The sequence below is a fragment of the Argiope bruennichi genome, chromosome 10 (assembly GCF_947563725.1).
Source record: "Argiope bruennichi chromosome 10, qqArgBrue1.1, whole genome shotgun sequence".
Lineage (NCBI taxonomy): Eukaryota > Metazoa > Arthropoda > Arachnida > Araneae > Araneidae > Argiope > Argiope bruennichi.
Window position 1 is genome coordinate 59,262,259 of NC_079160.1, and position 288,358 is coordinate 59,550,616.

General features: G+C 28.6%; 1 protein-coding gene across 1 annotated transcript; it reads right to left on the minus strand.

Annotated features, from left to right (window-relative positions):
* Nucleotides 1–27,090: 27,090 nt before the first annotated feature.
* LOC129989165 (visual system homeobox 2-like) lies at nucleotides 27,091–204,571 on the minus strand. Its single transcript, XM_056097520.1, has 5 exons — nucleotides 203,348–204,571; nucleotides 78,511–78,595; nucleotides 65,566–65,689; nucleotides 34,864–35,044; nucleotides 27,091–28,039 (listed from the first exon to the last, which is right to left on the minus strand). Exons 1-5 carry the CDS (start codon nucleotides 203,754–203,756, stop codon nucleotides 27,567–27,569), a joined length of 1,272 nt encoding a protein of 423 aa, XP_055953495.1. The 5' UTR covers nucleotides 203,757–204,571; the 3' UTR covers nucleotides 27,091–27,566.
* Nucleotides 204,572–288,358: the final 83,787 nt, after the last annotated feature.

Below are 288,358 nucleotides of genomic sequence, written 5' to 3' on the forward strand. Positions count from 1 at the left end.
TAAAGAGCTAGATAAATAACATTTGGTATTTAAATGTGATTATTCCAAATGTGATGATTGAAAAGGGAAGGAACTGAAGAAGAATAAATGAAACACATTATACAGTTTTAGAATATAAAACTTCTAGACAAATTTTGATCTGATTCTGTCCAAAAGTTTTATTACTATCGGTGTTTACTTTTGCATCCATGCAAATGGGGAAAAAAAGTGCAACGATTTAAATAAATGAAATTTTATATGTGAACTCATTAATAAAATTATAGTTATGTGTAAAATGTTAATTCCAATAGATAGAAAAAAGCGACCAAAACGTGTATTCATTTTCTTTACTACGAAGTATAAAACTTTCATGCACAGGTCTCTGAAAATAAAAATCTGAGCACTCGTAATGTTCATGGCCTTGTGTAAAGTTTACAAGGGGAAATAAATCTTTATTAGAGAGCAACGGAGAAGACCACTCCAGCTGGTTTCGATTCAGTGCCGTTTTCATTAATCTAAGTATTCTTAATTTCAATATGGTAGTAAAGGGACTATATTTTTTTAATTTCTGTCCAGTGCATTCTTTAGATGCCCATATTCTAATAATTGTCCATAACACAGACCGGCAATATCCAAAAAAAATCCTTCATTTCAGGCTTCAAAAGAGACAAACAGTAATCAACAAAATCCCACAAAAGTTTTTAAAAAAATCAAATTTCTTAAATAGATCAATTGTAATCATAATTATAATAACTCCACTTTCGCAGTTATTCTTTAATTAAGGCAGCTTTACAATATTATTTAATTTCAATCTATACAGTTTTTTTTTTTTTTTTTTTTTTTTTTTTTTTGGCATTCGTGACTTGCCATTGTTGATGATATGAAAAGGCACATTAAAGTGCAATTCATAATTTAAAAAAATCTTAACAAAATTTTGAAAACGAAGAGTATCAATTATTTTTAAATAATGTGTTTAATTCTAAATGCAAAATTTTGTTTCAATGTATACATAGATCTTTAAACCATATATAGTTAATATCTAAAATTTACTAAAATAACATTTAAAAGAATCATAAAATTAGTGCACAACATTAGATTTGGTACAGATATTGTATTATTACTTTTTCTTTGCTTATTTTGTGGTTAACTTAATTTTTTTCGCCATCTTATCTCATTGCCTTCGATGGCATGTTAATAGCTTTAATTTTATTTAACTAAATATTAATAAAAAAAGATTTCATGGTATACCTGTTCATCACATTATGGCAAAATGTAAAAAAAGGAGCTGTGCTTGGTAATGCCTATATGTATTTAATCACAAAACCATTTGCGAATATTTTAATTGCTTTGCACAATAAAATGTATTATTAGATACATTGTATATGTATGGCACTTTTGTTTTCATCATGTGACTACGTTCTTACAATTCTATTCATTTTCAGTGGCGTTGCAAAGACGTATTGGGTTCGAGTTTAATAAAACCTTTTACCCATTCATAGTTGTTGTATTTTGATATGGAAAAAATACATAACAATTATTTTATTATTTCAGGTTTTAAAACTGGTCATCCAAAAAAATTGCCTCTGTATTTGTTTTCGAATATCAGACCAGATAAAGGGAGGGGATTTGAAATATAGATTTTTATTTTTTTTGCTTTTAAATGCTTATAGAAGAAGTTTAGATTGGAAAAATATAAATATTTAAAACATATAAAGAGAATTTAAGAACATCAAGATGACTTAGTTAGGCAATAGCGTAATTTTGGAAGAATAATCATTAAAATAAACATCACTACTGCATGAATACTTTAATCTGTAATATTTAAAATCTAGATGCATTTTGTCTTATGAGGTCTTTAAATTTCATGTTCTTAACCCTCATGCATTATTGATTTCTACATCAAATTGATGTGATGTGACTTATTCACATCTTATAAAATTTATTGAAGCATGTTTATAAAATAAATTAAAGAAAAGCAAGTTCAGTCCTTCAGCACATGAAGCTCAATCAATATAATTAATACTTTAACAATCTTTGTTTAAAGATTCTATAAATAATTGAATAAAATAAAATCGGAAAATAAAAGTTCATTACGACATTGACAAAGAATAATAAAATAGAAACATGATATTCATTCCTTAGAATATACAATGGATTAAAGGCACCGGATTTAATATTTGGTGAAATAATGAGAATGGGTTGAATTTCATTATAACATTGAAAATCATTGTTGTAAAATATATTTAAATAACTTTAAAAGTTAATTAGATAAAAGTTTTAAAGCAACTTAATTAATACTTATAATGAAAACTTCTTTTTAAAATTTTAAAATGGTATTAAAATTGCATTTGTCCTATAATATTTTTGAAGTCGTGGCGGGGAAACACCGAACTTCTACTTTCTTTCTAATTAATATAAATTGTAAATAAATTTCTAAAAAAGACTCAGCTGTAATACATCTTTCAAATTATGAGAGTCAATAAAAAAAAAATTAGTTGCACTACTTAAGAAAATAAAACAGGACCAAGTTTTTACAATAACTTTCTTTGTATACTTGAAAATGATTCCAAAAACCTCTCGCAGTTAATTGTTTTCCCTCGCGTTCAGTGTCGTCACCATTTGTATGTCTATTCTCAAACATGGTGCTCCCTTTCGAGATAGCTTGATGTGACATTGCATTTTCACCATATATTTCATGCAAATACCGATGAATTTCAGTTTAGTTACAACTTTTCTCTTACAAAAAACAATATGTGTTTCCAATTTAAATACAAACATTTTTACGAAAAGATGAGGCTAACGTTTTGACTGGCAAGTTTTCGAAATGATTCAAGACCAAAATACAGTAAAGAGCAATGAGCATTTCCAACTTCCACTTTTTGTGTGTTACTTGAGATTTTTAAAACCTTTATCTGTCTTTAAGAATGTTGACTAATTAGAATGCCAATTACCAGTAAGTGACACTTCCGCTTGATTTCTTGCAGATTCCCTAGATCTCTAGCTGTCAGCTGACTGATATTCAAGGAATCATATTGAATCATCTCTCTGAAAACTAGCCGTGAACAACTGACACGTGAAGTACTAGATGCCCTTGATAAATTAGAAGCAAACAGATCGGTAGCTACTCTTGGGTTCAGAGTACATTGCTGTAGAGAGAAAGGAAACTCAAAGCAAAACACGGAAGTAGGGTGGTTAGCCTGAAAAGATATCAAATCACTGGAATATCTAGGGATTCTGAACACTTCACATTTAAAGGAAATTTGTTCGAATGATATATATTTAACAATTCATTGAGACCGTTATTAATTTTTTTAAAAAATTTCATATATTTCTCTGCTAATTTATGATAGAATATCTTAATTTTTAAGGCGATAAATACTTATTTAACCCTTATCGTGGCAAGATTGCTTTTTTAAAGAAAAGCAAAATAAATAAATAAATAATAATAATTTTAATTTAATTTCATTATTTTATTAAACAAAATATTTAATAAGTTAAAAATTATTTTATAGTGGTAGTATATTTTTATAAAGTTGTATGTATGGTATACTATACAAAATGAACATAAGGGTTAAGAATATCGCCTATTGATATTCCTAAATGATTAGTTAAAAGAAAAATTACCTTAATTAAACCTATGAGCATTTTAGGAACCCTCTCCCGTGGCAAAGCCTAACTCTCATGAAAGGACAAAAAGTAGCAGTTTTAATGTGAAATGTTTAACAATTTGACCCATCTCTACAAATGATGCATAGTAAAAATATTTATCAAAGAAAATGTTTTTAGTTACATTTCATGGCCTTATAGCAAAAGAATAAAACATATATATTTTTATTACCAGTAAATGTACAAAATTTTACATTCCACAACTGTACTTTCTTTCACTGAATAGATAAAAAGAATCTGAAGGATTTACGCTTCAATTTATGCTTGTGAGTATAGAGAGTTTCAAATTTTCATACTTATGGCATTTTACATGTTTATCTCGAAGTATGTATAAATCTCTATCTTTATTTAGATATGAAAGAATGAAAAGCACGCTGATGCTGAATGTTAAAAAGGAAATCGCTGAATTTTTGTGTTAGGCAAATATTTCCCGTTTCGGTGTTTGAGATAGAAGAATAAAATCTCCATTTCATAGAAGTCAAACCATAAAATTGACTGTCTCACAAAAAATGGGCTGTTTGATGTTTGTCTCTAAAAGTCCAATCAAGTTAAAACGAGAAGAAGAGGATTGCCAGAATATTAAAGTAATCTTCCATTTGGCGAACGAAAAGGAAAAGGAAACGCTATTTTTAATATTTATATAATTCGCCTCTGGAGTAAATTTAAGTTCTGGAGAAAAGCCTTTAATATTAGTTTTAATCAAACATCTATTTTAATATTTTTTTGCTGGATGTTTTTTCAAGGGGGTATCAAAATTAGAAATAACAATCCATTTTTTACTTGAGGGTGAAAAAGTACAATTAACATCAGTTTTCTTTTCGAGATGAAACATAATTTACTTTTTCGCATACAGAATTACAGTCTTTTTACAAAGCGAAGCTATTAAAATTGTCAAAAAATTCAGATTCGAGATTTTGACGAATCCCTACGTTTCAGACATTCCTGAGTTTGTGGGACACATTTTTGGAATTATGTCTGTCGCTCTATATGTGAATATGATAAATGAAAAAAAATTTGAGTTAAACTATAAATTTGATATGTGGTTTTTATGCTAAATTTATAGATTTCTGTAAGGTTTTGAATGAAACCCATTTAGAGGAAATTTATCTGCCTGGTTCATTTTTCCTAGTATTCATTTTTCCTATTCATTTTTCCTGCATATAATTCATTTTTCCTAGACGGTGTGCTGTATATTTATCTCAGCATAAGATTATAGAGAAAATTGCGGTATTCGAATTCTATTAGGGATGCTTTTCATTGAAATCAGTTTTTTTATTATATATAAGGCATTTTCTACAAATAAGAATAATAATCGATAGAGGGGAAAAAATAATAAGTAGAAGATATATCATGCATGCGCATTGCAAAATCTTTTCAATCTCTTAAATGTGTGTGTGTATGTATTTGTGAGTTAATGTGTTGAAGTTCTACATGTCAGACCAATTGACATACAGTTGAAGTGTGGGAATGTAAATCTCGAAGTGACTTTTTAAAATTTTTTAATTAATTGAGAACAAATCTAAATTGAAACTTTTCATGCTATAACATCTGAAAACATAATTTCACAAAAATAAATTTGACACAATTTCAGAATTTAAAAAGAGGCCATCTTTAAAAATTGATATCTTTTCCGTACAAATTTTTCTTGAGTTTTGGAAACTTTTTAAAAATAGTCTTTTCGAATTTCCAATAATAGATCGCATTGTTGCCTTGAAATACAAAGCGATTTTATTATTTCCTTAAATATTTAATCGCGTGATTTTTTACCATTGTTGAAAGCTAAGGATTTTTTTTTTGTTTAGTCTGCAATACAATATCAAGAAATTTATAAGTTAAATGCACAGGATATGTAGGCTTTTAATAGCTCTATGATGTTATGGGACTGACTTCATTAGAAAGGTTCATGTACAAAATAAATAAAACTTGCGTAAGACGACTACGTAGACTGATGGCGCCACTGTGTGCTGAGATCTCACCCTTGTCTTTTACACATTGCATATCTAAAACGTATTATAGCTATATCATATGATATTTGCACCTAAAATTGTCTTTTAAAATAAAACCACATTTTTTTTTCTTGGCAGAAAACAACTTTGAGCTGATTTTTAACAATTTGCCTCCGGCCGAGTATAACTGTCGGATTTAAAAATACACGCATAATAAATACATAATAAAAATTAATAAAAATGTTTTCCTCTAAAAACTGTTCCGTATAAATTAATTAATTACATAACTCTGTCTCTCTAATTCTGCCTATCCATCAGTTAAAAAATGGAGCTGTAATGTTTTGTAATAAATTCTGTTTATTTAGGTATCTTTCATAGGAATGGAATCATTATTTTTCATCATAATGGAATTGCTAAAGAGGTAATAAATGCAATTTGTTTGCTGATATAATTTAAATTTTCTCTAGAGAATTACATTTACAAAATTGAAAAAAAAAAAAAAAAATCTGAATGGAAAAGGGAATTATTCCTCCCTGCCAAAATTGTCCAATCTAAAACAAATTTCTCTTTGCATTTCTTTCTTTCTCTCTTTTTTTTATGTCTTCTATTTCTCTTTCAAGTTCATAAAAATTATCGACATTTTTTCTCTCCTCCTCCTCTGACAAATGCTATCATGGTTACTCAGAGTGTTTCTGGTTGATTACAATGCAGTTTCTTTCCTAATTTTTTTCGTTGCTCTAACTACCTGGGGCGAATAGAGGACAAAAATAAGATCCCTGAAATTTAAGTTTGAGAGCTTTTAAATTGTGACATTGGAAATGTGAGAGACATGAACAAAGAGTGCTCTGAACGGTGGAAAAGAAAAGCAGGTTAATATTTAATTCGGTTCCAATGACAAATATGAAGTGCATCACTTTTAATCATAGAAGCAATCGAGTTATGTCAAATGATACTACGATCTTCGCTAAATAGCCTCCCATTTACAGCCAAATATACTAATGTGTTGATACAGTGGCAACTCTCTTGCAACTTAGATAAAATTCAGAAGACCACGACTGTAACAATAAATGGGACAATCAGAAAGAGCAAGCAGTTCGGAAAGGGAGGGGGTGAAGACGCGTGCCAGATTTATTGGCCACCCCCTTTTTCTTCTTGAGGCCGTAAAAACCTTCTCGTAATCTGATTACCCCTCCTCTCATAACTAAAAGTAATAGAACCCGGATCTAATTTCGTCCGGTCCGCATTTCATTAGGGGGTCAAGGGGTGTCCGGGACTATCCGGGCGGCAGGAAAAAGCCACCAATTTGATAAAGTCTTCCGCTCCGCTTTAATCGGGCGTAAACTCTTGGGCGCCCCTACCGCACTGCAAACCTACCGCAGAACTGATCAGTCGTCGTAGGTTGTGCGTTTTGGCGACAGATCGCCAAAGATTTGACGAAGAGTTTTTATTTTTGTTTTTTTGAACGCTGTTCAGTATTTAGTTTTTGATTTCTAGTGTTACATGTAGTTTGCATTATATTTCTTTTGACGAGTGACTGATTTAAAATTTTGTCCTTTTTTCTATTAATAAAAGTTTCTTTTTACTTTTTATTTATTCATTAGTCTCTAAATTGTTACTCTTTGGATTGTCGTTTAAAAGATTATTCTAAAACGATGTTTCAACGAATTTTAGCACGAAATGCTATGGAAAATACGTTTTGAGCGTATAACGTAAAGGGTATAACTTTATTTTTAATTAAGATTTTATAATTGTTCTGGTATACTTAAAATTACTATCAGAACTCATAATTAAAATTAATAACTAAAAGCTTTTCGAACTTCCAGTTCGAAACATTATCGTGTAATATAATAGGATTTATTCGTCTATTTTTATTGTGGGCAAATAATTGGTTGCCGAAGGCGGCTTTTATATTTACAATTTTTTTTTCAAATGTATGAAAATAAAAGAAAAAAATTTTTACTGTGGAAACACACACAATGATATGTTTGAATTTGAAAGACCTCAGAAATGAATGAATAAGAAGTTAAAAATTTCAAAATTCTTTAAAATTAATCATTTTAAAATTATATATATATATATATATATAATTGCATTTTTGAGTTATAAGGTTCACATGTAAACGAATGAACAGATGTTACACATAATTTAAATAATAATTTTTAATACTCAGATCTAAAACAAAAAGATTTAATAAAATCATATGATCGAATTTTTCTTATTATCTATAAAAGTTTTTTTTCCCCTTTGCATTTTTTTTTTTTTTTTTTTTGCATACATGGAGGGTAAAGAAAGCCTTTAACACTCCATGTTAATAAAGAATTAGTTTAAATTCAATCAAAATTCCTATATTATTTAGATTTTATTTTGTGTGTTTGCCTACATATATTTGCATATATACTTTTAACGCTTTCTGCATTTGTATTTTGAATATTTTATTCTTATTTGATCATGTTTCTCCAATGTATAATCTTATTTATTGTATACTTTAAGTGTGTGAGCAATTTTGTTTTATTTTTGTTTGTTTGTATTTGTGTATTTTCTTTTTCCTCTCTTTTTTTGCATTTGTCTCCTTGTCCTTTATATTAAAAATTTCTTCCACTATCAATTGATTCTGACTTAGGTTTGTAAACCTTGTTATATTTATTGGCACACAAGGAGTTTATATCCATAGATTAAAAAAAAGTAAATCAAAAGTTCTTAATGCTTTTTTAGAATTGTAAATATTCTCACAAAATTGATTTTGACACTGTATTAAAACTTAAAATGTTACTCTTTTAATGATAAAAATTTCGTTTGTTTTCACTTTTTGAATTATAATAAATTTTAAAATTTAGTTTGTTACACAATATATAAAATGTTCTCTGTTGTTATGATAAAATTCAAACTAATTTCATTATTGCATCAAATCTATAAATCATGTATTTTTGCAAATGCTAAAATTTAGATGAAAAAAAAAAAAGTGCTTCCGTTAGGTATTAAATCTAAAGTAGAAATTTTAATTTACAATTTTATTTCGTGGTATATGCAATTTTTAATTTGCTCGCTAGTAATTTGTAGTAGAATGATTCAATTTTATTCTTATTTTTCAATCTCATCAACTAGCAAGAAGAAAAATTTAGGAAAATACATTCGTATTAATAGTGTAACTGTCAGGAAAGTCAGACCCTTGTCGAACAAGCTAGTCGCAACATATGGTTAATTTAAGACAAAATTTCAGACTTGTGTAAGGAAAAAGAAATGCCTTCATCATTCGAGCATTAGAAAGAAGTGTTCCATCATTCGAAATATCAAAGCCAAAATAAAAGAACTAGAAAATAATTTGCATCAATTGCAACACCGCTGAGCTGCGAATTTTGTAGTTGGCTCTTATTTTAATCGTTGATAGAGGTTTCCTCGAATGATAAATTAATGTCACAATCAAACAGTCGACGATGGAATTTTTCTCTCACTGTTATATAAAGGTCCTTTATTTTTAAGTGATGAATAAATCAAAGAATAAAAATTTTAAAAATGGGAACTATATTATTCGGTTTAGTTACCATCGTCATGGTCCTAAAAACTGCATTCTTCTTTTTAATTGAAACATAAATGCATATAAAAAAAAGGAAAAGAAGCGAAACTGATAGTGATTAACAGGGAGAAGGGTGACTTCAGTGTCTTTAGAAATTTAGTAAAGAAAAAAAAGAACCCTTTTTTTCCATTCGGATTTTTTTCTCGGTGAAATTTTTTTCAAGGTTCCTATTACATCCATTAAATTCTTTAGAGGAGACATGCTTCTCTTTTTTATATTGTTCTTAAGCTTTTTTTAATATTTTTTTTTTCGATTTTTACTGCTTCAGCTTAATTCTTGATAAAATGGATATTTTCATAACCTTAAAATCAAAACACAAGAAACAGTAAAAGTTAACCAATGAGTTACTTTCATTTTGCCTATGCTTCTAAGATAAATGAAGTGTTAATCAATATGCCAATAGCATGGAATTGAGATATAAGATTTCACTAGCAATGGGTCATTCCCTCCTTTAGAAGGTATATTCATTTATCAGAATGGGGGTAATTTGATGCCAAATCACTAATATTATCACTATCTATAATACTGCTTTACTGTAATGTTAGCATTATCTGAAGTGGGATATACAGATATTATTCATTTATACTGAATGCATTCCAGATTAACGATTTTTGAACTACGCAACCATTCGAAGACAAAATAAAAGTTCTCAGATATGCAAGAATTTTGATGATATCTCTACAAGATTCATAAATCCTTTTAGATTCATTTTCTATCAAGATTCATAAATTCTCCACTGAGATTCATAAATCTTTTTTAGAAAATTTCATACCTTGTCACAAAGACTACATAATTGCAGGTTCTCAGACGAGCATTGATTCTTCCTTTAGAATGTTGGAATTATTTGTTGACACCAAGTTCTATTGAGCTGCTGTTATTTAATTAACGATTTATTGTTTGCATTTGTATTATTGGTTGATTTCTGCAAGTACTATTTTTGAGTGCATTCCTTCTGTGTTTATCTACCTGTGCTTCAAGCTTTCGTTTGGAATAAAATGTAGTTATCCGCTCTTCATCTTGTTGGACTTCCGGTAAGAATATGTTTACTTCTTCTGTTTCTTCTCATTCACGTACTCTTGGTGTTCCCATCCTTTCAGAGGTGTTACGAAACAGTAATCTATACCTGGTCTATGCCATGAATGGGGGTACATTTTCTATCTGATGTTTGAAAGGTTTATTTATCCCTGCTGATATTCCATTGATGAAACAGATATTTTAAGGTCTAATCCTTTTAATTTTTCACTAAATGATTTGTCAGATTCAATTGCGTTTAAGACTAGTCTTCTATTAAATGTCTGATAATGTGAGCTTCTTAAATTTCATTTACTATAGTTTCCTTATAGAATCATTAGAAGCTATTTAATGCTACTGCGGCGTCTTAAATCATACACAAGACCTGGTATTACCTTGAAATGATAATAGTTTCTTATAATTAGTTCTTCTATTGGCAGTTCGCCTTCTGCTGCATTTTAATATGTCAAACTGAAAGAATTCATCTCTGACGATGCAAACCTGCGCCAAAAACTTATTTAAGACATCTTGAACATGCAACAAAGACATGTGACATTTAATTCAAGCGTCCCAAAGGCGCTGCTAATGAATGGACCCTATAACTCTAAGGTCAGCATCATAATCATTGTATCCTATGAGGCTTACGAATACGAGCAACAAAAATTGAACTGTGTTTTTAAATGAAATCACGTGTGTCTACAAAAAATGATAGCACTATAGTTTATAAAATAGTTTCAATTAGCTAATAAAATCTTATGTTCTGAACGAATTTCTAATTATTATCATATTTATGAATATGCAATCCTCATTTATTTATATAAAGATGAATGTTTGTTTGCATATCATTTATACGATTTTGAAATTTTTGTCCAATTTAGATACAATTTTGTACATGAGCGCTTCATATAGCTTCTTCACAAGCAAGATCATTATCAATGTTTCAAAGACCGACAGTTAAATAAAAAATATGCTATTGAAAAATTAAGTAAGTTTGGTGGTTTCAATTATACTTTTCGATTTTTTAAGGTATTATGTCATTTTCAGAAATGACTATTATGACTCAAAGAATTACCGTTTCAATGATACCAATTTTGTTTTCATGATTTTTTTAAAAATTTTCATAATATTTTTAATTTGATTTGTTACACAATATTTAACAATATTTTTATTTTTAAGAGAAAATTTAAACTGATTTCTCTATTCTATTAAATCATCAATATCGCTACATTTTGCAAACTTTAAAATTAAGATAAAAAATTACTTTTTCTAACTTTAATTGTGATGAAATATTTCTGTTTCTGATTTTATTTTATAGTATATGTAAGTTATTTAATTTTCATTCGTAGTAATTTGTCATAAACTTTTTCTATAAAATTCGTATTTTTCAATCTTATGAAATAACAGTGAGATATATTAAATAAATGCATTCCATGTTTATATTTTAACAACCTGGGTAGTCATATTCTATGGAACAAGTTGCAGCCAAAGGCGGCTCACTGTAAATATTTTACCTGAGCTGAAGCCTTAGATTTTGATAAAGCAGAAAGCATTTAAAGTCTTTTCTCTTTTCCGTACAGCAAAACATTCAAAATTGAAGAGAGGCTTATGAGACTCAAATTCTGAATTCGTAAATCCATACATATAGTTAAAGTTTTCTTAAACAAAGAAAATAAAAGAAGTCACCAGAGTTGCAGGCATTAGAGTTTCGAAAATATTGGAATATTGAAAAAACTTTTGCTATTTACAATTTTTTAAAAAAGGATTCATTGACTTACATTAATTACATTGAATTCCATTAATTGGAAGATTTTATTCTGAAGATCTTTGTTTTTTTTTCTATAATCATAGCAAAAGGATTTGCATTTGTGCAAATCTATGATGTCCAGACTAATCTATCGAATTTACTGCAATGAAATTTGGTACGTAGGAAGTCGTTTTAGCGATTCTACACCTTTTGAAGAACCAAAAATTTTTTGTTTCATATTTTACATTGTTTTGGGTGAACATTCGCAAGTAATTTCGTTCCTAATAATTGTAGGAAAGAAAAAAAAAATCAACGCATTTTTAGAGAGAACAAACAGTTATAATTCTAAAGAATTTTTACACCTCTGATTTAAGTTAGTGAATTTTGAGAAATTAAAAATATAATTACTCTTGTAAGTGATTAATAGATAGTTACTTAATAGTTCTAAAAAAGAATTTAAGCATTAAAAATAAATTCTTACATCAGTTATACTAATTCACCAACTTTTTCAAATGTTTTTATGTCACTATTCATACATTTTTTCTAATTTAAAATAAGAATAAGCAGATCAGCGAAGAAGTTTTACTTCGATGATTTAGTAAGGAGACAAATTAAGAAATCAAGAAACATGGAAATTATTTTTAGATACTTTAAATTCTTATAACATAATTTGTAACAGTTTTCTAATTTTATTATCTCTATTCTTTCTTATTATTTTAATGCGTCTTTATTTCCAGTTAATATGATTTTTATCTAAATTAAATATTATGGCCTTGTCTGCAATTCACAAAGAGAATAATTTTTATAAAGAATATAAATTTGCTAAATCGGTATTAATTTTTTACCTCATTTTCGTAGCTTTATTTTGTATTATTGCGCTTTTGATATTGTTGGCGTGCTGATTCTACTAGTTGTTAAAATCGTGACTTAAGGACTTGAAAGAAGAAAAAAAATAGTATACGGGGAGTGTTTCTGGCGAGCATATTTTTTCTTTTTAAGAAATATGAAGACATATGTTTTGTCTTTCAATGACTAATTTTTGGCTTTTTCTTGACATTATAACGTTTATAAATTGGATGCCATCTGTAAATTGTATAGTATGACATATATAATGCAAAAATTAATCAAATTGCTCTACAAAGCAAACCGCTGGATGTAGAATTCAAACATTTGGCACATAGTTATTTCTTGAATAGTAGATGCTTATTAAGAAAGAGATTTTCAAGATTTTAACTATTTTAATAAAAAATTAATCGGAATTTTAACATTTTTTCTCAATGTGGTCGAAACGTATATTACATAAAAACAATATTTACATGGCTTTAAAAGGGGAGAAAAAATGATTTTACTGATATCGCTTTTATTTCAGTACAGTTTTTTTTTTATTTTGTAAAATTTGTAAAAATATTTTTAGATATATTTTCCACTAAAAATTTAATCGTTTTATATTATACACGTTACGACAATATTGTATATATATTTTAAAACGCTTGATATTGTTGTTATACATTTAAGAGAAATTTAAAAAAATAAATAAAGCTAACAAATCAAGCTTAACACTTTCAACGCTACCGACGAGATATCTCGTCTTTCAGTTACTTCCAATTACAGGTTTCTGTGGGCTAAAATTTGTCTCTTATGCCAGTTTAGATTGAACTTTCTAATATATATCTGAAGAATACCTTTAATTTTTTAAATTTATTTTTTGTATAAAAAATATCAACAGCGGGAAGAATTAATATTTGTCTTTTCATGGAGTTTTTATCTAATTCGTCCTGTTATGAATGTGTTAAAATACTATCATGAAACGAGTTTTTGGACTAAAGGTTAGAATCTCTTGGTTTGAAAATTTGGCGTGAATCTATGAAATGATATTTCAAAAAGAAATATCATTCCATGCAATTTGAAATGCAGTATTGGCATCAAAACTGTAGAACTAGGAGATTTTGACCGGTTTACGAAAAAGGGAAGTTTATCTATCTATTTGATGTGGGAACGAATGTGATAAATCAAAAAGACAGTGAGAAAGATAGTACTATAAACTAGGATTATCCCAGATTCGTAGGCCGGTCTCAAATTTTTTGAAATAGATCCTTTCGTCTGATAGTTTGTCATATTCGAATTATATAAATGCGATTTTTTAAAAATGGACAGATTGTACTTTGGACTATGATTTTTATTACCAGATTCGTAAGCCTTTCGTCTGTTAATATGTCATATTCGAATCATATGAATGCGATTGTTCAAAAATGGAGTAAATCAGATGAATGGATTTTTGGTATAAGATTTTTATGCAAAATAATCGATCGGAAAAATTTTTTGAACCCATTCGGACAGAGAAAAGATCCAAAATTCATGTTCAGTTTTTTTTTTTTTAATTGAACGAAGAATTTTAGCCTAAAATGACCTATATTGTGAATTTAATTATGAATATAATTTATTTATGAATATAGTAAAAAAAAAATAATAATTGCGTTAAGTTACTATTTTAGACTGGCATGTCAAACTAGTTACTTATTTAGAAATTATCCATAAATATTCAGTAAATTCACCGAGATCATTCAGAGACTCCATTTTAAAAGTAGAATATTTATTGTATCAATTCACTCGAAGGTAGTTAGAAAAATATTTCCATTTGTCTTTAAACGTAACAAAACAAAAAAGTCATTTGTTCTTCACATTGGCGATTGTCTTTTGGCGACTTCCTTGGCGCCGTCTGCGGCCTCGTCCTTCATTTTTCTTTGATGTCACCGAAGTAATGTCAGGAGTTTATGTTTTGGCGTTTTCTCATTTCTAGACCACAGAGTCCAATAGAATTTGAGTGATGATCCTCTTGAAAGCAAGGGGACACTTCATTGGACACGTCATCAAGTAATTCGATTGGGTTATCGCGGAGACGGGGCGGGACGCAGAAAAAAAATAAATAAAAGAATGTGTATGAGTTGTTTCAGTGAAGAGATAAGTGCATTTAGGGCTCGGCTTTCTTTTGCACTACTTACGGAATGTGATGCTTTTATTTTTTCTTTCCGCCATTCTTCTTTTTGGATTTACGTTCGATCTCTTTTTTGTTTTGTTTTGTTCTTTCAGATTTATTCAAGGAATTGAGTCCAATTGTTTACTGATTTCAGTTGGAAAGAAGCTTTCTTTATGCCAAATCGGACCTTCAGAAAGAAGAAATGTGAATACTTTTGATGATTATTAGTTCTAAAAATTCATTCTTTGAAATCGAAACTTTTTGAAACCTGTTTGCAATATTTTGATCAAGATATGTCTTTTGCTGGAATTTCGAGCATTGGGTAGAGGAAATGATGAAGAAAACCGTTTTTTATCAATCTTTAGTTGATGGGAGAAAGAATTATTAAAACAATCTTTGAAACTGGAATTCTAAAAGAGTTTAATTCAATTGCAGTCTTCCGGTTTGGTCTTATTTGCCGTTTGGAAACTAAAGTAAGACTAATTTGGTACGAATCAAGCAATCATGAATCAGGATTTGGACGACATCTAAACTACTGCCCGCTTTCTTTTCTCACCTCTATACCACACCAGGTGGCGGGAAAGAGTGGACCCTCAACAAATTTAACAAGTGTCGTATTCATTTGTTTGACGGTTCTTTCAATGAATCAACTTTCGAACTTTTGAAGCTCCACTCTCAAACCGAAGTTTAGCCCCAGGACTATTGCAGCGAATTCTAACGAGGAAACTCCAATATAATTCTTCCTTTTATATTAGTTGGAAAAAATGACTTGTTGACTCTTTCAATCGTCATGAGGTTTCGATTCTAGTCTTCATTAGCCATCATACAAGAAGGGGCATTGCAAAAGACCAAGGCAGTAAACTATCTCCAAGGCGATTATCTCAGTAGTTTAATAATTCCTTAGGTTGGAAATGTATTCAGTATAATTTAAAAGTGATGAGAATATAGATTTCCGCTTTGTTCAGTATATGCAACTTAAGTCCATGGTAAAAGGAAGTATTCCATTTTCTATTCACTCGATGATGAAGCATCTAGATATCAGCTGAAGTAAAAGTTCGATTTAGAGATTTAGTAGAAGAACGGCAAGGAGCAGGGTCCTTAATAGCTTAAAAGTGATGCGATTCTAGGCATCTATTTTGTCTAACATATACAAGTCCATGATAAAGGGAAGCATTCAATTTACTGTTCAAGTTGTATCAGAGCATTTAGATATCATCTGAAGTAAAAGATTGAGATTTAGAAGTATTAAGGTAAGGTGCAAGCCCTTAATAGTTTAAAAATGACTTGATTCTATACTCCTACTTTGTGTATCATAGCAACTCAAATACATGAGTCAATATTATACAATAAAGTTAAGTATTTTATAATCTGTTCAAGCGATATTGGAGAATCTAGATATCTGAAGTGAAGGTTTAGTTAAGAAATTTAGCGGGAGCATGGCAAGGTGCAAGTCCTTAATAATTTTAACATGAGGTCTTCGTAAACTCCCACATAATCTAGCATAGGCAATCCAAGTTTACTTAAGAAATCTCAATAAAAGGGTACAATGTTAAAGCGGAAATGTATTATCATCTGTTAATCAAGCACGTTTGGGTTACCTGAGATAAAAATTCTGATTAGCTTCCTTTATATGGGGAATAAGTTTAAAGGATTTTTAAGAGGGAAATCAAATAATACTTGTGTTTTTTTAGGATTAAAATCAACAAAATATCCAGAGCCTGATCCATCCTGAAAGGCTTGTTTTGTTATATTAATGTTCCGTTGTAAAGCAACATTAGGACTATTTGGAGACGGACCTCATAATTTTGAACCGCGGTCAGATGACGAGGACGACACCTGAGCTAGCCCCTCCCCTCTCCACGCCACACCACACCACACCAGTGGGAGGACGTTTGGCCCTGACGGATTTAACGTGCAACAGACCTCCTTACACGTCGGTTCTTCGGTGGAATCAGGTCTCGAACTTGAAACCCTACGACTCACGAGCCGAGACCTTACCACCAGGCCACCGCGGCTCACCCTTGAAGCGCAAATCGTTGTTAAAGAATATATCGTCCTACCGGGCTTAATAATGAGATGATTATGAGCATAGTAGAAGGATTACCCTGTCATTTGCAGTCAGGCATTACACCTTTGGGTAATGCCTAATGGGATATTTTCCCTCTAAATCATGTTTTTCATTCATGCCATACCTTTGTCCACGAGGCTAGTATTAGTCAGATTTATCACAAAGCAACTGTTATAGTGAGAGTGGATAGAAAAATATTCTGTTAATTCAGCATCTTTACTGCCAGATAGATAACAGTCAATAGTTTTCATTAATCTTTATCGAATTATCATATAAAATGAATGTTTTAGATAAAGCTTAAATCTATTCAGTATAATAATATTTAGTCAGATTATGTCATCTGACGCATTCGGAAGAGTGGGTCTTTAGCAACCGGGTTTCATCTGTAATAATTATTGTTTTTAATATAAAGAAAAGAATCAGGCCTCGTCGTTTGAAAAGAAAAGCTATAATCTATTGAAGCATCACTACAATTAGACCATCGTTTCTGAAAAGAAATGGAGTTAAAATCTCTTTTCAAAAGTTATGTTAACGTTTCATTTTGAGGTTACAAGAAGACTATTTGAGGGCGAATGTAGGAATTTTGAATTGTGTTGAGAAGAAGTAGGTTATTCTTGAACCGGAAAAATCCATTTTCAAATTTTCACTTCATATCAGTGGGAGGACATTTGACCCAGATAGATTGAATAGAGTATCAATCCTGAAAACTTCCCATGCTGACTTGAGAGTCCACCCTCAAGCTGCTATATCATTGTGTGAATAATAAGATTAAGGATAAGGCCCTTGAACATCTTTGGCAGTCGTATACTATTTTTACTTTCCTAATTTTTAAAATATCGATATTGACAATTTCTTATTTGAAACAAGAAGCTAAAGGAATTGAACTTTCATTAATTAAAATATGATCTTTGTTATTTTTTAAAAGGATTGAAATTACATTTTAATTTTTTTAAAAATATTCTTTCATAAAAATAGTTTTTTGTTAAATATGAATTTGATATCCTAAAAAGTGTGGATTAATATTTTATATCATAGAAAGAGTCTGAAAGCTATTAGCTCACTTATCAAAAGATATATATGCTATTTTTGTTGATTGATTCAGTATTTTAATGTCTTAATGCAGAAGTATACTATTCGGAAGTATACGAAATTCGCCCGCCCAGAGACTGATTTTTCAGTTTCTTCTTCAATGCCTCGTTCAAGCAACTAAAAAAATTATCAATTTTTCATCTTTTTTTTTATTAATTTTATACATAATTAAATCGCAGTGTAATCATTAATTAAAACCGGTATTTATTTCTGGTGGATAAAACTATGGATGAATAATTTGCTAAAGAATGTCAACCGCAAAACTGAATGCTATAACATGTAGAAATTCGGATCAAAGTAGTAATGAAACATTTCGATTTTAGTACGTTTGCGTCACGTGAAATCATACAAAATTATTTGCAAGTATTCTGCGCTTGTATTTGGGAGTTCTGTATATAGTATTTGAACTGGTTGGAAGAATGTTCTGTTGAATGATGGAAGACTGTTCTGTTGATTGTAAAGTGATGTCAAGACACCATACAAATGGTTTAATGCGTTGAAGAATAATTGGAGGAAAGATACAAGCAATCAAATTAATCTGTAATATCTTTTATCAGATGAATTCATATTAATTTCAGTGTTGTTTTAAGGCTTTGGGTTACATTTTAGACAGGTGACAGGGTAGCAAGCGAGCAAAGATGTGATCCTCTCAGTATAACGACACAAGATGATCGGCACATCATTCGTACATTTAAAGGCAAGAACGTACAAGCAAAAGAATATTGTTCAAATGCCAAGATTTACACAATCACGGGAAATCAGATAACTTGGAAAATTGTTGTAAGATGTTTGAAACTGATAAATATATTTGCCATAGGATTTGTCTATTTCAATTATGAGATTAGTCTGTAGCATTCATTTGCTGGCAATGATATTGACTGCATTGCCATTGGACCTAAGATCACTGGGAAACGTCTGTTTCTAAATGAAAGCTGATCCATTTTTTCCCCGATAGTAAATGTAAACTTATATGGCATTGTATTAATAATGATTATTGTTCAGAAAAGCAGCTGGTATGGAACTAGTAGCATTATGGTCAATGGCTGTACATCTGCATTTGAAACATTAATTATGATTGCTACATTGCATATAATTGATATTCTGTAGTCTCATGTTCACTTTTCTTTCATGCTGCTGCAGCTAACATTTTATTTATAAAATATATCATGCTAACACAGCGTTGCATTGTTTGGACAACAAGAGTACGTATAGTGTCATGCAGCCAAAAAATTGACATGATTTGAGTTCCATTGAAAATATATAAGATGTTTTGTTTTATGTATGGAGAATATATGGATTTATCCATTCAAATAATTAAATGTACTTTCTTCAGTGTATTTTTAAATGTTTCACGCACGCATGCACGCATACACACACACAGCCGTGAGAGCACTTCGTTATTGATAGATGTAGAGATATATCAATTGTTTATTCAAACTTATTGAACTTTCACTGTGCTGTTTATTTTTGAGACCTTTAACAGTCAAAATTCAGTGGCCATTATTAAGGTATTTATTATTTTTTTCTAAAAAATTAATAATGTCGATTATAATGAATTTCGAGCATTTTGAATCGGTAATTTCGTGCTTATCGACAATTTTGAAGATTCATCAGCAAATACTGACTCTAATTTTTCACCAGCATGGACTTATGAGAATAAGGACTTATGAAAAATAAGGAATCAAGTTCAAAATATACCAAAAAAATTCTTTGTAAAATGTTAATTAACTGTGTTTATAAAGATTGTACTTCAGAAAAGAATTGGGAAGTGAATTTCTCTCGATTTCTAAGAATGTGGAATCAAATCCGGTCATAGTTCGTTTCAATATAATTTACATCACAATGATTTGTCAAGTTGAAAAATCTTCTATTGTACAGCTTTATTATCTGGCAGTTTTCAATTTGAGATCTAAACGTGTACATATTGCATGGAAATGGATTGACGCACCGCATAGAGATTCTCACATTATCAAAAACAGCGACACTTCCAACAATTTGTTCCAATTTGATTGGTGTATAAGGTAATTAGCTTATTTTCAAGAATAGAGCTGTTAAATAAAACTTTAAATACACGATATGTTTAGCCACCCGCTGAGTGTGTGTATGAGAAAGGCTCAATAATGTAGTAAGATAGAATGGTTATCCAAAAAACGCTTTAGACAAGAGCCCTTAGTAAGGAAAATGCCACTAATTTAAAAAATATTTCTTATTTTTGAGAAGCATTGAGAGAATAATGTTAGTTTATTATAAAATATCTTATAATATAGGTGCAAGAACAGAGTAATTCAACATATATTTGATGTCTTTTTTTATTTTTTGAAATGTAGCTTTAAAATGGGACGTTAATATAACTAAACTAATTAAACTTTTTACTTTTTAAAATTAATAGCATTTTACAATTGATTTAAAATTATGTTTTTAGCGTTTCCATTTCAGCTTTGTGCTGTTTACTTATTTATGTCCAGGCGAGCGAGATAATGTCAGTGTCTATGCAACTGTAACATCTTGGGTTTGGCCTCTTCCTTAAACCATGGAACAATGCCGTTTTGCCTATTCTACTCTGTAACTCTGTATAGTTGCGCTATTTGACAATCTGCAGATTTGTAAACGTTATTTTCACATGTGTTTATTTCGTATCAATAATTATTTCTTCATATATATTTGGTAAAAAAAAAAATCTTGCTACCTTTTATATTTTCTATCATTGTACATCGTCCATGGGAAGCCATACTCTGAAAGTTGAAAATTCATAATATACTTTAATTTGCTTTAATAAAAATAGAAACTCGCTTCTAACAATGCCGGATTCAAGCTTGATGAGGTCATAAGTTGTTTGAGATGTGGAGCTCTTTCTAAACTCATGTAAGTAGTAAATTTAGACAGATTAGTAAGATTATGACATTTGCTCACTTGGCATCTTTTTGGATTCCACCCGTAGAATGCTCTTAGCTGTGGCTTTTGTGATTTATGCTCAAATTTGTCCCTGATCACAAACTTTAGAATACTTTGCATTGCTCTCATTTGGAAATATTTTGCATTTACATCATTCAAATTGAAAATGGAAAATATTATCATGCGTTATAACAGAATCTTTCGCCTATAAGAGAGGAAGTCCTTACAGTTGAAACTATAAATTACTTTCATGTCCTGAAGAGCAAAATTCCTTTCTCTCAATTTTCTCATAAAACATATTTATTAATAATTTTCAGAATTTCCGAATCTACGAAGTATGTGTTGTGAAGCTTGTATTAGTGAATGTATCTTTCTACATATCACTTTTTGATATACTTTCATTTTTTACATGTTTGCCCATTACATTTACATTTTGTAATTGATATTGCATTCAATTGTTGACGCGATAGATTTTAAAAGTATTTTATACTTTGAGTTTAACAAAACAAAACGCATTAAGTTTTTTAGATCTTAATTATCAGCCTATCAATTGATTTCATTGATCGATTACTAATTGAGTTTGAATCCATTCCAGTTGTGCCATCTGATAGTGAATTCAGTAAAAAAAAAAAAAAAAAAAACCTCAATATTCCTTATTATTTACAAGAATTAATTTTAAATCAAATTAAAAAGCAGAAAATAAAAAAAGGGGGGCGTACTAATAAATAAAATAAAATGAATTTTATTTTCTTTATTGGTACACATTTAAAAGCATTTTAAAAAGCTGTTTTTATTCTTCTCTCTGTTGCTTATGATTGCTAAAATGGCAAATCATTATTGCAACTATGCAAATGATAAAGCAAAGGCTGTTCTTGTATTTTGCGAGTGTTTAAAAAATAAATAAGCAGTTGTTAACTGCTTTGTTCTTATAATAATTATTTGCCGAGATTTTATGTTTCTTAAATAACATTTGAAAATGAATAATTTACATAGAAGATTATGTTCTCGGTCTTATTAAAAGTATGTATTCCTACTTTATCATTGAAATACACTATAAATGCCATGTGAATATTATATTTAAAGCTACAATAACTATTAATTATAATATTAAAATTTTAAAAAATGTAAAATCAAATGTTTCTTACTGAAAAAAGTATTCCAAATATGCACCGGAAAAAATATGGCGAATTTTTTGATGTAGATCTTTAATTATGTAAGAATATACGCCAGCTTAAAGAACTGTCATTGAACTAAGTCGCTGAAGTACTCAGTTTTTATTGTAAATAAAATAATCATATTAATCTTATTTTTTATAAAATTGAAAATGTAATATTTATAATCTTTCTCGTAGATATATATTGTCTAGCTAATGTAGATTTCTATCAGCATTTAGATGCAGAAAAAATGAAAAGAATGCATCACTAAGAGAACCATCAAGGTAGTTTAACAATTGCGATAAAAAAAATCTATTTACCACCACAAAAGAATGAAGAAAATTTGAGAACATGATTCTATAAACTAACGAAGCTTGTAGTAATGAATTTCTGATTGCTGTTATTTTTGCATTTAATATATAATTAACATAAGGAGAATTGATAAATGAGATGTTATTATTCAAATTATCAAAATGATATTTAATTACCACTAATTATATAAGAAACAATACTTCTTTTCCCACTGAACCAACAAGAAGACCAACAACAACAACAAAAAAAAAGCGTATCCACCTTTTTTTTTACTCACGAGAAAAATTTAATTCTTCACTATACTGCTAAATCCTCACATTTATAAAAAATATGGACGTAAGCATTGCTGGAAAGAAAACTGAAAAAAAATGTAGATATAAAACTGTAGTAATAGACTAAGGAAAATTGCAATGAAAAGTAAGTAAAGTCTTTATGCTAGTTTTAAGAAAGCATTATTTTCATGGAAATGACTGTGCAAAGAGGATAGTAAAAAAGCAAGCAGGACATTTATAGCACAAAAAATTTCTGTAAGAATCTATTTATTCTATGGCAAAATCATAAAGAAAAGTACAATAACTTCCGTGTGTCATTTTGGCTTTCTCTTATACAAAGTATATAAAAACAAAGTATTGTCTGCTGAAAAAGTCGAACTCAAGACCAAAGGATCTCAAGTTTCAGAAAAATACGTTATATGTCTGTGAACAAGATAATTCAAAAATGCTTTGAGAGAGATCGAATTTGTAGATTTTTTATTACATTTTGAATGAAATTTATTCAAAAGGTCTGCCTGGCTGTCCAGATATGAAGTCCAACAATTTCAAAGGAAAGAGAATTAGGTGGATAAAATTTGGTGCAAAAAATTTAACCTCTAAAGTGTAAATAGATGTCAGAAATAGAACTAGATCCATCAAGAGGTTGGCTGTCTATGAGCCTGTACTTTCCGAAGTATGTAAAACGCAATAATTCAAAGATACAATGACTCAAACATGAGAAATTTGGTATGCAATTTTATGACTACAAATGTATTTTTGCATTAAATTTTGTTCCATTAGTCAGGAAAAGGGCTTTCAAAGTACACATTCAGTGCCCTGGTTATTGCGCATTAACTGCATTTCAATAATTAATTGTCGATCCCCCCGCGGGGGCACTTCGAAATGAGGATGAGAAGCGTCTGGCATGATAGTTGGTTCTCGCCACCCTGGAGGGTACACGAAAAAGTGGGAGTCTGGTTCTTCCCATCAATGAGGGGATGCAGGGAAGGGTTATACCGTGGCCGGTGATGGCCCTTAGGACTCAACCGCAGTTCCCGCCAATGTTGCTGTTGCGGCAGTCATTAAGTATTTTTTATCCGTGTGCCTTCGGGCTGGTCGGAGAGTCAGTGATATGATTAATTGCAGAAGATTGCCCTATAATAGGCTCTTTCTTAACTATTGTTCGCCAACCAATGGCATAAGGTTAATAATACTCAAGTGCATTTATCAGAAAAATGCGAGAAAACTTCGCAGAAACCACTATAGTGGGCTTCTGTATTGTTTATGATGACTGAAAATCATTCCATTGTAGAGTTATAAAAATTGGATATTTACCTGTTCCAAATGGCTTGCACAATCAATTTCTGTAAGCTGCAAAGATTAATTAAAAAAAACAGAGACTCCAATCTTTTAAACAACTTTATTATAGACACAAAAAATGAACACTGGGAAAATTTACAGATAATTTTCTTTGTCACCAGGAGCAAAAATCAAGATTACTCTTTCTGTAAGAGTATGAAAGTTTTTTAGAAGAGCTTATACGAAGTCCTTCTCATACTGTCCATGATTTTCATCAACATGGATTTTTTTTGCATGATAGTAAATTATCCTAAATTATACTATTCCAGAATCATACCGACTTTGGTTCATCGTCAATAGAGGATTTGTAAGGATTTCTGTTAATGTGTTCAGTTTATATACAGAATTGTAGAATTATGTCCAAAGATCCTTATATAAAAGGAAAATCATTCAGTCTAGCAGACAGAGACGGACTTGTTTATTTGAATAAAATCATGTTTTTCATCAGATAAAATTTTCCCCCAACAAGTTTTAAATGATGAAAAGCTGCCATTTACTCTATTTCGTTTTTTAAAAATGAATTCCGTTTACCTGTTCAGGTAAAAGAGCAGTAAAATGTCTATTATTCTAACCTGAAGGAAGTTTATTACATCTCAGATATTTTGAAAAGTTGACTTGATTCTAAAACTTTGTAACTTTTGCTTTATAAACGTACATTTTTTCTTATGCTACACTACTGGTCAAACGTATTGCAAGTTTGAGAATTTTCGCGTTTTTTCATTAATAAGCCGCCAAAAAGTAATATTTTTCATTTAAAGTGATATTTTCTAGTATAAATGTGGTGGAGAAGTTTCAAGCTATTGTGTCATCCATTGTGAAGTAATCGTCTTCAACGATTGTGTCATCCCGGCAGTTTATTATAAAATCGCTCCGACTGCGAAGGATTTCATTTCGTTTGTTGCATTGTCAGAGTGTGTTCGCTGAGCATTGCTTTTCAATTTAAATTGTTCATTTCTTTTTAAAATATGTGAATTAATTTGTGAGAAGCAGTAGGATGTTATTTTAATGCATCAAGAAAACATTTCAAATGTTTAGATCGGTGCAATTGCAGCGAGTCGACTGTTTCATGTCTCATAAAGAGATTCAAAACCGAAGGAATTGTAGATAAAAAGCTTTGAAGTGGTCGTGTAAGGTTATCTTCTAAACTTGCTGATGCTACATATACACGATTATGCCGTAAAAATAGATTTGCAAGTTCTGCTACACTTACAAGAGAATGGAATGAGTCCACGTCTGTCATTGCCAGTCCCAGAAAAGTTCGCAGGTGGCACTGTGAAATTGGTTACACAGCACAAGTACTAGAAAAAAATCCAGTACTGTCGAAGGCAATGTGGAAAAAACGATTGGAGTGGACCAATGTGCAAAAAAATTAAAATATTTCGGAATGGAGACAAGTTATATTTAGCCACGAAAGTCACTTTTCTTTAATGTCTGACAAGCCTGGCCACGTTTGACGTAAAGCAAAGGGCAGCACGAGATAATGTCTGGTTCGTACTTCAAAACACCCAGAAAGCGTAATGGTGTGGGGATGCAGGTCATATCAGTCAAATGGACGACTTCATTTTGCACAGGAAACCATGAATGGTGACAAGTTATGTTCGTGTGTTGAAGAATCAATTATTTCATAGTGCTCGTAACATGTTCTCAAGGCAGAAATGTATATTTCAGCAAAATCTAGCACCCTTCCATACATTGGAAAAGATAAGGCAAACTTTACAATTAATTTTAAATTTCATTTCATTTCAGTTCTGACTTCAATATCTAAACATTCGTTATTTTAGGTTAAGGCTGCATTTGCAAAATATGGTATTAATTTTCTCGCATAGCCAGGAAGCTCGTCAGATTTAAACCCCCATTAAGAATTTATGGCGTATAATGAGAAAGAAAATAACTGAGAATCATCCCAGAGCAAAACGAGAACTTCAGAAAACAATAATTAAAGTTTGGAACCATGAAATACCGAGAGAAGTGTTGCAAAATCTTGTGGATTCCATGCCTAAAAGAATGGTTGTTGTAATCGAAGCCAGAAACAAGTTAACTGAAAAGCAAATATTAAATGCTTTTCAGTTAACTTGAAATCTTTTATTATCTATTCTGATCAAAAGAACTTGAAATTTTTTCTTTACTTCATTTTTTTTCTCCTGAGAATCAAAATGGTTTCCGATACTGATAACCTGTGCATTTTGTTTGTATTTTTTTTTGACATCAAATATTTTTTTTTTTTTGTTCAATAACTTAATTATATCTTGCCTTTGGACTAATTTAACGTATTGGCATAAAAAATATCTCCTTAAATAAAAAAAATATTACTTTTGGGGGGGCTTATTCTTGAAAAAAAATGAAAAATTTCACTAACTTGCAATACTTTTAACCAGTAGTGTAGTTTGTTGAAAACAACTACATACAAAATTTAACAGTTGAGTTTATGATACTATACCTTATTTTGAAATATCGGAAAAATTAAGAAAAGTGAATCTAAAAAAAATTAAATTTTCAAAATGTTTAAATTTAAGAATTTTTCGTATTTATGTTCTTAGTCTCTTTAAAAATATTGAATTGTTTTAAAAAACATTTTACACAATTTGTAAATACTTGGGAATCATAATTTTAATTTTTTGAATCTTTAGAATATCATATTAATTAAGCTATTTATAATGATGAGCATATTATTCATATTTCTACAGATATAAATAATGCGCTTCATATTAAATAAAATATAGTATAGTATGTGTTATTATTATTCATTAGCTTAATTTTGATAATTAAAAAATCTGTTTGGGGATGCTTTGAATTTCAAAATAATTTTCCCATTTAATTTGAAATTTAATACATTCACTAGTGTTTTAGTTTTTTAATTTAACAATGGTGACAAAAGCATTTGAACCATTTCAACTTCAAATGGTTCTTTTTAAACTATATTTCTTGCAAAGGAAAAAATAGTTTTGATTGCTTAATAAATGCTGAATTCATTGTTGATCTTGTATCAATAGAAGTGGTTGTAAATATCTTTTATATAAATCAAGTGATTATAATACAATATCCTACGATTTCTTTAAAAAAAAACTGCTCTTAGATTATCATAATCCAATTTTAATTAAAACAAATTTAATGGCCATATTTTTTGATTCCACAAATTATAAAATGTTAAAACTTAATCTGCTGTGATAAATTAATATTTAATTTCTTTCTATCTGATGCAATCGTTACAATAATGTGCTTATTCGAAGTGTCCGGTTACAGTTTGTGAGTTCCGGAGCTTCTTCTGAAGCCAATTCCGTATAGAAGAAATTCTGTTTTTAGCAACCTTTTAAGAGATTTCAGGATATATATCTAGCAGTCACTATACCGTCCAGTGCTCGTCGATATCCGCGAAATATGACTATCTCTTTAAGTGAGAAAGTGACAGACGATAAAATTTCAGCCTCAAACTTTGGCGACTAGATTTTAACCAAATATGATTCATTTTATTTGCCATCATAGTCACAGATTGAGGAATAGGAAATCTGATCAATGGAGTTAGTTTCTTTATTGCAAAAACAACGTACCATCTTTAGAAAAGGGATCCAATGGAATGTATGGAGGGTCTGTCCATCATGACGACATTGTCTTTGGACCTTTGGGGCCCATCTCCGACCCCTGGAGGAGCGTCTCCTCGGCCTTCTCCAAATACCTTAGCTGAGTGCTCTATGGCCTTGGCTCGCAGTGAGGCGATGCTCGAAGATCTGAGGTCTTCTTTGTTGGGATGGTGGTGAGAGGGGCCCCCCATGATGGGGCTTGAGCCCCTCGAAGACGAAGAGGTTGAGGAAGAGGACCCCTGGTGGTGGTGGTTACGCTGTTGCTGCTGTTGCTGTTGGTGCGGGTGGTGGTGAAAGGATGTCTGCTGGACGGTCGATGTGGTGCCAGAGTTGGTCTGCTGCTGCTGTTCGGTGCTGGATTTGGTCTGTGGCTGGGAGAGGTGCTCCTCTGAACTGAGGTCCGACTCCTTGAGCTTCTCGGCAGCCTCCTGGGACTTCCGATGCATCCCTGTTTAGACGACACATGGGGACCAGGTGGTTAGCTTCCGAGCTTGATTGTCTAAAACACAAGCGTTCACCTCTCTTTCACCCAAAGTAAAACTGTTTTTGTTTTATATGACATTTTTGAGGCAGGTGCTGTTTAGAGAGTACTGAACACCATTCTTTAAGGGGGATCATTTTATATAATTTATAATTAATTTAAAACAGTTTTTGTTTTATATAACATTTTGAAACAAGTATCGCTTAGAGAGTTCTGAACACCATATTTATGAGAGCTATACTTAAGACATCTTGCCATCAGTTTCAAAATTGGTTTTATTTTATTGGACATTTTAGATAGGTTCTTTTTAGTAGGCATTAAACAAATACCATTTTTATCAGAGGTTTTCTTAAAGATATTTTTTTAATTTAATTTTAATATTTAAAATTAATGAATCAGTTTGACATTTATTCGTAACATTTTCAAAATCAAATCAAATATTGCTTTAAGAGTTACTTTGTACTGTTTTACAAAGCTTGATGTATAACTATTGGTTCCTATAAAATAATATCTCTTAACCTGAGCGTCTTTCAAATATTTGTGTTTTGTCTCCTTGTAGAATATTTTTTCCTGTTTATGTGTATTATAATAAATGTTTCTTTGATATATTTTTAATTTAGGTACATTAATCAAAATATTAAAGTTTATTGGCAGTTTCTTAAAAATGAGAAACAGATAAAATTACGATTTTAAACCTTCAACATTTAGTGAACAATTGGCTTTAGAATGAGAAAAAAAATCTTATTTCCATAATTAAACTGCCCAATAAGCAAACTATTAAAGAAGTCTACCGGAGATATTAAGCTGATAATATTCAGAGATTGCATTTCAAATAAATATGCACTCGAAACTTAAAATACATTTGCGAACCGTATTTGCTTTATTGTGTAGGGTGACAAACAATTCACAACTGCTTAGTATGGGTAATAAAGTAAAAAAGAAAAAAAAATTACGTTGGATAATTGTGAGTTACTTTATAACCAGAAACAAGGGAAACAAATTCCTGGCATGACTTCTTTGATTTAATTGACATTAATTACTGCTAATGACAAAATAAACTTTCGAAACATTTTTATTAAAATGCAAGGAGTCAAATAGTTCTCATTTGCTTAGTATTACAAATAAGGATAAAAATTTATTTCTCAGAACTCAGTCAGATGTGAGTTATTCGGCCAATAGACTTCTTTAAATTGATTCATATTACAAATCGTTTTTTTACGATATCCTATCGAAATATGCTACTATGCATTTATACATATAGAGGTAAAATTTTTCTCTCAGTTTAAAGCAAAAAGTTTGGGGGAGATTAACATACATTTTTATAAATTTAAACTGTGATGAAATATGCCTAAAACACTTATATCTAATTTCTTTTTTGGACCTTAAAATGTTATTCTTTTTATTAGTATTTTTCGTTATAATCAAGACAACATAATTATAGGATCAAGAAAAGTATAAATATGGTAAACTTTTATGAATAATTAATGTTCATTCCATTTAGACTATCTGGATTGGATTTTTATAGTATCTTGGGCCATGTAAAAGTTAATACAATTATATTGAAAAAAATTTGAATAATTTCTTCATAATAAATAAAATAAATATATATTTTTACAAAAAGGAAGTTTTTTTTTGGAAAAATTCAAGATTTTAATGTAAAATTTCGTTTATAAAAATAATTATATTTTTATATGCAATTTTAACTATATCAAAGAATTTTTAAAAGCATATCATAATGTTACTGAAAAATTTATTCATTTAATAAAAGGAATGTAGCGCAAAACTAATCAAAACTTTTGAAATGTCACTACTAATGTAATTTTCCAAAATTTAGATATTATTTGATGCATTATTGTTCCAGAAAATTTTTTCGAAAAATTTTCCTTTTTCGAAAACAAAAGGTACAAATATGTATATGTATTTTTGCCTAAAAAACGCTACAAATATGTGTATGTATTTTTACCTAAAAACAATACAAATATGTATTTTGGTACAAGTATATATATGTATTTTTGCCTAAAAACTGTATAAATATATATTTTGTATTTTGATTCAAGAGATCATCTAAATTCTAAAAATTCCTGTTTCATTTGAACATGTAGAATTTATCTGATTATTTAAAAAAAGTTGTTGTTAATTTCAAAATATAATTTTGCAAATACATATTTGTGCCGTTGTTTGTGCATTTGGATCACTAACTATTTTTGTCGCAAAATGCATAATTTTGACCTAGGTCCTTCACTGAATCTATGAATTTTTAAAAAAAATATTGAAAAAATTTGATGAAGTAAATGAATGATAGGAAACATGATTTTATCTTATGAATTTAAAGGGTCGTTAGTAGAAATTTCCTTCTTTATTTTATTTCCTGATAATTATACGCTGAGAGAACTCTAAATTGTATGCTGGATTACTCATGTTGAATCAAATCGAGAGAAAAGTGTGGAAAAAATTTCATAAAGATTAAAAATAAAAATATTTTATAAAAAAAATTGATTTTCTGATTAAGTTATTAAAATTAGTGCAGGACTTTAAATTCTTTCTTTATTTATTTTGCATTGCAGATATGCTTTGAACTGAGATGCTTTTTTTACATTTAAAAATAAACATTTCTTTAAGGTAAGAAAAATTCCTACTTAAACATTGAAAAAAATTCGGATTTTTTAATGAATTTTTTTTATTCCAAAGAAATTGTATTTAACTCATTTTGCGATCAATCTTTTTAATTATTGAAGAAAAATTTATATAGATAATAATATCTAAATATTTTTTATTCTTACTAAGTATTTTTTGAATACCTGATAGACGCAATTGCTTAAAAAATATTACATAGCACAAAATCGAACAAATGAATTATAACTTTATAATACCCGCTTTTACAAACATTTTTTTTTTTGAAATGGGTGAATAATTTTTTTATTCTTTTATAAAGAAGCCGCCATTAAAACTGAGGAATATTTTTTAACTCTTATGAATAAATTGTTTCATAAGTACTGAATTTCTAAGCTCCTACAGTTAACAATTTCTAAGTTATTCGATTCGATCTCCTGCAGAATCTCTAAGTTATTGCTAGTTGAGAACGAGTTTAAGAAATACCTGACAGAGGTATAATGGTAATTAAAAAATGCAATAGGGAACGCTAGTTTTTGTATCATTCAAATCTTAATTATCATTATTTAATATTTTTTTAAATATAGAAATAACACCATCTGTTATTTATATTGTGATAAAAAAAAGGTTTTTAATGGGACGAATTTCTAGACTACTTATGAAATAATAAATACTCGATCATGTAATATGTTATTTTATCAATTCTTCAGAAAATTTTTTATAAAAAAATAAAACTGGAAGCTAAAAGTATTTCAGTAAAATATAGAACTTCAATAAATGGGAGTTCGAATAAATAAATCTCTATTTATAACTTTTTTCTTCCTGTATCATTTGGTGCAAAGGAATATTTTTCCTGAACAGATTGTCCATCATTATTGTACTGTTTTGTTTACCTGCGGGGAATGCTGGGAAAGAAACAGGCACTTTGGAAAGAAATGCCAATATTTATTCCGATACTTCCGAAAAAGGGAGCCGGTGGGATTTTCTAGGAGGTTGAAATTCGAGAAATTTTTTCCGAAAATGAGGAAAATAATGTAAAGTTTTGTATTTCACCGATAAAACGAAACCATTTCATGGTTCTCAGGGAATTTCGAAATATCGCAATGCTTTTTTTTTACTCTTCAAATAAACGTAAATTTCAGCTACTTGGATAAAATTCTTCAAATTGTATTTATTTTGAGATTGTGTGTTTGACTGGACTTTGTTGTATCGATATCTGTTATTTTTTACAGACACAAGATTAGAAAGCAATAGAATTCTTATTTTCTTTTCGGCTTTTAAATATGATGGATTTTTGTAAGTGTAAAAGTATATAAATCAGTGCATTTGTAAGTGTTTAAAAAGTGTAAAAAATTTACCAGAAGTAGTAAATATGATATTTATGACATCAATACTTGGAAATAATATTCTATCAAATTTCTTAAACGATGTTAACTTTTGCAAATAAATTTATTTTGCAATAAAACGAATGCCAAATGCTACAGAAATATCTTTAAATATACGTTTGATTGATTTCTTTCCTTAATAAAATATATTTTATTATAAAAATAAACGTTGGATACTACTAAGAAAAAGTTGATAGAACCACAGTCAAAAAATCGATGTTGAAGGAGCTGATTCTTCAAAAGAAAAATCGAAATAAGAAGAATTGTTCCCAAAACAGAATAAAAGACTATTTTTATAATTTTTTTATTGAATTTATTATTATTTTTATGCTAAATAGTTTCAATAATTTAGAATTTCAATAATAAGGCAATAATTTCATAGTAATTTTTGAATAGTTTAAAAAATAATAATTTTGAATGAACAGAAAGAGTGCAACACTGCCAATGCATGAAGTGCATTATTTACCTTGAGGTGTTTTTTTTTCCTACATTTAACATCTATCGTTTCAAAAATATTTAGAATTATAGTAAGAGAAAAGAAACCGAAATTTTTTTATATACATTCAGTGTATAGTAGTTTAATTTTTGAGGGAATTAAGGATATTATAAATTATTTGCCAATAATTACTGGCGGCTAACAGAACTGAGAAATGAAAAAAATTAAAAAAGTTTCGGTTTTAACTTTAAATTAACTGAAACAATTTCGAATTACAGGCAATAATTTAATAGTATGTTAAAAGGAAACTTTAAGATTTAGAAAGAAAATTCGAATCTCCAAGGAATTTGAATTAAAAACGTTCGAATAAGCCAAGTTCCACTCTGATTATCAAAATGGAATACGAACTTTGTGTTGATTAATTGACTAAATGTCTTATAATAAAAAAATGCGGATTTCAAGCAATTAAGATACTTTTTTGCATTGTTTCTGTGGCAATGAATTTATAAATAAGTTGCCCTGATTTCGTCGTTGCTAAATACTTTGTGTATGTATGTTTTACATTTGTCCACATGAAAATATGTCTAATAAAATATAATATTCCAGTTTTTAAAAATAGGTTGTATTTGTTTTTACAGGCCACTAAAATCCAACGTCTACATTTTATTATTTTCTATAATTTGTATTGGAAAATTTAAAGAATAACGTCATTTAATTTTACTAAGAATCAAAAACATGTATTTTATATCAAGTTAAATATAAATGCTATAATATATTTTTTAAATGAAAGAAAGATTAAAGGATTTAAAGTTTCTCTTTTTTTATTTTGAACTGTAAAATGTTTACCTGATGTTTTCTTTAACATTTCTTATTAGTATTACATTAATTTGTTTTAAATCTAATAAAGCAATTGCAGAATGATACATAGGAGGAGAAACGAAATGTTTTTCATTATTTAGCCAACCAAAAAAAAAAAACTTGTTGATCATAATATTCTTTTTAATTTTTGAAAATTTTGAATATAGAAAACTCTTTAGGAAATTTGAAGGCCTTTTTTGGTATATTTTAAAATTGTAGGTTTTATGCAAGGAACATATAAGAAAATTAAGAAATAGACAAATTAGGACCTAACGTGCTGTATCTAGACAATGAATCTAATCTGAATTGCTCGCATTGTTCAGAAACGTTATATTATAGCTGAAGGCAATATAAGCATATAATTCAACTTCTGAGGTAATAGTAGAGCTTGATGGGAATTAATTTAGCTACCCCTTGATATTAGTCACAATATATAATTACGGCACGATCGCCAAACCACAACTTTTTAAGCGATAACTCTCCAAATGTAGTAATTCCACAAATTTTCAACTGGAACCTATACAAATCAACCAAACCTATACAAAACAACCTATACAATACAACCAACCAAAACAAAATTGAATGACAATCAAGCTATGCTTTTAATCCTGTGCTATTCAAGGTGGCGTCCAATTGGCGAAAGTTTTTGTTAACTTGGCGTCGAAACCTATCTTAAGTTTAAGTCTAATCAATGATTGGTGATCAATATAAGTTTAGTGAATAAAAATTTGAAAAAAAAAATTGTGACAGATATATCTAAATTTTCTTAAATCTCTTGAACTATTTTTTTATCTACTTATTTAAACTACTTTCTTGGTTGTAAGCCAATGAGCACAGCTAAGCTTTTGCTTTATGAAGTCACCAGATAGCAATGGAAAAGTCAAAGACCACTGACATTCTTATTGCAACACCTTATAAAGTGAAACAGCATGCTAAACTATAAAAAGGTTCGTTTAAAAAATCTCTAATCTTTTTATAGGAAGCGTAACTTATTTTGAAAAACAGTACAAAATATTGGAAATATCTCTTTCACTTCGGAGAAATCTTGAGCTCAAAAGATGAATGTCAGCAAATTTGCATACCTCCAAGAAAACATTCCCTTACCCACATAAAACTAATTGCTATATCGATAGAAGTCTTTAATGGTAGAAATGATTTTGTGGGTAAATTTCTGAGTATTTTCTAAATACGTAGAAAAGCCTAGAAAGTACCATCAAATTTTTAGTTTTTCATAGCCGCTAGCGAATTCTGTATATTACTTAAGCATGGTGTTTATTTTTAAACATTAAGCTCATAAAGCAATTTTTCTATATAAAAATTGGTGGTACATATGTCATCTAAATCAGAAAACTTCTCGTTGGAACGACGAGTTGACATGTTTGAAATCAAAGCTTCTCTTCTTTCTTTATCTCAGTGCTCGAAAGGTTATTTATGATGTCAAACTAAGACATTTTTTTGTGGTTGGCTAAACAACAACACATCGCGAAGTTGATTATACGTACCGAGAAGCCAGGGAGCGCAAGAAGCAACATCGCCATCCTTGGCGCTCTTTAGGATTGATTCGGGCAAAGGCAATGAATGTCTAACCATTGCTCCGTACAGTCCATACTCTGCCATGATGGTGCTTTTCCCCCAACACTTCTCCGTCTTGCGCCACTTGGCACGACGGTTCTGGAACCAAACCTGCAGAATAAAAGAAGACACATTAAATAAATGTACAGCTACTGTGTATAACCAGCTGGGACGATCTCCTCAACTTTCTCGCATACGCTCTAGTAAAGGAGATATCCCCCTCCAGTCGTTAAAATTGTGGATCTTGGGTAAGTCAGCGAATGTCTTGCATGGCGTTGGTGAATGATACTTACGAAATATACATCTTTGGCTTGAATTGAATATTTTTACTGAATCTATCGTGTAGTCCTGAGAGATTTTTTTTTTATGATTAATCACTGGACAATCCACATAACGATAGGTACTTAAAATTCGAATTTGTATATTAGATGCATTGTTTTCAACCGATTGAAATCCAAATTTAACACAGAACTACAACTTTAGACACAAAATCAAATATCAGATTTTATATTTTTGCGTTTTTGAGTTGTCGCGTTTACATGCTTCAGAGCGTAAGTTCCAAATTTTACAAGTACCTTTATTTCGGATGTTAAATGTATGTACCAAATTTTATTCAAATAGCTCTCTTGCTTTGTAATTATCGTGTGAACTCATATTTGGGCAACCGGATAGATAGTCTTCTTCTGAATGGATTTCGCCCAAAATTTGAGAAAAATTTAACAATTATTAGACATTACAGCAAATTTCATCTGTCTAAATCAAAGCGTTTTTAAGTTCACAGATAGAAAGGCATAACGCCAAAAACGTTTTTTTTAGAACTTCGGAAGTGTTAAAACATGAAAAAGTAAGTTCGGTTTTTCTTTTTTAAAGATTGCACTATTTTCTATGTTGTTCCGTATACGAGAAAATAAAAATCATAATATCCAACATGATTCATTATCAATTCAAATTTCATAAGCCCCATTTTAAAAGCAGCACTTTTACGGTTTGTTTGAATGTAAGAGAATTTTATCTTTTTTTTTTTAAAGATTAATTTTAAGAAAGCATTCATAACAAGAACGAATTACAATATTATTATTATGATGATGATGTCGTGTCCGCGTTACCACGGAAAGGGGGTGCAGTATCTTCTGAGGGTAAAGACCCCTGAGCACCCGAGGGCAGAAGTCTGACTTTTAGCTCATATGAAGATGACACTCACACATTCGCTTGCACAATCCCTTTTTACAGGGGGCACATTCACAAACCTCACAGATAGAACACAGATGAAGAACAACCATGCCCGAACCCGGATTCGAACCCGGGACGTCCAGATCACGGGGCAGATGCGCTATCCCTATGCAAGGACGCCAGCAATTACAATATCAAAAAAAATAACAAGTGACAGTACATAACATGAAGAAATGTTTCAACTATATAGAGTGATAAAGTGTAGTTATATAAAAATGAATGCAAAAATGACTAAATAATTTCTTCAATTAAAATAATTGAAGTTACTAAGTTTTTGATAAACTTAATTTCGATTTCTCCTGCTTCCCCCAAAAGAAAGTACGTTTAATTTTACATCATTATTTTTAAATGACTGCCTTTCAATATCTGAATTTTTATCAAAATGCAATCGCTATCTGGAATGTTTTGTTAGTTATATTGAATAAAATCATCGATGTATTGAATACGTACTGTTTTTTTTAACCATTTTTCAATTTTCGAACTTTATATTTGTCACTACTGCTGAAGTAATGTCGACTATTACGACACCAGAGTTATTTTCAATCCCAAGATGAGGTGGTTTTTTGCTTCATCTTATTGCATTTCTAAATAAATTAATCGCTGAAATTTTTTGTTTTATATCAAAAATAATTCACATTACAAAACAGATTTATGTATTCAACTAAATTACTTAGCAACTTCCAGAATAAATAATAAATGTGATATTTAACGGAAAGGATAATTTACAATAATATTGCACTGTTAAAAAAGAGCATTATCGTCATAAAAATGTGATGGACTTTGCCAATAATAAAACTTGCAATTTTTATTCAAATAAAGCTATTAAAATAATATTTTAATCCTTGACTAATTAATGATTGTTTATTTAATGAAGCTGGATTTTTTTGTAAAATTTCCTTGTTTTGAGAAATGAGCTTATCGAATTTCCCGATTCCAAATTCAATTTTTTTTCATAACACCTCTAATTGCTAATATTTCTCTAAGTACCTAAATGTCAATTTTCCAACTCCATGGTCGGTAGGGGAAAAAATCTTTCCGTAATCATGTCTCGACTGGCTACAGACGAGAAAAAAAAATCTGAGATCTTCTTTAAAAAAAATTGTTACAAGTTGGACTAAATAAGCAAGAGGAGCCTGACTCTTAAAAGATTAAAAAAAGAATAATAATAACCCACGCATAAAAATCCTCCAGTGTAGAAAAGTGCTGCAAATAGGCCTAAAGAGCAATTACCGTGGTTTCCAAATTAGCGAATGCAGCGAACCGTATACCTCGAAGCCCGTAATAGCGAGCAAATTAAAACATTCCGCCCAAACTATTTCGTAAGCTTTTCAAAGCCGGGTCAAACGTATTCATGGAAAAGGGTGAGGTCCAGGTATTCGAGTCAATTTTATTGCACGTGTCCTTTCCGCTGATGATTCTGGAGTGTCAAGTTTTGAATCCAACTTCGTAGTGAATGGGGACGTTATTCACTTGAAACATTTTATACCGCGGAATCGGGTTTCTGCTCCGGGTTGGTTGGCTTGTTAGAGGGTTCGTTTCGCTTTCAGAAATATGGGGAAAAGCCTTTGAAAAGGAAAGTGAGTCAGCTGGTTCAGAAATAAAGCCTTAATTTGTTACGAAATGCACTAACAAGGACTAATATTAAGTTTTTCTGTTATATAAGTAGCTGGTTTTTACATTCTAGGTGAAAAAAAGAACGAATATGGTATTTTAAATAAGAGATACAAGTTATGAAATGATTAAGTAAGAATATCCTGACTTTTCTTTTTAAATATTACGAAAACCCTTATGTATTAAAATTGAAAGAATCTGAATGGCTGAAAGTCTGGGTAGTTTAACATGAATAAAAAACAGATTTCGTTTCATAAGATATTAAAAATTTTGTTATTGTATGTTATTGCACTTAAACAAAATTTCTGAATGATCAAATTAGTTTGTACTGAATTTTTATAATTGTTTTCATAGCTTTAGCTTATGTTAATGAGTTCCCTGAAAGGATCTGTATACCGGAAAAACTTGAAAATGGGGGTTTTGTTAGTAGTACTGTTTTATCAATTTGCTTTAAAACCGAATTTATAGATTTAAAATCGCTATAAATATGGAAAAAAACCCTAGAGAACTGTGTAAATAAAAAAAAAAATTCATTCATTTACTATACCTGCAGAAGAAAAAAGAATGTTTTAATGGCAATAGGACATACTATGTCATCTTACACTCTTGGAATATTTATACTATATTATCTTACACTCTTGTCATGTTTATGGAAAAGTTACTTTGAGTGATTAACTATTTCTCAGAGGAAATAATAAATAAAAAAAATTTGGAACAGAAAGAAAATAATGAATAAAAAGTTTGCAAGACAGTTTAGTTTAGTTCAGTTTTAACCATTATCAGTATAATAATATATATATGTATATTATCAATACTATTTGTTATAATAATTAATACTATTTGTAAATTGTGCTAAGCCACATGTAAGATATAAAAAATCGTTCTAAACGTTCTGGAGGATCAGAATTTTAATTGGAGTTTTAATCGAAAACTAACTTTTTCTCCAAAAAATCTTGCAGAATAAAAAAATAAAAAACTTCGTATACGAGAGAGTAATATAAATATTTACTTATTAATGCATTAATAAAAGTGTTTTAGTAAACTATTTTTTATTTATTTTGAATAAAAACATGAATGAAATATAATTATAAATTAGGAATTCTGTATTTGCAAAACCTAACAATCTAAATGATCACGCTTCTGGAACTCGGTTTCTAAAATTCTATTGGAATGACTGTACAAGTTATAATTTTCAGCTATTCTAAGCAATTAATTGGGGAAATTTCAGTTAACTTATCTGTTGGATGATATTGTTTATAACATTATTTTAGAAATGATCATAATTAAACAGCATTATGGGAATTTAACTCTATAAGCTTCTATATCAACCTATTAAGAAAGTCACATTTAAGACAAACAGATACCCACCATGCAATTTGAAATGTAACCATATGCATTTTGTTAAAAGTTATTCCAGTTTAATAGTGGAACAAAATCTCAAATTTGTTCTCTTTCATAATGAAATAAACCCATTTTATCTTCCTTTGTTCACTTGTTTATGAAACACTTTAACAACTAAATATCCTAAAGTGTCTCCCACAATTAAAATAAGATTGTTTGATAGCTTAACAAGCTCTGTAGTTGATTATGGAGTTAAAAGGAATGTTTCAGGACTTGAAAGGTTAAATTTAAATTTTACTAGAATTTCCATTATCTAAGCAACTAATTAAGAAAAGTCACGTATATTAAAAAGTCAAAAGAAATATCGTCTCAATTGTTTAATCCTTTGTGTTAATGTAAAATGGTTCGAGGTATAATTTTGAGTATAATGGTTCTAATTTCTAGAAGTATTCATTTACTGAACCGAATCTTCTTTTGGAGGCTTTTCAAAACTAACTTCTTAATGTACAGTTTTATTTATAGCATTGTCTAATGAATGAGTAAGAGTTGCTCTGGAAAACAGCTATTTCTCAACTTTGTAGAACGCTTTATATGTAAACAAGAGGAAACAATGATTACGAATTGCAAACAATTTGGAATTTATACAAGACATTTCCTTCCTTTTTTTTATCTCTGTTCAAATTTATAAATAAGAATAATTCAGCATTCTATGAATCTTAGAATATACATGATATTACGTTATTTCATGATCCTCTACCTAAAATGATTGCGTTCAATTAAATGAATATGAAATTGCTGAAGTCAATGTTAAAAAAAAGACGCGTATCTAAATACAAATAATGAAAGGCTAAAAAAAGATGGACGGAATAAAAAAATAAACAATACGAAAAAAGGAATAAATGCAAATATAAAAAACGTGCATCTAAATACAAAAAATAAGAGGTTGAAAAAAGATCTGCCAAATAAAAAAATAAACAAAACAAAAACGAAATAAACATAAAAAGAAAATATCTACAAAGCCCAAAAGAGGCAGAACAAGAATACTTTAAATAAAATGCATGACAATCTAAAATATAAAAAACAAATGCTGAAACAGAATACTTAAAATAAATACAATATTTAAAAATACTGAAAAGTAGCGAACTGGTGGTTTTCAAATCTTCGTGTATGTTCGGATCTTTTAAAATTTTTCTTATTTAAATTGTTTTTACATCATTATGTATTCACTTAGATGACATAAAAACTGTTTCTAAAATAACACGAACACAAAATTTGATAATAAAGTTTTTTTTTATAGTTTATGTAGGAGTCATATTTCCTTTCTTTATTAAATTATAAAAGACTGTTGCATCTACAATTAATTATTTTGCTAATGAATAAAATATGTTGAATAAGCTTGAATATATTTGCTTCATATTCTAGGTTATAAGGTTTTTGAAATATGTAGTGGAAAGTAAAGTTAAAAATAATAATAAAAAAAAATTCTTCAGTGTGAAAAAAAAATCTGTATTCTATAAATGTCATTTTTTAATCTAAGTATGACGATTTTTGTTCTTTAATTTGCTAGACGAAAAGAAAAAGAATTTACCAGAAATAACAAAAAAGAGAAAAAAAGAAAGAAAGAAAGAAAGTCTTTAGTTAAAGACTATGAAGATTTTCCGAACCCTTTTTTACACTTGTAAAAATCGTGGATAGTAAAGAAAAACTATAAACTTAGAAAACTTGGGTACTCTTCATTCTAGCAATAAAAATGAATCCTAAATTCGAACTTACTTATGCCAGATTTGATATTATTTCTTATTATTTAATTTCGGAAACATTATCCAATATTTATTTGAACAAATACTCACTTATTCCACGACTTAATTAAAAAGAAAATTGTATCATCATTTTCTTGATCACAGAAATCTTGTAATCACTGTTAGAAGAAGAAAATAACGGGAGTTAAAAGCAGAATTATTAATTTAAATGAAGGCTTCTTAAATTCTTTTGAAATTATATTCAGAATTTTTTTTAAAAAAATATTTGTATTTATCACAAATTAAAAAAAAAAAAAAAAGAATTTAATTAACAATGAGAGTAAAAATAAATTTAATCGTTCAAAAAGTTTTGCTGAATATTTTAAAATGATTTTCAATTATTATATCGTTGAAGTAGAAGGAACTGTCTCTCTGCAATTTTCTCTCATATTCCCTTATAAATATGCTATCCCTTTCCTTCCGTATAAAAATTGTTGACAGAGTGACTGAGAACATTTCAAAAATATGTTTTCAGACTCAGTGAGATTTGAAACATGGATAATCTTTAAAATTTTTCGAGTTCCAATGTTTTTGATAATTACAATACTTTTATTTGAAAAAATAAATTTTAAAAATTTATCATAACTTTTATCAAATTTATCGTTATTTACCACATTACATTTTAATACTAATTAGGTAATTTATGATTATGACTCAGATTATTAAATCAAAAGTTTTATTTATATTTTATCATTAATAAAATTTTTATTTATTTTCTTCTATTTCAGGAAAATATTTTGTATCTAAAGTATTTAAATTATGAAAACCTAAACTGTACAGAATCATTTTTGATCGACAAAAGTTGTAAGATATTGTGTTGTGTGCATTATTATATGGGAAAGATTTACAATTGCCGGAAATAAATTAAAAAATGATTTATCATAATTTCTATCAGATGTATCATTATTTAGTGCATTAGATTTTAATATTAATTTGGTTATTTATTTTCACCCTTCAAATTATTTAAGTAAAAATATTATTTATATTTCATTTATAGTAAAAGTTTTATTAATTCTTCCCTTCTTCAGGAAAATGTGTTATAACTAAATTATTCAAATAATAAAAATGTAAATACAAAACTAATTTTTAAAAGGCAAAAATTATAAGAGATTGTGTTGTATATATTATTACGCAGGAAAGATTTACGTTTGTATGAGATAAACGAAGAAACCAGCAAATATTTTGAAAATTCAAAAGCTATTTTTAAAGGGTCATTTTATTACTTAAAAGCCCTATTAATGCAAAGAATTTATCTCGCATTTTTACTTATTCAAATCCTCCAACAAACAAAATGCGATGCCATCACAGAACTTGCATTAAAACTGCCGTAATTGAATTCACTTTCTCACAGGTGTTGCCACTAGTAAACAAAACAGAAATTCGAGCGCCAACAAACAGCAGGTGACAAATTTCAAACCCGAGTAGAGTATCATCCTGGTAACGAGAATGCGAGGGGACCCTGTCCTCCCTCTGGAGACATCCGTCCCCGCATACGACGCCATTAGGTTTATTAAGCGGGGCCAAGAGGGGCCCCCCTGAGGGACCCATCGCTCAAATGAGTCCCCCGTTACCAAGGCAACTCAGGTGCAGGCAGTCTAATGGAGGTGTAAGTGAGAATTGGATTGTGGGCGAAATCGGTCGAGATTAAAAGGTATCGTCGCTGGTGAAAGCAAGTTTTTTTCAGTTGTTTTTGTTGTTTTGGAGAGGTGACGCAGGGCTTGTTGAGTAATGAGAAAAGGCTTTAGTTCGGTTGTGTTGAGTTGTGGCGGGGATGAGAATGGCTTTTAATGCATGTTGAAATGGCTAAAGTCTTGGAGTGAAAATTTAAAATGTATAAAATTTATAAGATGGTTTTCAGTGAATGTGACTGGCAAATGATTATAAACTATTCGAATTTAAATGAGTATATTAGATAATAATTCCGAATTATTACTATTAGTAAGCATAGTAATATAATAATATAAGTAAATAAATATTATAAGTAATTAAGTGGTATACGTACATTATTAATGTAAGTAAATAAGTGAGTAAATTATTATAAGCTCTATTCTTAATAAGTTAATCTTATGACCTTATCTAGATAAATTACGAAATTCTGTTTGTTTAAGCACTGTTTAAGAAAATTTTCCCATTTAACTAAATGAAATTAATTACTCAATTGTATGAAATTAAATAAATTTCTAAAGATAATCCCAACGATTCAGTAAGTGCTCTTGTTAAAATCCTGCACACTTAGTGTATTCTTATACATTTATTAAAAATAAATAATAAATATTGATGAGGATATAATTAACTTATTAAGAACGGAGCTTATAATAATTTACTCATTTATCTACTTACATTAATAATGTACTTATACTACTTAATTACTTATAATATTTATTTACTTATTATATTACTATGCTTATTTCTATGCTTATTATAGTAATAATAGAGCTTACTTATTATTAATAGAGATTCTTAAATTATTGATGTTGTAAAGTGGAGTTGTATTTATTAATTTACGGACAAGAAAAAACAATTAGTAATCAAATGTTTCTCAACAAGCAACCTTTAATAGTATATATCAAGAATAATTTAGAAAGGCTTATAGGTTTTAAACCAAATAAATTTTTATTAAATTCCTCTTCGTTCATCATTAATTAATGGTTAATTTTCTTTTTTGTAATCCTTCTTAAATACAGATCTGGGACCTCAAAAAATATCTATTCATGGATAAGGTTGTGGAATATTTCTACAATTGAAATAAAGTTGCCAGAACAAGAATCCTTTAGGCAATCAAATTTAGTCGATTTTTCAGATCCTGAATGAAAGCAAAAAAGTTATTAAATATTATATTCTATATAGCATTCGTCAAAATATTAGATTGCTTAGCATATTTTAAGCCGCTTCAACCAAACACAACCTTTAAATCTAAAGAAAAGTTTTGTTAATCCACGTACATACGCGTTGCATAACAAGTTAATATGATACAATTTTTTGAAAAAAAGGAAGAAACATTTTATATTTAGGTGTTCCTCTTAAATCTTAGCACAAAAATGCATCTTTCGACAACTTAAGAATTAAAATAAAGTAAATATATATATATAATTAAATGCTTGAATTAAAATTTATAAAATTTACTATTTTAAAAGTCCTTTCATTTTTTATTATTCTGGAAGTTATTAAAAAGAAAATAGAGTCGTCTATGAGATAAATTTTTTTCTGAATAAAATATGTTGGATTACTTTTTTCAAATAAATAACATCAAACAGCATTCGAATGATTTAAAAAGAAAACGGCATTTTTCTTTTGCAATTATAATCTCTAGCTGCTTTAGCGTAAAGATTTATTTACAATATTATTTTGAAAACTATTAATATCAAAGAATTTAAAAAAAAAAGAAATGCCCCTAAACTTCTTTTACAAAGTTCAAAGCCTAATTCTTCAGTAAAGTCAACTTACTTTAAAAAAAAAAAAACTTTCCTTTCACCCAAAATTATTTATATATTAGGCAATTTCAAAAACCCCCTCTTGAAGACAACATAATCCATACCTCTTTACAATCTAAAAAAAGGAAAAAACAGAATCAGCTTGTGGGATTTATTCATCGGATTCGCTAACAGTATGGCAAAAGGACTCGCTCTTAATTATTCCACCGCTCAATGAGCTACGTCGTTTGTCGCACGTGCTTTTATCCCAGGACAGATTCCAGTCCAATAACCACCGAATGACTTTCGAGTTTGTAACAAAATAGGGTGGGAAAGTGAAATTCTACTGTGGTGGGGGGTCTTTAGACCAATTTCTCTCCTTATTTTTAATTGGTAAAGCAGATGGGCCCTATTGACTTTCAACCTTCATTCTCGTATTGCAATATGCAGGAGAATAATTGGAATAAAACAGGAACTCTGGTCACCAATTAAGTCAACAATTTGTACTGGTGTCGAATACCTAGGACACACGCAAGATGAAAGTAGGAAATTTTTGAAATTTAATTCTTCATTATTATAAATTCGATTCAATGTCTGCTTTCATTCGGTTACGGAGTGCAGTATGAGAATTCGATCATTGTTTATTCGAATTCGCGGTGATTCAAAGTCTATTCATTCATTCCTTAACTACTACCAAAATAAGGATTAAATATCAAAAGCAATTCGACTTTCTTTTTGTTAATTCGAAGTCAAAATTGAAATTTGTAGAAAATTGCTTTAATTTCTGATTTATTTTCTTAAATGCATGGTCATCGATGATCGAAAATAAATAATTTATAAACGTAATTCATTCAGTGTCTTTAATTTATTATTATAGAATATATTTAAGCGAAGAAGAAGTAAAAAAAATTCCGATTTTATTAAAAACATTTGTGGAAAATTTAGCATTCATTTTAAGCTTTTATTATAGAAGTATTTTATGAAATACATAGGAAAACTGCATTCTAATTTTATTGAAATTACTTTAATTGTTAAAACTATTTTGTTTATTCAATTAAAATCAAGATGCTCATTATTACAATTTAATTACTCTGTTTAATTATCATGCAACACTAAATAAAATTGTGAAATTTAAAATACTCTTTGCTGTCTTCTTAAATTTAAGAAGGTCAATTTCACTGGCGCTATGGGAGACCAGGGCTCATAGTAAAATTGTAACACGCTCTTTAAGCAGCAATTTTTAAATTTTTTTAACCAGAATTAATTGCATAATAATTTATTTTTAATCATATTAATTGCTAAATATGATTTTTATGATTATCAACCTAGTTAGTGCCCAACCGAAACTAGTAGTGAGAGGCTGTAAACATGTGCTTCATTTTAATTAGATAATAAGAAAAAATATTTCGCAAACTTTGACGTTTCTCAAAATTTTTTGAGTTTATTAATTTTCTCACTGTATTATGTTTTAAAAACCACTTTCATTTTTTTCTGATCGCATTTTTTTTTTAATGAATTAACGAAATTTTCCAAAACTATGCGATGGGTGAGTCGTAACATGTTGCAGCTTTTAAGGTATAAAACCACTGATAGAATCAAACAAAATTTGACACACCTTTTCTTTAGCAAATAAGAGGATTAACAGTAAAAATTGTAACTGAAAATTATTTTAGCTTTTCTGCCATAACTTAGAAGCATGAGATTATACAAAAATTATTTTTATATCATCTTACAATGTAAAATATTAACTTTTAAGTTACACAAGTTTCCTTCCTGTGGTTATTTCTCTTAATTTAATCAATTTTTCAAAATTTATTTAAACAATTAATAATAATACTTATTTTCTTTAAAATAAAAAGCCTATTACTGTTTAATCAAATTTCTAACTCTCGCACTTTTAAAGTTTCCTTCATATAATTTCATTTCCATTTTTATTTCTAATTATTTTTTAGTATACAAATACTATAATTTATCTTTAAATACTATTGCTTAAAACTGTTGCAATTTCTTTTATAGTTTGGTTTAATTTTGTCTTCTATTTTAACACTTTTCAAATATTCATTGCTTCATTTGGGATGTTTATGCCTTTTTCACGGTTGTTCTTAACTTGAATTGGATTTTATTTCAGTCGATAAATGTAATAGTTTTTTTTTATTGAATTATTATATATTTTTCAAGCCAGCTTCAAACTTATGTTTTAAGAAAATATGCTTCAAGGGAAACTTTCTTTTAGGCTTTACAAATTACAAAATTTTCGACCTCTTTTTAACTTCTTTATATCTAGAATTTAAATGCTGAATTGTGAATATTTGATTAAACATTAAAGGAAATTTGTATATCATGGTGTCTAAAGAAGAATAGATGTAAATATTGATCACAAAATCGGCACAAAACCATAAATGATTTCATAATAAATAAATAAACCATTTTATTTTATTAAGGCTAAGTTATTAAAAGATTTAATTGTCATTTTCCGAAACGAATAATTACGGCGAACTAATCAGTAGCCTACCAAGACGGATATTTACGAATAAGTGTATTTGCCTTTAAAGACACTTAGTTGTTGTTGTTCCTTATGGCACTTGCCATGACAAGCCAGCTGTTACGAAGACAGCGATTTAAGCCTGTGGGGGAGCGTCTCTTGTTTGTTTAGTAGCGCCAACTAGGGCTAAGAGTACAACTTAGCTACTCACGCATCGCTAATTCGCTTGCACAACCCCTTTTTACAGGAGGGCACATTCACACATCTCACAGATAGAACAACAGAAGAACAACCATGCCCAAACCGGGACTCGAACCCAGGACGCCCAGATCAAGGGGAAGACGCGCTACCCCTATGCCAGGCCGCCGGCAGACACTTAATTTACTAATACAATATTCCAAAAAAGTTTTATGTAAGGATAAAAGAAATTTGCAATTCTATTTTACAATGTTCAAATAAGTGCTACAGATTTTAGTTTTTCATTCTTCTTGTAAATTAACATTATTTTCAACTGATTAGTTTTATTGAATCTATGGTAGGAAAACTAATTTTTTACTGAATCTATGGTAAGAAAGCTAATTTTTTACTGAATCTATTTTTAAAGAACTAATTATATCTGATTCATGCATTCTCATAAATTAACAATATTTTCAGCTGGTTAGTTTTACTGAATCTATGGCTAAGAAACTAATTATATTTAAATCTTACGTAGGTACTGTAGTAAGTGGCAACTTAATTTGATAATATTTGGAAAAATTATCAATGAAATCATTACGACTAAATAAAACGAAGTGAGACGAACATGGATCTGTTAAATAAATTATATATTTGTGTGTAAGAAATTGCAAAAAACAATATTTATGAAACCATACTATAAAGTAAATCTTTTCAGCTTCAAAAACTTTTAAAAGGAAGGAATATTGTGTTTAGAGTGCACCAATGCTTCTGCATTTAAAACACAAATGAAAATAACCAATTTAGTGAAATATAAAGCATAAATTATAAAAAAAAAAAAATGAATCCGGATTGAAGATTTTATCAAGGGCCACCTAGGATTCAAACTAGGGATTTTTTTTTTGGGTCCAGGGATATGAGGGATCTGAATTTCGTCCAAGCATTGGCCCTTCGTGCTCCTAAAATCTCAACAAATTAATTTTTTTTGAAAAATCAATTTATACAAAATAAAAGCATTAAAACTAGACAATAAACAAAATACACAACACCAAACACAAAATTATTTCACAATTCCAATCAAGTAAAACCATAGCAAAATTAATTCCAATAAAACCACCAAAAACAAATGCGAAACAATAAAGCCAAAAATAATCATTAAGAATAAAGTCAAATATAGAGGAAAGAAAAAGTAATATTTGAGTGCAATTTTGTTTTAATCAGTAGTAATCAATACTTAGTGCCAAATGATTGATATTTCTATATAATTTATGCGAACGCTCGTTAATTTCATGGAGCTCTTTCTGTAAAGGTAACACATATATAAAAGCATATTATATTATTAATAGGAGACATGCCCGATTGTAGATTTCTAAGAATCTCTAATACAAATTGTCACTGATGCTTAGTATGCAGGAAAGGAAACATGTTGCTGAACTTAAATATCTGTAAAAGTTGCTTCTTTCACACATAATTACGTCGGCTGGGAAAACAATCAACTGCTGGAATCAAATAATGCGAATCGTAATTTTTCGGTATCCGTTCCATATGCATCAAGGGGATAGTGCCCTAAATAGCATAAATGTAAAATGTAATTTAATTAATTAGGAAGTTGCCAGTTAAGAATTCTTTATTCTGGAATAAATGGTTCAAGAATTCTTTCGGAATACTTCGAATTCTAAATCACGAATGCTGAAGGAATGCGTATCACAAAATGTCAAGGAGACTTCATTAATTAGACGGAAGTTTGTGACATAATTTAAAATTTATAATTGTAGTGTTGAAATATTAATTTTATAATTTGATCTGCTTTCAGAATTTGACTGATTTTTAAATTTAGAATAATGAGCTTTCTAGATCTTAAACGTAAAGGACGTCACAAAATTAACGCAAGGTTTGAATTTGCCACCGTTCGTGCAGTAAAGTGTTGGCAACATTTAAAAAAAAAAACCCATTTTACAGCTGATAGCTTAGGGTTAGTAAAAATAGACAGGATCCCACGATAGAGCACAACGCAAGATTTGAATTAAATAAAAAGCCCAATTTTTTTTCTTTAAATTGTAATATTTTTATTCAATTGTAAAATATACAGGATGGGTTATGTATGGAATAAACACATAGGACAAATGGTTTCCACGGCTTTCCTGGCATATACGCAATCTTTTGTCGAAATTTTCTAGGACCATTTTGTATAAATGTGGCTGAATTTCGTTGAAGCAGCGTTGAATTTCCTTCTTTAATGCAAGTGTTTTTGTGGGCTTGACCTTTGAATACAAATAATTCCATAAAAATAAATCCAATTGTGTTAAATCACACGATCTAGAGGGCTAAATTTCAAATTTTCGAACTGTAGCCGTCAGATTTTCATTATTTTTGAAATGTTGTTTAACAATGAAAATACGTTGTTCCATCATGGAACACTCCATTTTTACAAACCCTAAACTATCAGCCGTCAATGGTTTTTTTAAATAGGGTTACCAACACTTTACTGCACAAATGGCGACAGATTCAAATCTTGCCTTAATTTTGGGCCATCCTTTATTTGTTTGTGTTCCGTGCAAGTAACAGAAAATTTACCAACACTTTACTGCACAAATGGTGACAAATTCAAATCTTGCCTTAATTTTGGGCCATCCTTTATTTGTTTGTATTCCGTGCAAGTAACAGAAAATTTGTCATGAAATTTAAAAGCAATTCTTCATCAGACAAGAACATGGAGTGAACTCAACCTATTAGATTTCATTATTTCGATGGAATTTTCAACATAGAATAATGAAAATTCTAGAGTCTAATGAGTTTGTGTTCTGCTCATGTAATAGAAAATTTATCCTAAAGATATGCAGATTTTTTTTTTGAGCCCCGTAACCATCGAAAAATGCGCATTGATTATTGGCCTGATAATTATTAAATCTACTATCGAAAGTCCAATGTTCCCACATTAGTATATGTGGGAAAGTCAGAGAAAAATTTTATTCCAGTATTAACTTTTTTATCCCATTGCGATTAAAAATGATAAAATATGTTTTGAAACAGCCATTATAAAGTTACAAAAATACATTAATACAGGTTATAGCTAATCTTCAAGAAACAAGACATTCGGCGCTGAAAAATAAATAAAAACAAAGCAGGTGATAAAGTAAAGATAACTGGTAAAAGAATAGAAACAAATCTTTTTTTCGACAACATAAAGAAAAATTTCAGAAGATTAAAGAAAAATCCACGAATAAGAAGAAAAAAGACGAATGGAAGAATTGGTGGAGATTTTCCCCCAAATCATCTCGAAGTTAAATTTAAAACTGCGATAAAAATAACAAAAAACAAAACATTATTATTACAACAAAAATAAGAAGCTTTAGAGGAAACACAAATTTCGTTAAAAAAATTGCCATCAAATGTCTCGACATACGTTTCGTCAACAAACTACATTCGTCCATTATGTAAATTTGCTGTTTTCACTTTGTTCTTTCGTGGAAAAACGGGACTTAAGGATTGATAAGTTATTGCCAAGTCGATGGCATTTTTTTTCTTCCACTCCATTTTTTTTCTTTACTGTATTATCAAATATTACTTTTTACGACGTTTTTTCCACTTCCACAATGAAAAATGAAGAACAAAAACAACAAAAGGAAGCACGTCGAGGGATGGGGAGGGAAAAAAATCACCTCGCATCTTAAGTATTCTAAGAAAATGTGATTAAATGTTTTTGTCTTAAAAGAAAAACCCACAAAACACACTGGAATTAGATGTTACCCCCTCCCTACCCCCGACATTACTACATTGTACAAAGTTACATTAGCAAACAGTTTTTTTTTTTTGCACACATATTTTTTTTATTCTTGTTTTCAAGACTGAGGAATGATTTTTTTTCCTCTCTTCTTCCCAAATATCTTAGATTTTTTTTACTACCCGATTTAACAACCTTTTTTTTTATTTTTTCATTATTTATATTTTTTCCGTTCCAATCCCGAGTCTTAGCGGAAACGAAGTTAAAAAGTCCGAAGTGCGTTAACTTTGTTTGCCTATTTTTGTGTGGTCTTTTCGCTTTGAACTTCCTATTTCAACCTTCGTCTATTAAACTTAATTTTACGCAGCCCCGTCGTTTCAGTTCTTATATTTTTCTCCTTTCCTTTTTTTAAAGTTCACGCATTTATGACTTTTCTTTTTACTTCTAAGTTGGTAAAATTTCTTCTCTATGCGGATTTTATGATTGTTATTTAAGAAATCGTTAATACTATTTCGGATGTGTTGTAAAATGTTAAAAAGGAAGAAAATACTTTTTTTTAAACTCTATTTATTTTAGCATTGCATTCGTTATAATCCTTTGATTCAATATAAATAAATTAAGATCATAAGCATATAATGCCTTTGTAAATTTAAGTGCAGCTCATGAAAAATTATTAATCTGGAAAAACAATAGATAACTTCGTCGAAAAACAACTTAGATTTTACGAATGAAATGTACTATTACAGAAAGAAAATTCAAAGCAGAAGAAATCCCCTCAAGTCTGAAACAAAGCGATGTATAAATCTTTTTTAGGTTTTGTTTTTCTGATGATGATTAGGTGTGTGTTAAAAGTGGTGTTACACCAGTAAAAAGCTTATAATTAAAATAAAAAAGATCGAATTTAAATAGCCATCAAAGGACTAGCTATTCAAAACAAAACTTTCATATGGGTGTGTAATAGATACAACAGAAGCTAAAGACAGCCAAAGAAAAAAAAACGGAACAAAAAACAAAGGAATACGCATAAATGGAAAAAGTGGGGAAGTTCTAAATGGCTCAAGCAGAAGAGTCTACATAATATTCTACAGTAATAGTATAATTTACACATAATTAGTAAATAATAAAATTTACCAAAAATAGGCAGTTTAAACTTTGAAGACAGAAAAATGAAAGGAAAAAAATAGCAAAAAGAGAAATATAAATAAATAAATGAAAAAAGCAAACAGGAAAAATAAATATATGTCTAAGGTAGAGTCCATGATCAGGAACAAAAGGATAGATAAAGAGTTCTTTTTTTTTAGGTTTTGTTTGTGTCTTTACTTAGTTTCTAAAATTTACTCTTAATTATACGATAGCTATAGCATATTTACAAAAAAGGAATTTAGTATCATTGTAACAAGCATGAAAATAAATCTGGTAAATCAAACAATGAAAAGTTTTATTGTAAAATATTTTTTTTATATATTTATTAGAATTAGGTAAAAAATGTATAGAAATAAAAAAGCAATATCGCTGAAAAACTGTTTTAAGTGGTTGAAAAAATATGTCGCCTTATGCCAATATGTCCCGAAGTCTTTGAGAAAAACGGCAAAAGAATTTGATTAATTTTTAATTAACATCTTTTTTTAGTGACCGAGCACTAGCCAAAAAATAATTACGGACCAAATTGATTTACTTTTGGTTCAACATCTATTGTGTGGAGAGAGAATTCCATTCAAAACCCAAACTTTTTTTTTGTTGCTGTTGTTGTTTGAAGAAATTTGAATTTCTAGTCTGAAACATAACATTATGATAATACTCAAGGCTTGATTCGTCTATATTTTTCTTATAAAATTTGCTCACAGTTGTATACAAGCGATGATGTGCACACACAATAGAATTGGAATCAATATTGTTACAAGGCACAGAACACAAATTTAGATATAAAATTAATACCGATCAAAAGTTTAATTTTACGAATCTTAAAATATAAAAATAATGTTTGTTTAATAATATGATTCATGTTATAGAAGAACAAAATTAAAATTTTAGTTAATTTTTAAGTAAAAATCCAATAAACTTTTGTACGGTGAACACATTTTACTAGTGAAAGATGTAGCTTCAGACCAAATTTTGCAGTCCTAGTTCCAACCGTCTGTCATGTGGAACGTTTTGAATCATTCTTTCGTCATGATTTTTGTGTCACGTATGTGACAGTTTACAAATAATATGTCATTCTATATAGAGTGGCACGCTGAACTTTAGATTTTCTAACAAGGAACTCATGGTAGCTCTTAAAAATTGGTATTAAGGTGTTAAGGTTAGGTGGTTTGTAAGATTCTATAATAAATGAATTCATTATAAGTTACTCTATTCATGAAATAAACGGAATATATTATTTTAACTTTATCAAGTATGGAATTTCATGAAAAAATTCAGTTTATTAAATAGATTGCAAGGATTTAAAAAAAAATGGCCTTATATATGTGTTCTTATAGAGGCGCAATATTCAAGTACTTCAAAGAAAACAAAACCAACGGTTAAGGGACCAATCAACTTTATCATGAATTTGCACAAGATAAAACACCATAAAATCAAGAAAACGTGAGAATGATTTCTTTTTATTCACAAAACGATTTCTCTTTACATACCTTCCCTTAGAAATATTTATAAATTACTGCACACATGCATTAGAAAACCCAATACCGATGACGTGACATTCAAAACAGCGAAATGAAGGACCTCAATTCTAAATGAAATTTCTTTTCTATGTAACTCTACAGAAATCTATTCCAATCGCGCGTGCAATACACGAGATTGTGTATCTATATCTCATCAGGGATTGTCGACGGGGGGTGCCTTGTCAAACCTTTATTGATCTACGAAACGATTCTACCAGACAAGAGAAAAGAGGGGAGGTTATAATTTGATTTAAAATGATATATCTTCCAATGTCGTCTGTTCTTGTGGAGATGGGGTGCGTTGGAAAAAGGTGAATAGCTCGGTTTCTCCAGTGCTGGATTGTGATTGGACCATCAGATGATATTAAGGGAGCGAGAGTGTAATGTTTCGGTTTATGAAAACAATTGATTAAGCCATACATCTCGTTTAGTTTCTTTTGTTTTGGTAGGGGAAGAGGGGTGAGGATGAAGATATATGTTTTGTTTTTTACGTGATGAAATATTTCTTTAAAGAAGAAATGGGATTTGCGGGTTTGGTTATGGTTTCAAAGAAATGTCGTTGGATATTTGTGGAGTCGTTTACATGAAGAAGCTGGTTCTTCTCTTTCTTTTTTAAGCTTTTTTTTTTGGTACAAGTATGCTGCAAATCTAAATCTAGGAAAAGGATTCGAATTCTTCATAGAAGAAATTTTATATAACAGTAACATTACTTTTATTATTGTGTTCCTATTTAATTTTTTATTTCAGAAATGACAAGAACGTATGCTCATAAATGTTTTTTTTTTTTTTAGAGAGAGAGAGAGAGAGAGAGAGAGAATTTGTTTGATTTTCTAGTTCATATAATCTTTCAAATAGCTTTATTAATATGAATTCTAATCATTTCTTCTTATTATTATATTTATATTATTGAGTATTAAATTTAAAATTAAAATAAAAAAATGTTCAGTTTTTTTTTTAATTACTTCCCTATTTGAAATTTCCTACTTGTTCTTTTCTGATCTTTTCTAGAAGTTGCAGATCCATTTCAAATTTCATTATTAAAATATACTCCTTGTGCATCACTCAATTTGCAGAAAGAATAGTCACAAGCTATTATCAATTATTCTTTATTTTGGAAGAAAAGAAATATCTTAATTAAAAGTAAATTCTTCTCTTATCTTAACCCTTTCTAGAGCCGTGGGAAGTATGCTTCCCACCAAATTTATCAATCTTATTATGTAGGTATGAAATTATGTAGGTTGGCATCAGTTCTGACAAATTATTTTAGAAATACAGAAACTTAGATGCGTCAGTTCTTTATCTCAGACAAAATGATGTGTCTTGATTTGTTACTTAATTATTAATTAATCAAATTAAATTTATCTAATAAATTAAATGAATCCTTTTCCTTATTCTAATTTCAAGGCTAAAAATATTTTAACATAATATGACTAGAAAAAAAATGGCCCTTTAAAGGGTTAAATAATAGGATTTCCTTTTCGACTAGCTGCCAGTTGCGAATTTCTAAATTTACTTCAGCAAACTGCAACTTTTATATTCCAGACATCCACATTTTTAATTGTATCAGAATATGATCGAGTGTAACATAAAAGTATATTTTTTTTTCTAATTCCCTTAAGTAATAAGGAATAAGAAATAACTAAGGAAAGAAAATAACTTAACAAGAAAAAAAATCAACTTGCTGAACCAGGCATAGAGAAGAAATTTTTGTCGATCCACTTGGTCGAGATACAGGTACAATGGAATGAGATCCGAAACTTCATCTCTAATTGGGAGGTTTCGGATTACATTTCACTGAATATCCTCCTACTCTATGGGCTTTTTTCACATTTCCCAACATGAGTCATGACTCACATTTTGATAAACCGGGAATGGCATCTAAGCCTGCATCTCGCTTCCGGTTTAGATGCCATTCTCAGTATTCGAATATTGCTCGAAAATGCGATCTCTTTGTAGCTTTAAAAAAAGTATATTAATGAAAATCAAATATCTTTAAATGCTTTGCATTAAAGAGTGAATATCGTAAACTGGTATAATTTTTCTACAAGTGGCAACTTTGCAGTTTCTTTTTTTAAACCGATGTTTGGTATCCTACCAAGTTTAAAAACCAAACAATAAAGATACTAACGATTTCTGTGGCATTAGTTGGATTTTCCTGTGTATTCCTTGGACCAGTGGAATGGATGAAACATTCGCAGAGCTATTTGTCATGATGGCAGAGAAGAAGAAATGACAAGAGGAGATGAAAGTAGGATTAGAAAAGAAAATGGAAGCTGGACAGGACGAAATGAAGAAAGGTCAAAATGAAGAATCAGATTCAGGTGCACGTCGAGATTCAAGTCAAGGGAATTAAGGATCACGTTAACAGGTGCATAGAAAGGATAGAAGATGTCGAAAGTGTCGAGAGTGGAGTATTGGACAGCAAGCAAGCTGCAGAGCTAGTGATTAAATGCGCTGTCTTATAGCGATTGATTGGCGATATTTGTTGATAATGATATTTTTGTTGCTTTGTGCTATTTTAGAGTTTTCCTGTTAGACTTCATTAAAATAAAGAGTTATTTTTGTAAGATCCTGCTTATTGGATTGCCTCCAAATACACCCACAAGGAAAATTTTGTAACATTTGGTGTCAGAATTTTTTATCAATTCTTTATTATTATTCTTTCAGTAAAAATACTACATTCCCACCAAAGATTTATATTTCTTAACTATTATTCGCTAGTATCGTGCAAGGCATTCGCGGCTTTACTTAAAACCCAGAAAGGGATAGACCTTTAGAGGGAAAGTAGAGACCTTTATTGTAGAGGGAAAGTGATAAGACTTTTATTGGAGAGTATTCAAGAAAATTTCGAGGAGACCACATCAGCTAGTTATTCAACAAGCAAACATTTTCAAAACTTATCATGTAATAATAAAATACCAAACTAGTAAGCAGGACTAATGTTTTATGATGATTTTGAATTGTTTTTTATATTGATAGTTTACAAAGTTGTTGAAACAAAAGAAAAAAAATGGCACAGTAGTGCGAGTTGACAGTATAACGAATAAACAATATACTATTATTAAAATAAATTCATCAACAGTCTTGAAAAGTGGAAACTATCCATAAGAAATTATGCAGAGAATGAAGTATTATTTTAAGATGCTATTTTGTCAGTTACAGTGATGCCATTTCCCTTTTATTCATACATATTTCAAGCAATGTGATATTACAATCGCAATAATTTAAAAACCAAAAAAATCATTGAAAAGTCTAAAAAGATTTAACTAAATAATATGTTATTTAAAAATGTCTCCAAATTTAATCTAAGACGTTGACTATATATTCACTGATCTTTATAGTGCAAAATTCCAGGATATATCCATAAAAATTGAGTTTCCAGAAATATTTTTGGAAAACTTTCACTACAAGTTAAGTCGACATTTGAGTAGGATCTAAAACTGGAAACAGTAGTTTTCCCAACCATATATCGACTTTGACAAACATTCGATCCAACATTGGACTTTTTAATAAAATAAATAAAGGAAGAGGATTCGATCGAAACAAAAATAGACAAATAAAGAAAAACTATCCACTTCTTGGAAAAGGAATTTTTCGTGACAATTTGTAGTTTTCCCGCTATTGAAGGCGGTCATTATTTAAAAACTGTCCAGTTGTTCCTTGGATTGCTGTATTTATTGTGTCCACTTTTTAAATTCTCACCCTTTTGCCGTATTTTCTATCGACAGGTGAGAACGGTTCGACAGGTAAAAGGAATGACGACAAAAACAGATTGACCCATCTGACCCAAACATTTGCTTGACCAAAACATCCATAATCTGAATTGTTTATTGTTGTTCACCAGTTGCATATGAAATAAAAGGAATATATATATAATCATTCAACAGTTGTTTGTTGTTCTGGCATTTATTTTACAAACATGCTAGAATAAATTTTGAACAAAAGGCATTTTACCGACAACAAACTTTTACAAGACAAGTTTCCAAATATAGCAACCATTCTGAAATACAAACTAAGCTAGAAAGTCACAAAAGTTTTTAAAAAGAAAGAATTCTTATTGTAATGGGTTTATTTATCATATTTTCAAGGAAATACGATTTGAAAAGAAAATAAGTTCTGTTACGACTTTTCCCAAAATTGCTTTTAATGCAATTTTGTTTATTCTTTTATATCTTTATTTCTTAACATTCTTAACATTTATATTCTTTATTTACTTGCCATAACTTTTTGCGCAACCAAACAAGGATGATTCTTGCTTTAATAATCCTCAGAAGATTAAATATACAACCAAATTGAAGGGTTTGTTTCAGGATTTGCTGAATTTAAAATTTTAAAAATTACGATATTACATTGATCAACAAAATATTTGACAATATATTTGATATAAATTGACAACAAATTTTGCAACAGGACAGTATACAATGTACAGTCAGTAGGACAGGACAGTGCAGTAGGACAATGTACTGGTATTTTTAACAAAAGCCTTCAAATTTTACATTAGAACTTGAATTTCATATAAGAAGATTATGGTTGATTTAAGCTGATAAATAATAATTTATAAGCTTTTTTTCAGTAAATAATCCCTAAAAGTGCTTATCAAAAGAAATTAGAAAGAGATTTTCTGAACAAACATCTCACCTGAAAGGTATTTTCTAACCCACAAACTTATTTTATTTTTTAAATCAAAATAAATACTCGGATATTATATTTTTAATGTAGTTAACTCATGTTGTAAATGATGAATATATTCTCACACTTCATTACGTCCAACAAAAATGGATTTCATATCAAATATTAAAATGATAATATTAGTATAAAACTGCAACCAGCGCTGTCGGTTAATAATACCAGTTTCAAGAAAGGCTTAGTAAGAATTAAATGTGTGGTTTTTTTCGTACACATTAAAAAGAACATATTTCTAGAAAATTGCATGTAATACAACGTTTAGAGTAAAAAGATATTAAAGATGCATAAAGATAAAATAATTCTTATTTTGCAAAAAATTCCATGTTTGCCTATTTTTAAAATAATGCAGCAAAATTAATCGTAGAAAATCATTTGATGATGAAATTGATTACAGATTTGCAAAATAATAATAATAATAATAATTTTTAGGAAAATTACTGAACAATATTAAGGCATTTTCATTAAAAAAAAATCTATAATTTGGCACATTACTAGTTTAGTTTAAGTGCCAGTTTGATTGAACGGAGATCGGGACAAAAAAATCTTATTAGATGCATAAGAAATTTATATCTGCGAGACTTATTTTCAATAAACAAAAAGCTAGATGTTACTAATCATTATTTTTGTTTCAATGCTGCTATAAATTTTTAATTGATTCATATTTAATTAATTCATAATTAATTATTTTAGCTAATCATTAGTAATAGATAATAATAATTAACATTACCAATAAATAAAATAGGAGGTCGAAACAAAAAAATCTCATCAGATATATTAGAAATTTCTATCAGAGAAATTTCTGTTCAATAAACAATAATTTAGCTGTTATTAATCATTTTCATTTCAATGCTACAATAAATTTTTAATTGGTTTATAATTGATTATTTTAGCGAATCATTAATAGTAGATAATAAAAATGAATCATTACCAACAAATAAAATTTACTATTATTTAGATTATTAACTAAACATTTTATTTTAAAAATATTTAAGATTATCAATTAACATGAATCGACTGTATTAACTGACAGTCAAAAAAAGAATAAATTTAAAAAGCTGTTTACCACGCCAGTTTTTTTTAAAGTCAATGAAAAAAATTCTGTATGCTATTTGAATCAAACGTGAAACTTATGCTTTGTGATGGTTATAAGTAGGAATGAAAATACTTATCTTTTTCTATAATATTTTTCTATATATTTTTTTGTGTTGAATCAGATTCAAACACAAAAATTCATTTACTATTTGACGATTTATTACTTTTATGATCTGAATGCAAAGAAGAGGTTTGAATTCTTTAATGCTTAGACAATCAAACATGAACATGTCTGCCAGAGTGTTAACAAGCAAATCCTTAAAAAGCAAAAATTTTCTTCGGTGTTTAAAACACTTGAAAAAAAAAAGCACTTACAAGCCTTTTTTAGTGCAACTAAAAGACTAAATCCTACTAAACAAATCATTAAACTAAGGAACCTTCCAACTCTTAATGCCGAAAACAAAGGAAGTGGCAAAATGGCGCAATTGACTCTTTTAAAATTCCTACCGGACTGATACATTACGAGTGGTAATTTTTTATCCTTTCCACCACCGTTGGTTTTTACGACGAAGCATATGGAAACTGCAGCAGTAATTAGTCCAAAGTGGTGGCTAGTAGCCTGGGCCGGGTCCCTTGGGTCCCAGGCAAAAGAGCAATTGCATTAAGGGCTTTTCCCCCCTCATGATCTGGGCCGTATCTCACCTGGTAAGGGGCTACGGCGGCCACAAGTCTGAGCATGCTTTGGATGGAGATAATGCATAGTCTCCACGTTGATCAAACACGTGTAGAAAGTAATGTTCTCTATCATTAAGTGAGGGGGGGGTAGCTTCTTCAATGCGACATGAAAGTTTTCGTAGGAAAAAAGAAAACCGTGATCCTTTGCGTAGTTAATTGGAATGATTTCGGTAATTTGGGGGCTTTATATGTGATAAGATATATTTTCTTTGCTGAACGGGTAGTGATAAGATTGTGGGTTGGTAAATTTACTGCGAGAAAACACAAATCGAATATTGGTTTTTCTTTATTCCGAGTTTTTAGTTTAAAAAATGAGGATCAATTATTCTGAACCCTTTAACTACAATCATTTAACTTGAATAAGTTATTCAGTTTTAATACTTCATTGATACTGCGCTTATCTTGAAATGAGAAATAATAACGATATAACATATTTTTAAATTTTTAACTGCTTTGGTTTTAATAACTTCCGATTCAGGAATAAGTTGTCTTACTAATTAAACGAAGAATTCATAGAATATGCGAGGATTTTGTACGACATATGTGATCAAATAATATCCTCCTTGAATAATTTAGTTTCAGATTCTTAGTCTGAGAAGCGATAATTCGATGCGCATATGATGACCACGCAATAGGATAAAGGAATTGAATTTTGCAAAAAAGAAAGATACCAAAGGAAAAAATGTATTTCCTGGGTTATAAATCATTTGGTTTGGTGAAACATAAGATCCTAATCATTGCAAATCATTTCAAAAATTTTCCTTTCATTGAAATAGTTGCAAATCATATCAACCAACTTATTAAATATTTAATGTTACTAGATATACATTAATATTGTATTTTACATAAAAATAATTATAAAAAATATAATTAAAATAAATACATCAAGTTAAGGAAATTTGAAAAAATTATTTTTTTCAAAGGAAAAAGAACAATACTAAAATTAGAAACTAACATCAATTTATAATCAGTCATGCCTTCGTAGGATATGAAAATTATGGATGACCAAACCACCCTTGAATGGCATCGTATATGTTTTTACGATTATTAAGATTTAAGAAATATATAACATTTTGCTTCGAATATAAAATTTTATTCCACAGAAAATAAGGTACAAGTATATATAACTAAATTCGGTATAGATATATATTAATATATTTAAAATAATATGACAAAAAATAAAAACTGTCCTTCAGCCCTATTCCCAGCTCCGATTTTGCTCCTTTTTATTTTAGTTGAAATTTCTTGGTCTATTAATATGTCATCAATGGCCATCGCTCCTCACATACCAGTTTCTATTTTTGAAGGTAATTTCAAAAATAATATTTCACTGTACATTCCTTATCATCTAAGAATATAAATAATGTACAGTGAATTTCTCAACCTTAGCCTTTCTGCCGATTACGAAAAGTTTTATTTCATATGAAAGCTCATAATTTTAGTAAATAGCGATTTTCCTTCCAAGGTCCTTCAGTTTTAAGAGAAATCTCAAAGACATTACTTTACTGACATTACATTCTGTATGAAGAAAGACTGAAACTGAGTTCCCCGACTTAAACCACGTATTTATTTCGTAAATTTTGATTTCAAACGAAATCTTATAAACTCTAGATGATGTCACCAGTGATTGTCCACCTTCAATGCTCGGCATTTCCGACAGATCGTAAAATAAAATTTTGACAGAGTTCCAGGCTCAAAACTAGACTGATTTCGCTATTTTGTATGTGCATGTCTTGTATGTCTAACTAATAAGTATAATCTATGTTTATTGCGCAAGTATAATTTAAAATAATACTTTCTGTTATGATAAGACGCAATCCATCGAAGTTGGGCGACGTAACTAAATTAATACATTTAATATGGTGGAAGAAAAATTGATCCCCATACTTTACTTTACTTTACTTTACTTTACTTACTACATACTTTATATATTACTAAAATACTTTAAAGAATAAAATATGTTTTTCAAACAGAAAACTAAGTTAATATAAATTTATGTTTGATAAGAATATTTTAATTTACAAAGGTTTTACTCAAATTTTATTAATAGTATAAAGAATCCTATTAAAATACTATTTACTTTATTCAGATATTGTAATAGCCTTCTCAAATTATATTTGTGAGTATTATATAAATTATATGAATGAGTATATTTTTTTTATTTAGTATATAATTTTAGTTATTTATGAAACACCTTACAATAAATAACATTTTAAATAAATATAATGCTTATTTCATTTTTTTATAAAATAAATTTTATTGATTAACAATAATAATAAAAAGAAATTCACATTTCTACATTAAATTGAAATTAATGTCAAACAATTATTTTTTTTCTCTGTTCTTAAAAATGGCATCTTGAGCGTTTACCAAATTTCTGTGATAAAAATTTTTGATATCTCATTTTTAAAAAAGGTTAATAAAAGGATGTAAAAATGATTAATGATAAAGAAGACATTAAATTCAAAACAATCAGTCAGCAGATTTAATAAAGTTTGAATTAAAATGATTTAAGATCTTAAAGATTTTTGTAGCAATTTTTCCAGTATGTGAAGAAAATTTTTTAGAACGCTTTTGTTATCAAAGTGAAATACTATAAATGAATTTTAGTAATTAAAACATATTATTAATTTAAAAAATCAAGTTTTACTTCCAATTTCTTTAACAAATTTCTTTTTAAAAATTACTTTCTAAACTTCTCAGAAAATTGACATCATATGATCACAATTCTTAATGCACTAAATGCATTCTAAAAATAAAAAAAGCTTGATAATCCGAATTTAAAATATTTACCAATTATATGTCAATTGAAAATATTTAGATAGAATTGTAATAAAAAAAATTATTTTTATCATAATTTTGTTTTAAAAATATCAATATAACTTCTAAAAAAATTCATTCTTTTTAAAGTTCTATGATTTTTTCCCTTTGAAATGATGCCCATAATTTATTTATTTTTTGTTAAATTAAATGCATGCCATACGATTCCACATAATAAAAAAAGGACACTTTTGTAATGCAATTAGTTTAAGAAGCTAACAACGATTTAAAAAAAATAAGAAACATTTTTTTTAATTAAGGAATGAATGAAATGGAATTTTTAATCAAAAAGGTCATTTCCAAAAAATAAAATTCACAAAACTGGAATTTTCAATTTAAGAATGAATTACATAGTTTTACAATAAAAAAAAATTTATAACACATTTAAATCTTATAATCTAAAATAACTATCAAGATTTCCTATCCAATTAATATCATCATACCAATAAACCAAAAACTTGAAGCCGTGCAATATCAGAATGCTTTACCTGATATCTTTCCAATAAAAAAAGTATTAAGTAATAAAAGTAATTCACATAATCATTAACGATATCGGGTTTACCTATCTAATCGATGACATCACATTTGAAAAAGAAAACCTGAGGCTTCGTAATTCAAGAACATCTTTCAGTCACATTGTTCGGGTTTCATGAGTCTGTCACGTTATATTCATATGTCACGTAAAATAAAACATGTGCTGTCCTCTCACAAATGAAGTAGCTATTTCACATTCTACAAGCCAATTGTTTCTGTTTCCTTTTTGTGGTTTCTTATTTCACTTCGCCTCATTATTGAAACCTGGCGGTTGAAAACAAGAAAACATTTCTGCTTTCCATTATTTCTCAAACTAAACTAGAAACCGATCCCTCTCTTTTCATAATCTTTTTTACCCCCATATCTTTTTTTTATTCCTATCTGTCTGGTGCGGTGTGTTGTGATGATCCCCAAGAGATTCGTAGAGATGTCTGATGAATTGCGCGTTTTCCGGTGTACAGTAGCCATTAAGTAATTGGCTGCCTATACTGTAACCTAATTAAATACGATCTTTTGATTCGGTAAGTATAACTTGTACTGGTAACGCCCATACCATGTTTGACTTGCTTTTTCGACTTTTTTTTATTCTTGTTTTCATTTTTTTTATCTATTCTTTTACAGCCTCGTGATGAAATTTGCTCTTTCTAGAGTAAAAGCAATTTAGGTAATTACGTTGTTAGGTTCGCATTAGGTTTATAATCGTTTGAAGTTCTTTTGTTACTTGAACCAACTCTTGACTAAACAATGTCGTAAGTAATGATTTCAATGTTCTATTAAGCTGATTACTTAACAATTTACATTCATTGCTGCAGTTTCTGAGTAAGATATTTCTAGCTTTTAAGTAATTTTTGAAACTCGATTAACGATGATGTGCATAATTGCAAACGATATTTTCATCTAAATCTTTCTTCGCGGAGTTAACTTTTATGATTAATACGAAACGTTTAAGCTTTAAATATGGTTTTAAAAAAGATTACGTTTTAATTAAGGATTTTTTGATTTCATAATTTTAAGAATCTAAATATAAATTTTAATAAAATTTATATTTAGGTTTTAAAGGCTTCTTTTTATAATAAATTGAAAAAAATATGTAAAGAATATAAAAAGCAAACGATATTTTGGCATGTTTAGTTTTTACAGAATCTCAATTTTCAGTCCAATATCTTAGAATAAAAATACGAATTAATTACGAATAAAATGAATGTAATTCGAATTTCTCAATGTATAATAATTTAATTCTAAGATGTTTTTAGACAGTAAATTTGACTGTAATATTCTTCATTGAATAATACTAAAGCGATTTTCATCATTTTAAAAATAAATAAAAACATCGTAAGCTTTTTTATAAAATTCTAAATTCTAATATATTGATTCTAAAATTGTAAATCTTAATTTATTTGATTGATTCTGAACGACTATGGTTTTTAATTATTTATCTGCTGGTATTAGCAAACATCTAAGATTCTAATTAGAATCTTATTAAATAAATAATAAGGATTATAAGAATTAGGTTCTTGCATTAGGTCGAGATTAATAAGCGTAGATTGTTTTAAAATTGGTTTCGTTTAAATAAGATGGATTTATTGCTGACAATCTATTCTAATGATTGGATTTCTCGAATGGTAAGTTATGAAAAATTCTTATTTTTGAATTTAAGCAACTATGATGAATATTATGCAAATAGCTAATTGAAACCAAAAATTTCACATCATTTTGAAAAGTAGTTGATATATACTTTTATATTATTAGGATCTATATTTTATTTAGTCATTTTCTAAAATGAATTTATGTGGCAGTAGTTTTATTCTCAATTTTCTTAATGATTATTTCAAGAATAGAATTTTTTGACGATTAGGATTTTTATTAATGCAATCAAAGTCTATTCATTGGTATTTGAAAATTCTGATTAAAATAACGTAACTTTTTTTTATTAAAGTAATTAAGATGATCTATTTTATATAATTATTTTTATTGAAATAATATCGTTTGTATAAAATTTAAAATACAATAGAGCTTCAAATATCCGAACTCAAGCTTTCTGGAATCGTTTTAAGAAGGATCACTAGAAAATAAATTCATCTAGACTAAAAACGAATAAACATACTTCAATACTGTTAATTTTGACTGATATATTCAAAAATTGATTTTTGTTAAATAAATAAATGCAGAAAATGTAAACAACATTATTTTTGAAATCATTAAATTAATACCCAATAAGCAAATTTCTTTCCTTCCTAAGAACTTTTTTCTATATTGAAACCTTTTTCCGGATATTTTTTATATCCAAATTCAGTCTAGACCCAATTAATTCGAATAGCTTACTATTATAATGAGTTTTAATTAAAAATAGTCTCGAAATCGGTGAAATTTAAACAAAATCTTGGCAGCGAATGTTACCTGTATTCTGTCTTCTGGCAAATCTGTTTTTAAGGATAGCATTTCTCTGGCATACACATCGGGGTAGTGTGCGTCTTTGAAAGCTTTTTCGAGTTCCTCCAATTGATAGCTCGTAAATATTGTCCTGAAAAATAATGAAACAATAAGATTTATTTCAATAAAAGTATTGTGTCAAAATATTTTATTAGAAGAATGTGGTTTATCAAATTTTATTAAGATTTGACCAATTTCTAAATTTCGATTAACCGAATATGGTTTATTAAACTCCATGCAACAATTGAAATCATATAGATAATTCTATTTAAAATGAAAATGGATTTCTTAATAAAAAAATTCCTAAATTTCAGAATAATTTTTTTTTTGAAATTTCAATGACATTAGAAAAAGATTTTTTTTTTGATAAATTCGTATAGATTCAAGGATTTAAGATATGAACGTTCCAATGATTACATCATGTTTAACGGGGTCTAATGCATGACTTTAAGTTTTCATCTAAAATTATTTAATTGGATGCAATGATATATTGCTTAATTTTGCTAAAATTATCAATCTGACTTGCCACTAAAAACAATGGAACTTATGCACATTTTGTATGTAAATAAGATAAATAGATGTACAGATGCATTGTTTGGCAGATCTGATGCTAAATGTGATGAAATTGTATAATTTTACTTTTGACACTATAAATCAAAACTACTTTTGCTTAGCTTGCTTCGTTATCAAATTCATTTTGGGAAAATACTGTGAAATGCTAAAAAAGGAAATGAATATGAAATGTTCTAAATCATTTTAAACAAACATGTAAGATGCAAAGATTAAAAAAAATCACGAAGATTGAACATTTTAAAGATTAATATATTTACTTTTCGCATACAAGAAAAATAAAAATTAAAAATTTATCTGCTCTATTTACTATTGAATCAAAAATATCTAATGATCTTAAAATAGAATTTCTCAAATTATGTTATTTCTACCCCTAATGGTAGATTAAATAACAATTGATGATCCAATTTTTAAATAAAACTTCTAATTGAATGCAAAACAATTCTGTACTAGATAAATAAAGGAGATAAACTTTAAACTTTTTTTGTCAATTTTAAACAAAGAAGATAAGCTTATGGATATTTCACAAAACGAAAACCTCACAAGTGCGCTTTTTTTTTTTAACTTTTGTAATTTTTGGTTAAAAAGAGGAGATAAATGAGCATTTATCGGCCAAGGAGATCAAAATCCCCAATGATCTAACATATATAAATTGATTACAATAAAAAGGGGCTCATTCATCCTATTAAAACTCGTCAATAAAAAATATTAATGTTTGCAATTATGCATTATTACCTACTATTTACTACATTATATAAGATATTTGTATTTTATTATATTGCAAAAGTTTCATTTATGAAATAATTAAGTAATATGGATTTATAATATTTTCTTTTTTGATTAAAAACATTTCTCTTCGGATGACTTATTTTTTTAATTAGAAAATACTTTCATGATATATAAATTTTTAATTCTTATTTATGTAATATTATAAGTTTTAAAAGGGTCGAGAACGCCTTCACTTAAGTTTGAATTTATATTTTGATTGTAGCTAGATATCTTCTATTTGCTAATATCCTTAGATAACGATTTTTTTAAAAAATTAACTCTCCAGTTGCGAATCTCGTGATTTCCGCGGGTTGGCAATCAGTCCATTTTCTGTTGCATCCCGCGTTTTTCGCAGTTTAGAGTGTTTATTTTTAAAATTACATACTTTTATTATATTATATTATTGTCGTGTAACATATAGTATCAGTTTACTTTCTTGGAAAAATATTTGAACTTATTTGAAAACATTGCATCTAAATGGTGATTTTAAAAAATTACGCAGCCAGAGGGTTAATACCTAATCAAATGATTAATAAGTTTCATATCATGAGAAAAGATACTTATAATATTCATTAAATAATTATTTATTTGATTTTTAAATACTTTCTAGCTACATTATTATTTTTCCGATTTCTACTTCCTTTCAATGAAAACAAATATTATATAAGTATTTGTTTTCATTGAAAAGAAGTTGATAATTTCTCCGGTACTACCATGAATACAATAAGCGATGGTTGAGTAATCGTATTTTATTGTCCTTGTATTTTTTTGTGTCAACAAAAAGTAACAATTGTTTGCAACACCTCTGCCCCAAATATTGATCCTCGTAGCCTGATTCTGACCCTCAGTGTCAGGGATCAGTTGAAAACAAACGTAGTGAGTCTCCCCCAACGATTTAGCCCTCCTCCTTTAAATAAATATTGATACTCGAGGACATCAAAACACTCACGCAACGATCAGTTTAAGTGCGTTTAGCGTGTAGATGTAATATTCTTCCACTTTAGTTTATTAAGCATTGTTCTAAGTTGCTAAAATTATGATAAAAAATATATGAATTTTATAACGATAACGGAAATAGATCTGAAAAGCTGCTCCATAAACCAAAATTTAAAGACAGACCGTTCCATGCCCTTCGTTTAATGCTTAATATTCTTTTAAAAATATTATTTAAGCGAGGTGAAATAGATTGGAAAGCAGTTAGTATATTTAATGAAGCAATTAAAATATTTTATCGTAGCTTAAGTTTAAAGATGTAAAGAAAAAAATCAAATGGCCATTAAATAGTCTTTTATTAAGGTTTGTCCATTCATATTAAAACATTTATTTTAGGTATAAAGCAAATAATAATTTTACGCATAAAGTCGCTTAGTATTTAACTTGCAGAATTCATATCTAGAATTATTAATAAAATTTTCCTTTTCTGTTATTTGTTTTACTAGCTTCGAAACAGAAATAATAATTTTTGAAATTTATTATATATGCTAGCTTTAATGGTTTATTCTGAGATGAATTACTTGCTATAAGAAGGAGGATTATTTGCAATATCGCTCACAACATAAATTTGAAATTTTCCAGAACTATTTGAAATGCTGATTCATTAGTCTCACTGCAAAATGTTTGATTCTCTATTTTGTCATCTCTTAAATAGGCTTAATAGGAAAAATAATATATATCCTATTCAAGTCTATAAGATTTGATTTATAGAAAGGTATTAAATAGATTTTTATGGTGCTATAGCTAAGAACGCAAGTAGCGTACGAGTACGCAAGTAGCGTATTTGGTGAGCGATGTCCAGTCTGTAATGCGTGTGATGTTCATTTGACTGTCATTCATATTTTATCAGAATGTCCAATTTTTAATTCTCATCGATTACATTTATTCGGTACATCATCTTCAAACATTCGTGACTTGGTGGGAGAACATCCCCATCCAAATATTTTTACTTTCTTGAAAGAAATTGGTTTTTTCCATTTTATTTAACTAGTAAAATTTTATCTCCACATTTCTTGGTTTTGCAAATTTTACTTTAACTTTTTAGAACTCCACTGAATATTTTTTATATTTAACCATATGTTTGGCGCAGCTTAGCCAGATTTGGCTCTTGTGCCACAAAATCCAAAATAACTAACTAACTAACTAGCGTACGAAAACTGCTTACAGATATATCGATAAGCTTCTACAAAGTTTTTTTTTAGTCCATATTGAACTTTAGAATACTTGGATAAGAAAGAAGTTTTCTCCATAAAACTGCATATAAAAGATAAACTAAATCAGTTAGATAAACTTTTCGCAATTAAGAAATAAAATTTTTTGGGTTGTTTTACCACACTCGAATTATTCATGGATCTAAAGGAATCTAAGTTATAAATGATTCTTAAAAATTTTTTCCTAATCTGTTTCAAATTCTTAAATTTATAAAGTTCCTGAGTTCCAAAATATAATGAAATACCTTTTAATTATATTTTGATGCATATTACAAACATTTAAAGGAAGTCGACCAAAACTTGATAGAAATATGCAAAGTCCACATACTAAATTTCATCCGTCTACCTCAAGCATTTCTGAATTAAAATGTTCACAAACAGATAGACATAATTCTAAAAATGTGTTTTTCAGACTCAGAGAGGTCGGAAGTATGGAATACAAATATTTTGGCAATTATAATAATTCCTTCTCGTATACTACATTTAAGAGAAAATAAGCATTAAAATTTTGACGTTTTTTTTCAGTAACTTCGAAACCTAATATCCCTTAAAAATTGTATTTGCACTATTTCAAAACAAAAAAAAATCTTTTATATGTGATACTAATTATATTTCTATATAATTTTTTTTCTATTATTTCACATAAAATTTTGTTTAAGCATATTTGACAATTATACTTTTCATTGTTTTATTACTGTATTCATATACACGTGTATTGCGATGATATTATATAAATTTTTTGTGTGTGTATTTTATTGTTTCTATAATTAAGAGCATATTTTTAAAAATTTTATAAAGTCTAAAGTAATTAAGCTTAAACATTATATGCTATCACATTTCAGACTAGATACTCGAATCTTCTTTAAATTTCGTCTTTAATTTTTCTTCTTATTTATCCTATTCACTATTTAATGGCAAATTAATAATTATTATTATAATTATTTTTACAATCTATGCACATTTTATAGAAATATTCGACATATTATTTAACACTTAGCATTTATTGATTTTTCCATGAAGACTAGTTAGTTACCAACAAATAACAAATAATGTCTTGAATGAAATTAAATTTCAAATTTAACCTTCTATTATAGTTTGGTCTTTAAATAGCAATTATTAATTTACAAAAATTCAATAGACACTATATAATTTTCTTTTTTCAATTCCCACAGTCGCCCTGAAAGTCAGCCATCTATAATCCACTCTCATCTATTTTATATCTTTCCTGAAGCATTAAAATTAAAACCCAATTTCAATTTTTAATGCGCTTTACTCCAGTCGTGAATGCACCCTTTGATAGAGGGCGCAATTTCGTTTTGTGCCTGCGTAACAAATTAATTTCCGGTAACCCTGCGCCCTGCCAATCGATATGTCTTATAATTGCCGTCAATGTGTCACAAATTTCACATATTCACTCGCTCTCTGTTGACCGAAGGGGAGATAATTAAAATGGGGCGAAGTGGCAGTTTTAGAGGGGACGACAGAGCAAACACTGGTTCGGCCCACCCACCCTTTCTTCTCTTAGACTGTTTGTCTCCTGCAGTGTGTGTGTGGGGAGGATTGTGGTGAATATTTACCTAATCTGTTCACCTGCGAGGATTTACTGTGTCTTGATGTCCAGGGGCACTCAAACGAATGAACTTAGATATGTGGCGGGTTCAAGGTTAGAGCAGAACTCAGATTAATAATTCGAAATTTAGAAAATATGGGTTGTCTATCAAAAGAAAAGCCACTTCATTGGAGGGATATTGTTTAAAGATGGAAATATAAGCAATAAAAGTAATCACTCTGAACAAATATAATTTTGCATATGATTAATGTCACATTAAAAGAAAAAAGACGTTATGCTTTTTCTTAATCCCCATAAGATTTATTTGATAGTATGAATACATGCTATAGGTACACGGAATTGTATTTCCTTGTTTATTCTGTACGGATAAAATAAATATAGTAAATTATATTGATATTCCGTATTAAATTCATCAGGTATAATCACTGAAGGTATTATACCTGAGAGTATTTTATCACAATAACAATAGTAGATTAGATATATAAATTTCTCTAAATCCCCCCCCCCAAATAATACTCTTCAACACTGGTTCTTAATCAATATACCATTTAGCAAGTTTGACTTGCGGTTGTCAATAGATGATTCATGGGTTTTTTTAATAATTTATTATTATGTACAGCAAGCGTTAGTAGATCTACAGATATCAGCCAGTAATTTTATACACTTTTATATACTTTATATACACTTTTATACCCTTTATATACTTTGATATTCTTTTTATAATTGACTCTTCATCATCAAATTTTTTTCGTTTACTGCTGTAGACTGTTTAGTTTTATCTTTAGTGAACGGGTTCAGGAGATTCATAAAAAATAAATCACTTTTAGATAAAACAAGGGAATTCAGACACAAATAACACACATGTAAGATTTGTATAGCTTCAAATGTCAAGTTCTTTGAACGTACGTTTTAAATTGCCTAAAGGTTTGTTGTTGGTATGGTATCCAACTTGCTACTATTGTATCTGGCATGATTCACATTATTTGCAATGCTGTTCGTGATGTAACTGGGTTGTTTTTTTATTGTAAATCTGTCCTATTTATAATTTTTTTTATTATATCAATTCTATGTAACACTCTTTGTATTGTAATTCGTGATTCACTGTTAAAGAGTCCTTTGTAGAGAGAGTCCCCTTAGCATTTTCGACTCTACACCTTTTTTCAAGAATGACTTCTTACTTTCTCCTATACGAAGTATAGAGGAAGTATTGTAATCTTCAAAAATTTGAATTCGTAGTTTCAATTAATATCCACGTCCCAGACCATCTGAATCCGAAAAAAGCATCTTTGGTATTATTTCTCTCTATCTATCAGCCAGTCAGTTTGTCTGTCTATGAGCATGATACCTCAAAAAGGCTTTGATTTAAGTTAATGAAATTTGGTATACGGAATTACGATTCATTTTGTCGATTTCTATAAAATTTTTAAGGAAATCTATTCGGAGGAAGTCTGTTCGTCTAGCTGTTCTAGTACAAAGGAACTCAATAGCTAAAAAACGCAAAGAACTAGGTATATAAAATTTGGTGCACAGATTTAGCATCTAAATCATATATACTTAACAAATTTTGAAATCAATGTATCAAACAGATGACTGCCTGTACTTAAACAAGCATTTAAACACAATAACGTATATATATTCTCTCTACAGATCCTGTAAAAATTCTGTATTCACTCCAATCTATATTTTGTAACTATCGTTCGACAATGCCATGCAAGTTATTCGTGACTTTACAGAAAGTTTACAAAATATGCCGAGGAAGGGGGGGAGGTAAAACCTATACTGTAGAATATTCATTATCCAAAGGAAAAAGAATATTTTGAACATTCATGCAAAACATTTTTTTTAATTATTTTATTGCTTTATTTCAGCAAATTTTAGTAGCAGTCTTTAAATATTTGCCTAATTTATGTTGCTTTGAAAGAAGAGCGAGGGAGGGGGGAGCAAGTTAAATTTTGGGTTTTACTTTGCTCATGATTTTTTTTTCCCCGTGATAGTTTAATTATCGGTAAGACACTTTAATGTCGACTGAACAAAATATTTTTCATTTCAGAATTAGATAAAAATACGAAATTTAAACTTTAATGGGTACTGAAATTGAGGAACTCCTTGTGGAAAGCGGCTGATTCATGAAATGTGACGACTTTCAGAAAGATACTCTCCATCATGCACAAGTAATTCCACTTAAATTCTTTGCAAAGCGGACTTAGATGCTCTCTAGTTTACAAACTTGTCATGTCTTTAATGAAAATAAATAATATTTCACAGCATTAAGGCTCAAGAGCATTAAGGCTACATACGACCATAGTCATTACGTATTTCTCTGATATAATTAATATCTGGGTGTTATATTTATTTTTGTGAAAAATTGAAAAAAATTGTGAAAGAAGTACTTAACAAATAAAAAAAAAAATTTAGATCTTAGGATTTTAGAAATTTGGAATTTTGCTTTTACCGGACTATCCTTGAACAAAATATAACATAAGTAAAATTTTTCTGTTGCAAAGTCTTAAAAATATTGCTTCAATCACATGGGAATTTTACTTTGCCTTTATTCTTCACGTCTTTTATAAACCACTATCATTTGTCCAATTATTTGCAAACGTAAAACTATAAAGAATAGTTTTATTCTTTTATTTTATTAAAAAAAAATGAAGAAATAAGGATTTTTCTATAAATAAACCGAATAAACCTGCGCTTTGTAAGAAATTAATGACATTATGTAAAAGATAAAACTTGTTCGAAATAACTAAATTAATGCCTTAATCCACTTACACAATACTTCAAATTACTCTCTTACTATTAATCGAAAATAACTTACTACGCGAATCTTTTCCTAAAGCTGCTAACTGATTCAACCTAACATCAAATAAAGCGTAAGGCAGCCATGATTAACTTTTCTCCAAAGCCAGCGAAAATTAATTGAATCAGTTAAGTAATTTACTAAAACCCAAATAAAAGACAGAAATTAAACTTTTCTCTAAGTATTACTCTCCTAAACACGCGACCACAAAAGTAAGTGCACACAAAAATAAAAACCGGCTCTGAGTAATATCTAAAATTAATCTCTCGCCTTTTGCAAACGTTATTTACCCTCTGTGGATACTTTTAGCGAAATTAACACATACCTCTCAACTCCAAGGAAACTTTCCGTGACTATTATCAACTGAAATAAACCCACTTTTGTTGGTACTCTTGAAAAGATTAATAATAAATATGAAAAAAATAAAGTGTTATCATCATGTAATAATAGCTATTATTCGGATGAGAGGGATGATTTTTTTTGCGTTGAAAATCTTTACTTAGCAGGGAGGGAGAAAAACCTTACAAGTCTTCCTGTCATTAATCTTTCTTTGTGAAATTCTGCCGTTGAAAAGAACGGGCGAAATGCGTTTGTAATTAAAGTGGGCAAAATGTAAATTTATCTTCGTGTGTTTTCCATTGCGTCTGACGGAGAAAGCTCTTTTAAAGGGGAGAGAAGAAAAAAAAATTTGGATGGAAGTTTTGCAGAGAAATTTCTATACAGGAGGGAAATGGTAGTTACAAAGAACGAGACGGTCAATTTAATTTTTTTTTCCTCTCTGTGTTTTATATTCATTTTGAAAGCATATTCGATGAGCTGAAAGCTGAAAAATAAATGATTAATGAGCATTGCATGAACTTTATAAAGTAGTATTTTTTATTAATTTTGGTAATTTTTTTCTTGTAAAAGAGTTGGAAGATTTATGATACACTTATCAATTGATTTTTGTTTATTTGGTTCCTTGAAGTTATAAGTTAGAAATTTAGTCCAAATTTGAATATCAAAGTAAATATATAAAAAATTTGGTGAATACAGATGGCCCATCACTATGTAATTATACAAGAAAAGAAGGAAAAAAAAAGATAGATAGATATTAATTCAAACAGTATTGCAAACATATAGTGTAAATCCTGAAAATAAAAGGAAAAATATTAGCATGCTATTACAATGTTTTATTTTTTATAATACCTTCATGTTTCTTCTTTGGTGATATAATTTAAAATCTGATTAGGAATTGTTATATTGATCAGTATAAGAATTTCATACTGCTTTCAAAAACTAAATCTAAACTAATAATAATTTTTTTCTTTGAAATATGTATCTGCATTTAGATTTTTTTCTTTCATAGAAATAATAAATGAAAAAGTATTATAATTATGAAAATATTCATTTCTGACGTATCGTTAAATTTTATACCTCATAAAAAGAAAGTTCTTTGGGAAAAGTCAACCATCTAACTCTCCGACCCGCCACGAAGGCACACGGATTTAAACCATAAAAACTGAATGACCGGACCGCCGCAACAGAAACATTGGAGGGAACTGTGGTTGAGTCCTAAGGGCCGTCACCGGCCCACGGTATAACCCTCCCCGAAGGAAGTACGCCCCGTCATCGATGGGAGGAGTCAGATCCCCCACCTATTAGTGTACCTTCCAGGATGGCAAGATCCAACCACCATGCCAGAAGCATCTCATCCTCATTTCGAGGTGGTCTCCCGGGGGGTAGTTCTTTGGAAAATGTCTGTTGATCTGCTTCCCTATCTTTCTATGAATATGATAAATTAAAAAAGTTGGAAAGATAAAATATTTTATATATTGCTTATACAATAAAATTGTAAATTTTTATCAAATTTTGGATGAATTACCACAAAGCGAAAATCCTTGTGGATAGTTTCTTTGTTCATTTAGACCCAATAATGTAGAAATACGAAGAATTATATGGTTGAATATTGGTATATTGTTACTTCTTAAAAATTGCCAAATTTCGGGCAAATTCTATTGAATAGATGAAGACCTGTTAGTTTCATTATACATGTATAAGTGAAAGCAATAACACAAAAACTTAGCAAAGCAGACAAAATTTGGCTTAAAAGTTGTGCATCAAAATTGTAGATTTGTCTCCATTTCTGAACCAATCAATGAGAGAGAAAAAGTGGAAAATCAATTCTTTGCACTCTAAACAATATGCATGGAAATCAAGTATAATAGAAGTCTGATGAAGAGGCCTTTAAGTATGAAGTAGCCATCTTTAGAGGTTGCTGATATTTGCTGGCTAGCTAACTGATATTAGATTCATTTAATTTTAATTCAATCTCTTATGCATGATTTGATGTTCATTATTCCCTCAATGAGGTATTTTGTGACAAATATTAAAGCCGTGATGTTTTAGAGACCTATACATATTCTATTTATTGCGTGCATATATGTTTCTAACGAAATCAATTCCAATTGTGCCATTAAAATCGTGACTAAAAAAAGAACTAATGCCTTCTAATCACATGCTGTTTTTCGCAGTGTTAGGACATCAATTTCTTTCTCCTCGAGTAAACTACGCGGTTAAGAAACAAAATCTTTCCTATACAATTTTCAACAATGAAAGAAAATCACACTGTTATTTATTTAATGCATCGTAAGAACAGTTATAATTTCATTTCAACACTGAAATGCATTGTAGAAATTTATTTTTAAAATATCTTGATTTTTTTAAAAAAATTTAGAAATAAAAATTGCATGTCATTTAAATGAAATCATCAAAAAGAAAATGTTCTAAAGTTCCAAATGGTGTATTTTCTTGGAATAATATTTTCGGATGCTATCGCGGGAAAAAGCCAAAATCTTCAATAATTTTTAATTAGTGAAAATTTTATAAAACCATACAAACAATCGTTTCAAAGTGCTCATTTTCCATTTTCCAAAGTTTATTTATTTTAAGTTTTGTTAAACGATCTGTCATGTAGAATGCCAACATAAAGCAAGCACCTGTATTATTTGTAGAGATTTAAACAATTCAGGAGATCCTTACAAATTGTAAATGAAGTTTACAAAATACGTCTTTGAATGAAGTGTTTTTGTTAATAAATTAATATAATTTATCGCAACAATCGCATGCAATAATAATGTTAATACTGATAATAGATTAAAATTTAAACTATGTTTAATATAAAACAAAATCTATTCCGAATCTCATAAAATATAAGAATTATAAAATAATATCTCTAAAATGAGTAAACGTTCTATTTTTTACGTGCAATTAAATACAATTTCCCCTTTCAAAATAAAATATTTATCCATATGAATTAATAAAAAGGACTTTTCTTCACAATGCGTCTGAAAGTTCTTCATTTCTACTCAAGGAAATGCGGAAACAATACGTTTATTCATTTAAACTGAAACAATGGATATTATTTATGCCTCAAGAAATTAACTAAATTGAGTTTTGTTGTGCTTAACATTTTTTTCCATACAGGAATTCTTTTTTAAAATAAGGTATTAATCTAGAACTAATGAATTCAAAGGGAAGATTAATATGTATGTTCATAAGCAACTGTCTTTTGTGTATTTCGTTTATTTAAATGTAATATTTGAATGCAGTTTCTCAAGCAGAAAGCGAGATGATTTTTCCTTTGTTTGTTCCAAATTAGTAGCATGATTTGAATTTTTTCCATTTGAACAAAAAAAAATATATAATAATAAAAGAATTTATGTTGGCCTTTTTTAATAGGAATGCAAAACAAGTTACCCGAATAAAAAGTTACTTTCAGCCATTATATTACTTAATGTCATCATTTGAGAAAGTGGATTTGGTGCATTCAGTTAATCAACACTTATTTTTTTTTCCCCGAGAGTTTTACAATTAGTCCTTTTTTAAACATTTAATTACAATGAAACTCACAGGAAAGTAATTTCTAAATACGGAATTCTAAATTAATTTTTTTTTAAATCTAGATATTAAGGATCTTTTCATTCGGCATATAAATATGGTAGGAAAAGTGTGTTATTTCTTGTATCATCTCAAAACGTTTGTAAACAACTTTAATAAAAAAAAGAAAGAAAATTACGATATACAATAGAATTACAATAAGTAAAATAAATGGGAAATTGAATTGCTAACTTTTTTTATAGAATAGCACTAATTAAAAGTTAAGAATTTGCACATTTAAACTGTATTTTTTCATGCTGCCATTTTTATAAAAATTTAAATTATTTTACTTCTTATCAAGACTTGCAGTGATATTCTGTCGGTAAAATTCTACCTTTTCTATTAGATAAAGATGAGAAAACGAACATATGCTATTAATTATTACTATTATTATCTGTGGTAAAATTGTACAAATTCCAAAATAGGAAAGCAAAAATCACTGCAAGCAATACTTTTTTAGATTGTATGTGAAACTCCTCTTTCAGCATAATTCATTCAAAAGACATCAACAAATCAGAAATAGCATATCTGTTGGATATGTTTAGATTAATAATAACTTAATGCATGAAAACAGTTACACAATTTTTAGACGTATAAGTAGATTCATCCCAAATATCTAATTCACCTATGAGTGGATAAGATATTTGGTGGTTACGACTGATTTATGATACATATGGAAATATTTAAGTTCGTTTTTTTAAAACTATAGTTTTAGAAATCGAATTATCCTTTAATTTTATAAACAAAAAATAAAAATCTGACTGTTCTCTTAGCATAAAGCTGAAATATAATTTCTGGATATAACATATAATGAAGAGACACGTGAAGGTAATTGTAGATGGGCTAGCAAAGGAATAAATTGCTAATGTATGTATGAATATGTATGACAGCCATTAATAATAAGCGAGTGATTAATAGAAATTACCATTCATCTTTCACAATTGCCGGTTTATCCAATTTATCGCAACTGAAACAGATAATTATTGCACTAATTTCTAAATACTACTGTTAATTTCGTTCCGAAAAAGAATGCTTCTTATATAAAATTAGAACAAAAATAAGAGTTAAACTCGCATCGTTACCTGTGTCTCCGTTTCTTCTTTTTCTTTTTATTCATGGAGTTCACATCTTCACCGAGGCCATTCTTCGTAAAGTCTGCACCAATTACTGTAAAAAGAATAAAACAAAAGATTACTAACATTTATCATAAAAGAAATGAACGCTAAAATATCAAAATAAAGATTTTTGTTTAATGGATGCAATGTAGTCTTTCAGATCATCATATAGAAAGAAAGATAAAATGCAATTCGATTATTATTTAATAATTTAAAATAATTAGAGCATAAAAAGGGAAGAAAAAATTTGTGCGTTTTAAACTGAACTTAAGATTTCCTTTAATATTATTTTTATGGTGATAGGTATTTTTATTTACATGTCAGAAATAATTAAATTTTGAAATTTTTTTTACGAGCACAGAACAAAGAACTGCCGAAAATAAAACTTGGAAACTGAGGTTTATGAAACTATTTACAAAACACAACTGTTTCAATTCGTGTTGATATAATCAGTTGGGAAAAAAACTTTTTGATTTGTGTCTATTGAAGAAGATATATTGATTTGTTTCTATTGAAAATTCTATTCTAATTTTTTATTCTATTCATTTATTTCTTATCCTGTAAGTCACATGTTAATATACTATATACTAAAAATAAAGATAAATTTGACACATATATACTATAAAGAGTGCAAATTCGCGAATCGGAGCGATTTTTTTAAAATTTTAATTAGAATTTTATTTTATTAAAAATTAAATTGAATTTTAGTGTTTTCCTGTGATAACTTCCGAAAATATTATGTAACAAAAATAAATTTTTCGCCATTTCAAATTTTTTTTAAAAAAATGTCTTCACTTAATAGACATTCAAAATTCCCCCTAATCCAAAACTATTTTTTGCCTTCTTTCCAACAATACATCATATTGTTGCCCTGAAGTTCAAGATTCAAGGTTATTGCAAGCACTTTATAGTAAATTACTACGATGACAATAAATATACGGTTTCCAGTAAAACTTTAGAGCATGGAAATTAGATAAAAGGAAACTCTAAATAAGAGAACATAATTATGATGACGGTATTAAGTCGGCTTGTATGGAATTGAACGAGCTGGAAAAAATGGATTAGATAATAATCTTATTTTCGCACCTTTTTTTAAATTAAGAATCTTTAGTTATAGAAAGGCAATCATTTGACTAAGGCTAACAAACTCACTTGTTTAAAGCAAAAAAAAAAAAAAGGCTTTGAAATTCGATCATTGAAGTCATATCAGATATGAAACTATGTAAATAAGGGGGCAACAAAATTCAGATACATTTCCATTGAACTATTGGATGAAACCATTAGCTTGAAATAATTGTTAAAATTCATAACATTTTCATCATGGCCTAAATCTATCTTAAATTTTTTCCTCCTTGAGAGGATGGCACAATCAGTCCAAAACGTAAGCACTGAATAAAAGTTTAATTTTTAATTAAATGGCGCCTATGAGATTGAAAGAGCAATAAGTTTTGTAGAGCCATGAATTCTACGTCCTCCATTTTATTGTTTAATTTAATCTCTTGTTTCAGTTCAAGTTAGTGTGAAAAATATTATTTCAATGTTTGGGCCATTCAATTGCGAAATTAAAATACTGAAAACTAATATAAAAGCAGAACTGAAGTATCATCTTGAAATTCTTAGAACTACAAAGCGTCATACTTTGAAGTTTGTAAAGGAAATTAGTTTCATCGTAAATTTTATCATTTACCTTTTTCATTTGTATCATTTATCAAATTTATTATTGCATAATCGCGTCATCTATTATTGTTCTACAATTTATAAAAAAAAATATTACCAAGTATGGTTTTTGCGCTATAAATTTTCATAATTAGAAAGAGATTTCGGGTATATCTATAATTAGTTGTCACGAAATTCATATCTGAGATAGGAATTTTATTTGCTATATTTCATGGTATATTTTAAAATCAAAGCACCGCTGTGACATGATTAATGTCATTATCAACACGAATTACCTCATCAGAGAACACTTCCCTTAGCTGCTTACAAACTTGCTTGTCCCAAATTTTCGAATAGAAATCTTTTTAAAGGAGCTAGATTTATTTTAATTTTAACTCCTACTCCTGTACGTGTGTAATTAACAAGTACCAATATATGTACGCGATCCTTTCCCAGGTATAATGTATGGAAGCAAAACTGCTCCCCCCTACTTTAAGGAGAAAGAGAGGGGAAAAAAATTATAAATCTATCACGTGTGGAGGTGGGTGAGGGGGCACTTTTAACCTTCCAACGAGAGAAAATATGACCCAGGGAGAAGGGGGTCCATAAATTGCGCCCTTCATAAGCCCCGCATTCCACGCCGCCAAAAATGAAGCTCGCCTCCCCAACATACAAGGATGGAATTCGAGCGCTCCAGCCCAAGGTTTGCCGCAAATTTTGGGTTCTTGGTGACCCCATCTTTGGCGAGCTTTCTGCACTGGACCGAGATTTAACGAGTTGCGAATGGGTTAAAAATGGTGATTAATGCATTAGAAATGTTAAATTTTCCAAGGTGATATTACAAATCAGTAACTATTGTAAAAATAATTTTTTTTTTCTATTTCATTTTTAGGAATTTAAGAAATTAGTTGTTTCATTTTTCGCTTAAACAAACAAAGTCATGATTGCTAATTGTATATTTGAAACAATTGTATCTCAGTTTAAATGTAGGATTGTAATTGTATCTCAGTCTAATGTAATCGATTTCGCATGTGTTACTGGTAAATCATTGACCATCAAATAATAAAGAATAACAAAAAAAAAAAGTAAAAAGAAGGAATTACAAGAAAAAAACGAAAAGTATACGTTAAGTTAGCGTTAAAGTATACGAAACACTAAAACTAAGTATGTAGTTTTCTTGTAAGGATGTTGTTCTAACGATTAAAATGTTCCTAATATAGTTAGTCAATATAAAGTAATGTTTATCTTCAACATAAAGCTCCCTTCTCTCATAGGAATTTTCATAAAATTTCCATCTATGTCTTTTATTCAACATTAAGTCTTTCTGTGCAAATCTCTCCACTTCTTAGTCTTGAATATCAGTTGCAAAAGCTATTTTTGATTTTTAAAATGATGAGTTAATAATGATGAAAATAACGAGTTAAAGATGAGTTTAAGAGCCATCCCAAAATCAAAGCGATTTTTTTTTTCATTTTATCTACATCAGTCGTCATCAACACGGTTATGCTTTAATCATTACTTATATTGTTAATTATCCGAAAGGGATCCATGCTAATAAAATTAATCATTAAATAATTTTGTGAGAACACTCTCCATATTTAATGGAAAACGAAATTATTCCTTCCTATCATTCTGATCAGCGTCACATCGCATTTTTGATACTTTTTAATATTATAAAAAAAGCATCGGTTGAAAATGCAAATTTTCGGGAAACCAATCAATAATCTGCTGGTTTCCCAACCAGAAGATCAATTGTTTGAGTCTCTTTTTAGAGGGCTCAACGACATTAATCGAATAAAACCTTCGGGCCTCTCAAAAGTTGAACAACGATAAAAGAAATTTTTTTAAAAAAATTGCAATTTCTCAAAGACATTTTAGATAACTATTTAATTTCAAATATTTCCAAGAACTTAATCATAAATTTGTGTTGGATATTTTATAAAAGAGAAGTTCCATACTTAATAAACACGGATGTTCCAAACCTGTGAAATGCCTGTCATATCTACCACTCTTGGCACCCTCATAACTCGCCAAATCCGCCATCCCTTCCCGAGCATCCCCTTCTCATTGATGTAATATTCAAGCGAGGGGTGGTGGGATCGGGGGAGGTTTCTTTCATTCATTGCCCGATATTAGGCTTAGTGGCTGAGGCATGCCAAGAATTTCCCAAACCCCTGGCGTTAATTAAATTACTTGGCCATTAGTAAGTCAGCCGGATTAATGGAATATTTGGTATCCGGCCTTCAGACCGGACATCGCGGTATGCCGCCGTCCACTAAATTAGCGGATAACTCGGTCTTTTTCAAATTCGCTCCGGTGAGGAGAGATGGAATTTGTCACTCACCGCGCTTTAAATAGCTCACTTGTGTGAATTCTTGAGCGGTTGGTGAATTTTTTTCTTCTGTTAAGAAGCTATTCCGACTATTTTAAAACAGGTTTTGAATTGAAAGAATAGAATATATTTTTATTTTGAGAAAAATTCTCTTCTGATTTTGTGTCAATGTTCCAACTTTTAATATTTGTCACTTGTTTCACATTTGAATTTGAATTTTACTCCTCCACTTGCCTCCAATGATTTATGAAGTTCTAATTAATTGATGTCAAAATACCATTTAAATTGCTTATACTTATTTATTTTAAGTGGCAATTTTTTCTATTTATTTATTTTGATCACAAGAACATATCTTTCCTACATTTGGCCCAAATTTCTTCATTTTTGATTTTTTTAAATCTCTTTTTCACGTTTTTGTGCATTTATAAGTTGAATATGGGGGGGGGGGATAATGTAATAATCATCATTTTAAATGAACATAGTATAAAATTTTTGAAGAGAATCGAGATACATCATCTTGAAATTTCATAAAACCAATAGTTTTTATAATCTGCTTTTGACGTCTTTCAGGTTTTTAAATTTTTTCTTTCAAAATGTTCAAAATCATTGACAGAATTTAGTTTTATGCATCGTCTTCGTCCCCATTTATGGCATCCTGTTTCAAGCACATAAACCGAATATGCGTTTTTACAATTTGCATAGTCAAATGATGAGGACAATTCATAAAGTAAACAATTCATATAACTTCCTTCCATCTTCACCCGTAGTTGTACCAGATAATATAATTGAATGGATTTAATGTGCATTGTGAATTTCCGATGATACGTAATTTGAACAAGCGATTATCGAACTATGAAGTGGATACTACATCATTAGGCTATCATTGCCTTTTAACATATTAAAAGAGGAACCATTGATTTTTTAAAAAAAATCGCATAATGGTTTCTTATAAAAGTAAAAAAAAATATGAGTATGAATAACATGCAATAGTAGATTTAATTTATTACATACTATCCGCCTTTGGAGACTAGTTGCTTCATTGAAATTAATGGCTGCTAAAAATTTCAATTAAATATTTTGTGCGACTGAGTTTTCAGGACTTCCTCAGCAAAATGTTTTTAACTTCAAATTTTGATAGACATATGATTCGTACTATTGTAGAAGTCTTACATAGATCTGTTCATTGCACTTTGCATTTTCCTAAATTTTTACATATGCTTTTATACAAGTACCTAAAAAAAAACAACAATGTTTATAAATGGGCGCACTTTAAAAAATTTTCATTATAGTTTGATTCCGAATTTTGTGTAACAAAAATTTTAAATTCATTAAAGACATGCCTTTTATTGAAACATTACCAATATGGAGAAATAAGCCAGAATTTCATATTTTGATCACATTAATGCAAAAAATCCAATATGAAATATTAGTCGCAGAGATGAAACATGCTGCTGTAAAATATACTTAAGATATTTATAAAAGTTAATTAAAAATAGAAAAAAAATGTATGTCAAAACATTTGATATTATTAAAAAGATTATTTATTTATTAAGACGATGTAAAAAGAACTTTTGGGCTGAATTATTTTTTTCAGTCATCGGGGAAAAAATAATAAAACTTGTATTAGTTTTCAATCAAGAAAATTCTAATTAAAATTACAAAATGCTGTTCCGAAGTCCATATTACGATCCTCCAAAAGTTACTATTTGCATCAAGTATTTTAGACATAGATAAAATGTCTGGCCTTTAGTGTGCCAATAAACACACATTCATTTTTATTACTAGTAGAGATAGAGAAGAAATGCATAAAATACTTAATATTTAATGTCAAAATTAAACAACAATTATAGTTAACGTTTTATGCGTAAGATAAATTTAATAAAAATGTAAATATCAGAGTCTGTCTGTGTGTATTGGATCTCCACAGGACAAATTATTTGACTTAAATCTATCAAACTTACTACATATATACTATTGAGGATTGGAATGAGGGCCTCAGAGCGTTTGTTTTTAAAATTTTAAGTAACTAAAAAGTAATCGAAATGATGGCGCTTTTCAGTGATAATTTTCGAAAATTTCACAGTAGAAATGGAATATTTATCAAGTTTCAAAAGTGATATTTATAAAGTATCAAGTGATATATCAAATTTCTGCCCTATATTTTCCGATTAATTTTTATAAATATTTTAAACATAATCTACAATAATATATTTTCTCGTTGAAGTGAAATTTGCAACCGACTGCACTAATACTTCATACTGGCATTATTTTCAATTTTAGTGATTACGATATGAAGATTTCGTTTTTTTACCATGTTGAGGCAGAAAAAAGCATGCTTTTATTAAATATTTTTTACGTTTCTCTGTAATTAAAATCAAGGTTTAATTTAAAGTTTTTTAAAATGTGCTTAATTTTAAACACGGCTCTTATTTCCTGTGATATAATTGGTTGTTTTAGAATGTTGACAGGAAATTAGGAAATTCCAAATTTGTTGCGAATACTTTTGAACAGAACGGTATGAGGCTTTTGAAATGCTGTGAGCTATATGTCTATCAAAATCTGAAGTTTAAAAATATTTTGTTTAGGAAACATTCGAAATTTTTAATAACTGTTAATCCTCACAATCAACTTATTGCTCAAGACGATTAGAGTCTATATATATAATAAACCATGAGGTTGACAGTTAAAAAAACAATGTTACATTATATTTACAAATCAGAGGAAATTTGAAATTTTATTAATTTGTCCAATTATGTAAGTCCTACATTTTGCAATTTCCTGTTAGGTAAAACGTATGTCTTCATTGTTTGAGAGTTCATAGTACATCTCATGTGGAATGCCTTTGCTTTTTAAGCATAACTTTATATTTTAAATATTATTTTTTGAAATATAATTTTTAAAGATTAAAAAAACACATTTTTAACGAATTTTCTAATATTGAATTCTTTTTGTAAGGAAATGAGAAAACTTTAGGCTAGTATAGAAGGGTGGGTACAAACTTATTGGCCAGGATTATTGGTGGAAAAAAATTTGCAAATAAATCATTTTTTGTCTACTAGCGAGATATCTTCTTCAAAAAGTATTTTAACTTCAAATTTCAATAGATACGGAACTTGTACTATCTTTGAAGCATTGCACAGTTATATGCATTATTACATTCAACAGATATAACAATTATATTCACCTTTAAATTAATAATGTTTCACCCACAATTTGGACTGATAATCCAGTAATAATTACTTCTGTTATTGAACAATCAATAATATTAATGAATTTTAACAACCATTAATCAATGGCAATCATTCCTTTAATTTGTTTTAATATGAAATATTAAAGCAAGTTCATAAAAACGTAAAGTTAGAAGCTAATTCAAACAGTGCGGAAGTTTTATCTGTACATTATTCATAGTCCAAGTAAAATATGTTAGAGATTTTTTTCAATAAAAATTTGTCTGATTTAACAAATTAATTAGGTATACCACAATAAGAAAGCAAAACTTCAAGCTAGAAGAGCGATAATATATAATTTACATATTAAACTATATTATAGAAAAGGCTAAAGATCTTTAAAGATGAAGAAAAAAAAATTTAATCATTGTTTTCTTCCGCAATTAAGTCTAAACTATTTCCACAAATTTTTTTTAAAAATATTCAGAAATATTATTAAAAGCGTATTTTAAACTGAAATTCGTTCAGTATGAAAAAAATGAACCGAATTCTCATATTTAAATCATCAATTATGCAGAAAAATCCGTTATAAAATATTTGTATCAATAACTACAATAAAAAAATGGTTTGACTCTCATCACAATAATGAAAATATTGCCACAATTAAAAGAAATAAAATTACCCGTTTATTTTCTTTGTTTACTTTAATATTATGAAATTAGATGCATGTGGACCAGTTTTCTATTCCTTTATTTAATTACTTTTCTTTAATATATTAAAAATTTATTGGCAAAGTTGCTAAACGAAAATTCGGTTTTACAAAGTTCTATAACTTTTAACTGATGCATAAATTAAAAATCGTGCTGGAATTCTTTTGAATGTATCTTATTTTGATCTTTATTTTTGAAATGGTACTGTGAGCGTTTCTCTCTTTACATTATATTTTGAAATAAATCCAACTTTTTTTCTAACATCAACTTTTCATCATGATAATGTAAAATATGCTTAAAACATCTTTAATAATTAGTTTAAAAAATAACGACAGCTAAATTTGTTTTATTAGATTGTCTGAGAATCACTTTTGTGTTATAATTAAGGAGAAAATCATTTAAATGTCACTTAACCTCAAAAAATAACTGTTCGGAAATGCAAATTCGCTTCTTCCAACATGTAACTTTGTGCCAAATTTAATAGTTCTAGCTTTAATAATTTGTCCTGTAGAGTGCTAACATATGGAGTAAGACACATATTCCCCATTATCATTTGTAGAAATTAAGCCCACCAATCTCAAGATATACTTTTGATTAATTTTAATTCAATGTTTATTCCGATAAAAGAAGATTTATAATTGCCATAGCAAACTTCACAGAATACAAAGAAACTTATTTAAAATTCCGAAACTGTCCCTATCCTTAATTTAAAAATAAATCAAGATAAATTTTGAAAGCCGATTTTATTAGCTAAATACATGATACTACTTTATATATCTTACAGTTTTAAGAGTAAGTTTTAATTTATAGAATTAATTTCTTCTAATTAACTGAGTCTTTTTGGAATTTTATGAAGACTTTAACATTCGTAATCGAATATTCAAGGCGAAAGTTGAAAGAATTCTACATTCGTTTAGTAATGAAATTATATTGATTTATCAATACATGTCTCTTTAACCATTCTAACTTTTTAATTCAATATAGATGCTTTAATTAACGCATATATTTAGAATGGAAAATTGAATTAAAAATGGTGCTTATTATATCGTGTTGACAGTTTATCGTTTTCCCAGCTTAAGTAATTATATGGGAAAGAAGAAACTTTTACAGAGGCTGAAATCGAGTCGTGATTATTTATTTCTTTTGTGCTTGTTATTGACATATCACATTGATGATACGTAGAAAGCTGTAAATGGCCAAAGTACAAGAGAATGAGGCAATATTCATATTTGATCATTATATTTCAATTTGTTTTTTTATACATTTTGTTTCATTATGCAATTATGAATACATATCTACGCGTATAAGAGTTCCGAAATTAGATACGTTTACGCTCAGTTAAATTGCAAATAACGATGTTCATAACTCTCCTAAGAAATTATTTTTGAACATCGAATTGTAATGGACATCAAAGTTAATTATTTTATTGGTCACTGTATTCATTGTGTATATGAATCATTCTAAGAGAATTAAATTCTGTGACATCATATAATTATTAAATACCTGATGATTAAGTTTATTTACTTTCTTATTTTTATTTTACTGTAATCTTACTTTCTTAGTTGTTACGTAAACGACGCAGGTATTAAACCTTAATATAAGAGTTAGAAATTTAAGTAGAGTTACCTAAGGTAATTCTTCCTTAACTTTTAATTCCTTAATTTTAACGTTAATCATCCAAGCAAAAGTCAATTTCTTTAAATTCCCAATTTTCTTGAATTGGTGTAAAAATAAGCACATTACCACCTTCTAAAGTATATATATGCTAAATTTGGTAATTCTGGATCAAGCAATGTGACCTATAGAGTTTCAACACTCACATTTTTCCTTTATTATTATTATCATTATTAGAGATAAAAATAAAGATACAGCATTTCATTACATGAAACATTGAACTAATATTTAAGCCTAATTTTTTTTCAAATGTATCACTTACTTTTAAATATATTGCGATCATAATAAGGACTATATATTTACGAGTAATAATATATTAATTAAGTTACATAATTAAACCAAATTTAATTGTCATTATTAGTTTATGCACAGAAGAAAAATATATTATAACACTTGAACTTCCCGTAAGAAAAAAGTTATAACTTATTTCTCTAATAGAATAGTAAATAATATTCCAGATGAAATCAATGTTACATTCTAGGAATCCTTGTTGAAAATTAAATTATAAAATTTCTTATTATGACATCTTAAAGAGAACGTAAGTGGGACACGTTTCATTCTCTTTTATTTTGTCCTCGTGATTTTATTAAAAAAGCAATGAAGGACAGACATTAAAGGGCAAGATAAAAAATGTAAAATGTTTCTTCACATCATTAAATCATTCGAATAGGGTTTTGTAAAAAAAAAAGAAAGTCAGTCCATATAATTAGCTGTTAAAATAATAAGTTATGAAATACTTCTTGCAAGGTATAAACAATAGCTCGCTTTCGGACTTTTGATTGACAGGAGGTGAATGGCGTAAAAAACCAATCGGATGGCTTGATTTTGCTGAAAGGTTCTTTACGAAGGATAAAATAATCACACGTGACCTTGTTCGTGTGGTTACTTTATCGTTAGTTAGAATCGATTTTTAAAAACGTATTATTTTTTCAAGAATGATTCAGTTTTATGTAAGAAATTCTTGGATAAATTTAAATTTCAGAGATTGTTACCAAAATCAGCCTAATCTTTTTAAAAAATTATTTTCATAAATGTGCGTGTTTCAATATTGTTGCCACTCATTCTAGCATTTATTTTGTTGTTGTTGTTGGGTGTAAGATAAATGTATTAATTCGATTAGTAATTAAGGATTAAATATACAGGATTTAAATTTGTATGTGAGCAAATTTTTTAAGTAATGATATATAAAAGAAACAATTAAAAAAAGAATATTTATTTATTTAGGTTTAAAAAGCATTATGAATTATGGGTCGAATCGAATGATTTCAACAAATTATTTTTTTTCACCAATCTTTAAAAGTATTTTCAGAATATTATTCGTTGAAAAGATGTATCATTTCAATTTTTTTGTATTTAAAAATTTTACCTTTTTCGCATTATTGGAAAATAAAAATTAAAACTTAAATTATCCGTTTCTGTTTCATAGTTTATAGAGAGAAAATAAATCATATGATTAGAAAGAAATTTTCAATGAATCAAAATAACTGGTGCAGATAACCTAAGAAAAGAAAAATTATGTTTAATATCAGAATTTATTTTTTAAATCTCTTTCCCATAAAAAAAGTATTTATAATAAGTGATATTTGAGCGAATCAAGTGGCATTACCACAGGCTTTAAAAGTAAAGCTATATATATATATTTTAGCAAAAAGATAATTGTCAGAATTCTTATTTTTTATATAGTTGGGAAAAAAAAAACATTCTCAAAAATTCTGGAATTTGCACTCGTCTTTCGACTTTTTTGTTGGTTATTTTATTATTTTCTTAATTTTCTTCTTAGAAAGGTTGTTTCTTCCAAATGAAAGTTTTCTTTTTAATCTTCTTATTAATTTGAATATATTAAGAGATTTAGAACTTTCTTCAGAACTCCGAATTCAATTTTTTTTAACAGTGTAGTTCCTGAAACCTGAAATAAAATATAAACTTAACTGGCTTTTTGCGAGTATATCGTATCTTTTTTTATTTATCTATTCCCCACCCCCTGTATTTATCTTAACTCACTCAAGGGCTTTATCCCCAGGTCTTGCCAAAGTTAAGCCATTTAGCTAGGTGGACAGTAGTCGGTAGTTTCACAATAGCATTCGTGTGTATCAACTTTCCTTTTAGGAATGCTTTTCATCGGATGCAATGATACCTTTTGAATGAAAGAGGGACACAGAATCGGACAGTTGGCGACAATAGCGCCCTAATCCCGGCCAGATTAACAGGCAATCATTGCGGCTCTCGTAATCCGGGAAAAGCTAAAAATGGCTCCACTGAACCCGCACAAAAAGGATTCGGGACTCAATTGAACAACTTCCAGATTAGGAGCAGGTGGGTTAATGTATGTCTTGGCGTCTTGGCGACAAACATTTGGCAACGCTCAGTGAGAGGAATTTAAAATTCAGGTTGCTGTTTAGTTGGTTTGGCGAAATTTAAAAACACTCAATCTGCATTATGTAAATTGTACCAAGGAGATGTCACGATGTAAACGCTAAAACTGCTTTATGTAAACTTCCTGCAGAGATGCTATGTTTTAAAACAGATTAAATTTTTTTTTTTTTTTTTGATTGATTAAACTTTTTTTTTGACTTTTATTGAATTTGAAATCCTGTTCTGAAATCTAAACTTGTGACCAAAGAAATTACCAAATCCACTGTGGGATTTGATTCAAAATTAATTAAATTCTGTAATTTAGGTGTCAGGACTTAATGCGAAATTTCATTGATTTTTCGTATTTAAGGAAATTTGAAGCAATGTAAAGATTAAGTTTCACTACACAATGTTTTTGTTACAAAAAAAAAAAAAAAAAAAATGCTAGAAAATGAAAATAAAAACATCAGTCAATAATTTGGTTAATTTTAATTTCAGAGACTGAATCGAAATTTTTCTTTTGTTTTAAGAAAAGCACTATTAAATATTCAATTCAAGATTTTTCATACTCTAGTGAAATTTTTATTAAATATTGCGTTCTTGTTTCTTTTTTTTTACATACCAAAAAAAATAGGAACCTTTTACTTAAAAGTATTTTAATTGCTTTCATAGCTATTCGATATCATTCTTTTTTTTTAAAACATGAATCCTGAAATATTTTTTTTCACCACAGATTTTATACATGGATAGACAAATAGATTAAGCAGGTCAATCTGCTTAATCCTTTCTAAGGCCGTGGGAAGTATGCTTCCCAAAAAATTTATTAATATTTGTATGAAATTATGTAGGTTGGCATAAGTTCTGATAAATTTTTTTAGAAAGACAGAAACTTAAATGCTTCAGTTCTTTATCTCCCACAAAATATGTCTTGATTTGTCACTTAATTATTAATTAACCAAATTAATTAATTAATCAAATTAAATGTATCTAATAAGCTAAATGAATCCCTTTTCTTATTCTAATTTCAAGCCTAAAAATATTTTAACATATGACTAGAAAAAAATGGCCCTTTGAAGGATTAAAGAATAAATATTCTATTTAATTAAGCAATTATTATAACTTTTTGAGATTTTTGCTGTATTTGGGAAAAATGGTAATGTTAATGATTTTTTGGCAGAAATATTTTTAAAAATACTGTTCTAGTATTTGCATTTCTAAAATATATTTATTCAATCCCGTTTAATACAGTGTTCTAAAGTCTTGCAAACTCATTTACACGGCTCTCATTTATAAATCACATAAACACAATAAAAAAGGGCAATTTTACCGAATTTAATATTTTTTCACTATTCTAGTGTATCAGGTCCATCAGCCTATTTACTATGCATTTTTAAGTTATTCATCAAATAGAGCAAAGAATTGGCAAAATGATATTGCTTCAACGAAGAAAAAAAAATTATGTAAACAAATTGCTGTTTAATTTATTTAAAAAAAATGTTGATATTTTTGTTTAAAAAAAAATCTAATATCTCAAATTAAAAAAAAAAATAACTCATTTAAAATGGTCTACTAGGTGACTTTTTTCCCCCAATAACATTGATTTTTTTATGATTCCTGTTAAATAACTATTTCAAATCCACGTTAAATTTGCTGCGTAATGTATTTCATTACCCTGGCAGGGAAGATTTGTGCCTCAAGACCGATAAAAGACGCCAAATACCAACCCTGCATTCCCTTCCTATAGGGTAATTCTGCTAATATGGAATTTTACGCCGTTCTACGTTCGCCGAGATGAAGGGATTAAAGTAGTTGGGTGATGGGGGTAGGGGGCAAGGATTTAAGTTTGCAGAATCGACGAGTCCCATGAATTGGCAGTGGCTTTTCCGCCACTTGACAACGTCCTCCTCCCTCCCACCTCCTGAAGATTTATTTGATCCTCTAATCTATGCCAAAATTGCGAGATTACAGACCCCCCCCCCCTCTCCCCTTGCAGAATTTGAATGGACCGATTTAGTGGTCGCAAACAGATCCCAAACACACGTGTATCACAGACTCCGCTTCAGGTTGGATATTTAGTGGGACTGAATGTTCACATTTCTGTCAAGCCCTTGAAGAGTAGTAATGCTATTTTATGTTTTATCCAACTAAAACAAAATTTTGGGTTGTAATTAAATTATTCAATTCAGCCTGTATTCTTAAGCCTTAGATATGATTTAAGTTGTATAAATGTTTTTTTTTAAAAAAACTTAAATGCTTTTTAAAATAGTGGATAAGGTTTGCGAAGACTGCTATTATTTCTTGTATAATATTTAATCCACATAAATTTGAGATAAAAACAATTTTTTTTAAATGATTCATGCCGTAATAAATATATATTTTAAGCGAAATAATGGAAAATAAATTGAAAACTGTGAAAATTCAATATATCTTCAAATTTTAATGAAATATTTGTCCAATATTGATATTATTTCTAAAATAAGAAGCCCAATAACTGTGTAAAATATTTATACGAAAAGAAGAAAACAAATTTTTCAGCCAAATTTATGATGATGCATGATTTTTTTCAAATATGTTGGTGCATTTCTTGAAACAATTATATCAAAGTATTTAATGCATGGTGGTTCAGTTTTTAAATCACTTAATAAGGAAAGCATATTTTTGAGATTTAAAAAGAAACATTTTAAAGCTTAAACTGAAAGTTTCTTGATATACCTATTTTGCTGAATAATATAGCAAAAAATTAATCTGGCATCATAACACCGAATTTTATGCTATTTCTTATCATTTTTAATCAAGTTAAAATTATTTCAAAGCCAAGGAAGTAAGAACGGGGCAGTTTCAGTTGATTTTTAACATCATAAAAAGACGATACGGATTAAATTATTTTTTTAGATTTTCATTGTACCCTCAAATTGAAAATGCTGCGATTGATTCTTCTTTTTTTTTGCAGTTTTTCGAAGTATATAACTATATATATATTTTTTTAATTGAGCATCATATAAAAATTATAGCTTGCTGTCTTATAAACTTCTGCGATTTCTTCGCTTCTGGCATATTTATGTATCTCCAATTTTCAATACAAAAATAGGACTGTTAAAAAAGTTTCTTTCAGCTTCAAATTAATTACAATTTAAAAAAAAAAAACCCAGGAAGAATTAACTTCCCTAAACTTTCTCATATATTCCGATAAATATAACATATAGCACTAATGCATGATAATGAAGAAAAATAGTTACGAAAGAGCCAGCCTATTAGAGTGAGATCTTTGGTAACTAATCGTTAGGATGCGGTTGATACCTAAATACTAGGGCACCGAATGCGTATTTTGGACACCTTTTTTCTAATCTGTTGAAACAAAATTTGACACAGAAGTACCATTATAATTACAAAATCTTGTAGTCATAAATATATAAATTTCATATATTTAAGTCATATATTAAGTCATATATTTTTCATATATTAAGTTTTTGAGCTAACATGTTTATATATTCGTGAATGTGTAAACATACAGAAGATATCCATCTTTTCCTGGAATGGATGTCAAATTTGATCAAGATTTATACTCAAAATCCTAAATCTGTGTACAAATTCGTATCCGTCTAGATCTTTATATCTTATAAATAGCGTGTTCACTTGTACAATAGTTGTGAATTCGGACATCCAGAAGAATTCCTGTAAGTAGATTTTGTTCAAAATTTGATAAAACTCCAAAAATTTAATGTAAAGACCACCTTTCAAATTTTAACTGTTTAGTTCAAAGCGCTTTTGTATTTATGTCTGTCTATCATGGAGAAGCAGATAGACATAATTTTAATAATATGTTTTTCGGACTCGGAGAGATCTGAAAAATGGAGATTCGTCAAAATATCGCTGTATCTCTATCTAGCTGTAGTTCATATCGAATTCACATCCAGAGGAAGAGATCCAAATAAAATTGTCCTAGGTTGCAGAATGAGGCTTTTATAAAGAAGGCGGATCTCTGCGGAAATCCCTCCTAGTGGTCACACTATCCATGTATCTGATAGTAAAAAGGCACCGTGTTGGTATCGTCGGACATCGGCCTTACATGTCGATTCTTGATTATAACATAAAATTGTAAGCCGTTGCTTTAGTGGAATGCATTAAGAGATGATAATGCTCGACTTAATTAATCTAGGCCTATCATAGGGTATCGTATGTCTGGAGAATCAATATACAGAATCGATATCAAGAATACTTTATAATTAAGGAAGGGTGCATTTTTATTGAAGTTATTTTTCCTTTCTTCCCTAAAGTGATTTTTATATGTAAACGATTACTATATTTTTAAAAACAATTGCAATGATCAAATGGTAAAATCGATAAAGTGCTAAATTAACAAGTGTAAAAATAATCAATAAATAATTACATAACTAAGCCAAATTTCTTATTTTTTTATTAATGTCCTTTTAAATTTCAAATAGAAAGCAGTGAATTGCAAATTAACTATTGAATACAAATTTACCAAAGAATTGAGAATTGTTGGATTTATTTGTTTTCGAAAGGAACTGGATGCACATTTACGTAAGTGACGGAGTACCACCAAGACGATTTATGTGAATTTAAATATTTAGAAAAGTTAAACCCTCAGAGAAATTTTTGAAATTATATCTTTAAAGATTAAATCGATACTCCTATAATAACAAATCTATTTTATTACAATATTTATTGTTTAAGCATTATTAGCAATGAAAATAAAAAGAAATATTTCTTATTAATACGAAATAATCTCAATTATTTTTATTGAAAAGATAATATCTATGAAGATGAGATATTTATTAAATTAATATTAAATTCTATTCCTTCGAATAGGCCATTTCTAATCATATTCTATTGAAATGGTGCAAACGGAAGAGGAGAGAAATTTCAATTAGAAGCCTATAGATGCAAACGCCATTTCGAATTCACCATTTATCGTACACTGCCCCTCTTTTGTCCACCCCTTCGCTTCTGCATAATATTTTATCTGAATATATCCTAGATTGTGTGTGTGAGAGAGAGAGAACAAAGGAAAATTATCGTCTGCGAGAGAAGGAGAAGAAAATAAATGGAATGAATGAGAGAAAGATTCGAATTCATTTCTCCATTCCTTTTGTACTCGAAAAAGGGTGAAAATAAAACAGAGAAGAAAAGAAAAGAAAAGAAGAAGTAAAATAATAATAATAATAACAAAGATTAAAAAAGTCGTCTGCTCCGTTATGAGATGCGTAAGTAAGTCGCGGTCCAATCACGCGTCCCCAAACGAGATTGAGATTGAAGTGACTAGGGGGAAGGAAGTAGAGGGGTGCAAGTTCTTAGATTCCAATCTTTCGGCGGAAATATGCAAATGAGTTGGAATAATGCGATTAAAGGGCGCATATCATCAAAGGGAAAGTTCCCCCAAAAGTAATCGCTTAAGAGCATTAATTTAAGCATTTCGCTTTCTTCTGCTCAGCCGCTAATTGACCTGGAGTTAATTGCTTTAATTACTCGCGCTAATTACTCGACGTCAGCGCAACTCTTCCCCCCTTTTTTGTTTTGGTCGCTCGTCGCTGTTGTTTCTTTCTGTCGGCGTTAATTATCGCCGCCCTCATTAGCTTGTCGACGTCTCGTTGGAGGAGACGAATAGCTGCTGCAGCTGAGGTCTCGGGCAGCAAGGAAAAAGGGGGGAGGGTTTGTTTAGAGAGGTTAATTTATGTCGTGTATGCTAAATGACTAAGTTCATGTTGATGTATCCAGTCACCGAACTTGACTTATGTCTTTCATCTTCCCCATCTTTTATTCCTGCAGTCTATATCGTCGCCATAGATTACCATTACATACATATAGTTATTATTGCAGACATACTTTCAATTGAAAATATAAATGGATGTCCGTTAAATATGAGAATAAAGTCAACGTTTACCTGATACTTTAGAGATTCTATCTCGCAGTTTTATTACAATTAATTCACCGAAAGAATAATATAAGGTTTACGATTAAATCATACCTCCAATGAATGAATGGGAATCATTAAAAGAAGGAAAATATAAAAATAAACCAGTGGGAGTTGTCTTCCTAAAACTTTCTCGCATACTCTCTAATAAACTTGTCATGCCAGAGAACGCCTAACATGGCACTGGCGTACAAAAGTTGCGAAATATTTTTGACGTGAATTTGGCATTTTTATTTAATCTATTGGATCATCCTTGGCCGCTTATTTGGCAATTAACCCCCTGGCATGCGTTAATAGTATACAAAAATAGTTTGTGTTTGTAATTCTCCACCGATTGAAACAGAAATTTGACACGAAACTGTGCTTGTAATCCCAAAATATCGTTCCAAATTTGATAGATTTGTCATTGCGTTTCTGAATTATCGTGTTTCTGAAAGTACAGACAGACAGACAGTCAGTCAGCCCTTTATTGGATTTGGCTCACAATTTGACAGGTGTCTCTGCACTATAAATGCTTAATCTGCATACCGAATTTTATTTATCTAGTTCTATTCGTTTTGTAATTAACGTGTTAACTTATATTCGAACAGCCGGACAGAAGGACTTCTTCTGAACAGATTTTTCTTAAAATTTGACAGAAATCTGCAAATTTGGAGTAAATACCGCATACCAAATTTCAGCCGTCTAGCTCAAAGCGTTTTTTAGTTATCTTTGTCACAGACGGTGACAATGGACATTTTCCAAAAAACGTGTTTTTCGAATTCTGGGAGGTCTGAAATGTGGAGACTCGACAAAATCTCGAGTTCGAATTTCTCTACGATTACTATACTTCCTCTATACTTCGCATACGAGAAAGTAAAAATTAATCAGAAGTATTCAAAGATGGTTCATAAGGAATGCTTAACAGCTAATAGACGCAATTAAAGGTTTTTCTTGTCTATGGTGTCAAAGTCTTGTTTATGGCTGTCAGAGGCTTGTCTTGTCTATGGTTGTTTCTTTCACTCAAAATCTTCGTTATTTTCAACACATTTTATGTTGAATTTTCCCATCTGAATTTTTAGATTTCCAAAAATCAGTTAGTCAAAAGTACAACGTTTACCACTAGACAATCAATTTTGTACTGTTTAGTAAGAGGCATTGACAGTGGAAATATAAGAAGAATATGTGGAAATAGAACACAAAGGGCTTATGCCTCTTGTTGTTCTTAAATATTTTTACACTGAATGATGCTCGGCTATGCATTTTCTGTGTTCGAAAAGTAAATTTCAACAATATAAGGTTCCATATATCCTACCAAATGCCAAAAATAAATCCATTTATTTAATTTTTATTAAATTCAGACATCTTAATTAATTTGCCGATATTTATTTTATTGTCATGTTTCATGTTATTTTTTTATGGTAACTCCCATTTCTATTTTATATTGGTAAAAAAGCCGGCGTCCTTGCATAGGGATACCGCATCTTCCCCGTGATCTGGGCATCCCGGTTCGGGCATGGTTATTCATCTGTGTTCTATCTGTGAGGTGTGTGAATGTGCCCCCCTGTAAAAAGGAGTTGTACAAGCGAATGTGTGTGTTTTATCATATTAGCTAGAAGTCAGACATGTACCCTCGGTGCTCAGGGATCTTTACCCTCAGAAGCTACTGCACCCCCTTTCCTTGGTAACGCGGACACATCATCATTGGTAAAAAAATAATTCAGAAATGATGTTATTTGGATTTATTTCACAACATGTTACAAATTTGAAGTTGGATGATCCCCAACAATTTCTCCTTTAAATTCAACTTTTAAAGAGATAGAGTAAATTTAAGTAAATAGATATAGTAAATTAACTTTTGAAGAGATAGCTGATTTTGAACGTTGAAGTGTTTTAATCAACTGCGCTATACTGGATAATATCAAAAACAAAATTTTTTATTCAATCAGCTGATTTGAAAATCTTTTTTAATATTCGTAGGGATTCTATTAACAGAATTCTTTTATATAATGGTTTAGAATGCCATTCAATGTATGTAATTTGAATACTGAGAGACAGTTGATATTTCATAAGTTGTAGATGAAGTTTTTATGTAATTACCATTGATGTCATGTTATTATTAATGCGAAATAACATTACAAAATTTCCCAAAATATAAATGCACTTTTTTCCCCTTCAATGAACTCTCGCTGATATATGGAAGAAACTGAATTCTTTTAATTATTGTTTTTATGTGTTCCAAAAAGTTGCAGATACAAAATTTTCATGTTCGGATAATAGATAATAATCGGATAATTCGGGCAACAAATAAAAAAAGTTATTCCACCAACAAAAATGCTGTTAAGGACTGCTTAAACTACGGAGAATACAATAATTGGAAATGAAAGTCTCCAAAGCAAGGAAAAAATTTAATATAATTGGATTGTGTAATTAGAAAGTAATTTTTCTCTTTTCATAGTTATTTTATTGTAATTTTTACAGCCTTAATTCAATCTTCATTATTCAAAGAAATTTCTTGAAATCTATATTGTTTTATTTTAAATTTAGAATATTTCTGGTTTTGAAGTAATAAAAAGTTTCAGCTTTAATTTGGAGCTTTCTCTTTCTCTCTGCCTTTCTCTGCAGTGATATATTCACTAATCATGTGTATTCGAGTCAAACATCCAAAAATGATCATTGACTTTTCGCTAGAATTTTATCTAAAAACTTTGATGAAATACTTTGTAGTTTTGGCGTGTTTTTTTCAATGTCAATCAAGTTTTTTATAAGAACAATTGCTTAGCTTCAAAATAAGTCAATGCCAACATTGTATGAAAGCATTATTAAAATCGCAGTAATGCATTACAATTTGTTTCCCAAGATAAAGTGATTAAAATTTAAATAAAATATTTTGTATGACTTGGTCTTGATGGATTCCATAGATTTTTCTCCCCCGTTAAATTAAGCCGAAATGAAAAAGAAATAATATTGATGAAATTGATTGGAGTTTCACTTCAAAAGTAAAAAATAACGTAATAAAATACGCTTAAAATATTTTTTGAATGTTAATTTAAAAAAAGAAATTAAACGTCAAAACAATTAACCTCAGTGAAAATATATTTTTTGAATTTTACGACGATTTAAAAAATCCTTTTTGAGCTACGATATTATTGGAATTATCGTTTGAAACACAAAAATTGATCAGTTTTTAATTAATTAAAATTTTAAAAAAATTGCTCTGAGGCAAGCATTTCCCTTCTATATATATGCCAAGTTTGTAGTATAAGGAAATATATAATTTTACTTTAGACAGTTTGGTCGGTTGAGAAATAGCACACTCACGCATTCATCTTTATTAGTTGCAAAGATAGAGATAGAGACTAAATGCGATAAATAAAAATTTATTTGCGTATTTATTTGAATTCTAAAACGAATTTATCGAATTCCCATAAAACTTTAGTAACCTTATTATACGAAACTGATTCGATTTGGATTGCGAATATCGTGTTAGTTAACCGATTGACAATTGTATATTTCCTCAATCCTTTGCGTATCGAGAATATTAAACAAAGCGGGAAATTACTCACACTGACCTCGCATTCGGGGCTGTAGGGGAGGAGGGCTGCTCGGAACATGCGCCCCACGAGTCGCCCACACACGGAGAACCAATTAACGTGTCCGGCACGGTATGGGGGAGTTGAGGGAACAGGCAATGCAGATGTTAGGTCAAGTGTTTATCTGTTAGCACAGTACGAAATTCTTCAGACGATTTTTTTTTTGTGTGTGTTTTTTCTTTTCCTCCTTGAAAAAGGGGGAGAGAAAATAGCCACGCGTTCGATTTGCATTTGAGAGGGAGGGTACTGACAGTGATGGGAGGGGGGCTTTCAACTAGAATGGGGAATTTAGAAGCTTATTTGTGTCATACTGGATGCTTCGTTTGGCTGCAATCCATCTTTTTTTTTTTTGCTCTTTTTCTTTCATGGAATATTTTCTAACAATCGAGTAGTTTCTTTAACACTTGTAAGCATTACTTCTAATTTTAGTGGATACTAGTGCTTTTCTCTGTTTTAATTTTCTCTGTGACGTTTCTCTACAGTTTATTTAATGTATTCATTCTGAGAAAAAAATACTTGGAAATTCAAATAACGGAAGTTTCAGATACTAATTTAAAACAACAGCAGAAATTCCAAAATGTAAATAAAATCGAAGATTGTTTAAATTTAGAAAATCCTATTGAAAAATTATTCACTAATTGTAAACACACATTTTTGCAATTTTAAACTCCTTTATAAAGTTTGCATTAATTTGTTTTACAGTATCTATGGTAAATATGAATATCCATATTCTAAAAGTATAGTAAATCTGAACATATATATATTCTTAACGTATGTTTAATCTGAAGAAAAATTAGAAAAAATGTGCCGTCGAAAAATAATAAAGATCGAATTTAAAATGAATTAAAGGGGAAAAGATAGCAAATTCAATGTTTATTTCTTTTTTTAAATTTAGTTGAGACTTATAAATGGAATAATTTGAACTTATCCAATTAGAAACAATTCTTAATGTTCTTACTATACTGGGAAATTTTTCTCGATTTCATTCGTGTCAAAAATCTTATTTAAGCAAAAATTGGTTCTAAAATGAGTTCAGCAAATATATATATAGATAGATAAAATTTATTAAATTGTAAATTAGCAGCAAACATCCATTTTTGAAATTTCATATTTTTAATATATGATAACATTATTAATAAATAAATATAAGTAGTTTCAAAAAGCTAATAATATAAAGAAAGTATTTTGGATTCAACATTTTTTTTTTTTTTTTTTTTACTATCAAAACAAATACAACTTATCTGTAACGTGTTCAAAGCTTTAAAAAAATATTAAAAATCTTTTATTGTTTATTATTATTATTGCTTGTTAGTAAATTGTGCAGCAGAAAAGTAATAAAGAGTAAAAAGGGTCCGTAAAATAAATTATTATTATTATTATTATTTCACTAACGATCGCACAGAACGCAGAACCACACGCATTTTAAATAATGAAAATGGGGACTTAATACATTGAGAAAAAGAAATTTCTAAGTTGATTATACCTATGGATTAGAATATAATAGAATAAAATATTAGTCTATTAAGTTATATCCTATGACACAATCACCTAGATTTTTAAACAGGTAGAATTATGATTTTCGTCGAATAATAGTTTTTAAGCAGTCGCTCAAAACTATTAAAATAACATGATATTATAACAAGGTCAGACTATCAATAGAAATCGAAAAAGAAAATTTTGAAAATATCGGAAGAGATTGTTTTGTCTGCAAACCTCATCGACTATATAATTATTAACTACACGTTTTAACCATTTTTATATGGAAATATGCGAGGAAATCCAGCAGATATTAGAGGGAATTTTTCTTACTTTCATAAAGGTATAAAATTAAAATTGCTGCTTGTTACAATATTTCTTTAAATCTCACCAAGAAGTAAAATATATGTATGATTCTAGAATAGATTTACGATTTTCTAAAAAAAAAAAAAAATAGATTTGGCTTTTCTATTTTAAGTTTCTGGTCTCTGATCTAGAATAAAATAACACTGAAGCAGATATTTTATAAATAGAATAATTAGTGAGAAAACTTTGAAATCGCATCCTTCTTAATATTTAATAATGTTCAACGCTCTTGCTACTGCTCTAGAACCTTGAAAGATTCACGGATACGCTCTATTTAATGGAGAATATAAGAAGTTCGATTTCTTAATGCTTTATCAATCGCAAGAACTATATCAGATTGCGTATCAACATCGTTGTCAATTGCAGATGACTGTTAATAAACGAAAGATTAATATACTAACTTTTAAAGTTAAATCCTGCACAATACTTGGTAATCTTCATCTCTGTTACACTGGCCAGAGAATAAAATAATTAATATCAATTGCAAGGAATTTTATCTAAGTCTTCAGGGCTGAATGTCTTAAACCGCGAACTCGAACGTTTCCTCGGAGAAGAATTTTAACAATAAATTAACAGTTTAAGATTTAAGCAGCAATTTTTTTAAATAATTTTTTTATTTGATTCTTTTACTTCGGAAATTTAAGTACAGTACTCTCCCGAGTATCCGTTTCGCTACTATCTAGCTTCCGTATTATACGGCCTAGTTTTCTTTATCGTTAATTAACTGAGGAAGGCAAGGCATTGCACTGGCAACATTACCAAGGCACTGAAAGCGGGCGTCTGCTACGGTCCTCCTATGTATCGTGTGCAAAATACAAGTTGTGACAGGAAAAGAGAAACATTCAGTGCGTTGTTCGTTATTTCGTCAGTGTGTAACGGACCTCAATGGTTGCCACTATTCCTGATTATAACTACACAGAGCGTACTGGATTCTTAAATTGTTCTTGGGGTATGCTTTTTTAAGTATACCACAGTGAAAGGTACAGAATTCATCTTAAAATGCGAACAGTTTATGTCCTTCAACTTACCTTTTCTCTAATAAATTCTTGCAGTGCTGCATATAAACATATATAAACTATCAGTATAGAAACTTATATCTTAACTCGACACGTTACAACTGCTTCTTTATTTCACAAAGCCGGCTTGAAATGAATTGAGGGCTTAGTACTCAATAAAAAGTGAGAAAATAAGTATTATAACATTGAGTTTAAGTATAAAAACTTTGTCTTCTGGTATTGGTGGTAAAGAAATGAGTTCATAGAGCTCTGGATTATCCGGCCTTTTCGTTATCTGGCCTGCTCGTCCGCCACATTAGGCCGGAACGGCTTAGTTGTTGGAACAAAAAATTATTTTCTCCCAAGTAACTATCAGCCGCAAGGGCTGAAATTATCTAAATCCCGAAAAGAAATTACAATCAGAGAGTACTTTTAGTAACAGAAAAATTTGTAGAATAACTTTTCAAAACATTTCCTGCATAATACTTGATAATCTTCAGCCACAGAGATTTAAGTAATCGTGTGACTTAATGGCGAAGATGAGGAATTTTTGTTCCTCAAGAAAGTGCGAGCGATCCTGTTTTGGGAGGGGACCGAGGGCGTGGTCGTCGTTGGCATCCTGCCCTTCCATAATTGCTATTCAAGCGACATGAAAGGGTTGTCTGAGTAAATCACGTTAGTTCCATACCACTAAAAGGGTATTGCCACTGTAAATAAACTCCTCGTTCGGCTGCTTACAGGACACAGCATGATCTGAGTAATCTTATTATCGGTCGAGGAAGATGGAAGTGGAATTACAGATTAATTGGCGTAAGAGTTGGTCTGCCTTTTAAAAATTAGGCTGAAATATCTCTTTGATTTAACATTAATACACAATTCTATACTTCTTTTTCAATCATTTATCTTGATTCTGCTAACAATAATCAAGACAGTAGCTTTTTTATTGTCACGCGTAAAATATTTCACAGAAATTAAATGACTGCAATTAGATACAAAGTAGAATTTGACTGATTCGAATTTGAAGGAATGATAACAAAAATTCTATTAATTTAAAAGTTCAGATGAAAAAAAAATGAACAAAAAACTGCGTCTGATAATGAGTTTATCAAAAGAAAAATTAAAAATCCAAAACCATTTGCTTTTAGTAAATTGCTACAGTTATTTATTTTTATAAATAATAAATAAATAAATTTATAATAATTTTAAATATAATTTCATTAAACGAGTAAATAACAGAAATAATGCATAACTGATGAATCGCGTTACGCATTATATCGCATAAAAATATTACAAAATAAACCATACAATCCATAATAAATAATACAATCCAAAATAAACAATACAATCCATAATAAATAATACAATCCATACCAAATTTTTTTTAAAAATCTTAAGTGACAAAATTTTTATTACTTTTACTAATTAGAGTACTTTTTTATCGTTTATTTCAATTTTAATTTATTTGGTAGAATGCTCTGCTTAGCAGTTAAGTTCTAGAGTAAATTAAGGGACCTTAAAAACTGCCCACTTATGGCTACCGTGAACCCCAAATATTTTTTAATTAATGGAAGCAATTTAGAAATAAAAACTATGTATTTACACATTTTTGCTTTCACTTCTTCCAACAAAAATAATTCGAATTATAAGCGATATTTCAGCATTATGATCTTTGAAAGGTCTTGGAACCAACGAAGAAAATATGAGTTACCACAGAATTCGAATTAAAAACTTGTGAATAATTCAATAATTTTTAATAAATTCCGGTAACGATTTCCAGAGTTTATCGATCTTATACAATATAAATGCTTATTGGTTCTAAAAGGAATCGATTAATTAAAAGTTCAAATTATTCAAACTTCCTGATAGATGCTTTTTTGCTAAGTTGATTTAAATGTTTTACAGAAAGTGAACGATTACAAATATATGACTAAAATCAAATGAAAGGCCCGTCACCGATAGAATCTCCCATTTCAGCAGCATTACTGCATTGCTTTTTTGGCATTTATTCATGCAGCTCAACAATGCACCTAAGTCAATATCAAAGATAAAATAATAAAATATTTGCTGTGTAAATACATTAATATATCAGCAGGGACATCTTACGTGTTTTCTCCTTCTATATTTAGTTTTATTTCTTTTGGAATATTGTTTTCAAATTATTTTATATATATATATATATATTTATATATTTCATTTTATTAGATTTTTGACATGAATTTGATCTTTTATTTTGTTGATTATATTTTTGATACGTATGTCTTTTTTACCCTACAATTCTATGTGTTGTATATATGTTACCGTTAAAGTATATAATGCAGTTATTTCATAAAATACCTAGTTATTCCATGAAATAACTGATCGTGTCCGTTAAAGTGTGTAATATGTTATTAATTTGACACTTTAACTAGTTATTCTATGAAATAACTAGGTATTCTATAAATTAACTAATGAGAGACAGTTAAAGTGTAAAATAAACAATTTATATAAAATGAAATTAAACTAATGATAGACAATTGAAATGAAAAAGAAGCAATTTATCTAATTAATGCAGCGTATAAATGGTATTTATGGAAAAGTACCATAAAATCATTTGTTACAACAAGGATTACTAAAATGACACTTGGAATTACAAAGAACATTATTTCTAAAACAAAAACATTTTTTCTTGACACACTGGGTTTTACACGAACATTTTTTAAATTCCTGACCAGTACCTAAATTTTGAGTTGTAGCAACCGACCGGAGCGATATTTCTAAATCCGGTACTTCTTCGATTTTAATTGATTTTTGTTCGCCGACACTGAACTGGGATCGGGAATATAATTGTTTTAGGCGGCCGTTTCTTGTGCCCAATTGGAAAAATTCTTCTTCGGTTATTTTTATGATGATAGCTAAAATAGATTTGGCATCACCTTTTCCTCTGTCAACTTCAGGCACTGGGATACGGACGGTAAACCCCACAGAGGCTTCAGAATGAGATTTATCCAACATTAATTTCATCTTTTTCGCTTGAATTTCTAAACATTTTTTAGACTTTTCTCTTTCTCTTTGAACATTAAGTTCATTAAAACACAATTTGCAGATTTTCTGCTCAACTTCATCTTCTGAAACATAATCTTCCGAACATGATATATGGACAGGCTCCATACATTTGAAGCAAACTATATCTTCACTGCATTCTTTTAAACAGACAAGACATACTTTCGTAATGAGATTATTTAATACTGTTTGTTCAACTACTTTTTGTCGTGCGAGATATATGATATAGATTATTTTACACTTTAACGGGCTGCAGATCGTTATTCTATGAAATAACTAGTTAAACCATGAAATGCAAGAGAGTTTTACACTTTAACGGACACGATCAGTTATTTCATGGAATAACTAGGTATTCTATAAAATAACGGATTTCATATTTTAACGGTAACATATATGCAGACACAATATCGAAATTATCAAAAATCACAATGCTTTAATGAGACTCCATATTTAAGACTTCCATTGAATCCATAAAATCAACTGTATTAGATTTAGGCCGAAATTCTGCAGTGTTGACCATCTCTCTTTGCACGTTTAGCCATATACATGCCAAAATATGCTGAATGAGAATCCAGTTTCAATTCCTTCAACAGTAAAGTACGAATCACTCTTCCAAAATGTATATTCGGCTTTCTTTATTATTTAAAGAAATTAAACGCAAAACATAGATTGATTTGTAGCAAAAGAATTCAGAACACTAGATAATATATTTTTAAAAAATTCAAACCTGAAATTTTTATCATCATAAAAGCAAAATATTTGAATCAAGAACTTAAGTGGCTGATATGGTTTTAAAGATATTGAAATTTATCTTTAGTTTTACAATACATAAAATTTTTAAGAAAGCACTGATTTGCATTAGGTACTGCCATGTGTAACTTTACAACTTAATTCTACGACTGAGTTGTAAATTATTCAATCAGAAGAAAGCTCTTACAATTATATACATTGTTTCTATTTTATTTGTTTCAAAGAAAACGAAGGGTATTCAAGGTTAACATTTGAAAATCTAAAATGATTTAATAATTTTGTAATAATTATTTAACAGCAAATATAACTAAGACTATTCATATTCTATAAATGGTTTAATAAAACAACATAGCAACAAGGCATTTAAGAAGATTTTTTTCTAAATATTCCATTAAAGTTAACTATGTAAAAATCCTCTAAATTAAGCAATCTTCATATTTATTTTATAATTACCTCTATCAGTAACTTTAGTTCAGCTAAATAATTCTAAATTATGTCCATATATCGCCAGAAGAAGCATTAACAAAATAAGTACATTAGTCATTTCACTCATTAAAAAAAGTTAATTTTTTGTAATAAACATATTCAACTATCAAGATTGCAACTTGCATCTTTAATTTCAGCTACCAAGAATTTTTATAATTATAATGAATGAAATTTCAGTCTTAGTTTCTGAAGATTTATCTACATCATCTTTTACCGTTCTCGAAATAAATAAGATTTTCTACCTTAATTTAAGAAGTTCAAATCTTAACATTGATTATAGAAAATAATTATAAAATGATGGGCCGAATGTGAAGAGGCGGTAGCACGCATCAAACCAATAGTTTACAAATCGGAAATGAAAACAAAAGTAATAACAATGTTTGTTTTTTTATTTCTCTGATGTCATCGCAAACATTTTGCTTATGTAATTTTGATAAATTAAATAAGTAACATTTCTATTAAATATGTAGAATCAACAGAATATTTCATTGTCATAATTGTAATAATCGCTGTAGCCGATGTGCAAGATGAGTTTGGCTTCTACAATCATTCCATCATTGCCGTGATTCATACATTCAGACTGGCAGTCGTGCCATTGCACATTTCTCGTAAAAAACACAATCTGATAAATATAAATCTATTATTTATGTACTATTTTTTGTTCAGTTTTTCAGCCGCTCCGTCACATCCAACACTACATCTCCCATTCTATTGGTAGTTACCGTCCCTGTTCTTACAAAAGATTCTAAAACTTGTTTTGGTGAATGCTACTACCTTTTAACATCTGTTTCAACTTTTTATTACCACCTCTTGTAACAATTAAAACCATTGTATCAGAGATCACATATAATTTTTCGAATAATACAATTTTTTAAACTTTCAAATATTCGAAAGTTTATCTTTGAGGAAACTGAATTTGTTTTATTTTCGTGAAATGTAAATGCGTGGGAGGTGCAATACGGGCGAAATTATAATAAATAAATAAAATTTTTAAAGAAAATATGTGCCTTAAAGAACCGAACTAAATTAAAACTACAGAAATGTTTCAAACCAACCATTTTCAACCCTAAGGAAAAAAATATCTTCAATTTAGGCCATTTTTCTAAAAATATTCATGAAGGAGAAACAAAACGTAGGGTAATATACTTCAGATTCAGATCAGAGAAATAACTAAAGAGAAATCTTTACATTCGAAAAGTTGAAGTATGTGCAAGAATGAACGATTAATTAAAAATATGATTATTTATCACATGACTAAAAGCTGCTAGATCGCTGAAATTATCAAAGAAAAAATGATCCAAAGACCAACATTCTCTGATTTTTTGTCACGAAAGAGAAGTCCCGGTGTAAAACCAGACATAGTAATCAAGATATGGGGAACTTGCAAGTCAAGCCAAGAAGATTTAAATTTTATTTACTATTAAAAATATTATAAATGTCTGTGGATTTTCAGCCTTCAACTACAACACTATCCATATCATCGGAATGAAGTCTTAGTCTTTTATCTTTAGAAATATTCATTTTAAGTCTCTAAGTATCAAAGCAAAAAGACGGAAAAAAAGAAAAGAAAACGGTACATCTGCCGCAATCAATTTTCAGTCTAATCCCTAGTGACATCAGGGTATCTGTAAATCATTTTCACACGCATGAGGACCCAAGAAAAAAACAGACAGATTTGAAACAACTCAACTCTTCTCCCTCCGACCACCGATCCATCCTTCTAGGATGCGTTGCATCTCCATGGTTACGGCGCGCTCGCGTAACTCCGGGAAAGGGGGGGAGGGTGGGCGTTAATTGCACCCCTAAGTGGCAGTGCCTACTAACCAATTAGCAAAGCGGAGATTAAAACGTCGACTCGAGATCGGCCCAATATGGCACGACCGAAAGTACATCCCCCCCCCTTACCCCGACATTTCAGCTTGTCACTCTTTACAAGCCCCCTTCCCTCGCCCTCCCCTTTCGCGAAAAACGAAAGGAAGGCGAAAACAGTCAAAGGTTATTTTTATTGCATTTTCCTTTAATGTGAAAGCTTATTTCCGCAGGATTTGATGTGATTTGGGCGAAAATTGGGCGGCTGTCTGTGCAGACTTTAGTAACCGTCCGAAATGAACAGAGCGATATCCGTGCTCGTGGATTCCCAACTGTATCTTACTTATTTTCTGTTAATGATTATTCTTTTTTTTTTCTCCTGATATGTCAATTTATTTTTCAATTTATTGCATCGAGAATTTTGCTTTAAAAATATTCAACGAAATATCGCATATCATTTGCATATTTATTGTTATATCAGTAAGATTTTCTGTAAAATCAACAGAAAGAAGGCTATTTGAAAATTTCTCTGACAAGTTGCTTGACTGTTTTAGCAAGTATTCATTTTTTCTCAAGATTTAACTTTCTTGTGTGTTTATTTCTTCCAACCGAAACTAAAAGAAATAAACTTCATAAATATTGTTATAACTTGTCGAAAGAGTTTAAATCAGAACAATTAAAACTACGATTATTTCATATATTCAGAAATCATTAGAAGTGTGAGAGGTACAAAATTTCCAGAAAAGTCGTTTACCAAACTTAGGAATAGCTTCAGCACACAGAAATAAGCTATTTTTGTAATAAAGCAAAGAGTCTCGGCTGTAACAAAAAGGGAGAGATATTAACCCTTTGCAATCGGAAAAGTAAGTCGATGCATAATTATAGAGCTAATACAAAGACTTGCTTATTACTCTAAAAATTAATATATATATATAATTATTTTAAATTGAATTCTCCCAAATTTAATTAATTTGCATCTTACTATTCTGCAGGTATTTTTAACAATCAAAATTAAATAAATAAATAAAACGTCAAAAGGGTGCACCGTCTTGAATGGTGAGTGAGAGTCATCATCCGAGTGCTAAGGGTTAAAGGTGAAGGCAGTGGAGTAGCGATCGACCAGCAAGAGGGGTATTAATGCATGGGCACCAAACTTATGGGGTGGCATTTAAGAACATTAAAATGCTTATATCATTTTTTGAAATTAATTATCATAAAGGAATGAAAAAATAATTCAACACCCTACACATCATTGATAATGACCAGGGATGGAAAAGTAATATTACGCCATTGAGGGAAGTGGCTCTTCATCAATGAATTATGTAATAGAAAAAGAAATCACAAAATAAAATATACAATATAGTGTAATCGAATAAAATTTATAATAATGCAACAACTAGCTGAATGAATCATAATAATCAAAAAAAAATTATTTTTACTTAATTTACTGACAAAGAATCCCCCGTAGAACCCTCTTCCTCTTGAGTTTCTGATATTCTGTTATTAAACAACTTGTTTCTGCATACTTGACTTAACTTTGAATTTTTTGAACAATACGCCAAAAAATTGGAGTACAGGAAATAGTATACCAAGTCATGAAATTAATTATGTTTTCTTAATTTATATATTTAAAGGTGCAGAAAATATTATTTTTTTAAACCATATAAAAGTGTAATGAGACCTGAGACTCTTAAATTTTGCTAAGTCATTTCTATCATTAGAATTACTTTATACTTTGACATAATTTCACAATAAAAAAAAAATATTCGATATAGGGATCAAGCACATCATTGAAGTCGAAGGAATTAGCAAAGGCCATGGAAAAGTTATGAATATCTGACTGTTGTTTCTGAGCTGAAGAACCATTAAGAAAAATTAATTCATTTCCGTAAATCTTCAGAAATCTAAGATACAGCAGTGGATTTGTAAATATACCTTCTGAGACAAATAATAATGCTACAAGGATCATTAACTATGGATTCCAAAATCAAAAGGAACTACGAATAAAAATTTTGAATGTTGAAATCATCATCAGATGTGTTTTTATTACATTCTTCAATACTGTAAAAAGATATATAAGAAATTCATTTTGACTTGAAACATTCCGCTAAAATTTATGAATATAAAAATGATATACTTCTGTAAATTATTATTTAGATGCTTCTTACTCTTTTTTTTTTTTTTTTGTTTACCTACTTATATGAGGATCTAAAATATCGAAAAAATAATTCTTTCATAGACAGCGTCGTGCATGACAAAAAGCATAAGATGTTCAACGTTAATGCCCAGGTAAAAAAGAAGAAAAAAAAAACCCCTCGAAAAGCAGTAGATTAAGCTTTTTTTTAATGTACAGTATTTTGGGAGAGATTCTTTGACTGTAAATCGTTATCAAATGGCGAAAGTGGCAGCTAGGAGTTTTTCAAACCTTTTATTTCAAGGATTTTTTTTTTTTTTTTTTTTGAAAGAGAGAACCACTAATGCAATATATCTCAAGCTGAAGATAGAATGTCTTAAGCTTTGTCCTGAAGCCAGTACTCTACCACAATAATACTGTGACATTTTAATAAATAGGAAAAATGAGATCGATTTTATGCGACTTTTTAACTCATTTATACATATATGTATCCATTAGAAATTTCAATACTTTTCCATAGCGTATATTGTAAGGATAAGATAGAGTTACTGTAAATTCTCGATTATCTGCTGTTTTCTGTGATAGAAATTTTGTTTTAAAAAACACTTCACTCACAAATAAAACGATTTAACTCACAAAAATAAAAACATTTGATTGATCTCTTTAATAAGACCTTCAACAGTAAATAAAAACACTTCTTTTTGTTTTTTGATCTGCTTCCTTTTTTAGCCAGTTTTTGCTATGCTCCACAAGTCTACGAAAAAAAAATTAGAATAATTTTTCCTCAATTTTATTTTTATTTACTTCGAATAATCTGCTTTTGCTTTATTTAATTATTTCAGAATATATTTCTTATGAAAATATAAGTAATTTTTAATTTAAGAATTATGAACTTTGACGACTTAATTGGTTTCAATGAAGTCACAGATAGAGCTTTCTTATATTTTTTTCAAATAGTCGCGTCCCCTGTTTTCGTTTGTAAAAAAATTTGCATTCTCAAAACTGGGAAATAAGTAAGGAAACTAAGAAATAATTAATCATGCATAAGAAAACAGTTTAAAATGCTTCTTCTCTAAGTTTTAATAATTTGATTTCAGTAAAAATGATTATCTTAATTCTTTATGTTAAAAAAAAGGCTGAGACAAATATCGAAGAATCTGAAAGAATAATATAAAAATGTGCTTGTCTCATTAACATTCTCCTTATTAAAGTTGCAAACATTGTTTTAGAACTATACTAAAGCGTGCTGAGCTTGACTAACACCAAATTGATAAATAGAAAGTTATGGTTTCTTATGCCTATTATAATTCAGATTAAAGTAGAATCAAGAAGTCACAGTATATCATATTTTCCTTCCTCTTTCGCGAGCTATTAAATAATGCAAAATCGAAGGAAAAGGTTAAATGGCTTTTTCATCCGTATTCTCGTGTTCTTGGTAACAATTTGTCTTTTTATTTTTCCAACATCATTATCACGATAAAAATGACACTGAACACCGGAAAGAGAGCCAGATAATTGTTAATGAACAAGAAAACTGACTCTAACAATTCTTGTCAAGAATTTGATGGATCTCCTCTGCATCAATCAAAGTTTAGACGGTGAAGTAATTTACGAAATTAGTTTTTTTTTTAATATTATATTTAGTAAGCGCCTAAAAGGAGGAAATGTCATCAAAAAGAATTTATATAACACGATTAATTTTCTCGGTCGCAACGGTCTAATTTTTTATTAATTCATTTAACAGACTAGCAGGAAAAGGTAGAAAAGAAAATAACGGCAGAAATCCCAGGAGAAAATACTTGTTAATATTACTTTTTTACATTCTGTTAATCTAACGTTAAAATGAACAAAACATTTTCATATTAATCTCTTACATTTTATTTAAATAAATTTGCCTCTTATCTATTATTAAAATTCAGTAAAATTTCCTCTAATTAAATTAAACGACTAATATGGCACTTTCGGGATTATTTCATTTCCACTACTATTTTTTTTTTTCCAATATTAGAAAGATCCAGAAATTAAAAATTATTGGACACAAGAAATTTGTCTCCCGATTTTTCAGAAAATCTTCACAGCTTCTTTATAAACCTATGATAAGATCAGTGCTTTTACAACTTATCCTGATGATTAAGGTGTACGTACACACTTGAAGATTTTTTTTTTTAAATTTTAACTTTAAAAATCCAGTTTTTCACAGTAGGTTATTAATATATGTTTAAACTCATTTCAGTGAGAAAAACCATATTACACTCATTATTAATTAATTAAATAAATAAATAATATTTAATGAGCTAATTAGCCTATTTTTTATCTTATTGATATCTTAATTAATAATTAATTAATCTCATTATATCTTAAATTTTAATTTGTACAGATACACAATTCTAGTTGGAAATTATGCCTAATATTGGTCTTCATTTTGTCTGCCTCAAACAAGTTATAAAAATGCATAGTTTTTTTTAAACAATTTTTTCATCAACTATAAATAGAAAAAGAGAGATTTTTTCTGTAATTTTAACATTTAAACAGCTATTAAAAATTTATTTCTATAAATATAACTTTGATGGGGGCACAAAACATCCGCTATTTTATACAGATTTTGATATATAAATAACTGTATTGTGTTAATTTCTTGTTGAATTATGATTGTTTGAATGAAGCAACATAGTGGAAAAATATCATTCTTCATAAAATGAGTTTTAAAAACACCGCAACTAGAGTTTTTAATGAAAGCACCTCAAGAAAAATAATTATACCTCGAGAAATATTTCGAATATTGACAACATCTTGGTATCGTTTGAAAGCTAAAGGATCAGAGAACATTATTAAGCAATAAAAAAATATTCGATATTTTGAACGATTTTCGAAGTTTCAAGTGTGTGTACATACACCTTAAATAAAGACTGATAAAAAAGTAAAAAAGTTTTAATTTATATACAAGGAATGCAGGGAGAAGTCTGATGGGAGACATAGAGAAAAAATATTATTTATCAGGAAATCTCTTGACAAAAATTAATTCATATTGTCGAAAGCATAATACAATAAACAGGTTGGCAACTGGAAAAAAAAAAAAAAAAAACATTGAAGATTCTTGTTTTGAAATAAACTTTTATATACATTCATCCACTTCATTGAGCAAACAATGTAGGTTATAATTCCATTTTGTCTTGCAAATCCAAGCCCATTAGCTAAACATCTGTTGCTGGACAGAAGTAGAAGGGTTGGTTAGAAGGTCAAATGTTTGGAGTATCTAGGTATTTAACCTCTAAGTCTCTAATGATTTAATTTCATTACTTAGAGGGAACTGGTTTTATTAGAGCATATTGTGTGAAAAACGGCCAATATTTTCATTTCTTTTGTAGGAGTATAAATAAGACGTCCAATAACTTGCATAACTGTAGTGAAAAATTCGTTGCTAATGTGTAAACCGATCTCATAGTTTTTGAAAAATTCTGATTTAAGTACAGCCAAATGTAGAGCCAATAATGATTTTCCTTTTGAACAATGCCAAGTCTTAACACGCTAGATTATCGTAAGGGATGAATGATAACGTACTATATTTATTATAGTAATGATAATGTGTTATGACTGATGAGTAATGCAGTGCAATCGAGCAACATATATCGAAGAACATATATGGGATGCGTTGTTTTGCTTCTATATCAATTGGATGTGAGTCTACTGGGTCTTATCTGGCATCTGAAGTAACTAACAACTGTGGAGTCTTGGATACTTTTTCGGTTAAAAAAGATTAACACAGGCCAATGGTTTCCGATATATGTTCTGCAACAACCTAAGAAATCTCAAACGTACTCTACGAAATATAACATAATTTTCATTTTCAATATATTTTTATATGTCACCACATTTATGCAGAACATGCAACTTGGATTCAGAGATATACTTTCGCGAAGCTTATCGATCATTTTGCATGGATTCAGGATCTTTTAATGTCTCTGCTCTCGCTGCATTTACTGTTGAAGTAAATAATCCGAACTGAGTTGTCATGAGAGGATTCATTAAAACAAAATTTAGAAGCGCAGAAATAATTGAATTTCGGTTGTCAGTAAAAGATGATTGTCTACTCTTACTTAAAAACATATAATTTTAATTATATTTGCTATTTTTTTATGTGTTCATAAATGGAATTTCAACATTTGATGACATGAGGTATAATTAGAGTTAATTTAACTCCACAATATAATGAAAGGGGTAGTGATCAACTGCCCCTGACTTAATCCTACTAGCTCTATTCATTGAAACTAGTTCATTATATTTTTATGTAGACTGAAATCTGTTTCTTTTTCCCTAAACAATGCAAAGAATATTGTTTATTTTTGATTGAAAATTGATTTTTTTTATATAAGACGGCTTGATATTTAAATAAAAAGAAAGAAAGGGGGGGAAATGGATTTGTCAAGGACACAGCGAATCGAAAAAGTTTTAGAACCATTAATGTAGGCTAACAACTTTTCTGTCTTCTGCTACAGAAATAATTAGTTAAAAGCACGGTTCTATGTAAATATAGACGAATATTATATCATCGTTTCTTTTGTAAAAATTAACAGATGCCTTACAGAATTTGATTATATCAAAGTTTGGTCAAGCTCCAAAAAATAACTGCTCACATGCAATTGGATGAAAAATAAAATGTCAAAAGTTGAAAAAGAAAATAAATCGAAAGTTATTGAAAATAATTTGATGTCCAGTTGTCCTCTATTCAACTTCTTTCAGTAGAGAGAGATTCAACTCCTATAAAACTTCAGATAGCAAATAAATGTATGCAGAAATAGGAAAAATACAAAAAAAAAGCAAATAACTGCAACAATAAAAGCAACAAACTGAGGGTTCAGTGGATTCTTGTCTTCATGTTATGATCATAAAATGTTTTAATATATCGAATAATATGAGCGGTTTATATGAGTAATGATTAAATTCTTATCCTAAAATGTTTTTTTTTTTTTTTTTTTTTTTTTGTATATATTAGTATTAAAAGTGAAGATATGAGCTGTAAAATATTAGTTAAAAATTTATTCAGTACCAGAATTACTAGACAAGTAAAAAAAAGTTACTATAAAAAAAGTAAAGAAAAAAAACTGTTCTCATTTTCATGTTAGAAATCATGATTAACTAAATTGATATATAATATAAAAGCTTAAAGGAGTTTATAATTCGCATGGTTTTATGAAACTGGAAAGTATCATGATTCTTCAATAGATGTTCCATATGCTTACTTAGTTGCAATGTAATTTGTTACTGCTTCCTACTAAAAGAATGTATCTTCAAAGCAACAAAATCTTCAAAAGTAATCCCTCAGTTCAGTGGATTAGAGGCCATCCATCAATTTAAAGGTCTGTGGACATAAAAATCTAGATCTTTTTTAGAACAGGGATCTAAATTGACTGCTGTGACTGTAAGCTAGTTTATAGAAACTCAAATTTAATACTGACATTTAGGATCAGTCGGAGTTGAAACAACTGCTAGTCTTAACTTCTTAGTCCATATGATCAAAAGCGAGGTCCATTTGGAGGGGGTGCACCCCAATGAGGAGTAGCAGCTCCCTTCTAAAACTGTTCCTTTTGACAACAAATTGCCTTTTCACTACGATGTGACAGGAGAGAGTCGGTCTCCTCTTCATTTTAAAACAAAGAACACCCCATGGAGAGGGAGGGGGAGGACTTTTACTTCTTGACGCCTTCGAATGTTCGAACAAGGATTGGGGGGAGGGGTAGAGAAAGGCCCTCCCTTTATTCGATTATAACTTCCACTTTGCTACGGTCCTTAAAATGCCTCCCAAATATTAAGTCAACAGCTCCCAGTTAACTTTTTTATGATTATATTTCGAACTGGAGGGGGGGGGGGAGGACTCCACAAGGCAGCATGTTGCTTCCACCTTTTTCTTTTTTATATATTTTATTCTATTTTAGATTTTTTTTTTCCTTTTTATTTTTTTACTTTACCGAAGCTTTCTAATCAGTTTAAGAGTTCGAACTAAGGGAAGAGAAAAGTTGAAGCCTATTAGAAACCCCGCCCATCGGTCGAAGAAGGGAACCAATCACCGTTCGGCGCGAATTAAGGATCTTTAATCTGATTACCCCCATCCTCCCCCCAGCTTCCACCATCCCTCATCCTCCCTAACGAGCTAATGGATCGTGCATAGTCCCATTTTTACCCTTTGTTTCTTCGACCCCTCCATCTTCATTCACCTCCCACCCCTCCGCCCCCTCAACGGCTTTTCATTAAAAGTGTCTGAACCCACCACCACCACCCCTGTCAAACGACTTTTTTTGCGCTAAAATAAATAATAAATCAGGATGAAATAAGAAAAGAGTAAAGGAGATAAAATATATGTGTGTACGTGTGTGTAAGAAAAATAAGTAAGGTGTGTTAGAAAAAAAAAAAGTTTTCCTGATTTTGTTACATTTAAGAAAAGACCTTGATAGTGAAATTACGTCAAAGCTTTTAGATTCCACTAAAACCCAAGAAGCATGTGTGAAATAAAAAGTTTAGAGCGTTTGGAAGTGAAGGGGGATAGCCAAGGAGGGGGGATGAAGAATGCATTCTCTTTTTGAGAGAGAATTAGGCACTACTTTAACGAACACGACATTTTGTTGGGCTGCTTAAAATTTTTGTAATGCCTTCACTTCTTTAGAGTATTTGCAGACGCAAATAAAGCTTTCGTGCTACGTTTATTTTATGAATATCCTTTAGGCAGACTTTTACAGTTCATCTTTTTCTTTTTATTATTTACTAATCGTCTTTCGCGACCAGCCGATTCTCCATGAATATTGGTTATATATATAATTTTATTTAAATGGTATAGACATCTTCATAATCCAGCTAAATTATCAGACATTAAAGCCATGTTATTTTAACCCTTTCAGGGGCCGTGGAAAGTATGCTTCCCACGAAATTTTTCAGTTTTTGTATTAAATTATGTAGACTGGCCTAAGTTCTGACAAATTTTGCGATTAGACAAAAAAAAAAAACTTAGACGTTTCAGTTCCTTATCTCACATACAATGGTGTATCTTGATTTGTTTCTTAATTGCTAATTAACCCTATTAATTAATTAATCAAATTAAATTTATTTAATAAGCAAAATGAATCATTATACTTAAGTCAATCTTAATCCTTAAACTATTTTAATATACCATGACTAGCAAGAAATGACTTTTTAAAGGGTAAATTGTCGTACATATGCATTGTTTATTTTGTGAATGAATTTTTCTAATAAAAATCCCAAGCAAAGGCTAAAATGTAAATATCTGAATCATTTGAAATCTAATTTCACGGTACTATATCTTCAATGTTTTTTTATTCGTCTCTTAAACTCTATAGATATTAAACAAAATCCTTCTTTTTTTGCTTTCAACAATGGAAGAAAATGGGGCTGTCGGTTTGTTGATGAAGTGATGAAAACGGTTTGAATTTCAAGGCAACAATGTAATCTATTGCTGAAAATTAGGGGGGGGGGATTTAAAATTGCTAAAATTTGGAAAAAAAATTGTAGATTGTTAAATTGACATCATTAAAAAGAAAATTTTTCAAATTTTGAAACGGTATAATTTTTTGCAATTATACCGTGCCAAATGCGTGAAAAATGCCAAAATTCAGCATAATATTTAATGGATTAAAATTTTAAGAAATCATTCCGAGGTGCATGTTTCTACCCTCGATAACAAAAGCCAAATTTGGCATCTATAGTCTAAGCCGTTTGCCCTGTAGAGCGATCACACACACATTCATCTTTATTAGTAATATAGCTTAGCTATTATCATTTAGATATTGATAAATTTTCTCTGTGGTTTGAAATGGATTTGTAAAAATGTCATTTATGGCATTAAAATATTTTTATAATTTAATATCTATAAAAACTATATTCCAATCGTGAAAAGGTATTTAAACCAACTATGTAAATTTAATTTTAAAAATATGTCTTGAGATGTCATGTTGAGATGCAAGCAATGTTTAGCAGAAACAAATTTTGCAATTTTGAAATCATTACGGAAACCTCAAAACCATCAATTAAAGAGAAACATACGAAATTTCATAAATGGCAGTTTCACACCGAAAGGCCCATTATTTATATAGTATTTTATATAGTAGATGGTATATTTAATAGTAGACAATTATAAAATTTTAAAAAGAACTTCGAAGTATTTAAATTTTTTTATAAAATAAAACAATTTTATTCAAAATGGATACAATGAATTGATTAATCAATTAGCTTCTAAAAGTATAATTTATTTTAATAAATTATTGACATTTCGAAGTTTAAACAATAGTTTTCAAACATGTAGAAAATAAGCATCGGATTTTTTTTTTCAATGTATGTTATGTATATTTCCTCTCGCCTGTTGCCATGATTTATTAAGAAATATGAATACTGATATTAATAGTCTTTTATTGTTTCTATAAAACAAAAAAAATTATAAGCTTTATATTACTTTCGAACTATTATTTGATTATTCTTTTAAGATTTCACATAAATATAATTAAATCTTATTAACATAAATCTTATAACATAATTAAATCCTATTATCTCACATTAAAACATAATTAAATCTTTTAAGCTATATTTTCGGAAATTTGAAACCCGCAGTGCTTTTTGGAAAATATCTTTAAAAATTTTATCAATTTGTAAAATAAGATAAATACATAATAAGCAAATTAAGTATTATTTTAATGATTAAACGCTTTTATTAGGGCAATTTAGTATTTAAAAAGCAACTTTTTAAAATGGTCTAACTTTATATGGAATCTCAAGTTTTTCCTAGAATAATGAAAGAGAATGTGTGCAGAATTAGTATGTGATTTGAGATCACTGCCTTTAAAATTTAATAATCACTCATTTTATTTATTTAAGACTGAAAATAGAACGCAAAACTGCAAAAATTGAATATTAAACTTTTTTATAGTAAAATTTGTGTTTAAAAAATAAAATCCATTTTATGATTCTGATATTTTTGAAAGAATTCGTGCGTCATTAAAATATAAACAACTTTATTTTGGCCAACATTAAATATTTGAATTTGGAAAAAATAAACTTGTAAATAGAATACAATGTTACTATATTCCCCTATATTCCGATAAATAATCGTAATCATAACTAGAAAAAATATGCTGCACGTGCAATATTATATAATAAAATATTCATTTAAAAATCAATAAAGAAATTAAGATTTCATTGATTAATACATATTCCAAAAACCTTATTTTGCTTAAAATATTCGAGGAGTATACATATATATGAAATTTCTTAATTATAGGCAATTGATATATTTAAAAAAAAATAAAATCTTATTTCTGAAATACATATAGATGCTGCCAAATTTTCGTTCTCAATTACTTTAACTTACGCTATCTTTAATAATTTTTGGAGAGGGGGGGGGGTCGTAAGTACTTATATTATTAAAATATTATTTGATATTTATATTATTATATTATTGAAAATTGCACTAATCTTATACGTATTGTATACTTGAAAAGTATACTTATAAAATTCTTGTAATTTATAATTGGAAGGAGTATATATCTCTTTCCAATTATAAATTACAATGACTGAATCTCCAAAATAGTTATTTTTTTTATAATATTTAAATGAAGAAAGAAAAATAAATATTTTTTAAATGTTAGTGTCTTTAATAGTCATGAGTATAAAATTAACATAAGCGGAAGAATATTATTTATGCAGTAAACTAAATTCTTCTTGGAGTCTTTGTTCATATTAAATTCATTCGAAATGAGATCTTTCGAATAAATTTATATTGCATCTGGATAGCTCCAACTTCAATTTAAAACATTCTCTTAAAAAAATAAAAGAAAAAGGAGGGGGGGGGACTTGATTTCTCTTGCATTTTATTATTCTACCGATTTAAATATCTTCCAGCACTGGCATCTCACACAAACATTCTCTATTTTTTTCTCCCACATCGCAGTCACCACTGGAATTCAGTAGGAAAACCTGCGCTTCTATTCGTATTTGAACTACAATATCCCTAGACTCTTTCTCTAAAACGTAATAAACGCGTCCCCTGTTCTTTAAACCAAACGCTCCACATCACCCCTCCCCTTTTCTAAAATACGACTTGAATGAAGATATAGAATCACCTCAGCGAAGAAAACAACATTCCGAACCTGAGATAGAACGCTTCTCTCAATTAGCGGTGCACACGCATCTCAACTCCAATTCTGAGTCGCACACCCTAGAAGGAGAAGGGGAGGGAGAGAAACGAAACGTTCGAACACAAAATTTTCACAAACGCTATTGCCAGCACTAACATTTAGAGAAGGGCGAACACCCTCGAAATTAGAGAACCCAACTGCTGACAGCTGGGGTTTGTCGCGTTGTTACAAAACCGTTGCCCAGCAATCGTACCACCCCCCTTTGCCATGTTCGAACATTCTGTCTCCCCCCCCCCCTTTTCCAAAGAACCTCCCAGAACGAAATACCTAGTCCACTTAAACTGTGCCATCCTCGCTGTCAACGGCAACAATACGTCCCATAGATCTGGGCTCGATTAAATAACATGTCCGCCGCGACTACCCCTCCTCCTTACACCCTTTCGCCCCCTCTACCCCCTCACGTGCTTTCTCATCTCTCTCTTGTGCAGTGATTTTCCTTCCTCCACTGAACTCGTTCCTTAGACTTCCTTCCCTTTTGTAGAGGCAGAAGATTTCTCGGGTTTAAGGTCTTAGATTGGAGAATATCGTCTGCCGGTGAGGGGTGGAGCTGGGGGTTGTTGAGGGAAGAAAGGAAACGGGCATTGTCGTTGATTAATGCTGTCGCGAACGGTATCTCCGATGTGTTGCAACGTTTTGGTGCAGCTGAAAAGACCCAAATGTGAAATTTTTTTGGAAGTTATTTTTTTACAGGTGGAGGTAGAAAAAAGACAAGGATTTTCTCTGTCCTTTTTACTTTTTGATGTATATAATGTTCATAGAAAATCCATTGTAGTTTTCAAAAAACATAATCCACTTAGTTTGTATACCCAAATTCTAAACCTCCTTCATTAGAGGGGAAAAAAAAAAAAAAATTTGGAATTCTATCCATGAATTTACGTGATAACTCAAACGAAATGATAATAGATGATTAAAATTTAAAATGCGGTCTCAATACAAAAAATCATTCGTCTGTTTCAAATTTTGTGCAAAATTGGAGAAAGGAAATGACTGTTCGTCCATGTGTATGTGAATACAATAGCTCGAAAATGTAATTAGTTAGATAAATGAAATATAATAGAAGGTTTCATCACAAAAAAACACAACAGATATGTATCGAATTTCAGAGTAAATCCTGAAAATAATTGAATGATTATCACACATATGAATGTGATAACTCAAAGAGGCAATCAACCAGATGAATAGAATTTTCTACGTGATTTGATTCCATGCCTTTGCAATGTTAACACTATATGAAGATCTTGGAATTTAAATGATTTATTTTATACTTTTCTCTTTTCTCAAGTGATAGAAATTTTCTGCTATGGAATTTTATATAAATATTCCTGGATCAGTCGTCCGTTGTCCAAAAAATCGTTTTTTTTTAATTACTTAACCTGATTTCATTTCAAATTCTTTGAAACAAAAATCGATCAATTTTTCAGGAATGAACAATTTTTTCGCAATATTTCTTATTTTCAAAACTAATCAAACATTTGTTTGTGGAATAAAGAAGAATGGCATTAAGTTTGAATTAAATTGAGCTTTAGGTTTTATACAGAGCTTATCAGCTTATCGAGATATGGAAAAATATTTTTCAGATAAAGATTTGGAATGTCATGAATGGAACTTTTATCTTACGATGTGAAGTATAAAATAAAATACGAAAAAAAAACCCCACCTTTATGCTGAATTTAATAGAAAAAATCCGTGACGCATAGAATCCAAAAACCTTTAATAAATGGATTCAACAGGAAACCTGCTCTAAATATATGTTGGATGTGTTTTGCTGCTTATAAGAGATTTAAACATTAATTTCGATTATGGTTGATGTCATTCATAACATGTAAAATTTAATCACTCAATTTCCATTGAAACTATCCGAAATTTTTTCCTTATACAGGCTTTTTAAATTGAACTAATATTACCGAAAGCAAAATTAAAAAAAAGTGTGGTAACATTTACATAATGCATTTGATGCCTTTTAGAATGTTAGACTCATTTCTTAAAGGCTTTTGATTCCACATGTCGCTTATGGCCAATCCTCTCCAAACTTAAAATTTAAACCACTTGTATTATTTTAAAGCCTTAGCCCCCCCCCAAAAAAACCAATTAAAAATTCAGAATTACTAACACCGAGAGGTAGATTTTGCGCAGTAAATCAAATCAACTATCGGAAAGCGTTTCCCAATCTTCTCTTTTATTGTAAAATGACTATTCCAAACTTATGAATAATCAAAAACAACTCAAAATGATAGCCCGTAGACAGTTATCAGAATATATAATTAAAAACAGTCTGATAATCATGATTATGCTTCTGTATAAATCACATATTTAAATAGAATTTAGTTTTGAATGAATTATAATCGATACTCTATATAACAAAATAATATTTAAGACAACAGTGTTTTATTTGCAGAAGATCTTCCTATACCCTAAGATGAGTAGGAGCAAACCTTTCTTGAGGATCTTTGAATAGCCGTAAGATGTCTCAGAGCAAATACTATTTCAAGGAAGTTTCTTAATATGTGAGATAAGTCGTCACATATGAAACGGCTGGAAGTATTTCTGGATTCGGTACTGCCGGTAAGCTTTTGAGAATTTATATATTTCAGTTGGCGCTCAGAATAATATTTCCTATTCTCCCTTTTATTCTGTCCTTACGCATCAGAACGATCTTTCCGTTAACTTTACTTCTCTCTTACTTAATATATTTATAAATAAAGTCAACTCAGCTTGGATTTCTGCTATTTCTCATTTAAGGGGGGGGGGAATGCTCTTATGAACGAGGTAGTTAGAGACATATAATTAGTCAAACCCTTGATGTTATCAATAATATTCCTGTAGTGACTTATTTATTTCAATAAAATAAAACTTTTCTCTATTGACTATAAACCTAATAAAAGAAACAATGCATGACTTCTCAAAAACTAAAATTAAAATTTTTGTCTTTTTACATGACAATGTTTATAAACTGGAATATTATGTGTAAATTGCATCAATCCACATGCATGGTTCGAAAATTGCTCTAAGTACAATTTACAAGGCGGATTATTGGATCTAGAACTATCAAAGTGTAGCTTGTCATGTAGTTAATTTTGGGATAGTATGTGCTCAATAAGAAAGAAATTAAAATTTTTTAATTCTTTAATCAAAAATTGATCGAATAATTCATTAGGTTTTCCAAAAAATTTTGGAGCATGTTATTGCACAAAAACTATTTTACTACTTTAAAATCAGGTTATAATCCATACTATGTTAATATATAGTAATATCTTCAACTAACACAAAAAGAAAATTTTCACTTTACCCCACAAAATTTTTTACGTGTATTTCCACATCAAAAAGTATGATTAACTCCCAGAAATTGTCTTATTCTGTTAAGAAATGCTAGATGATTTTGAAATCTCTTCCTTCAAGAATATTTTCTGTTCAAATAAACACATTTAATTCTGAGACATTGTAAAAAAAAAAAAAAAAAGGTCGTCTGCCACATCAGTAACATTTTACTGCAACTTTATACATTCTTCCGGAATTCTGCTAAAGTGTTCTGGCAACTGTATTTTTTCTATATTTTCGTTCGTGTTGCATTAAAATATTCGTGTTCATTTGTTAGCTTAATGTGAAAACAACTGTTTGCGTTCTTATAACAATGATACGTAGTGATCTTTGTTATAGAATTCAGTTTAAATATAAAAAATAATCTTATATATAAAAAATAAGAATGTTACATTTGCATTTTGATTAATTCCTGTATTAATTGAAATAAATGTAACGAATATTTAAAAATTCTTGTAGTTGACTGGTTTTTCCTGGAAGCTAAGAAGTTTCAGAATTCAAATAAAAAAAGCCGTTTATTTTATAATAATCTTATACGCAATTCTATGATATCATTACATAGAATAGATCAATAAAAGAAGGTTAAATTATTTTGAATAATGAGCTTTTAATAATATTTGATGCTTTTCGAAAAAAATTGCAAGATGTTGAACTTTAATAAATAAATAAAACAGTTGTTGATTGTCATTCCTCTTAATTTCATTTTATTTATGTTTTAAGGTGGTTATATTATTCTATATATAAGTGAGTTAAAATCACACTATATAGTTTATTAACAAAATTTAATAGCTTTTAATTCAACTAGAATATTTAATTTTGTAAGGAAAAATAGTTAACTTTTCCAGAGAAAAAGTATTTGTTTTCCAATTTTTCTGATTTTTACTTTTAAAAGTAATTTAGCTTTAAGCTTGAAGGTTTTATTAATATCGACTAAATTATCAATATTAAATCACAGATTTAAAATATATAACTAGCATTTTAAAATAAACGCACGTTTAGAAAAGTCTTTTCTTTATTTTATTTTTTTTTCATTTACTTCTTTAATACGACAAGTTCTGTGTTTATGTAGCTTTCTGCGTCTAAACGTTATTGATACCAAAAACACACGAGCGAATATATAAATATACAGTCATGCACTTGCCAATTGTTTGGATATTTACACCTTCTTTTTAAATTTTGATACTGAATTATATTGTTAGTAATAAAATTATATGTCAAAAGTCATATGTCCTGCTCTTTTTATTTATGAAATAAAGTATTCAAATGCATGCAAAAGTACTTTTTTTATTAAATTTCGTCCCAAATTTGACAGAAATTTACGAATTTGAAGCTAAAATCACATACCAAATTTCATTCATTTAACGCGTAAACTTGATTTATTATATTGCCAGATCAACCAACAAAAAATTCTTATTTGAGATTTCTTAACAATTTCAAAACTTTTTATGTTGTTTTAATGTAATGCATGCTTTTCAAAAACTGTTGTGGGAGGGGGGGGGGGTATTGAGAGTTCACAATTTTTGTGTATTTTGTACGTAAAATGATCTGAAGAATTTTCTGTTTCTTCATGTTTTTCCCTACATTTTTATTGAATTTATTTCTTTTAACGAATATTTTATGTGATTATGAATAGAATAAAGTAAGATTAACACATTTTAATTTTTTCTCAGTTTGAGCAAAAGAACCTACCATATTTCATACGCTTGTATGCATTGAAAATATGTGTATCATTTGATAAAATGTACAAAAATTTCAAACATTTTCAAAAGAAGAGGTTTACATAATTATTCATTTTAAAGAAAATGTATCAAAATTTTCATGGTTATTTTTAAATAGTCGCAAATTAAATATCATTTTTTTTTCAAAAATTTATAAATTATTCAGAGTTTTTATCACATAAAATTTTGACCTGAGGAAAAATACAACACAGATAAAATATCTCGAAAAATATAAACAGAAGAAGGCATTGTAAAATGTTGCTTTGTAAAGAAACAAACAAACAAAAAGAAACATGAAGAAGATGTTTGTAATATTTCTGAAAATATTATATATTTTAATAAAACAATAATAATGAAACTAGATTATTATAAGTTTTATTTACTTTTTGATGAAATAAGAAATTGTAACAAAGTTTTTTAAATAAATTTCCTTCAGAGAAATTTATTATAAAAAATTCCAGCTGAACTAACTTAAAAAAAAAATTATGTAGTTTTTCATAACTTGCCTTAAATTTTTTGTCCTCTTCTTTTCTAGAAGCTAAAACTATTTGCATTCTATGAAATCTTTGACTTTTCTACTTTTCGAACTAACTCAGTGTAAAATTAAAATGTTACACTGATAGTTTTCATGAAAACGTGATATTTACAGTTTAGATGAAAACATGATATTTATGACACATATGATTCTGATGTCATCGCAAAATAAAATGCGCGAGCATGCAATTAGAGTATAAAAGTTAAAAAGATACATAGCTTTACAATTTAATACAAAATATGCATCAAAAGACTTTTCCTGTTATAAAATAAATCCACACTTAAAAACCACTATACATATATGAAATATCCAAGATGAATAAAATGTAACGGGTCTTTTTAATAAGCGGAACAAGTGACTAATGCGAACTTTTTCAATTTAACAAATAAACTCTTTGTTTAATTTAATCTAACTGTTACCATATCTGAAATATTCACCTTAAATAAAATGCAAAGGAATTAAGAGGCTTCAAATATTTGCATTACAAATTATATTTTATCTCAAAAATGTTATCTTTCACAAAAAAGTTATAAAAGTATTCATTTCATTTACAAATTTATTATCATGTTTTCTCCCCAGAAATTTCTGTTAAAAAATAAATTTATTTTTCTTCAACTGAATAAGATGGTTCATTTCAAATATTTGTCATAAGCTAATAAGTTAACACATTTTTTTCAGTTTTTGTTTTAAATTTATTTCTGATTTTTAAAAAATAGCGTTAAAAAGCAGCATCATGATTTTATAAACATTTTTTGCAATTAATATTAAAGTTAACAAAATTAATGACCATTCTTCTTACCTAAACTTGTTATATTTGCCATTAGCTTTTCATACACAGATAGATTAGGTGAATTAGATATCTTATAAAGTAAGATTAATAAGCTAATAACAAAAAAGAAGTATGAACTATTGGAGCTCATTAACACAAATTAACGCTTTATACCGTTGTTTCCCTTTTTTTAAACAATTTACCATGATAATAATCTTTGAGAAATATTTCTGAAATATATATGTTTCTTAAATAAGTTATTATACAAAACAAAAGAATTAATATACCTTCAACAGTAAATGCCAAAACTTAAATTATTTCATTATTTAAAAAAACAAACTAGAAAGAGCTAGGTCTCTAAAAAAATGTTATCACATAAAATTCCTTACACGGCATTTACGTAAAATAGTTACGAAATATTAATCTTTGACGAGTATTTATCATTTGTATTGAATTTATCGTGTGATTTTTCATGAGTTTTTTTGGTCATTAGTCTCTGGCATGCGGTTAGTAGTATATGGAAACTGAATTTGTGTGTGTAATACATTTTTCCTAACCGACTGGAACATAAGTTTGACACAAAACTACGTGTAATAAAAAAGTCTCATATCAAATTTGATAAATTTAAGTCATTACGTTTTAGGGTTAGCGAATTTACATGCTTCTGAATGTACGTTTAACCTTTGTTAGATTTAGTTCAAAATTTTATTAGTGTTTATATTATGCAAGTTAAATTGTGTACCGAATATTTAATTGTAACTCTTTTCGTTTCTCATTTTAATTTATATTTAAACAATCGGACAAACAGACTCTCTCTCTGCATAAATTTTGCTCAAAATTCGACAGAAAGCCACAAATTTGGTGTATAGACAGTTTAACAAATTTCATCTTTCTAGCTCAAAACGTTCTTGAGTTATCTTGTCACGGACAGGCAGGCACTTTCCAAAAATGTGGTTTTCGAACTCAGGAAATTCTAAAACACGGAGATTTGTCCAAATCCCTAGTTTGATTTTTTTTTTTTTACAATTTAAAAAAATATAATTTAAAAAATACAATTACAATTTAAAAAATATAAAATATACATCCGCATATACAACAGAGTTGAATTGCAAAGACTCTTTGATATATAAACTATCATCAAACGATTTTATTAAATTATTTTTAATTTTTATAATTCATTTGAAATATTTTTTACAGAAAAGAAATTAAAAACTTATTTTGGCGAAAGGGATGTATAAAATTTTCCTGTCGAAGTCTTTAGCTAAACTAATGTAATAATGTAAACAACTACCAAATGCCACAAATAAAACTTTCTTTAAAAAATTATTTTAAGACTACAGTAATTCTTTCTTAGCAATCCATTTTAAAAATGTGATTTTTTTTAATGTTATATATTACATATTACAAACTCTCTCTACGAAATTACCAAAATCATTTTAAACTTCATAAGATTGTTTTGATGCTGTCTATTTATTTCTGAATCTTTCGCTGTCACTTTATTTTCCTTTTTGAAAACAAATTTCATACTCAAACCATTTTATTATATATCTTTATTAATAGTTTACTTTCTGATATTTTATGATGTTTTGATTTTCTTATCATGACTGAAAATACAAAATCCCAACTCATAACTGTCAATTTCAATTCTCAGATGTAAACACGTTGTGATGGTGTAAAAAAAAAGTTTTGTTTTCAAACTTTATTGGTATTTGATTTGTCATTGGAAAGATAAAAATCTTATAACAGATAAACCTTACGCAAGCAAAATCACTTAGATACGATTGCGTTTGTCCAAGTACAAGATGTACCAAAAACTAGAATTTCAATTTATGCTGTAGAAGGTGATACTCGGGTAAGAGAAGAAAAATGTTCTACGTCTAATAAAGCGAAGCATGTTCTGATATTTTTCAATATTCGGAAAGAAGAAACCAATGTTCTTTTGCTTTGTGCGACTTATTCCTGGTTCTTTTGAGGATAGAGAAACAATAGAGGAAGGAATGATGAGGGGAGGGGACGAAAAGGGTGCAAATAGAACACAGGGATCAAGATAGGAAGGGCGGGGCTTTGAGCTTAAAGTGAAAAGCTGGAGCGACACAAACACTAAATTATTTTCGAATTTTTGTTCCAACCCTTACCCCCTCCCCTTACTCACGTAAAAGGGGACTCCGCTGTTTGTCACTGATTGCAACCCAGAAGCAATTTTCTCGCCAGCAGCCGATTTTTGATCAAGCATCTGGCAACAAATATATATCTATATACATACCGTTTCTCAGTACCGTGTATCTTCCACCGGAGTAAAGGCCCCCTTTCGCGATGAAGGATGGAAAAAAAAGACAAGTAGTGAAGTGAAATAAGTGACAAGGGGAGAATTGAGCAACGGTGGGCTTACAGTTATTATTATTGTTATTGTTGCGCTCTCGATTGAGATGTCTTGAGTTTCCGGAGGAACGGTGATAATTTTGATTTTTTTTTCAAAGAGGTGGTAATTGTCCTTTAAAATGGAAGCTTTTGCACTTTATTAAAGCGAGATGCTTTTATAAATTTTCGGACACAAACACCCGTTTCTTGTAATCTCGTATGATGAAAAGTGTTTAAATGAGAGAGCGGGCGAGAGAAAAAAGCAATTTATGAAATTGCTGTTTGTACCTGATGGTAAATGAAATTAATTTTTACTTCATAAATGGCTATTAAGCTACTGAAGAGAATTAGATTCACTTGTCTACAAAATATCAATTATATTATGATTTTTATTGAGTGATATTTCTATTTGGAAAAGTCTGGATGATTGAAATTTAGTTTTTATTATTATTTGCAATAATTCGAATAAATTTTAAACTCTAAGAATAGTGGGTAGAAATATTTATTGACTAGCCGCCTTATGACCAGCTGGTTCGCTAATCTTAATGCTCGTTAAAATTTTAATAATTAAATATTTTATGTAACTCCTATTTTAATAGCTTCTTCATCAAAATATTTTAAAGCTTCACATTTTGATAGTCATATAATTCACTCATAATATTATAAAGGCCTTCAGCCGCAACGTAATATGTATCTCTCTAATTTTCTGTTAGCTCCCGTAGAATTTATGATTTAAGTTAAAGTGGAAATGATTAAATTGCAATTGATATAAGAACATTTTTTTACTGAAACGAAGCTTTTTTTTTTTTTAATATGAGTACTGAAAACAGAGTCGATGAATATTTAAACCTTATGGGCACTAAAGAATATCCTTCTAAATTTATATAATATCTCAAGAAGTTCCTTACAAAATTTTCTTAGATTCATCATGATCAGATCTATTAATTAACAATGTTTAGTTTTAAATGGATCAAACACTAAAAAAATAAACAGAATCGTTTGAAATAATCTGTCGAAAACATATTAAGCGTCAAAGCCAAGTCCGTATCCGTTGAAAATAGTTGTCAACAATCAGAGTACAATACGCATGCGTGAATTTTCAACGCCAATTATGGTAACGCAAATGCGTGAATTTTCTTCTCCAGTTAGGATAACGCTATGCAGATTAGACATTTTTAATTTCCTTTATTCTGTTTCATTTTTATTCAAAAGTACTTCAGAATGAATCTGGAAGATCGATTAATTAACAATGTTTAATTTTAAATGCAACAAACATTAAGAGAATAAACAATCGTTTGAAATAAGCGGCCGAAAATTTGTTAAACCTATCCTGTTTAGCGTGGGAAAAAAAATGAAGCCTTACTCTTTTGGCGGTGGGGAGATAAAAAGATTTTTTGGCGGGAAAGTTATTTTTTAGTTAATTTTTAAGATTCTAATTAAAAATTCAAAAAAAGGGACCCCAGGTGCACATTAACGACCTCCAAAGTATGCATGTGCCAAATTTGGTATCTGTAGGTCGAACGGTCTGGCCTTTAGAGCACCAACACACACACATACATTTAGCTTTATTGTAAGTATAGATAACTTCTTAATTATTCTTCCAGTAATAAAATAACTAATTTATTGTTTTTCAACAGCAACTTTACATTTTTTAAGAGCATCATTGCGTAAATAATAATAATAATAACGAAAATATCGTCTGCAAAAAAAATGCAATATAGTTTTTGAAGACGATATTTCCAAAAATGGAAATATCGTCGGCTATTTCCAAAAATGGAAATATCGTCGGCTATTTCTATTAAGGAGGAAATATGATTAAAAAACATTGACTATTGACAGCATATTATTATTTTTTACAATATAATAATTAATTAATTTTTTTATTGCAATAAATTATTTATTTGGATATGAAAGAAATATTTGGGAGCAAATGGAAATACCGTTTGCAAAAAAATATATTGTTTTGTTCACGCGCTTCTTAACAAACAAAGAATTAATACTGTTACCGTTTTTTAAGCAGTTAAAGTATCGAGTAATCCTATATTTTGTAAAACATATCTGTTTATGATGATAAAAGAACTGTAATTTTTTTTTAAATAGCTACAGAACTAGAACAGAGAAATTTATTCACTTTAAATGAATATATCAATTACGTTCAAGATTTTATTTGATAAATTATTGTGGGAACGATAACTTAACGATTTTCGTTTATTTTGAGGAAATATTTACAACGGTTGAAATAGATCTTAAGACTGAAGGAGCGAAAATAGAATTATTTTTCTTTAAAAGGAATCGGTTATCTTTTCTTCGATGATACAGTAATTTTTATTTATTCTTTTTTTTTTTTCAATTAAATAATTTATTCTTGCCTGAATTTCAGCTTATATGAAATAAATAAAAATATCGTATATAAAAAAAATATATTGTTCCGTTTAATCCTTTTTTGATGAATTTACGAATTTGTTGTTCAGTCATATTAATAAAGGAAGAGTTAATTTTGATTATATAAATATCTATTGAATAAGGAAAAAGAATTTATGCTAATATCTTTTTTAGTAAAATTTTTATTTGACTACAATTTAATTTCCATGATAAATTAATAATCATGAAAATTGAATTGTAATCAAAATAAATAAAATTAATAGTTTTTAAATCAAAATAAATATATATAATAAAGTCAAGTATTGTCAAAATAATCAAAATAAATAGAACAAGAATGGAATGATAATTTACTTATTTTTTTTTTTTTTTTTTTTTTTTTTTTTTATAAAATTGCGTCATTAGCAGCCATCGAGAGGCAAATAGAAACATAATTTACTGAATAAAAAGAAAGAAAAAAACTGTCTTTTTTTTTGCTTGTTTCTGAACAAATATGTATTATCTTTCTTAGTTTTGAATTTGTAGATTTAGTTCATATGACAGTTATCAATTATTGTGGAAACGTTATTTCAGGCATTAATTTATTGTGAAAATGGATTTTATTTTATTATTTTATTTTTTTTGAAAGACCAAGAGACCTTAATAGACATGTAGTTAAGTTTTACATTTGCTCAACAATATTATACTACTGGATGGCAGTAAATTAACTTAATTTTAAATCACTTCTAATGCAAACTAAATACGCATCTGTGAACGAATTCAGCTCAGTCGTTTCAAAATATAATAATAATGAAATATAGAGATAATAATGAAATCGAATTAAACTTAAAAAGAATAACTGAAATTGTTTCTTTTAAACAGTTAAGAACACACAAAACAACAGAGTTGTGAAAAGAACTAATTTAACGAAGTGATAGAACAGAAAACTTAACATGCATTTCATTTATAATGGACACATATTTCTATGCTATATACTATAGTTAAAATATTTATTTCATTTTACGCACTTTTTTTAAATTCAAAATAGTTATCTGTAAATGAATTGGAATGCGATATAGATTTCGAAAATAAAAATGGCACCAATAAAATTTATATCGTCCTTAAGAACTGAGAAAAACTAAGAACTTTAGTTGTTTTGCTTTTTTTTTTTTTAAATTTTTACTTAAAGACACTTTTTACGTCATTATAAAACTTTCATTAGTTTTAAAAATTTAAATTTTCTTTTACAGTGGTGAAATTAATTATGTTCGTTTACAAAAAGAATTTTTGAAAGAATTTAAATGAAAGAGAGTAGAGAACCGAGAACTTCAATATCTTTCTTGTCCTTTCAAAGTTTCTAATCTGTTCATATATAAAACTCAACTATCAAGAATAAAGATAGAGAAAACACTGTAATTTAGCTATATTATTGCTTATTTAATTATAGTCACATTATTTTATATAATTCAATTGTAATTTTCTTTAAAAAATTTCTAACCATAACGAAGCTATTTCCAAGCATTTTTTTCCATCTTTATTTCCACAGCAAAAGAAGATTTTATTTTATTTTTGTGACTTTCTAAGTTCTTCTCTTATTTATTAGTCATTGTATTTTTAACAACTTGATATTTTAAGTAAAAATTTTAAAAATATCATTCAGTTAATTTATTTTCATTCAGTATATGTTGAATTCAAACATTCATAAACTATGTAAGCTAGAAAGATATTTTTAGAAATCAAGAGTTTATTTATTTATTATCATTTTAGTAATTGGATCGTTTTTAATGATCCTAATGAACGTTTTGTCAGTATGAAGAATAACTGCACACATATTTTTAGATCCGAATTCGTGATATGAGTAATCCAACTTATTTATAGTATTAGTAGTAAGAAATATAGAATTTCAAAAAAAAAAAAAATTGAAATCAAATATTACTTGAAAATTTATTTATTTCTTTATTGTAATAATAGAAAAGGGAAGAAATAACCATAAACAAAATCAATTTTTTTTACTAAGATTTTTGAACAAAATTGTAAATCACAAAATTGAAAACTGCCATTTTTCTTTTGATTTAATTTTTACTCACATATTTAGCTAAACCTAAGTTTATCTTCTTTAAACATTTGATGGTTTTACCATTTATAATTGTTTCATATGGTTTAAATTAACCTGCAGGCACAGGGGTAGCATAGCTTGAATGCTTATACAGAAATAAGTTGCATACAACTTCTGCCTAAACTAATAAGTAAGAAACTTTTTTTGAGTTCTTCAGCGATATATCCTTGGGATACCGTTAATAGTACATGGGAATTGAATTTGCGTTTTGGACTTGTTTTACCCAACCGACTGAAACAAAGATTTGACATGGCAGTGTCAAATATTTGTATAGTCCAATCACTTTGAACCATCACTTGAAATCACAATATCATATGTCAATCATATGCCACAATGCGTTTTTGAGTTATTTCGCCTACATGTTTCTAAAAGCACAGGCCGAAAGATGATCATCCCCTCTTTGGGTATGGCTAAAAATTTGATAGGTGTATCCACCATAAATGTTAATATAGCTCTCTTCGTTTTGTAGTTCTCATGTTAACTTACATTCGAACATTCGGACAGACTGACTTCTTCTACACGAATTTTGCACAAAGTTTGATAGAAATCTACAAATTTGCTGTAAAGACCATATACTAAATTTCCTCCATCTATCTCAACGCGTTTTTGAGCCGTCTTTATCGCAGACAGATAGATAGACGGATATTTTCTACAAAAAGTGTCTTTCGAACTCAGAAAGGTCAAAACGTGAAAATTCGTCAAAATCTCGACTTCGAATTTTTTGACGATTACAATACTTTCTCTATAATTCGCATGCGAGAAAGTAAAAAGACTACAAAAGTAGTGTAGGAACAGGTTGTGAGTAACGCAACTCATCATCGCAAGTTATTGTGGTTGACACGTAACTAAATATTATAAATAATTATTAATGTTTTGTATTTGTTTAATTGTTATAATTGTTCATGTTTGTTTTTGAAGTAATTGCATCAAAAATATTTTATATATTATTTTTGTGTTAAATGAAACTATTTTTCTGCTGTTGCATCTGGCAACGAGATTTATATTGTAAAAATAAATAGAACGAGTGAGATGCTCGCCGTTACTTGGATTTGACGTAGTTTGTGTTTTTATTTTAATTTCTTTAAAATACTTTAAATCGTTGGTCGTAATATCCTAAAATAAGAAATGTTTATTTTATGTATCGAGCGTTTACAATCTGCACATTAAAACGCAGAGTCATACGCCGATAAAGTGGTGACCCGGAAACAGAACTGCAATGGCGACCAGCGAAAAACACGAACCGAAACTAAGTGCAACGGAAACTGCAGCTAATGGTGAAGTAGCCAAGGTTAGTATAAAAATACCTCCATTTTGGACAGAAAAGCCAGAAATTTGGTTTTACCAAGTGGAGGCGCAATTTTCCATTAGTGGTATTAAATCGGAGGAAACAAAATTTCATTATTTAATTGCGCAGATGGAACCAAGATTTGTTGAAAATTTATGGGATATAGTCACTGATGCTAATGAAAATAAATATACCGCTGCGAAGGAGAGATTGCTGAATACCTTTAAAGAAAGCGAAAATAGACGTATTCAGCGTCTCGTGTCAGAAATGGAGTTAGGCGATTTACGGCCAACTCAACTACTTCAAAAAATGCGTAGTTTGGCGACAGATGGGATTTCGGATAATGTGTTGAAAACTCTATTTCTTCAAAAAATGCCGGATTCCATCCGAAATATCCTAATCGTCAGCAATGAAGATATCCGGAAACTTGCCGAAATGGCTGACCGTATTGTAGAAATGCATCCGAATCGGGAAATATATGCTACATCTAGAGGTGATATACAGCAGGATAGTGAAATAAATAGTTTACGTTCACAAATTGTTTCTTTAGAGCGTAAAATCAACCGCTTACAACTTGAACGCAGTCGTTCAAGGAGCAGAGCTGCTAATCAAAACAATCGGGGGCGCAGCGCGTCTCGTAAACGATTTAATCCTGCTGGTAAGTACTGTTTTTATCATTATAAATTTGGAGCAAAGTGTCATCCCGATAAATGCAAGAAACCTTGCGAGTGGAAAAATGCAAATTCGGAAAACTAGCATCAGCAGCAGACTTAACGGCGAGTTCTGCTGCGGAAGTAAATCAAGATTGCCGTAAATACCGTTTATTTGTCTTTGACAAAACCACGGGTTTGCGTTTTCTTGTGGACAGTGGAGCTGATGTTAGCATTTTTCCCAATACCGCAAAACAAATTTCAACTAGTGATTATAAATTATATGCTGCAAATGGAACTGAAATTGAAACATATGGAACGAAAGTATTAACCCTTGATTTGGGATTACGTCGTGAATTCCAATGGCCTTTTGTCATAGCAAATATCAAACAGCCAATTTTAGGAGCAGATTTCCTAAATCGTTTCCATTTGTTAGTTGACGTTAAGAATAAAAAATTAATTGATGGAATAACTAACCTCTCTACTGAAGGTAAAGTTGCACCTGCCTTAAACGTCAGTGTAAATACAATGTACAGTGCCTGTAAATATTCAGATTTATTGTATTTGTACCCATCTATTACAAAACCTAATTTTTTTATTTCTGATGTAAAGCATACTATAAAACACCACATAGAAACTAGGGGACCACCAGTGTACTCTAAGGCAAGACGATTAGATCCGAAGAAATTAGAAACTGCCAAACAGGAATTTAAGTTTATGCTGGACAATAATATTATTCGTCCATCTAAATCAGAGTGGGCCAGTCCACTGCATATGGTCTCGAAGAAAGATGGATCTTTCCGACCATGCGGGGACTACAGAAGGTTGAATGACCAAACACTACCAGATAGATATCCAATTCCTAGACTCGAAGATTTTCAGCACATTTTGCCAAACAAAGTCATATTTTCTAAAATTGATCTTTTTAAGGCCTATTTTCATATTCCTGTTGCAGAGGAGGACAAGAAAAAAACAGCTATTATTACTCCGTTTGGACTTTACGAATTTAACAGAATGAGTTTTGGTTTGCGGAATGCTCCGGCAACATTCCAAAGATTTATTCACGAAGTATTTCGAAATTTAGACTTTGTGTTTCCTTATTTAGATGATGTATTGATTGCCTCTTCTAGTCCAGAAGAACATCGTTCACATCTCAAAATAGTTTTTCAACGCTTAAATGATTACGGGCTTCGCATAAATGTCAGCAAATCAGTTTTCGGAGTTGATTCACTAGAATTTTTGGGCTATAAAATTTCGGCTAAAGGATCAAGGCCTCTGCCTGAAAAAGTAAAGGCCATATTAGAGTATCCATTGCCAAACACCCTTCAAAAATTGCGTACATTTTTAAGTATGCTAAACTTCTATCGTCCATACATAAAAAATGCTGCGGCAACTCAAGCTCCTCTTCATGAATTTTTAAAAGGTGCCAAAAAGAAAGATCAGAGAAAAGTGCCTTGGAGTGAGGCAACTGTAAAATTATTTGAAAAATGCAAAATGGATATAGCAGAAGTTGCAATGTTGACATATCCAAATTCCGATTATCCTCTGTCTCTTCACACAGACGCATCGGATTTGGCTATAGGAGCAGTTTTGCAACAACACGAACCTGATGGGTTGAAACCTATCGCATTTTTTTCAAAAAAGTTAAATGAGGCACAAACCAATTATTCGACGTACGATCGTGAACTTTTGGCTATTTATTTGTCCGTAAAACATTTTAAGCATTATTTGGAAGGTAGAGATTTCCAAATCTTCACTGATCATAAACCTTTGGTTTTTGCTTTTAAGCAAAAGAACGACAAAGCGTCGCCAAGACAGTTGAGACATTTACAGTATATTTCTCAATTTACCACAAATATATGTCATGTAAATGGTCAGGAAAATATTGTCGCAGATACATTATCGAGAATTGCTAATGTTAACCTGCCATCTATAGACTATGATCAAATTGCTGATGCCCAAACTGATGATGACGAACTGAAACAACTGCGACTTTACAGTAAATCCTTGAAATTTAAGCAGTGTCAACTTCCATCCGGAAAATCTTTATGGTGCGACACATCTACATCAAAGGTTAGACCTTTTATTCCAAAGCCTTTCCGTATGCGGATGTTTCAACAAATCCATTGTTTATCTCACCCTGGAATTCGTACAACAGTTAAAGAAATGTCATCACGATTCATTTGGTCTTCACTGAAACAGGAAGTTCGTAACTGGACACGAGCATGTCTCCATTGCCAAAAAAATAAAATTTCGCGGCATACAAAATCCGAATTTGGAACTTTTAAACCGCCAGATGATCGTTTTAGTGTAATTCATATTGATTTGATTGGGCCGTATTCTCCATCGGATGGATACATCTATTGTTTGACATGCATCGATAGACACACATCTTGGATGGAAGTGGTTCCTTTACGACAGATCACTGCTGAAGTTGTTGCACAAGCTTTTTACGAATGCTGGATAACACGATTTGGAGTACCTTCTCTCGTGGTTACGGATCGAGGAACTCAGTTTACTTCAGAATTATTCAAAAAATTAGCAATCATTTGTGGTGTAAAATTACGGCATACGACGTCTTATCATCCCCAAAGCAATGGAAAGATAGAACGCCTACATCGCACGCTAAAAGCAGCCATTAGATGCCACAACAGTATTCGATGGACTGAGTCGTTGCCTACGGTTCTCATGGGTTTACGAGCTTCTCTTCGAGACGATTGTAGTTTTACAATAGCAGAAATGGTATTTGGTAAATCTATCAAATTACCTGGTGAATTTTTTGAAGATTCGAAAACTGTGTCCATTACAGATTCTTTTGTTGATAATCTGCGAAAACAGATGCAGTTAATAAAACCAAGAATACCCAAGCAAAAATGTAAACAACACATTTTTGTTCCACAAGATTTAAATACAACTACTCACGTATTTCTTAGGATTGATCGCGTAAAAAAACCCTTAGAACCGCCATATGAAGGACCATTTTTAGTATTACAACGAACGCAAAAATTTTTCACGTTATTAATCAAAGGTGAACATGTAAATATTTCTATTGATCGAATTAAACCAGCCTATAAGTTAACACATTTTGACACTTCTGATGCTCCATTGCCATCAACTGTTAACAGTCCTGCATCTTGTGAACCCAAAAGAAGTGGCTCAACTGAAAGGATGCAACATAAGAATGCATTAAGTGATTCAATAAAGGACGAGAAACTGCCTGCTTTAACCACACAAACACGTTGTGGAAGAAAAATAAAACGACCTGTGCGTTTTACAGACGATGCATAAAATGTTGTTCTAGTGCATTCTATTCATATTAAATTTAAATGTCATTTTCAATTTTTTTTCTAATTAACGTAACTTCGTTACTGGCAAGGGAGTGATGTAGGAACAGGTTGTGAGTAACGCAACTCATCATCGCAAGTTATTGTGGTTCACACGTAACTAAATATTATAAATAATTATTAATGTTTTGTATTTGTTTAATTGTTATAATTGTTCATGTTTGTTTTTGAAGTAATTGCATCAAAAATATTTTATATATTATTTTTGTGTTAAATGAAACTATTTTTCTGCTGTTGCATCTGGCAACGAGATTTATATTGTAAAAATAAATAGAACGAGTGAGATGCTCGCCGTTACTTGGATTTGACGTAGTTTGTGTTTTTATTTTAATTTCTTTAAAATACTTTAAATCGTTGGTCGTAATATCCTAAAATAAGAAATGTTTATTTTATGTATCGAGCGTTTACAATCTGCACATTAAAACGCAGAGTCATACGCCGATAGTAGTATGTAGTTTTGCCACATGTGTAGACCCACATATTGTATAGACTTCACAAGAGAGACAAACAATTCTACGGCATAAAAGTCGTCCCTGTGGCTCAAGCATTAGCATTCAAATTTGATTTGTATAACAATTTTTGAAAAGTTTAACCGAAAAGTATTTTTTTTGAAGATAAATCTTTTAATCTTTTAAATGTACTAAGTACATTTAGACTACAATTACGCATTCCTTTATCATATTCTTAATATGCAGGTTGAAATAATAAAATACCTTTTAGCTGAGATTTATCTATCATTATTAGGGACAATTCCGAAGTTTGGTAATAAAATAAATAGGCATGAATCATTTTAACAAGCACATTTCTTACACATTTAACACATAGAAAAAAATTTCCTGTCTCCGAAGAAACTGTTATTTTCCCCCACGTCAATCTGAAATTGAATCACGAATAGTGTTCAAAGTGTTTAATAATTAATTCGGCTCATTCAGTGTTCGAATTCGCCCTAATGAAGCGAATCGCCTCTGAGGACCTTCCCAAATTGCTTCGTTCTCTTAAAAACGGTCCCAAATTGCAGATGAGAAAACCTCTTATAGCCACATGGCAAAAGGAAAATTACCGTGTTTCGAAATGACGCTTCCTCTAACCGCTAGGGAGCGTTCGAGAGGCAGCATCGCGTGTCGTTGCCAACACGAACGTCCGAAAACCTGGTAATTACGGTCATTTCGACTTCAGGGGGATGAAAGTAGGGTGTGAAATATGGGCGAAAGAAAAGCGTACCAGGTGTTTTAATTAATTGATGCCGAACCTGGCAATTTCGGGCAGATCTTTTGGCAGAGTTTTCGGTTAGATAAATGGGTCATCGGCAGAACTTTTCCAAGACTAATTTCTGCTCGCTTATTAACTGCTTGGAGCAGGCAGGATTTTTAGTCCCTTAAACATAATTAAACGGGAATTTTGGATCTGGAAAAGTGAATGATAAATTAATATTGGTTCAACAAAACAAAAATATATAAAACTAATATAAAAGTTTGTTATTGTGAGTTTAAAATTTGTTTTAAAAAATCTAGAATAACTTAAATAATAACTTTAAGAATACTAAATGTTTCAAAACTGATGAATAAATCGCTTTTTCAAACGTCTCTTAAGTATTTGATCACTATGCCAAAAGATCGAGGGTGCGTTTCCAATATTTCAAAAAATATTTAAATTTTTACTTATGTCAAATGAAAAATGTTCATGAATGAAAATTTAAAATAAACATTTATTCTTTTCAAAAGAGTCCCCTCCCCATCCCTACATAGATCTTGTACCCTTTGTGCTTTAATTAAGCTAAAGCAATTTTCTGATTTATGATTGAGGCTTTATTTATTTCATATTTATCATTATACACATGATATTGTCGTGCATGCAATAAGCATTCATTTGTTTGAGCATTCTTTACATCCGAGGGAAAACAGTTATTTATTTTTCAACATTCCCATTTCTCTTTAATAGTACGAAAATTTAGGAATAATTTTGATTTCAATTTTATTCAAGAATCAGTTTAAGATTATTTTTTCTTAAAAAAAAACTCTAATTTGAATGTTAAGTTGCAAATACTATAAAAATATTCTAACATTAAAATCTATAAATATTCTATGTTTATTATATTATCTATAAACTATTCGATGCATATAATATTATCTATGAAATATTTTGATAGTTCAAAATTTTTTAAAAACTTGAAAAGATGCTGCTGAAAATCTTGCTAAAAATATTAACAGTTTCGCCTATCTGTCATATAGTTTTTCTTATCTATCTCAAGTGAAATGTTTAAATTAAGAAATTATTTCTATAAAGTATGGAACCAAGGTTACTTTAATATGCATTAATTGTACTTAAAATGTGTGATGCAAACATTTTGAGAAGATCAATAACTCATAGAAATTTATAATGCAACAGAGTTTGCCTTCTTAATAATTTGATAATCAAGCTGAAAGAAATATATACCTTATATCTGTTTAATAATTCATTTCTAACTTAAAAAGAGAAATTTTATCCATATTTTTTCATCCACTCATCTGGCATTTTGTATCTTTTCTGTTAAAATATTGATTTGTCAGATAATGAATGACGGAATTATTTTCCATAAATTTACAACATCTGTTTTAATTTCGAAATTCTTCCTGTTACTGTATTTATTTTAGAATGCACTGATCTTTAATTATTGTTTCCGATTCTTGATTTATAGAAAAACGCTTATAATATTTTATTAAATAGTTTAAAATTAGAGTGTTGTATATACTTATCATATCACTTTATTTGTGATAGAAATAATTTTAAAGTCAATGTTACTTAATGTTTCCATTTCAAAATGAAATTGCTTTGAATATGTAGATAAATTAAATTTTCAGTCCAGCCATTACTTATAACGGTTTTAAAATATTTTAAAATTATTTTTCTTTTAAAACAATCTATAAACATGTGGGAAGTACGTAAGATATAGTTAAGGAAAAACTTCATTAAATAAAGGATATAAACATCATAATCCAATAATATTTTAAACTTTATTCACGTGTCTTTATATTATTTTCAAAATTTACTTTTAATTATAACCAACCATTACGTGCACTCAAATATGTATTAATATCATCACAACGCGCATGAGCATAAATCTAGTAATTTAAACATTGAAAGCTATTGCTGAGAAATATAATTTAAAAACATTTTTAATTCATTTGAATTACGAAAAAATATAGAAACAAAATTTTATCAATGAAAAACATTTTTTTCAAATTTAAAAAGGGAATAAAAAGGATTTTTATGCAATGGCATGCAGCAAAGCAACTGAGAAAAAAATTGTTAACTTTTTTATTCATTTTTAATTAAAATATTTTATAAAATTTTTTATAATATCCTTTCTTAGTAAATTTTTGTTTCTCAAGAAGTGACTTGAAGCTAAATTACTATCTCTATCTCTTACGATATGCCCTGTGGAGTGCTTTTTGAACAATTTGATGACAACGCAAGTCGCAATTTGAAGATAGCATGAAAATCTATAAGTAACATTTTGGATCTTTTGTTGAGTTATTTATTCAGAATATTACTTTATATAGGAGAGGTAAAAGCGGATTTCAGAATATTTTTTAAATTCAATAGAGACCTCATTTTTTGCTGCTGTACTTTATTTAAACCTTTAACTGAATTCATAAAAATGACTTTAAAAATGTCTGGCAAATCTTTTGCATATCTATAAAGTCTCAGATACAAATCATTCCAAAATGATTTTTTTTAGTTTGGTTCAATTATGTGAAGCGTATTAAATAAATATGAAATTAAAATTTTAAGAAATACAAAAAAATGAAATTGAATTTAAATCCATTGTTTGAAGTATGAACGTGTTGCAAATGCGCATGTCTTAACTTCAACAAAAAAAAGATGTTTAAAAACCAGTTGCTTATAAGATTTTAAAGTCCTTTGTGAACTTTTTTGAGATTATTACAATGCAAGAACTCTTTGCATGCATTAATAAAGAATTCAAAGAAGAGAAACTTAACCCAAAGATATAAGGTTGAAAAATACAGATTGGAGCTAATGTATGACTGATTTGCCTGACATTTGACATACATTACTGACATGCATTAGACTTAGAGAATCTTGGCATGCATGACTGACAAGCATTAGGCTTAGGGAATCTATTTTACTTTAATATTTCCTTTTTTATTTTAATTCCCATCGCATATATGATTAATTTCTTCTAATCTTATTAATTCCATTTATTTATTTATGTTTATATCTCATAATTTTCCGAAGAAACTTGTAAACAGAGTATTATAAACAAAACGAATTGCTTTTCCAGTAAAGCAGACTAGGAAATATATGCAAAAAATGTGTCAGAAAACATTAAAACTGCAGTGTGAAAGATATTTCCCTGTATTCTTTTGAATAAGTGGTGAAGGTATTAAATTTCTTAATATAAAATACCTAGAAGATCAAAAATTCAAAAGGGGTCATCTTCTGCAGCAGGAGAAAATGGCTACTTTTGAATAATTTTTGTTACAAAATCGAGTGGATTGACATTTTGAATTGCATTTAGCTTGTTTATATAATAATTAGCCGATGAAAAGCATTTCAATATAAAATCTCATTGTGTGTATATATATATAAAACTGTGTTCAGACTGGAGCAAAAAAATATCAAAAGTTGTATTATTTATAAACTACACAGAAAAAAAGAAACCCCAAAAATAGGAGACATATGATCGAACAATCGAATCGCCCAGATTTCGAAGACACATTTCTTTCCTTTCTCTTGCTCAGCCCCCCCCCCCCTTTTTCCGGATAATCCTTGTCATGCAAAATTCAAGGCAACACTTTATGACAGAAAAAACAAAAAAGAGAGATGCGGAGGTGGCAACAGCGGTGTTAATGCGCTAAGTAGGGAGCACCTCCTTCGAAAAGGGATTGACAGGCCAGGAGACGAGAAACACGGACGGCCATTTTGGAAGAGGCCTGTCACTCCTCCCTGTCAACGGACAGGGGGATTTAAATGGCTTCCATTCGACGTGTTTTTTGACCTTCCCCGTAGTGAGATCGTGCCGTTGTCTCCTGTTAGGATAATAAGGCCCTTTTACCTTTTGGAACAAGAATGAAAAGAGTCGGAATATGTTTGTTTATTTGAGGGGAAATGCGACTGGCTGAATGTCGACTTTCGTCGCCGCAGCAGCGAATACTGATCAATTCACTGCTAAGATGATTAGCAGAATTTCAATTGTGAATCAGTTTAACTATTTAAAAGCTTTATATGTATATTCTTTATCCAATAAGAGACTCTATTTTTCCCTCCTTTCTCCACGTATCAACTATGATATCTTTGCTATGACGATTTTTTTAATCACTATTAATAACAATAAAAACGTGTGCGTGTGTGTGTGTGAGAGAGAGTGAGAGTTTGTGTGTGAGAGTGTGCGCGTTCTATAGAAACCAGACCATTTGACCTAGAGCTATCAAATATGATACATAAAAACTTTGATAAATGGGAATGTGTATTTTAGAAGCATATTTTTAAATGTTAATTTGGATATTAATTAATTGAAATTAAGTAAAATTTTGACATTTTTATTTAATGTGAAATGTCCACGTGAATTTCCAAAATTTTTTGGTATAAAATTGATTTTCGTATGATCTTAAAGATAAAAACAAGATTATCATATGCTCTTCTTTATGATCAGACCATATGAATATTTTTCCTATTTTTAATCAATTTTTAGAAAATATTTTAAACATATTTAACAATACATTTCATTGATGAAATCAAATAATTTTCGTTGTTGCTACTGTTTTTCATTTTGGCTTCTTTTTTTTTCACACTGTTGTTGATGATCAAGATATAAATATTCGACATATTTTTTTATGTTCAATGTGTTTCAATACAAATAATACTTTTAAAAAAAATTGAAATCTTCTTTTAAATACAACTAAGGTTTGACTTTGGAATTCGAGTAATAATGAAATTCTTTTAAATTGTGTTCATTTTTAAAAACTGCTGATGTTTCCTATAATTAGCAGCATAAAGTTGTAGACTGAAAATTAAGGAAATGATAACGCAATGAACACAATGCATAGTATGAACATTAAAATAGTGTGGATTTCATGTTTATCAAAATTTATTTACTAAACTTTCACTGAGGAAATCATTAAGAACAAGTTACAAAAAATATTTAGTAACAGTTTTTAAAATCCATTAATCCTGGTGAATCAACTAGCTGTCAAACGCGACTTGTTTTTAATAAAACTGGCAGTAAAGGTAATGATCTTTAGAATGTTTTGGGATCGTAGCTAAAATCAAACTAGCAATACAAGACGCATCAAAAATGTACAATCAATTTTATTTAATCTTTTATGAAGCTCTCAGAATGTATTCAAGTTTTGTTTTTCCCTATTTCCAGTTTGTGACTGTGAATTTTTAAAATTCAAAATCACAAAATTTTAGGACAATTGTAATATGGAGTTAGAAATATGGGATAAGATATATTATTTTATACTTTTTAGTAAGTTTTAAAATGTGGTATGTTAAAATAATTTTTATTTAAATTATTAATATCATTAATGATTACAGAATATTGAACTACTTTTCATTACTTGCAAAAATTTCTTAAACGTAAAAAATTGTGAAAATTATTGATCGAATTCAAATATAAGCTGTCTGAATATGATAAGTTTTCTAATATTCCAAAACATGTATTTATTAGACACTTTCGACAATCGGCTGTTCGCTCACGATATTAATAGCATTGAATTAGTAATGTCATTCAATTTCGGTGAACACATCTTATCACTCTAAATATCACTTTAATGAGCACTAGGAGCCAACGTCATTTTTCGAGACGTATTTCAAAATATTAGCTCTCTACATATTCTCTCTGTACGGAAAAATCCTAACAAAGTTAGTTTTTCTTGGTCTTGACTGGAGAACTCAATAGCAAGATTTCTGTAAAAAGAATACAGTACGAATTATGCATTTTTTAATAAAAAAGAATGTATTATTATTTTCATAAAGAATATATTACGCATACCTTTTTGATTTGTCTAAAAAATAGAGGGAGAGTCTTCATGGCATATCTAAGGTTCACGAGCTTTTATATGAAATCAAAATTATTGTAATTGAAACAGCGGTTGAGTTTGACTGCTGGTTCATTGGTTTTCCTTATTAATTTAAATATATAAAATGTACTCAAAATGGCGAAATTAATTAACGAAAACTGTTGTTAAGGTTGAAATATAAAGTATGACTTAACGATATATATGGTTGTTCAAATATTATCACTCGGCTATTCGAGAACTATTTTATACATTTTACTTCTTTATAATCCTATCTCAATCGTAAGAACTGTCCATAATCTGCAAATATTTTTTACCATTATTTTCATAGAAATAAGAGTATTACATTTGGTTACTGTTTTACAATTTTTGCGCGTTGCAACGTTGTTATACCAAGTTTCTTTTAAATTTCATTTTTATCGATATGTTAATTACTATCACAGGACATTATTTCTTACCTCTGCGTTTAAATATGTTTTTATTTCAAGATAAAATAAGTTACTTATTCTTCAAAACGTTAAGCTAATAAAATCGTTATCTCTTTAAAACCAAAATAGAAAGAATTAAATGTCAAATGTCTTTGAACGATTGTATTATTTTATCAAAAAGAAAAAAAACTGCCTTCAAAATTTATTAAAAGTAAAAACTTATCTTATTATTTTACTTACCTTAAACTGATAAATAGCTTAGAAGTAAGAATAATTTTTTCAAAATTTTATTTGACACAACTGAGAATTAATAAGCATTAATAAAATACTGCATTCATCCAAAGAACAAAGTCAATTTTCAATTACATTTATTTTTTTTTTCCTTCACATTTTTAATCTTTTAAGAAGGATTATTTCGTCCCAAGCACTTGCTTCTGAACTAAGAAATTCGACGTTTATAAGTAAGAAAATCTTTAGGAAAGAAGAAGACAGCCTGATTAGCTTTAGCTTAAACTGAAAAGCCAATTTCAAATAATCATCTGGTTTATTTAATTTAATATTTTTGTACCTAAGTTTCGGTCTTTTATTTCTCTTTTTTTTTTGCTCTTCTCCCTTCAGTTACGACTAACATTTATATATATTTAAAAAAAAATAGATACTTTTTTTGAAGAGGAGAGTTAAATCCTTAAAAAGAAGATAAATAAATAAATAAAAACTTAAACTTTAAAACTTTGAAAACAAAATTTTCCGTAATCTGCTCCGACCCACTTAAATTATAAGAAAGAATAATGCCATTTACCTCCACTGTGCAACATACTCCAGAGAAGAACTCGTAAACAAACCCAAAGTAGGATTCTAAAGTTACAAAATAATTGGTTGTTACTTTCAGTTCAAGAGCAGCGTTAAAGTTATTTTTTTTTTTTTTTTTTTTTTCCCCGACTCGCAAAACACTTCTTTAACGTACACATAAAATAAGGGACGGAAAATATGAATAAAAGCAGGGCTGTTTTCTTAGCATAAACTTCTTCAAAATTCAGTGAAACAAGAGCCGTGCTGGCTTTTTATAGTAGAGGAAGAAGAGGTAGATGACAGTATTTACATGCTATGGGTTTTGTGAAAGAAGAGAAAAAGTATGTAAGGCACCCCCTCTTATCTTGAATTTTGCTTTTCATCTATGCCATATAGAAATAAAATTGAAAACATATATTCAGAAGCTCAAATACTTGTTTTCTTGTGTGATTAAATGCTTCTAGGCTTAACAATAAGTTTCTTGAATTCTTGCTGTGATGAAAAGGTGAAGTAAAAAGCTTGAATCTTTTTCACCAATATCGGAATAATAATTTAAATTATTTTCTTTAATATAATGTATATAACTGCCTTCAGTGACCAGGAGTTCGTCAATCATATTGATAGAATTAATTTAATAATATCAACCAATATCTGCATCTTATAACATTAAATGGAAGTGTTATTTTAAATTGTACTTACACAGTTAATTAACTAAAAGTTTTGATTGATTTTCTACGCACGCAAAATAGGGAAATCGATCCAGTTGTTTAAGATGGGGAATAGTTTAAAGTTTTATTTTGTTCTATAGCTTTAAAATAGATGCTAAAAGGGATGAACCATTGATCTATGGCTACTTGTTCACCCCTTATAAATATCTAAATGTCAAGAGTTTTCAAATAAAATAAAAATTGGCAAAATCAGACTAATATTTGGGGTTGGGTACTGAATATTTGATTTTCCTAATTATTTCAAATGAATAAATAAATGAAGAATAAAATATGTTGTAGAACTGAAACTCCGAAATCATGAAAAGTTATAACTTATAAAGAATATTGATTTAAGATGTTTTCATGCATAGCATTTGTTAACTGTTTATATAACTAAAACTTTTAAAGTTTTTGCATTTATATAAGAAAGAAATCGATTTAATCAATTAAGAAAAACAGAAAAGAATATGGAAGTATATACAAAAGTTTTGTCTCTTACACTGCCAAAAAAAAAAAAAAAGCCGCAAGGAACAAAAAAAAAAAAAAAAAAATGAAAAAATGAAAAAAAAAGCTATTAAACTTAAGATTATATTAAACTTATAAGTTTATAAGCAAACTAATAAAGTTTTTAATTGTTTGTTAATAAAAACGCATTTTAGTATTTTCATATAAGCCATAGGTTCCCAAAGTGGTCCAGGTGGACCCCCAGGGGTCCATAGGAGACCACACGGGGGTCCACGTAGACGTGAAAAGAAAACAGGGGTTCACAAGTTGTAAGTGGGGGTCCACGAACAATTTTCTGGTTTTCAAAATAAAGAACAAAAATTTTGGCTTGGATTTACCTATCAACGTAGACAGGTAGCATCATTCACTAGGTAGGTACTCAAAAATATTCGAAACTCAGTCCAAACTCAGAATTGAATCGAACAATAGATAATAGTACAAGTGTTTAATAATAGGACATAGTTTCATTAATAATAGTTATTAATGATAGTTTTATAATAATAGTTTAATAAATAGGACACAAGAAAATGTGCTACTTTTTTTTCTTTCTTAACACCCCCAATTTAGGGTGATATTTTTTAGGAGTTTTGGGAATATAGTAGAAATGTAGCAGCAGGGGGTCTACCGAAAATAGTAAAACTTTGAAAGTGGTCCACGAGAAAAAAAAGTTTGGGAACCTCTGATATAAGCCAATCAAGGTCTGTTTGCGTAAATGTTATTTATTAATTATTATAAATATGCAGATGGAAGAGCTATATAGTGGAAATGATATTCATGATAGTTAAATTAAGCGTAAGAAAAATATTTATCTGAAAATATCACAAACATAATATAATTTCAGAGAATATGTAAGCTACACTTGGTTTTAATGAAAATTAGTACATAAATTGGAATTATTGCTTGGGAACAAGACCATGGAAATAGAACATCATTTATATCCGAAATGATGTTCTATTGTTTTATGGTCAACTATTCTTTGGAAGAATATCTTAAAATTTTAAAAAGAATTTTACTTAATATGTAAATCAGACTCTGTGTGTGTGTGTGTGTGTGTGTGTGTGTGTGTGTGTGTGTGTGTGTGTGTGTGTGTGTGTGTGTGTGTGTGTGTGTGTGTGTGTGTGTGTGTGTGTGTGTGTGTGTGTGTGTGTGTGTGTGTGTGTGTGTGTGTGTTGATTATTTGCACAATTTGCATCACAGAGGAAAACAGTTTCTCCTTCTCATCATGCAAACCACTGAGAAGAAGAATTTCTCCTTTTCTGTGGTTTATATGATGAATCAGAAAGTAAAATTATATCACTCTCTCTCATCTGATTAGTTATGCTCTGTGATTTCTTTTAAATTTTTAGTTTTGATGTAAATGCAACCAGTGATCTCAAAAAAATTTATCTCATTATCTCTAATAAACTTTCATACGCTTTGCATGATACTGGCATACACTAGTTACGAAATATTAATTTTTGACCTTGAATTTAGCATTTTTAGTGACTCTATTGTGTCATCCTTGCTGATGAGTTTTTTGCTGAGGGGATGGATGCCCCTATACTCTTAGACTTTATATCTTTCTTTTTTATCTTCTCAGACTTTATAACTTTTAGGTCAAATGACTTTTTTTAAAAAATTACAACCAGTTACGCCATTACCGCAGAACTAAGCCGCATAACCAGGGATTATTATGATTGGCTGTTATGCTCATTAACCATCCAAATTTTTTCTTAGAAAACAATGGCCAATAAACGTTCAAAGAATCTTCAAACTGTTTGTAAAAGGCTAGACATAAAGGCATAATATTTTTAAGTTCCCAAGGTATTTTAATATTGTATTAAAATTACTATTCATTATGAGTCTTCCTCTCATTTCTGTGAGTTCGACACATTCTGTTAGGTAGGGGTAGACTGAACCTATTTCCCCACATATACATGTGTTGTCTTGCATCATTCCGAATATGTACAAGTAGTCAGGAAATCTTGCATGTCCCTATTAGCTTGCACTATCATCGGAAGAAATATTCTTTTTATAATTTTTGTTTCCAGTATGAATTCATATATTATGCGGCCTTTGCTCGATATGATTCATCTAATGACTAGGTGAAATGACTATCATCCTTTGTTTTGTATCCGTAGTTGAAATCTTTCCACTACAAATTAGAAACGCTGGATCATAAAACGATATATAACTCTAAATTTACGTAAGAACTTCAACCATAACGTCAATTACATCATAAAATAGTAATACCAAATTTCCAATTTTCCTTGCAAACTGTAACGCAGGATATTCCATTTCATGCCGATAACTTCCCAAAGTTTACTACTGCAAAGAACCGCAGAAACGCTTCTTAACAGGGAACTGTCAAAGCACAACACAATATCTGCCGCGCTTCTATCGTTTCTATAAATACATGCCAGCGAGTCTTAACAGTGGACACTCTCGAGTCGAGTGCTGGATGTCAATAGGACTGTCCGCTCCGCTGACCATGCTAAGAGGGCATCTCAGCTGGTCAAGTGGTCGTCTCGCAGAGGTCGGAGGGGAGCAGCAGATCGCGCGGAAAGAACACTCGACCGCAGTCCATTCGTCTTATCTCGCAAATGGAATGGCGGGAGTAGAGTCCGCTTGTTCTGATGGATTTCGAATGACCCATGGATTGGCGTCCCTTCCCTTCCAATAAACATTGTTTTTATCTAGTTGCTTCTTTTTTTCTGTTTATATTCCGAGTCGAACATAAGATGAATGAGTGATTCGGGTCATAGAAAGGGGGGTTGAGAGAGGAATAAATTTATTTTGAATTGTTTTGACAGAATAAAATTTAAACTAGTAGTCTTGCCAGAATTAATATCTAAATTAATATCTAAGACTAGGAACAAGTAATGAATGCATTGTGTGTATAGGCACAAAAGGAACTTTTGAAACGTAAATTATACGTATGAAATAAATACGGTATTTTTTTTTATTTAAGATTATATATTCATTACACTTGCAAGCTTGTGGAATTCTGATTTTAAAACAAATCTCAGAATTTGAAAATTTGAAATGCATTCTTAAATTTAAATTGTTCTTGGTAGTTTGCGAATGAACTGTTTATTCAGTAGAATGTATTAACTTAATTGATGAATTCATGTACTGCACTTGTGTACTATTTAACAGAAATAAATTTATAAATTTCATTTATATATATTAACATTGAGTAAATATACCTGTATAAACTTTGCTACTAGGACACTTCAAATATTAAATGCCATCTTAATAATAAAATATAAAGTGATATTTTGAACATAAATTCATTCGCAATGAAAGAAAAATAAACAAATAAGCCTTTGCATCTTTAAAGCATTATTTTTCATCGTATATGCAGCATTTAGTAGTTGTTCAATGTCTTGAAAATAGCTATAAAAATTAAGAGCTAATTGGTTTGTTTAGACGTATCTCTTTTTTATATTTAAAACAGATATTGTAAATAAGATGATTAAACGCTTTAAAGTGCCTGAAATTAAAAAGAGAATGCATATTTTAATTGATTACTTTAGAGGGTTTTTTTTTTCCCGTTATTCGCATGGAATCAGATTTTGCTTATTATTTTCGAGACTTCTTTTAAATAAGAGAGAAATATAAATTTAAATTTATGTTTTAAAATATATAATATTTAAATCTATATTACATCTACATTACAATCGTTGAATAACTAAAAACAATGGTCGTTATTAAAGAGAATTTGATTTATTTTTATTTTCGCCTTTCTTATTTTAACAGAAATGTATTAAATATTAATAAATCGATTTATTCCAAAATATGTATGAATGTATATATCAGGTTGGAATATCATTTTTTAAAATATTAATTCAATAAATGATTTCGTAAAAAATTTATAAAGTGTATCATTAATAGTTAGCAAACAGAATTTTAGAAATAAAAAGATTACTTCAACAATTAATGAAGTTATTTTTTAATTTAAAAGTATTTTGACTTGCAATTTCAATTCTCATAAATCGTACAAAAAATAATAGAAAAAATTATTTCCAATTAAAAAAACATACATTTAAATTACTGTTTTGAAGTATTAATATACCGAAATAAGTTACCGCAATTATTTCTCCCTATTATTGTTAATAACTTTAAGCTTTCAGAGTAGAAGAAAAATGAGATCCATTTTTCAGTCTGTTAACTTCTTTCAATCATTCTGAAAAAGAAGAATCGTTCCACAAAAAGAAAAGTTATTTACTCAGGTCTGATCTCTTTGAAGAAGCATTGCAACAAGAAGGTACTTCTTTATTCCCAAACTCACAACTAATGTTATCATTTGCCTCCAATCAGCGAATTTATAAGCAAATGAGTTACCCCATATCATCCTAACAACCTCATATAGCTTTATCCTTCCCCACAAATAAAAATTCCCTAATAGCAAACAAACGAAACAAATTCCAAACAATGACCTTTATTAACTTTATCATTGAATGATTTCTTTTTTCTATCATTAGTCAGTCATCCAAATGGTAGGATCGTTTTCACATATAAAAATCCTCTACCCCTCGCCACCCTTATGAAATCTTTTTTCCCTATTATTACGCTCACAATGGGAAGTTCCTAATCCTCTTTCAACCACCGCATCAACTCTTAAAACCGCGCATACATACCAAAACACTTCGTGTATCAAGATAGTGCGTCCCCGTAGAATCCGGATCGGTTACCATGCCAACGCAGCTTGATGGACGGCAATTATTTTAATGAGCGCTTCACATTGTTAAGCGGAACGAATGATAGGTGCGCAGTTAATCACGACGAATGGGAAAACGGCTAACAATTTCACTCCCTCCCCCCTCTCCGTCTTTTACACCGACCGAGGCCTTCTCCAAGACATTCCGGACACTCTCCCCCCTGTCCCTCCCGGATTTCGTCCCTGTATTCCAGCCTGCCTCCTTGCATTTTCCACCCTTTAAAAGAATAAGGGTGGGGTGGGGGGATGCAGCAGTATATTGCTAAGGTTTCATTAAGGCGAAAGCAAGTCAAACGATATAATTGGAACAAAACGGGAAAAGTTTTCTCCGGCATATAGAAAATTACCGGAGCGCACGGGACTGAGATTTAAATTAGGGGTTCCCGGGTATCTTTTACCCTAAAGGAACCTCATCTTATGATGGGAATTTTAATTTTCGATTTTTCTCCAATTTCTTTTGTGTCTTTTTAACTTTTTTTATTCGTTTGGGCATTTTTTAAAAGGGAAAAAATATAATAATAATTACCGAATTTCATCGATGCATCGTCTTTGGAGTTTAAATCTTTTAGCAATATTCATCATTTAGAGAAGCTTTGGGGGTAGTCAGAGTCTCCCATCCCCTCAAAAAAAAAGCGTACAAATTACGTACAATTTATTCGAAGGGAAACTTTAGATTGAACGTTATTCGATTTTTAATATTAATTTTTGAAATGTTCTGGAATATATTTCCCATTTTCTGAGAACGTGGTGAATTTTTCAGTTCCAACCATTCATTTTGATGAATATCACATTTCTTGATGAAATAAGCAAAAATGTATTTAACACATTTTGAGAAGGAATGATGTCGACTTTTCTGAAATAAAAGAATAAATACATATGTCAATTTATAAGTTGTTCATTATTTAGTTTCCTATATTCAATCTAATTAGATTTTTATGGAAAGAAAAAAAATGCGATATTTTCTAAAAGATGAATATGAATAAGTTAAGAATTGAAAGTAAACTTTGACTGTATACTTTTAAGAACAAATAAAATAATTTCTTATGTGATGTTTCGTTTCGTGTGATATTTACAATTAAAAATTCAAAGCAATTCAGAATTATACTATTACGTCATTTATTTCTTTTTCGATTAGTCTAAATTTCTTACTCGTGAAGGAATCATTACTTAAACCTAAGACATTCAGTTAGAATTCGTTACGTAAATAATTGACATCCTCAACAATTTGTTACATCAACATATCACATTCATTACGAATAATATGTGACGTCCTTTGAGAATATGAAATGTAGATGTATTGGCGAAAAAAAGATTCCTATTCATAGTTATCTTAAAGTTTCATTTCTATGACAAAATGATTTTAATGACCTTATATAAACTTGATCAAATATTAGTCTCATTTGGTAGCCAATTGTTTCGACTAAATTAACGGTCACTAAAATTTTTAATTAAATATTTTATGTAGCTTGGTCTTAATAGCTTGTTCAACAAAATGTTTTTAAGGTTTAAATTTTGATAAGTATATAATATATGCTATTACGTCGTTCTGCTTATTTTACTAAGCATTTCCTTTAGTTTCTGTTAGCTCCCCTAAAATTTGTAAAAAAATGAATACACTCAGCTGTTTCTAGCTTTTTAACAATGTAACCTACTTTCTAACCTAAAATAATGTAAAATTTAGCATTTTCCTACATGCTAATAGTATTTAAAACATACATTTATATGTTTTATACAGTTTTTTTTTTCAGAATTAATTAAATATCTCTCTTGCATTCCTGAAATCTGCTTTGCCAATAATGATTTATGCCAAAGATTTAAGTTTAATTTCGTTATTTTTCGTGTTTCATCACCTTTGTATTAATATCGATGGTAACTTGGATTGTAAAACAAAAAAAAAGAGAAACATCTGCAATTTTTAATATTTACTTTTAGTAATAACTTGGGTGTTCTTGCAGAATTCTTATGTTTTTGTAGTACTGTTCGTGATACGTTTAATATTCGTTCAGAATTCCTTGGCATTCTTGTTGTTCCACCTTTTAATATTTTTTAAAAATTTATTAAATATAGAAAAATATGTATGGCAAACGAATTGGCATAATTGAAAAGATAATGCTTTGACATTGACCAATTTTTTGTTTTATTGGTATATATATAATTTATGGAAATTTATAAAATTTTCAAACTGTAGTTTGTAAATAATATGAGCTTAATTTTCTGATTTTTTTTTTCATACTAATTTCGGTTTTGTAACGTATTTTGTTTATTTGATATCATTGCCATAAATTTTTGCTTCATACTCATAAATACTTGTAGAAACTTTTGCCTTATACAAAAATAAATTAATTAATTAAATCTCATAATGCAAGAGTTTAAAGAATTCTAAACAAAGCATACTTTTGTGGATGTTATAATTACTCAGAATTCTATTATGCAAGCAAATTCGTATAATATTGGGAAAAGTTTTATATTCATAACTTAAAGCTTAAATTTCGAGCATTGTAAAACAGGTGGTTGTGTTTTTCTAATAAAAGCAAAAATGAATAAATAATATGTTTGCAAAAATTCAAAATATAAAAAGGAAAAGTTTTATCTTGATTTTTCTTTTTTCTACCAAAAGTTTGATTTTTTTAGAAAAAAAAAATCGCATTTTTAGTCATTTTTCACTATTTTTAGAATTTATTAGAATCTTAGATGAAATTTGTATATGTGACAACAAACAATTTATAGATCTTACAAAAGCCAAACATTCCAAAATCGTTTCGAATAGATAATCTGGTAGTCTATTTACTGTTAAAAGGCATTCTCAAAAAAGAAAAAAGAAAGAAAAAAAAAAAAGGATATATCAATAATTTATATTTTTTGCTAATCACTAGTTGTTAAATCTAGTTGTTTAAGTCAACTAGCAAACGGCAGCAACAATTAAATTCAGATTACCATATTAGTCTCTCAAAAAACAAACGTTCCATAAATCTTAACTGAAGGATATCGCACCCTGGTCGCGCCAGGATAAAAATTCTTTCCTGCTCTTAGATTTCGCAGACATCTGCAAAAAGATCTGTATCCGGATATGAAAAACTCCCCTCCTACCGGATCAAAAGGGGATGATCGCGAGGTGACGGCCCGGACATCTAAAGTGAGATTAAAATCTTCCCTGCGCCTTCCAATAAAGCGTCGCTTTTGCCACATCAGCACGGCTACTTGTGGATTTTACACTCCTCCAGAACTCTGCTGGAGAACGTCTGGCCATAGTAGGTGCTTCGCCTTTTTGGAACAGAACTTGCAAGGTCAGCATATGCTTGTTGTGTACGATTAGGGTTGGTGGAGGCATATCAGAGATAACTGGTAGTATTTTTAAAAAATGCTATTGTTAGATGATTTCGTAATTTTTTATTGTTGTTGTGTTTACATGCTTTTGCGGCGTGTTATTTAAGAAAAAGAGACAATACATTTGGCAATCAAACTAGAATTTTAATACGCTTTTGTGGCGCGTTATTTCAGAAGAGATTATTTAACATTCGACAGTCCAACTAAAATCTTAACAAGGCTCCCTTCTTTTAGATTCTATTATATTAGTAAATAAAAGTGTATTGTTTCATCGTCAATACATTTCTACTTGTAAAAGTGTCATGATATTTTTCTGTAAAATAACAGGAAAAGCATTTACTAAGAAAAAAGGTGACAGAGCGCCAATTATCAGTTTCATTTTATATAACACAATGCACTTCTATCAACGTATGATATATATATATATTAATTTATCAGAGTTCTTTTTTATGATATATATGAATTTATCAGAATTCTCTAAAAAAAAATGTTCTTTTTTTAATTTTTGGAAAACTTTTGTACTTTTTTACTTTTTGTACTTTTATCAAAACAACGATAAACACGCACGGAAATTGACAAAAGGTAGAATTTTGCATTGAATTTCGGATAAATTTCTTTAAAATACTCATTGAAAAGATTTAAAAGAGAAAAAGTCGTTAAATTATAGATGAAAATGTACAAGGGAGATTTTTTTTCTGTTCAAATTCTTGGCTAAATAGAAATCTAGATTTTATGGATAATAGATGGATTATTTCTGTTCAAATAGGTACATTATAAAATCTTTCTTATTTAAAAAAAATAAATTTTACCTTTTTTAGATATACTATTCTAAAATCCGCTATCTTACTTTGGAAGAAATAAATTTGCAGATTATACTGTTCTATGAAATCAAATAGGTTTGGAAAAAATAAAATTTCATTTCTACTTTCAGTGAAATTTCAAAATCCGTAAAGGTGACGCAAATACTATTCAATTATTATAACTTAAAAAATAATGTGAACTATATTATGACCAATTTCAGTTTGAATTTTCATTAAATGCGAGAGAATTCAAAAGCTTAGACAGCCAGTGATTGTAGCTGAAAAGAAAAGTGTTGTGTGGCAAAGAAAACGTTTAAAATCTGACCATCTTATAAATGCAGAAGATAAAGTAATATTAGGTTAAAAACATTTTCCCTTTAAAACTAACACATCAAGCAGTTAGTACTTAATTTAAATTAAGCAAAATTTATTTCTTTCGAATTCTAAAAGTGAGGTTAATGCAAAGTAAAGAATAAAAAGACAGAAATGAAATTTGTTACAAGCCATAAGTATAAGTAAGCCCTTTTACAAGCCATAAGTATAAAAGAATAACTTTTTTGTATTTTCTGTTAAATAAGTAACGAGAAAAACGAGAATATCAAAAATATTACTGTGAAGATTAATTCATTAAAAACTTTAGTTGATAAATAAAAAAAGGAAAAAAGTAATTTAATTCAGAGCTAGGATGATTGAAATTGCCAAAATATAGAACACAATAACGTATGAGAATCTCAGAACTTTCACCAAGATAATCGATAAGTTTATATTGAAGCGCATCACTGAATTTACCACTCTTACCCTGAAGAAAACAAGAGCAAATAATTCAATTTATATCTTCTTAAACACAAACCATATAATGAGACATTTTTATTGCACTTAAATCTTTATAAACATTCTTCATGCTTTGGACTTTCTGCGTCCTAAAAAGATATTTTTGGAATTCTCTCTCTGTGGACATAACTCCAAAATTGAATAAAGTTGTATCAAATGTAAAGTTGGACCAAAATTTGTATCAGATCTGTATAGATTTGTATATCTATATCTGATTTTGAACCAAGTTGTTTAAAGAAAAGTATATTGTATGTTTGTATTAAATATAAAATGATATGGTTATCAGATATATGTACCAAACCTGTGCATCTATATCAGATTTTGTACACAGTTAGTTGAAGAGGTCCGAAATGCTTGCCATGTTTTTGTTTTTTTTTTATTTATTTATTTAAGATAACCGATTAGGTTCTAAAGGAATTTTTTTTTAAAAAAAAAGCAAATATTTTAAAGTTTATATGGTATTTTTTATTAATATAAGAATGAAATGATGAATAAAAGTGAAATTATTTAAATAGGTGTGTAGCTTTTCAAGAAAAAGCCTATTTTAATGTAAGTTTTAGCATTCATTTACAAAAACTAAGATTGTTCTAGAGAAAAAAAATTGTTAGAGTTTTTCATTTTTCTTTGTAATATCACAAGTGTAGCTTGTTTTAGAGTATAACTAACTATTACCTAAGAACTACATTCAAAAATAAATTTTGTGTGTGTAATATAATGAAATAATCTTTAAAATTTAAAAAAAATTTCCAATTGTATTTAACATTAAACAACCATAAACCCACTTCTAGAATATTTAACATCAAATATATAGATTTTTACTTTCTGTATAACATAACGAGCAGTAATTTTAAATTTCATTAAGATATCTTGATTATTTTTGAAATATGATAATACTTGTACAGCAGAATTATGAAAAAAAACTCATTCTTCAGAAAATGCATTTAAAGTTTTTAAACGTTTATAAATAAGCATCATTTAATGTGCCAATGGTTTGCTATAACTTTGGCTTCTAACTGGTATAAAGACGAAACAAAGATATAACTGAAGCAGAAACGTTCCTATTTTTTAAAACTGCAAAAAAATAAAAATATGAATTTTCATCCAAATTCATGTTTTCAACCTAGTCGGATATCTTAACGACAGAATTAAAAACAAAAGGTGCCATATTGCAGAAATATGCAAGAAAATTGAAGGGTTGCACTTCTATAGGTTTAATAACGGATTTATGCTTGATAATATAAACAAAAAATGCATACCTCTCGCAAATTCATAAACATAAATTAAATATTTGCATAAATTCCCCCAATAAATTGAAAGACAAATTATCTTCCTAACGTAGACCGAAAACCAAACGCAAAATCTTATTGAAAAACCCATAATAAAACCAACAACGTTTTAGAAGCATCCATTGTAAGTCAGCAATTTAACTTATTTGTCCTTTAAAATGCAAAACGTCTACTCCTTTTCCTGCAAGAATTACTTCCAAATGCATTATCGAAATTACCGAAAACCATTTCCTAGTCTGGATCATTTTCATATTTTCGAATTAAGAACGATTTCCCTTCTATGCGTGCGCCATTTTTTATTGTTGCCGTTGCACGAATTTGAATAAAACTCTTCCTCCTCCTCCGCAATGCGATCGCAACCACAAACAACTTTGTCAACGTCCCAAGGCAGCTCGATCACCATTAGTCCCAAGCTACTCCCGGTGATTGTTTCAAAAATGTGAAAAATGAGATTCGGTTTCCCCCTTTGATGTTTGTTGCTTTTGCGGGAACCCCCTTATAGGCCATTTATTTGCATTTTTGCTTTATGATTTGTTGAGGCGTCGCCGTCTTCCGCTTGGCTGTATGCCGCTACCGGCTCGCGACGGCTTTTGGTTCGAGGCAATCAGACAGATGAAAATGCATGATACGTTGAGACAAAGCGCTGATTTAATATTTTTCTCGACTTTGTCTCTTACGTTGAAACACTTAATTGTCTGACTTTTTACACTATCTAATTAGCTGACAACATACATTTTGGGAATATGTCGCTTGAATTAACTGAGTGTCCATTGAATATTTGTTCTGATTAGATTTGGAGTCATTTTTACGTCGAATCATAATATCTATCAATTACTTAATTTTGGTTTGTTATTTAATTAGCTACAGAGGTCTCCCCTAAACTTAACCTTAAACTAAACCCCTAAATAAAGATCTCGTCCCTCTCCTACCTTATAAAATCGTGATTCTTGGTGTTTTGCAATGTTGTTGGCAAAAAATAATTACAAAATGTAAATCTTTGATGTGAATATAGCATTTTTATTGAATCTATAGTGCAAATATGCATTTTGACTCATTTTTTCCGTAGTCACAAGATTACATACTGAGCCTCATTAATTTGAATCATTGCGTTTCTAAATTATTACATTTACATGCTTGCCAGAATGCAGACCAACAGACGACCAACACTGACAAATTTGTATCAAAATGTGATAACAATCTACATGCTAGATGTTAAACTTGCGCATTGTGTATCTATTTAGCTCATTAATTTTTGTAGCTATCCAGTTCATTAGTACTCGAACAACCAAACAGAGAGACTTCCTCTAAACGAATTTCGTTCAAAATTTGATAGAAATTTACAAATTTAATCTAAAGTTCATATGTCCATAGATGAAAATGTTTTTGAGTTATCTTCATAGACAGAATATAATTCCAAAAATATGTTTTTCGATCTCAGGTAGGTCTGAAATATAGAGATTAGTCAAAGTCTCATATCCGATTTTTTTTTTAAAGATTATTATATTTTCTCTATATTTTATATACGTCAAAGTGAAAATGTGATGATTTGATACGTTCAAGACTGGGTGGCAAATTGGTTAATTTAAGTAGGCATATATAAAATAAATGTCTTAATTATAATACAATATTAATTAATTTGATACAAATTTATATAAATCATTCAATGCACTGCTTCATTATGAATTCTTCGCATTAATCCCTTAAATATTCAATTCTATGTAATATTTGCTTGTATAGTACCTTCTTCTTTAAGAAAGTACGGTAGTTTTGCTTCAACTTAAAGTATATAAAAAACTTGAGATGTTTATTGATTCCAAATAACATTGATATAAATTTACATATATATGTTTCTTTTAAATAGTTTAATTTGCAATCGATTACTTTAATAGCTGGTAATTCAATCAATGGACCTTAGTTAGCTTTCAAAAATAAACGAGAAATTATTTCCTTACATAATAAAGAGTTAAGTGCGTAACTATTTAATTGTTTTATTTCCTGTAATAATCAATATCCTGGCAACTTCCGTTTTGGAAATGTATCAATTAAATCAATAGAATTCTTGAGATGTTTATTGATTACTTCCAGTTTTTGTGTCAATTAAAATGATTCTTCTTGAATTGAGATTGATTGATTGAGAATTCTTGAGATGCTTATTGATTACTTCCAGTTTTTGTGTCAATTAAAAGACTTATAACTGGTTTATTTTCGCTTACAACTTAAAATATGATAATTAAATTTATGCAAAACGAAAGGCAATTTAATTAAGTTGTTAATTAATAAAAACGTAAAATGATTTTTAAATATTAATGAGCATAGAAGTGCTGCAATTTAATCACGAGCTACTTAACCATGTAAGTTTTTAATAATATCTATATGGATGACACTTCCTTTTTAGAAATATAAGTTTGCTCTTATTAGCACTTGAAGCATTTACTGACTCCAAGCAGCATTTGTATCAGATTATAAAGATCAATAATGACTTAATATCTGGTCATTATTTTTTAAAAATAAGGTAATTCTATATCAGTATGAAGAAAAGAGAAGTTGAGCAAGTGATTAGGGGAAAAATAACATTGATTCCTCAAACGACGATATTAAATATGATCAAATGTCTACCCTATTAGGTTATGTAGCTTCTGAGACACTATAAGTTATTTGTAAAATGTACGTTCCCAGTATTTTAGCAGTATTGGTTCAAATCAACAACTTTTTGATAGTATATCATATCAAAAGCGCTCTTTTTCTTTAAATAACTCTTATTATTTTTCAGAAATAATATTGATATGAATAAAATTTAGGAAGTTTGCTTAACATCTTTAATTCATTTGATATCTAGCAAGATTTTTTTTAAAATAGAAGTCGTTTTAAATTATATTGGCGTCATTTGACCGCTGTTCAAAATTACGAGGTCCATCCCAAAATAGCCCTACTGTTGCTTTAAAACGAGACATTAATATAATTAAATTAAAATATATTGGAATCTCAATGTAGTTTTGATTTTTTTTGTTTGTTTGCGACGTGGGTGTTCTTTATAAAGAAATTTGCCAAATGTGGTAAGATTTTGATTTGTTTCATTCCAATCCCAAAGAGAGATCCTAATTTTTATATATTTTTTACATACATACATCCTTTTGTAATGACGAGTAGCATTGTTTAAACATATATCTAAAAAATAAAATCATTTTCATTCGAATATATTAAAGTTTCTTATAAAAATTTATTATTGTTATATATAAACCATATTACTTATAATTCTGTATAATATTCTGAATGGCCAAATCAAAATTCTATAAAATTCATTTTCATTAGTAATTGCTTTAAAAAAATCTTCAAAATTAGAGCTTTTAAAATATTCTATAAGTGTATTCTTCGAATAATTTGAATTGGCAAGAAAATAAATGAAATATAAATTACTTTCAATCTTTTTAATTGATTTGTAAGTAATACGTTGTAAATTAATATATTTTTCTTAATTTCTATTATCATCCCATTTACAATAAAAACAATCTACTTTCCTTCATTTACCGAACAAAAAAAAATGATAAAATTGTATAGTCTGAAATGCATTGTATAAAATTTCAATTGTATAAATTGTTTCAATTTTCACGTTTCATAATAAAAAATTCCACATTTAATTAGTCATATATCAAAAGCAATTTTTGAAGCTAACCTAATTTTCTCAAAGAATGTAAAGCTGATTCGTTGGTGAGTAGAAATATAATTTTTTGTCGACATCAGTCAGAATAATATTCTGAATTTTTACATTCTATAATCTGCCAAGCACAAGTCTTTTTTTATTATTCAATTCCCGAATATTCCCGTTGTCTTTAGGTAATAATAATTCATAAAATTAACCAAAAATTTAATATTTTCAGTTTTAGTCGCAAACAATCTATTTGCCTTATAGAATTCCTTATAAGAAAAATTTATTATATTTGATTTTAATTCTATTTCTAGCTGTCCTTATTTTTTATATATTTTAATAATAGTTAAATAAAAGTCCTTTGTTATCTCAATTGTTTTTATTTTAACGCAAGTCCCTGTTCTACAATCATCAACAGAATCTGTTGTACATTATTTGAATAGAAATACACTTACGCTATTGTGGTGTATAAATTGGAAGAAAGAGACAGAATCAGATGAAGAATTCTCTTCAAGTAATTATGATTTAAAAATATCAAGAATTAGCCTTCAAGTATCAGGACATATACCTAATAGCAATCATTTAGTCTTTTTTAATTATTAAACTCTTATAAATACTTCTGACATATCTTAAACATAATTTTCTATTAAAATATAAAAGCCTTGCAATTTTTATTGTAAAAAAATAAATCTTCATTATTATCTATTTTGATTAAATTTTCTCACTGTAGTGAAGAAGTCTACTAAATAAATAGAATTGGGATAGATTTTTACTTTTGTTAAACATTTTTAATCTAAAAACGTATTTAAATTTTCTTCTTTACTTTCTTTTTTCTTATTTTCTTTGTTTTTGCACATAGCCAAAATCAATTTTATTTGCCTTCATTTTTAAACTATTAGCTATTTTTATCTGCAAATTTATGGAGAATATTTATATAACGGAAATTTCCATTATTCGCTTTTCCTATGTCATAAGTGCATGGACTAACAAAATAAAGTTTATATTCCTCAAAGAATAGAATAGAATAGATTTGTATCCTGTTTCTTTGACTTAAAGAATCTTTTAAGTCAAAAGGAAAAAGGGGGGGGGACCTCTGTTTTTTCCCTATACAAACCAAGAAAGATGGCGTCTGTCGCTGAGATCTTCATGCATGCATTGCGATCAAAATGCACAAAACGGAACTTGATGTATTTGGCTTCAGACTCCACGGTGCATTGGAGCGTACAATAAACAAATGGCAGGAAAAAATATGCGAATCCGACCGAAATCCACCGACTGTGTAACGACTACGCTATGAGCTCCACAGACAGGACTTTTAGAAGTTTTTCTTATTTGAAGCTAAAGCAGCTTCATAAATATTGATTCACAAACAAATTTGGGTATGTAGTACTAAAAGATGAATGCGAAATGCGATTGTGTGTTTGATTTGGTCCAATCGCAGAGTCGGAGTAATCCTGCATAATGATGTTGTTGATGGTATACGAAGGAAGTCTGATGCGGCCTACTTTGGCAAATTGTGTTCTTTGAAATAGCTATCATAGAGGGAATTTTTAGTTTTGTGGTCTCAAAATGTTTCAAATGCAGAAATGTATTTATCTATAGATATTTATTTTCTGTAAAAATATATTCATTTGAGAATAAAATAGACTTTTACTAACCATTTTTAACATGATAATTTTTATAAGATGGCACACTATCTGCAAACATCCGTACTAGAAGAATCTATTATTTTTGCTAGTACAATTAAATGATTTGTTAAGCATTTAATCTTTCACATTTGGTTGTCTTTTATTAGTTCTCAAGATTAACATAATAATATTGTCTCGAAAATGTAAAGAACTACGCCGTTAGTTTAAACAAAGAATAATATTTATTAGAACGAAGCAATTCACAACAGTACGGGACTAAGAATTTACCCATCACTGATGGGACTCAGTTTTTATATAGATATAGAATGTTCGAGAACAATCCAATTGAATATTTAAGGAAGATATAGAACCTTCCAGGTATTAAACAATAGATCATAATTTAAATAAAAAATTTCAGTCTTTGTATAAGAAAAAGTGGCTGAGATTCAAACGCCGGACTAACCAATCTTGAATGAGATAATGTTCTGCCGACTGAACCACGGCGAGTGCTAATGATTTGATTTATGCGGCAATATTTATAGGATGGCATATTGTTTATGACTTGTATAATACGATTTATTTGATGAAAAAATAAACATATTCATAACTCTAAACAGATCAAATCGTCGTAGGGAAAACTAACAAATATGGCTCATAATTACTTCTTGGATCGTATTCACAGTTGAGAAAGAATTTTAAAAATTTTGAATAGATTTTTTTTTACTAAAATTTAATCTAAATTTTAACGTTTATTTTAAGAGAAATAAAATTCATTGCGGCTATGTGTATATGTGTATTTCGCATCTCTTCCTAACCGATTGGGTCGATTTCAACCAAAATTTGCACATTTATTCTTTAAAACAAGATAAAGAATATCATCGACTTTTCAATGCGCAAAAGTTAATTAAATACTAAATGAATAAAAGTTATCTAATTGTGCCGTTTTATTACAGTAACTTCGGATTAAATTATTTTATAAGCAATATTTTAATGCTATTTTAAAATTTCAAAATTTCTTTTTTTCGGTGGTACCAATTTCCTTTTTTGTACAATTTTTTTCCCTCGGTTTTTATTAAATGCATATTATTTTGATTTTAAAATACAATAACGCACAATAAGACTCTAATCTACTCTACCGCTATTTGATAAAATTTCTGTCTCTCATGTCTGGAATATTTTTATTATTATTGGTTAGAAATAATTATTTAATAGTTCCTGAGACAGCTCAATGAAAGAATTGATATACCCTTCAATTTTAAGCGATTAGCAGTAACCAATGTCCAAAGGCGATCAAACAAGTAATACTGCATAGTAGAAAGATTGTCTGTATTATTATAATTTATACAAGATTAGTTTTTACATTAAAATATTACACATGCTTTTGATTCCGAGAACCGCCAGGTATATCAACTAGTATCAATAATTATTGAGAAGGTATCGCACATAAAATAATTTTATTTTTATTTAAATTTCGAAAGGTTTGCTATTTATTAATTTAGACTTTATATAAATAAAATTTTTAATTTGTTTATTACATTAAATTTTAAAATTAAAAGAAATTAAATATTAATTTTTAAATTAAAAGGCTTACTATTTCTCTTTACATGCAAGAACTTACCAAGCTTCGTACTTTTAAGTCCAAACTTTATACCCAATTGAGGGTTTTGTATGACTATTAATGATACATATCGTATGATGAAAATTATAGATAGTATCTAGCCTATAAATACTATCATATTATGATTCAAGATTGAAAAAACTAATAAGCAAAAGCAAAGAATAATATACAAAAGAAGAAGACAAAATCTAAAAATAAATTTTAACTTCATGCTTTGGTTTTATTTATAATGAAATACTATATCAATGCCTAATATCCAATTTACATGATTATATAAAGAAGAGAATTCTTGTCATCAGTAGAAATCAGCGATTTCGAATTCCTGAAATTCATCATTTATTGCGCATCTTAGAATGAATAAAATTAATCCGAAATCAGTTTACGCTAAATGAATGAACAAATTTGTCAATGAAATCAGCTATTCCGAATTCCTGAAAAATCGCCGTTTCCTGTGTATTTTACTTAAGATAAATAAAGGTTTGCGAGAGAACGAGAGATGTACAAGTAAAACTGTGTGAATCAGTCAGCAAAGGCGTGTATTGTTCTTGTGAGGTCCCTTGGGTGTGTTATTGCACGGAAAAATCAGCTCGACTCTGACAAAAGAAAAGGATATGCTTTAACGTGACGCTTCGGGCGTGTGCGGATAATCAATTTTGTGCTTGCCCCTCGAAAAAAAAAAGTGTAATGTAAATAATAAAAGAACTAGAATAATAGTACAATCAGTAAATGTTGGGATATTTTTCTTCAATAATGAAATTTGTGGAATCGTGTTTCCTCGTTTTGAAAATAGTATTTCTCTCAATAAAATATTGTAAAGTTATCGTAATACGTTTTTCTGTGAGCTGAAGTAGACCCGATAAAGAAATGCTTCCATAATCCGGAATCTTTAAGAAGTGCGCTCTTGATTTAAGCACATTTTCTTAAAGAGAAAGAATGGAATCAATAAAAACAATTAACATAATCTATTGATTTATTAATTAAAGTGCACCGAAATTCCCTATACTTACTCTCCTGTTAATATAGCCATTTTCCTTTTTATCTAAAAATGCATAAGATTTTGCAATTTAAAAATAACAAATAAACTCATAAGTTTATAAAAAAAAAAAAAATTGAAAAAGCATGAAATTCCTCCAAAACTCTCCGCTAAGTATGAATTTTTGTGTTTTATTTTTTTATTTTATATATTTAAAGAAACATATACGCATATTTTATTTAACTTTTCTAAATCAAATGTTCTAAATACTGATGTAATTAAAAAAATTTAGTATATCTTAAACGCCATTTACAAATTCTTATAAAAGATTTTAAACAGACATGGTCTTATTATTGAATTAACTTCCATAATTATCTAACATTATGGATTATTGGAATTTCTTAGCAGACGAAAAAATTATACGTCTCATGAATATATGAAATATAAAGCATAAAATATAATATATAATCTAATATATGAAAGTAGTTTTTAATTAAAAAGTGAAGTCGTTAAATAGTTTTCTCCAGAACATTTCGTTGATGATTTTTGGTAGTAATTATAGATTTTTAGTGCTTTGTATTTTATTTTGAAATTTCCTAAAGCAAAAATGACTTTTTCTATTTTAAAAAATGGATCGCCAGTTCAATTCCTTTCTTCCTAAGATAAAAATAAATTTTATCACCAAATTCAATAAGTAAGTTAAAACACATAAGAATTACAAATGTTACTTAGAAAAAACAATTATATACACAACCTCATTCTTAAACACGATTTCCTCAATTTGTATAAATTAATGCTTTAAATATTTTCAGAATTTCGAAATATTGAACAGAAATTTATAAACTTATCTTATAACAATAAATAAAAACATTATCACTTTTTTTTAAATTATATATTATTTTGACTGTTTATATTTTATCAACGTTAAAACGTTTAAAGAACAAATTATTTCAATAAACATTTTAAAATATATTATAATATGAGTTATTTACTTCTATTCTATTGAAAAGTTCGATCGATTAAAAACTTCCATTCGATTAAAATGTAATATCTTAAATATTAATTTCACTAAATTAAAAATACGCATGATGCAAGAAATAATTAGTTTTCACTCTTAAAATGATTTCTGAACGAAAATTTAAATATCTGCGGCCAGGAAGTAACATTTATTTACATATTTGGAAGTAGGGTTTATTTGCAACAGTTGGAAATAAGATTTATTTTCATATATATATATATATATATATATATATATATATATATATATATATATATATATAATGTTTCTAATTTAGCGTACATCCTTGCCATTTTAGAGCTCTGTTCAAGTAATTAATGCAATTAACTCACTATAAATACAATTATAAAGCAGTGCATTTTTCCTTAAATATTTAAACAAGTTTAAATGAATGCTCAAACACATTTGAATTAATATATAAATTCAAATGTTCAGATTTTTAGTGAGAATAATTTCTATTTTATTGCTAATCACTCAATACGAACTATCTGTTTGAAATAAATTCATTTTATGAAATAAAATATTCGTAATACTAAGAAAATACTCTACTAAATTCGAAGGTATGATAACAAATAATATTGCTTTTTGTTAATGCTTGCACTCTCTTTGTCGTGAGTCAGAATCAACTCGAATCGAAAAATAAATTTTCATTGAGTAGCGTATTGATGGCTTTTTCTTTGTTCAAGATATCAAGTCAACACGTTTATGCTCCTATAGTTCGCATAAGGTAATTTGTGGTAATTCAAATCTAAAATTCATTGCCCATCGCGGTTTACCTGCATGTAGCATTAATAACCATTCTTTGGAATAATTTATTATTTTTTGCTTTATACCATCTTTAATAACATAATTCTAAAATTTATGTTAGAAACGATTTTTTATTCGCTCTTACACTCCATTTCATTCTTTCATTTTATCTGCTTGTTCTAGTTTATATATTTACATAAAAAACATTCAAGTTAATTTATTTTATCACAGTCAGTACAAATTGCTTTTTGAATTTATTATGATTATATAAACAATTTCTCAGACAACTTTCTTTTAATTTATGAATTAATGAAAATGTAAATTATCAAACTGGGTTATAGTATACAAAATTTAACTGGTTATATGAAGCTTATCTTAAATGCTGTTTCATGATATTTATGCTGCCGATTTCAAGAATAATATTCTTTTTCTGAATAACAGAAAAGGATTTTTGATTTTTCACGATTGTGAAACTTTTAAAAAAAAAAAAAAAAAAAAAAAAAAAAAAAAAAAATCAAGTTTAAGACATTTTTTTAAAAAAATGTTTGCATATACGCAATTCACAAGACATTTATTATTTTAATCATATTTACTTATATAATGCGTGTAAAAAATTTAAATAAATAAAATTGAAATCAAATGTACAGTTATTTAAAAAGAAATTAGTCTATAAATATCACATAATTTTACCTTTATTTCAAAAAACCGCTTATGTCCCTCAGATTTTGACAAACCCTCAATTAAAATCAAAACCCTCAATAGTAATATGTAATTATTTTTACAGTCAAATGTTTTTGATACCGATTTTGTGAGAAATATCCCATTTTGTTCTTCATTCAAAATTTTAAGATGTTCAGAAAAACATTTTAATGGGAGTGTAAATAAAATTTTTAAGTTCATGTTAAGTTTGCAGTATTTTTTAACAATCAATTTATAATTATGATACTTGTAATTTAAGCAAATACAGTGACTTTATAAAAATGGTCTGTTTACTGGGACAGTAGATTTGAAAACCAATATTTGATAAGAAAATAATGAAATTCAATAAAATTGTATTTGGAATTATCCTATGATTTTTTTAACATAATAACATATTTAAAACTTAGAAATTCTCTCAAATTTACTATTTAATTTCCTGATATTTTAATTCAGTGATGAAAATTCAAAATTTCCATACGATTCTTCCAAAACAACTGAAAACTCACAACTATTGAATTATATTTTACAGAAAGAAATTGCATTTTATATCTATTATTATCGTTTTATAGAAAATTCTAAATTCAAATAACATTATATTTTATTCAATTGTATTTCACATTAATTTTATAAACATTTCATTTTTGCAATTGGCATATCTGACTTACAAAAAATCATCCGACACTCTGCAACACCGTATTAGTTATGGCCTGTGTAATTATATGGTGATAAATGAGGATTGTATCATATAATGTAACATTCAGTTGCATTTGTTAACTGCATTTATCCCATGAATGTGATTCGGCATGAATCAATTCCATTCTTTAAATAAACTATTCACATATTTTCTCGGTAATTTCGATTTTAAACTGAATTTGGAATGTTAAACAATAATTTGGCGATTACAAGATAAACTGGAAGCAAATTATAGGTAAAATGTTACCTAGTTATTGCTAATTGTTCATACAATACTGTTCTGAGAATTAAATCTTTCAATACCCAAGAAAAATATTCATGAATCTAGAAGAATATTTTTTGGAAGAAAAACAGAAATTTCAGAAAATTAGATTTTACTAAATAAAAATTTAAAAATAGCAAATCGTAAAAGATAGATACAAGATGAAATGAACTCATATATGTATTTTTAAATCTCTTTTGACTCTACAAAAATCAATCCAAAGCGATAAATTCTCATTTTATCAATAATGCTGCAAAATAACCTAATCTTGTACCTATATTTTATCAGAAAAATGGATTTAAATTCATATTAAAGTGGCATGGAAGGCAAAATATTTTTAAGGAAACGCATCATCACTCAGCAAATAACAATCTTAAAGAAAAATTGCTTTTTATCATGCTAGCACTGCATATCCCGAAATAAAAACAAGGTTAATGCCAGAAAAATCAAAAACGAGAAATAAACCATTTTTAAAGAAGCAGGAAATAAAAATCGTTTTCAGTTGGTGGCAAAAAGCCGTTTTGTTCCCGGAAGCCATGCTAAAATTCCTTCTTTTAAAAATGCAAGACTGTTGCCATTCCGCGTGGCGCAAATTTCCCCTTGGAGTCGCAAACAAGCCGCTGAGTGGCCGCCTCGCCTGGCAACGCAATAACCCACAAGGAGATTGAATCTTGCGCGTTCACAAGGCAAGGGCACGGGCTGATTGGCATCCTTTGGTCAAATACTTCAATAAATTGATTTCCTTTACAACTTCCTGCGAGTCGGATCGGTAAACGGGAAGGGGGTGGAACGGGGAAGAGGGGGTGAAATAAGAAAAATAGAAGAATGCGCCTTAGCCTTGTTTTGTTTACATTGTTGAACTACTGGTTGTTGTTCGTTTAGAGATAAAGGGAAGTAAGGTTGAAAGAAATGTAGTTTACAGTGTTGTACTCAAATCTTCAGAAACCTAACTCTCTCTTTGCTTTTAATTAAAGTTTAGAAATTAGAAATGAGACATTTGGTAATGATTGTTTTTGAATGTTATTAATTAATTTTTCTGCTGAAATTCAATTTTTTCGAAGATTTTGCTAAAAAAATATAACTGAAATAAATAAGTGGATTCCTATCTAAAAATTACCAATTATAATTGGTTTGTCAGCAGCAAATTACCAAAATTTTGATTTTTTTTTTATTAATATATCTGATTTTACCAATTAGGTTTGTCACATCTATGTAAATTAACCCTTCAAGAAAATCATTATCGATCTAGATGCGATAAGATAAATATTGTAGAAGCTGTTTTAACGCATTCAAAACTTATTACAAACTTATTTTAAAACTATTAACATATTTTAACTTTATTTTCAACAACAAATTTTGATAAATAAATTAATTATTAATATATAATGAATAATAATTAATGAACAAACTGCCGTAAAAAATAATTTACTCTTTCCCCTTCATTTACCAAAAAGTTCCACAGTCTTATTTCTTATCCAATTTTTGAAAATTTTATCTAAGCCTATTTAATCTGAATTTATGTACGTATTTTAAAGAAACTATTATGATGCAGTTCTTTCATGTAGATTCTACATGTTCCATGTCGATTTTTTTTTACTATCTTCATGTTTTTTTATTTTATTACATTTATTAATTGCTCTTAATTATTTTATAGGATTAGCAAAAAGAGAAAAAATTTTGAGATTATTAAAAATTGTGTAAGAATTTTATTTTGCTATTTATTTTATTCTTTAGATGATTATAATCGTTGTGTAAAAAGTTTATTGTGCGATTTTATTTCATCCTTCAGAAAAGTTTTCTTTTACAACAAAATGTCGTTTGGCGCTTAAGTAATGGAAGACGATTATAATAATTTTCCTTTCTTCAAACATTGATGACGAAGAAGAAAAAGAAATTCCATTTTCGCTTCATGCATTACAAAAAATAGTTACTCTTTAAATTAATTAAGAGATTAAGAGATACTACTATATTTTATTTTTAGATGTTTTTTTGTTGCAAATGAACTGAAATGCTTGAAACACTATATTCCGAACTTCTTTATCCTGATTATTTTCCTAAAATATGATTTTGCATTAAGTATAATATATTATGGTGTGTTTTTAAGTTGTATTTTTTAAGAATATTTACAATGAAGTTAAATTATAAAAAGCCTAACAGTTTTTTTTAAAGAATCTAGAACACATTTTTTGTTATAATAGCATAAGAGAAGTAAGCATATAAATAGAATCTTAAAAAGATAGAAATGTATTGTACAATTTAGAATTAAATTGATTGTTATAGGAACAGGAACATATTATGATCCAATTAATAAATAAATGGTTAATTCGTGCTGTACCGTTTAGAAAATATAAAGTACATAAATTCATGCAAGGTTTTTAAAGAAAGTTTCAACAAATTCTGTCTTCTACTTTGAAAAATAACTTTATAAAATATATTTCTTTTCCTTTCATTTTTTTAAAAATATTTTTATGATCATTCAAAAAGAAATTGGTAACTTCTAGGAATTTTTAAAAATTCTTTTAAGGAATTCGTTCACATAAATTACCACATATTTGTGTTTAACTTCTTAGAATATAATATAGTTTCTTTAAGTACATCTAGAACAAGTACCTTTTGTAAAAGATCAACTGAAACGAATTTGCAGTATTTTAACCAATTATAAAGTCAATTATCCAAATTTGAGCAGATTTTTCTCGTCTTCTCTCTAAAGACATGTATTGAATATTTCCAATAATCCTTATTTGATTTTTAAATTAAATGTACAATATTCCATTATTACGAGGAATGAAAAGAGTAAATGTAATTCTTATATCACTGATATAAAAGTCAAACATATAAGTTAAAAATTTCAATTTTAATAGATCGCGTATAAAGATAAGATTAAATTACGTTTTTTTTTTTTTTCCCTCCACCTGAAAGCTTTTATTATTTGTATTTAACGTATTATATTGCTAAGCGCTTAAAAACATTTCCATATCTATTTTGCAGCATTTGTTCTATGTCTTGAAAGAATTAGACAATGAAAATTTAAAGTAAATGAAAAAAAGAATATTATTAGGTAAAGACAAAGAAAAAAATCAAACAAGTAATAATAAATGAGCGGTTTCGAAAACTATTAAATTAAGCAGACAAAGATACTGCCCAAAGTTTTTTCAAATGTCCCTTCTACTTCAGAATAATAAAATTTAAAATAATTAACTGACATGAAACATCTAATTATCTATTTATTTAAAGCAGTAATGAAAAATATGATATTACTCCCCCAGTTTTAACCGCAAGAGCGATTTCGCCAATTGATGCTTCTTATGAAAGACCATGAATCCTGTCATCATATAGTCGTCTGTTTTCCACCACCATTTATTTTCGAGAAAAGTTTCAAAAATACTATTTCACTATATATTCTTTGCGGAGACAGTCACCTTGACAGTCTCTATCGTCAACAGCCTTTCTTCGATTTCGCCAATTATAATTGCACATGAAAGCTTGTGATTCCTAGTTATATCATTACTGTTCTAAAGGGTTGTGAGATATCGTTAAAAATTTTGGCAGAGTCTCCAATCTTAACAATTTGACCAATCTCGTCAGTTAAATTTGTTATTCTGCAGACACTGCAAACCAGTCAGAATGTTTTATGTTTATTGTTCAGGATTAGTTTAAAATAATACTTTCATTTATGATTATAAGATGCAATTCATCAAAGATGGTTTGCATGATTAGATTAATACTCTTTATATGGTTAGCTTTATACAATTAGCAGATAAAAATTTAGTTTCTGCACAATTTCACATGATCATTATTTGCTTATGAGTGGTTATAATTTCACTGCAGGTTTCATAAACATGTAAAACATTGTTTGAGAAAGTAATAGGGGACGGTTTTAATTTCTTGTCATTTCCAAAAAATAATCCAGTTTTTAATGTTTGTCAAGATTACTTTGCCCAAGCCATGACGAGTACAGAACAGAGTACAGTATAGAAAGGCGGAAAACAAAAAAGAGAGACCGGGAGAAAGTATTTTGAGCTTATATAATTTCAGAGAAGAATTTGCTCACAATGCATTTTGGTTCCGTAAGAAAAATAACGGACCACACAACTTAGAAGTTAAAATTACAATGAAGCCGAAATTTGAGAAATTATGAAATTATTTTTAGTGCATGGCTTCTGTTAAATTATTACATATGTTTTAATTATATGGTTATCTATCACTATCCTCTAATAATTAGGACTATAAACTAGGGATATATTTAAATCATAGAAACACTTGATAAAGAAAAGACAGAATTTTACGTGCAGTAAGTATGAAATTATATTCATAAAAAAGGGTAATATAGAAAAATATTAAATATTAAAAGAAATATAGAAATACGTAAATTTTTTATGCCATTGAAATAAGATTTTTTTTAAAAAATATTTACTTAAATTTCGGAGAAAAAAGAATTTTGCTTTGTACGCTTAAAGATGCTACTTTTGAATATTCTCCTGAAAAGGGAATAAAAACTTAACATTCAACTTCGCTGAAAAGAAAATGTTATTTATTGTTCCGCGTCGCTGGCGGAAAACTTGACACAAAAGACAGAATTAACTCCCTATTAGGGCTACGACAGAAGATAAACGATCAACGACATGCAAAATCCTTGCAAAGAACCCACTTTAAATTAAATTTAGAAGGTTACACCTACAGGAAAAGCCATCCAATTTTTCACCCGAATGCCCTGTGAAACCGCTATTTTGCATCACAAGACGCGGAACAACCAGAAAGCCAATTTACAACCCCCTTACATCTTCAGATTAAAGAAACATGGGGAGATTTGCCACCCTTTTTTTTTTTTTTTTTTTTTTTTTCTGTTTTTGTGTCAGCGATTTAGTGGAAAAGTTAAAGGGCACGTTTTTCGAAGACGGATTTTCAGAAAAAAATTGGGTAGAAAAATAGGTTTGACACAAATGTCAGAACATTTTGGGAATAAGCTTGGTTTTGTTTCGTAAGAAAAGTTAAAAGTAAACAGTGAGATAGTGTGCTATTTATTAAAACTTAATTTAACTTTTCCCAATTAGTTATAGCTTTTGTGTTCAATAAAAGATAATATTCATACTATCATATAATGAGTATAGGATGCTATTTACTAAAACTTAACACCAAGAAAACAAATTGATTCGATTTTTTTTCCTCCTACGGTTCCATAAATTTTCCGGAAATATAACATTAAAATATCTATCATAATTAATATTTAATGTGGCTAGTTGGAAATCCATGTCGAAACATCATAAAATAATATTTTTTTTTTCAAATTTAAAAAAAAAATTCAAATTGTTGGATAAATAAAATTTTACTATGTTCGAAATTTGCCAAATTTCATGCCATTTACTTTTTTTGTGCAAATTTTATTTAATAAGAGAGCTAGCTTCTTCACAATTTTATGCAGGTGCAAAATGATCTCTGAAGTGAAATAAAAGATTTTGAAAAATTATCAAATATTTCTTTCTAATCTAACATGAAGAAGAAATTGAAATCATTTCGCATACATAATTTATTGGGCGATGATGATTATTTCCCTTTATTGGCCTTTTTCCATTAATTAATGCATCATATTTAATGCTATAATGCTATATTTATTTCATTAATTAATGCGTCATGCATAATATAGAAAAAACGGACAATTTTTGATGTATATCAAACGCATTTTTTAGATAATTTACATATCAATAAAACAAGATAAATGAAACATAAAGGCATGCTATGAATTCTTATGAATTCATGAATGTCAATGGCAAAAAAAGTATCAATTGTGATAAGGTTTTAAAATGGCTTTGAGAATGACTTTAAAGTTGAATTAGATGCGCTGTCTTAAGATTCACACTTAACTCTACCTTTTATCTCTATCTTTTTTTTTTTTCTTTCTAAAAGTTGAACTAAAAAATGGCAAGCGAAAATAAACACTACTGAATGGAACAGAAAAAAATTCACTTTTAATCTTACATTTTTTTAGTTTATTCTTTCAATTCAAATGCAATTCAAAATTAGCTTTATATTTTCTCAAAAAAAAAAAAACAATATTGTAAGAAAGTAGAGTATTTTATGCCTTTGAGCTACAAGAATAATTAGTGATTAGTTCATTCAGTGTTATAAATTATAATTTGTTATATAAATATTATATACCTATGATAGGCTTCTTTCACGAAGTTAAAATGGATAACAAAAGGGATTTTCAGTCATTGAATAGCTAAACAGTAGGAGTGAAGATGTGAAAATATCGAAAGTAAGGGTACCTTTGAAAGAGCCTAGTCATTAAAACCACAACCAAATACAACATTTTAATACAAAAATGAAATGGCCATCATAATAATACATATACATTTATTAGTAACTAATTTATATATCCAGCGTTCGTTCTAATTAAAATACTTTCATGCACATTTTTTTAAATAGGAACTAATTTTGTTTAATTTTTATAGTACATCCAATTATTAATAAATTTATTACATCACATCGCTTGATTGACTGCCCTTTGGCTTTGATCACTTAAAGATGAAGAGTATAATTTTTTTCAATGCTTTTTAGCACCGCTAAATAATTAAATCAAACGAAAAAAACCTTTAAAAAGAAACAGAAATTTAAAAAAAAGTAGGTGTTAGAACAAATCAGAGCCTTACTGTGTACTACAGTATTTCAAAATCGTCGGCAATAAAGTGTAAAAGAATTAATCAAAATATTGTACAAAAAAAGAATTTGATTCATTAAAATAGTAAATTTTTGAATTCCAATATGGTATTAAAATAATACTTGGTAAAATAATTTGCTCTGAAATTGCAGCCGAAAAACGACAAAATTTCAGTTTCTTTTTAATTAATTGAGCAATTAATTGCTTTTGCATGTTAAATATTTGATAATATTTTTTCACTTATCTTAAAGAAAAAATGCTCAAAATTTTGTTGAAATCGAGGCAATTGTTAGAAGGAGATATGAAATATGCATAAGTACATAGCCACAAGGTTTTTACAGGTATTTATATTTAGAAAAGTCATCTTGATATTAATTATTTAAAATTCTTTTGTAGGGAAAGGTGATTAAAACTAATATGGAAAGATGGGACCAAGATATTAAAAAAGCTTCAAAACCTCTGTGCTAAAATAAGAATTGTTAAATATTCATTTTCCTTAAATTCCAATATTCTTATTCCCAGCCTTTCATAAAAGCATCGAGAAAAGAAATTCAGTGTCTTTATTCGACAACAAAAGGAAAGAGAAAGCTCAAACTTTTGTTGTCAACGATCCACTTTCAAACTAGTCCTTCCCCTTAACCAACGAGCTAATCAAGCATTAACTTGCAAATACATCTTCCCGTCCATTAAACAAAAACAATTCAACCCGAAGTCCCGTAAAATTAGTCTTCTTAACATGTCAACCAGATCATTAGTTATATTAGGCCCGACTGGCAACGACGCTGAGCTTTTGTTTCATTAAGGGCGAGGCGCCCACTGGTGGCGTAAATGAGCGTTAATGCGGGCTTTGGTGGCGAGTTGCATTGTTCCAGCTCACAATAAGCGGGGGACAGGAACCAGTGAAATATGAAGACACGGGGAATGTGCAAAGGAAAGGCGCTGGTGGAAGAGGCAGGGGCTAAAGTGCGAAAATAGTTGTCGGGCAGTTAATTTACGTTCCTGCAGAACCCTGTCAGATTTCTCGGTAATTACGGCGAAACAATGCGAATAATTAAGCAACACTGGAAAAGTAAGCCTGTACGACTTAATTGCATCAATTCGTCTCGCCTGTCAAGGCCTTGCGTGAATTAACTGCTGATGATGAAGGTCTGTGCATTTGAGCTGAAATTCCCCCAAGATTGTGGTGCTCCTTCGTGGAAGGCGTGTGGGCATGTGCCATCCCGTTTGATGAGATGAGTTATAGTTGGCGAGAAAAACTGTGCACTTAAAAGCTATTTAAGGAAAACAAAAGATCTGTTAGGGAGACGGATGCTTTGGAAAAAAAATCCACATTACTTTGAGCCAGGAGAAAATTAGTTTAATTTCAAAAGATGATGGTTAATAAAGTGCGTTATTTGGGAGGAAGGAAGATATTCTAAGCCCTTGAATATGGAAAAAAAGAACTTTGTGTTCGCATAATCTTAGAAAAATGTCATCCCACAAAATAGCATTTTATTTAACATCAGTCTATAATATCAATATATCTGTTCCACGAATTTTTTACCTTCTTTAGTATTATTTAGCAAATATTACCAGTTTATCGTACAGCTTTGAAAAAAAAATAATTGAAAAAAGGACATTCTTTAATACAAATAGGTGACATTAAACTTAAAATAAATTATAAATAGATTTCGATGCCAGTTGTTTGTAAAAGTAAAAAAATTACGAATTTATACTTTAATGTTAAGTAGCCAAATTTTATTTCATGCACCATTCTTTAAATTTTTCTTGTTTTTCATATAAAGCATAATTACACGAAAAACAACAAAAAGTATTAAATATTTAAATTCTTTATAAATTTAATACTTTATTTAATATTTTTATAAAAGTATTAAATTTACGAATTTGAATTTTAAATATATGAGCCCTTTTGAAGCTGAATAATCTTTTCCAGAAAACAAAACTTGAAATCAAATGTGCAAAATCTGGAAACCTGTGATAATAACACTACATATTCTAAAATATAGTTTGCATAATATTACAGAAGCTGCACAACATCCTTTAAGATTAATGCTATTGAAAATAAAATTTTCTAGTAAAAAGTTTAATAAATTTATTTTTTTCATATGGCAACATATATTAAATTATAAACTAGTTCACTTTTAGCCATTCTGGCAGCACAAATGAAATTTAGAATTACTTTAGTATTTTTTAATAGAAATCTGGATTTTTCATTAGATTAAGTGTTCCTTCTTTACTATTTGTGAATTTTTTCATTGCATTATTTTGTTTTTCTTTATTATGCTGTTACTTTAAAACATAATTCACTGAGTAAAGTATTTTCTTAATCTTTCTTCGAAAATTCTAATTCGAATAAAAGAGCCATCTCAGACAATGATTAGAAGTGAAATTCTGGGAAATGAGAGAACAGACAAGATGGAGGAAATCAAAAACTATACAAATGCTCTTTGTAATGTTTAAATTACAAAATGTTTCTTTGACTTTTTTTGTATATGTAGGTTATTTGAATGTTACAATTTTGCAACCAATTTCAGACAGTCAAAACACAAACAGATTGCACCAAATTTTACCATTAATAAAAAGTTTAAAAAAGCTTTTATTACAAGGATGTATAAAATCGGCTTAAACGGATTCAAAGTAAAATATATTTATTAATACAAAATTACTATACATGGCTTTTATATGTAATAAATATAATTATATTTTAGCTAAAAAAATGTCAAAGTGAAAATTGTAACGTGCAACGACAAATCCACAACAGAAGGTCATAATAAACAGGGCTAGATTGTTAAATAGACAAAGTAGACAATTTTGTGAATTCCAAAAGCATAAAGGATTTTTTCAGTATTTCCAGAGTAATTTAACTTTGTGCTTTTATTAAATTTACAAAGACCATGCACTCGAGCATACTCAACCTAAAATCAAGTATCGGTTAAATTTAGAAACATTATTCTAATAACATTAATATTTAATTATCTTTTATAAATTTTGTATTACGTTGCTTTGTATTTCTAAAAAAAAAAATAGAACTTAGAGTGTGTTAAAAAGTTTTGTCATTTATTTATTTATATACTATTTTTTTAAAATTTCCTTTAAGTTTTAATTTTGCATTTTTTTTTTTTATTACTCGATATTCTAAAATCAAATGTTTTGAACGTGACAATGTTTTACTACTTCAGTTATCAAAATTTGCTAATTAATAGTGCTTATATAGAGACCAAAATATAAAATCAATAAAAATATCTCTGATTTTGACAGTTGAGAATGTAGAAAGGTGGGACCGAGACTTCTATTGCTTAAGGGCCCTAGAGAGCTTAATCATCCCTTCATTATTAGCTTAAAAGAATTTAAGGGGATAATCTTCAATAAACATAATTGTATTTTTAAAGGATATTTATTTTATTGACATAATTTATATTTCGACCACTGCCTACCGTTATGCTATAAAATCAATTTTATGTGAAATGTCCCTAGTAGAAGTCAAAAATAGACAGTTGAAAAATCAAATTTCGTGCTGATGAAAGTTATAACAAGAAAAAAAAAATAGACACAAACACCTGAAGGGAGATTCAATTATGTGAAAAGAGTTCCCCAACCTTAAATCCAATCGTCTAGAAATAATCATCCCATTGCCCATGTCTTTTGGGGTATGCAAGATTACCCTCAACCCCTTTCTACCCAAACAAACTGTTGGTAGGAGGGCTGGGGAGGGGTCTTCACGTAATGGGGATGGCGGTGGGAGGCCCATTACTTCGCCATGGGAATCCTTTGTACCAAACTTCCCATTGTTTTCAGGTGACAAAAGTTTTGCTACCATCCAACTGACTCTGATGCGCGACTGTTGCCAAAGGCAGTTAACGAAATAATACCGTTGGAAAGTCTGTTTACCGGAAACGCTATTTTTTCCTCTTTTTTATATTGTAAAAGTACTCGTACTAATTCATGAGAAAAGATGCAGATGAAAAATCAGATGGGTTTTTATATCCATTTTAGGAGATAAACGAATTTGATACTAATTATTCATATACCAGAATAAAGTATTTTATAAAACTTTTGAGCAATGATTCGCAGCTCTGTATTTTGATGTGATTATTACGAATAAAACATTTAAAGCATAATATTTATACAAATATTCTAGATGTAATATGGAATAGTATACGGACTTGCTTTAATTTAACCTATTTTACACGTTTACATCTAATTTTTAATATCTGATTGAACTAAGTTTAAAAAGCCAATTTTTTTTATATCTTTCAACTGATAAAACAAAAGTTAACTTATATGTTAGAATAAAATCAATTTTAATTACTAATATCTATAATTAACTTTAAACATTGATCATATAGGTAGGTATTCGATGCACTGAAACTGCTGAGTTTAATTTCACATTGATATTTTGTTACAACACCAAAATTATTATACAGAAAAGTTTATAACCGTAATTTAAGGCCAACTGCATTCGTGTTACAACTATGAAATAATAATAATTATGGATATATATTTTTAATTTTAATAATAATTTTAAATTTATATTAACGGTATATTTGGGAATAAAATTTTTTTGATTAATTATCATTCTATAAGAATATAATGCTACCTTTCTTGAAGGGAAAAAAATGAGTTTTTTCCCCTTTTTTTCATTAAAAATGCAAAATAAAAAAAAAACTGCATTGAGTAGTATTATATTTATTTATTCAAATTTCTCTTAATCTGGACATGAAAAAGAACTGTTTTGTATTGCTTGTATTTAAAATTAAAATAATAATAATAATAATAACACTATTTGCATATAAACGCATTTTTAAATTGTTTATATTTAAAAATTTGACACACTTAGGAAGTATAAAATAAAGACGACTCCTGAATATGATTAAAAAAAAATATCTTACTTGTTGCAAAATTAATGATAAGAATGAAATAAATAGAAATTTCAAAAAATTGCTTTTTAAGACAATTGTTCTATATTACAATAGATCATTATTATAAGTCTCCATAAATCTAATGATTTTTTAGCAAACAGAAATATTGCTTCAGAGTCCATACATGAACCCAATAGTCATATGACAGATGCAACTGCGCATGTCATCTAACATCTAAAATTGTTGTATACTTGACTTTGGTCAAAACATTTTACATCATAACCTTTTCTGTCAAATAGATACGTAATGATTATGAAACTAAAATGATTTTCTCTATTTGGTGTGCATCACGTGAATATGAATGGAATGATCCAAATAAAGTCACTGTTATCTTATGCATATAAATGTGAATTGTCTTAAATATTCTTTTGGTCATTTTTGGTCATAAGAGGATTTAAAACTTATATTGATAAAGTGTCGGCGCCCTGGCAGATTGGTAGCGCGTCTTCCCCGTGATCTGAGCGTCGTTGGTTCCAATCCCGGTTCGGGCATGGTTGTTCATCTGTTCTGTCTGTGACATGTGTGAATGTGCCCCCCTGTAAAAAGGGGCTGTGCAAGCGAATGTGATGCATGAGTAGCTAAGACACACTCTTGGCCCTAGTTGGCGCTTCTAAAAAAAACAAGATTTGCACCCTCGGCTTAAAGTCGCTGACTTCGTCAGCGAGTTTGTCCATAGCAAGTGTCATTAGAAACAACAACAACAATAAATTGAGAAAGTGCCTTTAATGTGTATCTTACGAGCATGAATATTTTCAGTTTCTACCTATTGATTCTTTACATTTTCAACATCCATTACAAATACGAAATAAAAATCTTCTTTCAAATACTATTGAGTCATTAACAGTGTGAATGTAGCAATCGGATTCAGGTGCAGAGGTGATACATTTTCCGTGTTAGTATTTCTTCTAAGCACCCATCACAACCTCAGTTCCAATCGCAGTTCAAAAACAACGTCCTTTCAAATCGCCAGAAACACTCCACCATCCTCTCTTACCAAACTCCTTTAACTTCTTCTGACACCATCCCAAGCCACAACAGAACGTTATTAAAAATCTCCCTCCTTTTCTAGAGAAGTAAAAAAAGAAAAAGTGAAAAAAAAAGTGCGAATAAAAATCAAACAAACAAACAAATAATCTCCCGTTTCGTTTTGTCGCCTTTTCAGCGCGAACCCGCCTAATTTCGCGCGCGCGGGAATCGCGCGGAACAATGGAAAGACCGTCGATTAGGGACGACGCGTGCACGGGGCCACCCTCCCCTCTGTCTGTAATTAAATTTCCGTCGGCTAATGAAAAATTGTAATAGGCTTCCAAGCTTCCCTGCGATTCCCGCGAAATGCCTGCCACCACCAGGAAAAATAAAGAATGAATGACTTTTTGCTGAACTCGATGTTCAGGGAACACTTAGTAAATCTTCCGCATTATCCCCCCTTTGTATTGAGCAGCCATGCTTTGTGTCTGGCAACGGATGCAAGCTGCACTCGAGATGGATTCACAAATCTTTACTTTAATCCTTGTTTCAATTAGTCTATATGTTTTCACACTACTAACTGAATCTGTAAGTCTTTGCATTCAAACTAAATATTATTGTTATAATTATATTAAGCGGTTGATGTGTAAGAAATGAAAGATTTAGTTGGCAAGAAACATTGCCACATTTTTTCGCTTTTCTATAAGTTCTGCGATCAGAGGATTGCTGGTTCGAGACTTGCTGCTGCTGAAGAAATACTATATATATATATATATAATATACTCCAATCATTTTAAATTTACTGATATATATGAAATGTCGATTTAGTGTGGTAATTTGAAGATTGATAGTTCGCCTTAAAGCATTCGGTCATTCTTCAAAATTTCGAGTGCTGTCTCTATAAAGCCTTCGTATTGCTCTAAAATTGAAAGTCAGTCCAACTAAATTAAACATTAGTAGAACTAATGGCTTTTTATCCCATATACCGTTCAACATATTATTGATTTCATTAAATGTTTACTAATATTCCAATATTGTTACAATTTAATCAACCCGCGTCCCTTCATCACTGGTTAATTGTTTTATCTTAATGCTAGTTATCACTTACTTTTGATGTAATGCTTAAGTATTCGCTTTCTCTTGTATTTGCAGCTTGATAAAAGCTAGCTTTGAGGTTATTAATGAACCACTAAAGAAATTATAATAAGTAATCCACGATCGCTTAATAAAATAGAATTAATCTGTCAATTAACTTTCGATTGTCAAAACACTGTTACTTAATTTTCGTAACTTTTGTGCTAAGTTCCAAATTTCTCCTTAGCATTTGAAGCATATTGTATTTTAACATAATAGCCGCCTTTGGAAACCAGCTTGTTCTTTCATATTTTTGGGGTTTTTAGACTGTTAAAGGATTTATGGAAAGATGTGTGTGTGTGTGTTAAATTTCTCCTTGATATTTGGTACGATTGAAACACATTAATATTGTTGAATCGACTTACGACAAATTATAGCGCGTGTGAATTAAAACGTGTATATATTATAAAATAAAAGAAGTGAAAATCCTACTTCGGTGTCAGTGACTGTCAAAAGAACATGAATGAATGTTTTGATAGCTGAGTTTGAATTTCCCCATAACATTTAAAGCAATGTTTACAAATTTTATATCAAATTAAGTTTTAAAAAAATTATTAAAAAATTAAGCACTAGTACGGAAATGAAATTGATATCATTAAAGAGGTAATTTTTGGAATTTCAAGATAGTGTAAAATGTCACCCAATTCTGGGAAAAAATAATTTTGAAAGAGATGAACACTCGTTTCAATGAGCAAGTTATAACGACTACCCATCCGGTGAAAGTTAACCCTGTTTTCTCTTTCGATTAAACTATTTGACGCTTAATTCTATTTTCTTGTACTATTATACCTTCTTTCCTCTGAATGAATGAATTTTTTGTGACGCAGCGAACCCTCTTCCAAGCATTTCTAATTATATTTTGCAATTCCATTTATTGGCTAGGTGAAGCGTGAAATTAAATTCAACTATAAAAATATTAAATGAATCCGTTTGGAATGTTAAACCTGTTACTATATGAGAATAATTTATTGAGCGATTTTTAAGCTTCAATTGTTAGCGTTTTATATATGTAGACTGTAATTGTCTAAAACAAATTTTGGAATCGGTTTAAACACGGTAGTCTCTGAATGCTACCAAGTAGACGTACAAAACATGGTATGTGTTCTTAGCCAAATCGTAGATTTTTCTCAAATCGAAACTGAAATCAGAAAATGAGTCTGTCTGTGTTTTTGTATACGAAAAATGTTGGCATGATAACTCAAACACCCATACATAAATGAAATTCGATGTGTGATCCAATGAAATACAAAATGTTGGCTTGATAATTTTCTTCTTATAATAAAACTGAGCAAAAACGCGTATCATACCATAAAAATGTATATGAAAACCAAGAGGAGATCATTTTTCGTCCTTAATTTATATTTTGAATCTTACGCAAGACTCTTTTTATTAAAATTATCATGTGCTGCAATCCAAACTGGCAGTTTTTACACTCAATATATCATTATAAAATGGTTAATTGATTCTGATACTCAAATACTCATCTAAATAATGAGTTACAATGTTTTCAACGTGCTTTTATCAGGTCAAATTTTCCGTACACTTATAATCCTACTCACTATGCTTAATCATATAGACTTCCAGTTAACTATTTAGATATTCTCACCTGCCGTCACATGCATTGCACTTCGCGGAATAATAATTTACAGAATCTTCCGACTCCCAGGGGGGCAGAGCATCCTCGAACAGGTGTAATGTCGTCTATTCTCCAATTGGCCGCACTCTATTAAGTATTCACTAAATAGCAAAAAGCCATTTAGGGTAATTGTGGCGAGAAGGTGTAGCGGCGTCCCCCTTTGAACATCGAGAATCCCCTGGGTCCCTGGCTCATCACGCTAATCGTGGGTGGGGACACCCACGTGACACGCGCTCGCTTTTCAATCATTCGGAGGGGGGCTCGCTTTCAAAGAGAATGGATTTCCGAATTAAAGAACTTACGAGGCTGTAAGGCCCTGTTGTCCATGTTTCAGTTTGCGACAAGGATCACATGTGAAGTAAAACATCACCTGAAATTATTAAACTGGAAGTCAAGGATGTCTGGGAACATGGTTAAAGATTTAGCAATGCCTCTATAACTGTGCTTTGTAAATGCAATACTTTTTTCAATTTCTTATAAAAGAAATTTTCAGAGAGAAAGTACCATAATCGACAAGAAATTCAGCTTAGAGATATTTATAAATTTCCGTGTTTCAGACTTGCTTGAATCCGAAAATATACTTTTGTAACATTGCCTGTCCGCCTGCGTAACCGCCTTTCTGTAACGGAATAAGGCAGGACGATGAAATTTGGTATACGTTATTTTTACATGGTCTATAAATTTCTGTCAACTATCGAATAAAACTAGCCAACGATAACCTATCTATCTGCTTATGTATAAGTAAATACAATAACTTAGTTTTTTTTTAATGAGTTACTGATAAAATATGGGATATAATTTTATCAGAATAATTGTAGACATATGTCAAATTTTCTACCAAATTTATGGACAGACTCATTACCTGTTGATCGGTCTGCACAGATGGATGCGATATATTTGAAGTATTGAGAGTTCGCAAAAACTCAAAGACATAACAAACAAACAAGTGAATTTTAGAACATATTTGCAATAAAATTATAAATCTGAATTTAATTTTGAACTAGAAACGGTCAACAGACACAATATCTATTTATCTGTATCTATATACTCACAATAAATAAATAACGCAAGCAAGTTAAATGAAACTGGCTTTATATCCAATTCTGTTTCCAACTGATCTATGCAAAGATGTCTTAAATGCTTTTTTTGTTCCTTCAGACTATACTACGGTGCTAATACTAAAAGTTTTGTATATGCATACAATCAATCAATGAAAAAAGTCTCCTGCTGGCTATATTGTCACTTTTTCTTATTATTTTTACTTTTTGTTGCTGATTTTCTATTACTCAGGCCAATAGCAAGATATGTCACCGTTATTAAATGATGACAATGCAAATATGTTACAACAGGGTTTAATAACGTGGCACTCCAAATCAATATTGGGAATAAATACTTTTTGGTCTTTGTTTCAACTGCTGAACCTATTTATTTTGAAGATGACCCCATTCTATCAATCATATTGATGAGGTATATTAATTAAATCTCATTCATAATCTGTCTCGGATAAATAAATAACAGACAACAGGTGTCAGTGGTTTATGATGTTTTTTTTTAATTTAATGGTAATTTTAATGGTTTATGGTATTTTACAGATGCTCTGTTCAGCTAAATCTAAGAAATATTATCCCAAATATATATTGGCAATGAAATTCATTCACGGATTGTTACATCTGCTTTGAGATCGCTCCTATTCCCATTGCTTAGACAGAGCATAGATGTGTGGTAATCCTGCTTTCATCAAGCGGAAGTTACAGTTTATGCTGATTGCTGGTGCAAGAAAGAAAATACAGTTGGCTCGTGCATCGCATGATGAATCCGCTGGCACGAGCACGTAGCTTAAACCGCGACGTCGTCTTGATGAAAGCAGGATTACCACAGATGGCAATAAACAACATACGTATTATAACTCTAAATAACTCCGTGTCTTAAAATTGCCTTTGAAATCAAGATTTGGAAGAAAGCAGGGAAATAAATGCATCTGTGGAGAATCTATACTGTTTACCATTGTTTAAAAGAATGCATTAGAAATCTCGGAATTAAAAAAGAATCTGAACGGTGAAAATGATGACTTTGCAGTGCTGATAGTACCAGATAATCTTAAAATTATGAAGGGCACCATGTTAAAAATTGTCACTTTTTTACCAACTGTTTGAAAGTTTGAAAGTATTTGGATTTCTGTTGTTTTAAAACGAGAATTGGGAGAAGTGTGAATTTCGAGGAGATTTTCTTTAAGTGATTTTCTGTTCTTTGTTCAATAGGAAGATAGGTGAACGGGAAGATGAGGTGGAAGGTTAGTAATTGACCACTTTGTGGTTAGAGGCCAATTGCCTCAAAGAGGATGTCAATTTGGTGAATCGGTCAGAATTATGTGAAAATATAAAATGATCAATGATTATAATATTATAGAATTCATCCACTTAAACTTCGACGAAAAGCGAATTTTTTGAATAATGAAGATCTAATATATAACACTGTCTTCTGTTTTTTTAGCAGTGTTGCCAAAAACAAAATAAATCTAAAAAAAATTATGTACTTTCCTTGTTAAAACATAGAATAAGTATAAGTAAGTTCACTAATTTTGTTACTCATTTTTATTGATTTCGTTCTTTAAGTCATTTAGTTTTAAAATCGGCAGAATATTATGCCTAGAAGACATTTCTTAGACTGTGCGTTGCCAATACAAATTTAATAAGTATTGGCATGGTTTATTTGACAGTTATTTAGTTTGCAAAAACTAATTACACATTTTGTTTTTTAGCCTAAGAAAATGATCAATTGTTTTACTTAACCATTTTTTTAACGAAAAAAAAATCGGCTTTTATAATTATAATAACTACTGTTTCCATTAGTTCGTAATTTTAGCTAGAATGGTTTGTATGATGATTATGCATACTATTCTAAATATTATGTGTACATAACTATTGGGTTTATTAAAATAAAATTTAAAAAAAAAGATTCTAACTAATAGTTAAAAATATGAATTACTTAATTAATCTAATATTTGTTAATCTAATATTTGTTAATCTAATATTTGTAATCTAATATTTGTTAATCTAATATTTGTAATCTAATATTTGTTAATCTAATATTTGTAATCTAATATTTGTTAATCTCATTTCATCTTAATTATTAATCTAATATTTGTTTTAATCTAAAAGTAATTAAAGTTTAATTTTTTTTATTAGTCCATTTATTTTGATAATGTTTTAAAATATGATTTCTAATCCCACTTTATTATTTTTCATTTTTATTTTTTGATCGCATTTATATTGATTGATATAAATATATATCAGGAATATGAAAAAGTAAATTTAAAATATAATTTCGAGTTCGAAATTTTAATTATTGATGGGTTAAATTTTATTGCTTAATTAAAAAAAATTTCATTAAAAACACAATTCAAGTTAAATAAGTAATAAGTAAATTACTTTATAATTCAAATACTAAATTATTGAAAATTAATCTTAAAAAGGCAAAGACAAATTGGATTGAAATGAAACGCCCTTTTTTAGATCTTTTAGGAATCAGAGAAATGCTGTTTCCAATTGATAACTCTCCAAACTCATTTTATTGAGTTTCAGTCACCGTTCTTTGAAAAAATGATATGGTTTCACTTTCTTGAAGAAAGTTATATTTAAAAAATATATATACTTTTACATTCTTCATGTAAAGATAATCTGAATCAATTAATAAATAGTCAAGCAATTTGACTAAAAATTCTGTTTTTAAGGTAAAATTAAATATATAAGAATAATTTTAATCTAGTTGTTTGTAATTTGTCTGATGTCGAAGAAAAAAATAGATAAATCAGGATAAAAAATTTTTAAAATAGATTCGAATGTCACAAATGACGCAGCCAATTTTAAAAATCAGGAATACTTCAAATTATTATAATGCGATATTTGCAGCTACCTCTTATGACATCTTTTTAAAATTAAGATGATATTTTGTTTTCCATCGTTTTCAAATTAAGAAAAATTATTCCGATTATCATAGTAAATGAGTATCAGTTTTATCGAGGGTATTTTTAGTTTTTTTTAAGAAACAAAAAATAATACTTTCATGACGAATTATATATTAATAGGAGATAGATTATCTCTTGGCATTTTCTTTCATATTTTTAAAGTATGAAAAGAAATGTCTCAGTTCAGAATTAGTATTTCAGGTAAAGTTGTTTAAAAGTTATTTTTGTATCGTGAATTCGATCTCTATACAAAACCATGTAAAATTTTTATCTCTGTATAAATAGGAAAAAAAATGCTTTTTAACTTATTATCAATTTTATTATTTCGTCATATTTAAAACGTCGTTTCATATAGGACGTCATTTTTCGCCATATTATGAATTCCAAAGACTCTATCCTGGTGAAATATAAAAAAACATCGGCACAGCATAGATAACTGTGCAGCAACAGATTTCTTTAAATATTAGTGTCAATGAAAAAGGATTAAAAAAATTTTATTGCCAGTTTATCACAATTTTCAATATTTCTTACAAATACATGGTACAATATATATATTCCAAATTTTTCATTCAATATTAAAACGCAAACATTTTGCTTCATTCAAACGAACATAACACAAACTTTCGGGAAATGAGTCCATTTTTCATGAATGATTGTATATTTTCTTGAATAATTGAATATTTTTAAACAGTAAGGAGAGGGGGTAACTCTTTTAAGAAATTCAGACTTAATGTTGAAAATTCTATTAACTGCGTATAACTTGCGATTTAAAATTGAATCAGCTTTAATACACTGGAAACCTATAATGCAAAAGTGAATAATGAAGAAAATGCATATTTAGAATTCGTTTCTGTATTGATTCACGCAAAACAGCTTATGTAAATATTATTATTTGGGAGCTATTCCTTTATTGTAAAGTATGTTCAATTGGCAAAATCAATTTTATTAGTAGTTTTCCGTTTATTTTAAAATAATTTTGAAACAATTTGGCTAGATATATTGATTTATTGAGGATTTGAAAATTCATAGGAAAATTCATCATCACTTTTTTTGGTATATTCTTTGTTAATATTTCGAATTAAATAATATGGTAATGATTTTTAATCATAGTTTGCAAATTCAATTTGAAGACTTGAAAATTGAATAATTTTTTTTCTCCACACCAGGATGTAAAAATTCTATAACCTGCCTATATTTTGTATAGTTTTAGATGGTTTTTATTTTATGTAAGATTTTGCATAGCAGCTGCATTTATTATTTAAGTAAGATTTGAATACAAACCAAATAGCATCTTTATTGCTTGCATAATGTTTTTCAATCAGAGTGTCAATCAAAAGATTCTTATTTGAAAAGTTTTTATTCCAAAAAAAAAAATTAATTTCCTTTTAAACTTGAAATCTAAGTGGCATTGAAACTGCTGAATGGTTCTATCTAATTGATTGAACACTCAAGAGAAAAAGACAACACGAAATACAAAAGTATTTATAAAAATAAATTTTCTGAAGTGATAATGTTAATTCGCAATCTTAATAATTAAGGACAGTCACCAATATTCTTGGCTTTTTAAATTCCGAAGCAGATAAATTTTTCTGAAACTCAGTTTCCTTGAAATAAGGATTTCGTGCAACTATCAAAAGTAAATATAAAAATATTTTCTCTAAGAAAAAAACCACAAACATTCATTCTAACATGCAAATCAGATGTTAAAAATATACAGTTTTAATAGAGTCTTACAATTAATACTGAAATTACCTTGTATGTAATTCCTCATTTTGGTTTTGATAAATAAAACGTTTCCTAGCAACCGTTGCTGAGGTTTAAATGTAATGTGTTTTCCTAATAAAGAGTACAAATAAAAGTATTTCACGTTAAAAACAAAAGCTAACTGAACATATAAATGATATTATATTTTTAATTTATTATATGATACTTTTTACAATGGTTTTAGCAACTTAGTATCTAAAAAAACTAAACTGGAATTTTACTGTTTTCTGAACAATACGCAAAAATTGTTTTTGATAATATGATTTTATCTTCAAATTTAATACATAATTTGTAATTTTTAACAGCAGTGATATCAGAATAATTAAATACATATTTCAAATTTAGGAAATATTTTAAAATTTTAGCTGATGCATGAATTTTATCTGAAGTATGAGAGCTGATGTATTTTAGTTTTGTAATTTGAAAACTGTATAATTCGTCATAAAATAGGAAGTTAATCGATAAAAGAAATATTGTGTTTTATCCCTAAAAATATAGCTTCCTGAATTGAAAAAGTAAAAAGAAGTGACAAAAACAACAAATGCCTTGCTAAAATGAATTTCGACTAATAATTGATTACACTTTTAGGAGGAAAATTATAAGAACTGCCGTCGTTTTACAGTAATATTAAACAGCACGCTAGGAAAAAAGTGTATTTTAATTTATTATAAAAGCGTTAATTTAAAAAAAAATCAGATTTAAAAAATATTTTTCATTAGTACTAATTTCTATAAATTTATTTCTAAAAGTAAAATTTTAATATAAATAAATATAGATTATTTAATTTCTATAAGCCAAATTAACTCCAGTAATAAATATTTATAATTTTTTTCATTCTTTTCTCGTTTGTCTTTTAATGGAGATGACAAAATATCGTTCAAACTTAAAAAGGAAAAAAAAATATCTTATTATCTTAAAAATTACAATTATTCTCTATCTTTTTTTTTTTGGCAAGGATATTTCATGAGAATTTTAATTAGTTATAAATTAAGACTTTAAATCAGAATAAATTATATAAAAGTAAATAAACTTTTACATGTATTATGATTTTTTTCGTAATCTGACGATTCTTCAAAAATTATCTAGTAAAAAAAGAAAACCCGCTCCAGTACTATAACAAAATATTTTAAGACCAATTTTTTTTGTTGTTTTGTTTAAGAAATGATTTTAACTCTTTTACTTCAAATAATTAATTAACTAGAATAAATAATATTAACTGGTAATCTAGAATAATAATAATTTATTACTTTATGTCGCATGAGCTCTGTTATTTGGAAAAAAAATACTGAATTGTGTGTTTTGTTAACATTTACTATCTAATGCACAGACTTCAATAAGTATTTCTCAAGCAAAAAATATTGGACCATTAATTAATACATTTTTATAATCGACAAAAAAATAGCAAAATCTAAATTTCAGTTAAGCCAGTTATCATAGTTAAAAATAATACTTTTTCGCTGTACTGAAAAAAAGGCATAAAAAATTCAAAGCTCATCATAATTTGAATTTTAAATATTTCAAATTTAAAATGGCAAATTCTTGATAACAAAATCTCTTTAAAAAATAAACTTATCTAACAGTATTGCAATTATTATGAATTGTATTATTAATTATCACGTATTTATAATTTTACACTCAAGTATTTTGGAATTCTGTGACAGTAAGTTTAAAAAAAAATTGAAAAGAAACATTCCGCCGTTCATTATTCGTGAAAAACATGCTGCAAATAGCATGATTTGTGTAAGAATTCAATTAATAATAATTCGGAATGAAAATTTTTATTTAAATTAATGTTAAGAATACATAAACCACATAAACATTACTATATCTACTGATATTTTAATATCTCTGTGTTTATATCAATATTTTCATCATTTGTCTTTCTGCACTTTTAAAAGAATAATACTTGCTTGTCATCATTTACTTATAGCCATAGTTTTCATATACTTGTTATTCTTTGAAATTTCCCTATTTCCATGAATTATTTATATTTTAAGGTTCTTTATACAATTAAATCGATAAGAAAGGGTCTTTTTTATAGGCTCATCGAATATCTCTATGGAGTTTTAGAATTTAAATCCTCAGCACACTTTTCATCTTAAACTTCATTCGAATAGTCTGAATATCTGTGAAAAAATAAACGCAAACAAAGCTTTGGAACATTAGAATGATGTTGAAAATCGATTATATGCAGTAAAAAAAAGTGCTGACTTATCTTATCTCTATTGTAAAATTATTGAAGTTCGAAATTATCGACAAAGTTAGCGTTTTTATTAATGTTCATATGGTTGGAAAAATTATAAAGGATTCTTTTAATCATTTCTGAATCAGATAGATAAAGATAATTAATTGTTTTTTCTTTCACTATAGATTTTACTGATTTTATACACTGACTCATAAAGGGCAGTAAAGAACAAATTTAAAATCGTAGAACTTTTATGATAAGAGCTATTACTAATTCTTTGAGCAATAAAATGTAATAAAAAATCTGCCTTTTTATTTATCAATCAAATTTAATTGTCAAACATATATTACAGACCTGATTTTATTTATCACTAATTAATGATTGATTTATCTATTTTATTTCTTTAAAAAAATGGAACGATGAAATTTTTTTTAAATGAAGAATTAATTACAAGTGTTAGTTTCAATTTAAAGAATAAAAAGTTAATAGTATATCACTAAAAATATTTACCTAGATTGAAAGTTCTTTCATTCATAAAGTCAGCCCTATACTGAATGCAATGTAAAACGCGCTAAAGTGTTTTTTTTTTTCTTTTTTTTTCTTTTCTATTTAAAAAACCATAAAGTAAGATTTCAAAAATGTAAAATTTCCTGGCTTACTGAAAAGTAAAAAAGGTGCAATTCAAGCATTCGAGTAGTCAACCCAAATATATGAGTAAAAAAATATTACTAAAAAAATTAAAGCTTAAAATTAACTTTTTTTTCTTCTTTTTTTTTACGGAAATTGTTCAGTAGCCTCGCTACAAAAAAGTTTTCTTTCTTTTTTTTTGTTTGTTTTTTAATAATTCAGTTAAGAATTAGAGAAGAAATTTAAAAACTAAAAACTTATAAAGTTATTTCGATTTTATAAAATTTTTAACAATTATGGAAATTATAATTTATTCTATCGTTGAGAAATATTACCCTACTTAGTGAAAAAATATAAAGAAAGACTCTTTATAAAAGTCTTTATGAAATATCTTCGTTGGCGCTTCTCAGATAAAATTCTGTAAAAAAAATTATATGAGAGACTTGAAGATTGAAATAATAGTTACGTTTTAATAACGGTCGTCACAATTGCATCAAGTAACAAATGATGTGATTGGTGACTTGGACAAAATAAATATTGATTTTTTTCTCCTATTTTTAATAAAAGAGAGAACTAACAATTGTAAACATTTTAAAAGAAAATATTAGAAAATTGAAAAAAAAAAAATTGTTCGATTTGTCTTTATTCTTCTCTTTATTTGGAATAAAATAATCGACTGTGCAAGATAAACATTCAAGTTGAGCGGAGGGAACGTTTCTTTCTTACAAACCTCTTTGTGTAAAACAGTGGTAAAATAGTCATAACTATTCCATTGATTCCCTCGATCTTCTTAAATACGCATCGACATGCAATTTTGGATTTGTTTTATTACAGGGTAAAATCCATTTCTGAAATAATAGGAAACCATACCCAAAGAAGTATAATAAAAAAGTCTTTTTTGCATTACTTAAAAAAGAATTTGTTGAGTTTGCAAAATAGTTCGTGATGTAAAAATAATTTCAAATTCATGCCACAAAATGAATTATTCAGTAAATTTTGTCAAACAAAATAATTGAGTTGAAGCTTCAATAAAATAATAATGATAAGCAAATAAATAAAAGTCGCTTTCCTGTGCTTCTTTTTGCAATGAGAGTCAGCTTGTCGTCCATTAAATGGGCTTCATTTTAGGAAACTAGTTTTCGATAAACATTTTTGTTTTATAGTCAGTAATCTTTATTTAACTGTTCATAAAAATAGAGTACTCAAATTTTAATTTCATGTTTCAACTAAGAATTATAATTTTATGACTTCATAAAGAAATATATATGCAACATCTTTAGCAAATCTTTTAAAACTTGAAACAGCAAATTAAATTTAAAACTTAAATTTAATTATATGCATCGAAATGTAACATTTCTGAATGTAATGCTTCATGTAATATTTCTTACAATTTATTTTAAAAAATGGTTTTATTTTCATCTATAAAAAGCGAGTATTTAGAATACTGAAATTCTTTTGAAAATGCTTTTATTGCATATTTTATTCAAATTTTTGTTTACATTCCGAAGGAATATATTTGTCTGTAAAATGTGCTCTGAAGATTAATTTCTAACATTTCGTTAATTGATTTTTAAAAAAGGCATCTTTAAAGTTAAATCTTTTTCGCAAATTGCAGCTAAATATGTTAGTAATAATCCAAATTCAAAATGATGATAATTCAAAAAATTGTATATCGAAATATATATATATATAACATTTTAAGTTTTACATAATCTATACAAAATAATTTTGCTAACACGTGTTTTTTTTATTAATTTAGACATGTTTTTAAATCGAATCTTTCAGGTTCGGAATATTTGATTTGATTTTCCCTTTGACATGAATTTCCTTTTAATATCATGTTAATATATGATCTAAAATTAGAACTTATTTTAGGTAATTACAAACATAGTAATTAAGAATTTTAGACCATTTCAAATTAAATATTATAAACAGAAACTATTTTTATTTCGTAATTATTTTCAATAGTTACCCATTTCTTGCCAGTTATCTTTAATGATTGTAAATAAAAATAATTGGTTCGAAGATTTTACTGCCTTACTTACTACTATGCATATAATTTTAAAGAAGTAATTTTAAAAAAATTCAATCTTTTAATTTAAAAAAATAATTTTAATACTTTAAATGCGAACTGTCTATTTTTAATTTGAATTTACACTGTATAAAAAAATGCTGCATTTATTTATTTATTTATTAATATACTTATTTATTAAAATTATTTTCTGTTTATTAGTGCATTAATTAAAAAATAATAAAGATAAATCTTTACTGTCAATTTTAATTTAAAATTTCATGTTTATTTTTGCTATATTCATTTTCATTTCTAGTTTTTCTTCTCTGATATTTGTGGATGAAGTAAATTACTGTTATATTCAACTCAACTTAGAATGAGTCAAGATCCTTTGAGTTAGGTAAAAATACATTTTAATACTTATAAGCATTGATAGATTTTCCTAAATTTTAGAAAATAAGATAACTTCCTAAAAATATTGATTGAGTAGAATATGTGCGTCCTAAAAATATCCATATATCATTAGAATATCGTATATCGGTGATATGTAAAACAGTTCCAAAAATGATTTATAAGTAAGTAGGTGGATAATTCTGGATATAAAAATAACTCAGTCTCCGTTGTTAAAGGATTCAATCATATTCGAGATCTGCATTAATTACTAACGGTAAGTGGCGTAAAAGTAAAATAGATTCCTAGGTTTGCAACCAACACCAAACATCAATTTACGTAAAGTTAAGTTTTTAAGTTAACTTCTAAGGTGAAAAATGGCAATTTTTACTAAATGCATTTTTTTTTTCGCAAATGGTTCATTAGAGACTTTTCAAATGCACGTATATTCGCTTCCTTGAGTTTATTCAGATACGAATTTCTTACTTAAATAAACCTCCTAACTGGACAAAAAGAAGTAAAAGTCTATTTTCGTTTCTGATTTCGATATTAATTTTCAAATGGATAACTTACTAAATTCAGTATCAGTTCTCTTGGTCAAAAATTGAACATTTTTTATGGAGTAAATTTATCAGAGGTGACAACACGGTAAAAAAATTAATTAAAATATATAACCCAAGGTAATTTGTAATTTCATGTCAGTTCATTTTATTTCATGCTTCTTGTGAAAAGCGGAGAAAATAGCATACGATATGTCAATGTGATTCTTTTATTCATTCCTTTTTTACCTTATACAAATAATGAATGAATAAAACTACTAAAATAATTAGTTCTCGACTGGGTAAGCTAATATAAGAAAATGTTTGTTTTTCTAATGCACTGAAACTTAATATAGTTTCGAGTTCACAAATGTATGGTTAACGGCATCGGCTATGAACTATTTTTAGGATCGGTTCAGAGGTTTTGCATTTCAGAATAATTCAGTATATATAGGGGGAAAACAAACTGCACACATAAAATTGCACTGAAAATAAATTTTCGGCTTATAATATTTCATAAAGTTGTATCTGCTTCTTTTTAATACAACAGTACATTAATACATTTTTAGAATGAAGAATGATTGATATGATATATAAATATATACTAAAAAAATGTTTGGAACCGGTGCAATGGTCTTGCTCTTCATAAAAATTCAATACTCATGAGCAGCAAATTTGTTTTTAATTTAGTAAAACAATGATGGAAAACGTTTGAAATATACATGATTGGATTGTTTCTTCTTCATTTTCCTGACAGAAATTTAAAGTTATTGAATTAACTATTAAATAATCTGAATACTAAGCCACGTATAAATTTTAAATTGCATTCTTAAACATTTACATTATATTCTAATGTAGTTATGTATGTGAAGACATAAAAGGTATTCTGTATGTAAATAATTTTACAAAAGATAGTTAAACATCATAAAATTCTTTATTTTAATAAGTTCTTTTATGTTCAAGAAAGTGACACGAGAAAATTCCAGAAAATAATCAAATGGAAATTGTCCTCAGATTTTTCCATTTTGTTATTAATTCATTTAAAACTAGAAAGCAAGATCAAATGATATTAAATTATCCTTCGTCATGTTACAATTAGCATATTTAATTATTTGCATATTTTTGAACGTACGGAAGAACTAGAAGAGCTTTATGGTGTTAATCATTAAAATGTACGGTGAAAAATTAATTTAAATGTAAACCTGTATTTAGTCATTTAAATTCTTTAAACTTGTATTGGAACAAAACAAGTTTATAAAACTTGTATTGTTTCTATTTGTTTTTTAGGAATCTTTTAAAAATGCATGTTTGTGAAACGGATACATTTAACTGATTTAAGATATTTGAATTAAAAAATATCACTGTTAATATGTAGATTTCAAACAAATAGCATTTATTATTGTAAAAATATTTAAACTAAAAGAAACGTTTAAAATTTTGTGGTATATTATTCAAATGAAACATATATTATTCCAAACATTCATAGTTTATCTTTTCGAAACTATTCAATATATTTGTAGCAAGAATTTAGTAAATTGCTAAGAAACGAACGGCGTGTAGAGGATTAGCATTCTATACTCGATGAAACGCGATAAAAATGGAATAAAAAGAAGGAAGCAAGAGCTATTTAATTTATAAAATAGAGTAAACGATTTATGTTAATTGAAAATTCAATAAAATAATGTCACAAGAAAGATACACTTTTTAAAAAGTTTGTATTATAATTATTATTTGTATTCATTACATCACGTGATCTTTTCATTGATATTTCTGAGCATATAATATGATTCGATGCATGATTGGAGCTCAAATATTCTGGGAACTCTTAAATGAATTCAAAAGGCAACGCATTCCCAAAGAAGAAAGTCCGAAAAGCGATTAAGTTTTTAAATTTCTTATTTTCTGCCATGGCTTTCCTTATTAATCGCCAATGGATTGAATTCAATAAAATTGTTAATTAAGCCTAAGTATATTGAAGCATTGTTTGTAATTCATTAATTTTCTTTTTAGCTAAGACTTTAAAGTAGATTTTAATTATTGAAATTAATTAATGCTTGATAAACATCAGATATAACAAAACTATGAATTAACGATAATTATTACATTACCTTATCTACAATATAAAAGCATAAGGATCATTTTTTGACATAATATACATAGACAATTTTGTTCATTTAAAAAATAAGACTTTTAACTAAAAATAAATTAAGCAGACTAAATATATAGCATCAATCTCTCTAATAATCGAACTGTTATTTGTTTGTAATAAGCTTTACTTGTAATACTACAAGTAAATATCCTTATCTTAATCTTAAAATCCTTATCTTAATCTTAAAATCCTTATCTTAATCTTAAAAATCCTTATCTTAATATTAATTAATCTCAAACTTTTTATCTTAGTCTTAATTACTTACAAATTTAAATTCTAAATTTTAATAAAAGAAATCTTATTAATCACAGTGCTGATAAAGTATAATGCTTTGATTCTTATGCGACAATATTTTTTTGGACGAAGTATTCACATTTTATACAGTACATATCAAGTTCGTTGTCACATTTTTAAAGTATATTCACAGTACATTTCGTTCGTTTGATGCTTGCAGTCAAATGAAAAGCGAAAATCAAACTGTGTCTGTTAAATTAGTGTATTATCAGAGGATGTTTGTACCAGAAGAATTGCATACTTTTTTAATAAATTGATTAATTGATTTTTTGTGATCATAATAAAAACCGAAATATGGAAATGCATATTTAAAAACAAAAGAAAAGGTTACGCGGTTAATAATTTGTTGGTCAGTTGTACTGGTTAGATATGTTAGTCGATCAATCTGCTACAATTATTAATTAAGAAATTTTGATACTTCAAAAATAGTGCGATTTTAATACTTCAAAAATAGTGCACGTTATGATAGTTAACCTTCATATTAATTAATAAGTTGCAATATTCATAATCAAATCTGCAAATTTTTGCTAAAAGTTTTGGCAACATTTATAAGATTTAAGCATATATTTGCATACTTTTGTCTTCTAATTTTCATACTGATTTACATACTTCTTCTTTTCTATTAGAAATGATTCCAAAGAAAACAAATTTTTACATACATATTTTTTGGATATATTGCATAGCTAAAAAGAGAGAAAAGCGGTACTGTTTCAAGCTAAGCAATAATTTTTACTTTATATTACTATATTATTTTGCTCACTTCAAAGTTAGTTTCAAAGCATTTTTATTCATAGATATATTCAAATAAATATTCTCTTTATTTTTTTGCATAACCAAATAGAGAAAAGAAAAACATTCAAAATATACTTGATTTTCTGAGAAAAAAAAAATCTTATTTAAACTAATTATAACTTTTAACTAAGAATATTCGCTTTTAAACTAAACAAAATTGAACTCTTATTTCAATAATGCAATTTCTTTCAAAAACAGATTAATAATGGAAGAGCAGAATGATAATTTTATCAAGCATTAAAAATTAAATAGAATATTTCAATCAATTTATTTATTCGATATTTCATGTGGTGAGTTGATTCTCTGATGAACAACACATATGTACAGCAACGATTAGATTTTCATTTCAATTTTTATATATTTTATAATTTTATCAAAATTAATAGAAACATATTTATATCATATCCATATAATTTTCCTATTAAAAACAGTTTTTTTTTCTTGTGATTTTAAATCACGTTTTTCATAAGTTTATTTTAGAAGTACATCTAAAAAGTACTATATAACAGAATTTGTGAAAATCTTCTCTAAAAAAAAAAATCTAGCAAAATGTTTGTTTTCACATTTCTGTAGTTATAATAAAATTATTTTTCAAATATATGATAAAGAAGGAAATAAAATTGTGTGCTTCTTACACACGTAAATATAAAGTAATTGATTGATGATGCACTTGAGCATTAGCCAATAACATCACCATCATTTTGTATGTATATAATACGGTATATGCATGTATTCAAATTATTTCAGTATAGATACCTTACAATCGGTAGCTAAAAGTAAAATAGACCGAGAAAGTTTGTTTATTTTCCATTTTTAATAAAAAAGTATCACAAACATTTCTCTATTTCTTTCTATTATGAATTTTTAAAAATCAAATGTTTTAATAATAAGGAAGAGTGTGTGTTAAAAAAATTAAATAAAAATATCAATATTAATTATTTTGCCAAAATTATTAAAATTGAAGGTTACACAATCAATTAAGATCAATATATTTTTCAACGCAAAAATAAATATTTCATTGATAAAACAAACATATTTTGTTAAAATGCAATCTTTAAATTCATAAAAAAAATAGACAAACATTTGAGCTAATGCTTAATATTTTTAAATCATATTGCCGGAATAAGAAAAAAACTTAACATCAAAAACTTACTATCTGTTTTTGAGATACATCATTCAAAATTTTATTTAATTATTTAAATATTTTAGATTGACAACTATGTGAATTTTCATCTACCAAGTTTTGTCTTGTAATATAAAGTGAAGTTCAAACGCTTTTAACGTCTTCGTGGTATATAAAAACAAGCGTGTTATTTATACGAAACATGGGGAATTTTGATTCTTGAAAATAACAAACTTGCATAGATCAAGAAACGTTCATTCGATTACAATCATGGAAAAACAGATTGGATGTTTCTCTTTCAGTGTCATACATATGACTTGAAATCATTTTTCCGTGTTAGAACCTCAGTTATAAAAATACTGCGTGTCAAACAATTCTGTAAAAGTTAAAGCTGAATAACTTCGAATAGAGAACATAAATAATTGCTCATTATATATTTTAAATGAGCTATTAACGCTGCAAATAAATAAAATAAACACAAATTTCATATTTAAGATCCCTAGCATATAATAAGCATAGCATAACAAAATTAAAACCTGATAGTCTTTTATTTTTAAGAACTGTCTGGTAGTTACAAAATCTCAACATCACGAAAAAACTTAAAATCAGAATACTGGAATTATTTACTCTCATCACAAAATAAAACATGAATACAAAATTTGGCAGTGCATTTTTTAAATTAATTCCATATATTTTAAATAAAAAAAAGGTACAAAATGCATGGTTAATTCATCAGAATATAAAACAATTAAAAATAATTTAATCTTAAAAAGATAAATAACTAAATCCAGGTGTACATTAGCGTTATTTTACAAACTGGTTCATTCCCTTATACGGCCTTAACATAACGTAAACAATCTAAATCAATACAACCAATAAAAAAATATAACTTACCGCCTCCGTCTGTCCTTGTGTGGTGTGGTTGTGGCGGTCCCTGGTCGAAACCCATCATGGGCATTGGAGGGGCGCCCATGCCGTGCATGCTGGGCATGAAGGCCGGGCCGAAGTACATGCGGCTCGGGTCGGGAAAGCATTGGGCCGCCGAGGGCTGGTGGGGCCGCGGCTGATACGGGGACGCGTGCCCCACTGTTGAGGGGCCCGCGGGCGATGGCGAGCTCGTTTCGCTGTTCCCAAGCCCCAGAAGTTCCTGGATTGCAAAGGGCGACCGCTGGTGGGACGCGGTCGATTGCGCGGGTGGGCGGGTGTTGTTGTTGGGCAGCATGGACAGGTGGGGATGATGTCCGAGGGAGCTCCCCGATCGATTGTGGGGGTCCCCATGCAGAAGATTCATGACGGATACCATGAGACGGCCGTAGGGTTTGTTGTAGGAGCTACTGCCTGCTCCTAAATTGCCGCCGTACTCCAGTGCTTGAGTCAAAAGGAGGGGCTCCCCCTTTATTTAGAAAGGACAAAGGCCCTTTTCGTAGCTGTCAAAGTCCGCTGACGATAAATCAGTGGCTGCTGTTTGATGTTTTACGGATACTGTTGAAGTACTTCGCCATGGTTTAGTTGGTCAGCTTAAGATTGCTTGCTTCATTCTAGGAAATCTGGAGTCAACTGCCGTAGCTATGCTCTGGTCGAAAATGAATACAAATAGAAGTTTATACTATCAGAAATATCTTAAAGTCTGTTTTCTGGTGGTAGCGAGGACACCACTTCTGAAAAGCATCAAACTTTCACAACAGTACTTCATAAAAGAATTCAACCATAGCTAATCTTTTGAGAAATTTGTACTTTTATCTTAAGCAAATTTCAACAAGATATAGATTTCTAAATTTGTATTTTGTCCTTCTTTCTATCGATGGCACAACACGGAATCAGATGATCAAGTTCTTGAGAGCAGTTCTGCAAACAAAAGCTATCCCCACTTGTGGCAAAAGAGCTAGTTCTTTTCGCTGACAAAATTAGTTGGGAATCATCTTCAACATCCGGAGTCCAGGCTTCGAATGAAATTAGTTCTTTGAGAGGTTAAACATCACAGGGGGGGATGACGTCTTCTAAGAAGGGGGGGACTCAGAAAACATCGAAAAGCTGAAGGGGGGAGGAAGAGGCCAATCCGTCAAGTAAAAGAAATCGTATACCCCGCAGGAAGCCGAAAGAAGTACCACTGCCACGTTAGCACCCTCGTGTTGGTTTCGTGGGGTTCTGTTTCTCCACTACAGATGGCCACCCCACTTGGACGTGCCTCCTCCATGTGACGTCATCCTCTACCCAATGGTGATACCGCTCAGAGGCGGAGCAAGCGTTTGATTGACAGAGAGAACGTGGGAAAGGGAAAAAAGAAGCGTGGAGGGTTTACCAACGAGGTGGTTATGGATGGAGTCGGTATTTTGGCAGAGGAACGATTGCAGTACGGACGGACAGGGTCTGAAGAGCGGTGCAAAAGGTGAGTGTGATTGGCTGGCTTAGTGGCTTTGTTATCCAATCCGATGGCCAGGGGGGAGGGTCCACGTGCTTGTAATATTATTATGACGAAGAAGGATTCCCTCGAGGGGTTGATAGAAGACCACGCGAATTCGAACTCTATTCTGTAGAGATTTAATTTTTTGGAAACGTTTTTGTTTTGCTTGAGTAAGATAGATCTTTTTTTGACCATCTGTAGGGCTAAAGGCGTGACACTGCTTTTTTCAAATCTTTCAGATTTTGGAAATTTTTTTCCATGCTTTATCTTGATTCTATGCACTATAACTATATTACTGCATCAGGAAATTAGATCGAATTGTATTTTATAATATTTCACTTTTAATTCAGAATTTCTTTTTAAAAAACTAAAAAGAAGACCATTTTATATTAACAATGAAATATTTTAAATTAACGTGTCCAAATTTTAATGGAAGCACACATTTCTTTTAGATATTATGATATAATATAACAATGCAAACTGAAATATTTTAAAATAATATGTCCAACGTTTAATGGAAACACACATTTCTTTTTAGATGTTATGATATAAACAAATAAAAAAAATTAAATAGAAAATACATTTTGGCTGAAAATTATGGAACTGATAGAAATTAAAGATTAAAAATTTAATACAACATTATTTTTATAGCAAAGTTTTAATCCAATATTATTTATCTCGAAAATTTCAAGTTCAGCATTTTTTTAAAAAAACTTTAAGTTTCATTTTTTCAGCAAATTGCTTGTCTTATTGGTCATAATAAAATTTAAAAGCTTTTATGATTTAATATATTCTAACATATTTGTAACGATATATCAAAAAATATAACACTTATTGTAAGCCGAATAATTTAGAATAAAAATTAAATAGTAAAGATTTTTTTTTACAATCTATATAAAATTTGATTAAATATATATTGTTATATTCCCTAATATTCATCCACAAGTGCGTCTAATTTACATGCTCTTATGAAATTTCTTATAAATATATCTTTTTTGTAAAAAATACATTTTTCCAAAATAACGATTAAATGTTAATTCATATTAAAAATAAATAAATACCTTTGGTAATTAGCTAATTTTTGTTATCTATTTGTTGAAATACTGAATAAAGCACTGATAGAAGAAAAATATTTAATAACTTCGAAACAAATATCTGCATTAAAGTTATTTGGTCCCAGAAACAAATTATTTTAATTTATTTTTATTTTCAAGCGATAAAAATGAATTTTATTGAATGGATACAAAAGCTGCTCTTTGCTCCAGCTAATTGATTACGCATATTGTTCAAAATGTTAATTATTATTTGTTTACACTATTTTAAACTGCAAGAAAAAAATCATTTATGATATGATTTATTGCTAAAAACTGCTCAGTATGATTAAAATATGAATTACTAAATTACCAAATAGTTTGATACACGATAAAATACAACAAATATTTATTTTTGCGATTTTGTTCATGTGCGTTTTAATTCTGTATCATATTTTTCATATTTAATATAGCTAAAATTATTATTATTATTTTGCTTGTCTTTCAAAGCAGAATAACATAAATTTTCAATTCAGGAAAATTCTTGCATCAAATGTATTATTTATAAATTGGAGATTTTTTTTTTTTTTTTTTTTTTTGTAATCAACAAATCATAATCGTTGGATGGAAACTGGATATTAATTTGTACTGTTAAAATTTTAGAATGCTAGAAGCAATCAAAATTTTAAAATTTCGAAATTTAGAATAATTTATAGTAAGTATTAGAAAGGGAGGGTACTTAGTTTTGCTTAATTAACTACGCTGCAATGTTAATATTCAGTTTTATAAAATTGTTTCATTTTAAAGCCTATTTTATCTTATGAATCTACAATATGATATCTTATGAACCTACGAAACAAATATTTAATTTATGAATCTCCCTGCATGGCAATCTAATTCAATTACATAAATATGGATCTAAAACGAAACGATGAATCTATTTTGAACAAAAGTAAACAAATGGAGATGTAAAAAAAGCAGATTATTTATTATAGGTTATTTAAGAAAACAGATTTTTTTTCAGATTATTTATTAATATTTTCAGAGCAGATGATTGAATTGTAATTTCCCCAAGATGCTTTATATTTTGAAAGTTGGCAGTACGATAAATCCTCCCAGGTATACAAAAATTCTAAAATAGCTAATATTTTATAGGATGTCTCTGTCATATTTTGCAGCAAACTCTGTGAATTTTACTAGAAATGATGCCTTAATTGGTTTATTTTTATTGCTGGTATGATGTATTTTTATAATATTTCAGATATTTTACCAACTGACTCTTACATTTATTGATATTTTTTTTAATTTTTATTTATTTATTTATTTTTGGATCATGAGCAAAATATATGGGAAAAGAGCGATCTTATGACTCGTAATTATTTCAAATCTTTCATATATGTTTTCATAATTGTCGTAATTTGGCTCTTGCCAATTTTTGTTTCAGTTTCAGAATTTATCATTATCCAATCCCTTGCTTAGTTCTTAAAAGAAATCATACTTTTTGGTAAGGAATAATGGAAGTTAAAAATCGCACAATTGATTTAGAAATAGACCATAAAAGGGTCTGGCCAAATTTCACGTATCTACCGTCCATTTTTCTTCTGACAGACATGCAGACAAATGCATTTGCAATTATGTAGGAAAATTTTAATGCACTAAGATTTGAATTAGAATTTCAATCAATTTTATTACTTTCTCTTTGAAAATGTCACTATTTTTTACCTAAATTTAAAAGATAAATTTAATCTGACCTTCAAACATGAAAACTTCTTTCAACTAAAGAAAGATCAAAGTGTCGAGAAATATAGTTAAACCATAATATTCCTTTGAAAATGAAATAATATATTTGTGATTTTCAGATATGAGAAGAGAATCTCTTTTAATTTACGAACTGTAATTCAGAATTCTGAAGAGTTTATATTTAACCGGAAAAAAAATTTACGTTGTGCTTAAAAATAAATAATACTAATTGCATGCATTCATCCATTTTTGAGGGTACTATTTCATTTTTGTTTAAGGATTCAGTGGACGTTCAATACAAAGTGTCTTGAAGTTTATCTCCCTATTTTTCTGAAATTTTCATAATAATTTTATTAGATTATTTATATGTCCTAAAAATATGCAGCATATCGCATTGGCTACTTTTTGATATTTCTATACGATGAAATGAGTTTAGTTTTGTCAAGTTAAAGTACTTTTTTTTTTAAGTTAAACGAGAGTTACTTGGGAACAGATCTCATCTTTTCGAATCTAGGTCAGATGACGAGGACGATACTTTAGCTAACGTTCTACTTTCCACATTTTCCAATCACATCAGCGGAACTTCGGCGGATTTAGAGTGCACAAAGCCCGAATATGCAGCGTTTGCTCCGTGGAAAAGGGTCTCGAAAAGAAGGCCTGAAAGCCGAGATTCTGTCATGAGATTTTTACAACACTTTGGGTATGAAATTAATATAATACATTAAGATATAGCAAAAATTAAAATTGTTCCATGTTTGTTAAAATATAAAGTAAAACTTTTATATAATTTTTTAAACATAGATTTTAGCTCTGTATAATATTTTCCACTTTTAACATCACTCAAATTAGAATTTTTATTTCGAATATAAAATTTCCAATTTTTTTTAAATATTAGTAAAAATTATTTTAATAAATATACGCGAGTAAAAGAAAGAAAGAAAATAATTTATTTAATAAAATTTCTATCAAAATTTACTTATATAACATAGGGCATGTTTTGCAAGTTTGTAATTAAAAATTTGATGAGAGTGAAATATTTTAAAATATAGATAATATCATGCATGTTCATTTTATGAAAATATTAAAACTATATGGTTAAAATGTCTGTATAACAGTCCATAATATTAATGAAGCGAATAAGCATATATATGAAAATAATATTCTCTTACGAATTTTATTTTTAATTACTCGAATTTACTCGTATTTTATGTTAATAAAGGATAAAAATTATTTTAAAAAATCACAATCTACTCTATTTATTCATATTTCAATGCCTATTCAGCCCTTCAACATCAATATACTTTGATTCTGATTTTTCGAACTTTGAACAATCACTTTTAAATCATAACTTCATTATTTCACTCTTAAATTGTAAAAAGGGAATACTTTGATATTTAATTTGTCGGAAAGGCATTTATAAATTTTAAAAGCTGGAATTTCTAAATGATCCATGTATATTAGAGTACTTTTTCAGACCTTTTGATGCATAACTTAATTGCACGGTGACAGAGATAAAAACCATGAGTTATGAAAGACTTCAATCTTCAGAACATGCATACAGCTGAAAGTGGAATGGCAAAATGGTGTTCTAAATTTTTTAAAAATTAGCTTAATAAATTTTTGAATTATATTTTTAAAAGTTAAAAAAAGTACCATGTTCCTTAAGTCAATATTATTAATATGCTAATTATATTAATATGAATAATTAAAAACAGGTCATGTAATCTAATTACCAATATCTCTCTAAACTATTTTTATCAAATCTGGTATTTTTTTTTTAATTTCAAACTTGGGAATTATTAATTGATAACCGAGGATAATTTCGCAAAATAATATTTTAAAATTGAAAAAAAAAATATTTTTGCAATGTTATTGTTGTATTTTACACTAATTGTAATATTTTTAAAAAATATAATCAAACAATATAAGAACATTTTTCAACTTTTGTACAGACAGATTTCATAAAAATGCGATTATTTATTTATTTTATTGATGGAAATTTCAAAGTTATTTCAATTCTTCCTTTAACTACAATGAACACACTTTTTTTTTAATCATTAGAATTAATTTTTTAAAAATATTTTATTAAATTTGTGAATTTCATTTCATTTTTTAGCACATTTAAAAGTTTATTTACGAATCGAAAGATTTTATTGTTTTCAATTAAAATAGTCATTTAATGTTTTATATAACAAACAAAAAGAAGAAGAATGATGTGGATAAAATCTATAATCCACATCATTTTTACTATTATGCTAAATATTTTTCCTAGGGTTTTAACAACATTAGTGTTAACCAAGATAGAAAATTTGGCTTATTTTTTAAAAATCTTGTAGTTTTTTAATTTCAAAATTTTTAAAAATTTGAATTTTTTTTAGTACCAAACCATTTACTTTGACGAATATAAATTTATTGATGAAATGTGTAAAAAATATTTACACATTTCTCCCAGGAATAATATTGTTTGTTCTGAAATAAAAGAATTAATGTATATCTAAATTATCAGCTGTTCTATAGTAGTTCCTTATATTCAATTTAATTAGATTTTTATGAAAAGAAAAAAAAAACAAAAAAACAAGGAGATATTTTTGAAAAGATAGAAAAGAATAAGCTAAGAATCGAAATCAAATATTAGTTATATACTTCAAAAATATATAAATAGATTCCTAGATTAGATATGATGTAGCAAAAATATATTTCGTTTCTTTCCTTAGTGTCATAAAAAATTCAGTCCCAAATTTTGCTATTACATCATTTGTTTAATTTTAAGTTAATCTAAATCTGCAGCTCGTTAAGGATTCGTTGCTTAAACATCTGACATTCATTAAGAATTCGTTACATAAATATGTAATATCTTTTTCAGAATTTGAAATTCTGATATATTAGAGAAGAGAGAAAATATATGTTTATTATATCTTAAACCTTTTTTAAAATTTCATTTTTTTACGAAATTATTTTAAAGAATTTATATAGATTTATCCAAATATTAGATGCTTTTGCCGATCAGCTGGTTCGCCTTGATTAATAATAGTTAAAAGTTTTAATTAAAAATAAAATTGAATAGATATTAATAATAAATTATATATATTATCCATTTTAATAACACAATTTTAATATTAATATTATTAAAAACAAATTAAATATAAATATTTAATAAAAATTTTAATTAAATATTTATATAAGATATTAAATTAAATATATACATGTACAATATGGTTTTAATAGTTTCTTCAGTAAAATATGTTTAAAATTTAGTATTCAGGTAGCAAAATAATTTTAAGCTTCGCTTCAATTCACATGATTTTGCTAATTTTACAATGCATTTCCCTCTTTTTTATTTTTTTAATTAATTCATTTATTTTTTGACAGTTCCTCTAAAATGTGTAAAAATTGAATACACATTGCTTTTTTAAGCCAATTGACAAATGTAATGTAACCTAATTTCTAATAAAAACAATGCAAAATTTGGCACTTTTCTTCATTTTAATAATATTTTAAATATAAATTAAATTGTTTTACAGATTCTTTTCAAATTAAATAAACAAATCGCTAATTTAAATCCGATTTCCCAATTAGGATTTGAGTGCAGGACAGAAAATTAATTTTACTATTTCACGCATTTCCTTATTCTTTTATACTAATATTGGATTATATATATATTTGCAAACTTAGTCATGACTTTTATCAAAACCAAATTTCTTTCAGAATTCATATGTTTTTGTATAATAATCGTAATATGTTTCGTAATTTTAATGGGTTGTATGCTGTAAATAGATCCATTGTTAAAAATCTATGGCGAAACGCAAAGAGTAAGGAATAATAAATGCTAATATTAATATTCAAAACATTAAAATTTTTGTAGTAGAGATTTGAAATACGCACACACATACTAAAATCTTATTTTATGGTTGTTAATAAATGACCATCTTTTGTACGCAGCATATGGCTTCCACCATTGGTGCGAATGTTTACATTTCAGCCAGTTCTTGCATATCATGAGTAAAGCAACTCTTTTCTCTGATCATTGGTTATATATTAGAAAGGCTAATTGGCAAAGGATGGGCCCTAGAAGTAAATTTATATCAGGATTTGTCTTTACTATTCATCAAATGTTTCACCTTATTTTTCTTCTTGGGTAAGCTGTCAACGATATCTCTTTAGAATCATTTTATGTGGGTGCAGTTAAGGTAGAGGAACGAGGATGTTTTCTCTCTCTCTCTGTATATATATATATAATATAAAGAGACTATGCAAGTGAGAAAAAAAATTTTTGTAAAGAAATCTCGATTTCCGTACAATGAAGTTCAAAATGTTTCAAAAATTGAAACTAGATCAGATAATAGTTACTCAAAAAAGGAATGTTATAAAAAATTGAAGAAATATCCGAAATATCCAATGGGCAATGATAGCTATAGAAAAATGTTACTATAAATAACAATCAAAAATTATTTTTATTTAAGTATTGTATGTCTAGGCGTATTCTATAGGCACTATAAAAATTTTACTATAAGAATCCAAAATTATCTTTCACTTAAAAGATTTGCTAATGAATATTTTTCATCTGCTACTTCCTTATCCGAAGAAAATCCTGTTCATTCCATCTTAAAATTCATAAAGGATAATTTTTCAAACTATGCCAGTTTTATTGCCCAGATAATTTTTCTTGAATTATACAATATTTTTATTTTTTGAACTTCAGAATTACAGCACCGATAGTTTTTGCATAACTAAATGCATTTAGCATTTTTATTCGGCAAACTGGCATTGCTGATAAAGTAATTGAGCTGTGTATTTAATTTCCGTTCAAGGGGAATAACAAATACATATATGTATATATTTGTTTACACACACACACACACACACACACACACACACACACACACACACACACACACACACACACACACACACACACACACACACACACACACGAGTGCCTATGTGTTTGTGTGTGTGCTGACTTACTGGCTTACCGGTGTTATTGGTTCAATTTAGTTTCTATTAACTCGTTTAGAAATATTATCATGTTCATGATTCCCTTAAATTGTCAAACGTGTTAAAGGGTGTTATTTTAATTGGCTTAAATTTGTTTGCTTCATTGTGTACATGAGTCTTTCGAATGGAGACTAATCCCATGCCATCACCACTCTATTAAAAACATAAATGTGTGGTTCGTCTATTTTCTAAATTTTTCAGTATCGTAACGTCATTTTCTTATTCGTCTTGAAAGCTACACAGATATTAAACAGAATCCTTCTTCGCGAGCTTTCAAAAAAGAGAAAAAAAACAGCCGATTAAATATTTGAGGAAAGAATTAAAAAAGCAGTTTGAATTTCAAAGCGATAATCTAATATATTGCTGGAAATCGGACCGAAAAACATTTTTTTAAAAAATGGCCAAACTACAGGGAAAATCTGCATGGATTTTAAATCAGTACTATTAAAAAAACATTTTTTTTAAATCTATACTATATAAAATGTATTTGTGTACAATTGGTTTGATTAATTAATTAAAAATTTTAAAAATATCTCCGAAATATACACATTTTCTTTATCCAAGTTATGTATGTTCCAAATTTCATAGCTGTAGGTCAAATGATCCGGCCTGTAAAGCGTCAACTCAAACACTGACAAAAACAGACACACGCACATACATCTTTATTATTAATGGTGATATACTTCACATATTAATTCTTTCAGTACTGATGGCCGATATTATGTCAAAACCTAAAAGGAAAAAAGATATAATCATATAGAGTCTAATGTAACAATTACTCTTCGCTTTATGATCATTCGAACTTATGACTACTGAAAGTAAGTTTGAAACCTTAAATTTAAATCTCAAAATAAAATATTATTGCATTTTTGCTTACAGCTGTATGGAATACTTTTGACAGATTCTTAACATTATTTACAATAATTATGAGTCCATTAAATGAGTCTTTGTGATTCATGTACAGTTCTTATGACTCATTTAAATGAAAGTAACATTTAAAAATATAAATCCGACTTACAAATAATATAACTTGCTGCCTATTAGTTGAAACAGAATTCCAGAAAGTATCTATGCATTCACAAATAAAAGTGTATACATATGCATACAGAAACAACGATTTAATTTCATGGTATTGAGTCCCTATTAGTGGAGCTAAAACTAGTAGTATTTTAGGAGTTAAATTTTTAAGAAAGAGAAACTATTTAGAAGATGTGTTTTTTTGATACCTAGGAATTAAATCTTATTTTGTTTTCAACTCAATAATTTAAAGATAAATTGAATTTTATTTTTCGATAATAAAGTTTAAGAGTTATATGTTAAGCAGTTATTCTTTAATGTAGACATAGTAAATACTTTTATATTCCCGAGAAGAGGAGGATAAATGAAACTACATGTTTAACAAATATTTATTTTCAGTTTAAATGCGATAAATTTAAAAGCTATCAAATATGTCATTCAACATGTATGAGATAAAAACGCTCTACAGGGCAGGTCATGGAATCTACAGCTACCAAATTGGACATAGTTACTTCTTGAATAGTTGATGCTTAAAAAGAAAAGAGTTTTCACATTTTCATTTTAAAATAAATCGAAATTTAAATGTTTTTCCCAATAACTTCGGCAAATGCTATTGCACAAAAAATGTACTTATTTAATTTTAAAATTGAAAAAAAAAAACATTTCTAGTTTTTCATTATGATATATTTATTGATATTTATTTTATTTCAATACAATTTTTATTTTTAATACTTTAAAAAATATTTTAAGTACGTTCTACATCAACACTTTCCATCGTTTTAATAACCACACATATGTGTTAAACGAAATTAAGTATATTTTTTGTATTGTATATTTGTATTTTGTATTTATTGTATTTTGCATACTGAATGCTATCAATGCTAAAATTAAACATAAGAATAAATGTAAAGGGACGAATCAGATCTGAAATATTGCCTTTTCCCAACAAAATTAAACTGAATAGTAAATTAATATTTACAATAATATTGCCTTTCTAATTAATGTCCAAAAATAAACCTAATTATTTGATGGTGTGTAACATACCCTCAAAATTATTTCATTCACTATGTACTGAAGAAGACAGAAAAATGAAGAAAAGTCGATTTCCTAATAAACATATTAAGCATTTATAAGAGGCATGAACGGAAGATTAGATACTAATATGGAGGGGAATTGAGAAAAATTAAAGCAAAAAGCTAAATAAAACTCGAACTTTTTTCCCAAGCATTGTAGTATATTTGTATTGAATAGCTTTTGGCTATATTTATTTTCATAAAATTTTTAAAAATTTACTCAAAATTTTAACAATGATAACATGCACACAAAAAAATGTTTTTATTATCATCTCAGATTGATTGTGTATTTGCAAAACTGTTTTTATCATCATTTATCAGAATAATTTCAGTTAATTAATCAGTGAAAATTATTATTAAAAATGTTCTAAGTATATTTTTTTAATTTTAAAATTAATGAAAAAAATTGTACGAGAAGAAAACTGAAATAACTGAAAAATTTATTTATTTGTTAAAAAAAGTTTGTATTTGATCATATTATCACATAAAATGCTTTTATGTGATAATATGCCCCGAAGTTTTCGAGCAAAATGCTAAAATATTTATTAATTTTTAATTAAAATTCTGGTTTAAATTTTGAGAAAATTCTTTTTTAGAGCGTACCTATAATCCGAAAAATAACAGCATGATAAATTTGATTCTCTAATACCAATGATCTGACAGTAAAACGTTTCGAATCAATTTTTTTTATCATGCATGTCACTTTATCCAAATTGAAATAATATAAACCTATAAATATTATTAAACATGCCACAGTAAGAAAAATTACACATAAAAAGGTAGGGAATGTAGGTAAAAATATATTCTATATACGGTTAATTAATTTATATCATAATTAACTGTTCTACATTCGCTTGTGAATCTAACATGATGAAATATGTCAATGTGTTTAGGATATAGTCAGCATTTAATATCTTCATTTAATATTTTTTGGTCGATTCCTTAAAAATCTGAGATGAGTTCGTAAATGGGTTATCTTGCTCAAAGAGAGTGGAAATGGTAATGAAATTTTCATTTTTCGATAAATTCCTAAAGATTGAAGATAAAAAAATAAATTGATTAAATTAGGAGATAGGTCGTCTTATTAAGATAAGTAACTTATGCACTAAAAAAAATTCGATAATTGCATTTACTTAGAAGTTAAGAGTTGAAAAGTGAGTTTCAACCCATAATTTCGACAAGTTTTACATGATCGAAATTGCCACATTTAAAATAAGAAAATAATAATAATAATAATAATTCATACTTTCCCTTCCGTACTTTGATTTGTTAAGTGAATGCGGACTATTTAAAAAACTACTTTAATAAAAGAAAAGTACAGAAATATTCATTTGCAGCATTATGTAAACATGATATATTTTTACATATTTATCATATATATTTTATATATATTTTTAAAAATTTTAAATTACTTTAGTCTTGATGATATCATTATAATCTTCATCTTGTAAGAGACAGTGTATGCTTGTTTTATCTTTTAAAATAAAAGAAATTATTTTCTAAAATTACATTTTCTTCTTAGCAATATATATAAAAGAAAAAAATCTCCTTATCCATTAGTACTACACACTTGGATGTTGTCAGGTGTTTGTTTCTTAGGTCATAGACCTTATCTTTGAATATGATTAAATGATATCGAAAGAATTATGCTAAACGGATGTGAATTACCTTGCTAAACCGTAAAATAGACTGTTGCTCAGATTTTAAATTATATTTTGTAATATTTATCATACACAGAATGATTTTCTGTATAGTTTTTTTATATATTTTGTACAATAAACATAAATTTTATTTAGATATATCTTTATATGAATCTCGTTGATCGGTTCGTTTGTTAATTCGGCTATCCTTTAATATGATCTTTGCTGCATTTCTGAGTACTGGAATAAAAAAAAAACTATTTACTGTTATAAAAAGACTGTCAGAGGCTTAAAAAAAAATAAAAAAACGATGTCATATTTTCTTTTATTCTAATTAATAATCTTAAATGAAGCATTCAAAAGTAAAACATATAAGAATTTAATTTCAACATTAAATAAAAAAACCAAACGATATCCCCCTATTAATCGGTAAATTCTTAATTTTTATCATAAAACATTATTTTCTGCATTTAATTGAAAGAAGAATAACGCAAACAATTGTTAATTCCTACAAATATCTTTAAAATGCAGGCAATAAATTTTTTCGCCTAATTTTAACATTTGCTTAAAACTTCAAAGATTTTCAATAATATATTTTGAACATTGAAATAACTTTTTGTTTTATTTTCATAACGTTTTTTTTTTAAATATTACTTGTAAATTAAACTTAAAATTAATTAAAAAATAAAATAATTAGCTTACTGAAATGACCATATGTTTTCAGATAAATTATTATCATTCAGCTATGTAAAATATAAAAAAAAAAGCCCTTTCAAGAAATGATGCTCCATAAAGAAAAATAGCTAAAATATTCAATAATTACAACTGTAAAAATAAATAAAATAAATCTAAAGATTAAAAATTTTATTTAAAGCTAGTAATACTTACTAATCATATATGGAAATGCAGCCGATAAAAATTAACGAAATCTTATGAAATAAGAAAGTGTTTCTTTATCTTTTTAAAACACATTTTAGTTCGGCTTTTCCCGCTATAGGATATTGTAGAGTGTTTTTAGGGTCCTTGTATTTAAATATTATTTAAATTTTACCATAATTAGAAAATTGTGGATATGTTTGTATATTGGTATTACTATCCCTTATTTGTATTATCTTAACTTGAATCAAAACTATTTTTGTAATAGCTTTTGCTTGATTGTATTAATAAATTTGGTAGTATCAGATGTTTTCTAAATTGTCTAGATCTAATCTGTAATTGAAAATAATGGGAAAAACAATTACAGAAGTATTTTTTTTTAATACAAGTTGATTACAAATGTTAATTTTTGAGTATTTGCTCAATTCCCATTTTCAATCAATGTTGTCATTGAAGTTATTCTTTTAATTTTATTGCTTTATTTTTTTACTTTTTAAATTATATGTTTTATTTAAACTACCTTAATTAATTTTTTTAATTTTCTAGTATGCGACTAATTGAATGAAATAAAAATTATTGTAATTGTCAAAAATTTCGTTCTTAAAATTTTGATGAATTTCCAAGATTTTGATCTTTTAAAGCTCGAAGACTTCTTTTATGTGTGAAGATATGATAATTCAAAAGAGCAATGATCTGGATAGATAAAAATGTGGGATATATGATAGTACTACTAAAATAGTATAGCAACATCATACAGCTGAGAATTAAAAGTATGCCTATTCATCTGTTCGTCAGAATGGGAACGCGCTAATTGAAAAAAAGTAATAATAAATTATTTAATGTTTTTTTGTGATTTGTGTATGCATTGTAGAATTAATTCTAATTTTGTACGAAATTCACTAACAAATAGACTACTTGTTTTTTGCCTGTCTATATGCATATAAACGTTACAATTCAGAAACAGAAGCAAGATAATGGAAATTCGTATATGTTCTAATTTGTAGATATATATCAAATTTTGAACCCAATTAATCTAAAACATGTCTAAAGTTCTCGGTTCTTTTTATCATAACACTGATAGCAAAATGTATTGTTTAAGTATAAAATTTTGAGAGGATAGCACTTCTACTGATTTAATTAACTCTACAATACACGACTTTTTACATTTCAAAATAAAAAGAGAAATTCACATGTAACAACAGAAAAATACTCAAAAAAAAAATTAAAATAGAATTTTGAAACAACATTTCTATTCTAAATTCTGTTTTCAGAATTCTTTTTACTATTTTAAAACTATCTTAAATTCCTATTCTAAAAATTCTATACAAGTTTCAATTCTAAAAATTTTTTTATTCTTTAATAACATGAAAACTAAATTATGAACCAAAACTGGTACAATATGCAGAGAGGAGTTAATCGATCTTCATGGAATTTCTATGACTTTTTATTATAACTGTTGAATAGCTCTGTTCCATTAAAACCACACTAATTATCATTTACCCAGTTTTAAGTAATAGTAGATAAGCTATTTTACTCAAAGTGGTATTATTCAAATGCTAATAAATAGGAATCAAATTCTGTTTACGCATAACCTGTGAAATGTGCTGTCGCAATTTAATTGTTGAATCCATTCCTTATTTTGTGTTTATTAACATGATAATGTGTATATTACCTGCAAATTGCATCACGCAACATGCGTAAAGAAAAAAAATTTCAAAAATTTCACAGGACAGACCGTTTAAATCAGAATTACCAAATTTACCAGGAACTATTTAAAAATTGTTGTTCGTGGCAAATTTGGTAGTTCTAATTCCACTTATCAGCTCAATGGAACTTTTTGAAAGATTTTTTTTGTATCCTTATCTTGAGTAATAGTTGCGCACAAAGAAAATTTTTAAGTCAGATTTTTAATTATAATTTAATTGAAATACTTTTTTTCTTATTAACTTCAGAGGTTATAATCTCACAAAAAAAATTTTTATACCATTTTAAGATTTAAAAAATAATAGGATTTTTCTGGTACCATATATATTTCCACACAATTTTCCTCAAACTTTAATAATTTTTATAGATATTTTAAATATACAACAATATTAGTTGTTTTAGTTTTTGGACTTAAACTCCAGCGAAAATTTAAAAACGCATTTTTTTACTGAAAAAAAATTTACTTTTAATCCATTTTTTTTTTTACATTTTTACAATACATTTTCTGTGTGCACATTATCATTTCTCTATAATTAAGAATAAAGTCTAAAATAAAATAAAGATAGGTTAATGAAACCTAAAATTTACCATCTTATGATTCGAATCACCCTAAAATTCTTTTTCTACAGAATACAACTTACGGAAACATGGCGTTTGATATTAGTCAATACATACAGCTATTTTTACTGAGTGATATTAATATAAAATGAATTCATTCCATTATGCATAATCAATTTTTACATCTTTATCTTGCAGATTTTCAGCAAAAAGTTTACTTACTATAAAAGCTGTTTTTGTACGAAACTTCTTCTTAATATAAAGGATAAATTTCATTTAATGTACTATTGGCCAAGATCATAAACAGTAAAACCAATCATTGTTTCCTCTTGTAAGCTCTGAAATTTTTTTGTGTTTCCTAACTGTGACTACTTTGAGAAATAGCGAGTGATGTTCTCTTCATTTAAAGGATTTAACTTGTAGATTTGTAGCTTACCTGACAAAAAATTATAATTATCTTCCTTTTCTAGTGATACCATCGATTAACTTTAATATTGGAAATCGGTATCTTTTAAATTAAACTTCTAAAAATAAAATTTCTACAGGCGTTTAAAAGCTAGACACAGATAAATTTTTTAAAAATATTTTTTCATTTATTCTTTAATTGACAAGTATTAAAAATATTTAAGATTACTTTTGATTGCATGAAATATAAGGAAATCTTGGTTTCTGTTTCTTTTTATGTACAGTACAATTCTACTCATTCAAACTCCAGTTATCCAGATAAACAATTATCTCGAAAAATTTGTAAAAAATAAGAAAAAATGAATTACTCCCCCCCCCAAAAAAATCCCATGTATAAACAAGTAAAAACAGTCAAATAACTGATTTAATAAAATATGAGGATATACAAAATGTATAAAACACTGTTTTTGTTGTTATTAAATAATGCAACATAATAAATTTCCTTATGTTTCTTTTAAGAAACAACTTTCCTTTTTTTTATCGATTATTCTATTATTCGAATATTCTCATTAAGTCTAGTCCTAATTAATCTAAATAACAGTTTTATATGATATGATATGATGAATTGATTCTCCAAGCCTAAAGTGATCTTTTTAAGCTTCGTCATTATTTCATCTAATTTCAATCAATTGTAATTTAAAAATAGAATTGGAAAAATAATCAAGATTATTCTTTCTGTCTCAAATTAGCAAACTATTCTGTTTCCTATTTTTTTTTTTTTTTTTTTTTTTTTTTTGTGATTTGTTGTATTGAAATCCTAATCTACTGCCAATATTACTTCTGGCTTTAAAATACTTATTTTTCTATTACAAATTTTTGTAAATATAAAACGCTTAAAGAAAACGATTACGGATGTTTAAAGTGCTGTGCCTTACAATATATTTGAAGAAGTTTTCCATAGAGAATATAGTTTAAATTTGCACATGGTCTGATGTTGAGCAACTGAAAATGTTCTTTCGTTTGTGGTTGTCATCTCTATATTAAAGAGCTGAAGATTCGATTTGTTCGAACCAAATGTCGAACACTTATGCTTTCGAAGCATTCATGTTTTTCATTTTGTTTATAATGAAAATATCAAACCCAAAAAATAATCAAACAAGCATTACAAATTCTTTTGATTACGCAGCTGTGATGAAAGTCAGAATTTAACGACATCAAAAGTACATAAAGTGCCTACGAGTGTTGCAAGAAAAAATTCAAAAGCAATTTATTTTTATTCGATTTAACTCGATGCGATAAGATACATGCATGTTATTTTTACATAATGAGCTCTCATGGAATTTCAGAAAATCAAGTAAATAAGTTCTTTTTGGAAAAAAAATATATTTGGCTATCAGGTAGATAAAATTCATACATGCTTAATATTCTTCATTTTCTTATTGAACGTATTAAATTTCAAATGAATTTGTATTGAATTATGTAGCAGTAAAAGAAAAAAAAAAAAAACACTGTAAAGAAAAGTTTTGCTTCAGAAACTACTTTCTGGAATTATGTTCGAATCAATCTTTCTATATAGTTTTAATTTTAAAAAATTAATCTAAAAATATAGCTATGCCAAAATTTCAGATTTGAATATTTTGCGATCATGATGAAATCTTTGCCCAATACCATGGTAGGGCCTAAAAATCTGTAACTTACGTCAAGGAATCTCAGATTCTTCAAATTTTGTACCGCGTAAATTAAGATCTAGAATTTATGTGCCATCATAAAAGTGCTTGATGATTACAAATGAATACACTGGATATAAGTATGCTATCAAAATTAAATACTTATGATCAAAGAATAAAATATTTTGAATTTACACTGTTGAATTATATTCTGAAATGAAACTTTTGTGTAAAATATGCTATAAAAGTACTATATATTGAGGCAGATAGTGGGTAATAATACATAATTATTATTAAGAAGATAAATATGATGAATAAGACTATTTATTTGTAACAATTTCGAAATGTCAAACTTTATCATAATTAATTTCAAGTCTAGGTCAGATTGAAGTTGCGCACTAACATACTTATCTTACTTTTAATCAGCATAACAGAAGAATATAATTGCGCAAAAAAAAAAGAAGAAAAATGTCGTAATAAAAGACATCAAACATTTTACCGCATTGTTGGAAATACATTTACCTTTCCTTTTTAACCAAGAATTGTATTAATTATCTTTTCTAATCTCATCCTTTTCTGCCATGATAGTTTACTGATATGAAATATCTAAAAGTTGATCTCTTTATATCTTAGTATACCTGAAACAGAAAATAGATCTCTTACTATCATTCATTTTTTAAATTAACAAAAAATTAGAAATATAAATTTTTCTATTGAATGCTTTTTCCTTATTCATATAGTTGTTCAGTTATTAATAGATTATTTTCCAGAATGAACTCTTATATTGGAATGAATTTCACGTATTTATTTACGTTTACTACTTTTTTCACAGATGAATTTATTTTGTAGTATAAAATTATATTGGTAACTTGTAAACTAGAATTCAATTTTTTCAGTATCCCAAATATATCGGACGAATTCACTAAATTTTAGTAGTCGGAGGGAAAAAAGATTCATGAGATATCTAATAAAAATTGAAACTAAATATTTAAAGAGGAAAACATTTTATAGCCATTTAAATATATCCTGTAAAATTTAAAGCGCTAAAAATATTGTATTATGCCACTAATGATATATGCAGCAAAGTTTGAGAAAATTTGCTCTATCTCATTGTTCTTTTTTCTTTCGCCCCTTCATGAAATTTCTTTCGTCCCTTCATATAATTCTGATGATACCACTCAGTTTCAAAATTAAATAGTTCATTGTATAACAATAAAAATAATGGATGAATTCAGCTTCCTTTATGTGAAAAAGATGTGTGTTGAAGATATTTAAAACAACTGATATTTATATTCTCATATTTTGTAGAATTTATAATCATTATTTCCTTAACCTGCAAATTTTATTTAATGCAGATTTGATATTTATTATGTTCAGTGGAAATTAATTAGCTATAATCAAAAAATTCATAGTAATTGTAGTTTTATTCAATGTTTTTTTTTTCAACTCCAGAATGCAATGCCCTGTTGTTCCATATAGTAACAATGCTCAAACTCAATACATGCAATGTGTCGTTTATTTAGCTGTCAAACCTTATCATCTCGGTCATAAATAATTGTATCACCTTCAATAGAATGTTTGTTAATTATGTATGCAACAAAAACGTGAAAAAATACCCAAGCTTTTGTCGTAATGACAAATTCGTGACAAATACTGAATAAAAATGGTGGGAAAAGAATAGAAAGATCTAATTATGCCATAACTTTTTGTATGCATTGTTCTTCTCTTTTTAAAAATTCAAGCTATAAATGAGCAGCAATTTCTGTTTCGAAAAAATTGACATCATTATTATATAACACAGCCATTTTGCAAATTATTGTTATATCGTTTGAACCCTGCCACGGTCATTTGAAAATGCAATGCATTTTTTAATTTACAATGAATTTCCTAATGAATGATTTATGAATTTTTAATTTAAAACTTTTTAACTTATCGAATACGAAGATATGCAAAGAAAATGTATAGTAATCTTTTAAAAAAAGAATAATTTTGATATTTTAATGAATTTACGGGTTTTAAAGTCATTGAGTCAGAAAACTTATCTTACCCATTGAGCTCAAGAGATGCTATTCAGTATACGGTTTTAATGTTACGTCTAGTATAATGAATTGATTAATAGTAGTAATAACAAGAAATAATTATTAACTGATTTATCTACTGACCAGCTATTATTAATAATTATTGGTTATTTATATCCGCTGTTATTATTAATAATAACAATTAATTAATTGCATTGTCCGTAGCATTTATTAAAAAAATCGTTGATTCGTAAAAAAATATATAAAAATTCATCAATAAATTATATATTTGTCTATCCTTATGCGTGTGAACATGATTCACCAAAAAGGCATCGAGATAATAGATGAAATTTGGCTCATAATTTTATAGACCATAATTGTATGTCTAACTCCAATCTTGAACCAAATCCATTAACGAGTTGATTATCGGTAAATCTCTCTATTCATGTGCATGTGAGTATGATTGATTAAAAAATGTAAATAGCTAGATAAATGAAATTTAGCATTTGATCTCTCCATCAAAGTTGTGGATCTGTTCAAATTTTTAAACTCAGTCGGTCAATGGAATGAAATTTACAATACATACTTAATTTTTTTATTGTACTAGAAGTTTAACACAAAACTTATCATATTTCTGAAAATATGTGAAAAAATCGAAAAGGAGAACGTCTTTACTGAGTTTCTTAGAACTTCTGTTCAGAATGGAGATGATCGCATGCTTGAAGAAAGATTTAAAAGATTTGAATTTCGTAACAAAAAAGAAAAATATTAATGCGAATTATACTTAAAAATATTTTCTAATGCAAAATGTCATTCAAAATTAAAAATATCATTCGTATATAAAAGGTACGCAAGATATGATCAGGCAAAAGTACTTGAATCAGACGATAACGAAATATTAGTTTAAAATATAAAAAAACTATTAAGAAACAAAAAAAAGCAATCTTTATGAAAATAAATTAAAAGTAAATAATTCCTGAGTCAAAACAGATAAATGAATATTTATTTCTAATTAGGTTTAAAATATCATCTCTGTAACAACAACAAATAATAGGTATGTAGTCAACTCATAATACGTGTATGCTGCACAAATATTGACAGTTAATTTTTTTTTTTATTATGGTGATTCTATTCAGAATTGAATCAACAGGAATATAATAGTTCATTTTTCTTTTTCCTTTCATTTGGCATTTTCTATTTTCTAAAATATTAAATAATTATTTATTTAATATTTTATTTTTGAATTATTTATAATTATTTTTAAAATTATTAGATTGTTAACTATAATTACTTTTATAACTACTTATACTCCTATACTACTTAACTATAATTTATAACTACTTATTTAAAAATTATTTATTATTCGTTTATTAATCATACATTCTTTATGAAAATCTTGATGATCAAAAACATAATCTTGCTGCCATTTCCAGACTAAACATTTCCGTTTCTTGTTGTATTCATTCTTAAATCCAGTTTTTCTTCGTTCGAAATATTGAATAAAACGATTTTTTTTTATTATTATAGTTCTATTAGCTTCAAACTAGCCAAGTTCCTCTGTGTTAAATTTTGTTGTGGTTTCATTCTTACGAAACAATCCGAATTTCCACAACTATATAAGGAAGACAAATTCACATTTGGACTAAAAAAAAATGTGAGCCATACTCTAAAATTTTAGCAATCATTGGCATTTGTAATTTATAGGAAACAATTTTCTGACGAACTGATGGACGTATGACACGTCATCTATTTCGGAATGCAGCGCCAATTTCCTCCGCAATCACTTCACCTATCGGATTCTACCTTACCCGTTTATGTGCAAAAGGAGGAGGGGGGGGGGGTCATTTTTACGAGGGAGGAAGAAACAAGGGGAGAGTTTATATTTAAAATTTAGAAAATGTTTTTGGTAAATAGAAATTGTGCTTAAAAATTGCAAAATATATAGTTAACATCCATCTATTTATCCATTGTGGATGGAGTAGATAAACGGCTCAAGGGTCGAGCTTACTGAGTTCCATTAAGGAAAAAAAAAATCTCTTACATTCACACAGTACCCAGTACAATAATAATATGATAAATAAGTAATAGAACATTAAGCCATTAATATAAAACTATCTGTTGCTCGCAAATTAAATAAATAACCATCAAGAATTGTTTGGCTGCAACTTTCTCGTATAATCTATAATAAATAATTTTGTGCATTATTAACCGTATATAAATGTACTTAAATAAGTAATAAAAGCAATTGTGTATTATTTCTCCTGTACTTTCTAATAAATGTACGCGTGAGTTTACATTTAGAGTGCATTCTTTGGTGATTAAGCACTGGAATAACACAAAAGGAAAAGAAAATGAATGCGCATTATTGCTTTTTTTTTCACTTCCGATGAAAATTAAAAGTTGCTATAGAACTACAATTTTAATCACAAATTCACATACTAAAATTTCGTGTATTTAAGTCACTTCGTTTTTAGTTATCGCGTTTATATACTTGCGATGATATAAACCGGCAGATGGTCATTCCTTTGATCCCAGATTTGGTACCAAATTGGATGCGTTATTTATAATTTTGATGTTAAATTTGTGTACTCTATTTTATTCATTTATCTGTTTTCTTTTTATAGTTATTATTTTTACTTATATTTGGACAGCTGAAAAGACAGACTTCATGTGAATGAATTTCTTCATTGGAGTAAGACCAAATTTTATCTATCTAGCTCAAAGCGTTTTTAAGTTGTAGTATTCACAGATAGACATAAATCAAAAAATCTGTTTTCTGGTTCAGAGAGGTTCGAAACGGGGAGATTCGTCAAAATCTTCAGTTCGAATTTTTTTATCAGTACAACAATTTCTCTTTGTATACTTTGCATTTGGAAAAATTAAAAAGGCAAACCTAATAACAAAAATACACACAGAAAGATAAATAAATCAGAATAAATTATTCTTCAAGTTTCAGAGAATCAGAAATATAGAAACAAACTTTCATTATTTTAAACGTCTTGTCCAGAAGAAAAAAAAAATCTTTTGCTTAGGGCTTGCTATATAGACAACTGTTAAAGAGGTTAGATGAAAATCTTTTGTAAAATCCGCATCACTAATGAATTTAATAATTTGAATCTGAAAAGATAGGTTGGAAAGAAACCATGTTTAGCACCAAAAAAAAATTAATGATTAATGTTATAGTATTCACTTTGAATAGAAATTCCCTGTCGCGCACCTTGCCCCTTGAATATACCAATTCGAAATCATATTTTAAATGCAGCATTTATTATGGGTATCCTATTTTCCTTTTGTTTCGAGTATGTTTCGATCTTCTTGATCCGTGTTAATGAAGAACACTTTTGCTCACGTGAGTGCAATTTTGAATTTGGGGCTTTTTGTTTATCGCTCAATAGTTCATAATTCTCTCTTGATTTTTATACTATTAAGAATTAATTTGGATTCGCGGATATTGTTAAAAGGGGTCATGTTGGTTTACTTGAAAGCAAATTGAGTTGTGGTGCATATTTTTTCATGGATGTAAGTTTTTAACAATAAAAGATTAAATAGAGACATTTAATAACGCTTTACCAAAAAAAAATTACTCCTTCATTTAATACGTCCCAAAATAGCCCTAGTGTTGCTTTACAACGGGACGTTAATATAACTAAACTAAACCTTCATTTAATACTTCATTTAATATATTTAAAACTAAACCTTCATTAAATAAGTTTATTAGTGATTATAGAATCTCAGAAAATAATTCAAAAACATATGTATACTTCCAAGCTTTCCTTTCAATTTTATATATAAATATAAAATTTAAAATAAAATATAAAAATTTAACAAAAAATATAAAATTTAATTTAAATATAAAAATAAAACAAAAAAAATCAAGTTTCTCATCAACATGAAAATGAAGACTTTCAGACTTGTTTTAAAATGAAAGTTTGTGAGAAAGTTGCAATGTCTCTGCTTTCTATCTGAAATGTAGCTTTTCTCAATTATTAGATTAGTAATGGAAATTTTTTCAAGTTACTAATCTTTGTCGGTATTCGTTACATATTTTGAACGAATTGAAGCAAATATAAAACAAAAATATTCTTTCACAATTAAGAATATTTTTCGGAAATGGAAAATGATATGGTTACTTATCAGACGAAAAAAAAATTAACTTTGAAATTAATGAATAAATGTAACGGGTCAGAAAAAAAGATCAAGAAAGAAAGAAATAGTAAATTGAATTGAGGGAATTTCTACATAAAATTAGATCTTCAGTGATATACCAGTACTACTGTATTGAGACATATGTTTACAAATAATAAAGATGAATGTGTGTGTGTGTGTGTGTGTGTGTGTGTGTGTGTGTGTGTGTGTGTGTGTGTGTGTGTGTGTGTGTGTGTGTGTGTGTGTGTGTGTGAAAGAGAAAGAGAGAGAGAGAGAGAGACAGTATGTGTGTGTAATTGTAATATGATGTTATGGAACTGGTCTCCATTGGAAGGATCCATGTACACAATGAATAGAACATATGTAAAACGATTAAAATATCACAGCTTTAATGTCTGAACATTTAAGATATTAATGTAATGTAAGAATTAATGTAATGATTAATGTAAGAACATTTAATCATAGATATGAAAATATCTAAACGATTTATCTGAAAATAAATCTAACCAATATACCTGCTAAATAAGCTGGTCGACAAAGGCCACTTTTTTTATTTTTATTTATTCTACAAAAGATTCCCGAGCGTATTTATGTGACTGATCTATAACAATCCACAGATTTACAAACATCAGTTTGTTATAATTTAACTAATAGTTATCAGTTAGTCAATAGTTATAATTTTTTTAACTTTTATGGCATTTCTTTCATTAAAATTCCACTAATTGAAATATGCACGGCAGACAAATAGAAATAAATTTTCTCTAATCATAATATTGTAAAGAAAACCCATCGAATTATACTAACACCAAATCTCGATGGTATTAACTTTATGTTTTTAAGAAAATAATAACACAAATGGGAGAAGAAAAACGTTTGGCGTCAGAAACGAATGACAGTTTCTTTTTAAAGCTTAGAATATTTTTACTTTAGTTTAATCGTCCTCAAAAGTTTTAAGCTTAGGCCTTAATTAAAATGACTTTTGGGTTATGTGACAGTATTTGTTACAATCCTAAGCTACCTATAATTAACTTATAATGCATTCAACTGTGAAGGAAGAATCACTTAACGACAGCTAAATAAGGTTTATATTAAAAAGTTTTAACCTATCCCCTAAATTTGCTTGAGACGCTCATCTCCCGTTTTCTGAAACACATACTACTGAGATTTGCCGCTCTTGGGACAAATAGTTTTCTACTCTATAATGACTTTCGGATTCTTACAGTCACACTAATCTGCAAATAATGTTTTATTTGCATCACTAAATTTTATTCTTCGTTTAACATTTAAAATATCCTTCTATCTTTCGTTTTAACATCTATTTTTTTTAAAATTTGAATTACAAAGTGAAATATTTATTTTGAATAGTATTTATTCAATGACTGTAGATTGATTCATATATTCTGAAATGAATATAGGAGGAGAGAAACAACTATATATATATATATATATATATATATATATATATATATATATATATAATATTGTAATTGTACATTGGAGAAAATACGAGGAATGTTTTCGCCGAAACTTTTTTTTATATAAATCTGCAACACGGCGCGATTTGTGTTTAGCTTCGTCAGATAATGAAAAGGATATCATACGCTCTTTTATATAAATATAAAATTAAAACTAATAAATATAAAATTTGATCTAATTCTTTTATATAAAATTTGAATCTAATATTTTATTAACCCTACAATCTTAATGGCAAAACCACATTCCAAATTTCATTTATCTTATTAATTTTTTTTTAATTTTCTCTTTTATGTGAACTCGCACAGACGAGGAAACTAACTTTTAATTTGTTACATATCAACAGTTTTGTGATATTTCCAACTATTCATTGCTTCTTAGCTCCTGTATTTCATATCTATATGAAAGGAGAAACAGACAAAATTGCTAATGATGGAATTCATCAGGTCTTTATATAAATTTTCAGCTTTGAGGTGGAGGCTTCATACCTGTGTTGTACCTGGTCGACAGTAACATCAAACCAGGTCCATGAGCCCGAACTCCTTCAAGCAATGTAGCACAGCCTCAAGACCCAAGAACAGATGACTTTTATTGCAGGCCAAAATGTGGGCAGGAGCAGCTTGAGACGCATTGCATTTTGGACACAAGAGATAAACTTTGTTGCCCGTCACATGACGTTGTACACGAGTGTGTCCACTTCGAAATCTAGCGAAAATTGTCTGATCGCGCCTGTTGCCAACCCCAATTAAAACAGCACCAGGGCGACTTTCCGCATACCATTCATGCACGGGGGCCCTCCTCCAAGAAAAACAAATATCTTGCCTGACCCGGGTGGCGATTTCTGAAAAAGTAAGGCAGCCATCATGAGCAGTAGCTTCATACCTAATTTCATTTAACTAGCTAATTTCGTTTCTAAGCCAACCAGCTCATAGATAGACTTCATTTTTAAAGTCTTTGCTTTTCTAATTCAAGAAAACACGCCAAAAAAAATCTTATGCTCAAATTTTTAAATGATTACAATAGTTTCTCTTTAAATGCTTGGTAAACAAAAAAATGAAATCGTTAAAAATATATTCATTTTCCTCTACATAATTTAAGTCAATTTTTTATACTTAATTTCTACCTTATTCTTTTTACTTTCTGGTATACGTAGTACAAAAAAAGTATAATGATCGTCAAAAAATACGAACTCTAGATTTTAACGCATCTCCAAGTTTTAGATATCCCTGAGTTCGAGAAACACATTTTTGAGTAATCACCGTCTGTCATTCTGTCTGTGATAAAAATAACTCAAACATGCTTCGAGCTAGACAAATGAAATTTGGTATATGGTTTTTACACTAAACTTTCAACCTTCTATCAAATTTTGAGTAAAATCTGTTCAGAGGAAGTCCGTCTGTCCAGCTGTTCGAATATAAGTTAGCACTGTAACTACAAGATGAAGAGAGGTAAATAGAGAAAATCCGGTTCCCAGATTTGATGTCTATAGCGTAGACACGTATCAAAGGTTGAGCCAAATACGACAAAGCGTTGACCATATGTCGCTCTGTATTCTCAGAAACATGTAAACGCGATTACTCATAAACGAAAAGATTTAAATATATCGAATTTGGTAAGGCATTTTGTAATTACAAGTGTAGTTTTATGCCAGATCTTTGTTTCAATCGATGGGGAAAACGTGTGTAAAGCAAAGTTTCGATTTTCGGATATTACTAACGCATGCCAGAGCTTAATAGCCAAATAACTCTTCAAGGGTGACTCAACAAATTCAGTAAAAATGCCAAAGTCAGGCCAAAAGTTAATATTTTGTAACTACTATGTGCCAGTGTCATGCTAAACCTACTTTGGCATGATAAGTTTATTAGATAGCATGCGAGAAAGTTTTTGGGAGACTACTACCTCAAGTTTTAATAGTATCTTGTTTCATTTTTTCTTTCGCGTTTCCTTTTAATGCTAAACGCCTCTTTATTCTGCTAGCATTAAAAATATTTCACTAAAAAAAGCTTTACCTAGTCTAGTTTGTATTGATGAGATCTCTTGAAAAACAGCTGGGTCACATTTTAAATGCCTGCATTTCCGATAACAACAAACAAAGCTACTATCCTTGCCCCAGTTAGTATTTATCTCATTTCATTGAATTTCAAAAAAGTATGGTTATCGACTGCTCCCACAATTGGAAAAGAAACAAATCATGTTCATACGAAATGCAACAAAAAGGATTTGAGAAAATTGAATCTCCAAATATTGGATTGCCAATATTTTTCAGGTTGCGGCTTGTAAAAATTCTATCAACTTTTTTTCTAACCTAACCATAGCTTACAAACTCAACGTCTAAAACAACACTGAGCTTCCCTTCTTTTCGTGGCACCTCTCGAATCTAAAAGAATTCCAGCGTCTAAGAAGCTTTCTCAAGGACTGGCGCTAAATCAATTTCTTGATCCAACCCATATTAGCCACCTCATCTTTTTCCGCTCTTGGGTCTCTGCTGTCGTCAGCATTTTATTTGCACTCCCGAAGACACTTGCCTGCTTCTTTTTCTTTATATGTATTTTTTGTGCTTCTCTGTTTGCTCTTTGGGCTGTTAACATTCCTCGAACTGACTACTTTATGAGAATTTTCTATTCATCGTACATTCGTGGACTTCTTTGAAATATTCATATGGTTAAATCCTTCATTGGAAGATTCTTGCAGCCCAATATTCGTAATAGCTTCCATTTCGAAAATTATATTTTAGAAACGATTTGATTTCTTAGATCAATACTTAATTTTATTGTTGTTCTTTGGATCTGGTATTTTCTTTAGCTACATTTGTAGACCTGATTATTTTGAAAATTTACTATTCATCAAATATTCTTTGATGTCTTTGAAATATTCATGTGGTTAAATCCTTCATTGGAAGATTCTTGCAGCCAAATATTCCTAATAACTTTCATTTCGAAAATTATATTTTAGAAACGAATTGATTTCTTAGATCAATACTTAATTTTATTGTTGTTCTTCGGATCTGGTATTTTCTCTAGCTACATTGCAGAATTGATTATTTTAAAAATTTACTATTCATCAAATATTCTTTGATGTCTTTGAAATATTCATGTGGTTAAATCCTTCATTGGAAGATTCTTGCAGCCAAATGTTCCTAATAACTTTCATTTCGAAAATTATATTTTAGAAACGAATTGATTTCTTAGATCAATACTTAATTTTATTGTTGTTCTTCGGATATGGTATTTAATCTAGCTACATTGTAGGATTGATTACTTTGAAAATTTACTATTCATCAAATATTCTTTGATGTCTTTGAAATATTCATGTGGTTAAATCCTTCATTGGAAGATTCTTGCAGCCAAATGTTCCTAATAACTTTCATTTCGAAAATTATATTTTAGAAACGAATTGATTTCTTAGATCAATACTTAATTTTATTGTTGTTCTTCGGATCTGGTATTTTCTTTAGCTACATTTGTAGACCTGACTATTTTGAAAATTTACTATTCATCGAACATTCATGGACTTTTTTGGAATATTCATATGGTTAAATCCTTCATTGGAAGATTTTTGCAGCCCAATATTCATAATAGCTTCCATTTTGAAAATTATATTTTAGAAACGGTTTGATTTCTTAGATCAATACTTAATTTTATTGTTGTTCTTTGGATCTGGTATTTTCTTTAGCTACATTTGTAGACCTGATTGTTTTGAAAATTTACTATTCATCCAACATTTATGGACTCCTCTGGAATATTCATATGGTTAAATCCTTCATTGGAAGATTCTTGCAGCCCAATATTCATATTAGCTTCCATTTTGAAAATTATGTAGGGTGTTCATTAATTATTGTCGGGGTTTCCGTACCTCATAACTTTCGAATAAAAAATATTACGCAAAAACCGATTACGTATTCGTAAATTACAACTCAAAGAATTTTATTAATGATATTAAAATGTAAAGCTTGCACAATTTGCATTTTGTAGGCATTCAGCTGAAGGCGGTTATGGAGAACGTTCCATATCGTCGTATGTGCTCGGTCTTCCCGCTCCCTTTCGGTGTAGAAGGCTACCAGTTTCCTGAAATTGTGTTAACCAGCGTCTGATAGAATTATCCGAAGGAGGATCTTTCTTGTATACGAGGTCCTGAAGCGACGTTGAGTAGTTATGACTGATTTAGTTTCGAAAAACCACAATACACACATTGCTTTTTCTTGCACGGTCGCCATTTTTATTTATGACGTCATAATTACCCAGACTGCAAATGCGCTAAGATCGCATTGTTGCCACGTAAAATTCTTTGCGTTGTAATTTACGAATACGTAATCGGTTTTTGTGTAATATTTTTTATTCGAAAGTTATGAGGTACGGAAACCCCGACAATAATTAATGAACACCCTATATTTTAGAAACGGTTTGATTTCTTAGATCAATACTTAATTTTATTGTTGTTCTTCGGATCTGGTATTTTCTCTAGCTACATTGCAGAATTGATTATTTTAAAAATTTACTATTCATCGAACATTCTTTGATGTCCTTGAAATATTCATGTGGTTAAATTTTTCATTGGAAGATTCTTGCAGCTCAATATTCGTAATAGTTTCCTTGAAAAATATATTTTATAACTTATTTGTTTTCTCGATTAGGGATCAATTCCTCCTTTCATTGCTGCTCTTCGGATTTTGTTTTCTCTGTAATCACATACTTCAATCTGTTTACTGTGGTAATTTATTATTCATCAAAAATTTGTGGATGTTTTTAAAATATTCAGCTTGCTAAATACTTTATTGGAAGTTACTTGCAGTTCCGTGTTCGTAATGGTTTTCATTCGAAAAATTATATTTTAGAGATTGTCTGGTTTGTTGGATTAATATCCCATTTCATTGTTTTTCATTGGAACATTCTTACAACCCAATATTCGTAATAGTTTCCTTGAAAAATATATTTTATAAATTATTAGTTTTGTCGATTAGGGATCAATGCCTCCTTTCATTGCTGCTCTTCGGATTTTGTTTTCTCTGTAATCACATACTTCAATCTGTTTACTGTGGTAATTTATTATTCATCAAAAATTTGTGGATGTTTTTAAAATATTCAGCTTGCTAAATACTTTATTGAAAGTTACTTGCAGTTCCGTGTTCGTAATGGTTTTCATTCGAAAAATTATATTTTAGAGATTGTCTGGTTTGTTGGATTAATATCCCATTTTATTGTTTTTCTACGGATGTAATATTTTCTATAACTAATTTCATCAAACCGATTACCTTGAAAATTTGCTATTTATCGGACACTTCTGGCCTTTTTTAAAATGTCCGGCTTGTTAAATACTAATCATTTAACAGAAGACACTTTCAATTCAATATTCACAGTAGTTTCTTTTGAAAAATTATAATTTACAAATTATTTATTTGGTTGGTTTAATGAGCACCCTTCATTACTGTTCTGTGGATTTCATATTTTCTATAGTTACATTCGTCAAACTGGTTGGCTACTTTGGAAATGTATTATTCATTGAACATTTCTGGCCGTTTCAGAAATTTTCAGTTTACTAAATACTTTATTGGAAGGCATTTGCAGTTCTGTGTTCATAATGGTTTCCAGTAGAAAATAGATTTTAGAAATCATTTAGTTTATTTATTAATATCTCACTTTATTATTTTTTTTATAAGTATGTTATTTTCTGTTGCTATATTCAACGAATTAACAACTTTGGGAATTTACTATGAATTGAATATTTGTGGAAGATTTAGACATTTTCAACTTACTAAATATGTTATTGGAAGACATTTGCTATTCAGTGTTCATAATGGTTTTCCATTTGAGAAATAATAATTGAGAAATTATTCGGTTTGTTAAATTAATATCCTGTGAGAAATTCATTATCTGACAATTTTTTCCTGAAGATATAGTATTGATTTCTGCCATGAGTCATTTAAATTGTGATAATTTTCTATCCACCAAATTTTCATGCACAATTTCGTCATTTGGCTAAGATCTTTAATTGGAAAATTACATATATATACATATATTTTTTTGAAATATTGTTTTAGACATGATTTGTGCTTTTTGTAAGTGTCCCATTTCAAAGTTTCTCAGTAGATGAAGAATTTTTTTTTGGGGGGGGGGATGGCTAAACCCTTTATTGGAAGAAATTTACAATTCAACATTCGAAATAATTTTCATTTGAAAAAATATATTTAAGGAAAGATTTGGTTTATTGACTTAACATTCTTTTTTAAAGTTATTATATGCATGTAGTATTTACTGCTGCTGTTTTATAGATGTGAAGGTATAAATAAAAGTTACTTAAATATATATTGTCATTCTAGAACTCAAATGGGTCCCATTCAGTTTGATATAGAATCAATGAACTTTAAAAAGAAACGCTGCATGACATTATAAATATAAAGAGAAGAATTGCTTTATATATGAATACAATGAACAAATTATGTTAAAGAAAAATAATTCAGCATGTTTAGAACACAAGAATAAATGAATAAACGTGGATGCATCTTTGTGTCAGTATGTTGACACTCTACAGACCAAACTATTTTAACCTAAGTTACAAAACTTGGTCCACATATATTTTTTTAAGGATACTAGAGTACAAATGGATTCTTTTTTTGAATTTTTAAAATTAAACGAATTTTTGATGATTTCTTATGATAGTTTCCGGAAATATTACAGCACAAAAATTACTTTTACATAATTTTAAAATTCAAAATTATATCATTTTAATCATACAAATTTTTTGTTGCATGATTTTTCTACTTTTAATAGACTTTAAAAATATTTTTAAGCACATTTTATAACATTATATTTCATTGTTAAAGTGAAATTCGAACCGCTTTCAGAATTGCAATTAATATTTAAATCCAACTCTTTTCTATTGTTTGTAGTGAAAGTAATAAAGATTTGGACGATTTTCCCAAGTTAAGTTACTTTTAATATAAAGTATGATATGATAATCCAAAAATGTCTCGCTTATAATTGAGATTTTTCTTCAGAATCAAGCAATGATAAGAAAATGTTTAAAGTACACCCATTTTTAAATACTGCTGCTGTTTAAATTAATATAATGAGATGCATAAAGATAATGATAGAAAATTAAGGAAATGTTTAGCAAAATTGAAAGATTTTTAAAAAGTGTGAATGATACAACTATAAAAATATGAATTTTAAAAATATTTTACGCCATTAAAACACAGCTTCACAACGACTTTAATTGAAATGTATAGCAACCATTAATCCTGGAATCCAACTTGTCGACAAGGCAGCCGAGGAAAATAAATAATATAATTAATTTCATTTATATTATTTAATTTATATAAAATTTGTTATATAAGTGAAATGAATAACATTGTGCCATTTATTAAGTTCAAAAATATAGATGAAAATATTACTTTGTAAGTAAAATGAGTAAACAAGATAAAGGACTAAAAAAATCATAAACGTCAGTTACTAAAATAAGTTCTTAAATTATACAAAATAATACAAGAAAATGCTGTTTTGCAATAAAGTATTTACTGCAGGTAAATACAAAGCACACTAGTAAAACAAAAACAATTTACGCAAGTAAAAATATTCGAAGATGGATTTAAAGCATTATGCTACGTATGAGATACCAAAATAAGCAGAGGGAAACATTACAGTTGGATGAAATGCACGTACATAAATATAAATTTTTTATTCGTATGATTCAAGCTATTTGATATTATGTATAACTGATGAATTTCCAATGCTGATACCTTAAATGATTATAAGTATAAACTAAACTTATTTGTATAGCCATCCTTTCGTATGAAATTTCCAGATGACAATATGCAAGAATGATTCGAATTTCTAGGTAAAAATTTCTAAGGAAGATAAGGAGTACAAAAATTACTATATGTATCAGATAATAACGTTTCGATTCGATCAAAATAAAAATAATGCGTTCACAACTCCTAACTTTTCCGGATACGTTTAATCACACTAAAAAATGGCGCCTGAGAATTTAATTCTTATTGAGAAATTTCAAAGTAAAAAGTAAATTATTTTTTACTTTTTGAGATATAAAAAAAACATGCATTTCCATGTGTTAAGGAAACGTAAACCTGATTAATTGGAGAGTAGCGCACATGTTCAGAATTGGCGAGATAAGATACAGAAATTTCTTTAAGTAAATCTAAGCCTAACGGTAATCATTTTTTTTATCTTCCGTGAAAGAAAACCTTCATTAGCTTATCTAAGCTGGTTGATTGGCCAACAAAAACATTATGTGTCCTTGGAATTTTTTTTAACTGATTTTGATTTTATTAGTGTATTGATTTCAGATATAAAATCAGTATTTCTCTATTCATATTTAATATAATTACACATTAGAACACTTAAAACTTTCAAAAACAATTTATTCCTTGAACAGATGTTCTCAGTTTGGTGATAAAGTTCTCAGGAAGAAAGTCATGCAGTGAATAAAAAACTTTGAGATACCATAATTTTGGTCAAGGAGAAGATTAAGTTTAATAAACATCAATGGGTTATTTGTGTGGATTTACTCGTAGAAACGGTTATTTATCTTTTTGATCAAGAATTTGGAATCTTATGTTATATTCTTTCTTCTTATGCTTTTTAGATATTAGAAATAAATGTTACTGTTGGATAGGAAAAGAGATTTTTAACAGAGAGAAATAGTTCCTGTAAAAATAAATGTCATCCAGGACCACTTAGTCAAATGAAGTAGAATCCTCTTGTATATACCATATCTAATGTTCTATTCTAACGAGTCCATTCTAATGAAGGCTGTTGATCAGAATAGTCTTTGCTTGGCATATATAGTACAAGAAATATTTGAAATAAGTAGATAAGTACTTAAAGTTGGAATATCTTTTGATCAGAATTCAATTCGGACAGCAATAGACAGTATAAATAAATAATCCTCATTTTGAACAAAAATTATGGAATTCATTTGGCCCTTCTGTCAAGAACTGTTCTAGGCAACCATAAAATTGAAAATTCTTTTGTTTTAGTTAATAACAAGCCTGATGCCTTCAGAAGCCTTGATTGTAATACACGTTCATTACTCTCACGATCATTTAGACAGTCTTCTTGAAAATCCAGGCGATATTAGAGGTCAAAAATTACGCCAGACATTAAGACAATGAAGGGCCATTACCAAGACAAATAAGAGATTCATATAATTGTAAATTACTGTAACATTCTTGAAAAAAAGATTATATAAGCAAAATTTATTCAAGAATGTGAAATAAGAAAAAATTTCGTGTAGAACAAAATAACATCTAATTTTGCTTTTATTAGATTATTTTCATCTAAAATTTTTTATTAAACTAATGTACGAAATGTTGCTGTGTTTTTATAACTGTTTAATTATTTTAAATAAGTTATTAAAGAAAGAATATTTAATATAACACTTACATTCTAAACTGAATTTAAATTTTTAATTTATATAACACAACAATCATTTTTATCTCTACTAATAGTAAAGATAAATGTGAGTGTTTTTTGGCACTCTACAAGCCGGACAGTTTGACCTGATTTAAAAATTTGGCACATCTATATATATATTTTGAAAGATAGGAATATGCATCTGAGAGTAAAAGATTTTTCTTTTTTAATTTTAACTAGAATTTTTACCGAATTTTGGCATTTTTTCACAATAACTTCCAAAAATATTATTGAACAAAAGTGAATATTAAACTATTTTAAAATATAAAAATTGTATTTTTGATTATACCAATTTAAAATTCGTGCAATTTTTTCCTAAATTCTTGCATTTTTTAAAAATTACTTTTTTTTTCAATTTCCAAAAATAAATTTGATTATTGCTCTGAAATTCTGATCGTTTTTATTGTTAAATCAAATATTTATTTCTTCACTGCTGAAAACTAAACAAAAAGGATTTAAATATCTGTTATGACTAATAAATCTAATCAATCATGACCAATAAAAAAGTAAAGTTATAGTACCACGAAAATTAGGAGATAGATGACCCGGACATTTATCTTTTTAATATAACTGTGATATCATGGGATTGACCTCCATTAGAAATGTTAATGTACGCAATGAACAGGGCATACAGTATCTCACGAAAGTGATGGGACCCTTGTGCTTTACAAAAGAAAACTGTAATAAAATAAATTAAAAAAACATGTAAAATTTTTTGCGGGTGTGTTTCATACTTAAATGTAGTAACAATTATTACATAACATACATTTTGTCAAAATATTAAAATACTAATTTAATAAAAATACAATTATTTAGAACGGAGCAAAAAATAGCTCACATAAGTGATGGGACACCATTAGATATGCAACAAAAATCGTCTAAAATAAGCAATAAAAATATTTTTGGTGGTTTTATTTTTACTCAAAAGCAATTGGCAATAATTTATAAAATCGTCTGCAGTATTTCTCTTCAGTTTGTTTTGGAATTTTTGAGTTTTTTTAGCTCTGTGCAGCCATGAATGCTAAACGAAAAGAAACTTCGCCTGAAATTCGAAAATTAGTTATTAATTTGCATATTGAACGTAGAAAATCTATTAGAAAAACTGCTGAAACAGTTAACTTGAGTTATTCAACAGTTTTCAATATCATTAAACGATATAAAAAGAAACATATTATTCAGCATAAAAGAAAACCTAACCGACCATCAAAGCTATCCAATGGAATAAAGTGAATTATCGTTTGAAATATTAAAAAAAATCCAATTGTTAATCCTGAGACTATTAGAAGGGTAATTCGATCTGCTGGATATCGTGGTAGAGTAGCCAGGAAAAAATTCTTCGTAAGTGAAAAGAATAGAAAACTCAAACTAGCTTTCGCAAAATCCAACATAAATAAGAATTCTGATTACTGGAATAAAGTTATATTTGCTGATGAGAGTAAATTTAATATATTTGGTTCTGACGGTAGAATCTTGGTGTGGAGAAAACCCAGGGAAGAATTTCGCAAACAGAACTTGGTGCCAACAGTAAAACATGGTGGAGGAGGAGTTATGGTATGGGGATGTATGTCGTCCGCTGGAGTTGGTAATTTTGTTTTTATTGACAGCATAATGGATCAGTACAAGTATATTGACATTTTAAAGCAAAATTTGAAATCTTCAGCACGAAAATTGAACCTTCATAACGATTTTAATTTCTACCAGGACAATGACCCCAAGCACACTGCTTTGAATGTTAGACTCTGGAGGCTGTATAACTGTCCTGAAATAATAAAAACACCACCACAATCTCCAGACTTAAATCCCATAGAGAATATATGGCAAGAATTGGAATCAAGAATTCGCAAATACACCATTTCTTCAAAACAACAATTAAAATCGGTGCTTCAAGAAGAATGGGGTAAAATCACTCCAGAAATCACAAAAAAATTAGTCGAATCCATCCCAAGAAGATTAAATCATGTTTTAAAAGTAAAAGGAAATCCAACAAAATATTAAAACCTTTTTAAAAGTAAAATTTTTGAATAAATATTTGATGGAAAAGTAAGTGTTCCATCAGTTATGTGAGCCATTTTTTGCTCCGTTCTAAGCAATTGTATTTTTTATTAAATTAATATTTTAATATTTTGACAAAATGTATGTTATGTAATAATTGTTACTAACTTTAAATATGAAACACACCCAAAAAATTTGTGTACATGTTTATTTATTTATTTTATTACAGTTTCCTTTTGTAAAGCGCAAGTGTCCCATCACTTTTGTGAGACACTGTACATGTGAGACAATTAAAATAACACAGATTTGACTATTTGATGAAATTATAGACAGAAAGGTACAAGTATATAATAAACAAAAGAAGATAAGCAAATTCCAAAGCTCATAAAATGCAAATGAAATCGGTGAAAATCTCGGGTACCAAAATTGTTGTCTGAATCCTGTTATTGTATAAAGTCAAAATTGTCTGTTGTCTTATATAGTCATTGCAGACATTCAATCTCAAAACTAATAATGAGAATCCCGAGTTCAATTTGAAACATTGAAAAATTGTGATTTTAGAACAAATTGTATTTTAATCATTGAGACATAAATATATTAATCATATATTTAAAATTCGTTCTTATGGTTCTTCATAAGCTCAAAAACCTATAGACTCGCAAAAGCCAGAATTTTGTTTCGATTAAACTTTTCAAAGTTGATTGATGTTTTTTCTTTTAAAATTAATTAATTTCTTTAAAAGTATTGCGGTCTCACATATAACACCGTACTTTTCCACATAAAATGAATTCTTATAATTCGACGAAAATATTTTGACTAATTTTCATAACGCAAGATCTCACAGTCTCGTGTTAAGCCTAAGATTTAAAATTTTCATAGTTTTAATTTTTTGTTTATTTGATAAAACAAATGTTATTCAACTTACCTATTTGATGTTTATATAAAGAACTGTTGTTATAAATAATGTTTATATAAAGTTTATATAAAGAACAGTGAACATTTCCAAAAATGCTAGCAACTTACTGGCAAATATATGCTGTTACAGAATATATATATATATATGTGTGTGTGAAGTTATAAGAATTCCTTCAATATCAAAATATCTCTATAAATATGATACACTATGACATGAAATATATCCTTAGTATTCTATGTGAGTTCACAGTATTTAAAATAATTTATTCTTTCGTTTGATAAATTGTTTGGTTTTTTATTATTTTGGAATTTTAAGTGAAAATTCGCGTAAAGTACTTATTCAAATTCCTTAATCGTTTGCAATAAATGTTTTACATTAATTTCATATTTTAACCCTACAAATCTGCATAATATTCCTATTAGTTTCATTCTTGCATTTTTAAAACTAATACTGAATAATTTCAAAATTAATTTAATAAAAAATTACACATACATTTTTGATTTAGAATTCGGCAAGATTTTTATTCAAAAATTTTAATGGATCAATTATAGTTTTTTAATATATTAATTTTAATTATAAGTGTAAATTGATTTTTTTTTAAAAAACGTTGATTTTTCCAAATGATCTTGAAATTTAAAAATAAACTGTGCAATATACAGATTATTTAAAAAAATTAACCTAAAATGTAATTTTTCTCTGTCTTTTTAGCATTTATCTTGCTTCGCCTATTTTCGAATACTGACAGCATTTTTTTTATAAAACAAACTAAAAAATATTTTTACTACACATTCTTCTTAAGCAATCTGAAGTTTATTTTAGCATTGAAGTGCCAATGGTACCGCGAGAATTTAACATTCAGAAATTTAATCATGCATTTTAAGTTTAATTAAAAATTCTTCACTATTTTTAGAGTTGATACTATTAAAAATAAGTTTTATTGAAAAAAACTACTTGGAGACAGTAAATCCTTTTTTTTTTTTTTTCATTTTCTGGCATTCTTTCATAATGTGCTGTCTTTTATATTTAATTATTAAATACAAAAATCCATGCATCTAATTTGTTCCGTTATGGCTTTCACATACTCGGGAATATACATACCAGCATAATGGACGTTAAATGAACTTTGACCCATAGCTCCAAATCGGATGATAAAAACATGTGCAAAATTTCACATATACAATTCTTTGCATCTGATTATCTCTCTAGATAGCACTATATATATGGAGACTAATAGGCATATTTCTCATTAAAAATATAATAGTTATTTATAATTTTAATGTAAAAAAATCATTATTTAAATGCAAAAAATAAATAAATAAACCCATCTAGTTCATAGTGAATTTGAATTGTTTTGCTCAAATTCGTATAAATTTCCTGTTGACGGATTTCATCCAGAATTCCTCAATATCTATAATTTTTATACAAAAATTGCAAAATAAAAGCATATTAAATTTAATTTATCTATCTCAAGGATGTGAAAGCTCGCAATCCATATATTGTTCACAACAATTACCTTTGCTACCCAGCAAATACAACAATTGATATCAGAATGTTTAGTTATAAAAACGATTATTGTTTGTTTGTGTGTGTGTATGTATGTTGTGGAAGCGGGATATGAGGCATGTGTGTCAATTTGTCTATGCATATTGTTGCTCAATCGGACAAATTGTTTGAGCTATAGCTATCAAATCTGGCACATATATACTTTGAAGGGTGTGAATGCGCATCTCATGGAAATTCTTTGATATTTTTAATTAATTAAAAATTAATTGGCCCTTTTCTCAGACAATATCTGAAAGTATTACAGTACAAAGATTATGTTTACTTCAACGTAAAATTTAAACGCTTATATTCCCAATGATTCCAATTTTTAACATATAAAATAAGTTTATATTTTTAATAAATTTTTTATAAAGTATCCAGAGATAGGTATAAATAAAGAAAAAGATTTTATTTAGTTTTAGAACTCGGAAAATTCTATATCGTTGAGTTTAAATTAAATCTCGTAATCTAATTTTTAATGAATCAAATATTTTCCATATTTTATTCGAAAAATTAAAACGAAATAAAAAAAAATTATTAAAAAAATCGAAATTTATTTTATTTTCTCACGCATTTTTATGGTTGGATAACTCAAACAAACTTTTCTTAATTTGAGGCAGACAAATTTCTAGGCCTTTTATTTCCTCTTCATAACAGCGCGGCACTTTAAATTCGAGAAAAATGGCAGCGGCTCTTTCTTTAAGTGGAAAACAATAAAGTTTTTATGTCTGGATTTCTTTAAGAGATGTCAAACAAGGGTAAGAAGAATGCCAATATATGTTCACCCCTGATCATCCAATACAGAGGAGAATTCCCTAAATTCTAAATCAGCTTTTTCTCACTGGGTCGCCTTAGGACGAGCAGTTAAAAGTGCCTTAAATACAAACAGGAAGTTTATGGAAGCTGTTTATAGAGCGACCCCTCACATATCGTGCTTTGAGTACGGTTTTTCAGGTCTTTTTCATGGATTTACTTCCCATGTTTTACGATTTTTACCCCTATATAAAAGACTGGTATTTGCAGTGTAGTTTACTACTCAGTATACCGTTTTGTTCATCAGAATTATAAAACCAAGTATGGCGGGTCTAGAAATAATTTGTAAACTTTCCCTTTTTTTAAATATATCTGGATTATTGCTCTGGTATTTTATCACCGGTTTATTACATCATTCCATTGCTGTAAAATGATTTTTTTTTTGTCTATTCGGAAGACGTGGTTAATATTTATTTAAATATTATAATAATTCAAATATTTCCACATTCATTGAAACATATCAATATAACATATGCTTTCATTTTTTTAAATGAGTATTTTGATTTTGCATCTGATCAATAAACGACAATATTCGAATTATTCCACTTATTCTGAAAGATAAGAGGAAACAATAAATAAAAAGAATCTAAAAAGAGATTTCTTTTCTCACAATTTTGTTATTCAAAAGAATTTTACATCTCTTCTTGTGTAAATTTTGTAATTTCAAATACTTGTAGTAAAATAATTACCATTTCAAAATTCTTGAACATTACATGCGAGATGTAACAATAAAAGGATTTAAAACCAGAGTCTGTTCAAGAGATGAAAGATTAATATAATTTGATAAACAGATGTAGAAAAATTCATGGTGTGACCAGGCCATTATTTTTTTTTTTTAATGATAAATGTTTTGTGAGCAATTTTTACTTTCTCTTCTACAAAATATTATACTAAGAGAAAGTATTGTAATCATCAAAAACTTTGAAATCTAAATTTTGACTAATCTCCACGCTTTATATCTTCTTCCCTCCAAAACATATTTTTGGAATTATGTCTGCCTGTCGTCCTGTATCTCATTCAATGCGATAACTTAAAACCACTTTGAACTACACGAATAAAATTTGGTACATGGACTTAATACTAAATTTACAGATTTTTATCAAATTTTGAATAAAATTCCTTCAGGATAAGTCTATTTGTCTGGCTGTGAACAAATGAACACAATAGGTACGCGGAATTAACATCTAAAAGGAAGATCTTTGTCAAATTTGGAAGGAATCCGTCAAAGGATTTATTATCTATATTTTTGCTTGCATGTAAATGCTCTAATTCAAAAATGTTATAACTTCAATAAAGGAAATTTGATATGTGATCTTGTGAATACAGTTGCAGTCCTATGTCAAATTTTGTTCTAATAGGTTAAAAAAAGGGGCATCCAAAATGCAGATTTGATTTTGGTACTTTTGTATTAACCACATGCCAGCGATAATTCATCAAAAATCCCTCGCTAGACTCAGTACAAACCTTAGTTTCACACTTAAGATTGATTTGATATCACTCCTGGTGGGCGGAACTGTGTTCTTTGAGAAACTCTGTATCTTTCCGAATCTCTAATTTCTTCTAATATTTTTTAATGAAATTATAATGCACGAATTAGTAGAATAAATATTTATTTTTGCATAAAAAATGAAAAAAAAAATTAATTAAAATGGTTTGTAAATTGCTAAATTAATTTGAAATAATTAGGGGAAAAAAAAACAAAAAGACCAGGATTGCTAGACCAGGATTGAATTCGGGTCTCCCGAATGTTACGCCAGTGCTCAATGCACTTTACTATTCACTCCTCGGTAACGGCGACGCATTATTAATATATGCAAAAAGTTTGTGGCCCATTTTTTTCGAAATTGACTGGCTATTGCGCTTTAATATTTCTTGAGTGATTATTCTAAATGTATACTACCATTGTACTAAATCTCATCCTGAACTGAATTTTTAACCTCGTGCCCTTCTCTAGTTTAGATGAACTTAGCGGCATTTCATGGATTGAAAGCTTATAAAATCGGTTGTTAAGACATGTAAACAAAAACCACCGCTCTGCAGGAAAATCAAGAATCCGAAAAAGTTTTGGATTTAAGATTATCAAAAAGTACACTTACCCGGCAAATAATGACAAGTTAATGAAAAATTAATTAATTCGTAAATCTGAAAAAAAAAAAAAAAAGTTTTTCTTCAGCTTTCTTATGCTCATATACTTTTCTAATATGGCAACTTTTGTATCTAACTTCGTTGCTTAGAGAAGGATATGTATCTGTGACTGAATATATTTTTCTTCACTTTCAGTTATTGGATTTAGAATATGATATAGATAAAAAGAACAGTTTTGGTATCAAAATAACGTATTTGATTTCATTCTTCTAAATTTTCACCTTTTTTTCGTTTTTGAGTTACAATGTTCATATATACACGAGCAGACAAACAATAATCTAATATTTGATGAATTATGCTCAAAGTTATTTACATTCCGTTATAAATTCAAAAGCTGTGTTTAATTATCGATTTCAGATGTATTGAATAGACAGACAGTCAATTCAAAGACAGAAATGGCAGATAATGGGATAAAGATTTATAATTATTGTATTTATATGCTGAATTTCCTTCGTTTAACTCTGTGTCTTTGAAGAATGGTTTTCACTCACACACGAGTGAAAAGACAGAAGAAGTATAAGAGGTATTTTGTCCAAAATTTGATAAAGATTTATAATTTTGATATAATGATTCGTGCGATTGTTTATTTATCTAGATCTTTCCCATTTTTGATCTAAATGTTGATAAACAAATCAAATGTTGAAAATTGGACTTAGGAAAGAGTAAAACGTAAAAAATCATCAATAAGTATCTCGAGGTTGAGGTGTTGATTAAATGTTTCTTTGTACATTAAGCTTATGAGAAAGTAAAAATGCCAAATGATATGCGTAGTTTCATTTTAACTCTTTGATAAATACTTTTGGGAATGAAACATCTTCGAAAAATCCTCCAAATCAATCTTTGCCCGATAAGAACGATGAAGATGAAATTTATCTTTTTTAGATTTGTATCCAGACTTGGCGCTTTTCTGCTTGGCGTTTACCTAACACAAGTCAGCCCAGCATTTCTAGAGGGGGTAATTGACTTGTCAGAACGCACTATGTTTGAGGCGTGTCAAGAAAAAAAAAACACAACTTATTAAGCCAGTTTATTGTCCGTCCCAGGGAAGAGGGCAGTTTTTAGGATCTCCCTCTCAAACATACACTAGAGCCAGTCTCCGACAATTAGCGTCAAATCTAGGCTTTGCTGGATAGAAGCGAAGCGCAGACTCTGACAGAAACATATTTTCCGTCACTTATAAAGGATGGCGTTTAAAAATGCGAAAAGGTGCATTAGGCTCGTCAGTTGAGGATGATGGATTTTGGATTATTAATTTATAAGAATTAAGGATTTGGGGGGATTTTTATGGAGGCTCAGTAAATAATCAGAAGCTTTTTTTTTATATTGAATATTGCATAAAAGTTTGAACTGAAATACTGTGAATATTTTTAAATATTTGTTTGGATTAGTTTAAGATTGATTTTTTTTTTTAAAAAAAACTTATTTGTTTCAACGCTGATTTTTTTTTTTTTTTTTTTTTTGTAAATTAATTTTTAGTGATTTGTTTATACATTTTCCACTAAAAAGAGGATACAATTATTAGGAAAAGGACACTTTACAAAATTATTAAAAGTCCCCGTCTTTATACAAAAGTAACATAGTAGCATTTGGTAATGGTCATTTTAATAAATATACTGGTTATATAATCCACTGATATCTTTATAATAGATTATATAATGAAATTAGTGGATTATATATTGATATTGTGAGACTTCAATCCAAATTTCTTTTCTAACATATTCGTTTAATCGGTCCATACAGTTGAGAAAAGTACATTTATTGATTTTCCCATATATTTACCAAATTTGGTAGGTAGGTAGACATTGACGATCACTGGAAACAGACTAGAGAATTCTGGGATGGTCTGGGACTTTTCGAACCAGCATTGAGATTGATGCGATTACGCATGTTGATTCAGGATAGATACTTTGATCAAACATTAATCCAGGGGACATTTGACCTTCAGATACCCAATAAATTCTTCGATTTAATATGATGAATTCATACTTGGAGTAGACAATTAATAAATCTGTACATATAATATAAATAAATATTTCCTTTAGTATACATATAATCTAAACATGCATACAACATACATTATATTATATGTAAACATTACTTTACATATAATATAAACAAATATTTCCTTAGCCGGATTTACTTTATGAATTTTGTTTCTTGAATATATTACAATATCTTAGTCTTAATACTGTCATTTTTTTATTTATTGTTTATTTCTATACAATTTTTTTTAAAATCAGGGGATTTTTTTAATAATGATTATAATAGATATTTATGATATATCGAAACAGAGGTTAGAATGAAACTGTTGTAAAAATATATTTCAATTATTAAATCAAGTAGATATTGCTGGCTGAAAAGGATTATAAGCCTCTGGGATTATCAGATTAAAATTAACTGTTTCTTTAAGTATGATATCTTTATTCATCTTATTAATTTGACGTAAAAAAATTCGCCTGTGACTATCAAAATTATATTTCAACACGTTGCAAAACAATCTACATCAGCTTTGTCTCTTGTGCAAATATATTTGAATTCATGACTTATTTTAAAGTTTTTCCGTTGCTACAAAATAAGATCATGGTAATGGCGGGGTATGCATAAAAGATGTTGCGAAACGGCTTCTTTATTAAATGATGAATAGTAAATATGAAATTCATAAAAAATATAAGATTATTTTTTTTGTTATAAAATTTATTTATAACAAAATAATGATAATAACTAGGCTTAAATACAAATTGCAATTACAGCTGTGTATATGGTTGTTTCCTGGCAGTTTTTCTAAAGCTTCTGTTATAGTTCTTGGCATAAAAGAAGGAGATGATAGACATGTACAAAACAGCATCCGTTATTAATATAATTATAAATTATCCGGTTGCAGAGAACAGATAGATTAACTGTTACTTAACAGATAGATTAACTGTTACGTATCATTTTGGTGTTACTCTCCAAGCATAATATTGCAGTGACTATAAGAATCTATAGTCTTGAATGATGATACATTATGACCACATCGTGTCTTCTCTCTTTCATTATCTTTTATGGAATCATTTCACTTCACATTACAGTCACACAGTAAATGCAATAAACTGACTAAATAGTCAATGACTGGCCAATGAATGTACTGATTTTTTACAATCCAACAAGATGAATAATTCATTCTAAAAAACTGTAACATTTATTCTTGTTTAAGATAATCAAATTTCAATACTGCTGCCATATAAAATTCATAGATTTTCAGTACTGGATTTGGTAATTAGAATCTTTTTTGTTCACAGTATTTCAGAATGAACTAATGCATTCATACCAATATATTGTTTTGTGGCAGCATAATTCAAATATTCTGGGATAAGTCTTAATAAACTTATAGTTAGTGATCTTAGTTAATGATATTACCTTAGATTATAACACTAAGGCATAGCCAGACAATTGGGTGCCGATTTTGCATCATAAGCTGATTCTGTGTTAGTAAATTTTTATTAGCTATAATTTCATCTTTTATATTGCAGTAGTGTGTCAAAATGTTCAGTAGAGTTTATCCTTGTAACTGATTTTGAAATGTTTTTGAAAGTAAACACCTGCCAAAGTCTAAAGCCTTATTTTATATATTATGTAATCGAGGGAACCCAGTTCATTATCTCGTAGGGATAATTAGACACCCCTCTTAGCTTGAAAACTCCTAAAAAACGTCACGTCTCTTTACTATTTTTAAGTCTAAGAAATAGGGGAGAGATCTACTATTTGAGTAACAGCCGTGTTTTCTTTAATATTTAATGATATTTAAGTGTTGTTAAAGACTAAAAACTTTGATAGTTTTATTGCAATTGTTAGTGACTGACATTGACTTTTTCCTCATAAGAGTATTAGACTGAGGGCATCTCAGATAAAAAAAATAATAATATCTCTAAAATAATTTATATTCAGCCAGTTGATTGATATTATATAATTCCCTTTTTCGATTATTACACAAATTTTAAGACACTCTACTTGTATAATTTGTTATGCATGCCGGTGAAAATTGCTTTTAAAAATTAAATTGGTTCATTTTTATTTTTTCAAACAATCTATAAAAGTATTTTTCTTTCTAAATTAAGGAACATAAAACTTAACAATTTATTACAGCGTGAAAAGAAATTTAGTTAGATTCAATGCTTAAAAATGATAAGCCATAACAAAAGTTTAATATTTAATATTCAAAGATAAAGCTGCAAATTACAGAGATATATTAACTTAAACATGAAAGCTATTTAGAAAACTTAATTTGTTGACAAATATACGTAATTTAACGGTCTTTAGAATAAATCAATCGCCCCAGACGACCAGCCTGTTTCACCGAGTATAATATCAGTAATTCGGTTATATATAACTTCATTTTCAAGATTTCGCCAAATTGTGTTACTGGCTGTTTTATGTCAATTGTCGCCAACTTTTATTTTTTTATTTTACATGCACTAAACCTAACTCAATTTTTTCAAACTGTAATAAATTTTTTTAAGTGGTATGATCTTTAATTTAGAATAAAATTTATTTTATAGGTGTATTAAAAATTAACAAGTTTAGCTTTTAAAAGTAACTTTCATCAGCTGGTTTATCGAATATATCGATTATATTTAATTTCAACTAAATCATTAAGATATAACCTAATGTCCGTCATTCCGTCAAATTTCCAGATATTAAAGTTGTCTTGTGTCTGTTCATTGTATATATGATCTGTTCATTGCATGTATGTGAAAACCAATTTCATGACTCCATAGCGCTATTTAAAATGTAAATGTCCTGTGCATCTGTTTTCTAAATTGCAATATTACAACTTCATTTTTTTATTTGTCTGGTTAATTATTCAGATATTAAGCAAAATCCTTCTTTAGCTTTTAAGAATGAAAGGAAATCACGTGATTAAATATTTCACGAAACGATGAAAATAGATTGAAATTCAGGGTAACTACTGATGGAAATTATGAATCTATTTATGGAAATTATGAAAAAAAAAATTAAAGCTACCACCAAAATTCATGAAAAATTTGCTTCATCATTAATTGATATTTTTAAAAAGACATGTGAAAAAATTGAAATGGTGTGAAAATAATTTTTGCGCAAAAATATTTTCGGACATCATTGAAAAAATCGCCAATACTCAACTTAATTTTAATTAATTAAAATTTCAAAATAATCGCTCTGAGATTCACAGTTGCATCCTGTATGGTACACAGGTGCCAAGTTTGGTTGATCTAATTGTCTGATCTCTAGAATATTAATACACATACACACCTTCATCTTTATTATTAGTAGAAATGTAATTAGAAACCCTATACATCCCATATTATTAAGGAGATAAATTTAAGTGTTTCAGAAGAATCACGAAAATAAATTGTTGAGTAATTGGAAATTATTATTGAGTATTTCCAATATGCTTTACCTATAAATTCATAATTGGCTTTTAATAGATATTAATATAAAAGAAAAAGGAGATTATAACTTACTTATCTTATTCTAATTTCAGTAAATGTGATTTTTTATTATTTGTTGAGTGTTATTTCTCAGTGAAAAAAAAATTAGAATATACAGATTGTCTACTTGAACTGCGACATAGTTACTAAATCGTTAGGAATGGTCATATGCGTGAATTGTAAAAGGATTAAAGAACTTCAAAAACCATTATTGTTCATATCAACAAATATAATGCAATAAAATTAATAGAATGCCCATTCTTTTCATTATATTTAGTAAAAATCTTTGGCCACACTGTCATTTTAAACAAAAAGAAAGCTCCCAGACAAATTGGTCGAGTTGTGAAACATTGAACATTGCTATTTCTAGCCTGTCAGCATTCACAGTGAGGATACTATTCGCGAGTTTTTCTTGAAGTAATCGAGTTTCACTGAAATAGTGTAAAATCAATAAAGAGGGGGCATTTAAAGCCTCACATTATAGGCAGCATCAGTCACAAAAACGTGGAACTTCTTTTTAAAACGTTATTATATCGAAAGTATTTTATCAAATATGACTAATATGCCTAGAGAACTGAATAATAAATTTGAATTTAATAATTTTTTTTTTCATAAAATTCAAGTAATACAAAATATAATTCTTTACCTTATTTAAGAACAATTTTTGAGTTCAAGACTTATTCTTATGGATTAGCATCAGATGAATTGAACTACATTTTGTATATTGTCACTTAATACAATTCTATAATTTTGTGCAATTTGTGGTTCGAACAAAAGGGCAAAATATTAACTCCCATATTCTATTCTCTAGACTATTCTATGCTCTAGATTCTCTTATGGAAGAGTCAATCAGTTTCATTCTAGTCCTGGTTCTTTTTCGTGAAACCAGGAGAGAGAGGGTGGACGACGATAATCAAGGGACTCGCGAAGGGTCGTGGGGAGAACGATTAAAGCTCTGATTGGCTGTGACAGAATGTTCGAAATTAGCGTTAATTAGAATTGGCGTGCCTCGCCGCACAAGTGGGTGTCCTCTAATCAGTCCTCGCCACCCATTCGCCGCAATCTTCGCCTCTGGACACGGTCCTCTACCCTTATTTCGTTCGATCGCCGCCATTTTGGGACCAAAACGAACTTAAGAACTGAATATCGAAAAATGACCTATGAAAGGAATGAGTTGCATCCACTAAATATATACCTTTTTAAGGAAATATTTATTTTTAGAAACATATAAACTCTGAAGCGACAGATTTCCATGGAGAATTATTGATATTCCATTACAAAAAATTCCATATTTCTATGTCATGTAAAATGTGAAAGGATATTTGATATGGAAGTTGCAAAATAAAAAAGGGAGAAAGGGGTGATATAACAGATTATTATTCAATTTATGGGATATTTCAAACTACATGACTATTTTTCATAATCTTTATTATTATTATTATTTGAGATTGAATCTCCATATCATAAAATCTTTCCAATTATTTTTAAATTTTAGTCATTAAATCAATTATCTTTTTTGTAATTAAAAGTATTTATCTATTTTTTAAAAAATGAAATTTTATATTTATGATAACAGAATGTGTCATTATTTACTTTGATTTCATAAATTAGCTTTCCAAATCATTTGATTCTTACTTTTATGTCTTTTCGATCCTTGTTATTTATAATATTTAGCATCATTTTGATGGAAAATGATGCATAGTTTGAAAAATCAATATTATTGGGAAATAAAAGAAGATTTTAATTATAGAGATATACTACGGTAATAATTAGACCCCTATTTAATGCATAATCTTATCAAGATCAATAAAAATTGGGTACAGTTTCAATTTTTCCATAATAAATTTACTCATATTAGGAGAAAATACAATTAGAGGAAATACAATTTCATAGCTTTCCATATGCTATTAATTTGCATTTCCTCTAACTTTTGCCTTTTTCCCTACATAAAAAAATATATACTCCAGACAAAATATCATTTAAATATATCATCCGATCTATTTGGCAACTTCTGACATTTTGATAGATATTCGAAAAAAGAAAACTCTAAAAATACGTATAAACTTCAATCAATGATTAAATAAAGAAATTTAAAAATATCTTCATTTCACTCCACTTCTTAAAATATGGCAAGATTTCTAAACGTTCATCTTGTGTCAGCATTTTTTTTTTTTTTTGGTTCTACAGTTGCTTATAGAATTTATTGTTTTTATTCTAATTTCACAGAGGAAGGTCATTAAATTTTTTAAACATCAACTACACTCCTTAAGTTTTTCAGCCACCATTGCATTAATTAAGCGTTTTAACCATCACTTGCGCTTATTAAGTATTTTAGTCATTATTTGCACTCATTAAACGTTTTAGCTATCAGTTGTACTCATAAAGCATTCAAGTCATCAATATTATTCCTTATATCTAGTCTTAAAAATTTATAAGACAAAGCTATTAGTAAAAGATACTTTTTTAAAAATTTTATTATGCTAAGTTATTTCGCATGCAGGCTTTTAGAGAAATGGAAAATTGACAATGCTACTTAATCAGCCACCGCTTTTCTATTAGTTATCTCTTGCTGGTTGAAAAACAGGTCATAACATTTACTTTTTATTGCCGTTAATAAAAGGATTGGAATGCTCACGTTTATAAAAACTTTATACAATTAAACCTATGGTCATCTTATGATTACTTATGACCAAAATTACCCAACAGAATACTTGTTATAATTATAAAAAAAAAATAATGAATAGAGCATAGTTGAGTCATCCTCTACCATTTGTTGATCCGGAATCCTTACTTCTGTGTATCATGTGCAGGTACCTTATATTCATTTCATTCATTCTTATTAGATGTTCGTGCTATGCTCTACAGCGTCGTTAGAAATTAATATTTTCAAATATTTCGACTAGAATTATCCATATTAATACCATAATTCTCAAAACGTTATTTCAGTTTTTCCGTTTCTATCTCTTAATTTATAGGCTCTTTCCCTATTAGTACTAGTTATTCCTAAGAATATTCTTAAATTCATGAGTAAATCTTAAAGATAAGTCAGGGAGAGAGAATATCAAATAATTTTTCCATATAAAGTGGGGCACCAAATCTAAAAAAAAAAAGATGCTATTAAGAATGATATCTTTGTCAGTGAATTAAGTAATCATAAAGGAGTTCTCCTATCCTGCATAAATAATCAGAGTAATCTGATTGTTCGTCGTTACAACACTAGAAAGCAAAAAAATTAGGTTGAATTCTCAGAGCTATCTGCAGTCACGATGCAGTTCCTTTCATAAAAGATGCGTCACCTCATAGGAGTGGAGGTAATTCTATCAAACAACAATATTTTACCCACAAAGAAGGCGAGAACCAGCTTATTTGTATTAAACCTTTCACCCACGTACTCACGATACCTCTTCGGTTTGGGATTAAATTAAGTAAAAGAAACCGATATATTAGATAAACTGCACTACAAAGGTTTTAACATAAACTATTTGCAAAACAGATATAATTTCGAATCGCAAGACTTATGAATGCTTTGATTAAGTACTCCAAAAGTTTGTCGTTGATTCTACGTCTTATTTGACATCATCATATTTACAATTATGTTGAAAGTAACTGGTAGTGTACTAATTCATGCATTGTATTCGTTGTAATGAAAGTACAAATTCATGCTATTGTAAATTTGTATTTCATTAAACCTGTGTTGCACATTTTATATTGCATGGACTTTTCATTTGCTTAATTCATTGACAAAGTACCTGCGTTGCATTTAGGATGCGATGTCTGTAGGCCAGATCAGCCTTTAAATTTTAACTTTAGATACACACTGCTATTTCGTATATTTTAGTAGATTGTTTTTTTTATATATATTTGAATTTTTTAACACTAAGTTTTGCAAAGCACGAATGAAAATGACTTTTCCATCATAGAAAACAAATTTTAGAAAATCTTCTTTTTCATAATAAATCTGTTAATACCTGTTAAATACCGTCAGAAAATAGCAAGGAATCCTCAAATCCGTTTAAAAAAAAGATTTACATATTACAAATAATAATTTAAACAATAAGGTTGTTCTTATCATCTGATCTATTCTACGGGCGCATAAGACTACATGAATATCAAAGAAAAAAATTTAATAGGAAAATAGATGATTACTCCATTTTAATTGATTGATGCATTAACAATCTTTATAGGTTGAAACAGTCCCTTTTACAATTCTTTTTTGATTCCATAACCTCAGGTAACAGGGATCGAATGGTTAAGAAAAAAACTAGAGTCCTAAGGGTCATATTGCAAGGATCATTAGATGGTATTGCCAAGATTCTCGAATATTCTGGGTCCTTTATTTTTGTTCCTCAGTTTTTAGGCGCATTATTTCTGCATCCATTCAGCAGTCACAACTTTTTTGTTAACTGAGCAGCAAAAACAATATTACAAATTCGTAACAATATTATAATGAATAATCTGGTAATTACACTCCTTAACAGGTATATCATACAATTTATATTATCTATTAAATTATTATATAAACTATTAAATTATTGGTGATTTAATTATAAAGACTTATGAAATGTACATAAAAATATACAAATTGCCTAATTGTCAGTCAATTGGCGTATTGGCTTACAACTGTCTGCGAATGGATTTAATTAGCTGACAAATAAAAAAAAATAAAAAAACATTTTCTACAAATATATGAATTCATCAGCCTGCAGTCTTAAAATAAAAATTTCTTAAAACAAATTAGTTCTAGTCAATGATTAATTAATTAAGAAATTTGTCTTCCTGATTATTATCCATTAACCGCTCTTAGGAAAATAACTACAAATATTTAAACTTTAACACTAAGTGAATCCTTCAAAATTAACGATATGAATCTATTCCATGCATTTATCGCTTAGATTCTCTGCATTTACCTCTCCAAACGCAAATGAAAGAAAGAGAAAGGAAAGTAAAAGGCGGAAACAAATAGAAGAGCGCCTCTCTGCCGAATTAATTAACATCAATTAGTCGAGTGACGAAGTTAACTTTATCAACAAGGTCATCCAATTTGCGAAAATGGCGCCGGATCTCGGCGAGAATTGTTGGAGTCGTATTAACTTTTATTTCATCAGCGCTTCCGATTAAATACTTATTTGTTATTTTAGTTTGTAATCTTGTGTTGTATTTGAAAGAGAATTAGAAGTTCAGATACTTTGGTAACAGAGACACGATTGCTGTTACCTGAAATAATAAATTCAATGTTTAAATGCTTAAAAAGCAAATATAGAATATGTTATTTATATTGCTCACTTTTCATTGTTGTAACTTTGTTCTGCTCTCCAAATTCTGAATTTGACCTTTAGATGCTTATTATTGGAAATCTCATATTATGCTCATATTGTTTTTCTTTTCTTTTCTTTCCCATAAAATTTGATTCTATAGAATAAGCATATAAACAAAATCTAATCTTGTGTGTTTTACTCAAAGAAAGCACTTTTTTTTCAATAGAAAAGGTAAATTTATTTCAAAATGAAAATTCCGTAAAAGAACAATTTTCATGGACAAAAATAATAGATTATTTGTACTGATATTTGGAATGTGTTCTTGGAAAGTGAGGTGGTTGGATGTATTCGATCTGATTGCTGTCAAAAATCAATTGGAAAAGAATGTCAGTAAATCAAAATCTTGCTGGTGACTTTATTCATTTTAGTTCTAGGTCCATTTCTAAACAAAGTTTTAAAGTAACTGCTTGCAAAGAAAAGTAAATACACATATTCGAAGAAATATTTTCAGGTGCGAATTTATGAGTACTTTTATTTTCGGATCGTAAACGTTTATAAATTCTATGGTTAGAGCGCATAGATTTATTTTATCTTGGCACAGTTTATATTAGCTCTTGTACCATCAACTCCTACTAAACAAACAGATGTATTTTATCACTCAAAACTCCGTTTATTAATACTTTATTAATATTTAGTTTTGCTAAGCGATAACTAAATATTAATTATAAAATTCTTTTAAAATGTTGCAATATTAATAAAAAATAAGAAATCTTTAAAAAATTGAATGCTTCCCAGAGCGTTTCTTAATATATTAAATACAGTCACTAACTAACGAGATAGATGACACCGCAGCATTACAACAATAATGGAAATAAAGCTCCTTCAGCGATAACGAAAGTTCGTGCAGGATCAAAATGACAAAACATTTCTGTGAAGTACACAGATTCTGCTCATCCAAATTGAAACCATCGTCACACGTAAGGACAGGACGATACTTCTGTTCCGTTTTATTCGCAAAGGGTCATTCTGCATCTAACTCCAAGGAACACGGAAATCTAACTAGTATACACAAATATTTTGAAACAATAGCGAAGCTTAAAGGAGGCAATAAAATCCAAACGTATCTGAAACTTTCTCGTGGTAGCATTCTGCGCTACAGCGCGCGAAACTGCATGCAACCAACTAAAAACAAAACATGTTTAGAATTTTAACTGAGAAATTCTGCGCTAGCTTTGTGCATAGTTCAGATTTGCCGAATCGACTTCCTCGTCTTCAATGAGCTCAAAAAAAAATCGAGTCATTTCATTGAATGATAAAGTCTACCCATGTTCATGCTTCACACAATAATTAAATGATTTCTGAGAGCATGGAAATTTATCACTAATATCACAACAGGATAAATATCTAAGCTATTCCTGACAGCTGCTTCTGTGAAAAAAAATTATGAAATATCCTCAACTTCGCTATTTATAGATTGCATTTGATAAAAAGCAAATGAATTAATTATTTATTTCTACAAATAATAAAAAAGTGTGTGCGTGTGTATGTGCGCGCGCTCGTTCATACACGCTTGCGTACCCGGCTTTCTACAGGCTGTACCGCCTGCCCTGTCTCTACCAAATTTGGTAGAAATATACTTCTGAAAATGGGAATGCGTATCTCGGGAAAATTCTTCTTTTTTTGACATTTTAAGTAAAATTTTGATAATTAAATTTTAAACCAGATTTTTTTTTGTTTGTTTGTTTTCCCGTGAGGACTTTTGAAAATACCATTTGTTAATTCAAAAAATTGTTTTTTTAATGATATCAATTTGATTGGGTAAATTTTTTCTGAATTTTAGTAATTTTTTAAAAATATCTTTTTTTGTTTAATGCTGAACAATAGATTTTATTGTTGTAATGAGAAATGAGATTCAAACCGTTTTCCTTGGAATTGTTAGTCATGTGATTTTTTTTTCCACTTTTTAAAGCTAAAAAAAAATATTCTTCCCAGCATCAAGAAATTTACAGGACTAATTAGTGTGTGTGTGTGTTGATTATTTGCACAATTTGCACTGAGAAGAAGAATTTCTCCTTTTCTGTGGTTTATATGATGAATCAGAAAGTAAAATTATATTTACACAAAATGAGAACATGTCTGAATGCACCACCATTATGACCGCGAAAATCAACTTACAATTAGAAAATAAATCACTAACACAGTTAATTAAATTACACTATGATAAAAAAAAAAACTTTCTCCAATGTCTCTCAGAATTAGATGCTAAAATCTATTTTGTTAAAAAAGAAAAAACTGTAAACATCAAGTTATGTGGGAAGATTTGATTGAAATTCAAATCAATCAATATTCTTGTCGAACCAGCTGGTTGCCAAAGGCAGCTAGTTGATAATAATGCTTGATTTTAAATATTGATGGGGATATCAATTTGTAATAAATCAGAGTTGATTCTACTAGTGGGAAGATTTAAACTCCAAGATTTCAAATTCTTCTGAATTTTGTCTTTAAATTAATATAAAAATGGCTTTATCTCTGTGAATATAATCATAGATTTTTCTATTGCTTTACTCCAATGATTTCTTCTCTTCATATTTTAGATTTTATTATTGCTCTGTTGATCAGGTATAAATTTTATATTTAGAAATAAAATATGGAAAAAGAAAAAGAAAACAATAATTCCAAAAAATCTGGTTTCAAAGGCATTCATAACTTAAAAAGTTAGGTCTAAATCACAACGCAAATGCATTCAAATTCAAATCGATTACTTGGTAGGTGTTTTCTGTCAATCCCAGCTTACATGTTAGATATATTAGTTATCTTTCATAACAAATAAATCTATATTATTTGAGCTTTTAAATGTTTTATATTGTAATAAGCATTTAATTCATATGCTGCCAAATTAAAAGTTTTGCATTTTCTTTGTTTTTACTCTCTCGCATCTGCTTAGTTATGCTCTGTGATTTCTTTTAAAATTTCAGTTTTGATGTAAATACAACCAGTGATCTCAGAAAAATTTCTCACATTATCTATCTCTAATAAACTTGTCATACGCCTTGCATGGTATTTGTATATAATAGTTACGAAATATTAATTTTTGACCTTTAATTTAGCATTTTTAGTGAATCTATTGTGTCATCCTTGCTGAGTTTTTTGCTGATTAATCCCTGGCATGCTGTTAATAGTATCCGAAAATCGAATTGGGCTGTAGACACGTTTTTCTCAATCAATTGAAACAAAGATTTGACACAAAACTACACTTGCAGTCATAAAATCCTATACCTAATTTGATATATATTAGAAGTTGCGTTTTTTAATTATCGCTTTTACACAGTTTCTGAAAACACATACCGACAGACAATCAACCTTTAGTTGGACTTGACTCAAAATTTGAAAGATGTTAAATCTGTGTACCGAATCTTATCTACCTAGCTTTCCTCGTTCTGTAGTTATTGTGTTATTTTACATTCGAACAGTCGGACAGAAAGACTTTCTCTTAACAATGTTTGCTCAAAATTTGATAGAAATCTGAAAATTAAACCAAGATCTTATACCGAATTTCATCTGTTCACTCAAAACGTTTTTGAGTTATCTTTATCTCAGATAGACAGACGGATATTTTTTAAAAATGTGTTTTTCGAACTCAGGGAAGCCTAAACCGGGGGGAAAATTCGTCAAAGATTTCAAGTTCGACTTTTATTTATTTATTTATTTTTTTGACGATTGCTATATTTTCTCTATATTACATATAGGAGAGAGTTAAAAGTCATTGGCAGGAGACTGAGGAATCAATTCAAGTCAATATTTAAAACATTTCTATTTATTATTACGTCTCTTATCATTTAAGAAATAAAAATTACTGTTCCGCTTCTAAATTTTTAAAGTATACCATTCAATAATATAAATATTTTTTTTATGCCTGAGTTGTATGATGTAGACATTATTTAAAATTATCTGAATACAGTTACTTCAATTTATCACAATTTATCTAAATTTCTTTTTTTCAAACACTAAGAAATATTATATTTAATTATGAAATGAACGTTTATAATCTCTTTTAGGAGCGACTATGAATTAAAACAAACTAAATTTATCCCCTGGACATGTTATTCATTTTGAAATTCTTTAAAAACATCAAAATAAGCTCCTTTACATTGAAGGAAAAGGCTTAACTTAATTTATAAAGCTCTCCAAAATTTTATTTTTATCTAAAAAGAAGCCTGATCTGGCTCTAAAATGCAATTAATGCCAAAGCGAAAAATTCGAGCCAAGAATAATCACAAATTTACTTATTAGCAGTAGAACGTAGAAATAATCTTAGATCTCGAATAATTAATTTAATTATTCCGTTTCGAGAAAACGAGCTGCTCTCGACGCAAAATAACTGAACCGAGAAAAATGAATGCGCGGAAAAAAATTATTAATATTTTCCGCTTCGAACTTCTTTGTACAGCAACGCTTCCGCCATTAAACCAATTAAACGCAAAGCGCCAAACGAACTTATCGTTGTTGCCAGCTTCCAAAATCAGCTTTCTAAACAGCGAAACATTTTTCTGTTCTTTTCTGATAATTAGTATAAGTGTTGGGAAGAAAGAAAAAAAAATGTAAATGTAGCGCGTACGAAAATATCCTGAAACCAACTGGAAAGACAAGACTAATTTTTCTATGGCCGACTTTCAGGAATTAAAACAGTCGTGGCAATCCTGAAAACCCTTGTACTTAATCTCGCATTTTCGTTTTTATGAGCAATTGTTTCCGAGTTAAATTTGCGGGAAGATTAGTTCTTCAAATGGCAACATAATTGCTCTCGCCTGTATTTTTCTGTTGTTCTTCTTCCAAAAAGAATGTTACAAAAGAAGAGAGGAAAAAAATCGGGAAAGAAATTTTTGTTCTTATTCTTTAGCGCAATTGTTTGAGATTCGCTTTAGGTGGCCTAAGTGATTAATAAAACACAAGTAAAAACAATCTTGGATGTTGTATTTTTTTTTCTTTCATTCTTTCTAGCTTTGGTTTATATTTATAAAATTAGTCAGAAGAATAAATTCAAAGGTAACATTTTCAGTTTATTACTTGGCAACATAACAGCTCATTTAAGAGTTTATAATTGCAACTAATTAAAATAGTTTCGCTTAAAATTTTGGAATTAAAAAAATATCTTTAAATCATTTTCGGATATAAATTTTTAAAGTTAAAAATATATTTTTGAAAAAATTACACTAATTATTTAAATGAAAAACAGCAGCATTGTATTTTTTTTTAAGTATTTGAGAAAAATAGAGAATTCAAGGCATAGCTGATGATGTAGGATTCCAAGATTAGTTCTATAATTCTGATTCAAATTATCTTTTGAGATTTTTGCTATTACCTTAGAACAATGAAAAGTTATATAATTCTAAGATAGTAGTATTAAGGTTATTAATTGTTGATGTTTGTAACATTTTATAAATCCTGAAAATAGTCTAGCGATAGAAAAGTGAAAAAAATTAGTATCCTAGTATAATAGTGTTTAAGATAATTAATTGAAAACATTTGTAACAAATTGTGACATTGAAATTGCCGCAAATTGTGACTTAAAAATCACAAAACAGTGAAAAATTGGGCATTTTTATATAAATATTACTGATAAATATTATTGATATAAAAAGTACTTACTGATTAAGGTTATAAATTGCTGGTTTTACCATTATTTTAGTATTCTAATCTGTATTTCCAAGTTAGTCATAATTATTTCGTCCTTTCATGAAATTTGTTGATTTTTTTTCTTCCCATTTAAGAATTCTGGAATTTTAAATAATTAATCAAAACATGCTGTATTTATGTTGTAAATACAGCGGTTAGAATTAAATTTCCACAGAATATTGCTGAAAAAAACCAGCTGCCATAAAAATGTCCAACAGAAGTTACAGAAATAAAAATAGGGAGTAATCAGATCCTATATAAACCATAGTCACCTTAAAAATTGTGCAGAATTATAAATGTAATAAACATTGAAAGGCTAGCTTAATTTTTGCATATAAGGTAAAAGGATCTGAAGGAAAAAAAATTATCAAAATTTTTTCCCCTTTTTTCGAATTCTAAAAAAAGTTGTCACAAAGATTTGACTCCTTCATAATCAGTAGTTTAGTTTCAAGTCTTCTGAATAAGGAGGCTATAATTCTAATATAAATGCTTATATGAGAAATAAGAATGAATATTTAAAAAATAAATCTATTCAAAGTAATTTCAAAACACACTTATATCGGCGCACAAAAAGTGAAAACTAATTTTATTTATCAAATGGTAAAACAAACCATAAAGAGTGAAATGCTAGCAGAAATTATCTCTACAAATTGGTGTTTTAATCACAATCGTAGTACATTAATGCAAGTCTAGAAATTGATATTCTTATCATATTTACTTAGCATAATTTCTTAATAATATTGTTTCTAGTTACATTTCCTATATTGTTTAGATGGGGAAAAAATCTGCTTTTTTGTACACTAATAAAATCAAGATTTTAATTTTTTTTTAATTTTATTATTTTTACTTTCTAATCATTAATATATTTCCGAATTCATTAATTTAATGAAATAAAACTACAGTTTCCAACTAATACATGTCTAAATTTTATAGCTCGTAGAAATCCAAATAGAAGGCTGGATTTTCATCAAATTTTATTCATAAATTTTATGAAGTGTAAAAAAATTTTTAATGAAAATTTCCTGCCAATTAATTAAATAGTTATTTAATTAAATAAATTTTCTTTTATCCTTACACATTGAGCCCTAAAACTACATGATGAAATTCAGGATTTGTTAATTAAATTCAACTTATTTTACTTTTCCGGTATTAAAAAATTGATCCTTTTAAATTAAAAATTGTTTCGAGACTTCCTGTTACTTACAAACTGATTCAAAATTATATTCCCATGATAATTTTAATGGTTGATAGTAATCAAAATTTTTCGTTGAAAAAAGTTGCCTTCATATTCCAAATTGTAATAATCATTTCCATTTATTGATTTATAGTTAAATTTATATAATGATATCGCCATTCTTAATGTTCAAGTAAAACTTATAACATGCTTTAAAACTTTTAATATGAAAAGCAAATGGAAATAATTTGGAACTATCTGAAATTTTTGAGAAACTATAAGCTTTTAAAATCCTTTAGTGCAACAGATTTTCTCATTTAAAATAAAAGAAAATTGCAGACGATAGAAATATATATTTGAAATAATTGTTTTATAATTTCTTTAAGTTTAATGCATAATAAATGAAATACAAAAAAGTTTTTTATAAAGTTACGAAAATTAATTAAATAATTAATTTTTCGTTCGTAAAAAAATGAATAACACTTACCGAGCAACGCTTGATAAATCAATTAGTACAGAAATAAAAATTAAACTTATATATTTTTAGAGAAGATATTATGATAATAAATTAAATCGTTAGCTGTTGATTAATTAACAACTATATTGGTTTACATAAAAAAGATTATTTAATTTTTAATGTTTAACCGTTTCTAATATATGAAAACATTTTAGTTGCATGTAATCATTTTATTTATTAACTTCCGAACTGTCATTCGCATTGTTTAAATAAATTTTGTATTTTCTTTAAAAATTATCTATAACCTATAAAAAGCCTCTTTTCATTCTATTTTTCACAAAATTAAAAGTTATAAAAATTGTTTGATGAGGCTGATATTCTCATTTTAATTAAAAATCTATCTGATATAACACTCATGTTGTCCAGTTAAAAAATTTTTTATGAATAATTTTATTTTGATACTAATATGCTTTTAAATATATCCTTAATAAGCGTAGATAAACATTTAAAAAAAAGTTGTAACTTCTCTAAAAGATATACAAAATTTATCAAATGATTCTTTAAAAAGACTTTGAAATCTAATTTTAAAGTTTTACAAAAACTAATTAAACATTTTAACTCGGAAGCAAAAAATAAATAAGTTTAAAATACAGATTATATAATTATATTTCCTTCAATGAGAATGACAGCACTAAAACATACTCTTTTCTGCACAGACAAACATAAATTTTAATGAACAGAAATTAAGTATTTAATTAATTATAGAAAAAAATATTTCATTAAAACCTTACTTGCGCCTCAAAGTATTTGAGAGCATATTTTGAAGAAAATTTATTCTGTTGTTTGGACTTTTAGAACATATGGATTGTTTTTTAATTTTTTTACTTTTATTTTTAAAGTACAAATAATATGAGTATTTTGTGTGCTATAAAATGTTAAGTAAGCCTGTTTTAATTTTTAAAATATTATATATTTTCTTTAAAAAAAATGTATTAATTTGCATGCATTGTGGTATTGCGTCCTAAATCTGTCTTTCTTTCTTGTCTACGACAATTTGGCCACATTGCCGTCAGCAATTGATTTCATATGTGGTAATCATAATCGGTTTTTTGTTATAAGTACTTCAAATGTTGTTCGCAATGACTAAACTATAAGAAAGATCACAGCGGAGATTTCGGGATAATTAATGATTTTTTCATTAATCAAAGTCATGACAATTTTACCTCTAAAGCAATTCTGGCTTATCATTCTATTTTAAATATTATAAAATACTAATCAATTTTTTCAAATTAACTACCCGAGGCCCCAATTTGTTTGCAATCAGAATTTTATTACAATTTAACGATTAATTGATAATTTTTATGAAAATATTATTAATATTGTATTTTTATTGGGCATATATGAAAGTGTAAAATTTCAGAATTTGTTATATAGAGAAGAAAACGAAAACATCGATATATATATATATATATATATATATATATATATTCTTACAATCATAAAATAAGTCTATTTCGATGAAAATGTGTAAGAAAAAAAGGAAGGATATTGTTACTTGCGCAGACTGTGAAAAGATCAATTAACGGAAACATCAAACAATTTCTAAAAATTAAGTTGTTCTCTTTCAACTGAAATCATTCGAAATACTGGATATAAACTTCTCAACATAAAGACTGTATTATTATGATTAGAATACAGATAAATTATTTCAGTGTTTACTAGCTTTAAAAGATGACATTTAATGTTTACACTTACAAAATTATCTTTTCTCATTTTAATTTTAAAATTTAATCTATTCGCCATTTTTCCTTTTTTCATGTCCCATCTTTCCCTATGAAAAGATGTAAAATAGCAGCATACCTCTCTCTCTCTATCTATCTCTCACACACACAAATAAACAAATATCATTAATTACCTGTTTAAAGCTATCAGATCAGATGCAGATATATAGAATTAAGTTCTATACAATTGTAATCTAAATATGTAGCTTTATTTTAAGATATACTTCATATATTTCTACGTATCGACAAAATCGTATATACATTTTGGAAATATCATTCTTTTTATAGCAATTTTTTTTCTGAATTATAATGAAGTTTTATTAAACTCACTAATTTAAAATAATTTTCTTTGTTAATAACAAGAAAAGTTAATATTACAAACTATGCACTAGCTTTCTGAATGAATCATACTACTCTTTTTATTGACTTTTGGTTTCATTTATAATTAATAATTTAATTACCTTTAATAAATTGGAACTATATTAGAGAATGAATGCTAAGCAGTTGTAAATAACTATGAATCAGCTGTGAAAAAAAAACCGAAATAAATGTTTTTTATGCAATTTTTTGTGTGTATGTGTGAGTGTGTGTGAGATAGACAGAGATAGAGAGAGAGACAGAAAAATCTGATGGTACTTTCCTTTCTTTCTTTTTTACTTACTCCATAATTTTGCTGATTTTGTAATTATTTAATTATAACATTCATTCGACGATATAATACCTGATCGGAGAGTTATATCCACTTTACCGATATAATAATGTAATTATACATTTAAATTAGCTTTTATGAATTATTCATTGCTATTTTAAGCTAAAGAGAAATCAAACATTCTTGAAGATTTAATTTCTCTTGAAGCATTTAATGGCAACAAATATTTTCAATTATTCCGTTTTCTCTAAGATTTTAGATTAAACTGGTTTTGAAATTTAAAAGTGAAAAAATAAATATAGAAAATATTATTTTTTCTTATTACTGTTAACCAAATAGAAAGAAAAATAGATCTGTGCTTTTTTTTTCTCTCTCTTTCCATTTAGCTACAAAAGTGCACATTCTATTTTTTCTTCATCTGCAACTGACAGCGGAAAAGCAAAACGGTTCTCGACCGAACACGGCGGGAAAAACAAGAAAGACGCGGGAGGTGGTGAGAAGAACAATTTATTTAAAGGTGTTCGGCGACAAGAAGGCCTAAGGATCAATTTTTCAATTTCTGCTGGGTATCATGTCCTCTCTCCGAGACCGTTCTGTTTTATAATGAAGTTGTCAGAAGCGGCTGACATTACAACAGCGGGAGACTGTTACGACCAGCGAAAGGATGTAAACGTAGGGCGAGAGATTTTTCGTGAAATCTTTTCCTCCACGAATAAAATTCTAAACAGTGGACACAGCAGCATATAATGCGAATCACATTTCATTCTGAAAGTTGCAAGCGATTTTTCTGCTTATTCTTTTTTAAGCAAACGATATTTCTTATCTGACTGGTTTTCGTTTTCAAACTTATTTGTTTTCCAGTTTTGGGTATTATAATTAAACTCGTGGTTTGAAATAAACTCTTCGATTCTGCAAGAAGTTTATGCGATCTTTATATGAAACTTTTTTTTTTCGTATTCTTTCATTTCAGATATGTTTTGGAAATATTTTGTTCAAACCGCGAAAGACAATTTCATCCAGTTCATTAAAAAAGTTTTAAGCTTTTTTTTAAATTGCAAAGAAAAATTGAACAAAAAAATAAACAATCGAATCAGAATTTTTAAAATAAACTTTATTTTTATGAAAAAATAGGAAAATTTTTAAAAAATGAAATAAACAAAAAAAAAATATATATATGTATCCAACGTGCAATGGTTTTTAGAAACAAGCTATATCTCTATATATCTGCATCAAAGAAGAAATGCTCTTTATTTTAGTTTGCCCTACGCCCAAGCTTAGTTTGATTCCCATTATAATAGCAATGAAGAGGAAGGAGATGAGTAAGTATTAAATGTGAAGTAAGAGCAATTCTTTTTTGTCCAACCAGTTTACTATTTTTAAAATAATTATTTTTTAACATTAATTTTTGTAGTATATCCTCTTTACGGATAACTTCACCCATTCATGGCAGAATATCGCACACCTGGATGTGAGCTAGTATTTTGTGAATAAGGAGTTAAAACCCGTTCTTTCTTAAAAGCTTTATAAGCTTAAGTATTAATACAATTTTATATAAATCTCTTATATTTCATTAAAATAAAGAATAAATTGTTAAAGAACAAACATTATTAAACGAATTTAAGATAAGAAGTTAAAATTCACGTTTCTTCCATATCTACAAATGTGTTTCCGAATCTTAACAGAGCAAATTGAGCCACTACGCTCATCGCCATCTTTGTAATCCCTGAAAGTACAAACCCCTGAGACGTAATTATCTCCTTTCCGGTATATTACGGCACCTCACTGTTTCGTCACTTTTTAAAATATCATTTTAACAGGTGTGTGTGTGTGTGTGTGTGTGTGTGTGTGTGTGTGTGTGTGTGTGTGTGTGTGTGTGTGTGTGTGTGTGTGTGTGTGTGTGTGTGTGTGTGTGTGTGTGTGTGTGTGTGTGTGTGTGTGTGTGTGTGTGTGAGTGAGTGAGTGAGTGAGTGAGTGAGTGAGTGAGTGAGTGAGTGAGTGAGTGAGTGAGTGAGTGAGTGAGTGAGTGAGTGAGTGAGTGTGTGTGTGTGTGTGTGTGTGTGTGTGTGTGTGTGTGTGTGTGTGAGTGAGTGAGTGAGTGATTCCGACTTTCTCTTTTTAAAATCGTCGACAACCGTTTTTTTTCTTGTCGGTTTGGATTGTCTCAATGATATGAAATATGCGTTTAAAAAAAATACCTTCAACTAATCCTTACAGGCTAATTTTGTCAATTTATTGATTAGGTTTTAAAAAAATTGTACGTCAGGTTTAAGTTGTCAGATTGACAATTTCTTTAAAATAATCTGGCTAGCTTCAGGCGTGTTCAATGAATTCTTGTTTTTAAAAAATTGAGGAAATGAACTTCCTTCCCTCCCCCCTCCCCTTATTTGAGAACAGATTGCAGAAATCCGGGATACTTACAAAAACAATAACCCTGCATCCATTTTTTTTTCTTCTTGTTAAACCATTTCAATAACTGTTGCCAATAACTTTTAATAACTGAGTCTTGCACTAAGATTCTTCTCTACTACTAATAAAGATATACTAATAATAGATTTTAATCTTTTAATGCGATAACTTCTGAAAATTTACCACAGGAAAATTATTTTTACGCCATTTTAAAATTCCAAAAGTCATCTTTTCAATTATGGCTGTTGAATTGCTGTAAAGTTCTTTAGTCTACAATTAATTTAAACATATTTTTCAGTATATTTCACAATAATGCTGTGAATGAAAGCTAAATCATGTTTTATTCTTTGTCAATTATTTGATCGCAGGATTCTCTTCCATTGGTGAATGCTAAAGAAGAATTCTATTTAATATATGTGTTATTTACTAGACGAGTAAAACAGTGCTGTTGCAATATTGCAAAGATTAGAAGATGTATGAGAGGTATATTTATGTTTTAACAACATTATGATGTCATGTGACTGATTTCAATAAGAAATGTTTGTATACTCAGTAAGAAATATGCAAGATAATTAAAATAACGGCTTTAATGTTTGATGTTTTGACGTAATTATAGAAATGAAATTACATCTAAGTAAACTAACTGAAATTCACTATAAATAATATATACTTCGAACCAGTTGGTAGCCGAAGTCGACTAGTTATTAATATAGCTTGTATAATTTCGAGTCATCTCTGCATTTGACAAAATACTATTAGATAAAACATTTTTCGTTTGGAGTTTTACAGAGCTTCAATTATGCTGTATTGAATTTATCCACGTAGAATTTATTCATTCAACTCATCTCATTTCGAATAAAGATGGATAAATTGATTTAAAAATTGAGTTATTCTAATGAAAAATGCAAGGTCTGACAGAATTTTTCGATGAACATTTTTATTATCGCTTGTCTTAAAAAACCGGTGGCGCGAAATTTTAAGGAATGTGTCGATTCCTTTCAGTGCCTTAACAGTGTCGAGAAATCAAAAGGTCTAATCTGATATATTTCGCTACCAAGTACTAGGGAAATACTCCAAAATCATCTTTCACGCTTTTAATTACTAAAATAGCTGAATAGACCATGGCGCAGTATTATTCCGTCCTTCATTATCAATACAAATAAGTTGTTTAATCAAATATTTAGATTATTCATATTTTATTCTATATTTTGTAATAAAAATTGTTGAACAATCAAAAAATAAAATAAAATGAAAGAAATCATTGGAAAAAAAAGTTTTAATTCTTTTTTTATCTTTAAAGTATATCAGTTTAAAGATAATATTAGTTTATCTTTAAAATATTTCATTTGATTTTTATGATAACTAGACTTTAATCTACATAAAAGTTTGATTATAACTTTTTAACAGCTGTCCAAGCTCAGTTTATTTTTATTTCCTCACATACGATGACAAAGAAAAATAACATCATCTTCAAGAGGATCTAAATTTTTCAAACCTCTTTGAATTAAAAAGATCGTTAGCCAAGAAAAATAACTTGATATGTGTGATGTTCTGGAACAGAAAACTGAAATCTTAAAAGTAAATAAATAAAAAGACAATCTGAAGACAAAAGATACATTTTTTACTATAATATTATAAATGTATAATAGGATGAAATGCAAGTGATAATATTCATTAATCAGAAATTAATTTCAATGGGAAAACTTATTATTATAAATCACTTTTAACAATAACTAATTTAATAATACTTACACGGTAATTAATTTAATTTTAATTATCCTTCAAAATTCAATAAACGATATATTCCATAAATGTATTTCTTCATATGAATTATGAAACTTTAATGAATGTTTTTAATAGTTATATATTAATAATTCAAATTAAATACGTATTTTGGAGATTCCCTAAGAATCTAAATAGAAAATGATACAACAAACTATATCCATATGCATGCGAATGTAATCAATTTCTAGTTTGTAATTTCTGCATCTTCATGAATCCTATAGATGTTTCTATTCATGCGATGACTTTATTTTTGCGCTTTTTATCTTCCTTAACAGTTTCTGCGTTCTATTTTAATCTGTGTTGTGTATATGTATATTCGTGATCAAAAGAAGTAGCATTCAGTATTTTTGTTTTCTTTTATTGGTTCATTCTTCTTGTTATTTTCTATGCTAAGCAAAACTACTTTTATTTAGTACTAGTTGCCTTTGACGACCAACTGGTTCGCTGGAGTTATTGATTATATTTAATTTCAATTAAATCATTTCGATATAACTTAATGTCTGTCATTTTATCAAATTTTCAGACATTAAAAATGGTTTTTTTAATTGTCTTAGATCATGTTCATCATATTCATCATGTATATTAATCATATTAATCATGTTCATCATATATTGGTATACATCATGTATACCAATCGTATGACATCACTGGGCTATTAAAAACGTAAATGCATTGTTCATATACCTTTTAAATTTCGCGGTATTATAAATTTACCTTTTTTATTCGTCTTGTAAACTATACAAATATTTAAACAGAATCTTTCTTTAGCCTGCAACAATTGAAGAGAATCACGACGACAAACAAGAGTCGAACGCGACGTCGAGAATTGCGACAAACAAGATAAGCTTGAAGTTAGTCCATTGCGCCTTTTAATGATGGTGAAATAACTTCCTCATATTCTTCTTCAACCGCGCGTAATTTATTATCACAGCTATTGAATAATTGCATTCGCATAATTTATTATTACATTTTTTAAGTAATTTATCTGTATAATGATCATGAAAAAACACGATTGTTATGAAACGATAGGGAAATGAAAAAGTTTGTAAACGGAGTTTCATTGTATGTATTACCATTAAGTGTATATTCATTTATTTCGTAGAATAAAAAGTTATTGCTTTGAAACTGAAACAAAGCATTTAAAGAGTTTAGTAATAGTTACAGTAATTATTTTACTGGTTTTAATAGTTTATGAAATAGCTAAATGTTTTATAAATGAACTAACTATGAGCAGCTAAAATATAAAACAAATAATTTTACTGAATTTTATTGCATATAAAATAATATTTATACAAAAACACAAAATGATTCAAGAATTTTTTAAAAAACACTTGGAATTATATAAAGTATTATTTCTAAAAAAAATGCATTTTTTTTACATGTTCTTTTTTACATTCAAAATTTCTTAAATCCCAGAATTTTATTATTTTAATGCGGAATTTTATGTAAAAACTGTATAGTAGTTGATACTAATAAACTGGAATAATAATGTCAATACTGTAACTCAATAAATGTTATTATTTTGTGAAAAAATAATTAAACCATAGAATATAAGTAAGTTTTAAGCTTCAATTGATTTGATCAGTTATTTCATGAAATAACTATGTATTTAAAGAAATAATGAATCTCTTACTTTTATGATTCGTTCAGTCCATAAAGATTCGACTCAAAGCAAAAACTAATTTTACACTTATTTTCTTATTAAACCAGTTATTCAATTTTTCTATGCGTCATCTCATGTCTAAAAATGTTTATACTTCTAGGTTAAACTTAAATCATTTAGGGACTTTATAATTTTGTGCAACAATGGTATTAATAAATATTTTAAGCATCCATGGGTGTTTTATAGAATGAATACAAAACATTTCCAAGCAGAAGATTTGATCTAGTTAAATTGCAAAAAGAGCAAGGAAGTTGAAAATATGAATCTCTTTTCCAAAATGAATATCTTTAAAAAACACAAAATACTCTCCTTTGCTTGTCTACAGCTATCGTCAAATTCATTCACTTCAGTTTCTTATCAGGTCTATATTAAGACGAAACAACCAAAGCAGTCATCTTTCCGTTTTTTGAAACTGTCAAACCTTATTTTTAGCTGCGCAGACGAAAACTTATAATCCGACACATTTTTTTCCCGCTGTTCTGTCGCAATTGTACTTAAAGGGTATATCCGCCAGTGCCAGGTGGTTCGCTTCTCGCGATATAAATTAGTCAGCTGTTCTAAGCGTGGTTAGGTGCCGACAAAGGGCTGTCTTTAGCACCTCCATTCGCGTTTCGAAGAATTAGAATCGTTTGCGGAGCTAATCCCTGACTGCCGAGGGAATCGTTCTCGGAAACGGGTTCAATATATCGTTTTCACATTTTCATTTTGTTTTTAAAGAGTGAATTTGTAAAAAAGAAAAGCGAGCTAAAAGAGAGCAGATTTTTTTTTCTTTTTTGTATGTTGTGTTTTATTTAACTGTTACAGCATAATCCTGTCAGCGGCTGGTGACAAAAGTTAAATAATTTAAGTGCACAAGCGTTAACAAAACAAGCTTAAAGTTTATTTATAAATTCCTCTTTAAAACTTTTTTTTTTTGAAAAAGAACATTGTAATTCAACTCTTTCTAGATATTCATTAATTAAAATAAAATTAATAATTAAAAGAGCAGAGTTATATAATTATTATATATTGAATAATAAAAGTCTTCCTGTAATAGAAGGAATTACAATAAAAATCAGCTGAATAATAAATTGTACAATAATTGTAATGCACATTAAAATCGTATGCTTTGAATTTGACATGATTTAAGACACATGAAGATAGTATGGCCACTATTATTTCAAATTAAAATTTTGATAATAAAAAAACCCATGTGGTATCTAATTTTTTTAAAGTTTTTAATAGAATTTCATTTCATTTTTGATTTCTATTTTCAAATTTAAATTTTTGGTGAAAACAATTTTTTAGAATAATACGGATAATGGAATTAATTCATCCATTTTGTTATTTCTCTTAATAAATCCATCTCTGAGGAATTTTATTTTAATAAAGGGGGAAAAGCAATGACAGGAAGAGGCATCTTAATTAATTTTTATGAAGAGAACTTTTTATTATTATTATTAAATAATCTGTATCTAAAAAAAGACTTCCAAAACATAAAAAGACATTCCACATTCTTGGAAAAATCCGTTTTCAAAATATTTGAAACCATTATCTTAATTATATGAGATGGGATACAGCAGAGTGTTAAGCAAAAGAAAAAAAGAAAAAAGTTTATTGAAGTTTTAAGGATCAACAGCATGCAAGTACTGTGACCTCCAGTGGTCTTATTCCTCTAGAGGTAGATTTATCTCTTGTAATTCACACAAGAGTCTTAAATGCTTTGAGAAAATTCATTAAATTCTCTCTCTCTCTCTCTATTATATATATATATAATTTAAAAGAAAAGCAAATCGATATTTCCTATCTACAATGTAAGTTTATTGACCTAAATTCATTTTGGTGAACTGTTGTAGCATCTTCTTAGTTTACTTTTCAAGGCAGTAAAGATTTAAAATAACGCCCAAACCCCCAAATGGAATTTTAATATATATATATATATATATAACTGAATATTCCAGGAATATTCAGTTATATATATATATAACTGAATATTCCAGGTTATATAAACTTTTCCGATATGCTTTTAAAGAAAAATTGAATTGAAACCAAAAATTTATCTCTGTCGCAAACTGACTATTAAGAAGTTGAAAAGAGCTGGAAATCGCATGGAACAAACTCTGAGCTACTGAAGGATTCTAATATTTATATACTCACACCCAAAAATCCAAAGATGTAAAAATCAGTAAGCAGCGTCATGTGCTCGGTTACTGAGCTTAAACTGGGGAATAAAATACGTTTGGCACTATGTTATGACCACACAACCAGTCAAATTATTATTGCTATTATTTTAGTTGAAAATATGAGTATCATAGACTGTTGTTTTAGGTTAGTTTTTGCATATAACGTATTCTTTATCAATGCGATTTTAAATATTTGCAGCAGTAAGCTTTACAAGTGATTTTCAGAAAATGAAAACAAATTGCTCTTGTAATATAAATAATATTCATAGCTACAAACCCCACATTAATTCTTTTAATTATCAAATAAATTCTATTTTAATTTAATTAATTATTTCTTAATTATATAAAAGACTAGTTAATCTACTTTTTAAAAAGTTTCGACGTTTAACAGTATTTCTTATTCTATTTTACCTTATCTAAAATTTAAATAACTTGTGACTGAAGAGATGTAATTTAATTCATTACTGTTTTGCACGGGAAAAAAAAATCTCTTACATTCTCATTCAACTTCATTTTACATTTTTTTTTTTTTTTTTTTTTTTTTTGTATTTAGAAAAGCTCAAAAAGATTTTAAAAGGAGAGGAGAGAATAAAAAAATAAGATTCGGAGAGTACATTTGTTAAATTAAAAAAAAAACTGGAGTGAATAATAGAAAAGAATTAAAAATTTTAGAGCCATTGATTCTTTTCTTGTATTATTTCTTGCATTCCATTGGACAGCTGAGAATCGAGAAACGTAATGATTGGTGAAACGACCAAGACAAAAATGACGCAGAAATTTTCATAATAAATTGGACGCGGAATTAAATTGAAGGCCCGAGAGCAAATAAATGAGAAAAGTACGGAAATGAGACGAGTTTCTGAACATGTTCCTGTTGAAATTCTCAATTACATGTAGCATTGTTAAAATGACGAGAGTGCAATTCGATCTCAAGGAAATCATATGCTTAAATTGTTGTTGATTAAAAATTGAAACTGGATTATAATATAGATTTTTGGCTCAATTAAATTGTAAGATTTGTTACTTTCTAAATCTTTTCTGATTTATAAATAGTTTATAATTATTTAATTCTGTTAAAATTACAATTATGTTCTTACAGCAATCTTATACTTGATCAAATGCAACTTTCTGTACTTCTACATTTAAAATGTTCCTAAACTTATTTCATTATGTAAAAATTAATACAACAGCCAGTTTATTTAATGTTTTCTTCGAAATAATTATGCAGCTATGTATTTTCCCCGTCAGCGTCCCCGTAAATGAGAATTTCAAGCATTCCTTTACACTTTCTCCATTGTTTAAACTTTTAAACCTCTTCCAAACCTAAAAATCGCTACTTCATAAACAAATTCTTCATAGAAAAATTTCATATGGTGAAAGATCCAGAAAATAGATTACTCTTAGAAATACCACAATGTGTTGTTTTGACATGCAGTTTGACATAGAATGGGCGTATGAGCTGTACTATGCGATTTGAACTGGTGAAATGTGTTCATATTAGGCAGCAACATGATATCTTTGCTTGGTAAGGGAGGAAAATGACTCATTCATTTATGTTTGAAAAATATTTATTTATTTCATACGGTGAAAGATCTAGAAAATAGACTGGTCTTAGAAATACCGCAATGTGTTGTTTTGACATGCAGTTTGACATAGAATGGGCGCATGAGCTGTACTATGCGATTTGAACTGGTGAAATGTGTTCATATTAGGCAGCAACATGATATTCGGTGTGTTGGTAGGCCTGGAATTCAATCCTTCGGAATCAAGCTTCTTCATACTGGTCTGGCTTGGGAATTTGGAGACTGAGTTGCAGATCAAATCTGTCACTTTGAAGAAGCTCAGTTTTACGAGATCTTTCCCAATATAACCTCCAGATTGTTTTAATCCAGAACAGGCATTGTTTGACTTAATATAACTTGCGATTTATATTTGACTCCGATAAGATTTGCATGCAATCATTTAGTAAAATATTTTTATTATGAAGATCAATATTGAGAATATTGATTTAAAAACAAAACAGAATAATAATTTCTTAATTTTTAAAGGACATTTTTTGAGACTTTTTTTTTTCAGTTAATCCAAAAAAATGCATCAAAATTTGAGTGAAAAATTAGAATTATCCGATATAAGTGTGGAAAAGACTGATCTGAAAAGATTTGTTTCAAAGTAAGTAATGAATCTTTTCATTTAAAAAAAGCAAAAAAAACTTTTTGACTTTAGATTATTTATATTTTACTGATGTACTCCAAGATTCAAATAAAAAAAAGACATTTATTCAAGTTTTATATGCATAAAATTTTGAAACCCCTTTTATAACTATCTTATATATTTACACTAGTGTGTTTTTTCAACGGAAAATGGGTTAAGTTGGGGCTTTTTAATTGAAAAAATGCAAATATCTTTACATTTGTTGTAATGATCGTGCAATTGCTTCCATCTAGTTTGCAATCCGTTATGAAGCACACACTGCATAAAATATTCTAAATACAGATATGTCTAAACATTCTTTAACATTCAAATAAAACAATTTCACATGAGGATGATAAAAAAAATGTGCATTTTATATCACTTTCTATAATAATCGCAAGTCATACGGAATTGCACATTCTTTATTGGTTTCCATAAATGTTCATTAAAATTAAACAAAAGCAGATTTCCATTGGCGATTTGACACCGTTATAATTATTATTGTTGTTGCGTTAATTCTATGTTTTCTTGCGATAATTTAAAAAAAGGGGACTTTTACAAAACAAAGTCTATCTTAAAATTATATATATATCCATTCAATGATAAAAATTCAATTTAACTAGTTTCTATTGTTGTTTTTATGTGTTTTTTTTTTTCTTCTTTTTTTTAAAATTGAATACGGCAATTTCAAGAAAATGCAAAAACAGCCCAACGCACACAACATGCACAAAACTAGTGTTATTATACAGATGCTGATTGTTAATTGTAAAAAAGGGTGATGGGGAAGAAGACTACAAAGTAAATAAAAGATGTAAAGAATCTTATTTTAAAAATTTGCTTAAAAAAATAAATAAGAAAAATAGGAATGGTATTTATTTCTTCTTATTTTCTTGGGGAAAGCATTTTCTGGATTCGCTCTGCGAGATAATAGAGATAAGAAAACGCGCATACAAATGAATACATGCAATAATTGATCTTGCTTTTAATATTTTCATTTGATAGGAAATAACCACTCCCGTGCTTAAAAATCTTAGTATACTCGGATCATTTTAATTCAATTTTTGCTGCACAGCGAGAAAATTAGATTCGATGTTTAGAAAAACAAGTTTGATTTAAATGTTTAGTTTTTGTTTTTACTACAATTTACATGCTAAATCCGCAGACTTAATTTCATCCATATAGATTCCAGCCTTTTTAATTTCTCGTATACATAGCAAAGAGAAAGTATAGATAAAGTGCAGTAGTCGTCAAAAAATTCGAACTCGTGATTTTAACGAATCTCCCACGTTTCAGTTCACATTTGTGTTCGAAAAAACTCATTTTTGGAAAATGCCCTTCATCCGTCTGTCTGTGACAAAAATAACTTAAAAGCTTTGAGCTAGGCGAACGAAATTTGGTATGTCGTCTTTAAACTAAATTTGCAGATCTCTATGAATTTTCGAGCTAAATCCGTTCGGAAGAAGTCTGTCTGCCCAGTTGTTCGAATATAAGTTAATGTGACATCTGTAAAACGGAGAAAGTTGGATAGATAAAATGCAGTTCATAAATTTAACATCTATAGTGTAGACATGTATTAAATTTTGAGCCAAATCCAACAAGGGGTTGGCCGTCTGTCGATTTGTATTTTCAAAAATATTTAAACGCGATAACTCATAAACTTAAACAGATCAAATCTGATATTGCATTTTGTGACTACAAGCATAGTTTTGGGTCAAAATTTTGTTTCAGTCGGTTAGGAAAAACGTATCTAAAACACGAATTCGATTTTCGGATACCATTGACATCATACTAGAGATTAATTTCCAAAATATTCACCAAGTAGCACATGACAGATCCAATAAAAATACTGAATTGACTCCAGAGGTTCATATACCATAGCTATCGTATGCCATTTTCATGGAAGGCATTTTTTTTTTTAGATAACACCTTTATTAGAGTGTATGCGAGAAAGACCTCTCACGCTGGTCTTCATGTAGTTGCTGAATTTAAAAAATATAATATGCTATTGACAGTTCTACACTAATGATTGTTTATTTTTACTTGAATCATAAGAGATTTCATAAGCCTAATGAGATAAGTCCACTATTTGTATTATGCTACACTATTTGTAAGCTATTGTTCTTTCAATATTCAATTTTGATCAAATACTTATTATACTTATTCTGGAAGACATTTTCTGGGATAGCACCTTTATTAGAATATATGTGAGAAAGTTTTGGGAGACCACACCAGCTAGTTTTAGTAACCTCATTCACCCATACTTATATTCATGCGTATTCACACTAGTTATCATGATTGATGGCGGATGATCGCTCGCTAATGGCTTACAAATGCCCAAATACCATAATCTTCATAAATACTTTAAAGATACTTGTTACTAATGAATGCCTTAAAAATAATTCCTAATTTGAATCACAATCATTAATTAAATCATAAACAAATGTTTCATTTAATTGTAGAAAAGTTCGGTTGTTGAATAGCTTCATTCCTCCATTCTGTATTCATGCAAGCTCATCTGCAAATTAAAAATAGGCCTAATTTGCACTCTTCATGCTAATAATTAAGCAAAACATTTTAATTACGTTTCAGCTCAATATGCGAAAAATTAAATCTCTCCATTCTTGGGAAAAGTCTTAGCAAATTTATAGCGAAGCCAAAGACTGCATAAAACAACCTTAAGTAGCACTCCGCGACGCTTCGTAATGAAGGGTGTGCCAAAAAAAAAAGAGAGGGGGGGTGTCTCATTAGTCTCCTGATAGTTGCAATTAAACTCACAACTGTTGAGCATCCTAATGACAATTAATTAATTAACGCCCTTGTCACGGATAAATCTTAAAAATTTTAAATTATCTTCCCACTCATTAGTCGTAATTACAGCACGCCCGAAATAACTCCATCGCACAAAATCTCCAATTATAATTTTTCAAAAACTGCGCTCGGCACAAAGAAGGAGAATTTAATTTGGAAAAGAGTAATTTGCTTTTCATTTCGATTCCCCGAATGGGGGGTGGAGGGTGGGGAAGCATGGATAGCAGATTTCGTGAAAGCCTAGGCTATCCGAGACAAATTAAAAGATTTAACGAGGAAGAAAAAAAAAACTAAACAATAAGAAGTAATAAAAAAATATTCCTCAAAACGGATTTAATCTTCGGTTTCAGAACTCGCGTTTCGTTCTCGTTCTTTTAAGGCATCTCTTTAGTCATCATTATAATCATTCAAATGCGAAATGTGCTCTTCCACCGTTGCCATTATTAATAGAGGGAAAAAAAGAGAAGCAATAAATTATATTTTTTGTCTCCCACCCCCAGCCTTCCTTTCTTCCGTAAGTATCAATCCGTCCCCTCCACCCCCGGAGTTTCTTTTCATCATTAAATTTTCTTCTCCATTTATATTATATTGATTGGAATTCCGATTTGTAGAAAACAAGACGGTTGTTTTGCTGTTTTTTCGTTTTTAAGTAATCATTTGGAAAATTCCGGCCCGTTTTCTGCTGATGCCTCCTCTTCTTCTCGGAATAGTCATTATAGAAATTAAGAAAATAAATTGCTACGTTTTCTGCCCTGAGTTTTTCTCTTCCCCCCCCCCAATCCCTCTTCCCCCCTCATCTCTTTGTACCTGCTTTTCAGAACGCACCGCATATGCCTGGAATAAATGAATTTCAATCAAAGTCCGCATATGCGTCGCTTTTCTAATATAATACGAACTTGAAATTTAATCACCGTTCTGATCAAGAAAGGGGGGTAGGTGGGGAGTTGCCATCATCTGAAACGTTTCGATTTGCTTTTACAGTTGAGGTTTACTTACTTGGAAAACAAGGTTTCATTTTAATGGATACTATATGATCATTTGGATTTCTTGTTCTTTCATTTATATGTTTAAATGCAATCATGAGCTGCATTCCGTTGTTATCAACTGCAACATATTTGAATAAATGAAGTAAACAACAGTTTCAGTTTTCCAACGAACTTTGTTTTTTGCAAGATTATTAGTGAAATATTTATTTCAAATGTAGAAATTCAGTACATGGCTATACTTTTTTTGGGGAATTATTTGTTATTTCAGAAATTCGTGGATGCGAAACCTAACTAACCTACAACATCCACTAATTGATAGAGAATCTGCTCAAACTATCCTCGGTACAATTAATGGAATGCTTAGAATATCTGATAATGCTAACCCACTTTTGTCTCAAGCTAAAGTCATGATGATTATGGTAAAGTTGAAAAAAATATAAATACACGTAGTTATTAATTCTTTCTATATCTTTTAAAATGTTACGAGAATTTTCGCCATCACTTCCGATTTCAAAATCAAAAATTCACAAAATACTCTTTATTTTTAAAGTAATAAGAACATTAAAAGTAATTTGACTTCTCCCTACTGCATCGGAATAGAATCATTTCTACTAAATCTTTCTTTAAAATTTCTTTAGTTTTATAAAAAGAATTTTATTTGAAATATTTCGAATGTATTTCAAATTTAATTGATATATTCCGAATGTAAATAAATAAAATTCCAAAAAAAGACCTAACATTCTAAAATGTGGACAAAACCATTACCTGAAATCTAGACAAATTCATATAAACGTTTTTATGGCTGTTTTAAAATCGCAATCTGAGTTTAAATAAACTACTTTATCTGGATTCGTGAAATCTGTAACTGATTCGAGACAGCATTTACCGGATATTGAAATCTGGTGCATATCAAAAGAATTCCCCATTTCACAAATCTAAGTAAAAAAATATCTGTGTGTCATCACAGATTATTTTTACATATCATAAATTTGATCTGAAATGCTTCTCTCAGTTTTTTAAAAGAATAAATAAATAATTTTATTTTTACTTCATGATCTATCATCCCAGGATTCTTCTATTGTCTTTTACATCGCACTATTTCTTGCTGAAAAAACAAAAATCTTTTTCAGCCAGCATCTTCCAGAAGTGAGTTAGCCAAGATTTTTCGATATTACTCGCTTTATAATATTTATAAAAGTTTTTCATAATTATGATTGATGTCATAAAAGATCTCATATATATATGTCAAAAATTCTTTCCATCCGTTCAGACTCCTTTTAAGCTCTTTAGACATCGTATCTTTCTAGTTTACACCTCGTTTCAGTTAGGTAGCTTTGTAGTATCGCTTGTTTTCAGATAAGTAGAAACGTAAAAACATGTATTTTTTGATGTCATATTTGTGGAAGGTAGCGCAAGGGGGAAGTTTATCCTTCCTAAAGATTTATCCACCTTCATAATTCTTTGACTCTAGTCCACTAAAAAATGCGCAAAAAATAAGAGCAAAATAATTAAATAGTCATAATCTTGTAAACGATAGTAGCATGCATTGCGTTCACTGGTGGACTTATTTCTTTGGTTTGCATGATCTCTCGTGATTCATGCATGAAATATAAATATTTTTATAAATTAATCATATAATTTTGAAGAGTATCAGGAAATGCTAATATATTTTACAATGTCACAGTTTCGTTCGATTTTTTTTCCTACTTCCTTTAAATTCGACAGTTACATACAAAGACGTTACACTTAATATATCAAAATGGCAACGACAGCTCTGGGGAAGGGTTCTCATGTTATTATTGAACTAATCCAGTTTGACATGCTGTTATAGCCTTTTTTAAACCTTTATAATTAACTTAACATGTTTTAGGCCAAGTAAGAGATAACTTTGTATTAGTTTTTCACTTACAAAAAAAATAATAAATTAGGTATAAATAAGGCAATTAAAGAATGTACAAATTTAAAATTCATGACTCAGTTTCAGCAGCATGAAAAACACAAATGAAATATAAAATATAAAACAGAATAGGAAATAATTTATATAGAATCATAACTATTGAAAATAAAGCAAATCTGGGACAATAATAGCTGAAACATTTAAGAAATAATAAATAAATAGTAATTATTATATGAAATACATAAAATTGTGATAATATAAAAATATTATTTAGATTATAACATGTAGATTTCCATTTTTCAAAATAAATCTATTTCTGTTGTTTTGTCTTATAGTTACTTTTATGATTATTAGTTATTTGTTTCCATATTTGATAATTCGAATGTAAATGAAAAAGATTTCAAAAAAATTCAAAAGCTTTCCTAAATACCTTCAAAAATTCAAACGGTTAAAATTATTTGAAAACATCAGCGAAGAAAACAATAAAATAAGCAGAATAAGTATTTAATCAAAACGCTATTGAACGCTGAATGAATAATAGCTAGCAAATATTGCAGCCACTAGTGGACTTATTAGCATTACACTTAGGTTTATAAAATTTCTTATGTTTTAAGCAATAATTATCATTATTGTATAATTGTCAATAGTAAGTTATATTTTTTTTAATTCAACAATTACATAAGAGATCAAAATAATAACTAGCGTTTTGGAAGGCAAATGCAGATTTCAATACCCATAAGGAAAATTATTGTACTAATTAAGTTGTATGTGCGACTGGAGGATCTTTTTCACTCTCTTTTCAAACTAGTAATTTTTGTTGTTGTTTAAAATTTTCCTGGAAGTTCATTCTAACGCTAAAGCTTTCAAATTACCTCGTGAGAAAAGCTGATTCATATGCAAATACCTCATTTTTAATTTTAATCTCCTTATCAAAAAAAAAAATGTTCATAATTGAATACCATGACCATTTAATAAATACATAAATATCCTACCCTATTTAAAAATCAAAATAGCTTGTAATGTGTTTACGTCTTAACAGGGAATGCATGTATCTAACTGGATTTGGCTGTCAGAATTCAGATGCAGAGCCAAGATTGTTGGTATTGAGCCTTAAGAAAAAATTTTGAATCTCAAGAGCGACACCCAACCCAATACCCCCCCCCCCCCAAGTGACGTCACATCACAGATATGATTTTCCTTCGAAAAACTTGTTTAAGAAAACTGGGAAGGTCGCCCTTACACGCCCCTCACAATGAACAGCTCTGTATGCAACAGCTTGTCCAGGATGAAATGTCCTTTTCATCACACCCAGAATTCCATCTGTGGAGGACCCTCCAGGTAGTCTCCAACAATAAGTGTTTACACGAATCAAAAACCGTCCCGATGGGGTGGTGCCTTATAGGACCTCCCCTGTGTGGCCTGTCAGAAACGTCTGCTAGCTAGCTCGGACGAAAGAGGGCCTAATTTGCGATTGGAATTCTTGCTCTTTTTGTGCGTACCGTGGGACCTGTCCGATGAGTGTTTTTTCTCAGGAATCAATCAGTGTCAGGAACTACCTTTGAGATAAGTCTGTTTGATGGAGATGGAACGTGGGAAAAAGTGAGTTCTTACTCAAGGATTTGGAAATCTTTTTGCTTCTTGTTCTTTTTAACTTCGCACCCAATGGAATTGAAGAAACTATTCAGAGTTGCTTCATACTGGCTTTTAGTATTATTATTATATTTCTCTCAACGTTGGATTTGATTCCATGGCAATCGTCTTAAACGGAGAAGTAACTATTGATTGGATTATAATAAAGAATTAATCTGAACATCTGTTATTGGCTACTTCAAATTAATTGATTAATTCTGTTAGTTCTGATTTATAGTAAAAGTAATAAAAGAATAAAAAAATACAGCATGCTAGCTTCTAACACTGTCAGTCTATATTCAACGTTGTATAAAATATCAAAATTGTTTAATAGCATAAAGTTCAAAGAAATAAATATAAAGTGGACAGAAATTAGTCGAGCTGTATAAAAGTTTTATTATATTTAGTTGAACTTTTAAACTGTGCAACATGAGAGGTCACATGATTATGCATTGCATACGTAAACTTAATGAAACATACAAAATTATTCTTTTTCTGAAACGTTTGTAAGTCTATCCTTTGTTACTTTAAATGTATCGCATAAATAGATCAACTCTGAGCATATATTTGGATATATTCAAATGTAGAGTAAATGGGAAGTTTTTCGGAAGAAGATAGGCATTTTGCTAGTATTTTGGTCGGAATTTTCCTTGCATTGCACAGCAGGGAGAATTTTGTAAAACAACAAGCCGTACAACGCTTTTTCAGTTCTATTATACAATTCCAAAATTTGCAATAACCGAAGCCCTCTTTAGGTTCTGCAATCCTAAGGCACAATACTACATGGCATTGACCTCATTCCTTGCAATTAACATTTTTCAAATTCATAAGTTATGAAATTAATTAATTATTTTGTGCCCAACCAATCATAGGTGATGTGCCTGATTGTAACTTTCTATGTTCTACTTGCTGGAGTTCTCAAGGATTACTTTGAATTTTTAATCCTTTGTCCAAAATAGGTTAACTTTCCTTAATTTAAACTTAATTTATCAAGTAATTTCTAGGTATGAAGGCATCTATAGCCCCACAAGTAAATGATAAAGGAGATTGCTTTTACGTTCTCATCATAAGACGTATCTACTCAACCATCAACAGTTAACAAATACCGTTTGCAAAAAAAGCAACACATTCATTATTAAACTTCAAATGGTCCAAGCACTTCAACATATATATATAATATTGATTGTTGTTTGTTTATGATTTATTAGTGCAAGAGCTATTCAATGACAAACTGCGCCAGACATACAGTAGGATATACACTATCTAAAAATAAGTTTTAATGAAAAGTGATTAAAGATTTTTAAAAACTGTTTGTGAAATTGGTAATAATAGTTCAAAAGATATTTTATATATAAATGTGAAAACAGAATTTAAATAAACAGGTAAAAACCCATGGATTTTAAAAACGGAAAATAGTTGTTATATAGGACATCACCAATTAATATCGAGAGCTTGAAATTGCTCCAAAGTGGTATAAGCCTTGCGGATTGAAAAAAGAATATCCCATTAGAAAACAGACAATGGATAATCACAATGAAGCACGTGGTAGTGTGTTTTTTCATTAGTAAATGAATGAAGTAAGTAATTCTTTCATTAGTAAACGAATGAATGAATTCTTTCATTAGTAATGAATTAATCTAGTTTATCTAATACTGTCTTGTTAAAAGTATCACTTTCTAGATTCCTTAAAGGTGGTCAAACTGGTTTAATTGGTCGTAAGTTATTTTCTGTTTCATTAGACTATTCAGTCTGCCAGTTCGAGTAAAGAGTTACTTTAATTTTTTTTTTTAAAGATTACACAAAAAGATGGCCAAAATGAGACTGTCTTCTGACAAGTTTGTTACTTTAGCAGCATTCTCATTTCCCCTAATTTCCACATGGAATGGAATTTAGCAAAATAAAATCGAAAAATAAATCTGTCATATAACTCTAAAATGTTAAAAACCAACGCTTGGTTACGTTGGCTCAATGATTTCAGTGACTATAAAACACTCAATGAATCAACGTAGCTGATATAAAAACACCATGATCAGAAATGTTAACCAGTGCAAGTTGAACCACAATGATCTCTGCTGTAAATATTGAAGATGAATGTCGAATTTTAAAATATAGAAATTTTCAGGAAACACCAATGTAATAAATAAGGTAACTGTGGAAGCTTTTAATACATTAATGAAGACGGGAGTAAAATTTTGATAGGGAGATAGTGATATGAGTATTATTTTGATCATCAAGTTTTGGCTTCTTGATGGTTGTTAGTTTCATGATCGAAGAATCATGGTTTCATTTTGAGTCCATCAAAAATCTGTTGTCATTCATATCAAATCTGCAAAAAATTACAACTCATTTTGGTGATATGTATAAAGTTTCAAATGATCGCATCTCTGATGGATGACGCATCGTGTAATTACAAAAGCAATTCCATGAACTTTAAACAGTTCCTTTTTTATGTAAAACTTAAATTGCACAGAATATCTACCTAAGACTAAAATCATAGCTTTAAATAGAAATAAATATATATTCATAGTTTGAACTGGCAGCAATGATATACATAGCGCAGATTTTTTCCGTACTATCAACTTGAACTATCACAGACTACAAACATAAGACAAGTTGAAATTCTATGAGAATTTTCAGAGATGGGACATTTCTGATTTCTGTTTTGTAATCGGAGTGCTGTTTCACTTATAGATTGCAAATCTTCAATGGTCATTTGATTAATGTCGCCTCGAGCTGAAAAATTCGAGTTATATTTTTTATGGGGGGAACAGGTTTAGTTTAGTTTAGTTATATTAACGCCCCGTTTTTAAAGCAGCACCAGGGCTATTTAGTGACAGACCTAGTAAATTTGATCTGCGGTCAGATGTCAAGGGCGACATCTGAGCTGGCACCCCTCTCTCCACACAACACCACACCAGCGGGAGGACGTTTGGCCCAAACGCAATTAACGCTCCCCAGACCCGCTTACACAACGGGTTTTGGATAGAATCAAGTCTCGAACCTAAAACCCTCCAGTTCCAAAGCCGAGACCTTTCCATCAGGTCACCGCGGCCCCAAGAGGGGGGGGGCGAAAGAAGCTTTTTGCTTCCAATTGATTCATAAAATGCTTGCCACCGCGACACAAAATTGAGAAATAAATAAGAAAATGGTTGGTTATAAACAATAACAAATAATAGCAAAAATGAAATGAATTAAAAGTAGAGATTTCTGGCAAATCGTTAAAAAACTGTTCTCGTAACATTTTTTATGAGAATTACTTATTATTAACCGCCTTTAATGACTAGTTGGTACACATCAATAAATGGCAACTGAAAATTTCAACTAAATATTTTGTGTAATTATACCTTAATGGCTTCTTCATCAAAAAATTTTTAAACTTTAAATTTGATCGACATAACTCATATTATTTCAAAAGTTCTTACAACTTTCTGTTTATTGCATTATGCATTTCTCTAATTTTCTGTCTTTATATTCATTTATATCACAGAAAAGTGCTGCACTGTAAAATTTTTCATCAGAATTAGATTCTAAAATCAAACTTTTAAATGCAGCAAAATTTCGCATGTTTTATTAAAAGTATAGCTTATAAAGTCATCTACTCATCATAGAAAAATAAACCGAATCGTCATATATTGATCATCAATAATGGAAATAAATTCATTGTGAAACATTATAACGAAATCGATTAGAATTTCACTTCAACAATGAAACATATTGCAAAATATACTAAAAATGATTTAAAATTAATTAACGATAGAAAAAAAAAATTATAAGGCAAAAAATGGATATAATTGAGAAGATAATGCCTTGAATTTTAAGATTGAAGATGATTTTTGAGCTCTAACATGTTTGGATGATATTGCGAAAAAATGTCAAACTTGCTTTTTATTTTTAATTAATTAAATTTCCAGATATAATTTCATAAAAATGCTCCAAAATTCCTATATTCCTCCCTATTTTCTAAAATACATATGTATCAAATTTGGGAGCTCTAGAACTAGCAGTGAAGCAGGTAGAGCATTTACATACTATACACCAAGACGACACACGCATTCATCCTTAGGATTAGTAGAGACAGAGATAAATGTTTTATCTCACAAATGGTTCAGAATTTGACAAAAGAAAATCTTTTTGAGAATTTTAACGAATTCTTCAGTTTTCTACGTTATTACACTGGGGATCCGAATCTGTAGTTAAAGACATTTCTTCGTACGAAACGAATTCAATCAGAAGGGATTTATAACATTAGAAATTTCAAAGGATTTCAGTAACGATCAAGTATGTAATAATTTAGTTTCAATAGTTAATGCAATTTGGTATATTTCTAGTAAGTAATAAAACCAAAAAGTAGATTGATCTTTGA

What these genes read in the sequence shown, in the direction of transcription:
- LOC129989165 (XM_056097520.1), bottom strand. Translation starts at nt 203,756, where the DNA reads ATGGTATCCGTCATGAATCTTCTGCATGGGGACCCCCACAATCGATCG. An exon ending in AAGAAGAAACGGAGACACAG is followed by an intron (nt 65,690 to 78,510) that starts GTAACGATGCGA and finishes ATTATTTTTCAG; the next exon opens with GACAATATTTACGAGCTATC. An exon ending in TTGCGCTCCCTGGCTTCTCG is followed by an intron (nt 28,040 to 34,863) that starts GTACGTATAATC and finishes TCGTCTAAACAG; the next exon opens with GGATGCATCGGAAGTCCCAG.